The sequence below is a fragment of the Hyaloscypha bicolor genome, assembly GCF_002865645.1.
Source record: "Hyaloscypha bicolor E unplaced genomic scaffold K444scaffold_73, whole genome shotgun sequence".
Lineage (NCBI taxonomy): Eukaryota > Fungi > Ascomycota > Leotiomycetes > Helotiales > Hyaloscyphaceae > Hyaloscypha > Hyaloscypha bicolor.
In genome coordinates, this window is record NW_020194575.1 from 978,911 (window position 1) to 1,221,169 (window position 242,259).

At 39.6% G+C, this 242,259-nt stretch overlaps 58 protein-coding genes across 58 annotated transcripts; 34 read left to right on the forward strand and 24 right to left on the reverse strand.

Annotated features, from left to right (window-relative positions):
- The first annotated feature begins 21,970 nt into the window (after window positions 1-21,970).
- K444DRAFT_403071 (uncharacterized protein) lies at window positions 21,971-25,411 on the forward strand. The gene is made up of 7 exons (XM_024872540.1): window positions 21,971-21,991; window positions 22,249-22,412; window positions 22,480-22,494; window positions 22,596-22,687; window positions 22,740-23,169; window positions 23,235-23,759; window positions 23,904-25,411. The coding sequence occupies exons 2-7, from the start codon at window positions 22,339-22,341 to the stop codon at window positions 25,189-25,191; spliced, it is 2,424 nt and encodes an 807-aa protein (XP_024736857.1). The 5' UTR covers window positions 21,971-21,991; window positions 22,249-22,338; the 3' UTR covers window positions 25,192-25,411.
- A 121-nt stretch (window positions 25,412-25,532) lies between these two features.
- K444DRAFT_529244 (uncharacterized protein) lies at window positions 25,533-26,033 on the reverse strand (the record flags this gene model as incomplete). The annotated part of the gene is made up of 3 exons (XM_024874790.1): window positions 25,533-25,829; window positions 25,887-25,943; window positions 26,004-26,033. 3 exons carry the CDS (start codon window positions 26,031-26,033, stop codon window positions 25,533-25,535), a joined length of 384 nt encoding a protein of 127 aa, XP_024736858.1.
- A 487-nt stretch (window positions 26,034-26,520) lies between these two features.
- K444DRAFT_529455 (FAD/NAD(P)-binding domain-containing protein) lies at window positions 26,521-28,177 on the forward strand (the record flags this gene model as incomplete). Its single annotated transcript, XM_024874811.1, has 2 exons — window positions 26,521-26,733; window positions 26,783-28,177. 2 exons carry the CDS (start codon window positions 26,521-26,523, stop codon window positions 28,175-28,177), a joined length of 1,608 nt encoding a protein of 535 aa, XP_024736859.1.
- Window positions 28,178-28,922: 745 nt separating this feature from the next.
- K444DRAFT_473721 (uncharacterized protein) lies at window positions 28,923-29,361 on the reverse strand (the record flags this gene model as incomplete). The annotated part of the gene is made up of 2 exons (XM_024872912.1): window positions 28,923-29,249; window positions 29,308-29,361. Coding segments are annotated over 2 exons (381 nt in total), but the record flags the coding sequence as incomplete, so codon positions are not given.
- Window positions 29,362-29,703: 342 nt separating this feature from the next.
- K444DRAFT_561636 (putative short chain dehydrogenase/ reductase) lies at window positions 29,704-30,751 on the reverse strand (the record flags this gene model as incomplete). Its single annotated transcript, XM_024876954.1, has 5 exons — window positions 29,704-29,822; window positions 29,869-30,032; window positions 30,081-30,325; window positions 30,386-30,555; window positions 30,607-30,751. The coding sequence occupies 5 exons, from the start codon at window positions 30,749-30,751 to the stop codon at window positions 29,752-29,754; spliced, it is 795 nt and encodes a 264-aa protein (XP_024736861.1). The 3' UTR covers window positions 29,704-29,751.
- A 320-nt stretch (window positions 30,752-31,071) lies between these two features.
- K444DRAFT_643250 (NAD(P)-binding protein) lies at window positions 31,072-31,890 on the forward strand (the record flags this gene model as incomplete). The annotated part of the gene is made up of 1 exon (XM_024884834.1): window positions 31,072-31,890. The coding sequence occupies one exon, from the start codon at window positions 31,072-31,074 to the stop codon at window positions 31,888-31,890; it is 819 nt and encodes a 272-aa protein (XP_024736862.1).
- A 510-nt stretch (window positions 31,891-32,400) lies between these two features.
- K444DRAFT_589646 (putative cytochrome P450 oxidoreductase) lies at window positions 32,401-34,313 on the forward strand (the record flags this gene model as incomplete). Its single annotated transcript, XM_024878119.1, has 7 exons — window positions 32,401-32,564; window positions 32,628-32,912; window positions 32,966-33,101; window positions 33,155-33,178; window positions 33,233-33,705; window positions 33,756-33,790; window positions 33,847-34,313. The coding sequence occupies 7 exons, from the start codon at window positions 32,401-32,403 to the stop codon at window positions 34,311-34,313; spliced, it is 1,584 nt and encodes a 527-aa protein (XP_024736863.1).
- A 730-nt stretch (window positions 34,314-35,043) lies between these two features.
- K444DRAFT_613004 (uncharacterized protein) lies at window positions 35,044-35,342 on the forward strand. Its single transcript, XM_024880254.1, has one exon. The coding sequence runs from the start codon at window positions 35,071-35,073 to the stop codon at window positions 35,251-35,253; it is 183 nt and encodes a 60-aa protein (XP_024736864.1). The 5' UTR covers window positions 35,044-35,070; the 3' UTR covers window positions 35,254-35,342.
- A 525-nt stretch (window positions 35,343-35,867) lies between these two features.
- Window positions 35,868-38,081, reverse strand: K444DRAFT_652832 (uncharacterized protein). Its single transcript, XM_024885838.1, has 5 exons — window positions 37,804-38,081; window positions 37,469-37,733; window positions 36,848-37,421; window positions 36,521-36,794; window positions 35,868-36,449 (listed from the first exon to the last, which is right to left on the reverse strand). The coding sequence occupies exons 1-5, from the start codon at window positions 37,924-37,926 to the stop codon at window positions 35,955-35,957; spliced, it is 1,731 nt and encodes a 576-aa protein (XP_024736865.1). The 5' UTR covers window positions 37,927-38,081; the 3' UTR covers window positions 35,868-35,954.
- A 2,024-nt stretch (window positions 38,082-40,105) lies between these two features.
- On the forward strand, window positions 40,106-41,875 carry K444DRAFT_529453 (putative MFS maltose transporter; the record flags this gene model as incomplete). The annotated part of the gene is made up of 4 exons (XM_024874810.1): window positions 40,106-40,324; window positions 40,373-40,851; window positions 40,907-41,244; window positions 41,295-41,875. The coding sequence occupies 4 exons, from the start codon at window positions 40,106-40,108 to the stop codon at window positions 41,873-41,875; spliced, it is 1,617 nt and encodes a 538-aa protein (XP_024736866.1).
- Window positions 41,876-43,244: 1,369 nt separating this feature from the next.
- K444DRAFT_629817 (major facilitator superfamily transporter) lies at window positions 43,245-45,089 on the reverse strand (the record flags this gene model as incomplete). The annotated part of the gene is made up of 3 exons (XM_024883111.1): window positions 43,245-44,331; window positions 44,381-44,805; window positions 44,859-45,089. The coding sequence occupies 3 exons, from the start codon at window positions 45,087-45,089 to the stop codon at window positions 43,245-43,247; spliced, it is 1,743 nt and encodes a 580-aa protein (XP_024736867.1).
- A 2,664-nt stretch (window positions 45,090-47,753) lies between these two features.
- Window positions 47,754-48,212, forward strand: K444DRAFT_529036 (YjgF-like protein; the record flags this gene model as incomplete). Its single annotated transcript, XM_024874770.1, has 1 exon — window positions 47,754-48,212. The coding sequence occupies one exon, from the start codon at window positions 47,754-47,756 to the stop codon at window positions 48,210-48,212; it is 459 nt and encodes a 152-aa protein (XP_024736868.1).
- A 155-nt stretch (window positions 48,213-48,367) lies between these two features.
- Window positions 48,368-52,045, reverse strand: K444DRAFT_403171 (uncharacterized protein). Its single transcript, XM_024872541.1, has 3 exons — window positions 51,835-52,045; window positions 49,226-51,730; window positions 48,368-49,178 (listed from the first exon to the last, which is right to left on the reverse strand). Exons 1-3 carry the CDS (start codon window positions 51,920-51,922, stop codon window positions 48,523-48,525), a joined length of 3,249 nt encoding a protein of 1,082 aa, XP_024736869.1. The 5' UTR covers window positions 51,923-52,045; the 3' UTR covers window positions 48,368-48,522.
- Window positions 52,046-52,433: 388 nt separating this feature from the next.
- Window positions 52,434-55,017, forward strand: K444DRAFT_613010 (DNA repair protein-like protein Rad7). The gene is made up of 5 exons (XM_024880255.1): window positions 52,434-52,607; window positions 52,656-52,733; window positions 52,784-52,811; window positions 52,861-53,049; window positions 53,102-55,017. Coding segments are annotated over exons 1-5 (1,875 nt in total). The 5' UTR covers window positions 52,434-52,605; the 3' UTR covers window positions 54,680-55,017.
- A 1,858-nt stretch (window positions 55,018-56,875) lies between these two features.
- Window positions 56,876-58,842, forward strand: K444DRAFT_529304 (uncharacterized protein; the record flags this gene model as incomplete). Its single annotated transcript, XM_024874797.1, has 2 exons — window positions 56,876-57,298; window positions 57,352-58,842. 2 exons carry the CDS (start codon window positions 56,876-56,878, stop codon window positions 58,840-58,842), a joined length of 1,914 nt encoding a protein of 637 aa, XP_024736871.1.
- An 891-nt stretch (window positions 58,843-59,733) lies between these two features.
- On the reverse strand, window positions 59,734-60,639 carry K444DRAFT_629821 (uncharacterized protein; the record flags this gene model as incomplete). Its single annotated transcript, XM_024883112.1, has 2 exons — window positions 59,734-60,335; window positions 60,390-60,639. 2 exons carry the CDS (start codon window positions 60,637-60,639, stop codon window positions 59,734-59,736), a joined length of 852 nt encoding a protein of 283 aa, XP_024736872.1.
- A 700-nt stretch (window positions 60,640-61,339) lies between these two features.
- K444DRAFT_722894 (glycosyltransferase family 31 protein) lies at window positions 61,340-62,121 on the forward strand. Its single transcript, XM_024888572.1, is given in 3 exon segments — window positions 61,340-61,622; window positions 61,638-61,911; window positions 61,924-62,121. 2 exon segments carry the CDS (start codon window positions 61,726-61,728, stop codon window positions 62,032-62,034), a joined length of 297 nt encoding a protein of 98 aa, XP_024736873.1. The 5' UTR covers window positions 61,340-61,622; window positions 61,638-61,725; the 3' UTR covers window positions 62,035-62,121.
- Window positions 62,122-62,564: 443 nt separating this feature from the next.
- On the reverse strand, window positions 62,565-64,647 carry K444DRAFT_629823 (uncharacterized protein; the record flags this gene model as incomplete). The annotated part of the gene is made up of 2 exons (XM_024883113.1): window positions 62,565-64,416; window positions 64,490-64,647. The coding sequence occupies 2 exons, from the start codon at window positions 64,645-64,647 to the stop codon at window positions 62,565-62,567; spliced, it is 2,010 nt and encodes a 669-aa protein (XP_024736874.1).
- A 1,143-nt stretch (window positions 64,648-65,790) lies between these two features.
- On the reverse strand, window positions 65,791-67,431 carry K444DRAFT_629824 (uncharacterized protein; the record flags this gene model as incomplete). Its single annotated transcript, XM_024883114.1, has 4 exons — window positions 65,791-65,878; window positions 66,035-66,088; window positions 66,460-66,694; window positions 67,161-67,431. The coding sequence occupies 4 exons, from the start codon at window positions 67,429-67,431 to the stop codon at window positions 65,791-65,793; spliced, it is 648 nt and encodes a 215-aa protein (XP_024736875.1).
- Window positions 67,432-69,920: 2,489 nt separating this feature from the next.
- On the forward strand, window positions 69,921-71,848 carry K444DRAFT_529070 (uncharacterized protein; the record flags this gene model as incomplete). Its single annotated transcript, XM_024874775.1, has 3 exons — window positions 69,921-70,144; window positions 70,218-70,433; window positions 70,486-71,848. The coding sequence occupies 3 exons, from the start codon at window positions 69,921-69,923 to the stop codon at window positions 71,846-71,848; spliced, it is 1,803 nt and encodes a 600-aa protein (XP_024736876.1).
- Window positions 71,849-77,980: 6,132 nt separating this feature from the next.
- K444DRAFT_561662 (uncharacterized protein) lies at window positions 77,981-81,067 on the forward strand. The gene is made up of 3 exons (XM_024876955.1): window positions 77,981-79,530; window positions 79,589-79,967; window positions 80,076-81,067. The coding sequence occupies exons 1-3, from the start codon at window positions 78,215-78,217 to the stop codon at window positions 80,919-80,921; spliced, it is 2,541 nt and encodes an 846-aa protein (XP_024736877.1). The 5' UTR covers window positions 77,981-78,214; the 3' UTR covers window positions 80,922-81,067.
- A 641-nt stretch (window positions 81,068-81,708) lies between these two features.
- K444DRAFT_663544 (uncharacterized protein) lies at window positions 81,709-83,169 on the reverse strand (the record flags this gene model as incomplete). The annotated part of the gene is made up of 4 exons (XM_024886843.1): window positions 81,709-81,828; window positions 81,881-82,043; window positions 82,131-82,278; window positions 82,332-83,169. 4 exons carry the CDS (start codon window positions 83,167-83,169, stop codon window positions 81,757-81,759), a joined length of 1,221 nt encoding a protein of 406 aa, XP_024736878.1. The 3' UTR covers window positions 81,709-81,756.
- A 3,489-nt stretch (window positions 83,170-86,658) lies between these two features.
- Window positions 86,659-88,224, forward strand: K444DRAFT_629829 (uncharacterized protein; the record flags this gene model as incomplete). Its single annotated transcript, XM_024883115.1, has 2 exons — window positions 86,659-87,028; window positions 87,104-88,224. The coding sequence occupies 2 exons, from the start codon at window positions 86,659-86,661 to the stop codon at window positions 88,222-88,224; spliced, it is 1,491 nt and encodes a 496-aa protein (XP_024736879.1).
- A 141-nt stretch (window positions 88,225-88,365) lies between these two features.
- K444DRAFT_652839 (ribosome biogenesis protein YTM1) lies at window positions 88,366-89,949 on the reverse strand. The gene is made up of 2 exons (XM_024885839.1): window positions 89,796-89,949; window positions 88,366-89,741 (listed from the first exon to the last, which is right to left on the reverse strand). The coding sequence occupies exons 1-2, from the start codon at window positions 89,920-89,922 to the stop codon at window positions 88,393-88,395; spliced, it is 1,476 nt and encodes a 491-aa protein (XP_024736880.1). The 5' UTR covers window positions 89,923-89,949; the 3' UTR covers window positions 88,366-88,392.
- A 1,762-nt stretch (window positions 89,950-91,711) lies between these two features.
- Window positions 91,712-92,442, forward strand: K444DRAFT_663547 (uncharacterized protein; the record flags this gene model as incomplete). The annotated part of the gene is made up of 3 exons (XM_024886844.1): window positions 91,712-91,897; window positions 91,950-92,039; window positions 92,101-92,442. 3 exons carry the CDS (start codon window positions 91,712-91,714, stop codon window positions 92,440-92,442), a joined length of 618 nt encoding a protein of 205 aa, XP_024736881.1.
- Window positions 92,443-93,766: 1,324 nt separating this feature from the next.
- Window positions 93,767-94,410, forward strand: K444DRAFT_722905 (uncharacterized protein). Its single transcript, XM_024888573.1, has 2 exons — window positions 93,767-94,095; window positions 94,123-94,410. The coding sequence occupies exons 1-2, from the start codon at window positions 93,832-93,834 to the stop codon at window positions 94,249-94,251; spliced, it is 393 nt and encodes a 130-aa protein (XP_024736882.1). The 5' UTR covers window positions 93,767-93,831; the 3' UTR covers window positions 94,252-94,410.
- Window positions 94,411-95,330: 920 nt separating this feature from the next.
- Window positions 95,331-95,582, forward strand: K444DRAFT_529098 (uncharacterized protein; the record flags this gene model as incomplete). The annotated part of the gene is made up of 1 exon (XM_024874777.1): window positions 95,331-95,582. A coding segment is annotated over one exon (252 nt), but the record flags the coding sequence as incomplete, so codon positions are not given.
- A 1,781-nt stretch (window positions 95,583-97,363) lies between these two features.
- On the forward strand, window positions 97,364-99,166 carry K444DRAFT_722915 (beta-lactamase/transpeptidase-like protein; the record flags this gene model as incomplete). The annotated part of the gene is made up of 4 exons (XM_024888574.1): window positions 97,364-97,845; window positions 98,076-98,331; window positions 98,395-98,737; window positions 98,768-99,166. Exons 1-4 carry the CDS (start codon window positions 97,380-97,382, stop codon window positions 99,164-99,166), a joined length of 1,464 nt encoding a protein of 487 aa, XP_024736884.1. The 5' UTR covers window positions 97,364-97,379.
- Window positions 99,167-103,152: 3,986 nt separating this feature from the next.
- K444DRAFT_498803 (uncharacterized protein) lies at window positions 103,153-103,452 on the forward strand (the record flags this gene model as incomplete). The annotated part of the gene is made up of 1 exon (XM_024873315.1): window positions 103,153-103,452. A coding segment is annotated over one exon (300 nt), but the record flags the coding sequence as incomplete, so codon positions are not given.
- A 2,753-nt stretch (window positions 103,453-106,205) lies between these two features.
- On the forward strand, window positions 106,206-106,613 carry K444DRAFT_529088 (uncharacterized protein; the record flags this gene model as incomplete). Its single annotated transcript, XM_024874776.1, has 1 exon — window positions 106,206-106,613. A coding segment is annotated over one exon (408 nt), but the record flags the coding sequence as incomplete, so codon positions are not given.
- Window positions 106,614-107,440: 827 nt separating this feature from the next.
- Window positions 107,441-108,123, forward strand: K444DRAFT_484609 (uncharacterized protein; the record flags this gene model as incomplete). The annotated part of the gene is made up of 2 exons (XM_024873077.1): window positions 107,441-107,853; window positions 108,000-108,123. Coding segments are annotated over 2 exons (537 nt in total), but the record flags the coding sequence as incomplete, so codon positions are not given.
- A 984-nt stretch (window positions 108,124-109,107) lies between these two features.
- Window positions 109,108-110,177, reverse strand: K444DRAFT_613020 (uncharacterized protein). The gene has a single exon (XM_024880256.1). The coding sequence runs from the start codon at window positions 110,062-110,064 to the stop codon at window positions 109,243-109,245; it is 822 nt and encodes a 273-aa protein (XP_024736888.1). The 5' UTR covers window positions 110,065-110,177; the 3' UTR covers window positions 109,108-109,242.
- A 396-nt stretch (window positions 110,178-110,573) lies between these two features.
- Window positions 110,574-111,678, forward strand: K444DRAFT_643263 (uncharacterized protein; the record flags this gene model as incomplete). Its single annotated transcript, XM_024884835.1, has 3 exons — window positions 110,574-111,129; window positions 111,185-111,496; window positions 111,548-111,678. The coding sequence occupies 3 exons, from the start codon at window positions 110,574-110,576 to the stop codon at window positions 111,676-111,678; spliced, it is 999 nt and encodes a 332-aa protein (XP_024736889.1).
- A 2,054-nt stretch (window positions 111,679-113,732) lies between these two features.
- On the reverse strand, window positions 113,733-114,720 carry K444DRAFT_528977 (HET-domain-containing protein; the record flags this gene model as incomplete). The annotated part of the gene is made up of 3 exons (XM_024874766.1): window positions 113,733-113,862; window positions 114,011-114,278; window positions 114,366-114,720. Coding segments are annotated over 3 exons (753 nt in total), but the record flags the coding sequence as incomplete, so codon positions are not given.
- Window positions 114,721-116,936: 2,216 nt separating this feature from the next.
- K444DRAFT_613022 (putative MFS transporter) lies at window positions 116,937-119,187 on the reverse strand. The gene is made up of 4 exons (XM_024880257.1): window positions 118,923-119,187; window positions 118,560-118,722; window positions 117,440-118,501; window positions 116,937-117,376 (listed from the first exon to the last, which is right to left on the reverse strand). Exons 1-4 carry the CDS (start codon window positions 119,101-119,103, stop codon window positions 117,022-117,024), a joined length of 1,761 nt encoding a protein of 586 aa, XP_024736891.1. The 5' UTR covers window positions 119,104-119,187; the 3' UTR covers window positions 116,937-117,021.
- Window positions 119,188-119,791: 604 nt separating this feature from the next.
- Window positions 119,792-121,552, forward strand: K444DRAFT_529063 (amino acid transporter; the record flags this gene model as incomplete). The annotated part of the gene is made up of 1 exon (XM_024874772.1): window positions 119,792-121,552. One exon carries the CDS (start codon window positions 119,792-119,794, stop codon window positions 121,550-121,552), a length of 1,761 nt encoding a protein of 586 aa, XP_024736892.1.
- A 1,123-nt stretch (window positions 121,553-122,675) lies between these two features.
- K444DRAFT_403487 (uncharacterized protein) lies at window positions 122,676-123,103 on the reverse strand. The gene has a single exon (XM_024872543.1). It carries the CDS (start codon window positions 122,988-122,990, stop codon window positions 122,742-122,744), a length of 249 nt encoding a protein of 82 aa, XP_024736893.1. The 5' UTR covers window positions 122,991-123,103; the 3' UTR covers window positions 122,676-122,741.
- A 671-nt stretch (window positions 123,104-123,774) lies between these two features.
- Window positions 123,775-125,629, forward strand: K444DRAFT_561680 (ankyrin). Its single transcript, XM_024876956.1, has 2 exons — window positions 123,775-123,893; window positions 123,940-125,629. Exon 2 carries the CDS (start codon window positions 123,955-123,957, stop codon window positions 125,365-125,367), a length of 1,413 nt encoding a protein of 470 aa, XP_024736894.1. The 5' UTR covers window positions 123,775-123,893; window positions 123,940-123,954; the 3' UTR covers window positions 125,368-125,629.
- On the reverse strand, window positions 125,437-125,916 carry K444DRAFT_403504 (uncharacterized protein). Its single transcript, XM_024872544.1, has one exon. It carries the CDS (start codon window positions 125,747-125,749, stop codon window positions 125,507-125,509), a length of 243 nt encoding a protein of 80 aa, XP_024736895.1. The 5' UTR covers window positions 125,750-125,916; the 3' UTR covers window positions 125,437-125,506.
- A 1,056-nt stretch (window positions 125,917-126,972) lies between these two features.
- Window positions 126,973-128,613, forward strand: K444DRAFT_613025 (uncharacterized protein). Its single transcript, XM_024880258.1, has one exon. The coding sequence runs from the start codon at window positions 127,420-127,422 to the stop codon at window positions 128,563-128,565; it is 1,146 nt and encodes a 381-aa protein (XP_024736896.1). The 5' UTR covers window positions 126,973-127,419; the 3' UTR covers window positions 128,566-128,613.
- Window positions 128,614-137,962: 9,349 nt separating this feature from the next.
- Window positions 137,963-138,907, forward strand: K444DRAFT_403524 (uncharacterized protein). The gene has a single exon (XM_024872545.1). It carries the CDS (start codon window positions 138,179-138,181, stop codon window positions 138,650-138,652), a length of 474 nt encoding a protein of 157 aa, XP_024736897.1. The 5' UTR covers window positions 137,963-138,178; the 3' UTR covers window positions 138,653-138,907.
- On the reverse strand, window positions 138,489-141,462 carry K444DRAFT_613026 (acid protease). Its single transcript, XM_024880259.1, has 6 exons — window positions 140,963-141,462; window positions 140,667-140,909; window positions 140,428-140,616; window positions 140,277-140,376; window positions 139,843-140,225; window positions 138,489-139,787 (listed from the first exon to the last, which is right to left on the reverse strand). The coding sequence occupies exons 1-6, from the start codon at window positions 141,153-141,155 to the stop codon at window positions 138,961-138,963; spliced, it is 1,935 nt and encodes a 644-aa protein (XP_024736898.1). The 5' UTR covers window positions 141,156-141,462; the 3' UTR covers window positions 138,489-138,960.
- Window positions 141,463-142,764: 1,302 nt separating this feature from the next.
- Window positions 142,765-144,906, forward strand: K444DRAFT_589695 (FAD/NAD(P)-binding domain-containing protein). Its single transcript, XM_024878120.1, has 2 exons — window positions 142,765-143,755; window positions 143,812-144,906. Exons 1-2 carry the CDS (start codon window positions 143,115-143,117, stop codon window positions 144,665-144,667), a joined length of 1,497 nt encoding a protein of 498 aa, XP_024736899.1. The 5' UTR covers window positions 142,765-143,114; the 3' UTR covers window positions 144,668-144,906.
- A 2,946-nt stretch (window positions 144,907-147,852) lies between these two features.
- K444DRAFT_529301 (adoMet-dependent tRNA methyltransferas-like protein complex subunit Trm112) lies at window positions 147,853-148,324 on the forward strand (the record flags this gene model as incomplete). Its single annotated transcript, XM_024874796.1, has 2 exons — window positions 147,853-148,038; window positions 148,127-148,324. 2 exons carry the CDS (start codon window positions 147,853-147,855, stop codon window positions 148,322-148,324), a joined length of 384 nt encoding a protein of 127 aa, XP_024736900.1.
- A 729-nt stretch (window positions 148,325-149,053) lies between these two features.
- Window positions 149,054-152,683, reverse strand: K444DRAFT_403620 (uncharacterized protein). Its single transcript, XM_024872546.1, has 2 exons — window positions 149,333-152,683; window positions 149,054-149,284 (listed from the first exon to the last, which is right to left on the reverse strand). The coding sequence occupies exons 1-2, from the start codon at window positions 152,382-152,384 to the stop codon at window positions 149,181-149,183; spliced, it is 3,156 nt and encodes a 1,051-aa protein (XP_024736901.1). The 5' UTR covers window positions 152,385-152,683; the 3' UTR covers window positions 149,054-149,180.
- K444DRAFT_613032 (uncharacterized protein) lies at window positions 152,303-153,463 on the reverse strand. Its single transcript, XM_024880260.1, has one exon. It carries the CDS (start codon window positions 153,131-153,133, stop codon window positions 152,402-152,404), a length of 732 nt encoding a protein of 243 aa, XP_024736902.1. The 5' UTR covers window positions 153,134-153,463; the 3' UTR covers window positions 152,303-152,401.
- A 633-nt stretch (window positions 153,464-154,096) lies between these two features.
- Window positions 154,097-156,315, forward strand: K444DRAFT_403628 (HET-domain-containing protein). Its single transcript, XM_024872547.1, has 3 exons — window positions 154,097-154,123; window positions 154,196-154,674; window positions 154,737-156,315. Exons 2-3 carry the CDS (start codon window positions 154,427-154,429, stop codon window positions 156,232-156,234), a joined length of 1,746 nt encoding a protein of 581 aa, XP_024736903.1. The 5' UTR covers window positions 154,097-154,123; window positions 154,196-154,426; the 3' UTR covers window positions 156,235-156,315.
- Window positions 156,316-157,128: 813 nt separating this feature from the next.
- K444DRAFT_722952 (aldolase) lies at window positions 157,129-158,492 on the forward strand (the record flags this gene model as incomplete). Its single annotated transcript, XM_024888575.1, has 4 exons — window positions 157,129-157,294; window positions 157,348-157,613; window positions 157,664-157,942; window positions 158,008-158,492. The coding sequence occupies 4 exons, from the start codon at window positions 157,129-157,131 to the stop codon at window positions 158,275-158,277; spliced, it is 981 nt and encodes a 326-aa protein (XP_024736904.1). The 3' UTR covers window positions 158,278-158,492.
- On the forward strand, window positions 158,493-160,819 carry K444DRAFT_403632 (uncharacterized protein). Its single transcript, XM_024872548.1, has 2 exons — window positions 158,493-160,659; window positions 160,712-160,819. The coding sequence occupies exon 1, from the start codon at window positions 158,708-158,710 to the stop codon at window positions 160,571-160,573; it is 1,866 nt and encodes a 621-aa protein (XP_024736905.1). The 5' UTR covers window positions 158,493-158,707; the 3' UTR covers window positions 160,574-160,659; window positions 160,712-160,819.
- Window positions 160,820-161,012: 193 nt separating this feature from the next.
- Window positions 161,013-161,978, forward strand: K444DRAFT_529294 (ribokinase; the record flags this gene model as incomplete). The annotated part of the gene is made up of 1 exon (XM_024874794.1): window positions 161,013-161,978. One exon carries the CDS (start codon window positions 161,013-161,015, stop codon window positions 161,976-161,978), a length of 966 nt encoding a protein of 321 aa, XP_024736906.1.
- Window positions 161,979-164,649: 2,671 nt separating this feature from the next.
- K444DRAFT_613036 (pyruvate decarboxylase) lies at window positions 164,650-166,729 on the reverse strand. The gene has a single exon (XM_024880261.1). The coding sequence runs from the start codon at window positions 166,572-166,574 to the stop codon at window positions 164,802-164,804; it is 1,773 nt and encodes a 590-aa protein (XP_024736907.1). The 5' UTR covers window positions 166,575-166,729; the 3' UTR covers window positions 164,650-164,801.
- Window positions 166,730-168,472: 1,743 nt separating this feature from the next.
- K444DRAFT_561707 (uncharacterized protein) lies at window positions 168,473-170,118 on the reverse strand. The gene is made up of 2 exons (XM_024876957.1): window positions 169,788-170,118; window positions 168,473-169,736 (listed from the first exon to the last, which is right to left on the reverse strand). The coding sequence occupies exons 1-2, from the start codon at window positions 170,050-170,052 to the stop codon at window positions 168,679-168,681; spliced, it is 1,323 nt and encodes a 440-aa protein (XP_024736908.1). The 5' UTR covers window positions 170,053-170,118; the 3' UTR covers window positions 168,473-168,678.
- Window positions 170,119-170,438: 320 nt separating this feature from the next.
- On the forward strand, window positions 170,439-171,135 carry K444DRAFT_643275 (uncharacterized protein; the record flags this gene model as incomplete). The annotated part of the gene is made up of 3 exons (XM_024884836.1): window positions 170,439-170,456; window positions 170,576-170,880; window positions 170,973-171,135. 3 exons carry the CDS (start codon window positions 170,439-170,441, stop codon window positions 171,133-171,135), a joined length of 486 nt encoding a protein of 161 aa, XP_024736909.1.
- Window positions 171,136-171,273: 138 nt separating this feature from the next.
- On the reverse strand, window positions 171,274-172,241 carry K444DRAFT_403737 (uncharacterized protein). Its single transcript, XM_024872549.1, has 3 exons — window positions 171,993-172,241; window positions 171,771-171,839; window positions 171,274-171,695 (listed from the first exon to the last, which is right to left on the reverse strand). Exons 1-3 carry the CDS (start codon window positions 172,191-172,193, stop codon window positions 171,393-171,395), a joined length of 573 nt encoding a protein of 190 aa, XP_024736910.1. The 5' UTR covers window positions 172,194-172,241; the 3' UTR covers window positions 171,274-171,392.
- A 131-nt stretch (window positions 172,242-172,372) lies between these two features.
- K444DRAFT_663566 (BIG1-domain-containing protein) lies at window positions 172,373-173,458 on the forward strand (the record flags this gene model as incomplete). The annotated part of the gene is made up of 3 exons (XM_024886845.1): window positions 172,373-172,490; window positions 172,583-172,971; window positions 173,025-173,458. The coding sequence occupies exons 1-3, from the start codon at window positions 172,399-172,401 to the stop codon at window positions 173,456-173,458; spliced, it is 915 nt and encodes a 304-aa protein (XP_024736911.1). The 5' UTR covers window positions 172,373-172,398.
- A 497-nt stretch (window positions 173,459-173,955) lies between these two features.
- K444DRAFT_529373 (FCF1 small subunit) lies at window positions 173,956-174,839 on the reverse strand (the record flags this gene model as incomplete). The annotated part of the gene is made up of 5 exons (XM_024874803.1): window positions 173,956-174,227; window positions 174,297-174,340; window positions 174,450-174,578; window positions 174,630-174,736; window positions 174,804-174,839. 5 exons carry the CDS (start codon window positions 174,837-174,839, stop codon window positions 173,956-173,958), a joined length of 588 nt encoding a protein of 195 aa, XP_024736912.1.
- A 283-nt stretch (window positions 174,840-175,122) lies between these two features.
- Window positions 175,123-176,931, forward strand: K444DRAFT_613042 (uncharacterized protein). The gene has a single exon (XM_024880262.1). It carries the CDS (start codon window positions 175,616-175,618, stop codon window positions 176,654-176,656), a length of 1,041 nt encoding a protein of 346 aa, XP_024736913.1. The 5' UTR covers window positions 175,123-175,615; the 3' UTR covers window positions 176,657-176,931.
- A 4,026-nt stretch (window positions 176,932-180,957) lies between these two features.
- Window positions 180,958-182,103, reverse strand: K444DRAFT_403855 (uncharacterized protein). The gene is made up of 3 exons (XM_024872550.1): window positions 181,430-182,103; window positions 181,110-181,384; window positions 180,958-181,051 (listed from the first exon to the last, which is right to left on the reverse strand). The coding sequence occupies exons 1-3, from the start codon at window positions 181,799-181,801 to the stop codon at window positions 180,991-180,993; spliced, it is 708 nt and encodes a 235-aa protein (XP_024736914.1). The 5' UTR covers window positions 181,802-182,103; the 3' UTR covers window positions 180,958-180,990.
- Between the last annotated feature and the right edge of the window lie 60,156 nt (window positions 182,104-242,259).

A 242,259-nucleotide genomic window follows, 5' to 3' on the forward strand; every position in this document is an offset into this window, starting at 1 on the left:
ATTTCAGATATCTAGGAAGTAGTTTATTCCTAAAACTAATTATTTCAAGTACCTTCTAATTTATAGAACCCTATTTAGAAATACCTATAAATATTATAGGTTCTTAGTTTTCTTTAGAAAATAGTTCAGAAGGCTTGCTTGAGTTAGAAGTACCCGAAATTATATTATATAACATGTTTTTAATAGTATTTCCTTTTATATTAGAGTAATTTTCTCTATTATTTTCTAATAAATTATTAAGCTATTAATTTCTAGTATTAATAATAATAATATCTTTATAATCTAAATTAGAATTATTCGAATTACTAGTAGAACTATTATTAGATTTTATAGTAGTTCCTACTAGTCTTTTATATAACTAGAATACTAGATTTAGAAATAAAACTCTCTTAATATATTCTTTAATAGTATAATAGTTAGAAATAATAAATATTTACTTATATAAGTTCTAAATTCAGTATTTAGAACTATTATATCCGGTAAAAATACCCCTAAAAGCTTTAGCTATATACTTATACTATAAAGTTATTTTCTTAGATATATAAATATATATTAAGAAACCGAATATTTATAAATTAGAAATATCTGGTTTAGCTTTATAGAATATTTTATATAAAGTTATACCGATTTTAGGTAAGTAATACTAATTATAGATATAAATTCTATATATAGTAGCTTTCTCCTAAAACTTATATAATAAGCCCGATTATTCTAGCTCTATATATTCTAATTTAATAATTATATATATATTATATTTAGAAATACTATTCTATTCAAGTATATAAATAATAGTTAGTTCTAAGCAAATTCCCTTTAATTTATACTAGTTCTTAACTTAATCTAATATAAATTTCGGAGTATTATTAAGATATAGGTATTTGACTTTATTTCTAGTTTGGGTTTTAAAGAAGATAATCTAATTTTACAGATTAGTAAAATAGCTCTTTTTATTCGAATTATATATTACTATATAATATTTAGATTTCTTATAAGTAATAAATAATATATAAGTATTTCTACTAAGAGAGACTATTCTTAATAGCTTCTATATATTAATTATAATATACTTTTCTAGAAGCAGTTTTTTAGGATATAAATTACTTATACTAGCTCTAGTAATTTTACTTATATTACAGGAATTATAGTTAAATAGGTTTTAATTTTGGAATTAAAGTTTATTAATATAATTTATTAATTTCAGAATATACTTTATATTTAGATAGCTATATTTCTAATACTAGATTTCTAGAGAAACTAGTATATTCGCTTTTAATAATTTTAGGGTATATTCTGAATTAAATTAGTTAAGCTAATATAACCTAATAAATAGTTTATATATATTAGTTACTATAGTTATTCTATTATTAATAATATAGGCTTTTCTAATAAAAAAATTAATACTTCTTCTAGCTTAGATAATTTTGGGAATTAATAATAATAATATATTTCGGAATTAGAAGCTATATAGTATATTATTTAATTATACTTTTAATTCAGAAATAGTAAATAGAATAATAATTCCTTTACTTTTAATAAGAATTATAGATTTATTACTAAAAATAATAGGAAATAGTTCTATATCTTTATAAGTAATAAAGAAGCTTTTATTTCCTATAAAATAGTCTATAGTACCCGAATTAATATACTAGATATTTGTAAAATTATTATTATATAATTAGTTATTAAATAAAGTACTAAATATCGATTTTCTAGTAATTAATTTTTTAGTAATATAGGCTTTTTCATAAATAGTTAATAGAGCTAATAGAGCTAATAGTATTTTCTAATTAATGGAATTAGAGTTCTTTTTATTAGAATTAAAATAATTCTGGACTAATTTATATATAATATAATCTTTAATATTATATCTTTTGAATTTATAAAATATATAATAGGTATTTAGATCTCTTCTATATTTTGGCTTATTATTTAACTAATTTTTACTACTTTCTTAGATAGCTAATACTTTTGGAATAATATCTAGGTTAAAAGTAGGAAGTTTAGCCCTAAGCTTTTTCTTTTTAATAGAAGTATTTGCTTTAAGTAATTCTAGCTTTAATTTATTAATATTAACTCTAATAGAATTCAGGAGAGGCTTATATAAGTTATATTTCTTTAGAAGGCTATAAATTAGATATTTAAATATAGAAATATCCGAAATTAATCTATTTACTCCCTTAATTTTATCTACTTTATAACTAATATAGTTAATAAAGTTATCTATTCCTATAGTAGTATTAAATATAATAGTTTCTATTTATTAAAGATATAAGGCTTTCTTTTAAGCTTTTAGCTATTTAGCTTTAACTTGAATCTTGCTCTAAACCAGATATATAAGCTTAATTTCCTTGAATTATTACTAGGTATTATAGGTAATAAGTAAACTTAATATTACTCTAGTAATTATTAATTAATAAGTAATTGTTTTATTATTCTTTTGAGACGAAATAAAAGCAGAAGCTTAATTAGAATTAATGAATTACTATAGATCTTCGACTATAAAGAGGTTTATAGCATCGTTTATCCAGAAGTAGATATTATTATCCGAGAGAGGCTCGATTTTGGTACCTTTATAGGTAATATAGGTTAATTTTTTGGAATCTGGTATATTGGATTTTACGGAGAATTTCTGACCGAAAATGGCTGTATTTTTGGTAAATTCTGCTAATGCAAAGCCGAACTAATAGGTGGAATTCACTAAAATTAATAATTTTAATGATTTTGGAAATAGTTTTAGAATAGACAAGTGAGTACTAAGGTCACGTAATGTTCGGATTACTTAGTAAAGCACTAGCCGGGCTCACACCCTATAGAAAAGTAATTGATTTATTAATTTATTAAAGGTTAATAGATTATAGAATAACTAGATATAGAAGAGTAAGTTCTAGAAATAGAGGAAAAGTATTTAAAATAAGGGATTTATTTCTATTACCCTTTAGTAATACTAGTAATACCAAACCCGCTTTCTCTAATATATTATTAATTAGCTAATAAATCAAAGGTAATTAAAATAATAATATACTAGTAAGCTCAGTAAGCTTGGAAAGTAACATATAATAAATGAGAGTAGAGAACCCTAAATTAGTAATTGAATCTAGTACTGGAAGAACTAGTAAGCTAGCTATAGTAATATACTAATTTTAATATCTTTATTTAATATTTTTTTTAATTCTTTTTTATTAAATTCGAAACTATTTTTAATAATATTCTAACTAGAGCCTTTTTTATTTTAGTTTCTCTAAAAATATTATTAATTTTAGAAACTTAATATTTTTAAACTATTATTTTTTAATATTTTTCAATATTTTTTAAAAATAGAATAATTATAATAATATAAATATTCTAGTTATTTTTAGAATTAGTAAATCTTTTATCTTATAAACTATTATTTTTATATATAATTTTTATTTTTATTTTTATTAAGAATAGTTAATTAAATAGGATTTTTAAAGCTTTTTTAATTAGAAAAAATATATTTTTATATTTTATTTAATTTATAACTTTAATTTTAAGCTTTATTATTTCTATAAATATTTAATAATCTATAATATTATATATTATTTTACTAATATTTCTAGAAATCTTTTTAAAGAAAATATTAATTTTAGTTCTAGTATTAATTATTTTTTTATATTTAATATTCTTTTAAAATTCTTAAAATATAAATCAGAAATATAAAAATTATATAATATATTTATAAGCTAGTAATATTCGAATATTAATACTATTATTTTTAAATTAAATAATTTTATTAATATTAAATATCTAAACTAATATTTCTAATCTCTTAAATATTTTATTTATTATATAAGCTATAGCTACTAGTTTTATAGACCTTCTAATATATTTATTTATATTAGATATAATAGTATTTTCTATTTATAAAATAGTAAAATAGTAAATATTATTCTTAATTTATTAATTCTAAAATATAATAGCTAGATCTAGTATTTTTAAAATATTAATAAATATTCTTATTTCTTTCTGAATTTTTAGAAATAAAATAATTACTCTTTTTAATAGCTTTATTAAAATATTATTAATTTTAGAAATTCTATATTTATTATAAATAAAAATATATTAGATTTTTAATTTATTTTATTTATTTCCGAAAATATTAATATTTAGATTCTTAATTAGGCTATTTTTTTATCTATTATTTTTTAGAATAATATTTTTCTAATCTCTTATATAAAATAGCTTTTTTTTAGTTCTAGTTTATTTTCGGAAAATCTTTTTAATTATTTCTATTTCTTTTTTCTTTTTCTTTAATAAGAAACCTATTATAGTATTAACTAAAATATTATTTATAGCCAAATCTTAATACTATTTATTAATTCTAGAACCTGAAATATTAGTAATTCTAATATAATTTCATCTAAAATAAAATAGCTATTTAAATTCTCTAAATATAAGTTACTTATTTCTATATATAAATTCCGATTAGCTAGTTCTTTTATTTTATTTTTTTTATCTAATAAACTAGATATTTCCTATTATTTTCTAGATATTTTTGAGTTATATTTTTAAATTATAATTAAATTCTTCTTCTCGGATTTAAGAAATAATTTAGTTAAACTACTAGTACTTATTAGTAAGAAAAAAGGAAATATTTTTTTTTATTTAGGCTTAAATAGCCTTTTATATTATCTTCTATTAAATTAATAAATATATTTATAATTTATAAGCTTTTTTATTAGTAAATAATAGAACTAAAAAATATAAATATATTTTAGATTAATATTACTATTATTATTTCTATTATAATATTTATAGTAAATTCATTTTTTTAGTTTTAGGTTTATATTATAGGCTATATTAATTTAAATAATATTTTCTAATTATATTTAAAACTGATTTTTTTCTATAATATAATTATTTAGATTCTTTATTTATTTTAGTTTAACTATTATAGCTATTATAATATTTTTTATAACTTCTATTATAATTTCTAATATATTTTTTCTAAAAACCCGAATTATATTTACTAGACTATTAATATTATTATATTTATTATAATTAACTAGATTATATAAATAGATTATAAATATTCTTCTAAATTATAATAATAGCTATATTAAGCTATTTCTATAAGTTCTTTTAAGTTATAATAGTAATAGATAGTTTTTCTAGGCTTTTTATTAGCTAGTTAATATTATTTCTTTTAAGTTTATTATTTTTAATAGATTTTATATAATTAGCTATAAACTGGGTTTTTTTCTTATTTATATTTATAATAGCTTTAGGAAATATAATAAAAGAAACTAGTAAAAAGTAATTATTTTTTAGTTTAAAAACTATATTATAAATTATTATATCTAAATATTCTTATCTAAATCTAGATATATCTGAATTATTAGTAATATTAAAATAGTATTTCTTCTTTTTATACTAATAAAAAAATTATATTTTATTATATTTATAGATTTAAAATTTATATTCTTAAAAATATTATTTTTTATTAGAATAAATAATTCTCTTATAAATTCTTAATATTAAATAATTTTATTTCTTTCTTTTTTCTTTAATAATTTCTTTAATATTCTATTAAATATATTAATATAAAACTTGAAAGAAATTTCTTTATTTTAGATTTATATAATAATTTAATTAAAAAAATTATATCTAATATTAAGTATTTTCTAGTTATATTTTCGAAATTCTTTTAATAAAGCCTTAAAGAATTTAGTTTTCTAATAATTTTCTGAACTATTAATATAATATTCTAATATAGCCTTAATTTAATTCTTATAAATAGAAGAAATATAATAGATAATTCTCTTTTTTTTAATATTATTAGAAATATAATAATTCTTATATATATTTATAGATTATTCTAAAAATATAGAAATATTATTTTCTTAAAACTATAATATTTTAGGAGCTCTTATAAATAGTAGATTTAAATCTAATACTAGTATATATTTATTCTTAACTATATTAATTTTAATAATTTTTTCTATAATTAATTATAGAGTTTCTATATCTAAAACTTCTATTAATAAGATTTCTAAAGAACTAATTTTTTATTTAAATATATTTTTAGTTTAAAAACCGGAATTTAGAAGAAATCGGTTAATAATAATGAAAAAATAGCTTTCCAAGTTTTATTTCTATTATTTATATTTTCTTTTTTTTTATTAGTTTAATACTTATAATATTTTTTTTAATTTTACTAAACTAAATATATTTAATAATATTATTAAAAGTAATAATAAAAATAATAAATATAATTTTCCTAATTTTCCTAACTTTTCTGAATTCTCTTTTTTATTTCTATTTAGTATTCTTTTCTTTTTCTAGAAGCTTTTTAAATTATTTATATAATTTCTTGTTTCCGATTTCTTTTTAATTCTTATTTCTAATTTCTATTTATTATTCTATTTAAACTTAAGGATATTTCTTCTTTTAGATATTTTTTCTAGACTTAGAAATAAGATTTTCTATTAAACCTAATACTATTTCTATTCCGGTTTTTACTATAACTAAAAATAATATATAAATTAATAGTATAATTTTATTTCTAAATACTAAAGTCTATTTTTAACTAAAATCTAATTTATATTATTTTAATATAATATTTCTTATTCTATTTCTTCTATTTCTTTTTCTTTTATAATTAGCCTTTATTTTTACTATTTCTATATATTATACTAGTAATTATATCTTATAGCTAACCTGTATTTAAATTACTAGATATATTGGAAATTAATATAAGATACTAAAATTAATACTTATATATTTTTAATATTTTAGCTTTAGGCTTAAGGTATTATAATAGCCTTTTTCTTTCTAAACTTACTATACTAATAATTCGCTTTATAGAAATCCCTTAGAACTTTATAAAAGTATTACCTTAATTATTAAGTTTTAATTCTCCCTATATTAATTACTATAAAATATATAGAAAGGAAACTATAATAAAATAAAAACCTATATAAAGTATATTAGAATATAAAACGTAATTTAATAATAAAATAATAAGATTAAAAGTATAAATAGTATATAGTATATAAAAGCTTAATTAATTAAATATTCAGAAGGGATTATTCTCTAGAACTATAGAAAAACCAGCTTTCTTATATAATTCTCGCAAGTTATATATAAAAGGCTACGGCCTTTGCTATATAATCAAAACCTCAAACCCGCCAAAACAATATGATTTTTGGAGAGTACGGCTTGCCGTACCATACTATACCAGCACCTTTGCTATTACTGCCGTAATGCAGGCATTACTGGTCTTGAAGGAAGTAGGGGGAGGTTCGAAAGTCGGAAAGCGGAGTAGAGGGAACCGTAAATCGGAAGAGGGAACCGTAAATCGAAATATATGCCAGAACCTCTATAACTGCCATAGTAATCACAGAAATCACTGGACTTGGAATCGAATAAAGGGGAGGTAAAGGAATGTCGAGAATCGCCGAAATCGTACGGAATTGTCCACTTATGCCCACCATATAGCCCCAGCTTTGCGTACCATATATGCCACCACTTGACTAACCTATACAGGCGTATCGTCTTTATCGTTATTGCCGTAGAATGGAGACTTATACTCTTGTAATTGCATAGCAGGAGAAGCTAAAGGCGAAGGCAAAGGAGACAAAGGCGGAGGGATCTTGACGTTATGTGGCTAATCGGGAGAGAGATGCGAAGGAGGGGAAAGAATCGTAAAAGACACGATTCCAAGGCATATATAATTGGGCTCTTGCCAGAGTAGTTCTTTGTAATAAGCAAGCAAGCTTTGGATATCGGAATCGGAAGGATCTCTATATCATACGAGCTTATCGATATATTGAAAGTAAGAACGAGAGAGTTGTAAAGCATCTAGCTTCATAAATAAAGGGGGATTAGAGAAGTCGACAGGAAGGGTGGTTGCCATTGCGCAATCGGTGAAATCGATGGGAATTGACGTAAGTGCAAAGCAATTGTAATCCAGCCGCAAGAAGAGAGCCTTGAGCTAAGGAAAGACCTTATTATCGTACGAATTGATATAATTAGGGCCGAATGGTAATGCTTAGTAGAGAACAAAGAAGCAGAGAGAAGAGAAGACGAGATTGCGGCGTCCATGGAATTAGCCAAAATGCGGTACGCTTGGAGGTAGTCGTAAAAGTAAGTAAAGAGAGAGTCTTGAACCAAATAGGGACGTTGTTACTGTCGTACGAATAGCGTAATTGAAGCTTGAATCGTACTGCTTGAAGCTTGGCAAGAGAGAATAGAGAAGCAGAAGACGAGAAGAGCTTGCAGTAAGCTGTAAAGCAGTCGTGATTCAGTCGTAAGAGGAGAGTCTTGAACTAATAAAGGACGTCGAAATCGTACGGAATTAATGTAATTGGGGCTGAATCCTAAAGCTAAAGCTTGGCAGAGAGAACAGAGAAGCAGAAGGCGAGATTGCGGTCTCCGTAGAATTAGCTAAAGCTCGGTACGCTTGAAGGTAGTCGTAAAAGGACTAATAAGAGAGAGTCTTGAACCAAACAGGAGAGGCTGTCGTCGTCATACGAATTGATGATGTAATTGAAGCTTGAATTGTAATCGTAATTGTAATCCCATACTGCAAGGGAGATATATGATAATAGAGCTCCAGAACGTGATCTTCCCTGGGTCGCTAATATAATGGGGATATAAAATAAATAGTAATATAGATGGTAGAATGGGCTTCCATAGTATGGGATTACAGTATACGAGTAAGACGTGAAATTAGAGAATAAAGGTTAGTTGATTTCTAAGAACTAAGAAGGAGAGAGGGGTAATATAAGCGGACTACAGACTATACGGATATCCGGAGGTTATATAACAGAACCACGTAACTAATAGAAGTAAAATCCCTACTATAATATTAACTTAATCTTTAGTATTTCTATTAAGTTTAATACTATTATTAGTTTATTATAAAGCTTGAAATTAGTTAAAACTAGTAATTGAGAATCTAGAAGCTCTAGTATTAATTATAATTCTATAAAAGTAGTAAATATTATATTTTAATATATTATTAATTATAAATATCTAGATATTTTTTATTTATTTAATAGATTCTAAAATATAATTTTCGCCTATTATCTAATATATAAGAGAAAGGAAAATAAGGTTATTTATAAGAGTATTAGTTATAGAAATAGTAGAAGTAAAAGTAGTGAAAATAGCTAAAAAGCTTTTAATTAAAATAAAATAGAAATCTAAATAATATTTCTTTTATTTTTTTATTTTTATTAGTAAAGCTTTAAAAGTATTATTTTTTAGTTCGTTTTTATTATTTTTATTATTTACTTTTCTTTTAACTCTTATAATATACTATATATAAATACTACTAAAGTATTTATTAAAGTTATAAAAGTTTTAAAATCTAAATTAATAAATATTTCTATTCTTAAATTAAGTCTTCTTAGTTTTTTATTTCTTAATATATATTTCTATAAATAGTATTCGGGTTTCTTATATATAAAATATAATTTCGGAATATAATTATTATAATTATAAGGCTAAAAGTAATTATTATAAGTTCTAAAGTTGTAATTAAATCCGTATTAATAATTTTCGAATAAATTATAGCTTAAAAGTTTCAAAAATAATATTATTAATTAGTAAAATAGGTTTTAGTATTAATTTATTACTTTTTCTTATAAATAGTAATAGATAATTAGAGCTTATTAATAAGCTAGTTAAATCTATTAAAAGAGTCTGAAACTATATATTAATATATTAATAAGTCTTAATAAAAAATAATAATTTTATTATATAAAAATTCGATATTTTATAAAATAAAAATAGAGCTATATTATAATTAATATAGATTATTAATTAGTATTCAAATAGGTTCAAATTTATCTTTTTGGAATATTTAGTTATTAAAATTACTAAAATAATAGTATTTTATTTATTTAAATTTTAATAATAGAAATTAAAGCTTTTAAAAAAGTTATAAATATTTATATAAATTTTTTTATATATATATTAAAAGAACTAGTTAGTTATAAATATAGTTTTATACTAGTTCCTTTAATATAATAGAAAAAGCTTTTATTAATACCTCTTCTAAAAGCTTTATATATTAGTAAATAGTAAGAGAAATAGTAAGTTTATAATTAAAATTATTATTAGTTTTATTATATTTTTATTAGTTTTATTATATTTTTATTAGTTTTATTATATTTTTTATTAGTTTTATTATATTTTTATTAGTTTTATTATATTTTTATTAGTTTTATTATATTTTTACTATTTCTCTAATAAGTTTCCTAATAATAATAATAATAATAATAGATATTAATTAAAAGTTTTTCGGGCTTAATAGATCTAGTAATAGTAATAAAAGTAAAAGTAATAAATAGCTTTAATTTAGAAAAGATAAATAAATGCCTTAATTTAACTAACTAGTTAATTAAAAATATTTAATTTTCTTTTATTTAGTTCTTTTTAGAATAAAATAAACTAATATAATAAGTTTCTTTAAAAAATCTATTCTAATTAGACTATTTTTAATAATATTAGCTTTATATTAAATAGAAATTATATTATACTAAAATATATATAGTTCTATTTAATATAAATATTATTATATTAAAAGTATTTTTAAAGAACTTATAATTTAGTATAATTATATTAACTAAAGATTATATTATTAAAGTTTTTAAAGTTATTTTTAAATATATTCTATAAGTTCTTATTAGAAGTTCTATATAAGATATATTAATATAGCTTAATATTTAAATATTTCCGAAGATTTACTTTTATAATATTAATAGTATTAATTCTATTCTTCTATTTCTTAATTAATTTCTTTTTCTTTTTATTATTTATACTTAATTAAGTTTAGTTTCTCTTTAGTATATATATATATATATATATATATATATATATAATTTATAATAAAAGATATTTAAAAGTAAAATAGTTTATAATGAATTTATAAAAAGAATTTAATAATAAAAATATTTAAATATCTAAATATTTAGCTATTAGAAATATTAAAAATATTAAAATAAATATTTCGTTTTTAAATATTTTATTTATAATAAGAAATTTAAGAAGTGAAATATTATAATTCCGGGAAAATCTAAAGCTTAAAGAACTCGATTTAATAATAAAATCGAAGTTATAGTTAAAGAGCTTTAAAAATATATATAGAATATATATTTTAGAAAGAGAATTTTATAAATTCCAGTATTATATAAATAGAAAAAATAGTTTCTAAAAAAATAGTCTTAGAACTAAAAGAAGTTAGTTTTAAAAAATAATAGAAGTTAAATAAATAAATAAATAGTTAAATAGCTAACTATTTATTAATTAGTAAAAGCTAGTATCTTTTTTTAGGTTATTAAATACTTTTCTAACTAGTTAGATCTTTTTTAAATTTACAAATATTAACTAATTAGTATTAGTTTATTAGTAATATATAATACTATTATATAATATATATAATAGTATTATATATTAAATTAGTAAAATAATAAAATAGTTTTTATTTAAAAATAAAAATTATATTATTATAGTATTAATATATAATTCCTAAATCTATTAAGCCTAATAGAATCTAATTTACTAGTCAAGTTATTTATAGAATATAAGATTATATTTTATATTTTAAATTTTATATCTTATAACTATATATAACTTTTAAAGAAATAGTTACATTAATAATAAATAATAATTAGTTTTAAATAAATACTTTTTAATTAATAATAGTTCTTAATTTAATTTAATATAAATTTTAAAGTATTATTAAAATATAAATACTTGATTTTATTTCTAGTTTAGTTTTAAAATAAAGTATTTTAATTATTAGCTATTATATAATATTTGAAATTCTTATAAATAATAAAAAGTATATAAGTATTTTTATTAAAAGAAATAATTTTAATAACTTTTATATATTAATTATAATATATTTCCCTAAAAGTAATTTTTTAAAATACAAATTAACTATATTAGCTCTAGTAATTTTAATTAAATGAATTTTAATTTTTAAATTAAAGTTTATTAATATAATTTACTAATTTTAAAATATATTTTATATTTAAATAATTATATTTCTAGTATTAGGTTTTTAAAAAGATTAATATATTTGGTTTTAATAATATTAAAGTATATCTAATATTAAATTAGTTAAGCTAATATAATTTAGTAAAAAATTTATATATATTAGTTATAATAATTATTTTATTATTAATAATATAAATATTTCTTATAAAGAAATTAATAGATTTTTTTAATTTAAATAATTTTAAAAATTAATAATAAAAATATATTATTTAATTATATTTTTGATTTTAAAATAATAAATAAAGTAATAATTTCTTTATTTTTAATAAAAATTATTAATATATTATTAAAAATAATTAGAAATAGTTTCATATAAATAGTTAATAAAGCTAATAAAGCTAATAGTATCTTTTAATTAATGAAATTTAAGTTCTTTTTATTAGAATTAAAACAATTCTAAACTAATTTATATATAATATAATTTTTTGAATTTATAAAATATATAATATATATTTGAATTTCTTTTATATTTTAGTTTATTATTTAACTAATTTTCTTTATTTCCTTAAATAACTAGTACCTTTAAAATAATATTCGAATTAAAAATAAAAGATTTAGTTCTGAGTTTCTTCTTTTAAATAAAAGCATTTGCTTTAAATAATTTTAGTTTTAATTTATTAATATTAGCTTTAATAAACTTTTAAAGAGATTTATATAAGTTATTTTTTATTAAATAATTTATAAATTAAATATTTAAATATAAAAATCTTTAAAATTAATTTGTTTATTTCCTTAATTTTAATTATTTTGTAATTAATATAATTAATAAAGTTATTTTTTTAATATTATTAAAAGTAATAGTTTCTATTTATTAAAGATATAAGGCATTTTTTAAGCTTTTAACTATATAGCTTTTAATTTGAATCTTATTCTAAACTTAATATATAAGCTTAATTTCCTTGTATTATTACTAGATATTATAAATAATAAATAAATTTAATATTATTCTAGTAATTATTACTTAATAATTATTTATTTATTTATTTGAAACAAAATTAAAATAAAAGCTTAATTAGAATTAATAAATTATTATAAATCTTTAATAATAAAAAGATTTATAGTATTATTTATTTAGAAATAGATATTATTATTTAAGAAAGGCTCGATTTTTATATCTTTATAAATAATATAAATTAATTTTTTGAAATCCGGTATATTGAATTTTATAGAGAATTCTAACTAAAAATAGCTATATTTTTTAGTAAATTCTATTAATATAAAGCCGAACTAATAAATATAATTTTAGAAATAATTTAAATAAATAAATAAGTATTAAAATTAAGTAATACTTGAATTACTTTATAAAGTACTAGTCGGGCTCAAAATCTATTAGAAAGTAATTAATTTATTAATAGAAAATCGATATATTAGAGTTTAATAGTTTGTAAAATAACTAGATATAAGAAAATAAAGTCTAAAAGTAAAAAAAAAAGTATTTAAAATAAGAGTTTTTATTTTTATTATTTATTAGTAATATTAATAATACCGAGCCCCCTTTCTTTAATATATTATAAATTAGCTAATAAATCAAAAGTAATCAAAATAACGATATACTAGTAAGCTTAGTAAACTCGGCGAGTGACGCATGACAAATGAGAGTAGAGAACCCTAAATTAGTAGTTGAACCTGGTACTGGAAGGACTGGTAAGCTAGTACCAATTCAACAAAATGGCGAACTTAGTACTAGGAAACCCTTCCTCTATATCCCTCCGCCTTCAACTTGTGTGCCTCGGAGTCACAGAGGTTTCCAGCGGATTGAAACCACAATTTCTCCATCTTTACGGTTTTCTGCATTCGCACCCCTATCTCAGGAGCAGACTCGGCAAAAATACCGTATCGATAGTATTAATACTTGCCCCATAATTTAATTATTATTTAACTATTCTTATTTACTATTGTATTATATAACTTAAAAATTAAAGATTTGTAAGTATTAAGAATGCTAATAATTTGGTTTAAATATATATATAAAATAACTAAGTCTTTAATTAAAATATTAAAATATATTAAAATTATGATTTCTTGAGTTTTGCGATCCCGATAAGCTTATCGCTAAATTTATAGGCTAGAGGCCCCTAAATTTTTGCGCAAATTTAGCGACAAGGTATCGATACTAAAATTTCTGGTATTTTTGCCGAGCCTGCTCAAGAGCCCATTCGCTTAGGTTGGGTAGAACTCGAAAAGTTCAGAGCAACGTCTACTTTTATCTTTCAGAAGTTCAACTATGCTAAAGAGGTTTCCGAGGATCAGGAATTTTGGCTCAAGGACTATCACGATTATGGGCACTTTGATATTCCGAGGTCTTTTGGCTAGTTCTAAACAAAGAGCCCATGCATTCGGGACAATATATTTACCCCCAGAGATACAGCTCCAATCTCCTTCTATGTTCCTTCCTTCCCATTGCACCCCACACTTGCCTTATCCGTAGAAGGAAGAATAGGGGGAGAAGACCCTCGCCCCAATTATTCGGGGAAAACTTAAACGATACCCCTCCAGGTGTCGATCGGGGGTGTTAATCAGGGGTGTCGATTAGGTGCCAGGGCATTAACGACTCGTAATTGGCTACTTAAAGCTCTTTGCAGTCACGTGCTTCTTAACTAATAATAAAAGGATTTCTTTAAAATATAATTTTAATTTAAAGGAGTTTATATACCAATTAATTAAATTCTAGTTTTCAAGTCTAAAGCCGTATAAATTCTATTTATCCCTTATAAAGTAAATTAAACTTAAAGAGAAAGCTAGATTTCTAGTATTCCTATCCGAGCGTTTCTACTTTAGGTTAGTAGGTAGGTCTGCCCCGGACACCTGGGAGGCGGGTTTCGTTATACTTTTTCCCGAGTATCCGGGCTGCACGTAACCAATCAGCTGGCGGCCGCGTCGGCAGCTCGGTTACGGTTTAATTTAAGAACGCTAGGGAAGAAACTCGCGAATTTCCGATTTTCCCACCCCAACATTAAATTAGTCGCATTTTATATGCGAAATCACGATAAATTAATGATCGCATAGCACTGAAGATAATTAATTGGTTATATACGAGATTTTTAGTACTCAGATCGCCCCCCCTTATTCATTACTAAACCTCACGTACTTGCCCCTATATATAGACTTTTTTCTAGCCGGCAGGACCCTCCGGGCTCCATTATTATCTTCACTACCCTCTCTATCCCCTAGAGTATTAGCTGATCTATTAGAAACAAAAACGCTATCCCCAGTAGCCTCCAAATCGATTGCTCTGTTATTAAAGGTCTCCTCTTCCTCTAATCTCTTTCTCTTTCTCGCAGATAAAGCTATAGCTTCAAATTCGGGCTCTAAATTCGCAATCAGCCGCTAATTGGGCGTTTACTTGGGATATAGTAATTCCTTCTGGAAAGGCCCTCTCCTAGCTAGCTTGAATAGAAGCAGAAGCGGGAGTATCTAGCTCAGGGGTTGGAGATATTAATATTATACCAGAGCGGCTACTTTAGCCATTTTCCTGTTCTGGTAAAAGCGATTTTAGCTTGTACTCTTTATTAATATTAAAGCATATATATATATGCCTTGAATCAGTCTTTTTCTGTTAAGTAAATTGACTAATCAAGAGCTCAAGTGCCTTCTATTTAAAGGAAGATAGGCTGAGTGCCTCTATCTTCTTTATCTTCTTATTAATCTAATATTAATTAGCTTGTTTTAATATATTAAGTTTATAATTAAGGTTTACCTTAATAGCTAGAAAAGGAAAATCAAAGCTCTATTTAACCTTTTTCTATTCTGGAAGCTTATTTATTGAAAAATAAAGCTATTAATATAAAAAAAAATTTTTACGAGATATATAGCGAAATCTATAAATAAGAGCTTATTTTTATTAATTATATTAGTTATAATAATTATATATAGTAAAATAACTTACTATTTATATATCTTCTAAATATTACATGAAATAATAATATTTATAGAGCTCTATTTATTAAGATTAATATATATTTTATAGTATATACTATACTTTATCTATATTTCCTTTATATTACTAGATACTTTATAGGTATAAAAGATATATAAAGCTAGTACCTTATAATATAGTTCGACTAAAGGAAGTAGTAGCAAAGCAAGCTTTTCTTTTAAGATATTAATTATATTTGCTTATATAGTTTAACTATAAGTTCTATTAGATCCTAAATCAACTATATAATATATTAGCCTAATATTTATATAGAATTAAAATAAGGTTTATATCTTTAGGTATAGCCTCTATATATATCTTTAAATATACTAAAGTATAGTTTTTTTACTAAATACTAAGCCTCTTCTACTTAGCCCCAGATTGGGATAAACCCTTCTAAATAGTATCTAGAGTATTATTTTTATTAGTTCTATTCGAATTTAAAAGCTTTATAGTCTTACCTTAACTACTTCTAGTAGATCGGACAGAATTTAGAGGTTTACTTCTTAAGTAATTCTTTTATTCAGGGTTCTTATAGTTATACTTTAGATACCGAGAAATTAAAGGATATAGTTTATCGTTTATAAAACAGTTATTATACTAAGGATACTTAGGTTCAAGTAAACTTATTATATAAGTTTTAGGTTAAATAATAAGAAATTAAGGATATAATAAAATTAAAGGTAATAGATATTAAAGGCAAGTAAATATAAAGTATAAATTTTTAGCGAAAATCGAAGTGAATTTAGAATTAGAGAATAGTAATAACTATTTATATATATTAATTATTAAATTAAATTTAGAGCTTATATATTTGATATATATTTCTATTAGTATTTAGGTATTATTAATAAATTCCTAATTATTAGAATATCTATTAGTATTAATATATTATAAAATAATAAGTACTAGTATTTTCAAGCTACTAGAGCCTTTCCTATAAATATATACCTGAAATATTGAATTTTAAGAGATATAATAGTATAGCTTATAGTTAAGAATAAATATATAATAGCTATTATATTAGATTCCAAAATAGTATTCTATATATATAAAGATTGGAATTTAAAATTAAGAATATTAAAGATTTAGAACAGCTAGTTATATATAATAGACTATACTAAATACTTCTTAATATTTCTAGAAATATAAGATTAATAGCTCCTATATTTATTTAATAAAGTATTTATATATCTAACTTACTTATTTCAAGTTGAATTTCTAAACTAATTAGTTAATAAATAATAACTTTTAATAGAAATATAGTAGATATAAGATAAGGCAAGATATATAACTTTTTTTATATTATAACTTCTGAGATTTACTTTTTAAGTAGTATTAGACTAAATAAATATTACTAACTATATAGTATTATATTATATTTAGAAATTAATTATTAAATAACTATTAACTCTAGTATAAGATTTTAAGTTATAGAAATAGTTTACTATATTTCTTATCTATTTCCTTTTAGCCGGATAAATCGGCAAATATTAAAGAGAGATAATACTAAGTTTTCTTTACTATTATTTTCTCTCTCAGATATATATCTATTATCTATATACTAGCAAATATCTATACTATTAACCAGCTAGTTTGTAATACTAGAAATTCTTCGAAAGAATATTCCCTCTATTCTTAGCTTATTTATAATCTCAAGATCCTTATTCTCTTTATTAGAGTCTAGAAAATAAACAAAATCTCGATTAGAGGCTAGTATATCTCTGCCCTTATTTACAAATTATATACTATTCTAATTATTATAGTTCTTTACTCTAGCTTTTATAAGGCCTATAGTAACTTCTGGATATAGTACCTAATTATATATACTAATAGAAAGTAGTAAAAGACCTAGTTTTAGTATTAAATTACTTATAGTTAATATATAGTATATAATCTTGTCTTATAATATAAGATATACTAGTAGGTAAGCTATATCTTTACTAGTATTATATAAAGACTCCGTAATAGGGAGAGTAAATCCAGCTTTTACTAGATATTTCTAGTAGAACTGAAATATATTCTTTAGAAGATATATATTTATATTCTATTCTTTATATTCTTTTTGCAGTTTATAAAGTTTATTAATATTGACTAGAATACTATAGTATTTAACTTCCTTCTTTAAAAAGAAGTAGTTTTAGAAGGGTTATTTGTAAATAATATATAAATAATTAGGCTATTTCTTAATTATATAAATATTTCATATTCTAATAAACTTAGTAATTTATTCCCTAATAATTAGAAGATATATTATAAGTATAGCTATATAATTAGAAAGCAATTAATAGAAATATAGTTATTGAGAATAGAGCTTCTTGAAAAAGATTTTCTACTTATTTAATATACCCTAAGATTTATATAACTTAATAAATAATATCTATACTTTAAGGACTTGAAAATACCTTTACTAATTGGGCCTATTAAGCCTCAATTCATTAATTTGCTATACTAGTTCCGAACTAGTATATTTCTGAAAATTTATAGGAGTTAAATCCTGTTTTAATACTTGATATTTAGTATAGAATATAATAAATATCTGTAACTATAGGTATTTCTATTCCTTTATCAGACCGAATAAAAAGCAGTATTACTTGAAGTTTACTAGTAAAATCAAGATATTAAACGAGAATAGTAACTTAAGTAATAATTAATTAGGTTAATTTTAAATAAAATAAAGAAAGGGGGATATAGAGAAGTAAATTTATTAATATTACAACCTATACTAGTAAATTATATACTGCCTCTAGCTTAAGTAAATATAAAAGGGAATAATAGTTTACAAATATTATACTTATAGTATATCTATTTATAACTCTAATATAAATTCAAGAAATAAAGTATAAGTAGGTATTAATACTGGTATATATCTCGATTCTATAAAATTATAGCTAAGGAAATAGATTAGTAGTTATTAAGATAATGATTTTTAAAGGTAGAATATAATTATACTTACTTTATAGTAGCTATTAATTAATTAGATAAAATCAGGCCCTTTAATTTGGTATTTCTCTCTAGATAACTATATTTCTTTATACCGGTATTTAATTAATAAGATATTAATATTATATAAAACTAACTAAATTCGGTTTCTAGAAAAGGCTTTATTATCTGGTAAAGAGTTTATATAGATATAGAGAAAGCTTCTACTATAACTCCGGGTAGTCCTCTAATAGCTTTAATTAATTATATATTCCTTTAATATCTTTTATAATTGCTTCTTCTTAGCTTCTACTTCTAAAATAAGTATTCTATATTATAGTTCTATTACTTTTCGTATATTCTGAAGTAGATATAAATTGGAAATATTATATTCAAGTAATCAGAGATTATAGAGTATATTTATATCTATAGTACAAGTTATTAAAAAGAAGAATACTATAAGAGCCTATAGCTCCAGAGATAGAGTAAAATTAGAGTATTTCGATTCAGTTCTCTATTCTGTAAGTCACTTTTGAAGAGTTCTTATAGTAGTATAGAAGTTGTACTTGTTTTATAGTCTACTAATAATCTTATTATATATAATGTTTTGACTAAATAAATCAAGAATATATTCTTTAAATTGCTCAAGATCCTTCTTTAGGCAAGGTATTTTGATATACAAATTAAAGCAGATACTTAGAATAAAGAGGTAATAAGAAAAATAAAGCAATATTATAGGTACTGTAACAGGTCCGGACTAAAGATATATGTAAGGATTATGTAAAACAGAACCCAACCTAATATTTACAACTATCCGTTCCGCTGCGGCCAGCTTGGGGTGGTCCGTGCACACTGCTTTTCGCTTAATTCTAGCCAATCAGAGGACTAGATTTCCCCCTCAAATTGATCAATTCTATCTTTATCTATGAAATACATCAAAACAACCACGATCCTTATATAGATGAATATCGCATTGTTTACAGCCGTAAACAGACTCGTGCGTAGAGCTTTCCCTGCCTTGGTTCGATGCGATTTGAGCTAGTGCAATCCGCTTTCTTGGCCGATCCTTGAATCTCAGTCCTTTACAACATACACATATACCCCTTCTACTGAGATTTACGAGCTTATGTAAGCTCACAGGTATACGATTAGCTCCCTGGCTAATTCGTGATATTCTTCTCTTTGGACAGATCTCACTACTGCTTCTACCCTTAGTAACTAGTGTACAAATAAGCTGCCTCCTGAAGTCCTGCTGGCTCCTAAAGCTTACTTCCCTAGGTTCTGGTATATTACTATATAAAGCAAGTAAATAGCAATTAATTAGAACCGTACGAAGTAGCCAGTACTCTAGTGCTTGGTGCCCTCCTCGCTCTACGTGCCGTAAACCAGCGTTCTGGGCAGTCAGGTGATCAAACTCGTTAACTGCTCCCATGTGATAGTTATATCCATCCGCAATTGCAGGAATCGAGAGTGTCTTTATAGCCTGATTACCAAAGGATATTCGTACAGTCTTTGCTTTAGAAGAAGTCTCCTTAGGCCTCTTCCTTCGCCGTAAAATACGCTCGTTACTTGATATAAAGGAAGACATCATTAAAACAAAAGCTTGATCCTTCTACCCCACATGATACACTTCTCTATTAGGTATATACCTGGAATACGTTTCACCCCAGGGCATTGCATCCTTTTTATCCGATTTTTGAAGGTCAAGAAGCTCCTTAATAACCCCCCCCCCAGTTGTCCTGCAAGTCCCAGTAATTGCAACTCCCTGGGTACGAGCGTATTAGACGAAGCGAGTAGAAACAAAGAGATTATCAAGGTAAATGTAATATCCAGAACCTTCAGGAGGTTTAGGTAACCTTTTAATCAAGTACAGGACTACTGCTTGTGTCTTATTTCCACCATTTCCAGCCTTAATTGTCCCACCAAGCTCCCTGGGAGTACGTACTCCCACAGGGCCATTTCTTTGACCAGGAATATGCCAGTTCTATACGAGTAAGAACCCCCTCTGGGCTGCCCCCCATACCTTATATCCAGTAGGTGTAGGCTTGTTTGGAACAGTAGTTGTTTCCTTTGATCGACCTTCAAATCGTACGATTATCTCGTCCACTGCCAAGTCCCTTCCAGGCTTCCAAACGCTCATATTAATCGACTGAATGTGTATACTTAAGGCTTCAACCTACTCGGTAGTTTATTAGCTAGTTTCAGGAAAAGGGTAGGGAAAATGGAGGTTACCTTCTCATATGGGCCTTGTTCCTGATTTCCATGGAATCACATGCGCATATGAAGCTCCTGGAACCTGTCCCTACTCATATAGCTTGCAATTGGGTGATCGGGAGTAAAGTCTTTCGTATTCTAGTAATCTGCGATCTCATTACATATATATAAGGTCATATATATACGGATCGCAAAGTAGATGTAAATCTCTCCACTGCAAGTCGGGTACTACTCTTTTGCTCTTATACGAGGGCACGAATCGTCCTGAGGCTCTCGTCGATACTCGTTCGTCTTCGCAACTGTCAAATTGATGATTTCAGGTGTATAGTACATAGTAAATAAGGTAATGGGGTCATCGGGAGAGGTGTGTTCAGGTAGGTTGATTTCCCAGTCGAATTGGGGTAATTACATAGGCTTAAAGGTACTCCCCTGCTTGCGCAGTGGATCCTCATTAGGCCGGAGGGTCCCTTTATCGGTAGAATCGAATACAGTATCTTCAGGCATTGTGGTTGTGGTGCAATTGAGTGTTTAAGTGGTTTATTTACATGTAAACACAGAAGTATGGTTTTGGTGTTCCTCCGGAATATTAGTTTTTCCGGAACCGAACACCCCCAAGCTGGCCGCAGCGGAACGGATATATATACTAATTATAGAATACAGTATCAGAATCATTTATTGGTATATATATATCGATATTATTAACTGGAATTCTATAGCATATTAGTAGTTATTTAATTCCTGGTGTTTTATTGATTTTGCGATTTCGTCAATTTTCACATTCTTGGAGTTTCTTCTCTAGCGTCGCTAAATCAGCCCGTACTCGGTACAATTTCGCATCAATTTCAGGGATGCACAGGGAAAAGTTGCATGGCGGTAAACCCGAGGACCACGAACACGAATGGGAGAAAAGTAAGTCCCCCGTCAGTGGCCTCAATGTCCCTCTGATTCAACCCCATACTCTGATCCTAACCCCATGGGGCTTCCATGTCTTAGAACTAGGTTACTTCCCCGCACTTTTACGGCGCAGCTTAGCGTCTCAGGAAGACGGTCATGTGCACGCAAGTACAAGCAAGGTCTTACTTCTAATCGATAACGCCTACATCAACTACCGAACCCCTTTCACGACCTCAATCACCATCTCAATTTTTGCTAATTAAAAGCTTGAGCAACCTCAAGCGACTCACACGAAGCTGTTGGTATTTGTACCCCTCGCCGCACTCCGAAGACGACGCATCCAATCCAAACACGGTGGAGCCATGTCTCCATCTCCGACAGCATCTGATGAATCAACGACACACTCAACCAGCTTATCCTGTGAAGCTTGCCGAAGGTCCGTACTATCATATCCAATTCTACCTCCCCTCCGTCGAATTCCCGCTCATTGTTTCGACTCATAGGCGCAAAATCAAATGGTCAGTCAGCACCATGATCGTGATTCACTATGGCAACCAAACAGTATCCATGTTCCAAATGCAGCATTAAGTCACACACGCTAAACAAAAGCCTTGAACAGTGGTCGAGAGCGCCCTGTGTGTTCATTGTGTCTGAAGTCACGCCAGACTTGCTTCTATCGTGAAGGTCCGCTAAAGCCGGGCCCGAAACTTGGTGTGTTCTGGTTGCCCACGCTCATCTGCGCTGCTGATTCATGTAAACAAAGGTTCAAAGCAAGGAGATCGGAAACGTGCTCGCACTGGAGAGGCTCGAAGCACCACCGGCGAGGCTGAAGATGGCCGGGATAATGACTGTGCCGGTTTGGTCAAGTTATCTGACACCAACCATGCTGTGGGTTCGCAGACAATGAGTGGGCAATATGGCCAAGAAACCGGCCTCCTGTCAGGATGCAACTTCGACTGTGCGCCTACCAGAAGTTCTCTGGCTGCCGCTATCCCTCAACCCGAGTCTTTAGACATGCATGATCTGTCCTCTATTGTTCATCCTTCACACGAGCCTACCTTCGACATCTGTGGGGACGGAAATAGGGAAACTTTCCCAAATCCAGCCGAGATCGTGGGAAAATCGGCTGATTCGGATATGATCACGCTTGCATGCAAAACACTGTACATTTCACCAGAGACCTTGAATGCCCTGTACGTGAAAGCCTCTAACCTCCTTTGTTCTAGCCTAACTCTAACTCACTACCTCCCCTCTGTAGCATAGATTCTTATTTTACCCACATGACATCGTTCTCGCTATTCCGCCCTTCCCAATTTCGGCCCAAACTTGCTTCGATCACCTCTCAGGCACAACTTACAGCTCTTTTGGCAGCCATGTTTTCGTTCTCTACTCGATTCGTCGAAGCGACCAACGATCAGGACATAAGCTCAACTAACCATGGCCAGCCCTGTGCAGCATCGCAAGTCGAGCGATTCAGGGCACTCTCCCAGCTCCATATAGACCAGGCATTTCGGGAATGTGGAGATAGCAGGCCTACACTGGTGCTGTTGCAAGCTCTGGCACTTTCAACTTTCCAACAGTTGATAAGGGGTGCCCGCGGGCTTGCTTGGAGATCCCTAGGCACATGTGTTCGAGTTGCTTACGAACTTGATCTTCACCTGGTGGACTCAGATGAAAGTGATAAAGACATACTCTTTACGGGCAAGACAGGGCAATCATGGTGTTTGGACGAAGAAAAGAGGAGGATTTGGTGGGCTATCTGGGAGATGGACACCTTTGCCAGGTGAGTTCTACGTGGCTCTTGATTTTCAATCCTGGGCAGGAGTTCCTCGTGCTTCTCTTTCAGGCTGTCTTGAAGACACACTATGAGAAGGAAAAGTCGGGGCTTCTCTGACTCTGTCAAGGCCATCTTCTAATCTGCATACAGTACGGTACGTCGTTGCCCTACAGCGATTGACTGGTCTCAGAATGAAACGAAGCTTCCCATCGACGACGAGTTCTGGTTCCGCGACGAATTTCGACAAAGCTGCTACCTAGGCCCAGATGCCATGACTCGGTGGAGGGACCTTCAACAATGCGGGAACAAATCAGCAAAAGCCTGGTTTATTGTTGTCAATTCGATGATGAGGCAAGCGCAACAGCTTTCCCACCCAAGAACGAGACATGTTCCAGTATCTGCATTGCCTCAACAAAGATCCAGTATGAGGGCTGTCAGATCGAATGCTGGAAAGACTTGCGAGGAAATATCCGAAAGCCTCGGTGTCTTGGAAAACGCGTTGCATTGCTTTTCCATGGCCTTACCTTCGCATCTAGAGTATCATCACGAGAAACTCAGTTTTCCAGTCACCGATTCCAACTCCTCCCTTCTAATGCTCCAAAGCTCAATATACAGTATCTATGTCATGATGCAGTTAACGAAATTCATGATGTATCACCACGCTGTCTTTGGGGGCGGTCGGCGAGAGCATTGTCAGGTGAAGGCATCTTCAGCTGAGAATATACCCACGCCACCTGCTGAGCCGATCAATCCATCTGAACCAGATCCGGATGGTCTGAGTCGATACGCGGAAGCTGCAGATGATATACTCATGATCGTCAGTCGTAGTTCGAGTCACCATGTTCAATATGTCAATCCTTTCCTAGCGAGCACAATTTGGCTTGCCGCCGCGGTGCAGCTCGTGTATAAATTTTTTGGGTCTCCCGGAGCCAATAAGGACCTGACTGAGTCTAAATTTGAGGTTTTACGCCTCAACTACATGCAATTCGTCGAACATTGGAAAACATCGACCACCCTGCAAGGCAACCTGGAGATATTGAGGAAAGCACTTGATCTTATTCACGCGCGCAAGAAGTCTCCTCAGCCATACCATTCAAGGGCTGAAAGCAGCAAGGGGAAGCAGATTGCAGCTGTTGCAAACATGACCGATTCAGAGGAAGTCAATACAGATGTACAGGCACTGAGCTCAGATGAAGCAAACAATTTGTGGATTCAGACCGAGATTCTTGGCATTTCCGTCGAACCTGACCCTTCTGCTTTACATGAGACACAAATCGAACAAACAAAAAGAGTCGACTTTGATCAACTTGCTGGATTTGACAATATGGATGAAAATTTCGAAGACTTTATATTCGACACAGGACTTACCACGGAAATGGATCTGGACATGGCATACGACATAAACAGTTTTCTTCAAGCTCAACTACATCGAGACTAAATACAACGACCCCATGCACCATCTTGTTCGATTCGGTTTGACATTAGGAATGAGCGGGATGTTTGCGGTCCTTACTGAAGCTTGAATGCCTTTGTTGGATCAAGTCCGCACGTGAAATCCGCCTTTCCGGTCTTCATATCTGCGGGATATGACAAATGCTCATGAATCCATTTCCATTTGCCATCTCTCTTCTTGGCGATACCGGTTCGTCGGAAAGTTGTGTCAAAGGGCGTGCCACCCGCTGTGCCCCATGTGTGTTGGATCCTACGCATCAACATCAGCATTTAGGAACTGCATTCATACTTTCGTTAGGATATAGTTTCGAAATCTGAGGCTGAGAATTACATGGTAGAGAAGGCCGAGTCTTTCGAGAGACATGTGATCTCAATGTCCTTGAAATCCATCTGTCCGTCACCCCAATAAGGAAAGATGGCATCGAAATGCTCGCCGAAATGTCCCCGCGGAGTGTTGCCAAACATGTCATACGACAGCATTTGATCGAAGTCGTAAAAGCGACGAGCGCCGGCCATGCCGTTCACCGCGTCGTTGACCGACTCGTGGTTCCAGTATTGAAGCCAGCCTTTGTAGAGCTGGTCGAGGATTTCTTGTTCCTCGACTTTCCACTCGGGATTGTGATCCTGAGGGGCAATGAGGATCTCGGCGAGGTCAAATCATAGGGACTCAAGTACACGCACCTTGTTTTTGGACATGCTTAACCATTCATATGTCTTGTCAATGCTTGTGTATGCCGACTGTTGGAGATTCTGGTTATCATTTATTTAATGCATGGCAATCCAGGAAGTTCGACTCACAGCTTCCTTGACAAAGCCATTTTTGTTCATGTTGAGGGTGTTTTGAGCTAGAATTTCTAGGTAGTCTGAACAATAAAGCAGGTGCTACTTTGCAGAGGTTCGTTTGAAGTGCCGCACTTGTGAGGAGTCGCGTCAATGTCAAGGAGAGAAGGAAACTTTATAGAGAGAAAGAAATCCGTCCGTTCACCCATAAGACACTACTGAAGGCAATTAGAGTGGTCCCAAGTGCCACTCAACTACGGGTGATTCTGCGGTTCGTATTGTACCGATTCTTACTGCAGCCGGAGCATTCTAAGGGGAGGCTCGGCACAATTTATCCGCCCTCAGTGACATCAAGTAAACATTGCGAGGAGAGCGGGGTCTGAAGTCACACTCACGGACTGTTTCAGTGACCAATTTGCCTCGAAAGCAATGCAAAAGCAGTTTGTCTATATCAATTGCAGACTGTCCCCAGGAACTCACTCCACCCTCTGTTGGAAGAGCACGATAGATTTGTTTTCTTACACCACCAATCATCATGGGATCAGTTGAACAACAGCAGTATGATGCCATTGTTGTTGGAGCAGGCTTTGGTGGATGCCATGTCCTAAGGACATTACGAGAGAGGGGCTACAAATCAATAGTTCTCGACAACGCAGCCGATATTGGCGGTGTTTGGTACTGGAACCGCTATCCAGGAGCTCGCGTGGATAGCAAGGTACCGCTGTATGAATTCTCGGATAAAGACCTTGTATGTACCCTTTCTTCCACTGCTGAAACTAGAGACTGATTCATTCTAGTGGGGAGACTGGTCATGGAGTGTCAAATATCCTGGGCAGAACGAAATCCAAGAGTACTTCCAGCACGTCGAGTCAAAACTTCACCTGAAGAAGGACATCAGATTCAATACCACTGTTACCACTGCCAATTTCGATGATATCAACAATCAGTGGCATGTTCATACCAATGACGGATCTGTCTTTGTATCGCGATTTTTCATTCTCTGCACAGGCTCATTCTCCGAACCATACATCCCCAAATTCGAAGGTTTGGACACATTCGCAGGGCCGAAGTTCCACACTTCGGCGTGGCCCCACGGTGGGATTGACTACAAGAACAAGAGGGTTGCGGTTGTGGGAAACGCATCTAGTGGCCTTCAAACCATCCAAGAAATCGCACCGGATGTCAGCCATTTGACGGTTTTCCAGCGGAGCCCAACCTTTGCTATACCCATGCGACAGACCAAGTTGAATAGCAAAGATCAAGACAAGAGTAAATACCCGCAGATATTCGAGAGCCGTAAGAACAACTTCGCGGGAATCGACCGCCAGTTCAATCCCCAATCCGCTCTGGAAGTCTCAGATGAGGAACGCACGAAGTTCTTCGAAGAATTATGGGAACAGGGAGGGCTCTTGTTCTGGCTAGCTACCTACCAAGACGTCATCATGAATAAGGAAGCCAACAAGTATGCCTACGCCTTCTGGCGCAGTAAAGTGCTCCCTCGCATCAAGAAACCCGAGGTCGCTGAGATCCTTGCACCAGAAGTACCTCCGTACTTCTTCGGAACCAAGCGTGCGACGCTCGAGCAGAGATACTATGAAGTCTACAATCAGGACAATGTCGTTCTGATCAACACCCGTGAGAATGCAATCAAATATGTCGTTCCCCAAGGCATCATTAGGGAAGACAACACTTTCCACGAGCTCGACATCCTGGTCCTCGCAACCGGCTTCGACTCGGTCACAGGCGGCCTCCTCGCAATCGACATCAAGGGTCTAAAGGGGCAAACCCTACGTGAAAAATGGGCACATGGAACCTGGACCTCCCTCGGTGTCATGACGTCTGGTTTTCCCAATATGTTTTTCACTTACGGCCCCCAAGGCCCCACCACTTTCTGCAATGGCCCTACGTGCGCTGAGCTCCAAGGAGAATGGGTTGTTTCCAGTATGGATTTCATGAGGGAGAAGGGCCATACATTCTTGAACCCGGATGTGGGGAGCGAGAAGGCGTGGAGAGAGCATGTTAATATGATTGGTAATATGAGCTTGTTGCCCCTGACGGAGAGTGAGTATATGGGGACGAATATTCCGGGGAAGACCAAAGAGATGTTGAATTATTTGGGAGGACTCCCAAGCTATGTTCAGAAGTGCAACGACCTTCTTGCTTCTGGGTTTGAGGGGTTTGACATTAAGTAGTTTGAGAAGATTGTTTAAGTTTTTAAGTGTTTTGCTGAAGTCGTTTGAATCTAATTCCATTAGAGTACCTTCTGATTATTTAGTACGCAACTGGTTGTTGTGGTGTGTAAATGCAAATAAATGCAATCCTTTTGACTTGAACGACTTTGGCCAACCACTTCAACTAATGCATTCGCAATATATGTAGCAATATGAAAGACCACCTATTATTAGAGGGTCATGGAACATGAATCATGATATAATGAATGGGGTTATGAGGCATAGATAACGCATTTTGAATTGGTTGTCACTACAAAGATGATTTCAAGTCATAGAAACCTCAGAAAAACGTCGAACATTCCCTCATTTATCAATATGCCCATTGAAAGCCTTGCTCCGATGAACCTCGGTCTTTTCCACCAGATCACCACCACTTTTCAGTTCTACATCTACAACACTCTTATATCTATCCCAGACTTTGAATTCATCGAATTCTTTCTCTGTCTTGGTTCTAGGCGAACCAGCGACTGTTAATAAAGCTATAAAGGAGAACATGCAAGTCGTTCACGTCTTAGAAAAGATATGCGGATGATACTGACCTGACCCACAGCGTAACCAAGTTTTGATCCCAAACTCCCTTGAATACGGCGCAACTCTGAATCATCGCCTCTAACCCGAGATCTGCATCCCCTTTTGTGGCATTAGCAAGATTCCCAAGCTTGCTAATTGCATCGTCCCTCCTCCCACCCTTTACCCAAAAGTACATCACAACAACAAAACTATTCTCCCCATCCTTCCCTTCATCATCCTCCCTCGTTAGATACCCTCCAACTTGGTCATAGTGTTTCAAATCATAATCCTTGCTCGCGAGGCCTTGTTCATTTCTGAGCAACTTATCCGAATCAACAAGGGCCATCTCCTCCTTGAAAACCTGGCTGGAGGGATGTCCGATGAAGAAACCGACCGCGTGCGAGTAGCCTTCTAACCCCCAAAGAGTGTCTGGCTCACCGTCGAGATCTTGACCCCAGTAGTATGTATTTCCGAGAGGCTCTGTGGCAGACACTTCGCAGAGGCGGACGAGGCGTTGTTTCCACTTTGAAAGATTGCATCAGAATTCAGCTCATTGAGTCAGAGAGGAGCCAGGGCCTCACAAGTTCAAATGCTCCATCTCTTCCAACGACTCGCGCAACGACGAAAAAGGGTGGTGCTGATGGCATGATTGAATGAGTTTGCGGGTACTAAACGGCGTATGGGAAAGATACAGAGTGTGAATGGTTGACCCATAATCCAGGCATTTGAATCTCGCAAATACTGACTATCTTAGATGGGCCGGAGAGAATATCCGTGAATTGGTCCGGCATGGATACCGGGGCCCCCTCCGGAAAGGTGCAGATTATTGCACCGTGGCGGGGATCGCCTGATAATTTAGAAAATTGGGCAGATCACTTGAACAGGTAGAAATTTTGCAATTAGACATGATTTTTATTGTAGTGGCCAACAAGAAAGTGGAAATCCATCATGCATGCTCTCGCGAGGCACGATCAGACAAGATATTGGATATATTCAGTGATAACAATGTCTACCTGCTAGATGTGTCAAAGTGCAGGGTTTGGTGGCGGTCTTCTCGTCCTCGCTGCAGCATAACCTCCATCAACAGTCCAGCGAGCTACAACATCAGTTTCGTTGGCACATAATCTGGAGAGGCCACCTACCTCCCGTGACAAAAGAGGCATCCTCACTGAGCAAGAAACAAATGACGTTGGCTACCTCATCAGCTCTTCCAGTTCTACCCAGCAGAGTCTCATCTCCTAGCATCTTTTGGTTCCATAATCCTTTTGCTTCGCCGTTACGGACGATGGCGGTGTCGATTGGGCCGCTTTTAAAATCAGCATAAAAGACACTGAACTTGCGTGGTAAAACCCACGGTAATACAGCATTAACACGCACTCCTTCCCACCCAACCTCACCAGCTGCCGATTCCGTCAGACCTAGGACTCCAAATTTGCTTGTCGCATACGCGGCGTTCCCAGGCATCCCGAAAAGTCCAGAGGTGCTAGCAACATTGACGATTGACCCTCGTGGCTTGGTGATGTGGGCGAGCTGGGCTCGCATGCAATTCAGCACACCTCCAAGATTGACAGCCAAAGTGAAGTCCCAATCCTTCTGGACCTGGAGGTAAATAGATCATGAGCTGGAGATTCAACCGCACTAGACGACTGAATTGCATACCACAGTTTCGACGGTACTGCCTCCGTTTTCAGCAGCGGCAACACCTGCCACATTGGCAGCACCATCCAGCTGTCCAAACTCAGTGACAGTGTCTTTGATCCAACTTGTCACATCTCCAGCTTTTCTCACGTCAACAATGCGACTTGCGACCTGCGCTCCGAGTTTCGCACCTGCCATGTTTTAGCAGAAACTAACTTCTACATGGGTTTGGCAAAATGCACAGGTATCCTTCGTTGCTTCGAGCCCAACCAAGTTGATGTCGCTGATAGCAATTGCTCTCGCTCCCAGCTCAGCAAGTCTGATAGCCGTAGCTTGACCAATGCCAGATGCTGCTCCTGAAACCGTGAAAACTTTTCCCTTGACCATAATTGATGGATGCGACGAGGAAGTTGATGCAAAAGAATTAACTTCTGTCTGACGTTGCTGGTAGGTACAGCTCACTGCCTGCACAAGAACTGGCAACACGGAATATCGGTTTCAGCTGTGCTCAATGGAAGGCCTGCCTGGCAAAAGTAATGTATCCGCCATCGACGGACAGATTTTTCTAAATCAATCCGTCCACGGGATAACGAGGGCCCTGGAAGGTCGCCAAACTGGCCACCTCAGTTAGACATACCAAGAAAAATCCACATTCACAGATCTTCGTACTTCGAATCTTTGAGCTATCAACTTTGTCCTTCCAAATCATGTCCTTCCAACCCTTGAAGGACAAAGTCGCAGTGGTGACTGGAGCTTCGTCTGGAATGGGTCGAGCAATCGCCTTGAGACTTGCTGAGAAAGGTGCGAAAATCATCTGCTGTGATTTGAGAGCGGAGGCCAATCCTTCTGGCTACGAAAACGATATTTCTACCACAACAGTAGATCTCATCACGGCAAGCGGTGGCATAGCAGTCTTCGAAAAAGTCGACATTTCAGCAGTGTCAGAGGTCGAAGGCACCTTTTCTCGAACAATATCCCAGTTTCATCGCCTTGATATCCTGATCAATTGCGCTGGATATTGGGCGCCGTTCCGAGACTTCGCGAACGAAGACGACGAGCTTTGGGCGAAGATGTCTGCAATCAACACTCTTGGCACTGCTAGAGCAATGCGCCTCGCCATCCGCCAGTTTCTAAAGCAAGAATTTGATCCGATCTGGGGCAGTCGAGGACGTATTGTCAACATTTCGTCGTGTGCCGCTGTGGTCGCCTTTCCAGGCGAGGTTGCATATTCAGCGACCAAAGCATCCGTCAACCACATGACACGCGCTGGGGCACTAGACCATGCAAAGGATTCAATCAATATTAACTGTGTTGCTCCGGGCGTTGTTGCAACGGGTATGGCGCGTCAGAATATTGAGGATGCAGACATCCTCGCGTTGATGCAAAAGTCAACACCATGGCCCAGGATTGGACGAGCAGGAGATATTGCTGGAGTCACTGTGTTTCTCTGCCTTCCCGACTCACAATGGATGACAGGACAAGTTCTCGCGGTCGACGGAGGATTGACTCTTGGAGTCGCTCCGTGAAGGGTAGGGATGGAGGAGATGAGTGAACGCGAAGAAAGATCGCTGAATAGAAGGCGAGAGGGGTTATGAAGGTCACGAGTTCTTATGTCAGCACCGCTGGCTTCACAATGAACATCTGTAATTTCTGCATCAATCTTCTTTCGGATCTTCTATATACATCCTCATCAACAAATACCAGCTCCCTGCGTCGCAACACCTTGTCACCAACCAAGTGTTAGTGAACCGGAATCGTGATTGCTTACCCGAGATGACTGGAAATTTGTCCGTAAAGTTTACTCGCGATCCGATTTCAAATCTTCAATGCATGAGTTATCGCGAATTTAGTCCGGTTTGAGTGACATCCGGGGTATCTCTCTTCTCCGCATTTTCCCCCAGTCAGCCCACATCTGTCTATGAAATGAACCTGGGTTTAATTTCTGTCTCTTTCCCCTATATCATATATTCTATTTCCAATTCAGAATCTGGTCACTCTCATCCCCATTGAAGATTCTCTTCTTTCTGATATTTGACATGGACATTCCAATCACCGTGTATGCCTTGTTTGGGGTTGCTGCTTTAGGGCTGTTTTATGCACTGAATCTTGGAAAGCGAGACTCGCGAATGCCACCTGGGCCACCAACCATTCCTATTCTTGGCAATGCACATCAGATACCATCCACAGGTCTCTACAAGCAGTTAGTCCCAGTACCCAGAGTGCATCGATTTGCCAAGCATGACTTTGACTTACCGCTGCGCAGATTTCGCGAATGGTCCAAACAGTACGGTTCTGTCTTTACTCTGAAGCTAGGATCAGCCAACGTCGTTGTTCTTTGCGATCGAAAAGCAATTCATAAGCTTCTGGTTGAGAAAGGATCCATATACTCTGACCGACCTGGAAGTTATGTTGGTAAACTACTCACAAAAGGGGATCATCTTGCCCTTGAGCAGATGGCACCAATCTGGCGAGAGAAGCGCAAGATCATCTCCCACAACTTTTCACCGAACCAATTGGACCAAAAGCATTTTAAAGTCCAAGAAGCAGAGTAAGCCAAGCCTTTCAAAATAAATGTTAGTGAAACTAAAGGACGTGCAATAGAGCAACTGTTCTTATGAACAATCTCCTGGATTCCCCCGAAGGATTCTATGATCACATCCGACGGTACACGGCTTCAGTGGCCTCGTCGCTGACGTACGGATATCGGGCGGCCACGTTTGAATCGTTCTGGGCATACGTAAGCGGATTGTTCCCAACCTAAATATGAAGACGCCAACTAAATCTTTGCAGGGTGTATACGATGTGATGGGAAAAGTACTTCTCTCAGTGTTGTTTTACAGCCTGGAATTATAATGCTAACGGGTGCAGTGGACGGCTGCAATGGAACCAGGCGCGAATCCACCCATCGACGAGTTCCCATTCCTTCAATACCTGCCCGCATGGTCTGCTTTCTGGAAGCGTCGAGCTATCGATGCTGGGAAAACAATGGATAAAGTCTGGACAACAGCTCGGCAGCGAGTTGAGGCGCGGAGAGCAACAGGTGTGCGCAGAAATTGCATCATCGATAATCTCCTGGATCAATATGAGAAGTTGGGATGGCCGTTGTCGCAGCATGGTTTTAATAACTTGATGGGTGAACTCATCGAAGGGGGTGCCGACACGACAGCAGCGCAACTTCTGACCTTGATACTTGCTTTTGCGTTGTATCCAGACGTACAGAAAAAAGCGCGTGCTGAGATCGATGCTGTTTGCGGAACTGAGCGATCACCGGTCTGGTCTGACTTTGCGCAAATACCTTACGTTAATTGCATCGTCAAGGAAGGCATGAGATGGCGCCCTGTGTAGGTCCCCCACAGTTTGTACTGTACTAATTCATTCTAATCCCTCGCAGTGCTGTGACGGCATTGCCCCACCGAGTCCGAGAAGGTTTGTGTTCCCACGTCCCTTTGTCAGTTCAACCCTACTGACCTCCCTTGACACAGATGATATCTACGAAGGCATGCTCATCCCCAAAGATACCACCCTTTTCATCCCAACTTGGGCCCTCCACCACAGTGACAGTATCTACCCCGACGCCGAATCCTTCAATCCCGACCGCTATCTCGGGCATGACAAACTTGCAAGTGACTACGCCGGTAACGCAGATTGGGCCAACAGAGACCACTACAACTACGGCGCTGGGCGGCGGATTTGCCCTGGCATCCACCTCGCAGAGCGCAACATGTGGCGCATTGCTGCGAAGCTTGTTTGGGCATTTGAGTTCGCGGAGCCGGTGGATGCAACAACCGGGAAGGTCCGCCATTTGGATCCGTTGGCATACAATCCTGGGATCCTGCAAGCACCATTGCCGTTTGAGGTGCAGATCAAGCCGAGGAGTGCTGAGCATGTAAAGATAATCAAGAGTGAACTGAGTGCCGCATTGGAGTTTCTGCGGCAATACGATGAATGATAAGAATAAAACAATGCACTACTGCTAACTCAAACGTTGCCCCCAAACCTTAGAAAAGAGTGACTGGTGTTTAGGAACAGGAAAAGATTAGAAGGGTGCTCTGGCCGTGCTCAGGAATACTCACCCGCGGCTTAAGTTTGCTCACCCATAGCTCAGACTAAAGCAGCAACAGCGCAGGTTCAGAGACGGAAATAGAAAATGCTACGAAAACATTCCCACGTGAAATTCGCTGTACCATAGCAGCTGCAGCCCCGCCCGGGTCATTTAAATGCTCAGGGAAAACTGAGAGGTACCAAAGGCAATGATATATTTCCGGGGTAGCGTACTTGGAAATCACATAATAGAACTAATTGTGAGGGTCTTTCCCCCAATACGCGGTTAAAAAAAGGAACTGCTTACTTCTAGTATCACCCCCCTTTTTTTGGGACGTCTCGCTAAGCTCGCTTACGATATTTTCTCTCCTATTTGTTGAAGCACGTGACCTTGCAACTCCGCTGTAACCTAAACCTCACAATGCATGGCTCTTACTCCTTGCAATCAAGGAAGGTAAAAGAGCGAACCTATGTGGATTCAAGTCCATCTGCCACTATCCTTATAATCGTGCACGTGATGTGCCAATTTACCGCTTTTATCAGGCCTTCACGCACTAGTAAACCTGCATTCTAAGCATTAATCTCACTGCTCTAGAGCCTTTACAGCCTATTACCCCCCCACCGATTATATGGCTCCCCAACAGCCTAGAAAGAGGCGCAGATCAATGACAGAGGCCGATCGACGTGCCGTACGGCGATGGAAGCAAGCAAATCCAAAGGCTATACGCGAGGACGTAATCAAGTGGTTTGATCAAGAGTTCCACTACAAGATTGGCCAGCAAACAGTCTCGACTACCTTGAGTACCAAATACGATTATCTCGATTACGATACACGAAACGGTCGATAACTTACTGCCGCGCGCGCAAGCAAGCCAGAGTGGCCTGCTCTCGAATTTGTCTTATTTGAATGGCTACAGAGGTTACAAAAATACAAGGCTACCGGTATCCTACTTTAGATCCAACCACTTCGAGGTGTATTGTTTCAAACCGATGTAGTCGCAATTGTAGTACTCCGAATCTAAAAATAGTTTCGAAGTAAGCTTACAGGTGGTTCGTTGCATTGCATTTTGTGTGATTTCTGGGTTTGCCCATCTGGGAGATCGTGCTTGAGGGGCCGAATTGGGTCTCAAGGCGCTTGCGCTGGGAATGGGCAAGATTCGGCTCCCTGACGCGACTTACCCCACCCTCTCCCTTAAAAAATATAGCTAGTGAATAAAATATAATCAACCAAGCGTTGACCAAGCATTGACCTCAATAATCACAACGCCCTCAATAACCACATTCCAGAGAACAAGCTGTGTAGTCCGAGCCATATCCATAATCATCCCTCTCATAATCTTCATCACTATCGTTATCATCCACCACCTTCCCCTCCGCTTTACCTCCAGACCTTTGTAATCGCTGCGTAAGTTAGTCGGTGGAGTTTTTCGGGCAGGGGTAGGATTCAGGTCAACTTGAGGATATCAAAGGAAAAGACCATTTTGATGGTTTACGTGCTGTTTACCTGACACATGATGTAACTATAGTTATCGCGTCAAATTTCCGTCGATCAAGTCAGACTCTCCCACTCGACATATCTTTCCGATCCGTTATGACCAGAGGCCAAGAGATTATTAAATTCATCTTGTGTAGCATTCTTTTTAAGCCGCATGGGCCATGGTTCGACAATAGTATTGTTTGGCTTAACCTTGAGCCCTGCAGCTTTGCCTATCTCCTCAAAGTGACACTCAAGATGAAAGCGTTGAAAAAGCTTGTCGAAATCGCGGAACAGGAAACGTGCGTCGTTGTGTCTTAAAAAATCTGCGCTATTCGTGTCGCTATTCTGGATTATTGCCGGACTCGCTGGAAGGTATTTGCTCAGCTGGTCCATCTCAGACTTGAAAGAGGATACCTGGTCTATAGGACTAGAAACTTCCTGAATGGCATTCAAGAACAGTGTTAAAAGAGTGGCATGCGGGTTCTGAGACTTGCGTTTGAGCAATGGACCAAATGTAGAAAGGGTTGCCTGGGGTCCAAGGTAGCCACGGTCTCCTATGTTTGAAACCTACACATTATTAATAACCAAGGAGAGGTTAAGGTGTTCTCTTCAAGAAACCTTAGAATGATTAGTCGTACCTCGATCCTATCGAAAAACATCGTTGCTGTACTACGTTGTTTGACCATGTCCGGTAGTTCTAGCGCATCGACATGGAAAAGTTCGAAGAAGGCCTTGTGTCTCCCGATTTGACGGCAAAAAGCAAGTAGAATGTCTTGGATGTACATGAAGAGACTTCCATAGATATCGTGCTTCGCAAGCGGTGCCTTTTGAATCACTTCTTCTATCGGCCAGCCTTCGAGAGGATCTGCAGAGTCCTTCATCGGCCACACACCCTTCGCTTGATAGAACGTCCTACAAATGGTTCAACCGGCCGGTGCATAGCGTATGCTTTATGGAAGACTTACGGATTAGGCGTATCAAAATCTCTACGAGATGACCCAAATGGCAACAGGACACCATCCTTGCGGAACTTCGTATTGCAGACACGCCAGGAGGGCGGTCGAGTATAGAGCGCGCGTTCAAGGTAGTCTTTCCTTTCTGGGGCCAATGTAGTCGAAACCATCACCTCCCGAGCTTGGACTATAGACAGATCATCGGGGACCATAAGGTATGAGGGAAGACGATCCCACATTGCTCTTTGTAGAACTAGTCTCAACGACCGCGTACCATATGTCCATGTTTTCGATTGTAAGGACGTCAATGGCCTCCCTCGAATCTTTGCACAGACATTATGGATCAGCGGTAGTATTTGATCCTGGAGGGAGCGGAACACGCGTTCGGGTATGAGAGCAGAGTACCAAATATGGAGCATTATGTGTGTAGCCTCACTGGGCTCGAAGTGTAATGCCGTTAGCAGCAGGATTGCATTCCGTGCTACGATATCGAAGTCTCTGTCATTGATAACAATTCCACATTCCCCACCGTACAATTCCGGTAATCCTGATAAAGACTTCACAACATTCCTGATGTCACCAGATGCTTCGCAGAGTTAGTGATTGCTAGTGATTGCGGGGTTGAGTGTTTACCGGCAAAGAGAAGGTGAAGATCCTCTGGAAGGTCGACTCCTTCATTCCGCTTGTGATCAAGCACATCAAAAGCTGGCACGTTTCCCCACAGATACTTCTCCGCTCCATACGGTATCATCCCAATAGGAGGCCCATTCGTCGTGATGAATGATGGCAGTCGCTTCTCAACTTCCCACGACGGCTTCCATGTTTTCTTTGTCAGCGGAGATTTGCAGTCGCTTTTGTGCGAACTCCAATGCGCTACTTGACACTCTCTACTACAGTACTGCGTCGAAGGCTGATGTTAGAGACGAAGGCGGCTGCCAAGCAAAGGGAAGACCTGAGAGAGTCCTGACCTGGACTAAGAAACAGCCTTTGCAAACGCTTGACGCTGCATTGGGACATAGCGAGTTTTCGCTACCAACGATCCGCACTACGTTCGCACAAGGAAGTTGTTTCACCAGTGGATAATCAGTCATGTTCGACGCCTGTGGTACCCAAGAAATACCGCATTTACTGCTGTTATATCGAATTATTTCCGACGTTGCGACTCAATTGTCCGATCATATCGAGTGGGGATACGCCTGGATGTATGAGGGTTGGAAATCGGATCGAAAATTTGCGAAAGGGCGGCTCCATAAGCGTGGATTATTTCCTCGACGTGGCAGTCGCTGAGAAGGCCATCTTGAAGTTACACAGCACGAGAGATGGAAGTCCAATCAGGATTTGTGGGTGGAGCCTCGGTTCTATGCGACATCAACAATTTAAGGTGAAATTACATCGTAATTGCCTTCGTACTTCTTAGCTTTGCTAAGAGAAGAAGGTTACTAAAAAAAAAGCTTCCCAGAAACTTTTTCAGAACCAAAAATTCTGCGCTAGTGCGAAAGGAGCTACCCTAAATTTTATAGAACGTGAGATACCGTAGAAATTGACGAGAATGCTGCATCGAGATCATGTGACTGCACACGATCATGAAGCGATTCGCGTGAAAAAATTAATTGAGACGCGTGCTCTAGTCAGAACGTCAAGCTACTATGTACTCGTATAAGTTATATTAGTTTAATAATTAATTAGGAAGTAGGAAGGTTGCTACGGTTAATGGTGCGATATTATAATCTGCACACAACTACACGTGACCTTCCAGATACTGCTAGCGCCAAACCCACTCTCGTCAATTTCTACGGTATAATGACGGGTGATTGGGGCATTGTGAGGCGTTAGGGTAAAGAGGCTATTTATATATCTTCAAATTCTGGTGATATTTCTATTTTTATATATTTGCACGTGATTCTCGATATAAGGATACCTCGCATTATCCTTAGTTTTTGGGGACAATTTCGGTATCCTTATATCGAGGTTACACTGTAGTACCACAAGGGGCAGATTGAGGATTTTGCAAGCCACATAAGCTTGGCGGGTTTTGTATAGGTGCGCTTGAGAGACCTCTGTCCATATTCGGAACTTGTCAGGCTGTGGTCAGTAGGATCCAATGATGAGTGACTTAGAACCGTGCCACCCGGACGCAGGGACCCAATTCCTCCACTTAGAGGCCACAAGCCGGGGCATAGTAGAAGCTTGACCCATTCCTGAGTGGGAATACTAAAATGCTACACGTGCATTGGACCATCGGTAAGAACGAGAACACGCCCCAGACCATGAACAGTGTAATCGCCGTTTCATCTAGCTAAATGGTGCCAGGTTCCACTCCATTCTTCTTCAAGCGAGCTAATCGCATGAACTTCAGTATGGTATGGCCGTGGAGCCGCCGAGCCAAGGCGCTAACAACCCCGCACTGGATGCCCCATGTTCTCCATATTCGCGCTAACAATAGCCCGACCTATTATTACAATACGTGGAAAAGGTCCTCGGTTATTATCCAAAAGTTGGGACTTGATCCCAGCCCGGAATGCTAGCATCAGCATTATCCACCAATAGGAGCAAGAGACTCGGAATACCTAGTGGGTCTCCTTGATATTTCTTGATCAGGGGTGGGCCACCTTGACCAATGTCTCGCAGTCCATTTTTCGCTATTCCTTTGTCTCTCATAATAACTCTTACACAAAATCAGGTTTCTTTTAAATGAATTCAAAATTTCCTGATTGCTGCCTTTTGAGAGGTTAAAATTTGCCTTTCTCTATAGCTAGAGCCCTTACAGATTGGCGGAGATATTTTTTAGTCACTTCCATAGATTACTGCAAATGTAATTTGATGTTTGACTTCAAGAGGTACAATATCACACGAATTGAGAATAGAAAGTCTATGGGACCGGTGCATCTACTTCCGACCCGTATCAGATTACCCCGCTCGACAAGAGCCCACCATAATTAAAATTACATCGTTACACGCAGGCCCTGGGGCGACTCGGGAGAAGATGCACCGATATCCGCTATAGCTAATAAAAAAGCTTGATCGAAGCGATGGCGAGGCAAATGCGACGTTGCGGATGCGATGCTGCTACCAGGGTGCCCGGGAAAATGACCCTACTTGTGATTGAGTGGTGATGTTGGGTTGTGGAGGTCAAGGTCCGGAGCAAGCTTCACTCAATTGAGCTAAGATCGGGATTACCATCATGAGCGTGTTGTTGCAGGGATAAAGCTTTAAAAACCCAGTCGTGCCTGCCTCTCTTTCGTTCTCACGTTTCTCTCAGAAATCGTCAACATGAATAACGTCACCACAGAGAAGCCGACCTCAGCGTCGGAGATCGAGGCGCAGCCCGCCTCCACGGGCGGAGCTGTCTACGATGTCGACGAGAAGGTCGACTACGACAGAACGGGCGCCATCGATGCCGAGAAGATCGAACATGATATGACTGTGCTCCAGGCTGTCAAGGCCTATCCCGCTGCCACCTGGTGGGCATTCGTCATGTCATGCACCATTGTAAGCTCTTGCCCATGATAGGCAGATCATTTGTCCAACGCTGCGTAGATCATGGAGTCATACTGTGTTTTCTTGATGGGACAGTTCATAGCCACAGCTCAATTCGCCAAGGATTTCGGTGTATTCAGCGACAAAAAACAAGATTGGATTATCGAAGCTTCATGGCAGTCAGCATTCCAGTGTAGCGGACCAGTCGGTGCCTTCATCGGTGTCTTCATCGCAGGTCCCATTACCAGTTGGATTGGATATCGGTGGACAACCATTGGCGGTCTCATGTTCTTGAACGCCTTCATCTTCATCTTCTATTTCGGCAACAGCCAGGGGATGTTTTTCGCAGCCCAGATCCTGGAAGGCATCCCGTGGGGCATTTTTATCGCCAATGCACCCGCCTACTGTGCCGAAATTGTGCCACTGAGATTGAGAGCTCCAGCGACGCAGATGTTGCAGATGTTCTGGGCTATTGGGTCGATCATTGTCGGTGGTATCACTTACCACTACCAATCCAAGCGTGACTCCACAGCGTACAGGTTCGTCCGCTCCCATAGATGCCATCGAGGAGCACTGTACTAACAGTCATACCAGAATTCCCATTGCACTCCAGTGGATGTTTCCTACTCCTCTCGCTATCCTACTCTTCATTGCGCCTGAATCACCCTGGTGGCTCGTACGAAAGGGCCGTCTGGAGGAGGCAGAGAAGGCTGTCAAACGCCTTGGGCGCGCGAGTGCAAATGATAATCCCGCTGACGCAGTCGCAATGATGCGTCGCACGATCGAGCTTGAGAAGAGCGAGAAGAAGCCCAGTCTCGTTGAACTGTGGAAAGGTACCGATCGCTACCGCACATTGATTGTGTGCGGTGTGTACGCATCTCAGAATCTGACGGGCAATCTGATCGCTAACCAAGCTGTTTACTTTTTCAAACGTGAGTCCAACCATTTCCTGCAACCTCATAGCAGACTAACACCAGCTCAGAGGCCGGCATGGCAGACAACACCGCATTTGCACTTGGTCTCATCACTTCTGCCCTCCAGTGGATCATGGTCATGCTCTCTTGGGTCCTCACCACATACCTCGGCCGGCGCACCATCTATGTCTATGGTCAATTCATCAGCTGTGCATTCTTGATCGCGCTCGGTATTGCGGCTTCAGTTGGCGTTAGTAAGGCGGCTAGCAATGCGCAAGCATCACTTGGCTTGATCGTCTCCGTCCTGTTCTGCTTGGGACCCGCCCCTGCCTCATGGGTCATCATCGGCGAGACATCTTCCGTTCGTCTCAGGCCACTGACAACCGGTATCGGACGAGGTGCCTACTACTTGGTCAATATTCCTTGCATCTTCCTTGCCAGCTACATGCTCAACACTGATAAGTGGAACCTGGGCGGCAAGAGCGGCTACGTCTGGGCTGGCACCGCCTTTGTCTGCACACTCATGGCTTGGATCTGGATTCCAGAGATGAAGCACAGGTCCTTCCGTGAGATTGACATTTTGTTCCAGCGTCATGTCCCGGCTCGCAAATGGAAGCAGACGGTCATCGATATCAACGACGATGAGTAGATGGAAATTGCTGTTTGGAGAAGCCTGGGTGGCACTGCTTGTGCAGGAATGGGCGGCAGAGACGAGTTTCTTACTAGATACTTTCAGGCAATTATTTTCAAGATGAGTTGAAGGGTGAGGATCACGTCGGAATATACTGCATCTTCTACCCTCATCGGTGATGGCTGCTACAGTACCAGGCTTACTTTTGGTATACCTGATTTAAGAGGCTAATACCACGTGAGCCTGACAGAGCAGGATAGCTGAGTCTGGTTTATGTATATTCCTAGACTATCCCGAATAAAGTGTAGCGTTATTATTATCCTTAACATACAGGAATGTTTTCTTATCACGCAGAGAGAGGAAGCACGACACCGATTTCGACTTCAGGGTACAGCTATTTAGGTACCCTGCGCTTTAGTACATCCGCGCCACTGGTGCTCTCCATGGCCCTGGAGCTTCGATTATCCGTACCACTTGTGGCTTTGGTTCTGGCTCATCTGGCTCTGGCTTGTTTGCCTCTAATTCAATACTCTTACGCTTCCGACCACGTTTGCCCTTGCCCCTTGTGGCGTCTTTCGCTGCACGCTTTATTCGTGCCTCCTCGATATCCTTATAGCTCATTACCTTCGCCATCCACAGTACGACTGATTTGGTTGATCGGCGAACTTTAGCTTCGTTGTTCATTCTAGTTAAGAGTTGTTTTTCATTATTAAGGAGGGCACATTGGGCAAGGGACATTTAAGTAGTATTAGCAAGCTTGATCCTTACGGCTTTCCGTACAAGGCTAGACCAGGCTTGGCAATGATACCTGAGGTATCAATACCAGTTTCAATACCCCTCGTATCAATTAGTATTGGTAGGATTAATCCGTACTGATCCGGTATTGATGCTAAGCGAGAAACCTGCTAAGTACCTTACATAGTAAATTTATATGTAAAGGTACTTACTTTACTTTACGAGAGGGGTTGGATAAGGTAGCTAGCGAGGGGTAAGGAACACCAAAAAAGCCGACTTTTTTAAAGTCCTTAAAAAAATTATAAAAATATCTAAACTATTAAAGCAATGTTCATAATTATAATGCTGTACTTGCTTTTTCCATTAAAGGTAATAAGTATAATAAGAATTGTAGTTAAAGGGGTTAGACAGGGGGGTCCGCGACTCTCGCTTAGAATCGATTCCAGAATCGACAGGTTACCTCAGGTATTATTGCCAAGCCTGGGCTAGACTCTATACACATTAACTCCGTCTCAAAACAAAACCATCCTCCCAGCTTCTAGATCTCTAGAGCAGGGGAAACAATCCCAGTCCGTCTAATAAACAAATGCATCCCACGGCTGTATAGCCGCCCATACATTATAAAAAGCGTCATAAACACCAGTAGATAAACTCAAGCTTTATTAGCATCCTGCGCTGCCTTCGCCTCAGCGTTCTCTCCATCCGCCATCGCCCCCTCAACATCCCCTCCCGCGTCCGGCCCTTGAAGCTTCTGCCACTTCGTCGCAAAAGCCAGCAGGGTACACGCACAAGCCAATGTGACCGCCACAATAAACGCAGTCTGAATACCCTTCACATACGCTCTCAAAATAAACGGCAAATCCGTTGGCGAGAACACATTCCTGATATCCGTCGCTCCTGTGCCAATGACGGTGATCGGGTTGATATTCGTGTCCGATGCTTGGAGGGAAGAAGTTAGTTTTGCTTGGAAAGCAGATGTGCCTGCGGAGACGAGGAATGCACCGCCGATAGTCTGGACAAAGATGATCATAGCGCTTCCGGTGGGGATGTCGATTTGCGGGAGCGTAGCCTGGACAGCTGAGACAGGGACCTGGAAGCCGAGGCCAAGTCCCAGGCCGACCAGGACTTGGTATCCTATCCAGGCAGCGGAGGAGGAGCCGATAGTAAGAGTGTAGAGGAGACCGATGCCGATGGAACCGAGGACGCCGCCGATGATCATAAATGGCATGGGGCGACCTGTGACGGTAATGCCGATGCCCGAGACAATAGTGGCGAGGGTGATAGCGAGGATGAGGGGGAGATTGCGCACGCCAGATTGGATGGGTGAGACGTTGTCGATAACTTGGAAGTAGATGGGGAGGAAGTAGAGGACGAGGAAGTACGAGCCCGCGATGGTGAAAGCGTAGGCCATGCCTTGCCAAATGTAGCGGTTCTTTAGTAGCCGTTTTGGAAGCATCGCACGCTCGCCGAGGAGGTATTGGTCAATCCCGAAGCAGATTAGAAGGAGACCGAAGCCGACGAATAGACCGATGACTTTCGAGGAGCTCCATGGCATGTTTACTCCACCCCATTGCAGAGCGAGAACATAACAGACGACAGCGGCCATGATGAGTATGATGCCGATCGGGTCCATCTGAAGGAATTTTTCCTTGAGTGTCGCCTTTGCGGGCTTGACATGCGCTGGCAGATTGAAGAAGATGACAAGAATAGCAGCGGCGAGACCGCCAACTGGGAGATTACTATTTTCCGTTAGCTTGTGTTCTCACCATTGAACGGGATCCTTCTTACATATAGAAGCACCATCTCCAGGATACTTTCTCAGTAAACACCCCACCAAGTAACGGCCCAATAACCGCTGAGATCCCGTAGGAGGCACCGATAAGTCCTAGATAAGCTGGTCGTTTGTCTGGGGGGGCAATAAACGCGACGAGAATGAATGCTCCAGATGCAACTCCAGCAGCGCCCAAACCGGCGATGGCACGTCCAACGATCAGGGCCGTACTACTCGGAGCAACGGCACATATGAGACTTCCTAGTTCGAAGATGAAGACGGCCAGTAGGTAGGTCCATTTCAGAGGGAAGTACTTGAAAGCCTTTCCCCAGGGCGAGGTGAAAGATGCAACTGTTAGGAAGAAGGCTGAGCCGTACCACCCGATCTGGGAGACGCTGTGGAAGTCATCTGTGATCTTTGGGATCGCGGTTGCGACAATTGTCTGGAGGGATAATCAGCAGGTGTCTTGGAATTGGAGGATTAAGGAAGGTATACCAAGTCCAGCGCGACCATGAAAATGGACAGTATTAGAGCTAGAAGAATGAAGAAGAATTGTAGTCCTTTGGGATAGTCGTCTGGGGATAGTTGGTCCTCTGGCAGTTGTCCGTCTGCTTCAAGTGTTTGTAAAGATTCATTCTCGGTGTCGTTCTCGCGCTTCTCTACCATGGTGTTGGCGTCTGAAGCTGGCTCCCCAACCTCCTTCCTCTCGACATCTAACGTGCTCATGATTTCAGTCTGTTGAAATTCCGCGGAATGAAATTGTGATATGTTGTGGAAGAAAGCTTTCGATGATGCCGCGATTGAGTTGGAATGAAGACTTGAACGCGTGCAGAGTCGTGGGAAATTCAACCGAATATTAATTAGCATGAGAAAGAAAAGAGGCAAGCAGCGGTCGTTCTATGTGTGTCATTTTTAACCGGAGGACGGGTCAACTTCATAGTCCGTACGTGCAACAGCATGTTTTGCTTTGTTGCTAAATGGCTGACATTTGCCCCGCCCTGACAGCAGCTGTTGAAGCCGCGTTGACTCATCCGCCGAGCGCGAGATTCGTATTTTCGTAGCATCGGTACAATAATACAAGGGACATTGAGAACCTGGAAGTGGATCGTTGTGATATGAAAATTTTAGTGCTGAGTAGGGCGGTATGTGAGATTTGGTGTTGACTTCGGCCAATCAGACCGTGTCCTCACATGGCGTCACGTGCCGTGATGGAGCCTTCGGCTTATCAATCTTACTTCCGCAGGTCCGTTTCGACCGATTTCTCGGCGGAGTTAGATCTGGACATTCTGGGCGGAGTTATGCCTACCTCCGGATGCCGAGACTGACACAAGATCTTACGAACCCGACCGAATTTCGGCGGAGAGAGATCTAAATTTCGTGGGCGGAGCTATGCTGCCGCCTATGCTTTACCTTGGACAGAAGTTTCAGACTCGTCGCCCTTTGGGTTGATTTAAAAACCACGTGAAACTTGGGAATCAGGGCATGAGACAAGAGCAGAGAGCCGGACACTTGAGTTTCAATGAGATAGAATCGAGAGGTAATATTCAAATGACGCAGCTCAGCACCGCACATCTCTAGCTCCTAGCACTCTGCCTTTGGATTATTGTAAGCACACACCGCCAATTCCCTCTCCAACGCATTCTTCTAGTCAGACAGATAACGCGGGGACATATCAACACATTGAATCACATCTGAACAGAATAAATGACGAAGTATATGAAGAAAAAGAATGGGAGGAGGTTGGCGATGCATGCTGGGTGGGGGGCACGCTTCATAGCGGAAGGAATCGGAAGGACGGAAGGATTAGGGAAATGGACAGGCTTTGAAGACCGAAAGAATTATAAGGAGCTAAAGCAGTGTGATTTACAACAAAATTTGAAATTGCATCCAGCAAGTGCAGCCTTATTCTAACACCAGAACCCCTGACTCCCAGACCCACTCCCTCCTACCGACCAGTAACTTTGCCGTACTCCTTAATCCTATTGCAGCATCCCAACCCTTCTCACTGTCATCAGACATCCCCTTAATCTGCGACTTATTATGATCCGGCACCTTCTTTCCCACGCCAGTCCCTGCCTTACTAATTGCTCTCTCTATACTCGCCGCCAAGGCCCGAATTCTCCCTTTCTTATCCTCCGTCGTCCTGCTACCCAAAACCCGCATCTTGTCGCTCCTGCTTCGTCTTAGAATCAAGACATGCCAAACTTGCTCTTTTATATAGACCCAACTCTCTATTGTCAGGAACGCGGTGTTGTTGGATTTGTGAGTTTTTGGAGAGCGTGGGTTGGGGACCGGTTCTTTGTGAGATGTTAGATTTGGTGTAGATGGAAATCATAAGTTTAGTTGATTTATGTTGTCTCGATTGATACTTATTGTACTTGTGTACACTGAATCTATTGATTCTAGAGGGATGCTTGACTTGTTGAAGTGAAGTGTTTGACCGAATTGGGATGCATTGACTCGCAAGCGAAGTCTTACCTGAAAGTTAGTTGGGGGGGAGATTGATTTGTCACTTGGACGGATTATCCGTCGAAGCTTAGATAGGTCCACACGGCATGTTTTGGGGACTGGTGGACAGTGAGTTACGGATGGGTTATACACTACTTATTAAGAGCTGCCCCCTTGCTCTGCGTTCAGGTCAGTTCCAAATAGTGAGTGGAAATAGACGTTGGGTTCTGGTATATTACCAAAAGTCTGCTATTTTATGTCCTTCTAAGTCTTATCCATTGAGATTCCTAGCCCCAGGGTAAGTTCATCTTAATGTACTAACTATTGGAGGACATTCTTCCAGGAAAGTGAACGCAGGGTAAAGGCGGTAGTTCTTACATACAAACGGAACAAGAGAGATTCTGACTGACGTAAAGAGAATTCCCACTCTGATAGCACACTCAAAAAGCTCCAATTTGTACTTTAGATCCGCACGCCAGCACACTTGACAACCTAATCAGATCACCTGGACTTCCTCGGTTGACTTCCTCGTGCCAGAACCCTCTATCGCTCTGCCGGTTGAGTAAGCTTCATCGCTTAACTGCGCCTCCTGTGCAGCAACTATAATATCGTCGGCGCTAGTGTGAACTGCGGCGGGTAGGTTCTTTTATCCTTCGTGGAAAAGGCTTTTGAAATTCGAAGGGTGTTATGACCTAGTTCTTTTGAAATGTCGTTGACGTGGATTTGTCTTGTGGAGATCACGTGTTCGTAAGTCCATTGTGTCAATCGTATTACATTAGCGTCTCCGAGCAACGTCAGTGATACTCCCACCCTTCTCCAGAGATAACAAACCTCCTCCTTTTAATCTATCTGTACTCGCTAATCCTCAAATCATCCACATGTGAATTGCTCTTTCACCACATCAACACTGCCCCACATACACCAAGAAACCTGATACCCAGCATGACAGAAGACACCAAGCCCCGCACTTTCAACCCCGAAGGCGTCCCCCTCCCCCCACCCACCTATAACCACCTGTGCATCACGCCTCTCATCCCGGGTTCCGTCGATCTCGTCACCCTGGCCGGGCTGACCGGCATCGATGCATCCAGCAGCACCAACCCCAAAGCCGTCCCGGAGCAAGCTCGCATCGCCTATCAAAAGATCAAAATATGCCTGGCAGCCGCAAACGCTACACCACGCGACATTGTACAGGTGCGGCACTACATTGTGAAAGTGACGGGCAACCCAGAGGTGGACAAACTGGATGTTGTCGAGCGTGGGTGGGGGGAGGCTTGGATTGAGTTTATGGATTCTGAGGCTGAGGGACATAGGCCGCCTGATACAGTGGTGGGCGTGGCATGTTTAGCGACGAAGGATATCTTGTATGAGTGCGAGGTTTGGGCAGTGGTTAGGAAGTGATGAGCAGCAGCGCTCTAAATCTTGGTTTCGTTTGTTTCCGCCGTTTTTTTTAACCTCCGGAGACTAAAACGGAACCAGTGAAAATGAGATTGGAGTCTGACTTTCGTGGTATTGCAATCTATGCTCGTGCTGTGATCTGTATTCTCCCGATCGCAAAGGGCAAGCATAATAAACATTCTTGCACAGAACAAACGCCCCGGATAAAAACCAACTAGGCACCCCATATGCACATCATAAACGCAAGCATCAAAAAGAAGGAAACATAAAACTCAGCAGACAACCGGAAGCATTCCACCACGACAGGCCCAGCTTAATTACCACGGAACAAGAACTGCATATCCTCCGGAGTCAAGCTCTCCATTGCAGTCTCGTCGGCGTTGATGGTAGAGTTGATCATATTCGCTTTCTTCTCCTGCAGAAGCACCATGCGAGACTCGACTGAATCCTCAATGCAGAGACGAGTGATGGAGCAGGGACGAGCTTGGCCAATACGATGGCATCGATCTGCGCTCTGCCATTCAGCAGCTGGGTTCCACCACGGGTCGACGATGAAGACCTTCGAGGCTTCTGTCAGGTTGAGAGCTACGCCACCAGCTTTTAGGGAGACGAGGAAACACTCGACGTTGACGTCTGTCATGAAGTGGTTGATGGATGCTTGGCGCTGGGCAGGAGTCATGGAGCCGTCGAGCATGACGGTTGTTATGCCTGCACGGCGGAGACGCCATTCGACAAGTTGCAGCATGGTGGTGAACTGACTGAAAATGATAGACTTGTGGGACATGTTCTTGGATCGCAGCTCGTGGAGGTCGTGAACAAGGGCTTCGATCTTCGAGCTGGAGGTCCAGTTCTCCATCTTGATTCGATTGATAATTGAGGACTTCTTGACCATTTGTTCGTCTTGTTCAATATCGGGTTGCTCGAGGTCGATGCTGAGGGGAATATGGCAGACAGGGCAGTCGGGGTTTTCTAAAAATTATCAGCATGAAAATATCAAGTAAGGGATGCAAGCATACCAGAAGAGTGCAAATAGTTCTTGGCACACTCGCGACAAAAGTCATGACGGCAAGAAGAGCGGATGGCCTCCTCGGCAGGATCATCACAGATGCAGCAGTTTAGAACATTTTGACCACCCTCACTATTCTTCTTCAGGATCAAATCAGGGTGATCAGCAACCTGACGCATCTGCATGATAAGACCGAAGATATTAGCATAGTTGTTGAGAAGAACACCTTGAGCGACGTAGGTCTCAAATCTGCGAGTGCCATTGTTCATAATACTGCCGGCGAAATCATTCTCCTCCTCACCAAAGAATTGACGGTCGACGTAGATCTCCTTCGCTGGCAACTCCATGGAAGAGGAATGATCGCGCTTGACGCGACGAAGCATGAATCGATCGGTCAGGATGCGAAGCTTCTTGAACGCCTCAGCTCCAGGTCCCTTGTTGCCGAACTTTTGGATGGGGTTGAGGAGTTCCTGATTGAATACAGAAACATGTTGCATGCCACTGTGGTTGCAACCAGAGCAGCGATTGTCCTCGTTCATCTCCCAATTGAGAGTCGAGCAGGGACACTGCTTGCAGAAGTAGCACGCAAATGGTTTGATATCGAGGAAGCGGACAAGTGAGAAGAACTCGCCGATCCTGTTCTGTAATGGAGTGCCAGACAAGCACCACTTGTGATCAGCCTTTAACGCGAAGCAGGCTTTGGCACAACCAGTGGTGCGTTGCTTGATGTTGTGTGCCTCGTCAAGAATGACTCGATGGAAATGGATCTGATGAATGACACTCTTCTCCTTGTGAAGACCATTCTTGCGCTTGAAGCCCTTTTCTTGCTTGCGGAACATTGACTCAAGACTGTTGTATGACATGAGAATGACATCGTACTTCATCAGCTCCTGGACCGAAATCCCCTTGGTCTGGGCATTGGTGCCGTGGAAGACAAAGGTTCTCAGGGTGCCATCGGTGTAGTCGTTGATTTCTTGCTGCCATTGCATAAGTGCGACTGGAGGGATTAGGACGAGAGAGGGCTGTTTGGCAGGCCAGTCAGACATAATAAGGGAGACTGCTTGGATCGTCTTTCCCATGCCCATTTCATCACCAAGCAATCCGCCACCCCACTCCGTCTGCTCCATGGCCTGCATCCAGGCAACACCTTCAAGCTGGAAGGGCTTGAGTTCGCGATTGATGTTCTTTGGCTGCTCAATCGTGACGGAGCCAATCTTTGGGAGATTATCCAAGTCTTGCCACATGGTGTGGAGCTCTGGATGGTGTGCTTCGAGGCGAGCACGTTCTTGTCTGCCACGACGATTGTGTCTTTCCTCCAACAGGTTGATTCGTTGACGAGCACCTCTTCGTGAACGGACAGGAGTTGTTCCAAGGACCGGGGCAGCATTGTCATCGCCACTTGAGAGGTCGGAGTCGGAGAGATCAGAGATAAACTCCGAGCTGCTGAGATCGCTGTCGTCAAGATCGAGTGGGGCATCGCTGATCAGACCAGAGCTGGCAGTGGATGCCTTTGTATCTTGTCGGTTTAGTTTGGAGGGGCCTACCGCTGAAGAAGAAGAGAGTTTGTCCTTCTTGGTTGATACTCCAGAGAGCGCTCCGAGTCCGCGGCGGCGTGTGGAGCTGGAAGATGGAGTAGTAGTCTTTGAGCTGGACTTGATGTTAGGAAACTTGGCTCGGGACATCCCACCACTCATTGGAATGGGAGCGTCCGAGTCATCGTCTTCTTCAACGGAATCGTCGATCGCAATAAAATTATCGCTCTCATCAGAGTCTTTGATGATCTTGGATTTCTTGGTTGAGGAGAACTTGATAGTATTCGAACCACTGGCACCAAGCTCGATCTTGGGTCGCTTGGCAAGACCAGGGGAGAAGTCTGTCATCTCAAAATCACCATCGTCGGATTCATCGCCAAAGTCGGATGCAAAGTCGATCTTTGGGAGGATCTTCTTGACTTTGCGAGGTGTTCGTCGAGGAACGACGCCGTCGGTATCCATGCCACTCATGGTGTCGGCAGCAGCATCTTCCTGCTCTTGCAGTGCGCGTGCGAGCTGAGCATCGGGAGTATTGTCGGAGTCGCCGCCCTCACCGTCAGAATCTAGGACGACGGCCTTGCGCTTCTTGTTGGTAGAGTTCAATGAGAACTTGCTGTTTCGCAGAGCAGCTGCTCTGGCAACAGCGTTGACAGCTGGTGTAGAGAACTCGGTTGCAGAAATTCCTGCGGGTCGACGACCTCGTTTTGCATAAGAGGATTTTTGTTGTTCTGCAGGAGTAACAGCAGCACTGGTTGCAGGTGTAGAGTATCCGCTATCCTCGTTAAAGTCGTTGGAGGTAGCCACGGAGGCAAATGACTCCCGACTCTTGACGGCCTTCTTCGCACTTGTATATTGACTAATCATCGAGATCTCTGGGAAATCAGAACTCGAGGCATCATCGCTATTCGGGATTGATTGCATGGAAGTGGAAGTGCCTTTGTTGTTGAGTTTAGGAAGGTCGTTGCGGGCAGAGCGTCTGGTAGCTGTTTCCCACGAATGTCAGAATGGTTTGCCATGATAAGAAGCAGCAAGCGTGGGGAAGACCGCAGCAACAGCTTGAATCATGCGGTGAGAAGCCGGAACTTACATGAAGGCCTCGAACTGGCAGCACTGCTGGTAAGGCTCTCGACCTTCCTCGGGCGACCTCTTGGCCGGCTTGCTGCTCCGGGCGCCATGATAGGACGCCGGAATCAAGTCAAAGAGGTTTGAAGTGTTTGTTCAAAACCCAATCTTCATGAAGACAATGATACAATGCCAACATGCAATGCGAGGCGGTGCGGTTCTTGATGGGGTTGCAGCCTGACAGGGCGGGCCAAGACAGGGGAGCCACGATAGGGCAATCAAAAAGATCCGCAGGCCAGTGCAGGGCGCAGAAGCTGCTCTGACCACAATGGAGGTCAAAGGGGGGGGCTTCTGCTGGAATCAGCCGTCGAGTGAGTTGTTGTAGGCACAGTAGAGCGTGACGATAACTCTCACGACCCGTCCGTGGTGTTGATGGGAAGAAAAGGAGAACGGGAATCCCTTGGACGGGCTGCAACGCCTGCCAAAAAATCAATCAACGCGAGAACGCGGGTGCACGTGCAATGCGCAGCGGTGATTGGTTCGTTTAGCTGAAAAGCACTTAAGACGCGGACCATCATCGCGCCGGCCCTTATCGATTTGGGCCAAACGCCCTTCTTCGGCCCCTTTCGCGCTTCAACACTGAAAACTCTACATCGAGCGGGAAGAGACAACCACGACGTTGTTGGACAGACCATCACAAGGACTGCCATACCGCGAGCAACTGACTCGCATCCCCCTCTGTGCTTCCCAAGATCATTTCCCCCAAGCAGGCTGGCTGTACTAGCAGCGCGCAAACATGTAGGAACAACTGGTCCCCACCCTCAATTCAATCTGACACCAGTGCAGGAATCCCCCCAATCCTCCGAATAGCATGCCACCACCAGCTGGTCCGCCTCAGCGACCGGCTCGGCAGATCAGAGGACCGTAAGTTGAATGTGGGGCATGTTGTGGAAGCAGAGGCTGACCCCCTACAGACAGTCAGCCTTGACCGACTTCCTGGCTGTGAGTTGCTGAACCACAGTACTCCTGCGTTGCAACTGACACTCTGCAGTCCCAAGGGATCAATGCCAACCAGATTCGACAAGACGCCGATGCGAGACGTGCTGCTGCTCGAGCGTCGCTGCAGAATGGCGGTGGCGATGGCGATGACGATGCCCCCTCTCCCGAGGCTGAATCCGAGGTGGCTCCAGCTCGCAAGGAGACCAAGGCGCAAGCTGCAAAGAGAAAGAAGGAAGAAGAGGTAAACCCCGCGTTCTTATCTTATCAAGATTGCTCGCTCACACCTCGAACAGAAAGCGATTGCGAAAATCAAAGCCTCGAAGCAATTCCAACGTCGAAGAAAACAATATGGCTCGGATGATGATATGTCGGACGAGGATGAGGCTGCCCGAGCAATCTTCGAAGAGAGCATGGCACCTCTGCCTGGTCAGATGGAGAATTGCGAGTTATGCGAGAAGAGATTTAGTGTTACAGCCTACAGCCGAGCTGGCCCAGATGGTGGATTACTCTGTCCCAAGTGCTCGAAGGAGCTCGGCAAGGAAGAGGGTTCTGCCAAGAAGAAGAGAAAGATTGCAGCTGGACGAGCACGAAGACAACTACAAAGCAACCTCCTTGATGGCATCTACCCTGGTGCAAAGGATCTCATGACTCTCTGCATTGAGACCCTGGCGAAGAATGTCCACAATGCAGACAGCCTCGGTGATCTCTCGGATGAATTGGTTGATAAGATTGCCGCCATTCTTTCCAAGAAGCGATTGATGACTCCCGAAACCCTCTACTTGTTCCTCAGACCTGGCTCCGATACTGTTACTGTCTACGATGCTGCTAAGCTCACCTCCGATGACTTCATCCGCATCTTTCAGATCGTTCCTACAGTCAAGCATCTCCGCCTCCGAAATGCCATTCAATTCAAGAACAAGGTCATGGATCACCTTCTTGGCACGACTGTCGAGTTGGAGACTCTCAGTCTCCATGGCTCGAATCTGATTGATGATGGGAGATGGGACCAATTTTTGACCGAGAAAGGCTCTCATCTCCGTGCATTAAAAGTCTACAATACAGATGGTCACTTTGGCGATGAGCAACTTGAGATGGTTGCAACACACTGCCCAAATCTTCATCGCTTGAAGGTCTGCCACAACCAAAAGGTCACGACGAAGGGCGTTCACCATATAGCGAAGATGCCGAATCTTACACACCTCAGCCTCGAACTCTACCAACAAATGCCTTTCCTCGAAGGCGACCTCAGTCTCACGGATGTACTTGATTCCACTGGCGCCGGTCTCCGCACTCTCTCTCTTGCAACGATCCATAACCTCACGAACAATGTATTGAAAGATATCCACGACAACTGCCAAAACCTCTCCAAGCTCAGGCTGACGGACAACTCCACCTTCACCGATGACGGCTTCGCCAATCTCTTCACCGGCTGGCTTAACCCCCCTCTCATCTACATCGACCTGCACAAATGCCGTCACATCGACGCCGCCGAGCCGCGTGAGAACCCCAACAGGGTCGGTCTCGGATCCGCCGGTTTCGAAGCCCTGATGGCTCACTCCGGCTTGACTCTCAAGCACCTCAACGTCCATTCCTGCCGCCACATCTCGCGCGAAGCGTTCGAGAACGTCTTCGCTGAAGACAAGACATACCTCGAGATGCAGGAAATTGACATCAGTTTTTGCCAATCGGTCAACGATTTCGTCGTCGGTAGTATCTTCCGCAGCTGTCCGAACCTCAAGACATTGAAGGTGTTTGGCAACTTTGGCGTGAAGGAAGTTAAGGTTCCGAAAGGCAAGATTCTCATTGGTGTTCCGAATGCGTTGGGTATGCAGATTGAGGGTACGGAGGAGGATGAGGGTAGGGTTATTTGATCTGATTCCTTGATTGGATCTGGCTGCTCTGTAGGACGTTTTGGTCATGGTGTATTCCCTGCTTTATGGCGCTTTGACGTCAAGGAATCAATGGTATTTGTCGGCCAGGACATGGCGAGAACGTCCCAGTATGTATACAAAGTAACCGGGCTTTAGACGAATAAATGAACACTTTGCTAATTAACCTTATGCGCATTCCTCTATCTTCCCATTGAGTATCGTAAGCTTTGGCTTGAAAGTGCGTGGGTAGCTGGCAAGTGCTACTACGCGTTCTTTCCTCCTTCCCTTCTTCACCGAATGAACGAATCATTCTCGGATATCTAACCTCGTCCAGCACGGAAGTAGGGGGTTTAGAAGTTATGCTCCTTAATGAAAGTAATGAACCCCAATCAACGATTCACATTCATCTCGCCGACACCGAGTCATAACTAGAAATCGCGCGTTTTCGTTGCACATCGTAAATCTTGTTTCGTAGTCCTTGTGGTAATTCTTGTAGTGATAGATGCTACTACCCTGAGGAATAAGTTTTATAGTGGCAGAGGGGGATTAGTAGAAGATTTGCGACGTGCAACAGAAAGATATAAACACGTGATTCCCAGAGATACAAGTGTGGGTGGTGAATTATGGAGTGAATTTTGATGGGAGGTAGAGGGGAGGTGAGGTGAAGTATGGGATGTGTAGTAGAAGCGAAGGAAAATAAGGTGATTAGCTGGAGAACTAGCTAGAGCGGAGATTGAAGCTAAATACAAGAGAGTAAGAAGAATCACATGAAAATTAGCAGTGAAGCCTGCCGTGAAGCCTACCGTGAAGCCGAGGGGGTGGCAGTAAAGGGGCGAAACACGGGTTGAAACACGTGACGACATAATCTACCATCTGACGTTGCACCTTACTATCTTCGATATTACATTAAGTATCCGACTGTGTTTACCAAAAAGAGTTGGAGAGGTGAATTAGGGACGAAGGTTTATGACAGTCTAGGTCCTGACTGGATAGTCCGCGCGGTACCCATCAATGATCAAAACGCTGTTAAGTTCCTGCCGTCAATCTCTACTCCGTAGCAGTGGAACAGTTCTCCGTCTCGCAATCTTGGTAGACTCACAGCCTCTGCGGATGGCTCAAGAACCCCTCACTTCGATCTGCGTGTCATGCCAACATCGCATGCATGCGATGAATAAAAGACGGCACCAGATTCAGTTATTGGTTCACCCATCGTTTCCCTCCCCCGACCATTTGATACACTCATTGTATGAATCGTCCAGTGGAACAAATGGGCGGGGTCAAATAAGCGCCCCGACCCGAGGCCTTGGGTCATGGTGGCCAACCTCGTTTCGCATGTTGTAGCCCCTGACGAACATCGTGCATCGCCCACACCGTGGCGGGGCTGTGGTGGGCTGTGTTTTACATGCATTTGTCCACGCTCTTATTTATCGCAACATCTTCAATAACCAACCATTGCTATTCAGGTCTATGTCCTATCCTTCTCCTGTTTTATCATTTAGAACCAGATTCTCCGAATTTTGAGAAAGCAATGTCAAAAGCTAACTACCGAGAGCTTAAGAGGCAGACGAAGCAAGCTCGAATCTTCGTGAAGCCAACAATCTATAACCCAAGAGATTCCGCGAATAATGAGAATGTGCCGACGGATCACAAAGACAAGTTCGCAACAATTCAGGCTTTAGGTCGGACTCCATACTTCACTTATGGATATACCCCCAGCACCGAGACATCCGACAAACCTTGGCAGCTTTCAAATCGGAACAGAGCAAAGATTCTTGTTCAATATGCCGCAAAATGTCGAAGGGAAAATCGTAACGAAGCTGGCTGGAGATACGAGGTCGAGTCTAAGATTTTTGTGAGATTTGATTTCGAAGTAGCCTGGTAAGTGATCCACGAAGCGATTATAATTTATTACTTGCTAAGTGTAATAGTAAACGATGCCGGAAAAGATTATGGAGGTCTGAGATAGAGTCAAATCCCACCTCCAGCAATAGCAGAACGACCTCGCTAGTCGAGCGCCAACAAAAGAGGGAGTTGTGCAAATGCAACCCATCAGGCCGCTTGGACGATTTGTAAGTCATCTTCAATCTGCATGTGATGAGTGGAAATACTGAGTGGTAGCACAGCCTTGACCCTGGATTGAGTGAATTGTTTTCTTCCAGGATCCAAGAAGCAGTTTGTCAACCCGGAGAAGTTAACATGCAGACACCAAACCCGAAAAAGGAGCCAGACCGGATACACGGCCTGCAGCGAACTACTATGTTTGAGAAGCTCCTGCAGGAGGTATACAGCCACGAAGAGTCGGAGCACTCCAGACCTCGATCGATCGAAGAAGTTTTGCAAGTGAGCATTAACCCTGACAACGGGGGGGATCCACTTCTTTTCCCATTCCTCCTCCTCGAGGCAAAGGGTGAAAAGGGACCAGAAAATTTCGAGCACATGGAGATCCAGACTTCATTTCCAATCAAGCATGCTCTCAAGCTCCAATACGACTTGCTGAAGACCCGCGGGAATACAATGGACGTCCCGGGAGGACCACTGATCTGGTTTCTGGCGAACCGTGGCGAGGACTGGAGAGTATATGCTGCTTTTGTTCACGAGGAAGATGGCAGACCAAACTACGTGAGCTTTTACCCCAATCCCTTAATTACAGCTCGATTGCTAACAATGAACAGTGGATCCAGCATCTCTGGGGTGGAAATATCACCGGATTAGATGGGGCTATGCAGTTGGTCCTCATCGTTGACTACATCCTTGACTGGGCTCGCGACATATACCGGCCCAACATCCTTCGACAGCTCAAAATGCTGAGTTCCTCAAATATGAACGATGCAATGACCCTCGGCTTTGACCCAGACATCTACTCGCTGGCTGGGGAGGTTCAGCCCTGGATGGAAGAAGTGGAAGCACAAAACTTTGAGCTCATGCCTGACGAGATGCTCAGTCCCCCACAATCAGACGCAGCATCAGTCACGCAGGACGAAGAGCCACATGATCCTCTTGCTCGGTTCAGAACTCACCATGGGCTTGTCCGGGACGGACGATATATCGAGTCCCGTGTCCGCGCCCTCTTCCTCACTGCCGACAATGCCCGCACCTTCTTCGAAGACTTCGACAACCCAAAAAAAGCCATGACGCTTGCTCGATCTATTCTAGCAGCCCTAAATCGCCGATGTGTAGTTCTTGAAAGTGGAGAAGTGCTCAAGTACATTGAAGACAAGTGGACAGGGACTGAGCAACAAAGACCGAGTCTTGCTCGCAAGGAATCAAGGGTTTACGCTCAATTTCGCGTTTCTTACTACATCAATCACGCATGGGAGCAAGTCCGCGAATTGACGTACCTCGCTGCATCAGAAGACGCCCGAGAGATCTTAATCGAAACGGCCGATTTCCGCAAAGTTGTCAGACGCCGTTCACGCTTCAACCCTCCAAACTGCTCAACGGAAGACATGCTCGGCACTATCGAGCGCCTCCTAAAACGCAGCGTCCGGCAAGACTTCGTGGCAGCTTTGGCACGGCGCACTTTCATGCTGGATATGGAGAACACGGGTATCGATCCTCTATCTCCCCGCGACGAATTCATCTCCACATCCGCCGGTCTGCTTTTCAAGATGGTCCTGAAGGTGGACAAGGACAAGAAAAGCCCCGGCGTTGCAATGCAAGAACTTGTTCACGCGGTCTACGAAAAATACCGCATCGGGAAGCGCGAACCCTTAGAGCCCTTCCTGCGAGTATCATCCCGAGTTGATCTCGATGGCCGTCCGCTTTGGCGCGACTGGAAAGCAGGCGACGAACTCCCGAAGGATGAGAGCCATCTTGATAAAGTCCTCGTCTGTGCAGATGTTATGAACGCTCCATTTCTGCCTAAAAACTCAGATCAGAAACTCTGCTTGTTCGTTCTGGATGGCAAGAGTGTGGCCGAACCATTCGACATCACGGCTAAACTGTTGTGGTTTTTGTTTAAGAATGAGATATACGGGACGGTTAGGAAGGGGAGAGTGTATAAAACTAGGGTCAATTGGAGGGATAATCGGGCGGAGCACTTTTTCAGGATGGAGAAGGCAGGGGAGTTGTTGAAGGTCTCCGCGGTGGAGTTGAGGGGTAGTATCTTTGAGTGGATCAAGGGTATTAATTCCCCTCCAGAGAGTCTGGAGTCCGAGGCTTGATTTATTGATGGGTTGAAATACATGGCAGTCTATATCTCATCAGGAAGCGTGATACTTGGGTAAGCGGTACGAAGACAACGGCATAAAGTATCGGGAATACAGGGCATTTTGACCCTCAGCGCTCTACAGGGTGTGAATTTATGGCAGAAGCTCGCTACAAGCCCTATAACTCTAGGTAGTGCTCCCTAAATCTACGTAAAGATGCGCTATAAGACATTCGCATGGGGTAAGTAGATCTTCTAGGGTTATAGCGCTGTTGGTAGAGCAACTACAGCGCTCGGACGCTAAACAAGCAACTATTATAGGCCCCTTTAGCGAAGGCTCCCTTGTAAGTACAGGGAAGAAGCCCTGAAAAGGTGTGGTAGCCCTTGTCGAAGGCGTAAATGTGCTTTTAGGGGAAGGGCCTGGAAATATAGGGCCTTGTAGCAAGTTTGCTACCTTGATCTGTACGCTGGAGAGCCTGAAAGTCTCCCAATGCCCTGTATTCCCGATACTTTATGCCGTTGTCTTCGTAGTCGTTGAAGCACACCGCACGAACTAGGTCTTTCTCCCTCCATTCCTTTTTTATGAAGAAGTCACGGCCGCCGCTATTTTAGCATATTTCGGGATCAATTTTCTGGAGACATATACCCCAATTCTTATCTTTCTCATGGTCAGCACACTGAGTGCATCTCGTGACTGTCACCGATGTACAAGATCTTTATCACGCGAAGTTGAAAGAAAATGGGAGAGAAGTTCGGAGAACCATATCGTACTTTTCACAGTCTTCTATCATTCGGTACTCATTACTCATTTATGCCTTGCTCCTTCACTCTGTGACAAATATAAATTATGCCTTGTCTTCCTTCCATAAGCCACTTGATCGTTCATCCAAGAAATGTTTATCATAAGTCATGACGGCAATTCAACTGCTTGAACTGTCGATCTTGTTGACGAGTTCAACGCAGTCACAGCCTTCCAGTATCCTGGTGGGTACTCGTGCAGCTCGTTGTATGGCCGTGAAGAATGTTGCGGGGCCAGATCATTGCTGGGGTGTGAACCTCGTTGTGCAGGTTTCTGCCGTAGACGGAAGTACGCCACAAGAGCAGCAACGACACATATGAAGACTCCAACCCCGAGCACAGCGCCAAGTGGAACCCTTGTCGTTGAAGAAGAACTGTCTTGAAGTTGCACAGGTGGAAGTTCTGATGTCGCGCGCGCGCTTGAGCTTGCAAATGACGGCAACGCTGTCGTCGTACTCGCGTTCGTACCTGAGCTGCGCGGCGAGCTAGCCGCTAAAGTCGCAGGCGCCCTAGATGTTGAAATGGCGCTGCCATATTGGTCGACTGTGGAATTCGTGATGTTGAAGAATGTACTGAAAGCCACGGGTTTGGTACCATTTATTTTGAATAATTGGAAGTTGAATTGGTTGTCCTTCGCTATGTCGAACTTCGAGCCGCCGTCGCTGCCGTCGATTGTGACCTTCCAGCTGTATGACTGTTGTGTTAGCGCCACTAGAGTCCAGTTAGCCAATTCATTGCGCGTAAGGGAGAGAATGAAGCACGCACCTGAATTTGGCAAATAATCTAGCTCAGTCAGACTGGAATTATCTTGATTAATGATCAAATTCACCAACCCCTCGGACGTGCTCCAAGCGATGTTGACAATGTCGCCAACTCGATAGACAGAGTTGATGTTGGCATCTTGATCTGGAATTTTCTCTTCGGGTGGGTTGATGAAATGGCTAGTGCTTCCTGTCCGTGCAAAAACAGTTGCGTGAGGTATTATGAGAAGCTGGCAAAACAAATGAGGCGCCATTGTATTGCACTCATCGACTGATAATGAACAATGAGCAAGAACATCATCATACAACTTGATGGGGGCCCCCGTCGAGTGATGACATATACACTTGATGTGTTGGCATCAGAGAACAACATCGGAATGAAACAGAATCTAATTTTGTTTCCTTGCCAAAGAGCTGGGAAATGTCGGGTGTTGTGGCTGCTGAAACCGTTGGTAGGACAGGGAAAGCGACCAAGCGTTAACGAAGCGAATCCGATAGGGGGCGCCCAAAACTCGCTTAACATAGCCCTTCCCCGGCGACCCAGCAATCCGGTACCAGCGCTTACGGTCTTATGCCACCCAGGAGCTCGGTAAAGGCGCCTATTCTAATAGGTTAGGGCTTCCAAATCACTTGGAACACACACTCTCCCCCTTTCTTTTCTTGTATTTATGTTCCATAGATTTCTGCGAGCCCGAGATGCCTTTCTGCCTTTTCTGCTTGTTGTCTCGGCACTCTTTGATTGCATTGGCTCCTCCCACAATAAACAACAGATTTGTCCCATTTCGTTACGCAAGTCCATGGCTGACGATGCGGCGGCCTGTGTCTCGATCGCCTTTCATCTGGCTCCGGTACACCGCCCTCGGCGTCCTTCTTCCTCTAGTATATACCCTCTCACCTCTGCCGTACAGAAGGAGAACCCTGCGCGCTGTCTTTTCCCCGAGTCATCCTCCAAGCTCAGCAGATCCATGCCATGGCTTTTCTCATGGTGCGAATGTGGTCGTTTCCGTCAAAACCAGTGCCTCAGAAGAAGTTGAGAAAGTACCCGCACAGATGGAAACCACACTCCGGTCGCCAAGAATGTCTTACACTTCTCAGATCTCGAACAAAACATCTAACAATACCGCATACACGACGCTCTTGATACCGCTTCCGTATCTGAGGTCGACAATAACCCCGACTTCAAGTTCTACCGTGAGCAGAAGGCCCTTTGGGGTGAGAAAAGAGACATAAGCGGCCTGTGAGGCGCGAAGAGCCCCGAGTCTCCAAATCAGCTTGCAGCATGGACTCTTAAATACAAGTTTTTTCACGTCTTGGAGAAGACGTGGGTGCTGAAGCCGGACATGGACTGGTACGTCATCATCGACGCGGACTCGTACATTTTCTGGCCGAACACGGCCCTATGGTTGGGCACGATGGACCCAAATCTGAAATTCTACTTCGGCTCCGCAGTGAACGTCGCGGGTGAACGTTTCGCGCATGGCGGGTCTGGCATTGTGATGTCAAGGGTTGCTGTGTATGATATCGTGGTCACGAATTAGGGTACAGCTGCCCGCTGGGATTCAAATATTCGTGAAAGATGTTGCGGCGGTCTTGTGCTTGGCCTTGCGTTTAAAGATACGAGATTGAACTACAGGATTGGTGGCCGCTGATGAGTGGAGAGACGCCGCCGAGTATGCCGTTTGGTCCCGGGACGCCGGAGTATATGTGTAGACAAATTTCCACCTCTCGCTAAAGGCTCAGGCCCCAGAAGTTTTCATTCTTTTTCAATCAAAACTTCGGCACGCTGGATGGTGAGTGAATAAAGCAAGGTTTCGAGTGCCAAGAAGCAAGAGTCAAGATTGCTGATTCGGACACCAGTGTGTGATTAATTACCACCTGTTTGTATCATTTGGTTGAGGTGTTGGTGTACCATTAAATGGTATTGTGGGTATCTATCTTGATGTCGTTGAACATCTAGTTGTGCAAATCCCAAGCCATTATTCTGCTTGTCCAAGTACAATGACTGCCTGTTCATCTCTCCAAAGAACGCCGAATATTCCTCCCAAGTCGCAGGAAATGAAAAATCTTCTTTCCACTACCAAACATCACTCCCTTCATCTTTGCCATCCAGCACCTGACAATGTTCTCTAGTTGAAATGATTTCCCATTCTCAGCCTTCAAACAAACTCCGCGGCTCCGCCTACTTGGAAAAGTGGCCGCTCTTCTGTTCTGTAAGTTGCGCGACATCTTTGCGAAGACTTTCAATGGAAGATACAAGGGACTTCAGCAACGCCACAGGGACTTGAACAAGGTCCTGCTGTAGCATTGCGTTGTCAGCTACTGCAGTTGAGTTGTCATTGGGTGATGGGGAAGGCTTCGATGTCACCGCCGCCACAATCCTACTGTTCAATTTGGCCATTGGCGTGGTCCTGGGATAGTCGACTTGCATTCCAGCACCGTCGTCTTGATTGACCTTGATATCTGTGTACTTTGGGGCAGAGTCGTGGTCATCTTGACTGTCTCCGCCTTCAGTGCCCCATTCCATGTCCGACTCATCACTTGAAGGCTCAACCTCGTCGTAGCTATCGTCGTTGAGCAGCAAGTCATATTCATCTTCCGAGTCGAATCTCTCCTCCCTCTGGTTCAATTTGCGCTTTCGGGATCCTGTGACTGCATTTATGCCCTTGGTAGCTGCTGCAAGGAGACCGGCTTCGGGATGGCGTTTGCAGCCGAGGACTCCATCTTTCGGATAAAAGTAACCCTCGCACTGCTTCTTGCGGCGGGCAATATACTGCATGCATTGCACTTTCCCCTTAGCGAGAGCTGTCTCGCGGCGCTTTTGCTTCCCTTCCTTCTTTCTCTCGATGTCTTCTGCTTTCTTCTTCTTCGTCTCGTCATCCGCTGGGAGCTTGTCGCCACAGCCAGTAACCAAAGTAGCCTCATGTCGGTCTGCAAGCTCTTGATTCCGTGTTCCGCCGTACTTGAGAGCCAGTTCGATGATCCATCGTCTTGGATACAATGTCTCTCTCTTCGAATTCTGCCAAGAGAACACTTTCTGGAGCTCATCTATTGTTATGTCTATGCCGATGTTACGCTTGATGCATTGCCGAACCTCGAATTCCCGCTGAGCGCGCTGAGTAACAAAAGCTCCCAAAGCCTTTCCATCAGAAAGCTTCCTCAAAGATGTCGTCCCTTGCTTCATACAGTCTCGTCTGGGGTACAAGATAGTGTTGATGCGTATGTCAGGGTAGTTTTCGTCGTCAAGCTCAGGATATTCAATACCGTCTGGAAGTCGGACTCGGAGTTTCGAATCGGACGGAAGGCTCTCTGGATATCGTCCAACCCCCGACCCACAATGGGGATGTCTGCCAGTAAACACCAACGCACCGAACGTCTCAGTCGAGCACGTAAGTCCTGCGCTCGTAATATTGAACCGTCCTGGAAACACACCGTTCGGAAACTTCGAAAGAAACAGAACGATGCTGAGTCTCGTCGGGTCATCGTTTTTGTCAATGTGGATGTGTGCTTTACACTTTAATCCCTTCTCCATTGCTTCATCAAGGCGAGAGAAGTTTACTTGGATGGATGACACGTTGATGTTATCTTCTCCGATTGTTAGGGATCCTTCCGCTGCCCAGCTCTGCGCAAAGGCTTCTTTCTCCCGGTCCGGGAATGCGAGGTCGAGGATCTTGTTGTACAGCGATATCAGTGTAGCGTTGAGTCCTGTCATTTCTGGATCGTTTTGCAGGGCCATTGGTCCTGGTTGGATTCCTGCACCACCAGGACAGCTTGTGAATGCAAGGTCGAAACAGGTTCCGCGTTTCCTGAGGTGGGAAGTGAGGCTTCCCCCTTGTGATTTCTTGAGCAGGACGAGACATTTTTTGTTGGCGAGAGTGCGTTGTGTGGAGGAGAGTTCGGGCCAGAGGCCGGCGGAGAAGGTTTCAGATGGGGATAGGTAGCGGGCGAATTCGAGGATCTTCTGTTGGCCGCGTGCTTGGGAGACGAGGTAGAATGGCCTATTGGTCATTTGAGTGTAGCCTATTTTGTCAAGCCTGAAAGGTTGTAGAGTTAGCTATAATCGGAATATTCCAGGGGTGGAGTGTAAATTCATTGAAATATGTTTACACTTCGTCATCGAGCATGTGGGGAGTATGAAGCTCCTTTGGAAGAGGGGCTGCTGCTTTCTCCATCCGCTCTGTTTTCTTCATGAATAGGTCTTTGAGATGCAGGTGGATAGCCCCATTCTTGACCTCTTCGCGAAACAATTTCTCGTACTTTGCCATCCTTGGGTTGGGGAAAGGTCGTGTTTGATTGTTCAAGAACAGTTTGGTTCAACAAACTGAGAGTGTTAGACAACTCTCTTCTCGTTGAATTTTCGATGTAAAGTTGAATCTCCCTTGGATGGGTGGAACAATCAAATCATGAAAACAAGGGTTTTATATTCATTCATCGGTAGAAATAGGCACCCTCTCGAATTATCAGGCTGGTTTGGCAATTTGGTTGCATCTCGACAACTTACGAACATCACGAAATTGCTTTGAGAGGGATGACAAGAAAGCTCTACACTATTCCAATCATGAAGGACAAGGAAATTCTGAATGCATTGTTCTCCCACCTCCCAGTACAATCTAGGGTCTTTATGGCTCTATAACTGGTTGTCTCGCTATGCAAAGTACAATCTAACACTAGCGCGCAGGGCTTTGCTGGTAACTTCCGACACGTCCAACTCTCCCACCTAGTGTTGCGGTACTTGAGGCAACACGAGAATGATCTAGTCGGGAATCGCCGCCTTAAGGAACAAAGACGCTAGGTTGAATTTTTCTAGGCGTCGAGAGACTAGGCCAAAACTAAAGAGGCCAAGTTGTGTTTGATTCCCTTGCTTCCTGATCGAATCGATGAAGCCCTCGAGACCGGGGGAGAGCCTCGGCATGACAGCGACCACAGGAGACTTGGAGAGGGGGAGTGTTTTTTTATTTAATTTTGTTAATCCACATCATGTCCTCTAAGTTATCGATCTCAAGCAACAAAGCCATGCTAACACCATCCTGTGCCAACAGATCTGTGAGACTGTGGAGTCTCTTTCTCCGAAGAGTTGCAAAGCACGGCATCCGCTTCTGGGCACGAATCACACACGAGAGCAACATCACGCCTCAAAGAGGACACAAACAATACAGAAAGGGCACTGAGGTACTCGAAAGGATTGTTGGAGAGCAGTCAGTTGGTCGGTAAAGCTAACGGCGAATGCTTCTGTTCAAGTGATGGGGTTTAATAAGGGGAATAAATCGTAAATTCTCGTAGGTTGGCAAGATATTCCTTGACTGCTTGTGACGCCATTCAGCTGGAATCAAATTTGGAGCAGGAGAGAATAGTAGATATTATATAGCTCCTCCAATTTTGCGGAGTCGTCACCTCCAGATAGGCGGCAGCTACTCGCATCCGACTTTGTCCCACTCGGTCAAGTGGTTATAACCTGGGACATAAAAGTATACCTGTGCTCCAACGGCACCAGAGGCTCTATATCATAGGTAGAGACATAGAGTCACAAACACAGTGGGGACTTCTTCAATAACACCACTTGCTTGGTATTCTATCAAACCATCCGGCTTCGGCTATTTGTTGTCGTGTTTGAAATGCAATCAATTATTGCAATTTCTATTGGACATAACATACATCGGAGGCGGTTGGATTGCAAAGTCAGGCTGTGCTTTTTGTTCACCGATAATACTTAAGATTGTTGTTCGCGACCTTCTACTTGAATATAGTTGAGAGAGAGGTTTCTCATTCGGTTATTTTACCCCTGAATTAAGCGAAATCGACAAACCCCACATTGCTTAGCGGTGCGGCAACGGGAACGGGACGAGTGGGAATGCAATCAACACCAAGGCCTCCATGAGGCTGAAGGCGCAGGTGAGCAGAAATCAATAGAATCCTCAGAATCCGTGTCTGTATGTCCTTTCAAGCTAGTGTACATCCCTCCTGTTCTTCCCCCAGCCACGAGCAGCACAATGAGCCACACAAGGTTTCCAGCCAGATCAAGCGCATCAAGCAAAGCTTCTGATATCTCCAGGTTTCCCTTGCTGCACATTTGTCCTCACATAGCCCTCATGCGGTATTCTTTCCTTTGAACCAAGTACTTGAATTCGATGATCAACCCAGCTTTTACGCCTCTGAACTGGTGAGATGGTCCTCCGTACCCGTCAATCTCGTCTTGAACCTCCTTGACCGCCTGCTTTCCTTTCCAATCTTCAACAATGAAGTTCTCCAAACACATTCTTGGCACTGCCAGTTCCTTGTAGATCAAAAATCGTAGTTTCTCACTGGGAACAGGTTCTGTTCCGTATTCGGTATAGGTTGGAAATTTTGCCTTTACCGGTATACCCGTCTCCTGCTACCGAGAACAGGGCTAACCTCTTGAGACTTGAGAAGTAAGAGAGAACTGTGGCTGTCATCGATAGTGGAGAACCCACGCATGGAGGCATCCAGGGCTAAATGCTAGATCGAGGGAAAGCAGTTGCGGAGGTCCTGATGCTCGGTACCGAAAGGAAGATTGAGCTGCACACCTGGAAAAGACACTAGGGGCGTAGGCACAATTCAACTGGCTACAGTAAATATAGAACTGGGCTCCTCCTAACGAACCCGCCAAGTGCAAGGCAATGTGCTCAACCTAGATAAGATATTCGCCCGATGGGATTGATGCTGGAATCGTGGTGTATTGATCCTGGGTACCTGTTGATATTATCAGTGTTAATTCCTAACTTTCTACTAAAATCGAATCATAGGAGAAAAAAATACATACCGGAAGAAGGCCAATTCAGCGGCGAAAAGGTAGGATGGTCCTCATTGATCTTGAACCAAACATTCCCACTTTCATCCCAAGGCGTAGCAGTGTGTCCAGCTGGAACCTTCGCCATATACCACTTCATAACTCCAATTTGAGTAATTACTTGGTTTGTAACAAATCGAATCTTCGAGCCTGGTGCAACAGTCATTTTCCAGGCTGCAGATTTTGTGGCTGCGTCGACATTTGCAGCCGTTGCTTCCGCTTGACACGTCGGTGACAGGGCCATTGCTATAATGCCCAGTCCATTTCAAGCGTATTTCCAAGTAGGAGTTGTCTTCCCATCTGCAATGAGGGATGGGAATGTGTAATGTGCATTCGCTACTGCCGCTAAGGCGTAAACATCAGCTGCTGTCTTCATTTTGAAGTTCCGAAAAATTTCAAGCATGTGCTACGACGAAGAAAGGGGGATCTTTAAGCCACCTCTGTCCAAATTCTGGGCCATGGCATACTTATATGACTTCCCATCTCAATAATCCTGAAAGGGTCATTTTAAACATCCTTTTTGTTTAAGCAGTTGTATTATCCCTATATATTAATATAGTTCTCACTTAAGTCAAATCGAAACCGGCCATCAATATACCCCCGAGTCCTTACCCCAGATCGTCAGAATTTCCAAGCCATTTTTACTGGATTGCCCCGGATTTCTTCTCATTAGTTACGTGTTTTGAGACTTAATATATGTGGTCGGGCAGTCGATCTAATAAGTAGATAAAATAGTACTATACTTTATTATCTATTTTCTTAACTGGAATACGTTTAATAGGAAATAATAACTATAATTATTTTATAATTCTTAAAAGGCTTTTATTATAATAATTAATGTAATATATAATTAATTAAAGGAAATATAATTAGAAGTATAATATATATATCTTTTGTAACGGCTGCTGTCCTATAATTACTACGGGTTGGTTTCAGCTAAGGTTGAGGCTAAGCTCAGCGTTTTAGTGGTTTTGGTCTTACCAACTTATTTATTACCACACCTCACTCTCTCCTTCTCTTCTTAGCTTTAGATTCTATATAATAGAAAATAGAGATCTTTCTGCTATATGTCTATTGCTCTGCTCCGCCGCTATAATAAGTTTCTATAGCGTGAGATTATAGATATATAGGCAAATTATAAAAGAAGTAAAGGTAAGTTTCTTTTCTAAGAAAAGAAAAGGAGGGACCGGGGTAATATATATGCGGACTATTAGAAATTAGTGCCTAAGGCTACTAGTGGCAATTCAGCTATATAGGGGCATATAGCTATATAGGGGCATATAGCTATATAGGGGCATATAGCTATATAAGGGTATTTAGCTATATAGGGGCATTTAGCTAAATATGGGTTTTCAGTGGTAATAGGGGCCATTTGGATATATATAAATATAGGCCTTAGATTACTGCAAAATGGACAGTTATCTGAGAACCATTGCACGTGACTTTTGCTTTGAATTCTCAACACGGACTGTCCGCACCAGGCATCACATGACCGTGCCACGTGACCAAGGGACCAAAACCTCCAGCATACTAAGATCAGTCATAATTGGATCTGCCTTAGAGATAGGGTTAATCACACTACCCAGTTCACATATCACTGCCAGCTGGTCCTTTAGTGGAGGATCTGGAGCGCCTATGTCTCGAATGTAATTGAGCATGTGCTCGGAGTAGGAGTTGCCGTCGCACAAAGTGCAGGGCTGTGAAGAAGACGAAGAGGAGAGAGGCACGGCGAAGATGTACCAATACATTGGGCTCAACCTCTTTGCCACAAAGGGTAGATTAGATGCGAAAGCAGTAGAGAGGATCGTGAAACCATGAGAAGTAGTTGGTCGAGCAAAGAAAGGCCTTAGGCTGGAACAAGGGCACACAGGGCATGTTGAAGTGACATTAGGCAGAAGAGTAATCAGCTAGAAGAATCAACTGGATAAGTGGGCGTCGTACAGCAGTTCGCTGTGCAATGCCCCACTGCTGTTTTAGGTCACATCAACATTTTGGCATCACTTGAAGGGGGCATTTTAGATAGGGGTCCAAGATTAAACGCGGCCGCCACTAATCTTTGCAAGGATTCTACCTTCGTAGCAGCGCACCAAGAAAGTGCCGACTTGAACACAGTGATGCTAAAGGCTTCCAGTTCCGACTTGTTTTCTTCAACCACCAACCAAGATTTTGTTGGTACACACGTGGGCATTTAAATTCAATAGCTCAGATCCTTGCCTCCTTCAACGAGTCGCACTTCTTGCACTCTCCCGTCTGTAGCGGAACCATTCTTGATGCGGTAAGTCTCCCGTTGTCACATGAGGACAGCAAGGCTGTTGGTGGTGGCTCAGCCGTTTTTCTGATCCTGGTTGCATGTTCGTGTAATATTACTTCCATTGTAACGCGCCCAGCGAGTGTGCATACCCTTGATTCTCGAATAAATCAATGCCGGATGAAGTGTCCGATGAGTCGCGAAGATGCATGTGGGGGAGATCGTTCTGTTTTCGTCTCTCGGGATTTGTATTGCCAGCCTGCGCCTCCACACAGGCAACGACTTCAATAATTACTCATCCGAGTTTATATTCAAGAGCTTCTGCTCAAGCGAGAGGATATGGTTTGTTCGGCACGTCGAAGTAGTCTTCGAAAGCGATGGCCGACCAAACCATCCACGGGAAATCTCTTCTCCATATCCGCGATGAGGAGATCGTTCAGGCTCCGAGTCCGCAGGACCATGCTTCAGCAAACTCGAGAGTGACAATGGTCTCAGTTGGCACCAACACTTCCCGAGCTTCTGATGGACTGCTCAGCGCAGCAACCACCGCTGAGGAGAAGCACCACCAGGGTATATACTGGCGATCACCTATCGGCATGGTTTCGTTCCTTATCTTTGGGGTTGTCGCGAGTGTTTCTCACCATCTTTACTACTCATCACTGGATGGAAAGAAAGTTGGAAACGACAATGACCAGCAGTGGGCTCTGAGGTCTGATACTTTCTTCACCTTCGATGTGTCTCGATGTCTTCAGACAGGCCCAGGCAACTGACGCCTAGCTCAGATGGGGAACGACTTTTGCCTACATTGTCCAGACCAGTCTGGTGTGCTCGACAGGATTCGCGTTCACCCAATACTTGTGGATGTCCTTGAAAAAGACGAAGATGTCTGTGAAAGGCCTCGATGCAGCGTTTGAGGCGAATCAAACAATCGTGTCGGCATTCAATCCTGAGGTGCTTTACAAAACGAAAATTGTTGCATTGCTTGCGCTGATAGCTGGGTGAGAGCATCCTTGGCTGTGGTGGCAGAGCTCTCTGGCTTACAAAGACTAGGGGCCTGCCACTACCATCACTGGTTACCCCGGCCACTCTCTTCGTTCTCCCAAGTCTCCAAACGGCCTGGACTAATATGCCAGCGCCGGTCCTTGATATGTACAGCGTTAATCAGACAAAGCTATTTACATATTCGGTTCCATCCAACACCAGCACTGGCTCCGGGGAGCAGTTTCTTGGCCCCAGGACAATCATATCGAGGTTATCCACAGCTACCGCAACTCAAGGCCAGATCCTGCCCGTCAACCCCCCCTCTTCTAATTCGTCCTTTGCAGTACAATTCTATGCACCATCAGTTCAGTGCAGTCAAGCAAACTCTACCGTGGCAACCACCGTTGATTTCTTCCGCAATCAATCCATTACGAATTCCACAGGGAATATCATTGATTGGATCAGCAACTACTTTGCCTTCGTGCCCGACCTGAGCAGCTTCGGTAACAATTCGCTCCCAGAAAATGGGGTCCAAATAGTCGATCAGATGCGGCCTCAGCAGCCCACTAACGCAAGCAATCAGCTTTGGATGGTCTATTCGATCTATGACAATTCTACAGGGCAGAAGCGAGTTATCGACCGTTACACCACATGCCAGCTCTACAATGCCTCATACAGAGTCAATCTAACCTTCCAGGATGGCAATAAAACAATCACGCCTCTCAATATCACCACACTAAACGAAGTTCCTTACCCTGTCCAAAATGCACCGGCCTCTGATGGCCTACTCGTGCAACACGCCTATTCTGCCGTGATGTGGGCTCTCACCGAACTCCTCACCGGCTCTATGGGCATTTTCACCGAGAACTCGGCTGGCACCACCACGCGCTTCGGCGAGATCACCACACAGATCGAGCAAACTAGCTTACTGGGAAGTTCCGATCTCGACGTCTTCTTCGACAACAACCACTTCCTCTACTCGAACAGCACAATCAACTCCGATCAGCGACAGCAAGACGTTGACCTTGCTCAAAACCGGACACTTGACATTCTCATTCCAGAGCTTGCTTTCAACACAACGATGAGTTTCATGAATGATCCGTTGCTTTCACCCTCTGTGCCAACAGATGTTCTGGTTACGCAATCGATCAATACTTACGCCTACCATTCTCGGAATCTGCTGCTTTCGTACGGACTAGCGATTGCGTTTGCAGTCTTGGCGAACTTGCTGGGTGCATACGCGTACTGGCAGAACGGCCACAGTCACAACAAGAGCTTCTCGGCGATCTTAGCGAGCACGAGGGATCCGGGGCTGACGAAATTGTTTCATGCAGAGACGATGGGGAGGTTGCCGCTACATAAGAATGTCCAGGAGGCGAAGTTGACTTTTGGAATTACGCCTGGTGGTTGGTTAGGATTTCGGAGGGTTTGAGTAGTAAGGTCTAATACTAAAGGTGCCCTGGAGGTGATATACTTTTGAAAATTCTCCAGTTGAAATCCGTCTGTCTCAGTGCTAATATTACATTATGAAGCAGAAACCTATGGACAATGAAGATGCTACCGTCCCCTTTACCCTTTGCCGCAACACCTCCTTTTCTATATCAAGCGCTTTAGCAATAACAAGCTCGTTTCAGAACGTAACCCAACTAGTGTCACCTTCGATGTTCGTAATCTCGACATGTCGTCATACGTGGAGCCAAGCTCAAAACTCTACCCAGTGGGAGAGGCGATACGGTATGATCTTATCGCAAATATCGTCCGGAGGCAGAAAAGACGCTGAAGGAGGAGAGAATGAGAAGAAGACGCGGAAGTTACAGATGCTGCACAAGTCGAAGGCAGATACAAGACTTGTTTGTAGAGAATGCAGTGAAGGAGCTGTACATCTTGATGGGAGTTATCTCCTGGTGCGGGAGAGGAGGAGGGACGGAGAGAAGGCTGTAAGATATGATTTGCTTAGTTGCTAATTCCTAAATCAAAGTTTATGAACGATCTCATGCATTTAGTGGATGTATGCAAGTGAGCTATGAAGCATTACTACAAATAATTTCAGTAAAATCTTAGGACCCAAGCAGGCAACAGCGCTGGCCGAGATCCTGTACGGGTTGTGGTCCAGAGAAGAACGATCTCCCATGCCTCAATAACCATCCTACACCCCCCAATAGGAGTCCGCGATAACTTCATGTATGAAAATGACAAGACGGGGAATGAATCAATGCACCACAATAAGGTGAAGACCCTTGAAACCAACTCGTGCTGAAGAAGGCGTATGAAACAGAAGCATGGGGGATCTAAGCTGCGACCCAAGAGGAAGCGGAAGTAGAAAGACTCGAGACCCAATGCAGGCCAGACGAAGCGACGGAGAAAGATCAAGCGAGGATGCGATGTGCCCAAGTCATGATGAAAGATGAAAAAACGTGGAAGTTGAAGCATTTACGAGGTGAAACGGAGTCGAGACGAGGCCGGAGGGGTGAGGAAGCCAGGGGGAGCCGGGGAGCCAGGGAACAATGTACTACAAGGTGAGGAAGAGTGAGCGAAGCTAGTGAGAAACGTCGTGCCGTCACAAAATAAAAAGACACAATGTTCTGCATTATTGTCGAGTACAGGAACGCACGGCGATGTAGCGAAGTCACGAGAGGGAAGGAACTTCACCTCACAACAAGAAAGAAATGTCGCAGCGAGCACGGAGATCACGAAGGAGAACGGAACTCATAGAGAAATCAGCTTTTGAAGTGACGGTGCGGGCGATTTGCGATCAATTCGATCAAGTTATGAACAACAAAAGAGGAGGAAGGGGCATTGGAATGAAGAAGTGAAGTCACGACGATGAAGTTGAACCATGATGTGGAGAAGTCGCGCTTCAGCTTTGCCGGGAACAACGAGATCGAGTCGGGATCAATCAACTCAATTGAATCGAGGGATAGTGAAAGCAAAGCACGATGAAGCCGGAGAGCAACGAAGCACGAAGTAAAAGCGAAGGCAAAACGGAGAACGAACTTCACAACAAAGAAGGAAGACGCTCTTCAACTTTGAAGGCAACAACTACATCACATCGCAAGATCAACTTGATCAATTGAAGAAAGAACGAACGCAAAACACGAAAGAACTGCTTGAATGACCGAATGCTTGTCTTGAATTGCTTTGCGACGCCACCATGGTCTCTCTATCTACAACACCAAAGGAAAAGCTGTGGTCTCACTCATCAACAACATCCAAATCACCTCCAAGTCCTCCAATCCCAGTCTGAGCTACCGCCGCGCCTGAAGAATGCAACTGCTATCCGCATCGCCTCTCTCCGTCTGAATCAAACCACAACCGAAGACAATCCTGCCTCAGCATCATCAGCTATCATAGAAACACCACAACACCACAGGTCCCACAACCATGCACTCCTGCCGCTGGGCGCAGTCCCCATCAAACCCAAACAACCACCACCACTCCCGCAACCACCTCGTCCCCTCTCCAATCTATGACCATGCTATCATGTTCCGAAAGGTAGGGGAGCCTATCAAAACAATGAACGCCCGATCAACCGGCCTCAACCCCTCAGCGTCGCCACCCAGACAAAACCAGCCCGCCCATTAAGCCCATCATCAGTGACATCAAACGCGACCATCTCCAGGTACACGGAGAGGACGGTGCCCCATCGACGTGATCCCGGGGGCCACAAGGGTGTTGCTCGTTCCCTCCGACGGGGAGCTGCTTACGCCCAAGTGGCTTGCCCAGAAAGAGTCCGATACGCATTCCTTCCCCTCTTCAGGGCGGAGGCCCACTAAGACCCCCAGAGCGCGGAGTTGGCAGATCCGATGTACCCCCAAACGGGACTGGCTCAAAGGCATCAAGTACAACTCTTAGGACTTGTTACGTTCTAGTCTCGGCCTTCCAAAGGTAAGGACACCTATGCGTTCCAGGACGACCGAAGCCCCCCCTTCACGGATGCCACAATACCTCGCCCTGAACAAGATCCTTCCATCCTGGATCAAGAAGGACGGGCGCCGCCTGCAGACGCACCTGCACGCCATAGTGGCCGAAGCCGACGCCAGATGCCGCGATGACAATAAACGCTTCCTTTAACCCTGCAAAGGGACGACTGCCAAAGGGCATCGCGGAATTTAAAACGTATGGAAGTTCCATCACCGGAGCAAAATAGCAAGACAGCCGGGTCTGAGTCAGCAGTTCTGGAGGAGTTGGGGGGATCACCTGAAAAGGGGGTGGCGCTGATGGCTCACCTGACCACCACCAGCACCGGATCGTCCCGTAAAAAGAGGTGCTTCCGCAAACACGTCTGTCACAAACCACAGGAAAGCCGGAGATCGACTCTGAAAAAGCTCAAAATGATTGGTAATTGACGACCAACAAGACACTGCGGCAATTGACGACCGAGTGGGAGCTTTCAGAGGATCAGGATGTGAAACGTTCGGAGGCAATTGAAGACCACTCTTGATGCTATCGAAGCTGACATGGCAATTGACGACCAGTCTGGGCACCAATAAACGATTTCGCGATCTGAATGAGAGATCGCTGATGAAGCAATTGACGACTTCATCTGGCTTTGTGTGGAAAGCTTCGAAACGGAAGCACTGGAGAACGAATTGTTAGTAAAAGTTCAAGAAAAGCCAGTACCGCGACCGAAAAAAGAGTAACGACAACGCAAAACGACTTGTGGATGGATAGATCCATGAATCAGATGTGGTGTTGGTGAAGCATCTCGACTTCACCCACACAAAGGCAAAGCTTTAGCCTCCGAAAATCGGCAGAGTGAATCAACAGACAAAGAAAATTTTAACAAGTCCCAGCCGAAATCCCGCAATTCCCACAAGCCCAGGAATTCGAAAAATTGAAGGAATGTAAAAGGGAAATGCAGGCTGCACGAAGATCCAGAGACTGACCTGATTTGAAGTGGATCGCGAGGAAGAACAGAAATGAAGGCAAAAACAGTGAAAGATAGAGTGAGAACAAAGAATGGAGGACTGTACTTACGGCATCAGAATCTCAACCACGCTGGCTAGCTCTACCAGCTACGTGGGAGGATTTGGTTCTTCGTTCTTTGATTTCTTTTCGTTTTTCCTGGGACACGTCAGAATTGCAATGCCATGAAGGGATATTGAGGAACTTACGTTTTTGTTCGTGACTTTGCGCTGAACTCTCTCGGCAGGGGAGGAGTTCGCTGGTCGAATTGGACTTTGTGATGTTGCTTTGGCGTTTGCAAACGTGGGTCTTGTGGAGATCTGGATGTATCAGCGATGGAAAAGAAGAACGGGAAGGGAGGTACTCACGAGATTGTTGAATGCGAGGGAGGAAAAGTGCGTGAAGGTATGACGAAGTTTGGGTGGAAGGCGCGATTGGGTGAATTTTGCGAAGTGCCTCCAGAGGAAAGTGAGGAGCGGGCAACCATCGGAGGAAAGATCGGAAGTGCGAAAAAATTGATGCTGGAAGGTGTGATGACTGCGAGATGCCATGGGAACGCGTTTAAAACACATGAAGGCCTTGCCTCAACGTCTTAGACGAACGTAAAAGAGAAGGACGGATTGAGGGAGGACTTGCGATGATGCTTGGTGAGGAAGGGCGACGGAGTTGGCGTTGGGGGGACCGATTCGATGGCAAGGGAGGTAGAGAAGCCACGGAATTGAAGAATGGGGAGATGCAAGCTGAACTGCAATAAGAACAAGAGTAGCGCAAGGGAGAATTGATGAGGTAAGGCGCAATTCAAGACGATAACTGGTGGTGTTGCGTCCAAAGAGCGCGGACGCAGGGTGGCGATGGGGAGTTTGCGAAGAAGGAAGCATTTGGAAGATGGGGAGAAAAGACCCTCTTTTATAAAAATCCCAGACCACCAACTCGCTTACTTCTATGCGTAATTCGAACCTCGCTGGCGCCAGTTCATGTGCAACAACAGCTTCATCTGTGCCGGGCCCCGCTTTTCTCGAGCTTCCGAGAGCTCTGGTTGGTTCTCGAGGACTTTTAGTACATGCTAGCGTGGGATGAAAGCTTGAAGATGACGACTAGTGCAAGGCTCTGTTATGATCTGGCGCCAGAGAGTCATGAGGGGAAGGCCTCCAGACGAGGCTGAGGCTGGCCAACAGCCTTGGGACCAGGCTGGGCAACGCATTAACGAAGAGAGACGGAAGGACTCAAGGCAAGAACCTTAAGGCCAAGAACTTACCACAAACCCTTCCCGATATCCAGGGAAGAAGCAAGGACGATCAAACTGGGATGCCTCTAAAAGCGACGAGAACAAACACAGCCGGCCAGGCATGCGCAGCAGCAATGTCGTGACACTTGCTCCCGGTTTCCGCCATTGAACCCTCGTCTCGAATTCCCCAAAAGTCCCTGAACTCTGAGAGCCGAAGAACGTGGGATTGTATTGGATACAAGGACACACGAAACATATGTCGTCGCCGGAGATAGAGACCAGGCGATGAGGGAAAGAGGCCACATGCTGTGTCCAGGAAATTTCAGACGAGACGCGGGTATTGCAGCTTCCTGGTAGGCGCTCTGTGTACAAGAGATCCAAGAACGGATACAAAATCAGGTCTTTGTTCGATAGCTCCGATCGAATTGGAATTCCTTCAAAGCTCTCTGTCTTCTGTGATCTGATCCACGAGCTTCTATGAACACCCTCAGTGATGTACTCATTTGCCCGCAAGACCACTGCCATGCGCAGCAGTTGGTAGCTCCTCCTTCCAACAGCTCCTTCTTGAGAAGATCGCCATTCGAAGACTCCACGAATTATCAGCAACACCCCAATCTTCTCTCCACGAACACTGGCTCGAGCGGCTCCGCGGTCCTCGGTCCGGATTCGAACGCCTCCTAAGCATCGAAATGTTAACCTGTTCTGCCTTTCAGCACCCCACTCAGGTGCAGGCAGAAGAACGGTAGAAGAATGTTGAGGAGGCACGGTGCGAAGGTTTGTTTAAGTAGTTGCCAAAGGCTGTTCATTGGCTGTTCTTGTGCTCAAAGGCCAACCGGGTCTCAAACATGCGGCCAAGAAATCTAGAAGCGCGGTAGACTCTCCCCCAGTGCTTCGGCACCGCATTAAAGTTCTGCAGTATGTGACTAACAGTGATGCTGCAGGGATGTTGGACTCAGACGCATTGAGATACCGAACCAAGCAATGATGGCAACAGCGGCTCACGGGCGGCGTCAACAGCAATGGTTTGAACCAAGCACACGGGGCAAGAAGGTTCAGACGGCGCTGGTCAGTAGAAGGCAATCATAGGCAGTGGAACTATTAGAAAGGGAGCTAACAGCCAGAACTTCCTGGTTTCCGAAGACCTCTCGATTCCTCTAGAGCTCTCCTCGAATCCACTGATGAGGTCCTCGATCCTAAAACGAGTCCTACACACATGGCTTGAAGTAATGGCAGGCAATTACAAAGGGTAGCACATATCTTTGAGAAAGAAGGAGAGGCTTGCAGGAGCATGGGGCTCGGGATTGCTGCTGGACTTGATGCCAGAGGAACGAGGTGAAGTTAAGGTTTAGTGCAGCTTATGTAATCATCCCACCAGAGCTCGCCTCCCCACAATCAACGCGTTGGTCACCTCGTCCCATCATTTGCGTGAAATAGCTCTCTGACTTCGCTGCCATATCAATTGATTCTGATTTAGCCTTGAGGGCATGAACGTTGATCAAAGTCCTATGCAGTAATTGGGCTGTATGGTATCTTTTACGGCCTCGGCATTTCAAATCTCGGTCTTCACCGCTTCTCCAGCTGAAATCCCTTGTGGGTTTTGGAGAGATTTCAACTTATTGCATGAGATTGCTGGAATATCCTACAATCTTGAGTATCGAGTGATGAATCATGGCCCCTCAGAGGAAAGATTGGGCCGTCGAGATGGCGAAGAATGGGCGATGGCCGACGACAGATGAAGACTTCAAGGAAATGGTCAAACAGATGGATTTCCTTGGACTCAAAGGTCCTTACCATCCCAAAAATGCCTATCCCGGATCGCCCTATATGAACTGTCGGCGACCTACTGCAGCACAAGTACGCAAGGAAGCAAAGTTTGCATCGGAAAGAGTATTATCAGATTGGAATACATTACGGAAGATTGTGGAGAGGCATGCAGAGACTTTAGAGAAGAGGTGGACGAAGAAAACGAGGAAGAAGCAAAAGGAGCTGCTGTTGCAAGCTTGGCCAAACATATCCCCAACACATCGTCCTGACTTCGAGGCATATCGAATGGAGAACACTGGGCGACATCATTTTGGCCTCTCGAAATTTCAAGAAGCATTCAAGTGGCCGAACATCAACCAGCAGGACCTCAGCAGCAGGTCTCTCATTATCTTCATCAACAACCGAGCTCGAAATCCTCCCAGTGTGTTTGCCAGAGCAGATGTCGACGCAACACGCCTGGGATCCAATGGCCACTGGATTCCAGAGCAGGACTTCCTCCTAGGATATACGATATTCATGGACGGAGCCAAAACAGAGACATACGGCAAACTGGTTTCCTGGGATGATGACAAGGATGCGGCGGATCTCTTGTTCTCGCAGAGACAATTTTCCCCGGGCGAGGGTTTGCGGGTATTCGAGCTGCAGGAAAAGATCTACCCCTTTCTCGTCAAATGTTGCGAGCTCATCTTGCATGATCTTGTCGAAGATGGCTCCTTACTTGGCGGTGAAGTGCCCATCCCCTCGGAGACCTCGGCTGCCGCTGCTAAGACTTCTGAACCTTCCTCTGTGACAGAAATTCTACCCAGTTTAGCTACAATATCAGCTGAAGCTCCATACCGTCTGCCAGCAAATCTAGACTTGGAGCGCTTGAGAGCCATATTCGCCGCCAGACTCTCTGCAGCAGAAGATAATCTCTGGCTGTTGAGAGAGGACCCAGGATACTTTGCGGACACCATAATGGATTGGAGTGAGCACAGAAATGATCGGCTGCCGGATACTCGTGGTCAACCACATCCCACTGGGCCACAGACTACTCAATTCTGGGAACGAGTCATCAGAAATGTCATTGCTGATGCGTATACTGGATTCGAAACATGGAGCCTTCTTCACAGAAGCGTCAATCGACTTTGTGCACTGAAAGAGAAATACAAGAACGATATTTCATATGACCGCCAGCTTCCTGAGGAGTATTTAATTACTATTCTCAAGTTCAAACAGCTGTAAGATACTGCTCCTGAGCCTTCTTTTGTCTAGATTTTCGCTGACTTCTCGTCACAGGCTTCTGATCGCTTGCGAGACTCCTCTGCATAACCTAAAGAATATCCAGTCATCTCCGCCACTGAGGCAATACTTCATTCGTGAGCCACAGGATCCAAGAACCATCAACATGCACATTCGTCCCATCAACGAATTGGATCCTCATTTCCACAAACCTTGGGGCCTCCTCCTTATACTTTGGGATGAGCAACAAAGGGAACTGTTTGGGCTCCCACAAGTGATTGACTACTTTGAGTGGATTATGCAGGACCCTACGGAGAAAAAGAATCTCTCTCCTTATATGGCTGATTGTTTTGCCGACCTTGCTATACTTTCTCGAGCGCTGCTCGAAATCGACATCTACCAACCTTGGGCAGCTACTTTCGAAGACGAAAATAGAGTAAGTGGCTTTTCTCAATACTCCCTGTCACAAGCACGGCCCAATGTTTCTTTCTTTGCCTGAAACCTTCGTACCTATCCTCTGTTCACTGCTGAAAGTCCCAAACAGAAACACGCAAGAAAGATTATGGAGACCATGAGCGAAGCCACCTTCCAAATCAACTATCTAGAACACATGGACCGAGTCATGCTCGGCATAACACAACTAGCCATGCCTAAAGACGGAAAGTTCGATTACCCAATCGACAAGAAACGAACCAAGCAGACCACCGAGGCGATGATTAACGCCGAGAAGAACCTTGACTTCTTCTGGATCAAATTCGACGCAAACTGGAGAAGACTAGCCGGCAAGAATATCGATAAATGTATGGGAGATCATAAACCAGGGCAGAGTGGACAGAAGATCAAACGGACCGCTCCGTGGGTGGAACCAGTCAAGGAAGCAAAGAAGCCCAAGGTCGAGCCCGTGGATTTGGACGTGAAAGCGTGGACGGATAGCACCTCTACCAATGAGGAGATCCCCGCCAAGCCTTCGAAGCAAAAAGTCAAAACGAAAAGAGCCACCGTCGAACCAGACACCAAGACTGAAGATACCCAAAAAGCTTCTCCTCTTCCACCCGCTGCACAGCCCGACAAGCAGCCAGTGTTCAAAGTCTCTCCCGCCTCCCTCAAAGTCTTCAACACCCTTTTCTTCACTCCCGGCTCTGCCGGTAATGTAGGAGAGGTCCCTTGGATCGACTTCCTGCGTGCTATGGCGAGTACCGGCTTCGCTGCCCAGAAGCTGTATGGCAGCATCTGGCAGTTTACGCCTACCAACTTGGACGTTGAGAGGAGTATACAATTCCACGAGCCGCATCCGGAAGTGAAGATTCGGTTTACGGTTGCGAGGAGAATGGGAAGGAGGTTAACGAGGGCGTATGGGTGGTATGGAGAGATGTTTGAGTTGGATAAATGAGGGGAGGGTGATATATTGATCTGATGATGTACTGTTAGTTGTCTTGCAAATGGGTTGGATACAGAGTAGAAAATGGCTATTGGCTAGACAAAGAGACGCCAATCCGACCGAATCTAACTGAATATCATGAGACTATCATCTAACCGATCAATGTTCCATTAGTGTCCAATACATCGGCATAAACTTTCCCCTTTGCAGACCTTTTTCTAGTATCACAACCGCAACATCAATCCAAGTCTCAACCTGCATCAAACAGCTCTCCACAAGACCACCAGACCAAATCCTTTTCAGATACACCTCCAGCCCCCCCCTTCCACTAACAACCATGCATTGCCTCACCTTCACCACCGCCCTCTCTTATCTCCTGACCAGACTCAACTTGCTAAGACTTCATGCCCTTTTCTCTTCCCGATTCCTCCTCTCCCCAACACGATCTGCTGCAACTCGTCCCAGCCATAGTCTCGGTCCGCAATGACGTGAGACCTGCCCTGAGCTTTTAGACATATGACGCGTTCCACAACCGTGATGATCCTGCTCGACGTCAAGTTTCTTTAATCGAGGCAATTCGTTACAAGTGCAACAAATTGTGCGCCCCAGATTCCTCTGCCCGGCATGGTTCCGTCTCTTTCTACCGCTTGCCAATTAATAGAAGTGGTTTCCAACTGCTGTTTACCTTGGGTGTCAATAGTTAATAACAAAGTCAACTCAATCCACTTTCGTCTCAAGGCGACTGGGTGTATGTTAAGACGTGTAGAAGGATTAAGGCAAAATTCACCAGATTAGGCCAGCCGTCAGCCCAGGAATTGACTTCTTCTCTTGACGCACTAGACCTTATTTAAGCCACCTCATTCCAGCCGTCGATTAATTTGCGAAATCCATCTGATCTCCTATTTCTAGTCCCCGAATGCTAAAGCAAATTCTTGTATATTCTATCAGAAGATTTGTTATGCGTTGCAGACCTGCTCCGGGTCAACATCCAATATCCTCCAATCTTTCAGCTTGCCAAGGTCCCACATCACGTACGCCCATTTCCTTAAAGGTTGCTTGTGTTCTTGGAAGTAAAGTACGTCCACCTTCTGATTTGTCGACCAGGGCCAGGCGGCATTTGGGCCATCGACGAGACTATCTTCTTCAAAAAGAAGCTCCTGCCCATCTTCGGCAGCAGTGTACATATCGGTCTGGTACACCCAGTCGTACGGATCCTCTTACAATGCTTCTGTTAGGAACGCGCGGTCACAGCAGATATTGGATTCAAGAATAGAAGCCTTTTGCGCAGCAGAAGATGCGTTGAGCAATTGGCATAAAAACGGGAGACCGAGGGACATGAGATATCCTGTGTTTTGTATTTGCCAATATTCTGTAAAAGAGGTTAGGTAACCGACAATCGTGAGAGACAAAAGAAACACCCACCATCATGTAAATCTTTGTTAGGACAAAGCTTGGAAAGTTCAGAGGAACTCTCCCGGAGAATCTCTGTATGACGTCTGATGATGTAGTCACGCACGCAAGCCACCTCCTCGACCTCCCAAGCTGTGAAGATGGAGAGAAAAAGCAAGCTTTGATCCATCGAATAAAAGCACCGTCGAGATTCTGGTGGGATTTGTATACCACGAGGCTTGGTGAACAAGGCCCGGAACAGCTCGAAACGATACAGAGCTCGGTAGATGCGACGTTTCTCGTTGATAGAGAGATCTCCGTGAGGTTGGATTCTTTCTCCCGTTACTGGATGAACAGATAGTGTCGCCTCGCAGAAATCAGAGGCTATTTTAGTGACCACAGATTGGAGGCGTGACAAAGATTCGAGGGTCCCGATATCCAGAGGGTCGCACGTGGCTGGCGAAGATGAACCTCGTTCTGCTTTATACTGTGAAATGAAAGATTTCACATTATCCTTGCGCAAACCGGATCCATCGAACCCAATTTGAGAAGCTTTATGGACCGCCAGAGCGTCTGGAAGAACCTGTGGTCCAATATCGCGTAGCAACACTGCTGAGAGTATGACCTTCCGCTCATCTAGGTAGACCTTGTGATACAGTGGCGACGATCGAACTAGCGTCTGCAGAGCAGGAATGCTCGGCACAGAATGAAGGATCGATGCCTTGAGTTCGGAGGGCAAACCATCAAGGCTAGCATTCCTTGGGGTCGCAGCGGTCGATTGGGGCTCGGTGGGTTTGAAGCCAGCGCGGGTATCTGCTGTTTCGGTCGTTTCATCTCCAGAAATCTCCAGATGACTAATTTCACTCTCCATTTTAGTGATTATTTGTTATATGGAATCTCTGTACGGTATAAGGTTATGAAGTTGTAGCTGATGACTGGGGAAATGAAACGTAAGAGGGAAGGAAGTGATCAAAGTACCCTAAGCGAGGACGGGCGCGAGTGCTCGATTTTGACCCTCGCAATACAGAAATTCTCACATTTCCCCCTTATATTTAATTATCGTAAAAATTTCGCGAAAGTCAGATCTACTTCTTATTTTATCACGCAAAGGACTTTTAAAGAGTTTCGGGCGTTCCGTTGAGATTTGGTGTGATTTTCTAAACGTAGCGACTTTGGTGTTCCTCTGCTGCTGGCAGGGATGGTTTTCAACGCCGCACGCCTTCGTAAGAGTTTGCCTACGCAAGCTAGAGACTGTACCCAAAAGCCTATAGTTAAGACCTTAAGTCCGCTCTAAGAACCTAAGTAGAGTTAAGAGTCTGCTCCTATTATAAGGAGGATATCCTTGAGAGTTTGTGTTTATAGGGAGGCTTCGCTTACCCTCGAGCTTGCTCCGGCGTGTGAGGCTTGTAGATTATATAAGGCTTGTCCTACTATAATAGTCCATTGTAACAGTATATGCTTGGACCGACTAAACTTCGAGAGTTTGCACTCACGGTATTATAAGGGTAATGTGGTGCGGGATGTCTATTTTGCCTTCACTGTCAGGGCTTGACCTCTTTCTCTGGCCACGGACCACGGTGCTACTTTATTAGGTGCAAGGCCATCCTCCGTATTCTTTTAATAGCGAAGCCCCAGATGTGTAGAATGCTACAGCACTCTCGGCGAGTTGTTAGAAATTTAGAGAAAGTTCGAATTACGAATGTATTTTTTGACAACTCGCAACCTCACAGTTCCTCCTCTGCATTGCACCTCTCCTTCCTGTACAGGCGCGATACCCGTCATTCCGAAAGTGATTCCTCATATGCGCATACCAATCGTCCTCCAACATTAGCGTTACCCAAGTGACCTAGTATTCCCAGCATATCCAGCACCCCAGTAACTCCTCATGTTCCGTCGGCGTAACTGCGACATGTGATTCCCAGCGAAAGTTCACCGATAGATCTACATATTGTTCCCACCCTTCTGTGTATGATGCTGGTAGACTGGATCCGCAAACTAAACCGCAGTTTCGTCAAGGGTCGGAGTATTGCTTTGACAGCATGCCGCCCCGTGGTCGTTGGTTTGCTTGTCGTTCACGCCAGGCTAGGTCGCAGAAGCCTGGGTTGACGGGATGGTAGGATGGTGCTACGCCCATTGCTACGGATATTCTTGAGTCGATTCCTCGATTCTATATCGTTGTCGTCTCCTTCGAGGGTGTGGGAGAGGGGTCTTTTGTGATGTCGCGATATTTCGTGACTGTTCACCGTGTAGGGACCGGGATGGGCATGAGCCGAGCGTTCGTTGAACGGTCGTAACCTCAGCTCGCACGACTTGGCAAGCGCTGGGGAAAGGTGGCGCACATCTCTCCGATAAAGTATGCACTGCGTCGGCGCTGACCCAGCAGACAGACTTTGTGGCTGGAAAAAAGAACCATACACCCGCGAACGAAGTATTTGAAATTGTGCCTCACCAACCACATCCAGCAGCCATACCTTTAGTCAATGGGAAATCTGAGTTCGTACGCATCGCCCAGTGCGACACAGGCGTCGTGGCATCAACGTGGCCCAAAGCAACTGCATGAGCCAGCGACCTCCGCGGACATGTTACGTACCCTAACAAATACCTCAGGTATGCCCTTCTGCGTATCGAATCTGCAACAGAACAGCCTATTCCCACCCAGCCGGTAAAGACTATGATTGCGGCTTTGAGCGTGATGCTTAGCAAGACCAAAAATGCTCCAGGCTATGGCACCGCTATGCAGGCCCTTACAACGATTCAGAAGCGATGCAGACAGCCATGACAACAAAATGAACTGCAGAAGCAGCACACCAAGCTATCCTGATAAGCCAAGAAACGAGAGAAATCACGAAAGAACAGGGAAGGGACCAGTGTGACCTCAGCTTAGTGTAAATCACGACGTGCAGTTTAGTTCAGATTTAGGGGTCCTCGGTGCAATGTGGTGCAGGAATTTTAAATACCAGTGTCTTTAAATGCGATGTAAACTGCGGTTTGGCAGTGAAGCCGCAGTGAAACTGGAGTTTGACGCAAAAACCACTGATACTGTTTTAAATTTCCCGATTTTCGTAATTAAATCATTCCTGAGATGGTTGAGTGCTCGCTGAATCTGAGGCAAGACTTGGGGGAAACATTGACTCATCGATGAAGTGAGTAAGTCAAATAACGATATGGCAGTTCCACCACCGCGGGTTGTAAACGCACCTTAAGTGACCGGTTGGTCGTATCGCGCATCTTCAGCCCGAATTACCATTGAGACTTTCGATTAGGGCAAAAGAGTTATTGGAACAACTTGTCTGGATCCGGGATGGAGACAACTCAACCCGACGAGTTGGATTTCTTAACCGTAGCAACCAACTCTGCATGCGATATTTGTGTGATGCTGGTTAAGTGGCGAGACGGGGTGGCATATCGAGCCCAAATATGCAGTGATATGATTAAGCAGAATGACTGGTCGTTGTCACCGGAACGCCAGATAATCATTATGGGCTAATAGAATCTTCTGTAAACGAAGTTCTGTATCCTGAGTTCTAAATCTCAAGTTTCTTCCTCGAAAATCTACTCCTGGCTATCGTTCAAAGCGACGCACAACCTCGAATTACTTCCATGATACATCTCTATCTGCACTCGCCTCTTAAAGCCTCCAGCGTTGCCCCATCCAGCACCGCCCTCGCTACTTTTTGCCCCATTTATAGATTCAGGCTTTGAGCGTTTGGCTGTTGCACGGCCTTTAGCGCTCGCCAAGACTCGGGGGCCAGTAATAAAAGGGGGGCGCCTCGCTTAATTCAGCCTTGTAGCCCCTGCCACCACCCATGACCATCACCGCCAGAACTAGAACTCGGAACTTTCCAAGCGCGTGAGAGAAGGCGGTGGCAAAGCACAGGAAGTCTTAGACATGTCTCTGGGTGAAATGCTGCCACCTTGCAAGCAGAACAGCGAGGCAGCACGCTATGACAGCCCTCTCTTGTTTGGTTTGGAGGACCGGAAAAGACAAAGCCTGGAGGATGCGTGTGTGTGCCCCCATGATCCGAGTCTTCGAAGGATGCAAGTGATAACCATCCATTGGGTAGAAACAGGCAACCTCTGTGCAAAAACCAACGAGATCGTAAGGCTGGGCTTCCAGCTCCGACGCACAGCAGCCTTTTTGTCAGATCGTGCCCCTGCAAGTGGCTTATCCGCTCTTATCGCCAGCCACCACGCAGCTCCTCTGGATCCTCAAACTCCAGACCGCTACACCTATCGCACCCCACCAAAACCTTTCCCAAGGACCCCGCACTTGCAGCCGTCCTGTTCTTGGGAATAAATGAAGCCGTTCTCTTCCCTGCCGATCGTCCTTTGAGCCTCACCCCAAAATGACCATCCAAAGATGCATTTCCTGACGATGATCTGTCATGCCTTGGCTCTGTTTGCTATGCTGAGCTGCGTTTCTGGCTTCAACTTCGATCCCGTCTTTGATGTCTTGGATCAAGCGCCGCCTCTCGTCCAAGCAGCCTTTGGGCTTCGATTCAAGCGTCAAAATACCACCATCATTACCCCAACTACAGGGATTACAGAAACAACAGTACTATCGACCCCGGCGACAGTCACAGGTGGCGGAGGCATTACGACTTCAAATGGAGGATCTACCGGCGGTGTTACCATCTCTATTCCTATCGGTCCCGTATCAACAACATCGCAGAGCCCAGCTGCTGCAAGTACTAGTACCGGATGCGCTGCAGGATCTGTATCTCTCGACGGTTCGTCTTTCCCATCCCGACCAAACTTCAAAGAAAAACAAGAATAAATAACGAACTTCCTCTGACATGAAACAGGCGGCTGCTGTCCTTCAGTCTCACTTCGAAAATGCAACGGTGCAACAGTTTGCACATCAGCCTGCGCAATCAGTACGAACCCAACCTCCAAATCGGCCGCGGCACCTTCCACAAGCTCCAACCCCATAAGATCTCCCGTCCTAACATCTCCCTCTCCTACAGATAATTCGCCCCCGTCCACAAAATCCCAGCCAACGAACCCCGCCAACAGTCCAGCACAGTCACCCCCCAACTCACCAAATCCCACAGTCACAGTCATAGGAGGCCAAACGCCCGGGTCCTCCCCTTCCAGCCCCTCAAACCCAAACAACCCCAACCCCAACCCCGCAAATTCAATCCCACCAACGACCTCCTACCAAGCCTTCACCGTAACCATCTCCGGCACCCCCCTCGTAACCTCCACACCTCTCCCGCTCCCCACAGACTCCTCCTCGAACGCTCCCCCGGGCGGACTTCCGACCGCCGCAAAGGCCGGGATCGGTGCCGGGATCGCCCTGGTCTTCTTGCTGCTGTTGGCGCTGTTTTTGTGGTTGATTTTCTCGCGGAGGGGGAAGCAAGCTAGGGAGGAAGAAGGAGCGGGAGTGGATGAGATTGCTGTTGGGAGTGGGAAGGAGTCGGCGCCCAGAGATCGGGAGTCGCGCCCGCCGGCTTATAGTCCTGGTCCTGGCCCTCGCCCTGGTGCGGGCGAGGAGTTGGATGGCCGGGGTGTTATGGGAGGAGGAGTGATGATGGGAAGAGGAGAGATGATGGGAAGAAGAGAGATGATGGAAAGGGAAGAGATGATGAGAAGAGGAGAGATGATGGGAAGAGGAGAGATGATGGGCAGAGGGGAGATGATGGGAAGAGGAGAGATGATGGGGAGAAGAGAGATGATGGGAAGGGAAGAGGTGATGGGAAGAAGAGAGATGATGGGGAGTGAAGGGATGATGGGAAGAGGGGATATGGGAGGGGAGGGGGGAAGGAGGGAACAGTATGCGGAGGCCGAAGGGGATTGGGAGGTGAGGTATGAGTTAAGCCCAACTGTTGAAAGATATAGTGAGATGCCTGCTGTGGAAGTGTTTAGAGGTCATGAGATGGATGCGAAGGGGGCTAGTTGGACCGTTGACGATTCGAGGCATTGAAACGCTGGAGTATGAGAAATGAAAATGATAATGGATAATGGATAATGAAAACATGTCTCAGATGGGATGGGAAAGAAATCGTTATGACTTCTGGATATACTTACCGTGATAGGGCTGTCGAGCGCTTGGGCAAAGAAGGGTTGGGGTATCAAGCTCTAATCATTTCTTTTACGTAGTGTCTGGCCTCGTAACGCCTCTCCCTCTGTTAACTTGCACCATTTTATCCTCTCCTCCACTCACAATCCCAACATCTTTATTCCACTGCACACCGAAGACCTTGATTCCCTCTCCACCAACCGGTCTCTTTCCACCTTTCGCGCTCTCCCGCTCAACGACATACACAGCTTCACCAACCAAACCACCACCTTCATCTTTCGTCCCGTACCTACTACTCCTCAAATCCCATACTCTGCAGGTCCCATCGTGACTGCCACTCACTAATCCATAATTACTTTCTGGATCTGGAGCGATGGAAACGATTTTGTTAGTATGGCCACGCAAAGTCATGACTTGTGTCGATTGGGCTGAGATTCTGGGATCGAGGAGTGTGATGTGCCGAGCGCTGGTTCCTGCTGCTAGTAACTGACTGCTGATACCGGGCAATGCGGTCAGGGCGAGGAGAGGATGTGAGGTTGTTCGCGTATCCACCAAACTTGATGTTGTGAGATCAAAGGTTCGGGCGGTGTGGTCTTGGGACGCGGAGTAGGCGATTGTTGCATCGAGAGGATTGAAGATTGCTGCCGCGACAGGAGATGTGTGGGACTTGATTGTGGAGAGAGGACCACGCTGAGGGGTGGACGTTGACGTGGCGATCTTTCGGCGCTTCGCTGAGGGACCAGATGTGAGAAGTTCTGCAGGCGCCGATGGAGCAGATTTTTTGAGCGTAGTCCATAAGCCAATCGTTCCGTCTGCAGAGGCTGAGAGGATTCGATTTGAGGGTCCATGAACGTCTATCGAGTCTATGCTTCCCTTGTGTCCATACAACTCAAGAATCGGCTTTAACTCAGCAGAGAAGTGATCTTCAGCCTCCGTATATTTCCATACTCTGATTGTGCGATCCAGGCCTGAAGATGCGATTTGTGTTGGTGAGATGAAACGCGCAGACTTGATGCTTGATGTGTGTCCACCAGCGCTCGATGATGCGGAGGTCGCAATCGATTGTCCAGATTTATTCCAAACCCGCAGCAATCCATCATAAGACCCAGACAGTATGCGCTCCTGACCAGGAACCACCTCGCTGCCGTCCCAAATGCCTGCTACCGAGCTCCGAGACAGTATGTCCACACAACTGACCCAATCGTCATGCTCAAAACTTGCTTCGTAAAGAGGCGGTATTAAACTTCGTACGTATTGTAGATTCAGGGTCGTTTCGGAGGATAATCCGTTTGCGGTGAGGTATTCTTCGAGGGTTGTACGGAGGAAGGTGCCATTTATCAGGAAATCAAAGGGAATTGGAGCAGGAGTGTCGAGCATGGACTCGGAATTGAGGATCTGGGAGAGGCCATATCTTCGTACATCTGCGGACTGTCAGTCAACGCTGCTAAAGCTCATCGGATTAGAGTTCTGCTCACTGGTTGGCACGAGAAGCTGCCTTTTCCCCTCTGGCAGCTCGACGTCGGGAGAATTGGTGATGAAGTGGACTTGGACTTGCCCTTGTCGGCTGGAAGATGAGCCGCTATCTGTCATTGTTATATCCATGGTGGCCTTGGAGGTGTATTGTTGAAGGAGGGGTTGAAGTCGAAATGATCTAGTGGGGGAAATTGAATTTCTTTGCAAAAATATTTTACGGTCGCCGGTTGGGACACGAACCGCAGAATGAGCCTTGTCTCAAATTTCACCTCCTTTTTCACATCTAACGAAGTTGATAAACTGAAATTTAATTCTCAATAGCCAAGTGGCTAGCGAAGTGGCCAGAATTTTAAAACAATGGATTCCTTATTAAGACGACGAATGGATATCGGTACACGCAAAGAGGAGCTTCCAACTATGTAAATCTGGATGGAATGATTCGTCAACCCGCCAATCACGTGACAACTTAGAGCTGAGGGTTCCCTTTCTCATCATTCGCTTTGCCATTCGTGCACAGATGTAAAACGTTTACTTGTATCTAACTTTTCTCCTTGGGTTAACCACATGTGATCGTTTTCCGGGTGGGTGGAGGTAAACATGCCCGTTCGATAGCAAGCGGCTCCATTGGCCTGGTGTTGAAAAAGTCGAAGTCTGCACTTGGGGGATATATTCGGATTGGTCTCTGTGAGAATGTCCGAGACACCATCGATGATGCTGTTACTGATCAGGTCCTGACTGTGTAAACATTCTGCTAGCTGCTACTGTGGTGGGGATTTTATCCCCTGGGTCACGTGGTTCTGTCATGTGACCTCCGGATATCCGTACAGTCCGCAATCCGCTTATATTACCCCTCTCTCCTTCTTAGTTCTTAGAAATCAACCAACCTTCACTCTCTAATTTCACTCCTCACTCGTACGCTGTGATCCCACGCTGTGGAAGCCCATTCTACACTCTATATTACTACTTGTTTTATATCACCATTACACTACTGTATGACGTTTCTTACAGTAACCAGAAATATAGATGTCTAGGTCTACTTATTACAAGTACGAAGTACACGAACCCCGCCTGTTTCACTGGAGTTGCTCTGAGTCTTACGATTTATTGTGGTAAAGAAAGGCACTTTCATGGTACAGGTTGACTATACCAGGAACATTAGTCCTAAAAATTTGCGAGAAAGTGATTATGGATTACTTGAAGGAAAATCTGTTCCATTTATACAAACGTGTGTGGCCAAATGCCAATAAACTGACTGCGAACATGGATCGGACTGGCCCACCGGATTCTTACTTCCCTTCAATTTCGTGCCACCTCGGAGTTTCTGTGTTTCTGGAAGAGAGCCACCAGAGAGGATATCTGGTAAAGCTGGGGGAGGTGACACTCGGTAGTTCGCTTCCGCCACCCCAAACACTTCAAGAACAAGACTTCTCCATCTGAACGAAGGAGGCTCTCTTAAAATTTATTCCAACTTTTTACAAGACTTGACTGCATACCTAACCAGTTTTCGATTGAGATTCAAATGCTTGTGTAGGTTTCTTGAAGTGTTTGAAGCGGGTATCGAAATAGCGCTTCGTAGCAGATAGTAACTCACCATCACCAGAATCATAAATAAGTCATGAAAAACGGCTGGGTACTAACAAGCTCATTTTTGCAAAAGAGGGATTCCAGATGGTTTTTCAAATGCAAAGCCAAGTTGACAATGCTGAGGTGGTGGCCTTTCACCTTGACGAAAGTGACGTTTGACAAAGTCCCATATTCAGGGTTCAATCTCCTGAACTTCTCCATACCTTTCTCAATCACCAATCTTTCAACAACCTCAACAACCTCACCAATCAACCAAGCTACGCAGTCTCCTCACACCCTCAATCCAAACATCCAGACAAGCTTCGTACAAACAACTCGAAGCCAACCCGCAATCATGCATCCCTACTGCATTACCAACGTCCTCTTCCTCATCGCCACACTCATCACCCTCGTTCTCTCTGCTAGCCTGCCACTCGATGCTGCTCATTCTGCCGTCGCCTTCGAGAAATACCAGATGCAACCGGCCACTTTCAAGGGTGAGATCGGTGACCATTCTTACGAATTGAATGGTACTGCTGAGGTACATCCATCGTTAACCTCCTATTATCTTCACTTTTGCTCATGAGGAATAGACAGTTTGGGCTCAGCTTAAGGAGATATATCCAGAAATTGAGCTGAAGGAGCATGATTCACTTGGCCTCGAGACTCGTGCAATGGAGAAGGTGAGGCCACACGTCCCGAGTCGCCGTCGCACAATGTCACACTGGCTAACTGGTATCAAAGAGAAACAAGATCCTGCCACCGCTCTGCATCCCAGTAAGCGGCTGGCCTTGGGTTGGGGCAACTCCCTCAGCAATCCAGGACGGCATCTCCTACCTCAAAAACCTCAACACACGCATTAACATAGATGCACATGCCTGCTCGCGCATCAGCTGCTCGTACAGTAGTGCAATCTTTCTTTGCAACGACAACGATGTTACGATCTCTCCGGCATCCCCATATTTGGCGACCTATGCACAAGATCTTAATCATCTTATGGACCTCTGCAGAAGCGGCAAGAAAGCTGGAGGCCAGCTGTTTGATACCGATCGCTACAACATTATCATGAGACAGGACGATTGTTAGTGAGCAAAACGTGGAGGCTAGGGAATACCGTTGAAGTGTTATTCTTCCAGAACTGGTGAAGCAATGGACAATTCTTCGCGGGAGACATTTTGCTTTGATTTCGTATGCTGGCGAGCAATGGGTAGATACAGCGTTTTGGCGTCTGGGGGTTCTTTTTCTTGAATAGGTCCGCGAAAAACCACCACCTGTGAAACCGGTGGTTGGAGAATCAAGTTGGATGTACATAGTTCACTCAGGACAACGACGAACTTTAACTTTCCATTGCAATTTTGAACGAACTAGGCAGTACAGGACCATTTGAATCTTAACAGCCCCTTGGAGTTTTGGAAACTGAGGGCTGTTTTTATAATACTGCAAAGACTTATCGACTTCTGCGGATGGGCCGTAACCAAAATCGCAGTAGTGGCCGAGATTAATGACAGGCCCAGAATTTCCACCCCCACGTCATCCCGCACGTTATGAAGTAGATGCAGTGTCTCTACAATCATAATGTTTATTCCATTCTATCGTCAACTCTATCGTCCTCTCCACCCTCCCAATTCAAAGTCACAACACAATTTTCTGCCACGATGGCTGCAGCAGCATGCTGAGTGGTACCACGGCTGCTATAATGGCCAGCTCAAACAGGCCCACATATACATATCATGAGAAAACGAAGCGCCATGTATGCTTTAGAAAAGCATCTAGCCATTCCCCAATATAAATCTGTACTGGCCTCAAAGATGCAGGCAGAAAACGTAGAACCCGAGGAGACTGATCAGAAACGAGCATTTCACTCCGCCATGGCTGAATCCGAGCGAGTTAAGTTATAGCTTAAGTATCTAAGGGCGAAACCCGAGAAGAAAGAACGAGCTGCGATCTTTAAGGAAGAAAAGTGAGGCCGTAGAGAGATGTCGAAACGGGAGCAGAAGAATTTACGGCGATTGAAGAAAGAACTGAGGGTCTGAAATGTGGCTTGTGGATACAGAAGAGCGTCAAGATCGTGGAGTTTTGAGGAGACTTATCAGCTAGTTTAAACATTGAGTACTTTGAGCAGCAGGAGGTGATCAGTAATTTCAAAGTGGTATTAAAGAACAACGCCTCAAATTGAATCACGCGTGACTTGTCATGAAATAGATCCCCTGCTCTTCCCAACATCGAGTCCCAAAAGACTAAGTGCCAACTATTCCACACCCATATCTCCTTCATCTGTCTGGCCGTCCCCTTACTCGTTCGGCCGGGCTCACCTGGTTCTCGCTTAGCACGCTTACCAGGTGAGGGAGGGCAATACGCAAAGACCACCAATACGCAAATTTTTTTCCCGCTACCCCACCATCGATTTTCCAACCCACCAAAATACCACCCAAATCAGAAGCTATTAAAGAGCGAATTACTAGGGCCTCTAAGGCTATGGATCAAGATCCTAGGCTAAGAGGAACGAAGGCTACAGTCCAGTTTGTAGTCCTATACGATCGATTAATGGCCCGGCGGAGGGGTCGTCCTGCAAGTAACTCTCGAAGTGGATATAATAAAAAACTCTCAGTACTACAAGATAAGTCTTTAAGAGATTATCTCTTGATACTCTATACGTCTGGGCGGAGTCCTAACCTGGAAATAATTCAGATAAGTGCCTCCAGGCTAGTTTATTATAATACTAGTAATATTAATTCCTCCGTATCTCGCAGATAGACAAAAGCTTAGATTGCCTGTAACTACGAGTTCCTAAAGCAAATTCGAGAGAAACCAATATCTGCAAAGCGCCTGAATATATATATTATAGAGGATATTAAGGAGTATTTTACTAATTTTGATAAGTATAGGAGAAAATAGAGTATTTATACGAAGAATATATCTAATTTTAACGAGAGTGGCTTCCAAATTAGAGTAGTAACGGGAGATATTATATACGTACTACTAGATTACGAAATAGTATATAATACTAATCCAGATAATCGAGAATTAGTTATAGTCATAGCTATAATTAATTATAGTAGAAGGAAGGTTCCTATATATATTATTTTTAAGAAAGCATACTATCTTTGCGGATATTTCCTACGGATACTTAATAGCGGTATCGAATTTATATACTCTCCTACTAGTTTTATAAATAATTACCTGGGTTTATAATATCTCAAGTACTTTATTAAGTACTATCCTCCTTTACAAACGGGTGCCTATAGGATCTTGATTTTTAATAGGTATGGTTCTTATTTATCTAACGAATTTTTATACCTTTACTAGGAGAATCGTATTCGACCTTTTAGAATAGGTATAGTTCTCATTTATCTAACGAATTTTTATACCTTTACTAGGAGAATCGTATTCGACCTTTCAGATTACCTATATATATAACTTACCTTCTTTAACTACTTAATATTATCGTCTTCTAATCTTTAAAATACTAGTTTTAAAAAGAGCTTCGTCGAAAGATTTTTAATAGTACAGAGGAGTTTAATAAGACAGACTTCTTTGTGATTTTCCAGAGGTTTTGGGATAGAGTTTTCAAGAGCCGGTATATTATAATCTCTTCCTTTAAGAAAACTGGATTAATACCTCTTAATCCGCTTAGAGTTCTACAGAAAATAAAGAAGTATAAAAAGCTTTTAAAGTATCTGCGAACTCCAACTTCTCCGCAATACTCTTTACTAATTTTACCTTCTTCTCCTGGTTTTGCTACCCTGCCATCCCGTACTCCCACCCACAAAGACTAGGCAGATTGGCCTATGCTATTAATACTATATACGCGAAAACGAGGCATTAACTATATTAAAAGTCGTATAATGCAATTAATGGACGGTATTCCTATTACTCCTTCGGTTTTATATATATAAGAGAAGATAGAGGCGGTATTAGAGAGGTCAATTTTATCTGGTACCCTTGCTAGACAAAGGGTACTAGATCTGGGCCTTGCGGAGAAGGAGCGTTTAGCTAGAAAAGAAGAAGCTAGTAGGATTATTCAGAAATATGGGGAGATTACTATGGAGCAAGAGAGAAAGGATATTAACGCAGATAATAAGGATGAAGCTCGGGTAATTAATATAAGGCATACTAGGCTAAGTAAGCCTTGGAGAAATAAGTACAAAAAAATGATACGAAGGTTTGAAGCTAATTACTGGGACGTAATTAATTGGAAAATGAAGGCTACTAATTACGATTTATAGGGAAAATAGGGGTTATAGTGGACTAAAACTCCATAGTTCTATATACATAGCAAAAAATTTGCGTATTGGTGGTCTTTGCATATTGCCCTCCCTCACCTGGTAAGCGTGCTAAGCGAGAACCAGGTGAGCCCGGCCGAACGAGTAGACGTTTCCAAAGCGCCACCAATCCTCCCCCTAGCAAAATTCCCAAACATCCCAACTATAATCCATACATTTGAGGAACAGACCCCTCTGATCGCCGCACGCGCTATAGCATTCGTAGGTATCCGGGTAATTTGGCTGAACCCATGAGAGCGCCTGCGATGGGTTTGCAAACCACGCGATTTTCCCATCCTTGGCGAAGGCATAGACGTAACCAGGGAGGTGACAGCCCATGGAGAAGTGATTGTTTTGATCAAAGCGTGAGCCTATGTCGCTGCTGCAGACTATTTGGCCGTTTTCGAGGGCGGCGGAGACCCCCCATAACGAGGGGCGCGAGGGCGGTGTCGCTAGCAATGCTACCATAGACGCAGAGGCAGGCTAGTGCTGGGGCCGTAAAGGTGATAACGGGGGCTAAGAGTGTCGGGAGCTTCATGTTGGATGATTGCCTGAAGTTAGAAGATGGATATAAGGTGGCGGAAGAGAAGGGTACTTTGACGAATAGATTTTGAAAGAAGAGTCGGGAGAAGCTCTAGTAACAGAGAGAGGAAGGTAGTTCGCTGAGGAGCAAACGCTTGGAAAATGGTATCAGAAATTTCAAAGTAGAATCTAGTCTCTATATCATATCTTCGAGGGCCTTTGCATTGCCATCTTTGTTCATTTTCATGCAGCCATTACAGCATTTTGACTGTGCCTCTTGTCTACAAGGCTGCGCCTCTTGCCAACTGAGTCTTACCACAGGAATTTTGGGGCAGGGTTGAGAAAGCTACCGCCCACCTAAAGCACACGATACAAAAACCGGAGGTTGATGGTCGAAGGGTACATTGCTGACCTTGCTGCCAAGTCCCCGTTCGACCGCGGGCAGGAAATCGTTTTATCTTCTTGTTCCACATTACTCGATGGGGAAGTGCGGAACGATGCGACCGAGAAAGGGAGGTCGCAAGTAAACTTGAGTTGAGGCACGAACCACGTGAGGGTGACTCTTGCGAAACTTCTCATGCACCCTGCCCCTTTCCAATCTCGCTTAAATTACGGCTTAGGGAGGGCTTTTTGCCCCTTGAATGCTAAGCGAGTCTTACTTGCCTCATAATAACATTTCTGGCTTCTGTGGCGAAGAGTTGAAGCTAACTTACCGAGTACTATTCCTCGCACAGCTGTTGCAGGGGTGATGCTTCGGGTTGTCCCCAAGCATTTTGTATGTTCGGGTAAGCAACGTTGTCGTCGGGCAAATCCAGACCGACGAAACGAAGAAGTAAAGCTTCGAAAAATACACCCCTGGCACACACTTAAAACCCCGGAAAGGAGATAATGTTTATCCGACGGTGCGGCGGCTAGAAATGGATTTATTTGAATTTGACACTTGCGGTGTGGCTTTCGTACTTTCCTAGGCATATTGGAAGGTTGCTGTTCTGTACTACTCGAAGTAAGACTCAGCCTCGCTGCTGACATCGTGATTAATTGCAGACATGCGTCACTTTACCACGCGTCCCTGGTTGTAAAGGCTTGTACGTCCGTAACAAGCAGTTTGGCACCAATATCGTCCTAACAGTACGGCCGGGTGGAACTCGTTCGTGGAGATAAAACAGCTGAACTGTGTCCTTGGAGAGGTCCAGAAAATTCAATATATTCCCATTTAAGCAAAAGACTTATTCAATAACAATGAAGACTGCACATATCTCTTTCATCTTGGCCGTCCCCTCACTCGCGCTCGCCAGGTGCCCACCAACAGGACCCGTTCTCCCACCTCCTTCAAACCTCCAATCATTGGATCTCTCAACCCTCGCAAACATTCTCGATGGCCTTTCATCCGGAAACAACACCTCGAAGTGGAACAGCTCAACTACTTCAATCTCCACCGAAATCACTTCAGCCAATTCTACCTTTTTCACCTACAACTATACGGCTCCAGTTCGCAACGAATCAGGAGTGGGAGTAGTTGATAATAACACGATATTTCGTGTTGCAAGCGTGACAAACGTATTCACGGTCCTCGCCGTTCTCCTCGAGAATAATGTAAAGATGGAAGACTTGGTCTCCGAGTTCATTCCTGAGTTGAATGATCCGAAATGGGCTGAGGTTAGTATCGGAATGCTCACGAGTCAGATATCTGGTACTCCGCGGGATGGTATGATAGGGATTCCCTGTTACCCCACTACCTTCGGGCTAACTTGAATGTGCAGTTAATGCCTTCGATCTTTTGACCCGAGCAAGTAACTTGGACTCGCTCGGTTTTCCAGCACCGAAACCTGGTGAGATTCCAGATTGTGGCACCGGGGCTGCCGGGCAGCCGACCTGTACTCGCAATAGTAGATTTTGTGTCCTAGCCCTTTGTGGTTGGTCGCTGACTATCTGTAGAGTTCTTCAACCTTCTTCTCCAAGATGACCTTAGTTGGCAGCCAGGAGACCGAGCAGCGTACTCAGACATCGCATACATTCTCCTAGGGTACGCACTTGAGAATACCACCGGCATCCCTTACACCCAACTCGTCTCCAACAAGATCACAAGTCCACTGAAGCTTCAAAATACTGGTTTTGATCTTCCATCCTTGTCCAAAGCAATTGTGCCTGTAGGCTTACAATGGTTTACCAACGGATTTGACTATTACAAAGCGTATGTCACCCTCACCCTCACCCTCCCCCTCCTCCCTAAATTACCTGTACTGACATCAACTAGTACCGCAGGTCTCTACTCCACAACCCACGACCTTTCTATCTTCCTCCGTGCCATCTTAAATTCTACTCTCCTCACACCACCCCAGACCCGCGCCTGGCTCAAGCCCCACGCCTTCACCTCCTCAACGAACGCCGTCGGCGCACCCTGGGAGATCTACCGCCCATCCTCCCTTACACCAACACCGCGTTATATCGACCACTACACAAAACAAGGCAACGTCCCTGGATACTCCGCGCTCATTATTGTGGTCCCCGAATACGAGGTGGGAGTGGCGATCGCGGTTGCGGGTGAGGATGCGTATACGGCCAGCATCGAACTTTTCAATGCTGTAGAGGCGGAACTTGTACCAAGGCTTGATTAACTAGCGAGGAAGCAAGCGTTGGCCAAGTATGGTGGGCGCTATGTCTCTGGAAACTCGTCGCTGGAGGTAACCATTGATTCTGGACCAGGGATGAAGATTCCCAAGTGGACGAATCTTGGGAAAGACATGCTGTTCGCTTTTGACAGTATTTTGTTTGATGGGAACGGGACTATGTTGGACGCTAGGGTATATCCTGTTAGTGAAGGAGAGAGGTGGAGGACTGTGTTTGAAGAGGATGGGAGAGAAAGTGGGGAGGCGGTCACAAGTACCGCGTGTATGACTTGGGAAGCGGTTGATCAATTGAGATATGCTGGACTCCCATGTGATGAAGTTAATTTCCAGGCTGGTGGGAGAGGAGAAATTGTGGGGGTGAAGATTCCAGGGTTGAGAGCCCATTTGTACAAGGATTGATTGCTTTCTGCTAGGAAGAAATGCGCCTGGGGCTGTGGAGGAGAGGTAAGATGAATAGAAATTGAATTCCTTGATGATTAAAGACGCACTCAGGCCACTTTTTGGGCTACATCAATTAAACAGTCTTGAAATAAGGCAAACCACTGAATACCGGGTATTGGAAGGAGTCCAATCTTTTCTGCTTTGAGGCACGGCTGAGCTAACGCAAGCTCGGTCAGACAGCACAATTTAATCATCACTCTGGCAGTATTTCAGGAGTGGAATAATCATCCTTTCAGCGCATCCATTTCTGTCAAGACTAGACCCCCGGGATTTAGAACCCAGACTCCAGGCCAAGAACGGCGGACAACAGTCAGGAGATGCCACGCTCAAGAATTTCTTCACACAGAAAGCCGGTCCCACCAAGAATACGATGTGCAGGGATCCGAGTGTCATTAACCCGCCACATCCCACTAATGCCAACAACAGATCTTACTGCTACGGCAACTATAACGTCTCGATCTTTCGTATGCTCTTGTCTATCATCGATGGGTTCGTTGACGACCCTACAAACCGTGCAGCAAGTCTGGCTACTGCTTACATTACAATTGTCGAGAAGAAATGTCTTCGAGCCCGTTGGTGTAAACGGCGTCGACGCAAAGCCTCCAATAGCAGGGCCCCAAGCAACTAAACGATATGGCGACAACTCCGCTTGGATGGGACAGGATGACTGACACGTCTGGGTACCGCTGGGTTGAGAAGAACGGAGGCTGGGGCAAGAATTACGTCACGATCAGCACATCGATTGCGCTGTTCGGTCCAGGTGTATTTGGAGCACTGTACATGAATTCTGAAGTCCTTGGCCCTGGTCTTCAGGACAATTGGTAGTTCTGTGGTAAATGTCAGGGGATGACTTTCGCGGGGAATGCTGCGCTGGAAGAGTGTCCCGCTTGGGGACTGCTAACCATGCTCTCAGCCGCAACTTCTGTCTTGCTATGAATGAAACGGTTCCTCTGAATAGCCAGGGCAATTGTCATTGGTGCAGCAAATGCCGGGTGCTTGCATTTGCGGGCAAGTCAAAGTTGGCGTGTGCGGAGCAGGCGGACAGCACGGGCATGCTGATAGTAGGAATTATATGACTGCATATGTGATGGGTACAAATACGGAGTTCTATGAGGCGTACATGAAGGCGTTGAAGCCAAAGTCCGGGTAACTTGAGTTGGCGACAAGAGCTCAGTTATGTCGTGGTCCGGTAGAACTGGTGCATTGAGGGTCCGAGATATCTGCGAGTTCACAAGTAGTGACCATATAGTTAGAATTGGGGGAAATCGGGTGTTACTTTCCCCCGCTCAGGTATTTCTTTATAGCAACCCGCATGTTACTTTTGCATCCATATTTTTAAACCATATATGCGAGTCGCTTCCACTTCACGGAATCAGTCTACTTAAACAATAGCACACGCCAATCTCAGTAGAACTAGCTCCTAAAATCAAGTAGGGCTCTCTCTAGTCTCCTTGGACATCCCAACGTGGCACGGAGAGCAAAACATAAAGTGTGGTACTGATGACTTTCTTGGGGTAATGTGCATGGTTGACGAATGATCTCTGTAGAGGATAGAACGATTCGCCATTTGGTGACCTTGATGTGCTTGAAAGTCCAACAGAAAGCAGCGTATCGAGTCAAAGGATTGAATCGCCACATAGCGTGGAAATGATGGCATTCCCTTCATCTGGGAAACCTTCGCGAATCAAGGAATACTTGCCTTGCTATGATTTCGGCCAGGAATTTGTTCACTGCCGGTGGGGAGCTCGAAGTTCAGGAAGGCTGTGCACATCATTCCGAATAGCGAAGGCTCGTGTCTGGACTACCCCGACGGCATTTGCAGTAACTTGGGCAGAGACTAGAGCATCCTCCTTAGAGTCTGGTCTCCATATCTGGGCATAGTATAGTGGCAACATATTTGGGATCTCGGGCTTGGGGGAGAGTCCCTTCGGGCCACTCGTTAAAGTTAATGATCTCGCGTGAAGCTAGTCTTAGCTTCGCCCATGTCGCGTAAATAGGGGAAGCGGATCTAAGCAAACCTCATAAGTCTGTACAAGTTTTCCGATGATTTCTTGCAAAGGTATGTCAAATACTGCAATGTAATTATAGCTTTTTGTTTTCACTAACGCCTATTCCTAGTCCAGGGGAGTGGTAAAAATGAAGGAAAAGAAAAACTACACCACGAGTGTTCAGCCAAGGTCACGCGCCTGGTGTTTTGGCCATGCAGATGCCAAATGACCTGACAATCATCAAGCTGTGCGGCTGATGACTGAATTTTCCATTATCATGGCCAATTCTCGCTCTCCATCAACAACTTCTTGAAAGTTTCTGGACACAGGCTATATTCTCAGGGGCGGAGAATAGCTCACTATAGCTCGCTTCTCTCATCGGGCTCTGTGTCGCCTATCATACACCATGCGGCTCCTCAATGCAGCCACCCGGCCTCTTCAATTCGAAGTCTTCTACGGTGACCCGCCGCCGTATGCTATTCTCTCCCACACTTGGGGCAGCGAGAACGAAGAAGTAACATTCCAGGATTTCAGAAGTAGAGATAGAGCTGGAAAACGCAAGCTTGGGTACCCATAGACTCAGGATTAATTTTCCTTGTTGCTAGCTCCGTTTTAGTCTGCGACGTGAGCAACTGCTGCTTTAACCTGTGCTGAGGGTGAGTATACCTTAAGCCGAGCCTGAGCATGCCTGAGTATAATGGCGCTAGCTGGCATTATGTGGGGTAGGCTGTCACCTGACAGGTTTCACCCGTCAGGCCAACGTTTCAGTCGTTTTAGCTAGTACTTCTTCTCTCTTTTACTCTCTCTCTCTCTTCTTCTCCTTAGCTTTGTATTCTACAAGACAGGAAATAGAGATCTTTGCGCTCGTTCCATTGCTCTGCTCCGCCGTTACCCGTCCGTACCTTCCACTAGTTACCACTGGTGGTTCGTGAAAGCGACCTGGCCATACTAGCGACCTGGCCATCCCCCAAAATCAGTGGTCCTCGCTAAATTTGTAGAACAAACCGCACAGACCAGCTGGCTAGAAGTACCTCCGGCCAGGTCGCTTTCACGAACCACTAGTGGCAACTAGTGGAAGGTACGAACGGGTACACTGAGCAGAGCCTGGGCAGAGCCTGGGCAGAGACTGCGCACGCCCTGAGTCAGCCTGAATCAGGCTTTAATCAGGCTTTAAGTCATTACCTCAGGCACTCAGGCCATAATGGCCGATGACTTAATGCCCAAGGCTATTAACTATTCCTAAATCTCATGACGTCCCCAACCAAACGCAAGAGAAGGTAACATGATCTCGGAGCTGAAGTATATTTATCCTAACGCACTAGAGTTCTGTTGCTATAAGCGCCCATGCTGGCGCAGATACTCGATCAGTAAAACGTTTCCCATCTTGCGGACACATAATAGTATCGAGAAAGAACTTCACGATAATTTTGAATTAACGGATGTTGAAGATGTCACCGACGAAATTATCATCTCTCCGTTTCAGTAAACCCTCCTTTAGACAACTTCCATCCGTACGTCCCCTGGGTGTTTTCTTCTTCTCAGGTAGCGAGTCTGTGGAGAAAGTTTCAAGGTTCGTTCATTATCCATGACATCCGCGGATTCCGGACTGGTGTGGCTTCCGCAGAATTATGGGCATCGAGAAGAGATTGGCGGATCAGAGAAAGTGGTTGGCTATGTCTCTGAATAGCCGCGGAGCAATGGGGCAGTGCAGAACGCTAGCTTGGCAAGGCACACTGGAGCAGCCTTATCCATCTTTCGGCGTCCTGATTTCGATTTCACATTGAGCCGCGAGGAGATATCATTACAAGTATCCTTGAATCCTACGCACACACAACAATGAGCATTGAGATATCAGCCATTGGTCTCAGTTATTCTTACAGGATTCAAACTCAAACACGATTTGTACATTAGAGGCCTGAGGAAAGGTACTTTCAATAAGACATGTCATCTCACCGAAGAGGGCCGTGGTCGCAAGCCGAGGATGCCTATTTGGCACAGCTCGTTCATACTCAGGGAGCGATGAATTGGGTTCGAATCGCACAACTCCTTGGAAGCAGATCGCCAAAGCAATGCCGGGAACGGTATCACCAGAATCTCAAGCCATCCCTGAACCATGAGCCAATCAGCCCGGAAGAAGGACTCCAAATTGAAAGGATGGTAGGAGAAATGGGTAAACGCTGGGCCGAGATTTCTAGGAGGCTTAACGGACGAAGTGATATTGCTGTCAAGAACTGGTGGAATGGGAGCATGAATAGGAGAAGGCGCCTCGTTGTCCAGCGTAGATCGCAGGATGTCTATACAGTCTCTCCTGCAACTGCGAACAACAATCACAATACCCAAAACACCATAAAGACACCTATTGGTTATTCGACTTATTCGACCACACATTTGCCTGCCCAGTGGCCTCCGGATAATCGATGGGAAGCAAGGATGCCTGCCGAAATGAATGAAATTTCTGGAGAGTTGAGTGCATCTACGAGCAACAATGACCCCCCGAAATTTCTCAACACAAGACCTGATCAAATCTCCCTACCTCCTCTGAGACAGTATATGAGAACTCCATGGGATGGGGTACACATGTCTGTAGATGTGAATGATGAGGCTGCAGCAGAATCTCACGAGCATTTGCTCGACAATTTCACCGTCTTCTCAAAGGATAGCGGATACAAGAGCGCAAAATCCATGCCAAACTCAAATGCCTCTACTTCCAAAGAATCACAACCAGTCTCTCGGAATACTCGGAATGGCGTAAATGACAGCCAGCCACTTGGAGCAGGCCAAGCCGAAGGAGAACCCCGGAAGTCTCTTTCAGACACATCTCACGATAGCGGATTTTCAGGAACAACATTGTCGGGTCTTGGTGAAACCGAAGTCAAGGGTGCACCTCAAGAGCTGGCTGAAATTCTGGCTAATCACCCCGAGCTTCGACCTTTGATACTACAAGCTACCGAAGAAATGGACCCAAGGCGCTTTGACAAAGTCTTTATTAGACTGCTGAAGACATGCGCCATAGATCTCCGTGGAGAAGCAAAGACACCACTCGAAAAGGGTGCTGTTCGAATAATCTACAATTATCGTGCTTACGCTACGAGTCTGATCAGAGATGAGTTCACGAGTCGCGGACATGAAAAGGTGTCAGCAATGAACAGGCTCAAATTTCAGAAAGTTGAAGACAAGATGAAACTTGAGATGTTCATCGAAAATTATCAGCAAAAATCAACCGAAAGGCAAGACATCCAGATGAACGAAGACGATGAAGAGGACGACAAGTTATCAATGGGCAGCGACTATAACGATCCAGATGAGCCAGATTTGCGCAACTTACGGAAAGTTCGAGGCTTCATCACTTCTTCCGCTGCATTTTCAAATTTGAAATCGAATTTGGAAGACTTCTTGATTCCCACGTCGGACGGTAGCAAGCCAGTCATACCCACTTTGCAAACATGCATGGAGGACATACAGTGGCACCCGGCAACAGCAGATAGGAGATCTTCGACAAAGCGGAAATCTCCAGAAAACGAGGAAGAGATGTCACATCAAGTCAAATGGCCGAAGTTAGATGAGTCCAACGACGAGAAGAACCATTTCACTTTAGATGCGGATGGAGAAGGTGGCGTAGAAGGTGACACATTTGGGGCGGAGTCTCTTTTCAGGCAACCCATCACTTTCCTTCGTCCCTCCGATTCTTCAGTGGATATAGACGTAACCATGAAAGATTTTGATATCGAACACCAAGTCGAGAGACAACTTCAGGAAATCGGTCATTCGAACTCGAATGACCATTATTCTTCATCGAAACAATTGAGAAACCCGTAAGTCACTCTGTAAACTATCTTTGAGGAAGGTCGAAACATTGGTAAAATACTAACCGGTAACTCGAAATGGACATAGATTTATCTTCCATGCTGGACCCGACCCCAAATATCATCCGCAGCCCTCAGAGTTGCCTGTTTTAATAACCTCACACCATTTCAGTTTAGAACAAGAGACCGCAAATGAATTACATGATATGAATGTGCTCGGTACTCCTACTTTGAGCACAGCGGGCAATGGCAAAGTCGAACCGGCATTTGTAGACGACGTCAATGAGGAAAGAGCGTGGGTATTGCAAACGAATCTACAGGCTTGCAGCTCCTCTATGGGAGCACACAACCTCAATATACACCGACCGGCCCTAGCCATTGATAATTTCTCTCGGATTGAGGACGAAAACTGTAGTTTTCGAGGGAGTACACTGCAAGATCCTGCGAAAACAATCACCGATGGTCAGTTGATCCAACACCGATCTTCATCCAGCACTAGTCAAAAGATGTGGGGCCTGCTGAAGCGGCGATGGCGTCCACTACTTCGACCAGGTCATAGACGACTGGACTGGGTTTGTGTAAGTCATACTAGAGACTCTTACTTGAAGCGTACTGAACCTCAATTTTCCGCTAGGGATGTGGAAATAGTTTATACGCAGATCTTAAAGACGACGGCGGACCAACACTTGCCAAGTTATCTGCGATTTTAAGACGCCCCACTACCGCAACCCCATCTTCCAATCCGAACTTTCAGGCACAATCTCTCACTCCCATGCAGCCTATTCATCATAGCTCTTTCAGCATCCCGAGGGCTCATAACTCACAACATTCACCTACAAGGTCCCTCCTAAATCAAAGTAATGTCAACCACATTAGCCACGGACTCCTCCAGACTCCTTTGAATTCAACTCCGCCAAAGAGCCCTCAATTTTTGGAACTTTGCGTTAACATCGGCGAGTATCTGAAGGTGCTCGGAGAAATCCCAACTGGCAATATCAGCAATGACCAAGAATTGTTCCAAAGCATTAAAAAGAAGTACTTGGAGTTGCGTGGCTTTCGAGCGAGGTTTTGGCTCCTCAAGCCATCTGCAGTCAACTATGTCCATGTGAGATTCTTCCGACAGCCGCACAAGCACAGTGATTTACTCACCTCCACTAGATCTCCGTCGAAAACTGTCACCGAGTGGGAATTCTCGAAAAACCTCTTGCCTTACCCCCGAAGATCGAAGTCGATGCAAAACGTTATACGTATGATCCGTGTCCTCTCGTTGGAGGTATACCAATCCCAGATCACATCTTCCTGCATTACATGAACTGTCCAAATCCCTCAAGCAAGGATGCGTGGTTGGGAAGACTTCCCAAGAAACTCGATACGAGTATTACGCACAATGCGCCAGCGGTTACTTATGGCTGGGGAGTACATATTGATGAGGGCCCTAATTATGGTGCAATTGCTTGGATGAATTTCTTTGTGCTGTTGTTGAGTGGGGCTGCGGCGGCATTGTGGAATTTTTACCGGAAGGATTTCCAAGGAGCGTTCGGTTTTTCTTGTTGGATTATCGCAGTTTTGAATAGCCTCATGATTGGTTACTTCTTTCGATGGAAGAATGAATGATGTATCAGATATTGAACGGGAGCGGTGGTGGCATAAGTCATTTGTAAGAATGAAAAACACGCAGGAATGAGGTGGGGCTAACCAAGTTCGGCTTTGGATGAGTATCGATACCGAGCAACCAAAGGCTGAAATGGTGACACGCCACCGAATACTTTCCTGAAATTTACAAAGGAGGACATTGTGTTCAGGTGCCTTTGACAATTTATTTACAAATCTATTGTAAACTCCAAACTACCAAGTGCATTCAAAAATTCTCAAGCCTTGACTGCAGCAATTGTCAATTCAACATCACCATTCAAATTCAAAGTCATTTCATCCGAATCAGTGTCAATATCCCTTACCATAATATCTCTTGCCTGTCTAAGCTTCGCAGTAGCTACATCAAATCAGTCCGAAATCGATGTTCAGGCGGCAGCTTCTGTACCAGACTGGTTGCCCAACGATCGAATCTTAATCAAAGTAACGGTCGCAACATCCTCCCCACGCTTTGTGACAGCACCACCAGACAACACCTTAATATCCGCCCTCACCAGTTCCAAGCTCAGCACCAGGGCTATTCTTCAGAGCGTTGATGGTGAAATTTAAAGCTGTGTAGAATCCAGCGATGTTGCGCTTCTCTTCTACACCAGAATCAGCACGCGGCTCAGTGGAAGCTCAGGTGGGTTGCTCAGGGCGCTCAGGTTACTCAGGCGAGTTGACTGAGCCGAGGGCGATTAACTCCTGAGCAAGAGCAGCAAGCTTACTAACCCCATACGGTACTCAAGAAAGAGAAAATTGATCCATGATACCAGAAGATAAAAGCCTATGGTGATCGGGTTGTGCGCGACGGCTTGCGCTACGTTTGGATTGATACTTGCTGTATCGATAAGACCAACAGTGTTGAACTCCAAGAAGCTATCCATTCAATGTTTATCTTGTACGAGCGGTCAACGATCTGTTATGCGTATTTGTTCGACTATGCGGTAGGTGGCCGAGCGCCAGATGTTGAGGCGTTCAAAGCCAGCAAGTGGTTCACGCGAGGCTGGACACTTCAAGAATTGATCGCTCCAGTCAAGGTCCTCTTCTATAGCCGGGAATGGGTCAGTATTGGAAGCAAAACTGAGTTGGGGAACCTAATTTCAAGTATCACACGCTTCAGTACGGAGCTTTTGGCAGGGCAGGACTTAGAGCACAGCAGTGTTGCTCAAAGAATATCTTCGGCTTCCATGCGCACGACGACCCGGGCTGAAGATATTGCGTAGTACGTATAGTCCCAATTGAATCATCAGTCTCTGCAATTTTTCGGCGGATGCCAGCAGATTTATACGCATTTTTGTCAATATGTTCCTAGGGATATCTCGGCATTGTTGGTGTTATCACGAATCACAGCTAACTCGCTCTGCCTAGCTGCCTTCTTGGAATCTTCAACGTCACCATGCCTATGATGTACGGCGAAGGAGGCGTGGAAGCTTTTTTGCGGTTGCAGAAAGCCATTATGGAGCAATCCGACGATCACACATTATTCGCATGGAAGCAACATCAGGGTTTTCCCGGACATGGTCTACTTGCCACATCTCCCTCCTTGTTTACAGAAAGTTCAACTTTGATTCGAAGCCATGACCTAAGTTCAAGAACAGCCTACAGGATGCCAAATCGCGGTCTAGAAATCCAACTACGCCTGACTTCCACCTTGCAAGGAGGAGACCTTATCACTTTGCTGGGCTGCCGAGACCAGGACGAGAGTAGCACTTTGGTCGGGATATATATCGCCGTTACGCCTGACGGCAGATGTATTAGTACGTGTCTTGACAAGTTGGCCAGAATAGGATCGTTACATGATGAGAATTACAGACTACCTGCCCTGGAAGCTATTTACGTCCCTCAACTGTATCTTCCAGAGAAACCGCGTCAGCAGGCATATATTTTCCAGTTTGCCGAGGCCGACCCACCAAATTGGAAGTATAAGATTAACAGCGCAATCTATGAGGCAGTTGATGGACTCACCTCTGCAAAAGTGGGAGTTGTAGCCATTACAATGTTGTCAAGTAGTTTTCGGTCGCTTTGGAATTCTTCAGCTGTGGGGTTAATTCTTGCGGCGTCTACATCTAGAGGCACCTCGCAGCAGGCTACGCTTGATTATACGCTGATGGCGGGAGGGAGGGCTGCAGTGTTGTTGTCTCCATGGCCAGCATCCAAAAGTTCTTTGGTTTTGTTATGGGGCGGTGCTGTGCAATATATAGCGGTTGTTTTTGGCGTCAACCTTAACGGATCTATTTACGGAGATATTATTAAAATAGCACCAGGGGCTTCTTCAGAGATCGTCGACAAAGTGAGGCGGGAATTAAGATGCTTGGATGAGAAAGACTCTGCATCCCAACAGGTTAGTAAGGCCGAGGCAAGCAAATGGTTTGAGAGGTATGTTTTGCAGCGCTTGGAAGGCCCCTCAACAAAGAATGTTGAGAAGGAGATCTGAGGTTTGATCTTTTCCTTGAAAATTGAGCAAAAATTGGTGGATGAGAGATTGGTATGCCAAATGTGCCTTTGCTATCGTCGAAAGGGCTAAATAGAATCCTGGTCCAGAGAAAGCTTTGGTTTCCTGTCGCATTCTAACTACCTAAACGCCGAACCATTTTTAGAATACTTACGTATATCATAAGTGCTTCCCAAGCAAAAACCAACACCTTTTCCTCATAAACAAACCCTTGATCAAAATCTTCCACCCAATACTCGTCAGCTCCAAGATTCCAATCAGAAACGGAATCAACTGCCCAACAGCGTCGAACCCTTGCAAGCCATCCACATCATTAACCCGAATCAAATACTCCACGATGCAAATTGAGAATGCAATGAGTCCCCCCGACAACACCAAGAACGCGATCTCGACTTGCGGACGCTGCCTCCTAGGCCTCCGCATCGCAGCATCAAGGCGTTCCTGAAAGCGCTTCCACAAAGCAACAGCACAAAACCCAATCAGACAAATCGAAATCACGAGTCCGATGACAGAGATTCCCTTCCCTAGCTTCCGGAACCACCCATCAACTCTCGTCCTCCCAAAAAAAGCAATTGCGTTACAGCCCTTCTTCTGCGTTTCCATCATCCTGTCCACGCCTTCAAACCAATACCAAACACCATACGCACTCAGCGCCGTATAAAAAAGCGCCCTGAACACCCCGCTCACATGGGAGAAATTTGTGATCCTGTTCCCCGTCAGGCTGGACAAGGAGCCGCACATCAGGAAGAGCACGATGATGGGCTCCACGACGTTTGTTTCGGTTGCGGATTGCACGGCGATACCGAGGAAGATGGAGGTCTGGATCGTGAGGTTGACAATGCGGAAGGTTTCCTCTTCCTCTGGGGCGAAGAGGGTTACGAGGAGTGTTGCGACCCATTGCGAATACAGGCCTATGCGCACGCCGACGCCGTAGATATCCGGTGTCCCCATAATGGGACCACACGTACTGTTTGTCGACATGGTTTCGATAAGCTGATGGAGATGGGGAGTTGTTCGTTTCGTGGAAGGAGTTAAATAAGCATTTTCGTACGGGGGACAAGGAGGAAGTTTGAGGGTTCGCAGGCGGAAGTCCGCAGCCTCGAGGGTTATATTTGTTGCAGTGTGGAACCACACTTTCAGCCCTGGTGACAGCCTCATGCAGGCGTTCTTTCCCAGTTAGACTGGACCATTCTGCGACCCCTGGAAATTGGTTTTCTGCACCAAAGCCGGGCTTCTGCGGAGGCTGAGTGGTGCGGGACGGGCCTTGAGTGGTTCAATCCAGGGGCCAAGCTTGCATAGCCACACTGCAGTTGCACCATCAGGGCGCCAAAAGGCAGCCACATGACACCACTGCATCGACTCACCGAAACCTCATATAATCAAGGCTGAGGTTTCCTCTTCGTTAAAAATTATCTTGTCCGTTCGTAACGGAATCTACGGGGCTTGGTTTCGTGAATATCTTCAACTACCCAAGTATACAACCCGCAGCTATGCCGAACTCAACAGCGGTCGATGCCGCCTTCGCCTTAGGCACAACCCTCGGTGACAACTGCCCCATCGTAGGCAATGGCGATCTCTACGGGCTGGGAATCCGTATCGGCCTGTATCTCCAAATCTTCACCGCTCAGATCTCTGGACTCGCGTCCCATGTCCTTGAAGTAGACGACAGCATCGGACACGCAGTCGTTATCTTTATCCTAGCGACTGGCACGGTCCTGCTCCGCCTTATCCTTCAGCAGAGAATCGAAGCAGTGGAAGTCTTCCCTATCTTAAGTCTGCTGGTTGTGCAGTTGGGAGCATGTAGAGTCCCGTTTTGGAAGAAGCCGATGACGGTTGCGATTTATCTCGGCGAGGTGGTCTGCTTGCTTAGTTTGACGACGTGGTTTTGGTTTCATGGGATGGATACGTTGCCTCGGAGTTGTAGGGACGATTATGCGTTTTTCTTTAAGAGGGTTAGTATTTGGAATTGGTTTCGGAAGTTCAGTCAGGCGGGTACCATTCTGGCGGTGATAGGAGGAGGAGGCGGTGTGTTGGTTTATCTACTCAGTGAGTTTACTGTTCCCAAAAAGGCTGCGAGTGACAAGAGACTGATGGATAAAAGTGTTACCTGCCCTCGTCTACTCGAACTTCTCACAATGGACACGAGGGTGGCGAAGGGAAGATCACAGGAGTGAAGAAGGAGAACACCCAGACATGGGCACCGGCTCCTTCGAAATTGCTTTCGAGCTGGGTATTGTGGTTTATGTGGAGATGGCGCTGAAGTGGAACAATATCTCTGGCGTCCATACGTTGAGTCAACCCGGACAGTTTATGCCGTTCTTTATTGCATTGGCGCAGTTCATAACGACATTTTATCGCATTGGGAAGTATGCGCTTATTCAGTCGATGGAGGAGGATAACGGAGGCCCGGAAGGTGAGTTTCGGTTCAGTGCTTTTGGAGACAGATGCTGATTGATATATGCAGGTCATGACGATGAATGTCCGCACAATAAGAAAGATGAGAACGGCGCTGTCGTCCAGCTTGACGATCTGCAATCATCCACCGCGAGTAATGATGGGAAAACGCAGACGGGAGTAATATCTACCAATGTATAATAGAGAAGCTCTGGGGCGCAATTCTAAGGAAAATATCTGGTCAGTCAAGTATAGTTCAGACCTAGTCACAAGAGCCAAAATCAGAACGGAAGAGCTTCCAAGTAATGAGAGTTGAAAGTGTCAAAGTATTTCCACGGTACTGTCATATCCTATTTACCTCTTTGTATGCTGATTTGTTGTGTTGTGACTGGGTATATTGGTTTCAAAGAATGCTTTGCAGCGTCGCTGAGCATGAAAGGCTGGGACTGTGTAGTGACTTCATTAGAACTCGCGGTCTTGCCCAATGCCCAGCATCTCTGAACTTCCTTCGGCCCCTTCAACGATCTCTCGAACGCTTTCCTTGGTATCGGGACTTGTGTGGCGCCCCAACAACCATTTTGGTATGGCCTAGCATCAGATGCGGGGGGAGAAAGCAATCTTCTCCCTCGCAATTCCAGGATCAGCTTAATGCAGCGATGGCGAGGCCGAGGAGGCAACGCCCTCGGGTGCGGATTGAGTGATTGGTTTTATTAGGAGGGCTGATCGCTTTCTCTATTATTATTGTAGCGTATTTAATAAGGGTTAGTCGTGTCTCTGGGCTCTCGCAGTTTAATGCTGTGGGCCAGTTGATTCCCACTCTTATTGGGATTGCAGAGCTGACTAGTATTTCTTAGGGGATTGTGATTAAGGGGTTGTTTCTTAGGAGGTGCTGGTTTTTGTTTCGCAAGCACTTCTAACACCCCAAATTGATCAGGCGGTTTTGACAAAATTTATCAGCGAGGCAAAAGCCACTTTTTGCAACTGAAGCTTCCAATTAACAATTACTTTGACCGATAGAAAATATTCACGTCTTGAACCGCGTTCTCCTCCCCTCCTTGGATGTCAACAGAAAAAATTAAATCCCAGAACTCCTTTTCGATTTTCTTTGTAGAAGAACTTGCCGAGTAGTCTTGAATGTACTTCTCAAACCATGCTGGCGATTCGAGCGTCGTAGCTTCATTGGACTTTTGGGATGCATTCTCTGCGCTGATTGATGTTGGCATGCTAGTCTTGATCTCCATGTGGGGGTTGAATGTAATGTCTGCTCCATTTGAAACTGACTGGATTGTCACGATCTCCTGAGATGTTCGGTATTCCTTCTCCGCAACAATCATGGCCGACTCAACGGCCGTGATATCCTGGGATCGTCGGGTTGAGTTCTCAGCACAGCTCAACGTTGACTCGATAGTCCCGACCTCATTGGATCGCGGGGAGGCGATTTTTGCCCCAGGTGATGTTTTCTCTCGTTTCTCCTTGCAAATCTCGTCATGCTCTTCCTTCATTATGCCAACAATGTCTCCGTAGACGGAACCGTCAAGGTTGACACCAAAAATGACAGCTATGAATTCCAATATCTTCGAGATCTTGGGTCCGGCCCCAACGACCGTCCTCATGCTACCAATATATCCCTTCGACGGTCTGAATAGTACTCCAGCCCTGCCCCCGCGCTCCAAACCAAACTCAAATGGAGTCGCTCTCTGGCCGGGACAGGTGGACCCAGCAGCGAAGAAGGCCACAGACATAGCTTTACTTCGGGATATGAGCCTCCTACCCCTTAGTGATGACAGTAACACTCCTCCAAGTATCCTCCACCAGCCAGGTAGCCTTGGCTCGACAACTCTGAAGTTATAAATCTTTTCAGTCGGCTTCTTTGAAGGTTCCTCTTGGGGGAAATAGATAGTTTCGAGGTTTTGTTGCTTGTAATCACTGAGAGGTGGTTGAGTCTTGACCAGCTGATCAAGTCGTGTCCGGACGAATCTGTTATCGTCCGTGAGGGCAACGTAGATCCCGATTGGGTGTTTTTTGGCGTCACCCTGGAGGTGTTCTTTGCGGTCGGCGCAACCAAGTGTTACCATATGATCCTTTCCATCCAAAGTGCAGATTAAGGAAAGTCGGATTTTCAAACCACGATTCGACATCCTATACGCCGACTGAGGCTCAAAATATGGAATTCGAATCAATGACGAAGAACCGGCGAACGAAGCGGGAGAGGAAGCCAGTAGACCGTGCGTCGAAGGCGTCGAAGGCCCTTGGTTTTGACTCCATGCAAACAGCGAATGATCGTCGGATTGTTTCATAATAGTTTTCTGCAACCGTATAAACGCTTCTTTGCCACCCTCGCTGTAGAATAAAGACATGCGGACACCAAATATCCCGAGAAGACAACTAAATAAACTCCGAATTAGTATCTTTTCATGAGTTCTTTGATATGGCGAGGAACGACGTGGCGGAATTCGTTCGATGAAAGTGACTCTGTCTTTCCTCAAACTCGAACGGCATTCGAAGAGTAAATGAAACTGTACGATATACTTACTAGGCAATATCTTCGGGTCGAGTCGTCTTCCGCCCCGAGGCCCAGGGCATTCTCTGTGCAACACTACTGTTTTTCAGAGCATCCTGCTCGCCCGCCAAGACTTCCGTACTTATGCCAGTAATCTCGGAAATCAAGCCACACATGTCTCTGTCGCTTTTGCTGAGAATATATTTCCAATCGTGACTATAAAACACTAAAGCTTTAGGCGCTATCAGCTCCTGGAGGGTCCATCCTCTCTTGAACCATTTGCTTTCTTTGAACTTTTTTACTTTGAACGCTTCTTTTTTAAACACTTCTTCTTCAACTGCCTCTTCTTCCTCTTCTTTCTTCTCTGTGTTGAGTGGGGGAGCATCACCCACATCGTAGTCAGCGAGATATGCATAGCAGATTTTTGCCCCCTTATACCAGCTGAACATGGAACTGATGGCTTCTGAGAGCTCAACGTTGTTTCCCTTATCAATACAACAGGTGTCTGCCCAGACGTATCCATGGCCATGTTGCTTAGCTTTCCTGCAGCAGTCTCTAATTTTGCGGTACCCTTTTGTCCCCTTCCTCGTTCTGTTTTCGATATCTTGATACCTCAGCTCCTCCGCCTCCTTCTCCAACCATGTGTGTGACAGAATTGCGTAGTCGGGTTGGTTACCCCCCCAGAACACTTCGAAAGGGAGGGCCTCTCCGTTGAGGAACTTGTCCACGTTGAGGAGCCGCATAGTTCAGGTGAATAGTGGTTGGCGGCTGCGTAGCCTAGCAAGTGGTAGGAGTAAAACAGCCTTGCAAATGATGGGAGCATTATATCCTCATCAATGAGGAAAGTGGCTCAGGTGAGGGCAGGACTTATAACCTCAAGGGGCGTGGAAGAACTTGCAGGAGAGCAGAGCGTGAGTCATATTTCCTGCTTCCATGATCAGCCGCATCTCTTGATGTTGTGGCACCAAGGCTGTGCCAGCCACAACGCCCGATGTGGATGGGTATAATGGACGACGTGCGCCACGTGACGTTAAAAAGCAATCAGTTCTTCCCGCCTAACATTTCATCTCTCCAATATCCAGGAACGAGAGAAACGTGTCATTTAAGGTAGGTTTTAAAGGAAATCTTCTAGTGATTCTGAGATATCGATTCCGCACGCGATAGAGTTGAACAGACCGAAACCACACTCCCGAGGTCAATCTTCGCCGATTTCTGAAATTTCCAAGACAGGCTCAAATATCAAAGAGCGACAAGAAGGATCCTAAAGTATAATTCCGCACTTGAGCATTGAGACCCCAAAACTCCCAAGATTCAAGAGAGGAACGACCCCTCGCCCAGTGTTGGGGGGCAAAAGGGGCACCCGAGGGCGAGTTTAAGCGAGGTTAGAAATGGATACGGAAGAGCTTGCAAGGAATGGGGTAAGAGAGTGTCAAAATATTTCCACGTTTTTGTCATTTCCCCTTTTCCATTTTCCTGCTGATTTGCCGTTTTTACTAGGTAGGATTGGTTTCTATACAAGGCTCGCATGTGTGGCTTCGCTGAGCACGTGAGGGTGGGTTGCACAGTGCCACGATGAGGACCTAGACTCTTGCCCAACCCCCAGCCCTAGCAACATCTCAAAACAATTTTACAGATACTGCCTGACGGCGAACCTAATTATCACCCAAAATGACCCCAGCTCGATGGCGAGCAGCGATCCAACAGCTATTACCGAAGCCTCTCGGAACTTTCTTCGTCACCTTAAACGATCTCTCGAACGCTTTCTTGGGTATCTTTATTCTCGGGATGTGTGTGGCATTATCAGTCCCACTCCTCGGACCAAGGCTTTACATGCAACCCAAATTTCTACGGCTTGGGGGATCCGAGTCGGTATCTACCTCTAATGGGTTGCGTCCCTCCTTGTAAACCCCTTCCTCCCGGGTGGGCGACGCTCCATGGCCGTTGCCTATGGTGGCTTCGCATTTGCTCTCGTCGCGCTTCTGCTCCTGATCTACCAGGACAGCTGCACCTACAACGCTGATATGATTATCATTCTTAATATCCTCTGGGTGGGCGACATCTAGGCCATCAGCCAATTACCAGTGGAACATTCGACGCGAAGGACGTCGATTGGTCGGAATTCAAAGTTGTGCCTCTTCTAATTCCTCTAATTGCCATCTCGGCTTGGTCCTGGATGCGAGTAAATATATTTGGCGAAGTATATTCTGCTCCGACTCCTGGAAGGGGCAGTTTCTTTCTCTCCTCCCATGTTGGACCATCAAACATGAAGCCTGCGAGTCAGTTCGTGGCCTTTTCGAGTGTTTGGTTTGCGAGCATCCCTGTGTAGGGGGTGATTCCCTACGTTGCTGGCTTTAACAAGGCGTGGTGGTTTTTGTCCGTTTTTTCTCCCATGGTACTCTTTACATTTTGGTAGGTGGTGTTCATTTCTATATACTGGTCTGTAGAAGAATGCTTTAGAACGTTGATAAATAAAATCACAAAAATTCCTTAAACTGGGCCAATTGGGCTCAACGGAGAAGAGAGGAGGAATGTGAATGGTAGGTAACCTTTTGCTAACTAACTTTGTGCATTTCAATATACCAATTGAATGTTTCAATGAATTTCGCGCTTGTTGGGTTAGTTATGTGCGTATGGTCTGTTCTTTCGGTCGAACTTTCTCTGAGGTGGAATGGAGTATCGGGGATATCTGATATTGCTTCGACTGGTCAGGTGATTCCGTTAGTGGCTGGATTTAGGCCCATGAGTACGGTGGTTTAGAAACTGATCTGTAAAAGATAAGGTATGAGGTCCGTCTTTAATCCTGGGCTAGGCGCCGAACAAAGTAGGAGTAAGAAAGTGTCAAGGGTGGACTATCGATTGTGATCCAGAGGCCTGACAGCACCTGACAATGTTCCTTTTGGAACATGAAATTTTGTTTCTCATTACCCAACCAAGTATTTATTTGATGATTGCTTTTCCCCTTCACTTTTCAATCGCCAAGTTCTCCAAAATTAAAGATTTGCCTTTCTAAAGGCCCCCCCCCCTCCCCCTCCCGCTTTGGTGATTCAGTGACGCAGCTGGGAACCGTTGCTATTTTGTCGATAGGGTGAAGAACTGTGAAAATTGTATTGATTCTCCTCCACGGGAATCAACGGTTGCCGTTCAGGATCCAAACATCCACCGGGCTCTCCAACACCAACGATTTTTCCTTGATACCAAACGAACACAACCAGCACCGCCCCAACCCCAAACCCAGCAGCAGCAAGAACGACATTCACTGGCGTAGGATTGCCATGGAATGCCTCGAGAGTGAGCGCGTCGACGCCGTACTGACTCAGATTGACGAGGCCTGAGAGACAGATAATAGCCCCATAAACCTTGCCAAAAGTTTTAAAACCAAACACCTTCGTTGCATAATCGCTACCCAAGGTTCATTAGCTCCAAGTCTAACCCTCTCGATTAGTGTCTGGGGGAAAGACTTACGACATAGCAGAATAATAAAGCGGCCTTAATAACACGAACAGAAACACTGTCAAATACGCTGCCCAAACAACCGGTATAGAATTCAATATCCCAATGGACGTGCTGAGCGCCACAATAACAGCCAGCGCCATCGGTACGCTCAGATTATCCAGAAACAGCCCAATGAACGGCGTACATATGACTCCACCAACTGGAAGTGCGACGTCAAACAGATGGTTGATCCTCGCTGCCAGAGCTTCAGACCTGAGCATGTACTCATACTGGCTTCGGATGGTAGCGATGAAGTAATTCATCCTCAGCATTTGCAGGACGGTGAGGAGTGTGATGAGTGTAAACCAGGGGGTAAGCATTTGTTTGCGGGCAGGCTGGCCGTGAAGAGCACCCCATACTGCGCTTTTTGTTTGCCGCTCGAGCTCGAGCTCGGCTCTTTCTTGTCGGTCACTCTCGTCCCCAAGAAGTTTGTTCAGTTTGCGGAGCTTCTTCTTGCGGCGGATAGAGCGTTGTTGTCGAACGCGGGAAACTTCACTATCGCTGGAGAGCGCATCGTCGGATGTGTGGACATCCCGAGCTGGGTCCTTCGCTCTTTCCAGCTTCTTGTCTAACAGCGGGACAGTGTCGTAGCTTTGAGAAGGGAGTATAGCGAGTTGGGAGATAAAAATCAGAACAGGGACAAGTGTATAGAACAGGAAGAATCTGTCTGGAGTAAAAACGTGGTTTGTTGCTTCGTATACCATTCGATAAAACAAGAACACGGCAGCTGAGGCGTCGAAGGATCCTGTGATGAGAGCTACAATGGTGCCTGAATACTTCGGAAATGCATTGGCCATCTGGAAAGATGGGACGAATGTGAAAGTTCCTCCCAAAGCGATGAAGAAATTACCAATGAGGTAGCCATCGAATTCAGGGATTGCAAAGGCATAAGACATGAGGATGCTGCCGGTAGCGAGGAAGATGCTACCTAAGATTCCGCAGATTCGAGGGCCATAGCGGTCGAGAATTGCTCCCACCGGTAAGGCGGAGATGTTCGTGGTTATGGAAGCTAGGGTGAAAAATAAGTTCAGTCTAGGATGGTCAGCTCGATTCCAAAGTGATAGACAAGGTGAAAATATACGAATACTACCTGATGTCTTGTTCCAAGCAGACTTCGACATCCAGTTTCAGCTCTTCACCGGTACATTGTTCTCGATAAACACCTTCTGAGATAAGGATGGGCTTCAGAGCAGCAAAGCCAAACACAATCCCGGATGCGAGCCAACAGACAAGAACGGTAATAGCTACTTGGACTGTATTGTGTAAGAAACTTCCGGGACAATCAAAGCAGAGGCAGATTTCGAATGTAAAATAAGTCCAGGGAACATTTGGAGGGTTTGGCTTTTGAATGTGCAATCATTTGATGGAACATTCGGAAGAAGACTATTCGTGATCCAACTTGAACTTGGGCATTGAAGATTTGAAAATGAATGCTCCTCAACAAATCGCTCACCTGTTCGTCTTGCTTTTGAAATCTTGTATGCCGGAATATGGTCTGCTTGGTCTTCAACAAGTCGGGGAGGTAAGGGATCAAAGCTTAAAACCCGCCGAAGAACATCTTCGGACTCGATCAACGGTTCAAGCCATTCACGGTCTGCTCCTTCTGTGGACGCGATGTGTTGGGCTAAAGACATTCGCGGTGGTGGTCTCGCTACTGACGATTGGACAGAGCTAGCAAAAAGGGGGACCGCTCGGGAGGATCAAGAGTCCTGACGGCGAAGAGCCTAGTTTTTGAATACAAGAGAGGAAAGGTAAGAATCAGCCCACATCTATATACCGCCGCGTTATCCCTGTACGGAACAAAAATCCGGGCATGCGAGCCTCGGAGGCGTTATATTAAGCAACCCTTGTCAGGCCTAGAAGCGCCGCTGCAGTCTAACACACCTCCCAGATAGAAAAGCGGCACTAAGGTTACTTCGTAACTTGGAGTATGTTCAGTTTTCTAAAAGCTTTATTTACATAGGGAGAAAGACGAGTTTTTTTATTTTTTATCTTTTATATCTTTCTGGGACAGTAGAAGGAAGCAATATATAATTTCCTCCTCCTCCAAATCCAAATGAATGTTCAAGTTAACCCAGGGCATTCAAGAACTGAGTGCTGCCTTTTCAGCGCCTCTTGACCCCGCACCGCCACTATCAATGCGGCGCGGCCGCTTGCAGAAACTTTTCTTTGCGCTACGTCACTAGCAAATTCCAAACATCACGAGCATCACCATTTTCAAGCGTCACTCTTTCCTATCTGTTCATTCCAAATACAGCATCGAATGGCATGCTTGCGCTGTATATCTTATGTGAACTTGGATATCACTAGATCTTCCATGCCATGTCTCTCGACCGCTCTCCTTCAGCAGAGGACAGACGACGCGCCGAAATAGTCTCCAGGCACCTCGACCCCGCCTACACCGCCCAACTCGAAGACGCATCACCCCCCTCCCCTCCTCGCAGCTCTCACATAACGCAAACCTCGCAGAGCTCCAATGGCTCGGCACAGGAGCACGAGAGCTCTCTGAAACTGCAAGGAGGAGATATCCATCGTGATCTCTACAAAATCAGTGAACGAGGGCGAGGGAGTCCAATCCAAAGAGCGCAGACATTCTCGCATCCCCAGAGACCGAGCTTGGTGGAAACAGCTGCAGAGCAAAGAGAGCCTGGTGGTTTTCGACGTCACTATGTGTTACAGCAGCGTGCACAGAGCTACGCTGCTCCGATTACAAGGAACTTTGTCGCTTTTCTGGATCTATATGGCTCCTTTGCAGGGGAGGATCTCGCAGACTCGGACGATGAGAATGCGATTGAGGATGAAGAAGACGAAGAGGAACAACGACTATTGGCAGGAGACGGACAAGATGGGGAAAGAAGACCGCTGATTGGGAGACGGAAGACTTCAAGAGCTGCTAGCAGGCCAGGTGATGCCTCTCTCACCAGGACATTCTTCTTGCTACTCAAATCATTCGTTGGGACCGGCGTACTGTTCCTGCCAAAGGCTTTTAAGAACGGTGGCTTGTTGTTCTCATCCATCGCCCTTGTGACAGTATCCGCAGTCTCTTGTATGGCTTTTCACCTCCTCTTACAATGTCGGGCACGATATGGTGGAGGATACGGTGATATCGCAGAGGCTGTGGGAGGCAAAAAGACACGTTCAATCATCTTAGCCTCGATTTCCCTCTCTCAACTAGGCTTCGTTTGCGCGGGCATCATCTTCTTCGCCGAGAACGTGTACTCTTTCCTAAAAGCCGTGCTCAAAGCTCCATCCCCGCTTTCAATTAGAGCTCTCATCGGAATCCAGCTCTTTGTCCTCATTCCACTAGCCTTTATCCGCAACATCTCCAAACTGGGCGGGGCAGCCTTACTCGCAGACGTTTGCATCATGCTTGGACTCAGCTACATCTATTACTTCGACATCTCGACCATCGCCCACGATGGCCTCAACGACACCATCCGGCTGTTCAATCCCCGAGACTTCACACTCACAATCGGAAGTGCGATCTTCACATTCGAAGGCATTGGCCTCATTCTGCCCATCCAATCGTCCATGAAACAACCGCAGAAATTCGAGAGGCTGCTCTTCACTGTAGTTTTGATCATCACCGTTGTCTTCCTATCAGTGGGTGCTCTGAGCTATGCTACATTCGGCGACAAAACTACAGTCGAAATCATCAGTAACCTTCCGCAAGATAGCAAGCTCGTCAACGCTGTGCAATTCCTGTACTCTCTCGCCGTCTTAGTCGGGGATCCCGTGCAACTATTCCCCGCCATGAGAATCATCGAAGGAACTCTCTTCGGCCACCGCTCAGGAAAACGAGATACAAAGACGAAGTGGAAGAAGAACGCTTTCCGGACGGGCATCGTGTGTCTTTGTGGGATTATAAGTGCATTGGGGGCTGCGGATCTGGATAAATTTGTTGCGTTGATTGGATCTTTCGCATGTGTACCGTTGGTGTATATCTATCCGCCATATTTGCATTGGAAAGGTGTTGCCGAGAGCAAGTATTCGAAGCTGGGAGACATTGCACTAATGTGTCTTGGGTTAGTGGCGATGATCTACACGACTGCTGTTACAATTATGCGTTGGTCTGAATCGTAGTTACGGTATCAAATATACATTCGCTTCGAGTGTATCGTCGCAGCTTGTAAAATGATATTTTCAACCCTTTCGACTTTCGAAGCGGACTGCATTATGGCAGACTCCCCCTCTCCGCACCATCAGCTGTTCATTTGGAGCGATGCATCAAGGCTTTGCCAACGAACGACATGCCGGTATTTTTCAAGGTCTGCCTCGTCGCGGTGTTACCAACATCTCGGAACGTTCGGCCGACTCAACCACTGCAAGCATCCACATAAGTCGGGCGTCGTGGGGCGCACGGCAAGTGAACTGCATCTTCAGGCTGGGTGTGCAGACTCCGGACAGGCTGTTTGCCACCATGAAGGCTGACCCCGAGGCACACAATGCAGCGGTCGCATGAGAATTCTGCTCAGCCACGTCCATTTTTCACACTTCATGAAGTGACGATGAAGTGGTGCTTCGTTCGCCATAGCCTAGATTCCATGGTCTGAAACTTCGTTCAGCAGGCAACTCTGTCAAGGGGATGACTCCATAACAAGGTTTTCCCGTATCAAATACCCCCGTTTCAAAGCATTCAGCGCTGCCGACTACCAAGATGACTGGATCGGTGAAGCGATTTGAGTCCAATAAGTAGGAAAATGAGGCTAATGCAGAGTCTAAGCCTTAATAGATCCCGGAAATACAAGGTTCCAAATTTAAACATTCATTATTCAGACTTACACTAATTTTGACTTTTATTATACAAACTCATTTATAGAGCAGAGCTTTTAATATGATGTTTTTATACCGCCTATTGATTGATTCGCTAACCCTTTTTTCTAGCGAGGTTGTCCCAGAATAGACTGCCCATTGAATCAATTGGCCGGCGCCTCATATAGAGGTAGGACTTCAAAGCTAGTATCAGGTACTGATTTTAACCCGATGAGGCTACAGCTACAGATACTGGTCGTAGAGGGAGGGATGGATTGTGTTCTGGTGCGCTCAAAGGACTATTTGTTGGAGGAAAAGTCGCTGATGGTTGGGCCTGAAATAGTCGGTTTCAGAGCCATTGATTATTTCCAGGGGCTTATGATTTGAATAGTTTGTGGCAAAGTCGCCATGCATGCTTTTCTTAGTATCTTCTTCTCAAATATAAACGCACCGTCCTTGCGAGCCTCTAACATTTGTCGGAAGCTGTTTAGCCTTTTGCCCTGCTAACAGTGTATAGAGACTAGGTATGGGAGCATTTGGAAACACCGCTACGCTCGTGTTGTTGCATCAGAGGCGTCTCCACCTCCCAATTTACGCTTCCTGAGAGATACGAGCCATTCTCAGTACCATTCCGCTCAAGGAAGAAACCAAGTAGTGTGTAAACAAGTAAGTGTGCAAAACCAATTAGTGTGTAGAAACCAAATGGTGTGTAAAAACCAAGAAGAGTGGAAACACCAAATAGTGTGTAAAAATCAATTGGTGTGTACATACAAAATGTGCAAAGGCCTCTATTTCACCTCGCTTCTTGGATGGTCTCTGTTAGGACGATCCCTTTACCGTTCATTTGTGGGTCCGTTGGACATCACCGATCATTGTCTTGCTGGATATCATGTGATCTCTGGCAATCACTTCAAACTCGTGGAATCCTTCGCAATGCTAACTTGGTTAAACCTGGCACAACTTTGGGAGTCGTCACTTGGTTGCACAACCTCACCACCGCCAAGGCCAACCTCATAAGAAAAAACTCAGTGCACCTCAGGTATGGCCCAACCTCACAAGCTAAACTCAGGTACCGCAACCTTGTGAGCTGCCGCCAAGTAGAAAAGTCCTATCCGGCGGAAAAGGCGTCACCGCGGGTGCGTTATTGCAGTTGCCGCAAAAAGTTGCGTCGCCTCGAGTTGCGCTACCGCAAAGTTGCGCTGCCGCAGAAAGTTGCGTTCCCGCAAATCACCTTTTCCTTTCTTCACATATTTCCATGATAATTGGCTTTTTAGTGCTCGAACTGGGTACTCAGCTCCAGATTGCAGCTTCCCGGATTCTGATTTCAAGTTTCCAGAAGTAATAAAAGGAGCTAGCCGCGTCATTCATAAACCTGTACTCGTATGCTGGCAAAGTATTCTAAATATAAAATCTTCTTTATGTGATTATGCAGTCCAGGTAACCCATCTTCAGGACTAATCGCAAGCCGGGTCAGCGATTGACATCACGTGATATCATGTAGGGTCAACATCTGCCACTAATGATGCTCCACGTTTCTGTCCACCGAAACACTTCTCGCACATCAACAACTCAAGACGGCTGGCCCCCTCAAAGCTAACAAGACATCCTTCGACCTGGTAGTCTTCATTCTACCGGGCCATGCAACAGATTCTGGGCTCAGTGTCTTTGAGGTGTTAGTCCAAGTCAATTACAAATTTGGTCAGTGCTCACATCCACAGAACCCCTCATCAGCAATGCCCGTATCGTTGCTTGGGCTCGCAAACGAGCTTCTCCTCTCGATTGCCGACTCCCTTGATTCCGAGCGCAGCATTAACTCCATTGCTCGCACGAATCGCCGCCTCTACCTCCTTCTCAACGATTATCTATACAAATACAATGTTATAAAGGGTGAAAGTTCAGCCCTATGGTGGGCCGCCAAGTGTGGGCAGAGCGGTTCTGCAGCCAAGTCAATCGCTCAAGCTGGCAATATGAATGTCCGGTGGAACGGCTTCCTGAAGATGAGACAGTTCGAATACCTTGCGTCTATAGACGGCGAAGCGCGGGCCGTAGACCTGCTGAAACGAAATCACTGCTCGTATTGCACGCCTATCTACCTCGCGATTCTGAGTGGTCACGAAAGGGTCGCGAACTTGCTACTACAAAATGGAGCAGATATTGAGTCAGGCCTTGGACCTTGGGCAAACCCTCTCCAGGCAGCTGCTCAATGTGGCCAATTGCTAGCGGTCCGGCAGTTATCCGCGCGAGGGAGCGATATCGACAAGCCTGCACCGTACAAGGGCAGAACGGCACTTCATATCGCGTGTCTCGAGGGCAACGATATGATTGTGCAACATCTCATTGAAGCGGGTGCCAATATAATGGCCCGAGATAATAAGCTCGACACCCCTCTGCACTTGGCTTTGAAAGACCGTGGGGCAAGCCAGTTTTCTAGTGGGTGTCTCAGAACTGTGCAGTGGTTACTCATCAGCGGGGCCGATACGCATGCTCGCAATCGGAAGGGACGAACACCGATTAGCATGGCAATGCAAATCAAGGGTTCGGACATCGGATGTCTGTTTAAGAAGGGGTCTAGAATTGCGGTCTACGAGGCCGGTTTCCAAGGCCGCCAGCCGGGGTGCAGTTCGCCGTCGCTGCAGCGGCTATGGGCAGCTTACCTCGACAAGCAAACCGAAGTGGCCATTGAGGCCGCGAGGGTAAAGAAGATAGCAATTGCTCGTGAAGAATCTGCCAACCAAAGGCTGCAGCTGCAACAAGTCAGAGAAGCCAGACGTCGCTTTACTGAAAATCAGAAGCAGGCAGAAGAGAAAGCAAGAGAAGAGAGGGAAGAGAGGGAAGAGAGAGCCAAAATGCTTCGGGAACAGGAAAAAGACCAGCAAGAGATGAAGGCTTCTCTCACACAGAAACAAGATGCTCTTCGGAGAACTTGGCTTGATTTGAGAGCGAAAGCCGAATGCGTAAACCAACCAAAGGACTCGGTCGCAAAAGGCAGATCAGTAAGTTGCAAGCACGTAGCACTGACCTGGCAGAGAAGGAAAGGTAAAGTGGATTGTGCGTTTTGTTCCAGAGCATTTGCAAAATGTTTTTTCTTTCAGTGTCCGGACTGCGGAATTAGTGCCTGCCAATCCTGTACGAGAAGGAAGGAGTAAGTAAGGTCCTAGGATAATTTCTGTGCACGACAAATTCTCCTGCTCAACGGTTTTCTTATGTCAGTGGCTAAAGGGACTGGGCATTGCTGGTTACCGCCGGAGCCGAACTTCTTTGGTTTCCTTGCGCTACGTCTTGTATCTAGAGTATAGGCTGGCGGTTCAGTTCAAAGTAATGAGTGAGCCATTCCCTTGCGGCTAGTGCATCTTCCAAGTTATAATTCCCCTTCTTTCCACTTGCTTGAGTTTCCCTGCCTAGTCTCACCATCGCTAGAGTCTTAAGTGACAGTGCACCTGAGCCTTTTCGCCCCTTCCGCGGCGTCTGTTCGGTGGAAGTTGCACCCATGTTGGTCGATTCGACGATTGGCGCCTGGGCTTCCTTCATCTGTTACGCGACTTCTGCTTTCGCGGATTCAATCAGCCAAGTGTCCACCGCAATTGAATGACTTGTGTGTTATAGTGACTCATCTCCACATCAAGGTATACCAAGCTATCGATGAGGATTGCGGATGAAAAGTAATCAATGAGTGTAATACGAATAAGCTCAGAATCCCCCGATGCGGCCGTACCCATTTCGCAGTTAATCGCAACTGGCTGTCGTGTGTCGGAATATTTAGTTCCATTAGGCGTTGCGCGAAACATCTATAAAAGTCCAAGTTCTCCTTTAGGATACTAGCGTGGGATATGAATTCGCTTCTAGTATATGGATCTGAGGATATATGGTTGCCGCAACAGGACCATCTCTAGAATTGAGGCGTATTAACTGTTCTGTTTTGCTCGCCCAAACTTCTGAAAGCCAAGATATGAGTACTAACGTTGGATCTCACGTGCCTTGAGTTTCACGACTCCATCGTGGTACTTGTACCGAATTGTGGGCCGAGGAGAAGAAATAGGTATTGCAGTCGCGAGGACTGTTGAGACTATCTTGTTCACGGGCGCCTTCCAGGCTATTGGAGGTAGAGTCCATATAACAAAACTTCCCTCTTTACCAATTACTAAAATAACCCTCGATGCTACTTTGTTATTACTATCCAAGTAGAAATACTAATAATAATAGAATAATCAATCTGCTAATTGGGTGGTAGATTATATTTACAGCTTTACGGCAAAACTCGGAAGTAATGCAGGTGACTTTTGGTGCGATTCGCATGAAAAACGGGAACTTGTTGGCTAGTACTATACATGTCGCTGGCCCACACTATCGCCGAAATTGAGCAAGACACGGACAAGCCCAGGGTAGATAGCCTGAACCATGTTGGCTAGTGTATGTATAGTAGGAAGCGTTTTTGAATTATTGAAGCTTTACCATATATCACTCCTCTTGTTTTCTATCGGCGGATAACAATGTAACATCTCTGGTATATTTCTTGGCGAGTGATAGTTCGTCCCGCCGCTATTGCTTTAAGTGGTAGTCTAGATGTTGTATTGGAAGTTTGATTTGATTTATTTTCCTTATTATCACAGTTTGTAAGAAAGAGGTCATGATAAGAAGGCCATCTCTACGAGAATAGAGCGTTGTGCCGACCCCTCTGTCACGTGCTGCGCACAGGCATATATATAGCTTCTTCACCGCCCTTAGGGCACATCATTCATACATATTTACACAAACACACCCACATTCCACTTCCACAGCTTGTCCAGGCCGTGACACCCTCATACCACTCATATTCGAGGCATTAAAACACATATTGATATTTCAGACCTCGGTTGAAAAATCAGGCACCGTTTTGTTGCTCATTAGCAGATATTTTCCAGCGTCCTTATCGGTACTGCAATCTTTGGAGTATGTTAAGCTTGGTCAAGGCATTCTGAGGTGCGATGTTGAACATCTTGGCATTTAAGCCAGACTCAGCCACGTCGACCCCTATTGGAAGCAAGCTTTCAAGCTAAGATGTGTCTCGGAAGTTCCCATTTTAGACGTCCCCTGATCCCGCATCTCCCTTTCATCGTAACAGGGTCTTCAAGCGTCAACATATTTGAAATTTCGTTTTGAGGCGGCGTTCTTCTACGCTCGCTCATTCAGTTCCCCTGAATCGCTCGGCTAAGGCTACAACGATGTCCTTTCCGCAAAACACAAGTCTCTCCGTTCCCACATCCTTCATTCAATTCACCTACCAATCCCAGTCTATCAAGTTCACGGAATGGATCTCCCTCCTCACTCTGTGCCTTGCTCCCCTCATCGCACACATCATAGCCGGCGTTCCCACACCGATCTACCTTTGCCGCAAGCGACCACCCTGGCACACCTTCATTGGGCATTTCAACCCAATGTCCATTCTCTGGCGCTACTTCGTCATCACTGATCGTCGGGTGCGAGCGAAACACTGGACCTCAATTGACATGGCCGCAAATTGCGCTCTCTTCTGGACAGGCAACGGATGGGATGGATCCGAAGAGATGATATTGAAGAGTCGAGCTTTCTGTACACGGATTCCAAGTTTACGTCGGATCAGTTTCGTCTCCGTCAGTATGGCCACTACCGTGATTGTCACGATCCAGGGTATTCAGTCCGTCTATTCCCCTCTTCAAGGTTACTTTGCTGGAAATTATGCTTTCGGTCTCGCTTTCGACACCATCTTCTACTCAATGGCATTCTTGGGTCTTATGCGGATTCCTGCTGCACTCTGGTTGACAGAAGACTTCTCGTACGCAGACATCAATCGGATCCAGAGAAGAGCCGGAGAAGAGATGGAGGACCTGGAGTTGGAGGCTATAACGACAAAAAGTCCCGCACACACGCGGACTCTATCAGATATTGGCCTTCTAGCTGCAGACTCTGAACTGCTCATCTCACCAGAGGAAATGTTCTACCCATCAAACTGCTGGAGAAGCATGATCATCCGCGTCATCTTTCTTACCCCACTCGTCGGCTCCTTGGCTCTCAGCACGGCGTACATCGGGCAGTCGCAGCCGGGGTATGGAAACTTCTTCACCGGTACGCATCTTGTGCTTATTCTCTTCTACTTGGCCGTCACTGTTGGCGTCGTCGTTATCTTTCTGGTCTATTTCTGGAAGGGAAATACGGGGGATACTGTCTTGCCCTGCATAGGACAGACATGGTACAAGATTTATACCGGGGTTTTGATATTTCTCGCTCTATCTGCAATGGTTGTGTCAGGACTCGAGACAAGAAAGACGAAGTGTGGAACGTATACGACGATGAGACCGTACTATGATCAGTTCGGCTGTGCTGGTATGTGAGTGGGAAAATTGTGGTTCTCGATTGTCAATCACAAAATTTAATCTACTTGTTGACTTTACTCATCTGTTTGGTGACAGATATAGTCATTGAAGACTCACAATCCTGACTAGGTCGATAGGTATATTTAAACTCTCCATTCTTCTTGTAGTAACAACCCTTCCGAATACTGGTTGGTCCGACCTTATGGGATTTCAGCCCATCCGCAGCTCGATGAATATAACATTCCCCAACCAGCAAATGACTTGATTCCAATTTTTGAAGAACTACTGAAATACTTGCGCCATATACCACCGTTATAACATCTCCGATCAATGCATTTGCAGGCACAAGGCCAAATGCTCCCCGGGCAGCTATCGTAAATCCTCTGTTCCAAATCGCAGATTGGATTCTTCGAAGCCGTTCTGCCGCCAACGTCGACTTCATCTGCTTAATCATACGTTGGAGTCTCACATCTCCAGTCCCACTGTTTGCGGGTGCGTGCTCAAAAGCCCTCTTGTAATCTTACCGCGAGTGATGATTGCCTCATCCGTGCCCCTATCTGCTACCAGTGTCCGGTAAAATGGTTCAGGCACTGGTTTCCGTAGCTGGTACTAATTGGCGTTAAAAACCACCCAGGTGGTATTGTGCCCTCCATTGCCCGTTCAAAGACGTTAAGTTAGATATTTTAATATAAGTATAAGCTAGTATATTATAAGGGTTATAATATAATTACGTGCTACTTAACTTATAATAAAAGGATTTCTTAAAATAGAATTTTGATTTAAGCAAATTTATATACTAGCTAGCGAGATACATCTTCGTTAATGGCGCCTTGTAACGGCGGGATTAATGCAATGGTCGAAGGCTCAAAGTTCAAAGAATCTCATGTATTAGAAAATACTAAGCTATGGAATAAAGTAGTATTATCCGCCCAAGTAATTCTGGCTTAGCTCGTTTGGTGCTGTTTTCCAATATCCTGTCCTTGGCAGATTATCCCCTGATCCAAGCAGCGTTATATTACCCCCCCCCCCCCCCCCCCTAAAGAGAAGTCTAAATACCCTTATTTAGGGGATTATTTAGCCGTAGTATAGAAAAGAAAAAAGAGGAAATAATAGCTATTAACCCTATTCCGTCTAATCCCTATAGCTTACTTATAATTAAAATATAGTCTTGACTCTGCCAGAATAACCTAGTTCCTAGTATATTCCGGCTAGTTCTTAGTATCTATTACTCGTATTATGCCTATACTTATATTAATAATATAGTCTGGGAGTATTATATAGGCCATGGCTAATATTAGAACTATTATTATCGGGCGGTCTTTAAATAAAAATAGCAGATCAAGTCTATTTATTAATATAGGCTTTAATATAGTAGCTTGCTTGCCTTTCCTCTTAATTAGAGTAATAGTATTTAGCTTAATTATACTATTTTTAAGCTATTTAATTAATTTCTGGACCTTCTTGAATTTAATATATATATTCTCAAGTTATTTCTCTATAATAGAAACTTATATATTAAGGGCAGCTACTTAAGCTACTTTATTATTAAATTCCCGGGCCTTAAGCTATATAATTTTGGTTTTATAAAAGTTTCTAAAGGGTTTTCCGACTTCTTAAATAATATTATTTACTAATTTATTAATATCTATAGGGTATTACTTCTTTAATTTAGCCTTTAGAATTATTTACTAGCTTTTAGTTTTAGACTAGTACTTTATATAATAACTATTACTTAGTACTATATATCTTCTAGTTATAATAGGTGTCTTAATACTAGTTTAGCTATTTTTATTATAGTTAGAGTTTCCTTTATTACTAGAAGTTTTTTTATTCTTAGTCTTTTTATTATTAGAATTCTTGCTATTATCTAATACCTTATATTTCTTAGATAAGCTAGCCTTATTCTTTTTTGCCTTTTTAATATTTGGCTCTATAAGATTAATTAGATAGCCCTTATTAGTATTATTTATTCCGCCTATTTAATTATTAGATTTATTATTACTAGTAACTAAAATCTCTATTTTATTATTATTAGAATATTTTACTAAAATATTCTTTATAATAATTTTAGATATATTCTTAAAAGTAATATAGGCCATATTCTATATATTAATCTATTCTTAGATAAAAGAATTACTATTTTCGTTTATAAAAATAATTTAGCTAGTAATTATATTAATAATAGTAATAGCTACTAAACTTAAAATACTACTACTATTATTTAAGTTATTTAGGATCTGGCAAATAGCCTTACTTAGTCTAGTTATAGATAATATATTACTAGAATTTCTTATTTATTTTGCCTTTATTAATAATTTTATTAAGGTAATAGTAATAATATAAATAGTTAAGGTTATAAAAATTAAAGTAATTAGAAAGATTTCCCTTAATTTTTAATAATATTTCGAACTAATATAGGTAAGTATTTACTTTTAGCTTAGTTTTAAGAATTTACTTTTTTTATAATTTGCCTAGATAATAAAATATAGTTTAGTATAATAAAGAAAGATATTTTATTTAGATTTCTAAAAAAAAAATAAGTACTAATATAATAAAATAAAAGAAATATACTAGAATTTAGATAAAACCCGAGAAATATCTAGGTTTTTCTTTTCTTTCTCTAGTTATAGAAGCCTTATTATTAAGATTTATTATTATCTAGATAATCTTTATTAAACTCGTTCTCTTTAGTATACTAAATCTATTTATTTAACTAAATAGAAGGTCCTATTTTACTAGGGTTCTATTTATAGAATTTATATAATTTAAGTACTAAGTTCTTAAAGTTTAATATAAAATACTATTTATTATTTATATTCTATTTCTTTTATTTAATCTTATAATAAAGCTTATTATAAAATATCTTAGAAAAAAGAATCTTTTTAACTTCCTATTTAAGTTTGCTATTAACTTTAGTAAAACTAGGCTCTTTATTAGTCTGGCCGGATAATAGATTAGTAAGATTCTTATAAAGTCTATTTATATAGAAAATTAGCTAAATCCTATATAATAGAAAAAGATCAAATTAATATAAATAGCCGACTATTTTATTAATCTTAAATAATCTAGTAAGAAAATAATCTAATTTATTAGATAAATAATTCGTTTTTTATATTTTTTTAATTATATAAATTATATTTCCTGAACTAAAATCTGGTTCTTATTATTTCTTATTAGCTTACTTGGCTTAATACTCCTGAGCTATTATTATATATTCTCGGGTATAATTAATAGTAGTATTAATTCTTTTAGTCTATTATTATACTTTCTCCTAATTAAGTTTCTTTCTTAGTATTTTAAACTCTATTATTAGTAATATCTAATTAAAGTTTAGCCTGAATTTATATTTATAATTAATTATTAAGAGAAATAAGCTAGTTAATTTATATAGGCAGGTAGTATCTATAATATTAAATACTAGAAATAAATCTGCCTAATTATTCTAGAAATAATTAATAAAGAAATAAAGTCAGGTATTAATAATCTAGTTAATAATTTCTATTTATTTATTAGTTTAGGTATATTTCGTAATTAAGAGCTTTAGCTTAATTCTAGTTAATCTTAATAGTTTATTTATAAAGTCTAAAATGAATTAGGGTTCTTAATTACTTATAATAATAAGAAAAGATTCTCGGAATTACTAGATATAATAATAAAATAGGCTAGTAGTAGTCCTAGCTATAATATTCTTAGTTATTAGTAAGCTTATATATTATTTAGATAATTAATTAATTATAATAAATATATTATTATATTTCTTACTTATAGAGCTAGGAATATAAAAGTCTATAGATAAATCGTCCTATATTCTTAGGGGAATTAGTAATAAGTATAATAGGCCTAGTATTTTATCTCTTGGTTTATAAGACCTTTAATATTTATAATAGTTTATTATAAAGTAATTAATATCTATAGAAAGAATAGGCTACTAATAAAGTCTCTAAACTAGGATTTTTATCTTATTTTAACCGGGATATATAGTAATTATTATATTATGGATTTATTATAGGAGTCTAATTTATAGATTATTATATTTATCTAGTATAATAAGTCTTTTATTATAAAATATATAGCTATTTAATATTTCTTATAAATTTATATTTTCCTAGGCTTTCCTATATTTATTCTCTAAGGCTAGATCTATCTAATTAGCTTATAGAACTTTAATTATAATAAATAGCTTATTTATTTCTTATATCTTAGTAGAAGTATAAGCTATATTTATTATCTTAGTAAAAGCAAAAATTAGGTCTAATAGAATAACTTATCTAGTTCTTTTAGCTTCCTTAGCCTATTTTTGGATTAGTATAAGCTCGTCTTTTCGGGATAAGATATTAGTAATAATATTATCTTTACCTAGCTAATAGGTAATCTAGTAATAGAATTATAATAGAAAACCTATTTATTAAATTTATTATTTATTTAAGAGCCTTTTAATACCGAAATACTCGAGAGCTTTATAATTAGTAATAATTAGAAAATTAGATAAGTTAATTAGTTCTGCCTACTATTTCCGGAGTTCTTAAATAATAATAAGAAGTTCCTTATTATAAACCTTATAATAACTTTTAGCTCCTTAAAAAGCTTTAAAGTAAAATAAGACCGGGTATTATTATTTATTCTCTAGGCTTTTTTAAGAAAATATACTTATAATAACTAGATCTAAATAATTAGTTTCTAGGCAGGTTTCCTTATTATATTTAAAATAGAAAAATATAAAAGCAAAAAGAAATAGATTTTTAAGCTAATTAAAGATATTTAGCTAGGTTTTATTAAATATAAACTTTAGTAAAGTATTCTTTTTAGTTAGATAATTTAGGAAATAAAAGATATATTTATAAGTTTAAATAAACCTATAATAGAAATTATAGAAGCCTAAAAATAACTATATTTTTCTTTTTATTATAGATTAGTACTAGTTTTAGATAATAGAGGTTTTAGTAAAATTTACTTATATATTTTAATTCAAGATAATAAATCCTAAAAATATTATCTTAAAAACTTTAAATTTATATTTATAAATATTAACTTATAATCCGATATCCTAGAGCTTTTATAGAACTATTCTAATATATTATTAATACTTTTTCTTATTCTTAGAAAAGATTAGTATATTATTAATATAGGCTAAGCAAAAGTTATCTAAATAGTTTATTAGGATAGTATTAATATATTACTAGAAAATTACTAGACTATTATAAAATCTAAATAGTAGAACTACTAGTTTAAATAATTCATATCTTATCCTAAAAGCTATTTATATTATAGAAGCTAGTTTTATATAAATTCAGTTAAAAGTATATTAAATATTTAATTTAGTAAATACTAATAATTCGGCTAATTAGTTAAGAGTCTTAGTAATAAATAATAGGAAATAATAATTCTTTTTTATTATAATATTTAGCTATTAATAATTAATATAAAATTATAGACTACTATTTTTCTTTTTAATAAATAAGACTAGTAATAAAAAGGAGAATTTAGATAGCTTAATAAAACTCTTTTTTAGATTCTTAATAAGATACTTTCTTATTTTTTTGAGTTTACTAGAACTTATCTTATAGAAATAGGCTATTCTTATTAAAGAATCTAGTTTATTAAAACAGAGCTTATAGTTAAAGGATTAAGACTAGGAAAGCTTATTTATTACTTTTTTAAAGAATATTCTAGCTATATTATATAGCTATATAGAGAGAAATATCTAGAGCTCTTAAAATTCTTTAGGGTTAAAAAGTAGTATATTACCGAGAATATCGGATTTATTTATATCTAGAAAATATATTAGATTACTAGTTTAAATATAATACCTAGCAGGCTATAATATTAGTTATCTAATTACTATAAGTAATAATAGATATCTCTTTAGTTTATAATCCTATTTCTTAAGTATATAATTAATCTTATTAATAGTAATTAATCTAACTAAGTTACTAGGATCTTTAGTACTTAATTAGAAAGTAGCCGCTTTAATAAAATAGTAAGAATAGTCTAGTAGCTTAATTATTTCGAGAATATTAAAATCTAGCTTTTTCTTTCTTATCTAGTATTTGGCTTTCCTTATAAGAAAGCCTTATAAAGAAATAAGAAATATGTTTTTTTATTTCTTAAGTCTGGTTTTACTAGTTCTTTTTAGAATTCTAGTTAAAGTATTTTTAAAATAATTATTTTTTTAATATTTCTTATTAAAATATTAGATTTTCTAAATAAGATTCGGCTAATTTATCTTATAGTTCTCTAGCTAATAGAATTAATTCCATTAATAGTCTAGTAAGATATTATATTTTACTAGCTATTTCCTTTCTAGGATTATATTATAAGAGCCAAGATTAGTAATAAGTAGGTATTATTAAGTTTAGAAATACTAATTAATAACTAGATTTATAGTAACTAAATATTAAATAGTTTTACTAGATTATTTATTAAAACCTTATAAGGAAACGAGAGTTTTAAATTTATATAAAAGTATTTATAATACTTTTATTAAAGAACAAATGTATTTTTAGTTAATTAGAATATATATATTTATTCCGGTATTTACTAAATACTAGAAAATTATAGTTTTGCCTTTCTAGTATATTTAATAATTAATAAAGAACTAGTTTTTACTAATTAGCTAAGTAAGATCTATAGGTTCTTAGTAAAGTTCTTATTCTAGAAAGGCTATTTCTATATCTAGAACTAGACTTTTCTTAACTTATTAATATTATATTTCTTATTAAATAATAAATAGGAATTAATATTCTTATTATTTATTCCTGAATTATTAGCTTTCTCTAAATAATTCTCTTTAATAAGTATAATTTTATTAAAATTAGAACAGGTACTTTTTATATATCTAGGCTTTTTATAGCTATAATAATAAAGGCCCTTTAGCTAATTTAGTTTTTTCTCAAATTCTTAGTAAACTACTTTCTTTAGCTATAAGAATACTAGTTACTAAGATTAATCTATAAGATATAAAATTACTATAATTTCTTGGATTCTAGTAAGCTTTCTAGCCCAAAATAATATTTAATAGCAAGTAGTTTTTATTAATTATTTTTCCTGAAATTATTAATTTTTAATTAAAAGAAACCTATTCTCTTATTTTATATACTATTTAGTAAGGTTCCTAAAAGTATTAAACTTCTTATTACTTAAGCTTTTAAGTAGCTCGAGATTTATTTTATTTATTAAGTTATTATATTAGTTATCTAGTAACTTTCCTAGTTTTATTATTAAGTAAATAAAATTTATTTAAAATACCGGAAATAGTTTATTTCTTTATTTCAGATACTAGTATATTTCTTTTATTTTCTAGTATTTTATTTCTTTATTTTTACTATAAGCTTATTAGAGAATCTTAAAAATCTATTTAGTAATTAAGATTTATCTAACTAATTCAGGTTCTAGTTAATTATAGATAAAGTTATAAATATCTCTAATAACTAGTTATATTATATAAGTAATTTTTAATAATTTACTATTAAATTTAGAAAAGTTTTATATTAGTTTATTTCTTATATTAAATATCTAGTTATTAATCTAGTAATTATTTTTATTTATAAATAGGGCAGGATCCTTAATTCTAATAAGCTATAATTAATTACTATAAATTAAAAGCAGGAAAGAGCCTTAATATTAGCTTCTAAATAGTTTTCCTAATAAGAATCTATAATATTTCTAAATATTTACTTATTTAGATCTCTATTTTATTATTTTTTCTTATACTAGTCTTTTTTTTATATAAAGTTAACTAGTAATTACCTCTAGCTTATTAACTTTTTTAGTAAGTTAGTTAATATATAAATAGAATTTCTAGTAATATTCCGCTTATTTATTAGCTATAAAGTAATATTTATTAATAAGATTATTCTATATAAGTAATCTCTATTAGGCCTTATCTGTTTTTAGAGTATTTATACTAATTTTGAGTTCTAAGTTAGCTAGTTACTTCTTAATATCTTCTTCTAAAATAATATTATAATAGCTTTTCTAGTAATATAAGTTTATAATATTAAAGTCCGGCTTTTCTATTTTATTATATTAGGGCCTCTTATCTAATATACTTATAGTAATAGTACTTAGCCCCGGGCTATCTATAATAGCTTTAGAAGAAGTATTAGCTATAAAGATAAGTACTAAATAAGTTCTTCTTATTTAATATTAGTAAACTATAACTAATTATTATTTTATCTAGTTTTAAGTTAGTAGACTAAAACCAACTATTATCTTTTCTTATTTTAAATTAGTAAACTACTACTAATTCTTCCTATACTAGGGGAAAGGGCCGGTTCTTTTACTCTTATTAGTATTAAAGGAATATTATCTACTCTAGTTAAGGGTCAGGCTTCGAGATTAACCGGGTTATAGAGAATAATATCTTTCTTCTTTTATATTAGCAGAGGACCGATTACTAGAAGAGGAACGTTATCTGCTCTAGTTAAGAATTAGGCTCCGAGATTAACTAGGTTATAGAGGATATTATACTTCTAGTTAAGCTCTCTAGTTTTTTATAGTTTGAGGAGGTTATCAAATATCAAAAGCGGTATTCTGTCTTTGCTTTCTAAGAATAAATACGGGTCCTTTACCGGCAGTATTATATCGCCTCTATAGGCCGAGTCGAGTGAGCTTAGTATTATATAATAGCGGGATTAATATAATAGTTAAAGGCTTAAAGTTCAAAGAATCTCATATATTGGAAAATACTAAGCTATGGAACAAAGTAGGAAGGATGCCTCGACCTTTAGTATTATTCTGTCCAAGTAATTCTGGCTTAGCTTCGTTTTGTGCCTGTTTCCGATATCCTGTCCTTGGCAGATTATGCCCTTACGCCAGCCGTCACACGCCTTCTTTAGCGCCTGTCGGCCTCGCGTCGCTACCCGAGAGCTTGAAATAACGGGATCCTCATTGTAGTGAATAGAAATACGGCCAAGCCGCTGAGACTGTGTGCACAAGCCCCTGGAAAGGACGAATCGGATGTTGATTATTAGCAGGCTTGGCAATGATACCTGAGGTATTAATACTAGTATTAATACCCCCTAGTATCATTAGTATTAGTAGGATCAATCCGTATTAATCCGGTATTGATTCTAAGCGAGAAATTGCTTAAGTACCTTACATAGTAAATTTATATGCAGAGGTACTTCTGGCTATCCTTTGCGAGAGGGGTCAGTCGGACAGCTAGCGAGGGGAATACTAAAAAAAGTCGACATTTTTAAAGTCCTTAAAAATTTTTTTTATAAAAGTATTTAAAACGATTAAAGCGGTGTTCTTAGTTATAACGCTATACTTACTTTTTTGATTAAAAGTAATAAGTATAATCAGAATCGTAATTAAAGGGGTTAGACAGAGGGTTCGCGACTCTCGCTTAGAATTGATTTCTAGAATCGTAGGATTGATACCTTACGATTCTGGTATCAATACGGATCAATACCCGAAATTAGGTATCATTGCCAAGCCTGATTATCAGAGCTGGTATGATCTGGTTAATAATTACAGCGGCAGATCAGAGAGTGGGACTACAGCATCGCCTTTGACGCATCTGAGGAATCTGTCGCCACTCAAATGATCGTGCCAAATACCGAGCACCCATGCACCCTCCTCCTGGGCGTCAGTGGAGGAGAGCGTATGGTTTCCGGATGACGAATGGATGAAGGCCGGCCACCAAGAATTGGAGCCCAAACTCATTGACCACTCTATGAGAGCTGCACTTGAGGATCCGTACAGCGCCGTCAATGAAGGCTACATCAAGCTCCAGGGAGATGCCTTACGATATCTGGATCTGCCTTCGAAAAGGAAGAGACGCACAAGCTCTCAAACTGAAGTTGATAAAATGGAGCTATTCAGTACTGGACCAGGGTGGCTTGGTCTCCTGAGTCCAGCTGAGTGCCGAATCTACTCGCATTCTTGCTTCGAAACCGGCATACAAATAGGTCAGAGAGGGACGATGGGGTTGGTGGCGAGACGGACACCGCTGGGAAACCTACCTACGAATCGTTCTGGCTCCTTTTCTATCCAACGGAGACAGATGGTACATACTTTAGGGCAGGGTTATATATCGAAAAGGAAAGCATTGAGACCATTCGAGGTGACTTGGGGGGGAAGAAATGTGACAGTTGTGTGATGAGCACATGTAAAATTGTAGTATTGCTTGGAGCTACTCTATGGTAAATTAGCAAGGTCCACTAGTGTCTCATATATCCAGAAACTTCTCTTAGCTTCCATTTTCATGAAAGCCGTCTCATCGGGAACAGGTTTTCACTAGACCAGTGCATCTAGAAGAGAATCAAGCGTGTTGATATATTAATAATACAATTTTTCACCAGAGATGTCCGGATTAAAGTAATATCGACAAAACTGCAAAACACAGATCACGGGCTCTCAATTACTCCCCCCCAACAAAATTCCCGTCCGTCTCTCTCGATTAAGATTCTACAACAAAGCCAATCCAGCAAGACCAACAAGCATCAACATTCCAGCTCCTCCGACAACCTTGCCAGCACCACCAGTATACTCCTGTCCCTTCGAACTTGCCGTAGCATAAGGGTACACGCTGCCGGTCCCAGTGGGTGTAACGTAAGGATACACGCTGGCGGTTCCAGTGGGTGCAACGTGAGTATAAGTGGCATATGTCTCAGTGGTCGTCGATCCATAAGGGCAGTGCTCGACAGACGCAGCGCAGGATGAGATGGTGTAGGTGGTCGTCACATACACGATACTCTGAATAGGTCCATATGTTGTGGGGACTGGCGCGTAGGTGACGGCAACTGGTGTGAAGGCGACGGCGACTGGTGTGAAGGCAATGGCGATTGGCGTGTAGGTGGCGGCGACTGGTGTATAGGTGGCTTCGACGGGACAATACGTTGTGTAAAGGCTGATTGTCTCGGTAGTCAAGTGACCGTATGGACAGTTCGTCACTGTTGGAGCGCAGGAGGAAACCGTGTAGGTTGTGGTTGAGTAGACGGTTGACAGAGTTGAGCTTGGGTAGGTGGGAGCCGTCGTGGAGCTTGGGTAGGTGGGGGTCGTCGTGGAGTTTGAGTAACGAGTGCTAGACGAAGTCGAGACCGTGGGCTTCGATGAGGTGGAGGAGGAAGGAGTTGTTGTTGGGGTAGTGGAAGATGAAGACGAAGTTGAGGAGCCACCGCAGGCGCCGGTGATAGAAGGGACGGCGTCGACACCTTTGGAGATAGCTACAAGGTTTGTACCACAATCTGCTGCATTGGCGACGAGCAGGTTCTGGTTGTCTTGGTCGTAGACAACTGCCAATTGTCAGCTTTCCTCTGCGAAACTCATCATGCATTAGGATGTTCTTACCATACGCAGCTCTCAGGAAGGAGTCACCCAAAACAAACGAGGAGTCATCGGCAACAACACCCAGAGCGCAAAGATTCGTGCCCGCCTGCCAGATGAACTCGTGGAACGGGACATGAACAACCGTGTTCCCGAACCCGAAATCCATAGTTCCATCTTCTGCGGCGACAGAACACGGGACCTCGTAGATTCCACTGCCTGCTGGATCAGCGGTAGCAGTGGGGAAGTCGGCGAGGATGGCGTTGAAGAGGGTGGTTGGGAGGCGACTGAGGGTTCCGCCGCTGTCGAGGAAGACGGGTTGACCCGCTGGGTTTGATGGTGCAGGGTACGTTTTGGGAGCTGCGCCAGGCTTGGTAATTCCTACTGAGCTCATGTAAATCCAGTATCTGGAAGGACGTGTCAGTAAGAGGATGGATTAGGCGGGAAATGGGTCGAACCGGTCAAAGTTATCTGGCGCTAATGCTGCGGGGATGATGGGGCGCTTCTCAAGGACACCGGTGTACTTCATCGTGTCGATACCACCGAAGATGATTGAACCTATAGACTCTTAGAAGGATGTAGACAGAATATCAGTCACCGAGGCATTACCTGTGGTGCTGTCGACACCACGCAAGTCAAGACTGAAAGCCCGACTCTGAGTGATACCTTCAGTTGCAAGTGTATCAATAATTGTAGGATAACCAGTGAGCTCGATCCCGGGTCCAACTCCCATGAAGCCATTCGGAAGGTCGGAAGTAGAAGTGGCAACGCCAAACTGCTGTCCCGTAACGGTACTACCTATCATGAGATATGAGCACAGTCTCGATAAATATTAGGTCTTTTCATACCCCCAAGCACCAAGGTGTCTTTGTAATATTCTCCTTGTGCAGTGCCACGCCCGTAAGCGAGGTTCATAGGAACGCCCGTGTCTTGCAAAGTTGATGAGGAGCCCGGTTGGAAAACGGGCAAGCTGTTGCACAAGGCGGTATCCGCTGTGCCGCCGGATGTCGAGCAAGTTGGATTCACCCATGTATCCGACGAACCAGTGTCAATTGCCACCTTTACGGTTTGTTCGGGGGTTCCAATAGAGACTAAATCTTCGAGTCAGCTCACAGATCCCCAGGTTGATCATGTGACCCCTCACAGCTGATCAGGTATCTGGTCCCAGTCTGAGTGTTTGCAAGATCGACAAGGTCTTGTCGTTTGGTGAGAGGGCATGTTTGGTTGACGGTAGTGACAGGAAGTTTGAGAATAGCATCTCGTTTGGTATTAGGGAGAACGGAAGCTGATGACAAAGTTGCCAGAGCAAGGACGGCGGTCAAAGGAGTGGACAGCATGATCCCAATAACGAGTGATGGAGAATCGTGCAAGAAATGCTAATTGAGAAGGTTGCTCAAAGAAATGGCAGGCCTGAAGATAGACTCCCCCCTCTTATAAACTAGAACGAAATTGTGTTGGCATTGCAAAATCTGGGGATTGTGCGAAGGAGTCGTGGCTGAGTGTGGGAAATGAGCGCCCGCTTTCTTCGCGCCCAATGCACGAATAAGCGAAGAAGATATTGCGCCTCAATTTGGGCTTTTTCGTTTGCTTACCATCTCCTTTTGCTGTCTTGGCAGATTAAATGCACCTGTAATGGAATTCACAATCCTTCAAAGCACGGCTAGAGATTTCCTCTCCTATGTGTCTCTTTTAGAGCTGAGGTGCACTCGACGGGGAAAAGGAAGCTATACCGCTTCGGGTGGCAGGGTTCTCCTTTCGGTTTGCTTAGCCGCACCCCTGAAAATTTTCCCCAGCCTGAAACCTACCAATCAGGGAGGCCCCTCATAGATTTCAAGGAGATCCCAACGTCAGGCACGGAAAGTTGCCAGATTCATTCCCTCCATTCTGTATTGAGAGGAGAGTAGAAGCAATTTATGAAGCAATGTTAAGTCCCTTGCCGGCTGAGATCCATTAGAATTGCCAACTCGCACGTTCGTGACCAACCAAGAATGTCCGCAAAAGTGCTCGCTCCCCGCCTTGCTGCCTTGCCAAGTTGCCCGTCTTCTTTAGATGCAAACCTCAGGGGAACGAGAAGTGCTAATTTTGGAAGCGATGGCGTCAACGGCCGTTCTCACCGTCGAGTGTCAGACGGGCCAATCTTGCAGCATGACAGGCCGATGGGGCTGTAAGACGGAACAACTTTTAAGTTTTAAGCTTAACTCGGGCTCAGAGCGGCTCAGCCGCACGGTTTTCGAGGAAGGAGCAATTTTAAAGTGACAAGCATTCCAGTTGTTGCGACTCTCCAGTTGGTTTGTTGGACTTGGGTTTCCCAGGACCTCCCGAAGTCATGCATACGGATGGGTCCGACCGATCCTCGTATTCGAGCAGAAACGTCGCTGCCGTCCAGAACCAGATCCTGAATGGACATGGCAATGAAAGAAGGGGAATAATTAGGAAGATCTCAGCGGTGGACGCTTATTTCGCCCACATCCATTCCTGGGGAAAAGATCCCTCCTTCTGGTTCGCTCGCTGAAATCCCTGCATGTAACAATAGGGCGGTGAGTCGAGGGAAAGTTCGTCAGCCCTATGGAAATTGTCTTCTTGGCAGGGGAACTGGATTGGCCTTCCCATGCTTTTCTCCGTGATTGTTTGCGTTGGCTTCTTTTAAAAATGGAGGAGGGGATGAATTAGAATATGAGCAGGTTGATTCGAGAAAGCCACTGGGTTGAGACTGAATGCTTTTGTGACAAATATCATCGACATCCATCTCTTCCCCACAATTTTCGAGTGCAGCAGGACGAAAAAACATGCAAGCAAAAGAAGGCTTGGAAGGTAACACAAACGGTGAAGCCTCCTCCGCAATTACGTTTCCCAAATTGCTTTTTCTGAGTCATGAGTCATGTGACTCTACGTCATGTTAGGCAACAGAAATATCCCTAAAAACTTCCTTTCTGGCTCTATCTTTTCAGAAAGAGTGGATAGTGCAGTGCGTGTTTGTTGTGCGCCTTCCAGGCTTCTATTTTGGCCTTTGCTGTTTCCTTTCTGGTATCGGAGCGTCCCTTTTCCGAAACCCCCGATCACGGGATTTAAGCGAGGGAAAACGGAGCTGGTGGAGGAGATATATACTTTGATCGGGCTCACAGGAAATCACCTCACTCTTCTGTCGACTAAGATCAATGTCTCTTGGATCCTGCATCCCATTGAATAGTCTCTTCCTCTTTGAACATAACACCAGGCCGTTTTGCAGGATCGTACCGGGTGAGTGACTCACCAAAATATACGGACGGACGCCCATCTTTGAGTGAAGCAGCAACATCATGAAGTCCATTGCAATAATTGGCGCAGGGGTTGGTGGCTGCACCACCTACCTCTTCCTCAAAAAGCACCTCTTGCCACACATCCCGGACCTGGAAATCCACATCTACGAATCCTACCCGCCGCCGCCCTACCTCTCCAGGTCCAACCCTAAAGGCCCTTCCGGTCCCCTAAACGACACCGAAGAAAGACCCAACCTCCACTCAAACCCAACAACAAACGTAACTACCGCGCTTGGCGGTGGTCTCGGCCTCAGCCCCAACGGAATCAGAATCTTGAAGACTCTGGACCCAGAAATCTACGCTCGGATCAAAGCATCAAGCTACGAAACTGATACGTTTGGTCTTCAGATTTCTTCAGGGAGGATGTTGGGGAGTTTCCCAGCTGGTGGGAAACGTTATGGGAATGGAACGATGATTATTATGCGTGCGGCGCTGCATGATGCTGTGTTGGAGAAGGTGGATCAGAAAGATATTAGTTTCGAGAAGAAGGTTAAGAGCGTCGTGGATGGGATGGAGAAAGTGAAGATTGAGTTTGAAAACGGGGAGACTGTCGAGGCGGATTTTGTAGTCGGTGCTGATGGGGTTTGGGGAAAGACGAGACAGGCAATTCCCGAGAGTGCTGCGTTGAAGGCGGAGTATGAGTGAGTTTTTTAAACGCTGATAGTTCAAAAATGCTTCGAAAGCTAACAAATGTCAGCGGTCTCGTGGGTATCGGTGCCTTTCTCGATGAGAAGACTACTCGGAACATTCTCGCCGAGCTCAAAGACAAGAAGAATGTTGTGCTCCCCAAGAGTGTCATGACCATGACATTCGGCCCTAGCGCCTTCTTCGGCACAGTCTTGGATGTGAGTAGACTCGATAGCGCCCCCTCCAAGGACGGACTTCCAGAAAATAAAGATCTCGACCGTGAACTTCCATTTGCAGGCTGGTGGTCCACCTTTCCGATGGATCCTCCTCCAACTTCAAAAACCCCGTTCTCTGAAGTCAAAGAGAAGGTCCTCGCCAATCACAAAGGATGGACACCACTTATCACAGCTTTGATTGAAAACAGTGGGGTTGGCGGATCCGGAGAAGTCACCCATGTGCTTCCTCGATGGATCACCCCCAACTTGCCGAAGTGGACAAGTGATAGCGGTCGGATCCTGCTTGCTGGTGATGCTGCTCATTGCATGCCGCCTGACAGTGGACAGGGAGTTAGCTGCGCGGTTGAAGATGCCATGACCATCGGACTCCTCTGTGAGGCAATTTTCGTTGTGAAGGGGGGAGAGGAAGCAACTGATCAGGACAATTTGAAAAGGCTGTGCGATTTGTATACGAAGCTTCGTAAGCCGAGATGCGAGTACATCGTCGCTGAAGCTCGGAAGAGAGGAGATATGAAGAGAGAGTTGAACGTGGTTGAACAGACGATCCGCAATGTCGTGATGTGGACGATGTGCAAGATCATGCCGGAGTCGATGATGGATGCGTTCTATTCTTACGATGTGGAGACCGAGGTAAAGAAAGCTTTGAATGGCGAGACACCTGCATTCAAAGGAAAAGGAAAAGTTTCGTGAAGGATGAGTAATTTATGTGAAATACAAGGGACATGGTCGGCAGTTGGCAACTCGGTGGCTCGATACCCTCCCTACTCAGGAGTTTGACCGCAATGTACTTTTATTCTGCCATCCAAATCAGCCTATGATAATTTGATTGGAGACAGTTTAGAGCGATAGAGTTGCGGCTGCAAAGTATTTAATTAAATGAAGGCTGAGTGCGGCTGCAGGTGTGAATTGTCGAAGTGTTGCGAGAAGCGCACGTGATTTTGTTGAATGGGGGGGGTCATATGTATTGAAATAAGCATTTTTCGGGTACAGAATAGAGGGCATAGGGGGGAGGTGAAGCGAATAGTTGGCACTGCGTGTCGGCGAAGGCACACCGAACCAAGCGAATAGTTGGCACTAACGTGCCGGCGAAGGCTAAACCATGGTTTCTCTATTCTCGGCGGAATCCCAGCAAACCGGCCTCGAGGCATCACGACAACAATCAACCATCTTTTTTTTTTGGCTTTTTTTTGGCCTCGAGTTGGAGTTTTTTCTGCGGAGTGGCAATTTAAAGGGGTGGGAGGTTTTTTTTGGGTTTTTTTGTGCTCTCGCTTGCTGGAATTGAGTTGGGGTCGCTTTCGAAAATTTTGCGGAATTCGTTTATTTACTTCACTCCCCTATTCATCTCATGCTAAGCGAGATCGGACCAACACGCTAAAATATCGACGTCGCGTCCTGTCAAATACTTCTCAACACAATACCAGCATTTGCCAGGTTCACCTGAAGTTCCTGGATAATCATCCTCGCTAACGCCAACATGGCAGAGCCGGTGCCAGCCTCTTCGGAGCCATTGAACACACTGTCCCGGCGACTGTTGAACATCCATGCTCTCGTCCTCAGCAAATCAGAGCACATCCAAGACAGCGGCTATGTGCAATTGAACAACGACCTTGCAGAGTGGGAGAAATCATTCTTGCCTGCCTCTGATTGTACCCAAGCTGTCCAGAACAATGAGGGCGGTCCGGACCTTGCATTGCCCCAGCAGCCCCAGGACAATGGAGAAACAGGCAGTGAAACTCGGTCTGAGGATGAAGTGCAGTCAGCTGCAGCAAAGAGAGGGAGCAAGGCTGCTAAGAAAGAGGATCGCCGGGCAGCAGGAGAGGACACACGACCCAAAGCCAAAGTCGAGAATGTCCCCTCTAACGCTGGACGAATGTACGAGGTACCCTTTATACAATGCAAGCAGACCACAGCTGACAATTTCCCAGTGCCAAATGGGTTCCTCAGATTCCTTTTGTCCTCTTAATGAGTGACCACGACCTTCGCAACGAGAAACTGCATGTCAAGGGCCAGCCAAAGTACATCAGGGTCCCCGAACTTATAATTCGTGCACACTCTCCCGTACTCGCTTTATTGCTGAACCTGAAGCCAACCTGGACGGACTTTGACCTCAAGGACCGATTCATCCACGATCCCGAGAATACTCAATATCCCAGAAAGTATATCAAAAAGGACAAGATCTTTCATATGCAGGCGGTGCTCAATCAATCCTTCGGCGATCATGCAGACCGAACAGAAATCAGGAAGATGCCGGATGCGCAGCAATGGCGTGCAGTCTTTAACTGGGGCTATTATTTCATCAGCGGGAGGGCTGGAGAGGAATTTCAAAGATCCCATTACCCCCAGTCTCCGAGATGACTTAAAGATTTTAGCTGCGTTTCTAGGGGGCGGCGAGAATTTTGTGGGAGCTGTTGAGGAAGCGTGTGAGGTTGAGAAGGAGAGCAAGCTCTTTATTACGAAGAAGTCTGGCGCTAGGAAGTAAGTAGGTTTTGGGATGGCTTTTAGGATCTTGTTTATGGAGAATAATGTTGCATTCGGAGAACAGAGTACACTTGCGTATTGTCAAGGAAAGAAGCCCGTAGGATAGATGCATGATACCAAATTGACCAGAATACGCAACCAGCTTTTTCCAAACACTTTAGAGACTCCTTATTATTCACTCTACCCAATGACGTCGGAGCCAGGCGCTGATATTTAATAAAATCCCGAGGTCGCGCCAACTCCAGTCTTCCTCAACCCACTTGAAACACCGCCGTTACTCTCGACGCCAACATTCCAGATTCGTTGCCAACCTCGGCGTGGCTGGTGGACTTATTGCCAGAACAACTCAACAGTACGAACATGGCGGATCCTGTTCCAACCTCTACAGAGCCAGTGGAGAATCCAAAAGGACACCCCACACCCAAGCCCTCCTTCTGAACCTACCGGCCCACGTCAAAGTCGAACATCTCGAGGATCTCAAAAGATCCATGAATAATGGGAGGAATCTTATACTCGTGGGCCTCATAGTACTCAAGTTGCTCGGAACAACGAGGAGGAGGCTGGGTCTGGATTCCCGCAACGCCAGGACAATGGAAGAGCTGGCAAGGAACACAGTCAGAATATGAAACGCAGCCCGCAAAGAAGGGAAACAATGCTGCTGAGGAAGAGGCTCGCCTGGAAGCAGAAGAGGACGCACCGCTCTGATGAGGATTTGAGGATTTTGGCTGGCTTCTTGGGGAAGGACTTCACCAAGGGCCTCCAATAAGCCGTATGAGATTGAGAAGACTGAGATGAAGGACAAGCTCTTTACTCTGAGTGCTGATCCAGGAAATGGCGCGTGGTGAGGTACCTCAAGCAGTCATGTGGCTGGATAATAATAAAGATCAAGTAAAGCCGTGTTCATCCAAGGTATGTACATTGTCCCTGGGGAGTTGGAACAATGAAAGCTGGTGCATATCCAATGTTCCACTGGGTCAATGAACAATAATTGTTGCACTGACAGCGGATCCCCAAATCATCGTCTTTTGCGTAAACACTTCAAAAGTTCCCAACTTCCCAATAATTACTTTCCTAGAAACTTCTAAAGACTGAAGCCACAGGCAAAATGACCCATACCATCCCAAAAGACTGTAATATTTGTACTGAGTACATCGTTCCATCTGAGAACTCCTTCACGCACGGGGAAGGGGAATTGGTCACGTGCTGGGCATCAAATAAACTCTGTCCCGATCTAATCTTATCTAATCGGCACCCCACGATCTCAAAAAATTATCAACTCAAACACGCTCCTCCTCGACCTCACCACCCTCTCTCCCCAATCGACCCAATCGACCCAATCGACCCAATCGACCCAATCAACCAACCAATATACCTCTCAACTCCTCACGCAGAACGCAATGAAGCTCCTAACCCTCAACTTCCTAACCTGTGCAGTAAAAGCCTGCAAGTCGTCCTCCGCCAGCTTCCCCCTCCACCCCAAAGAATGCGAGCTCGTCTCCGACACCATCGCGCCGAACCCGAAGCTGATCTATAACATCCTGCCACGGGTTGATTGGAATGCGCTGGTTGTTACTGCTTCAGAGGTATGTGCCTTCCTCCCTCTTTCCCCTCCCCCTCCCCCCTACTTCTGCTCCACTTTGATCTTGGATGCTAATGGGTGTCTGCGAATAGCTAGGATTCCCATCCCTACCCCCTGCGGCGCCGACACAAGAAGAGCTAGAGAAAGACGAGAATATGATGAGCGAGCTGCATACACTGCTACTGGAGACGAGTGTCAGCGAGGGGATGCTGGTGTGTGGGAACTGCGGGCATGAATACCGGGTGAAAGAGGGGATTGCGAATTTCTTGCTGCCGAATCATCTAGTTTGATTTCTTCAAGACATGCTAAGGAAATCTTTGAGGCGGAAGGGGGGATGGGGAGTGGAGCAAGGGAAATGATGGAGGATGGACGGCAGGAGGGAAAGATGCAAGCCGGAGGAATGGCGTGTATTGAGGAAGAAATACGGCGGGGATATGGAGTTATGATACCCTTTTGAAGCTGCTGAATTGCGGATGGTGTTGGCTGTGCTTGTTGAAGGATCGAGGATGTGGGCATACCAGCGTCCAAGGTGCGGGAGGCAGACACGATGCCGCCTGAGACAGACTTGAGGAATTCTTTGCATAGAGTCTTCGCACAACGGCAGACGGAGGTGGAGGACCATACACTTTATGGCATTGAAGGGTAGCTTCAGGAAATGCCAGTATCCAGGAGTCACATCACAATTAAGAGCCGACAGCATTTCTGGGTAATTGTCATATCTCACTCGCGATCTATCGATTCTCTACCTGCTACAAACGGCAGATCTCATCATCCCCAAACTATCCCTACATGCGCCAGCCTCGTGCCTAGCCTCTCTATTAGTACAAGGTCCTCCACCACCCGGCCCATTGCTCATGTCCCCGTTTCTCCACTTCTCCTGATCACCAGCTGATGAAGCTTATTACCCCTCCCCCATCAAACACCCCTCGAATCGTCCATTCAAATGTCAATTCATCAAACGCCTCAAAAGACTCGGTTGAAAGAGTACATTTTTGTGTGTCCCGAAACCGCCCCAGACCCCCACCCTCTGATGCATTTGCGCTGTAAAAAGGGAAAAGGCCAACGACGACGAAACGATAACTCCCTGCTGAAAATAAAGCTTGCTGAATGTGATGAGTGATGCGAATGACACAATGAGAGATGCGATTAGTTGAGGAATCCTTTACACGCGGCTGTGCCGCAGAGGCAGGGAATGCGGTCCGTGCTCCCGATCTCACGCTCGAATTTGTAGTCGTAGGTGAGTTCCTCATCTGTGCCAGATTAGTACTGATTAATGGGAAGGAGAGAAGGGAACCTACTCTGGGCGATGTCACGAAGCGCGTAGATGACGATCCGTTTGCTCTTTTCCACTGTGATGATCTTGGCTGTACAGTTGGGCATGCAGCTGTGGTTGATGAATCTCGCAATGCCGCCCTTTTTGGTCGCATCAATGACGGTGTTCTCGTCGATTCGGAAAAGGTAACTGCTTCCGATGCCGCTCTTCAGGTAGCGGTTTTCGCGGAGATCTGCAACTTGCTGTCGGACTTTCTCACCAACGTATTCGATGATCATGTCGTTCGTGGGGATATTCTCCATGGCGTACAGACCCCAGTTGTGGATTGCTGATCGTGCAAACTTGACGGGTTTCTTTCGTTTCTTCAGTTGGTTGAATTGAAGAATATCCGTATTACCACCAAGGGTCTTCTTCTGGTCGTTGAGATCGGCAACGTAGCGACGATTGTTGACACGACTGGCTCGAGAATTTCCTTTGGCGAGCAACTTCTCAGCAGCAATCTTGGCAGCCTCCGCAGCTTCAGTAACAAAGTCCTTCCCAGCTTTCTTTGCCTGAGCTTCATGCGCCTCTCTGGCTCTTTGGACCTTGATGCGGTGAGGCAAGTACAAAGACTTCTCGGAATTCAGAATCTTCTTGGTGCCTTCAGTACGTGCACACCCAGAATTGTTCGGCACGTAATATCCCTCCACAGACGTCTCGTCGGTACAGAGGCCCTTGTGTCCATTCCGATTCAAGCCTTTGATGTCTTCCTGTTTCCAAGACCAGCTGTGTGCCCATCCGGTTTGAGCAGTTGCAGCAGCCTTGAAAAGCTCTACGGCAATTGGCGAGTCTTCCTCGTCCTTGAGAAGATTTTGGAGACCATCCAGATCAAGAATATTGGCAAAGTCATCATCGACGGTGGGTCGAGGTGATTCGCCAGACATGCCCCATTCGACAGAAGTCTCCACAGGAGCGCTCTCAAAGATAACGTCTTCCTCATCTTCTTCAGGGGCTTCGCTCGGTTGTCGAAGAAGTTCTTCCATATAAATACCTTCTTGCTGTCTTTTGAGTGCTTCGCGCTCCTCGAAGATCTGCTTCTTGGACTTCTTCTTTTTCTTTGCTGCTGCTGCGGCGGCCTTCTTCTTACTGGCAAGCTCCTCTTCTTCGGTCTCAGTCTTGAGAACACCACTGATGTCTCGCATAATTGTGTCTCCATCAACGGTGCTCGCAGACAAGGGAAATTCTTCCTCAATCTTATCTTGCGCCACGCCAAACAGTTCTTCATCGGTCTTCTTCTGGCGCTTAAGAGCAGCTTCAACCTGCAGGTCAAGTTTTCGTTTCTTCGTTGGCACAATCGGCTCCCCAACGACAAAGTTCGCCTCACTCATTGAATCATCGTCTCGAGTATCCACAGAACCAACATCATCCCTGATGCGGCGTCGGGGGACTATATCAGTATCTTCGTCTGAAGCTTCATCATCCGTGCTCATTCGACTGCGTGGTCTCGAGTCTGGCTCTTCGGTATCACGAATGCGAGACCTGGTCTCAGTATCATCATCTGAATCGTCATCGTCACTGTGGATGAAGCGATGAGCCAGTGGTCTGAAAATAGTTCTCCGAGCCTCAGGTCGTGCTCTGCCAAATGGATCTTGAAAGCCAACATTGAGTTTCTTCCCATTCTTAGCTTTTCGAATTCTCGGTAATGAAGAGATATTGAGACGACCCGGGCCCATTGGCTTTCGATCAGTGCCGTCAACACGTGAATTTGGTGTTCCAACCACGGGGCTGTCCTCGCGGTCATCATCCTCGTGGATGAGAGGCAATTTCAGATCTTTCGGATCCGCAATGTTGAGTTTTCGTCTTTTGGCCACGTGATTTGCTGGGTCCATGAAATTATGCAGCATGGGAGCTGCAATCTTCTCACGTATGTTCCTGACTAGCTGCTCCTTCAACTCTTTCCGTATGACTTCGATAGCCTCTCTCGCAGGATCGAAGTTCCTCGCTCGCTCCTTTTTCTCTTCCTCGAGATCATTCTCTTCTTCTTTTCGGCGGGCTTCTTCGTCTCTCTTCTCCCGCTCCTCGATCTCTCTTCGGGTTGGGCTGTGGCTTCGCTTGTATGGCACATCAGGAACTCGGTGTGTGGAATACCGACGAGCACCTTGTGTGCCATAGAAGAACGGCTGCATAACCATCGTGTAGCTGAACATCAAGGTCCGATCCAGAGCTTTATAACACCGCTGCGCATCACCTCTTCCCCAGTCCGTATCAGGGAATGTGATGTAGTATCCGAGTTTGTCCATCTTCACTTCCTCGATGTTGAAATGGCGCACGCGCTTTGCCATGTGCGGAGGCGTGGATGTCATCACAGGAACTGACTCATGGGGCACAAACAGGTATGGCTGATGGAGTTGCATGGCGATAGGTTCGATAGCAAGCGCTCGCAGAGATTTTGGCTGCGTAGGAACAGCAGCAGGTGCTATTGGCGGCCGGAAGATGGGTCTCGACGCCGCAGGACCTTTGGGTGCCGTTGGCGGGGGGCCCGAGGACTTAACAGCGTCTGCAGGCTTGGGCGCTGCCGGAGGTTTGGCGATCTGCGGAATGGCCGCAGGCTTCGAAGTCGCAAGAATGCTCTCCATCATCCGTCTACTCTTATTTCCATCAGGATCAAATTCCACCTTGACATCATGCGGGCCAATTCGCATGCTCGAGCCTTTTCGCACAGCAGTCTTTGCAGCCTCGATAGCCGAAACGAACCGACTCTTCGCCGACTTTGAGTCCCGATAACGAAATGTAGCAAATCCCAAACAGCTGCCAGTCTCAGGATGCAGTTTGTTGCTGCTCTCTGCGATCTCGCCGAAGCTGGAAAAGATGGCAGAAACATTTGCGAAATTATGTAGGGGGTCGAATCCGGTCACAACGACTTGTGTCGGAGGCCCAGGACCGAGTGATGTCTTTGGATCATATGGGTATGGTCGAAGAAGGTACGGCGCATGCCGTAATCGGGATTTGGCGTTGTGGTAATCAACATTGATATAATCCAGTATGGTACCCCGCTGGGCCAATCGTGGATCCGCCGGGGGAGCGTCATCTTCCTGCATAGCTATTAGCCAGACATTCACACAAGCAAGATGACGCTCCCCAGGGATTGTAGTATACGTACCAAACCAAACTCCTTATATATGGGTTTCGCCTTTTTCTTCTCGTTCGAGGAAAGCTTGCGGTCGAGCAGCGGATCATATGTGCATATTATTCCTTTTACGCCCTTGTTTGGATCTCGAGCGTAGACTCGTGGCTCTGGAGGAGGTTGGTCTGCGAGGGCAGGTTGCGCTTGGAGGACGTCATCTTGACCGACGGCTTTCTCGGTGAAGGACCACGCTGAACTTGTGGTTGGAGCTCCCGCCTTGTAGTGGTTGGGACTTGTGGTACGACTTGGAGAGGAGTCGGCGTTCGTCAATGGAGTAAGACTGCTCACATTCCGAGATGCCCCAGACGTCGATGTATTTGGTTGTTGGGCGGGCGCGCTGAAGACCGATGACCCTGCGCTTGTATGTGAACTGGCCGATCCAACGCCATTCAGTAGGTCCCCTTGTAATGACTCGTTATCCTCCACCTGAGGGGCTGCTGCTGCATCTGGTGTAGGAAGGATGCTTTCTCCGCCCCCACGGGAAGACCCGCCATCGTCAACACGAAAATTTGATGCCGCCGGCTTCGTGTCAGCAACCGGTCGTATGCTCGGCGAGTCGATGCTCTGTGACTTCGACTTCTCCCGTTCCTTCGCCTTGTCCTTGGCAGCTCGAGGGGCTGATGGAAAGAACTGCGCGAAGCTCGCCCCAGGCGCGCGAGACATCGTGACACGGTGATCGATCTACCTCGCCCTGGGTCTGCCAACCATCATCTCTGAGCCAGTATCTAGTGTGCGACTGCATCCATCCAAGCAGTGACGGCGATGGGCTGTACGCGCGACTATGGGGGAGGAGGTGCACGCGCCTCCTGGCCGAGGGACAGATGTCTTGCGCTCCTCTGGAATGAAGGCGAGGAACCCGACGTCGTCACAAAAGGTGAGGCCTTGATGGCAGCGATGGCGATGAATCGATGCAGTTGTAAAGAAGGGGATAGAAGTCGTAGTCGTGGTGGTTGAGGGCGGTTGTTGTCGTGGAATGGGAATGCTTGAAGTTCGATCTCTCGTCAAAAGCCTTTAGCCAAGGTGGCTACCGAAATGCGCTTAGCGAGTTATCATTGGCGGTCAACTTCCAGGAGTCGGCCCTCTGCGTCATATATTGGTTATTCACCAGTCGAATGTATTTTATTGATTCACTCTAACGATGTTTTGACTTCAATTGCTGGACACAATACTTCTGTTCACCTCATACGCTCAATGCTGCTCTGGCGTTGTTGATCAGGTACCCTGGGAACTGCCAGGATTAATATGTTGCGTCACTTTCAAGCGAAGATCCGGAACGCGCAGGTATCACGAAAGTTTTGCGCCGCTGATATCCAGTTGTTTGACGCGACATGGCCATGTACAGAAAGCAACACGGCACGGAGAGGAGTCGTATGTTGATGTTGATTGGGGTCTCTACCTTTTTGTGCTTTTCAGCCCCTCAGCAGTGGCGACTCCTTAGAAAGTCTTCCGGCCAATTGACCCCTGAAACTCCTTTCAAGCTGAGCACGTGTCATTCTCTTCTCTGAATATATTCCAGCCAACGATGTATTCTCCTTCTCATAATATATGTGTACGGTCTGGTGTCCTTTTCTTGGTGGTTCACGGGGTCCTTTGATGAAGTTATGTGTTCCATGGACGCCTCTATCACGTGATACAAGCTTTCAGAGGTTTGCTGTGATATAAACCATATCCAAACTGATCAAACAGTTGCAAGACGTGCTTGCTCAATCTAATAATTGTCTGTAGAAGCAAGAACTGCCCAAATTGCCCACGGCCGCGTTTTTCATTGGATCATGGTCACGTGGTGCTACTTCACGAAGAGCTCTTGCTTTTCCGACCTCCCACATCATTCCTGCGTCGTCGACTTCGACATCAACACCTAACAATACCAAGACAGGGCGGCACGAATTTTCAGCTTTGGTGCCTTATATTGCGATAACCCGAATCCCAGTTCCCCAATCATCACGAACCCCCGCCATGAGACTGCTCACCACAAGCTTCACCAAGGATCGGGGCGACCCGCCAAAGCTCGAGGAATATTTCGGCTCTGGCATTCCTCCTTATGCTATCCTCTCTCATACCTGGGGAAGAGAAGAGGTCACTTTTCAGGACCTTGCATCGTCAACGGAGCCTCCTTACCACCACGCTGGCTTTGCCAAACTCCGAGGATGTTGTGCCAGAGCCGGGCGGGATGGATACAAGTACGTGTGGATCGATACTTGCTGGTACGTGCCAAACTCTGCAACTAAAAAGTGACCAAAATTCTCACCTGGTGCAATGCCTACAGCATAGATAAAACGAGTAGTGCGGAGCTCTCAGAAGCCATCAATTCCATGTACAAGTGGTATCAGCAAGCAGACATATGCTACGCATATCTATCCGATGTTGTTACCGCCGATATTCCGGACGATACGCAATTAGCCGGACGTTTCAAGACGAGCAAGTGGTTCACTCGAGGATGGACTCTCCAAGAGCTCATAGCTCCACGCTTCGTCGAGTTCTATGCAGAAGATTGGACTGAAATCGGCACCAGGTCCAGCCGCCGCGAAGAATTATCTATCATCACCGGTATCGACGTTCGTGTTCTTGGCGGAGAGAATCCGGCTATTTGCAATGTCGCTGAGAGGTTTTCTTGGGCTGCCTCAAGAGCAACGACCAGGGTCGAGGATGGAGCGTATTGCCTTCTGGGAATTTTCCAAGTTCACATGCCTCTTCTATATGGAGAGGGCGAGTGTGCGATAATTCGCCTACAAGAAGAAATCTTCAAGACAACCGAGGATTATACCCTTCTTGCTCGGGGCGCATACAAACGAGCGTTCCCCACTGTCCTTCAGCCAAGCCCCTTTTTGATCGCTCCCAAGAGCAAAAATGCGTTGGCTTCCAGCCTTTCCGAGTTCACAATACCAGCCGAGAATGATTGGAGATATTCCGATCTTGAATTGGACAAAGATTCATACGTGGACATGTTTCTACGCGCCTTTGCCGCAAAATTTGCAGACGGTCGGGATGTTGCAGCCGACTCTACTCCGACATTAACTGCCAAAGGACTTCATATATGTCTTCCGATTATGGAGAACGCCGATGGCCAGTATCTTGCGTATCTTTACTGCAAGTTGAAGACGACCAAGCATCTGATGTGCATGCCTCTTGTACGAATCGACTTCAATCGATTCGAGCGAAGAGTCTCGGAATCTGATGGAGATCCTGCTCATCATTATTTGGTCCCAATTAAAAACCTCCAACTTTTTCGTTTAACCAGAATATTCGTTCGACAAAAACCGCTAGAAGTTCATCCATTGAATTTCAGAATGCGAGTCGTTGTCTCGTTCATTTTCGAGGTTTTCACAGGTCCAGAATTCGCGCAGAAATGCAAGATCCAGACCAGCTGGGGAAGCAACACAGGGGTCTTGCCATGGAAAACAACACTACCAGATACAATGGGCGGTTCCTCGTTTCAGGCCGGGGCACTATTTATTTTCCCAGCTCTAGGATGCGGAAGCAATTTCTTAGTAATGTTTGGCTGCAAATCTGGCAGTCTTTGGTGCTGTGTTCTCCTTGCAGACGAATCGTCCTCACCTTACGTTGTCAGTCACAATCGCTCTGGTAAATGGGATTCCTGGAAGGCTTATGAAAATTTCGTTCCCAGTGTTCCTGTCGATCGTGCCAAGAAGCAAATCCCACATGTTGGAGCTGTCAATGTCTCTATCAGAAAGATCTTGTCGCGGCTGGTTGTTAAAATTCACATCAACGAAAGAGCCTCGTCTGTGGCGGTTGAGCTGGGGTAGTCAATCGGAGTTCTGAACTCTAATCCCAGGGAGTTGACATGATGATTCTTCTCTCTTCCTCACTTGCGGTCAACCGGTCCTCCTCGCCTAGGTGTCAACTTCATCTCAACTCCAGATATCATGACAAATACCTGGAAAGTCCCGTTGTCCAGAAGAAAAATATTACTGCTTTTCGATTCCTATGGATGTGATCCAAAATTCGGGTTTGCCTCCGGGATTCAAAGGATTCAAGTATGCCGAGCAAAGAAGTTGATTCATTTTCAAGGCACCTTGTGTGGCATAAAAACCCGGCTGCCGAAGTTTGCCAACTCTATCAGATGATATCAACTGCTCGGACTGACTTGTATATGTGCATGGTGTGAGCCAGGTAGGGGTCATTTGTCGTCCATAGGTCGGCTACTTCCATCGCCTCGGCTCGCGTCGCTTGCCTTCCCTGTCGGAGACTCCAACAACATTCCCCACCTGGGTTGGCTTCAGCCCCACGATTCGTTACGATGATGAGGTTCAGTGAAACTTGCGGCCAATTGCTATAACGATTCCAGCTCACAGATTATCCTTTTTCCCACTTGGCAGCTGGAGAATGCGAGAAGAAAGCGATCGCCAATCAATAATAGAGATTATGCCTTAGATGGGGCCCCATCTTAGAGCTCCCCATTCCCTCTGATCAACCACAGACCATCGACTTAAGAGAAATGGAGCTCTTATGTAAGGGCACTCAATTCTACTGTCGGCTCACATACATTGTTGTGGAGGTGGGGTATTCCACTAACGATAAGATCAAATCTTTCTGTTCTTCGGCCGTCCTTCTATTCCAAATAAAAGGCACTCCTCTTCTTGCTCGTTGTATATTTTACCACCTTTGTTTATCCCATATCGTTTTAGTTACACTTCAATATGGCGATCTCAAATGGAACAAATGGAAAGAAAGCTGGGAAACCTTTCCCTCCCGGGGTTCATGTCCCAAGTTTGACCTGGTTTAGCGATACTCCTAACCAAGAGATCGACTGGGAGGTGCAAGAGAAGCATCTTAGCTTCTTGATCGAGTCGGGGTTGCATGGAAGTCTGTCCCCCCCTTTCCAATTGGGTTGCGGTAATTCTGATCACTTGTCATAGTCGTCCTCGCTGGTACCAACGGTGAAGCCGTCACACTCAGTCCCTCGGAAAAGTCTCAGCTCGTGAAAACAACACGAGAACTTTCGATCCGGCTGGGGCGACCAGAATTGACAGTCATCCTCGGCTGTGGAGGAGGATCAACACGTCAAGTCATCGATGAAACTCGACTGGCCAAAGATTCAGGCGCTGATTTCGCTCTCGTGCTCGTCCCCAGCTATTTCCACTTTGCGATGAACGAAGATGCCATTGTAGCATTTTTTGAAGAGGTTCATATTTTCCTTCCACCTCACCGTGGAACTGCTGACATGACGCCCAGCTTGCAGATGCCAGCCCGATCCCAGTCCTAATCTACAACTTCCCCGGCGTCTCCGCTGGTCTCGATGTCAATTCAGAAATGCTCGAAAAGCTTGGCCATCACCCCAATATCATCGGCGTGAAGTTGACCTGTGGTGGTATCGCCAAGGTAGCCCGCATACGCTCGAGATTCGAGCCAGAACAGTTCTGTGCCCTGGCCGGTCAGAGCGATTGGTTATTACCTGCTATTTCAATTGGTGGAACTGGCACGATCACCGGTCTTGCAAATATCTACCCAAGAGTGAGTGTCTCCCCATTTCCCGTGTTCGTTCCAAGCCACAGCCTAAATCTCGCCTTCTCCTCCAGGCATGCCTCGAACTCTACGACCTCGCCATCAGCGGCAGAACCAAAGAAGCAGAGAAAGCCCAAATTGAACTTGCCGCCGTTGAATGGGGCTTTGCCAAGGGAGGAATCAATGGCACGAAGTGGGTTGTTGCCAAGTATTTGGGGTATCCGGAAGCTAGCTGCCACACGAGGAGACCGTATCCTAGGTACAGTGACGTGAAGAAGCAGGTGTGGATTATGGATATCATGAGGCCTTTGGAAGGGAAGGAGAAGAGTTTGGCGAAAGTATGAACACACAGGAGGACTTCTTTCCTGACAAATTGAACGAAATCACGGAGAACAGAGGCTTCTCGGGCTCTGCAGGGATATGCTTGCTTTGAAAAGGGAGGGTCGCTTTACTAAAAACGGCCTAGTGGCCCCCTTTACCCCACTATTTTAGGATTTTCCCCAGAGTGATGGATGGGCTGACGCGAGGTCCCATATCCCTTATATTGTAGCTCCATCCAAATCTCTATTTGCATGTAATGTGAGTTCGTTGCAAAGGGCACGGAAGAACAAGCTGCTCACCGCTGACGTCAACCACCTCGGCATCTCACGACAGGTTTGGTGGCCGAAGCAATCCCACCTTCAACATTCTCGCCTTGAACAGACGGCCCCTGACATGCCACTGCCCTCCAGCTTCCTAGTCACATATCAAGGAGCCGCACAGGGATGATACACCATGTCCACAGCCGCATACTCACCCCCGGACGTCACTTCTCCTCGTCGAGCTCGTGCTCCGAGGTCAAAGTCCGGCTGCTTGACTTGTCGTCGACGCAAAGTGCGCTGCAATGAACAGAGACCACGCTGTTCTCACTGTGAGCGCCTCAATCTCCAATGTAGCTGGAGGCCTTCTACGAGCTTGTCCCAAACGCCAAGGCAATCTTCCGAAAGTACAATTTCTCACCATGAAGTGGGGCCGGATACCAACATTGGTGGCTCGAATCCTTTGGATGGTGGAAACAGCCCCATGCTGCAGGAGTCAAGGCAGAACATTGTTAATGGACCCTTCAATGATACGTTTGATTATGCGAGCTTCATGTGGGAGAATGAGTTGCAAGGTGGGAATATGCAACCAACTCGGTGGCGGGACTTGGGCTTTCCTGACATGGACTTTCTGGACGCGGGGGAGGAGACCGAACAGCCCCTGGCTTCCTCAACATACCTACCCAACGGCCAGAACATTAATTTCCAGCAGCCTCAGCCATTCTTGGATTCCCCGAACCTAAATGGATCTCAGGGAGCAGTCACCAGAAACCGAAATGATCCGGACGATTCTTCTGAGGAGCGGTTGCTAAAGGATTACTTTATCCGAAGTGTGGTGCCGCCTATCATCGCCCAGGTGGAAACTCAGCTGAGGTGGTCTTCGATGAGGCAGGTTCTGATCTCTATGTCCTCAACCTCGGCCATGGTTCATTATGCAATATTGGCGTTCGCAGAGCTTCTTCTGGGTCGAAAGTCCAACAACCAGCCTCCAAAGTACCAAAGATACTACGAAAATGCGCGATTGGAGCTTTCAAAACAACAGAACCAGAGAATGTTTACGAAAGAGAACTCCTCTTCAACCGCACTGGAGCATATGCTCGCAGCTCTGTTCTTTCTCAGCTACATCGACCTGCTAGAAGGTCGAATAGTAGATGCGCATTCTAACCTCAAAGAAGCCTACGAGGCATTTCAAGAAACAGACAAATCCCAACTCCGCCTCGTTAGCAAACGTCTCATTTCCTGGTTCCGTCTCCTCGACGCTCGCGCCGTGTCTGCAGGCGGCGAAGGCCTCTTCCTGTCCGAGATCGACGATAACCTCACTCAGTCCTCTCCAGCCAGCACAGAAATGACCGAGAACAACGAAGGCTCGGAAGCAAACGTCGAAGATGTGCTCTTCGACACTCTTTACCAACCCGGCTTCTACTTCTTTCAACGCATCCAATCCTTCATGGGGCGGATCTCCAAAATTGACCCCTGGCATCGATCTCGGGGTACAGTGGATGATGAGACAGAGGTAATGAACATCGCGGCGAAAATATCGAGAGATCTGGGAACGCTGTGGGCTATGCGGCCTCCACTTATGGATTACGCACTCGATGGGAAACTAACCTCTGCTCACATCTCATCCAGTCTTGTGTTCACGATCACCAGGACATCCCGTACATATTTTGCGAATTTTAATGCCTCGAAGATACACTTGCATCGCGTAGCATACAAACATCTCCCCTTATCTGTTGATACCGAGCAAGCGATCGCCAATATTCGTAACACGGCGCGGTTAATGGTTGATGCTGGGGAGAGGGAGAATATGGGCGGAGAGCAGAAAATGCTGCCGGTTAATATGCTGTGGCCACTTTTGATGTGGGGGTGTGAGGAGAATGATAAAGAGATGAGGGATTGGATTCTTGTGCAGATTCGAGGGATGGAGGGCGTGGCTACTAATGCGAGGATTACCGCGCAAGTGTTGGGGGAGGTGCAGAGGAGGCAGGATGTGGGGAAGGTGAGGGTCGATATTAGAATGGTTATGCATGATATTTTCAATAGCTGTTTTGCTATTGTTTGATGGCTACCCACAAGAGGTGAAATCAGGAGGCATCAACAGTTGGCGTGGGAGTTTTAAGGGAGGTGTTTCCAGGTTTCTTTTTCAAGGTACATGCAGACGCCTATATCCCTCATAGCCCAGCTCACACATACCGATTAGTGCTACGAGATCCAGGGCTTTTCCATGGTTGCAGCTCTATGACGAGTCAAGACAGATTCGACTCTACCCCGGAGTCTGGTGTTAAAGCCGATGCGACGCGAGGCGATCACAGTGCTTTGCTTCTGGCTTACGGACTAGCATCCTTGCACGAGTAACTCAACATCCTAGATCCCCCAAAAGTAGCCCTTCATTCCAAGAACCAAAGTCAGCTGTCCACGAGTGTCCGTCCCGGTTCCAGTTCGACGCACCGGCAACCACTTCCCCGCATCTCACACCCCTCTCCCTAAATACCTTGAACACAATGTCAACAAGATCTTCTCTCCCAGTCATAGCAGTAATCGGTTCCCTCAACGCAGACCTCACATCCTACACATCTCGGATTCCCAATGGCGGAGAAACACTCCACGGAACCTCCTTCAAAACCGGTTCTGGAGGCAAAGGTGGCAACCAAGCTTGCGCTTGTGCAAAGCTATCTCGATCATCAACCAATTTACTCACTGGCTCAGCAACAGTAAAGATGGTTGGAGCTGTTGGCAATGACCAACATGGCTCCATGCTCTTGAAAGATCTCCAAGCAACAGGCGTCAATACCTCCGGCGTTGTGGTGAAAGACGATGTTGAGACTGGCGTTGCAATTATCATCGTCGAGGAATCCTCGGGCGAGAACCGGATCTTGTTGAATGCTGGAGCTAACTATTCGATTAGTCCTCTCCAATTTGAGGAGTTGCAGGAGCCATACCCGGATTTGATTATTTTGCAACTGGAGGTCCCCGTTGAGACGACGGTGCAGATTCTTCGTGCTGCGAGGAAGGCGAGCGTCCCGGTTCTGCTGAATCCTGCACCTGCTGTGGAGTTACCGGAAGAGGTCTACGAAGGGCTAGATTACTTGATTGTGAATGAGAGTGAAGTGGTTATCTTGTGTGGTTGTAGTGCGGAGGAGATTGAAGATGTGGAGAATTTACCAACTGTTGGGAGGCAGTTTCACGAGAAGGGAGTGAAGAATGTGATTGTTACTTTGGGAGGGAGAGGAGTGTTTTTCTCGGTCAAAGGAGGGGAGAATGGGTTGGTTGAGGCGAAGAAGGTGGAGGTTGTTGATACCACGGCTGCGGGGGATACTTTTGTTGGAGCTTATGCGTTGGAGGTTGTGAAAGGAGAGTTCAATGCGAAGAGTGCGGTGGAGATGGCGAATCGAGCGGCGGCGTTAACGATTGGAAAGAAGGGAGCACAGAGTTCAATTCCTTGGGCGGATGGATTGGGCGGTAGTTGAGGCTTTGGTGTTGTGAAATGGAATACATCAAGTCGAATTGTGCCATTCGCAAATCGGGTACTGTACAATTCCCATAACACTTCAAAATTCCCACCCCGTCACCTTAATAAAGTATATCAGATCATGAGGAACTATAAATTTACGAAGACAACGGCATAAAGTATCGGGAATACAGGGCATTTTGACCCTCAGCGCTCTACAGGGTGTGAATTTAGGGCAGAAGCTCGCTATAAGCCCCTATAACTCTAGGTAGTGCTCCCTAAATTTACATAAAGAGGCGCTATAAGACATTCGCATGGGGTAAGTAGATCTTCTAGGGTTATAGCGCTGTTGGTAGAGCAACCACAGCGCTCGGACACTAAACAAGCAACTATTATAGGTCTCTTTAGCGAAGACTTCCTTGTAAGTACAGGGGAGAAGCCCTGAAAAGGTGTGGTACCCCTTGTCGAAGGCGTAAATGCCTACGATTAGGGGAAGGGCCTGGAAATATAGGGTCTTATAGCGAGTTTGCTACCTTCATCTGTGCGCTAGAGAGCCTGAAAGTCTCCCAATGCCCTGTATTCCCGATACTTTATGCCGTTGTCTTCGTAATAGCATCTGATTTCAAAAAATTGTCTCTCTTTATTTGTAAACAAGATATTCAGGTGCAGTTCATGAAGTACCTTAAGAGAAGGGAGTGAGCGCTGGTTGTCGCCCGAAACTGCATCCGAGAATTGAGCACGAAATTCATCATGGGCTCTTCAGTCTCACTCCAATAAGCAATACATCATGCGATATGACTCAGCGGGTTCTTAATTCAGTCTGGTCCACGAGTCATGCATTAATCCCTTCAAAACCGAAAATCCTAGTCCAAAACTGGCGATCCGAGCCGACACCGTCAGTCGCCGACATATTGCGAGCCGACGCGATGCCGATCCACACTTCCTCCCCATTCTTCAAGATGCCAACAACAGAATTTCGGAATTCAAGGTAAACATATGACGTTGGTAATTATCTATCCACTTTTGGCATGGTTGATGATGAGATTGGAGTTCCTAGACCCTGGTGACCTCGTCATCTCATCTATTGGAGCCCTTATGGGGCTCCATAGAGGCCCCGTTCCCCACGGCACCAACCCCTTTTCTTTCGAACTCCGCAATGGTGTCCTGGACATGTTTTTGAGAATCATATATGAGAGCTTACTTACTCCTTTTTTGGTTTTCTTTTTACTGGTTATTGCTACGAACCTCTGGATCATTTATTGAGAAAACATCGCCAATACCGTCAGGATGGTTAGCGCATACATCATTGCAGTTGCTATGTTCGCTGCGATTGGATCATTCCTGTTTGTATGTGAAGTTGCCCCTGAATTTGGCTCCGAATCATAAATAGGGGTTCGATACGGGCATTGCAACCACAACGATTGCTCACCAGAGTTGGATTGACTACATGGGACACCCATTAACCGCTTCGACTGGCGCTGTCAGTTTACTTAAACTCTCTCATGAAGGCACACCTAATAATCATGGGTCGTCGCCGTTTACATCGCGGGTGACGCGTTGGGCGCAATTACACAGGTCGCCGTTGGTGATAGACTCGGACGTAGCCGGTTCATGCAGATCATGTGTATCATCGTGACGATTGGTACCATTATTCAAACAGCTTCAGTTAACTTCGAGATGTATCTTAATGGTCGTTTAATTGCAGGCTACGCCTAATTCTGCGTCTATTCGCCCCTTATTCGCTCTTGTGCCTCCAACCCACTTCGCATCCCCAAGCCAAGTACACGCTGCAATGCGTATATCAGATTTCAACGCTTCTAAAGCAGAAGATAAATATAAGCATAACCACGTTCCTGAAGAAAGCATTGGGAAGTTCACTAATTCAGATACAATAACCAAGATCTATAATAATCCCGTTTCCGGCCTAATTCATTCGCTAGGCCAACCATCAATCATGATGTCTTCCAAGTCCTTCCCACAAACCTTCAACCCACCTGGAGTGGCACCCCTATCAAAACCAACTTTCTCTCACGCCAGCTTCTTCCCTCTCGGAACTGCCAAAATCGTCACCATCGTGGGCCAAATCGGCACCTTCTCCGGCGGTTTCATCCCACCCGATTTCCTTCCCAAGTCTCGAATGCCATCAGAAATGTGAAAACCTGCCTGACAGCTGCTGGTGCGACTCCCCGCAATATCATGTCGAATACACATTATGTTTTGAATTATGATCCGGCGGACACGACGAGGAATGTGCTTTTTGTACTATCCCCCCCCATGAACAATTTCGAGTGGGTCCTTGGGTAACGCCACCCTGAAACCTCGTTTATATTCCCGAGTTGGGGAATCTCAGGTGCTTGTGAGAAGTACTATTCGCTGAAGGCCCTTGACATGGCCAGTGCTTGGGTGGTGTTATCCTTGGACCCACTCGAAATTGTTCAAGGGGGGGGATAGTAGAGTTTTTGGATGGGCATAGACCTCCAGGAACTTTGGTCCCGGTTGAAATGTTGGCAGCGCCGCAGTTGTTGTTTGAGATCGACGTTATGGCCGTTGTGGAGGTAGATTAGGAGAGGCAGGAAGGTGACAATGAGAGTCAAATTGGTGCTTGGAACTGGCAAATCTGGTAATGTTTGAAAGGCAAGTGTCAATAGGAGATTGAAAATATAAAATGAAAAGCAAGAATTGAAAAAGTTGTTAAGTCAGCTTCAGGAGATCGGGACGCCGATTGCGGATCTGAGTGCTACATAATCAAACCCTTACTTCTACTTATGGACAGAGAACTCGGCAAGATTCTAGAGAAATGATTACATTAGATGATAGTGACTCTTCCAAACATCCCAACTCATCACATCTGCACCGGCGGTCTTGCATTAGCCGCTGCAACGTAATGCCCCCAAGTGATCAACTCCCGACTACAATCATCCTGGTGAATCACACACTCAATCAACGTCGGCCCATCCTTATGACCCTTGGCCATCTCAATCGCACTCGCCAACTCGCCTCCCGTCTCCACCCGACAACTCGCCGCATTTCCATCCGTAGAATTGAAAGCCTGTACCAATGCTGCGTAGTCCCAATTCTTGATGCGGTTGTACAGTCCATCATGGATCTCAACCTCAATCGTGTAACCTTTGTTGTTGATAAGGAAGATGATAATCGGCAATTTCCATCTCACCATCTGGCTGACTTCCTGCGCGGTGACCTGGAACGATCCGTCACCGACCATGGTAATGACTTTCCGCTCCGGTTTTGAGAGAGCATAGCCGAAGGACGCCGGGATCGACCACCCGATGTGGCCCCATTGCATTTCGATCTCGAAGTCGGCCCCCTTGGGCAGCTTCATCTGGATGCCGTTGAACCAAGAGTCTCCGGTCTCCACAAACAGCGTGGTGTCTGCGTCCAACATCGGCTGAACTTGCCTCTGGATTTCTTTCCGGCTAAGGGCGTCGTTCTCACCGGCTACATGGATGAGGACTGGATCGGGGCGAAGACGATGGTACTCGACCATCGTGGCAGTATTCCGGTCTACCTGGTTTGCCAAGCCGCCCAGGAAGTCGCAGAGCCGTACGCGTCCAAAGGTAGATCCGGGAAAGGTGACATGGTCCATCTGGGCGACCATGAGAGGTACACTTGGCATAGCAGTCCAACCGACAGTGCTGTAGTCCGTGAAGACGGTGCCGACACAGAGAATAGCATCCGCCCAATTAATGATTGAATCTGCAGCGAGGGTGCTGACCTGGCCCCAAAATACGCCAGTGTACTGCGGATGATCCTCCGGGAACATGCCCTTGGCAGCGGGTTGTACAGCAACTGTACAACCCATTGCTTCAGCAAGCTTCAGCAATGCTTCCTCCGCCTCGGGACCTGCTCTACGCAGCTTAGGACCGACCAAAATGGCAATCTTCTGCTTGCCATGTAAGTAGGCTGCTGCCTCACCAATCGTCGCTGCGAGCACGGCGGCATTGCTGGACACAGGCTCGAGAACCGCGCTGATGGGGCCGGGGCGCATACATGGCGCTCCTGCCAAGTTCGTCGGGATCTCAATATAGGCTGGTTTCTTCGCCTGGAGCGCGGCGTGGAGCGCTCGATCGATCAGGCGCGGTGCGTCAGAGGCTCTGTCTATTGCTACCGCGCAACAAGTGATTTTCTTGGCCATTTCCAGCTGGTACGTGAAATCGCTGGTCCCGAGCGTGTGGTGTAGCAGATGGAACTGTCCCGCATCGTTGGTGTTAGGAGACCCGCTGATTAGGATGAGAGGGAGGTTTTCTGCGTATGCAGATCCGGTGCCGTTGAATGCTGAGAGTGCACCAACGCTGTAGGTCACGACGCATGCTGCAGCGCCATTGGCACGGGCGTAGCCTTCAGCGGCCATCGAGCAGTTGAGTTCGTTGGCACATCCGACTTCGGTGAGGGCAGGCTTTCCAAAGAGGTCGAGTTTTCCCCCGAGCTTGTCGAGGAGAATGAGGTTATAATCGCCGGGGACGACGAAATGATGCCGGATACCGATCTGCACGAGCCTCTCAGCGAGGTAGTCGCCGACGGTGAAAGTTGAAGAGGCCATATATTCGCCCATGAATGTTTGTTTTGAGCTGGTAGAATTTGATCTGTATGGAAGCATTACTAGCGTTTGCTTTACTCGTATGAGACCGGAGGGATCGAAGTCCTTTAAATATAGCAGCTCACTGCTAACGTGCGTCGTTCGTGCGCCTCATGATATTTTCGTGATTGATCGAATGTCTCCTGATAGGTGCAGCGAAGGTACTTGGATTCGGGCCTTCCGTTCAGTTATTCAAATCATCTCATGTTGTTTGTACATCGTATGATTTAAAAGTGGGTCCGCAAATCGCCGGGGCTCGCGAAGAATAGGGGTCAAGCTAAGCGAGATCTTAGTCGGGCTCCTTATTCACCTCACCTCACTTCTCCCACCGCTTGACGCAGGAAGGATGAGAGAGCTCCTTCACTCACTGGGGTTTCTTTTCTAGAGCCAGAAATGCTACTCGGAATCAATTCTAAGTAGCAGGCACCGTATTTATTCAGAATCGTGCATATTCAATGGACTTTAGTGCTCGTAAGAGCAAAGAGACATTTTCCCTCACAGTCGGGAGTGCGCACAGAAGCATTGTTCGTGAGCAAAAGCGCGAGGCAGTGAAGTCTCGACCGTTGTTTGACCTCTGCACCAAGTATAGACCTTCAAAATGCGAATATCGTCGGGACAGAGTGTATGGGTTCCGTGTGTTCACCTCGGACTGCTGCAGGGAGGCAAATGGAGTAGACTAGTCGTCTTCCTTGCTCGGAATATCCCGGAGATTGTTCTATCGTAATGGGTTTGAAAACCACGCAGAAAGACTCGACTTTATCCTGGATGCGCAAGATTCACAAAGCTCTGGGTTTGATAAAGGAAGCTTTGGATGACTCAGGATCTTCGACCATATTAATGCCTCCACAGAATTACCAGGTGGTCTATGCTTCTACAATGAAAGTAAAGGTTCTTATTTGCGGCTGATTGTCCTATATCAGTGGCCCTGTAGGCGAAAAAGGCCAGATAGAGAAGTGGAAAGTGCCAAACATAACCTTTCCCAGTACTCTGCTCCCTCACGAACATGGATGCACAATTTCAAGAAGACAGAAAAAACATCTACATCGGGCGTGTGGATTGAAAGTGGTACCGTCGCTCAGTGCAAAAAAGTCTAATATCTCATTCGGAAAAGTGGTTCCGCGGGTGTGGGAAATGAGTGAAATTCCCCAGCGGGCTCCACGATTCATTACGAACAAGTTTTACAATTTGCCAGATTTGCTGTATTGGAATCGAGCGTTGGAAATTGTCAGTTGGCAATTGGTGAGTCTGGTTTAATATTCTTCGTGCGCCAAGCGAGGCCAGAGTTGGTGGTTTCGTGTGTTGAGAGAAGCCCTCCCCAAGTGATGTGATAGGCCGGCTCCAAAACAATCCAATCAAGCCAGGTAAGGAATGAAAATAGACCAACATAACTACGCTTCGCACACGAGGGCTACTGGTCGGGGAGAAGGAGCATAGTGTGTATTTGGGCGTAAGGCAAAATGAGACAGATATAATACTTTCCCATCTGATGCTCGACTGTGAAGTGAATATGTCAACATGTGCTTTTATCGTAATCCAGTCGAAGAGACATTCAGATGAGAATATTGGTTACCAAACGAGAAGCGACCGCGCTCTTGAGCGCTCCCGTTTTCTCTGTCGACTTCGGGCATCGGGTGCATTATATCGAGATTTCATTCAGAACACAATGAGAGCTGTTCCGGAACCCATTTAAATGAATTGAAGAGTTGGAGGATTGACTGCAGATAAGACAAGCATTTCAGAACGAAATGAGAACTGTCTCAGTGCCGACGAGAGCCATGTTCCGAGCAGAGTTTATATGAAGGTCCGCTTGAACTTAAACTTAAAGGTTTTGACAATTGAGATGTGAAAGGAAGAGAGAGTAAGATGATTTATGCCTACCGAGAGTATGAAAGCCAGCACATCGATTCATGGTTGTATTTCTTGAGAGAAAGAGTCTATTCAAGACAGAATTATGCGTACAGTAGTAATCTTCCTAAGATATAATGTATCCATATTGTTGCTTCACACACCATCCGACAGGTAAGCTGTGCTCCAGTGCAACCAACGCAGTACACCAGCGCAACTCCAACTCCAGAACGCCATACCAGAACACTCCGTATCCATAATCATATAGCGCTCTATGCCTTTATTCCTTCGCCTCACTCTCTCCCAATGTGAAAACAAACTCCTCATCCTCATCATCGGGTCTCCTCAAGCACTCCGGCAAGATGCCCCTCAATCCCGGCTCCAAATCTTCATCATCAACCTCAAACGCCTTCAAGAAAGCCGGGCTCTTTGACTCCTGCTCATTCTCCAACGCAAAAAATCTCTCCGGGGTGATGGTCGTATCGGAGCCTTGACTAAGGTTGCTGATACTCCGTGTCAAACCACTTCGCTCCGTCTTCTGGACTTGGCTGAACGCAGATCGTCCTTTTGTGTAGCCGATTGTGGATCTCGAAGCAGCGGTTGCGGCTGCATGGCGCATGGTTGAGGCGTTACTTTGGATGGTGGGTGGTGAGGCAGGTTTCGCGCGGGAGAGAAAGGATGGCTTGGGAGTTGGTTTTGTTGCCTTCGGTGGCGCTGGAGCGGATTTGGGGACAACTGACAGCGCACCGGCAGCCTTTCTCGCGGCAATTGTTGCTGGTCCTTTGTTAGGAAGAGCGGGTATCTTCTTCAGTTGTGATGGGCCATCCGTCTTTTCTTTTGGTTGTGACTGTTTCTTGCGCAGATGTCTGAATGTCTCGGGTACATCTCCAACGGTCCACTCTTCCTCCATCATCTTGCGGATCTGCTCATCAGCTTTTGCTGCAGACTTCTGATATGCTTCCTCGTTCACATGGTCTTGTTTCGACATGCCGTTCTCGTCGAGGTCATTATAATATTTGTTGTAGATCCCTCTCATCAAATTGCCTTTCTTGAGGACATCGTAGTTGAGGCAGCCATCGGGAAAGTCCTCGGATGCGTAGGGGAGGTCTTTGGGTTTCGGGGGGCAGTATTCGACGTCTCTCTCTGCTAATGGACTCTCGTCTCCATGTACTTCTAACTTGACTGAATCGGCGTGTATGACTTTCTTTGGGCGACGGGCGCTCGTTTGCATGGGTTGAGTCTTCTCTATTTCCTTCTCGAGCGCGGGGCCAGGGGTCTGGAAACCTTTGGTCTTGGCATTTGTTGTTTTCATACCAAGAGGAGCTCTTGTTCTTGGACCTGTTGCCTCATCAGCTCTGCCATCGTATTCACACCAAAAAAGACGCGTACCCATAGGAGTAATAAAGGCATTCTTGTCGAAAGTCGCGCCCTTCTTTCCAGTGACCAAATTCTCCAGTCCCTTGCCCTTTACCGACTTTCCAAATCCTGTCGGCGCATTTTCGTCGTTGAGAGGAATCTTCAGTGGTGTCTTGGGATACTTATTTCCCGGTGTCTTAGGTTGAAGGCCACCTCTCGTGCTCTGGTTCAGCGGCTTCGATGCAGCGGCCTGGTGATGGCCATGGACCAAATTCTCCTGATCGCGCGCAGCCAACATGGTTGTAATTATTCGCGACAATAATGGATTGATGGATTGGATGTATTACATTGAGTGCGAGTCGAGATTTCGATGGTGTGAAAAGGAGGCAAACCTTGACGAGCTTGAAGTTCTTGTTTAGGCGGGTTTCCCCAGCAACGAGCTCGCACTCCAATTGGCCACTTCCGATCGGCCACTCCTTTGGGACTCCGACTAATTTACCCCTGCAGAAGCACTCCATTCGGTGGCTCGTGTCTCCAAATCCGACACTGCAACCTCGTCAAGAAAGCTCATGATACTTCAACTCCACCTCCTGTAACAGCATCACGATCGACAATTTTCTGCCTTGCACTTCTTTCCTACCTGCGCATACCCCAGATACCGCTGACTACAGACCAACCGCCAACATGGATCGCATCAAGGAAGTGAGTTCATCCCACCACACAACCCCGCCATTTGAGGCAGAAATCGAGCAGAGCTCCAAGCGTCACCAGACTTCCTGCGTTTCGCCTCCATTCGAAGCATGCTGACCCAGGGGACGTAGAAAATGAACTCTCTGCGCATCGAGGCCGATGAGGCTTCTTCCAAGGTTGAAGATCTCCAGAAGCAGGTCAAGACGCTCGAGCAGGAGAACCTCCAGAAGGAGCACGAAATCACCTCCCTGACACACAAGAATTCTGGACTCGAGGCTGAGGTTGACAAGTTGGAGACTCAGCTCAAGGACGCGAAGGCGATGGCTGAGGAGAGCGGTATGCATGGCACACAGAACGAGACCCTTCAGCGGAGACTGCAACTCTTGGAGGAGGAAGCTGAGGAGGCCGATAAGAATCTCAGAGAGACTAACGACAAGTACGTTTATGGCATATCAAAACCTGCTCTTCTCGCTCCATTGTGGCTGCGGGAGTGCCATTCAGGAGACCGCGTAAGCTGACCATCCTCAGGCTTCGTCAAACAGATGTCAAAGCCGGCCACTTCGAACGCAAAGTCCAAGCCCTCGAGCAAGACCGCGATCAGTGGGAGTCGAAGTACGAGGAGATGGCCAAGAAGTACGCCGCGGTGCAAAAGGAGTTGGAGGACTTCCAGGCAGAGATTGGCAACATTTGATCTGCTTGCGCATGCACATTGGAAGTCTCGGCACAGTGAAGGAATGATTTATTAGAGGGTGTTCATGATGAGTGGATGATGGATGGATGCATGGAATGGGTACACCATACGGAGAGGCATATTCGATTGGCAATGTGCTCTGGTTCTCGTAGACGTGCGAATGCGAATGTCTCCACGGATGGCTCTGGCTTTGCTTGTTAGGTAGATATCAATGAAGGTCGTATATCAGAATTATCGTCGCCATCCATTAGGTATATTCAGCTATTGCCCTTCCTGGCATCAGCTCTCGCCTTATTCCCAGCCTTTTGCTTTCCCCGCGTGAACTTTCTCTCTGCTTTACTCTCATACCGAAACTTCTTCTTCTTCTCCTTCTTGGGCCATTTCTTCTTTTCCTTACCCTCTCCTTTCTCCTCCAAAGATACAAGGTTTGGTGCTTCAGCATCATCACTGTCCTCCTCTCCAACCTTCTTCAACCCCTCCTTCGAAACATCAACCGCCTCAACCGTAACAGTCGTCCAGCGATCCTCGTCCACATACTCCTCTTCCCTATCCAACACCTCCTCCGCCTCTGCCGTTTCCTCTTCCTCTTGAATCCCACCCCACACCTCGCCCTCCTCTTCACTATCCAATCCCGCACCAAACCCCGAAACCTCCTTCAATATAGCGTTCACGGCATTAACATGCTCCTCCAGCTCCTGTTTCCTCTCTTCCCTTAACTATTTCCAACAAAATCAGCACCCATCCAGTTAAAGCCGCATTCACAAAAAAGTGTAGAATAGAAAGGGAAGGGTAGAACGAACCTGCTTCCTCATCCCCACCCTCTCCTCCCTCATCTTCTTCTCCGCCTCCGCCTTTGCTCTCTTCGCGCGCTCCACCTTCCTCTTATGAAATCCGGTCAGATAATCCGCCCTCGCATTGTCATCAAAGGAAATCTCGTCGACATTGTGCTCTGTTTTTCGCTTCTTGTTCGGATTTGGGAGTAGATTCCTCTTCGGTCGAGGATTGTTGAAGATTCCTGGCTGGAGCATTGAGGTCGCCATATTTGTCTCCCTTCTCATCAATCGATTCTCGGGAATTGGAGGACGTGATCGTGGATTGGGGGAATTGGGATCGGGGAAGGAATTCGAGATTATTTTTTGGCGGGGAAGGGAATCCCAGCGGAGCTTGCCGAAAGCGGGAGCCTGAGATCTCAGCAGGGAGCCACACTTATCGAGAGCTCGCGTTAACTTCATCATTGCTCTTGATCAACCAGCAGCATACAAGATGAAGGCCACACTCCTTGCGCTCGCGGCCCTGGCTGCCACAGCGCAGGCATTCAAAGACACCTCGCCCTTCCTGATGGTATCGAGTTCTCCGTACGCTCTTCCTCCCCCCCCTTTCACTTGCAGCTGCCTGCCCCATCCTCGTTCAACAATCCTTAAGAACCTACAAACTAACAAATGAATAGACTCCCCAAACTCGAATCCTCAACCGGCGGCCTAGGGCTCAGCAAAGAAGTCGTGCAATCTACGAAAGAGATCCTGAGCAGGTGCTCGAGTGATCTCTATGTCATCTTCTCGCAGCCCGAGATGGCGATACAGGACATTGCCTTCTCCCCATTCCTGAAATCTATGGTCGAGCAGAAGAAAGCTGGGAACCCGGGTGTGGTTATGCGGGAAGTGCTTGGATTCAACGGTGCAGAGAGCATGGATCTCGTGCGGTACATTCAACAGAAGTGCCGTGCTACTTTCTCGCAGAGTTTAGAGGAGAATGGGGAGGGGAAGAGTGTTGTGTTAAAGGAGTTCCCGGCGTTGAGTGGGAAGGGAGAGGAGAGGGAGGCGCTGGTTGGTGATCATGGTACGCCCTTACTCTTCCCTATTCCCCGCCAATTGTACAAATGATACTGATAGATGGCACCACAGATGCGGCGCTTCAAAAAGAGCTCCAACAGCTCCCGCTAGGAAAGACATACACGCTCCTCTTCCTCAGCACGGCACCTCCCTCCTCTCTGCCTGCATCCCCTTCGCCAATGGAAAAAGACGCCGAGAAGTCGAAAGCAAAAGAGAAATCGATTGTCTACCAACCCGACTTCGACAACGACGCAGTACACATGGACTTGAAGCGCAACCTCGCGCCATCGAGAGGCGATGGGCCGTTTTCGGATCAGAGGCCGCTGTTTGAGCAGTACCAGTTCTTTAACCCCGGGCTGTTTATGGGGCTGCTGGTGGGCTTGATATTGGTTGCGATATTGAGTGTGGGGATTAGTGCGATTGGGAGCTTGAGGGTCAGTTATGCGGCGTTTGAGAAGGAGATGGGGCCGGCGGCGCAGAAGAAGGCGCAGTGATTGTGAAATATCGAGGCAGAGCGAGGGGAACGGGAAGTGGGGAGGACGGAGTTCATTGTACGATTGTACGGGCTGTATAAAGTATGGGACAAGGGCTCTTCTTTGCTCTACTGGTGCCAAGATATTGCTGGCCGGTTTTGGGGTGCGAGACATAGATAGGTTGCTAATAATCGAAAGCAAGATCCTTGAAAGCATCATTGTGATGAGTCTGACACCTTCTGTAGTTCTTTTATCACTTGCTGAAGCGAGATACTTAATTGAAAGTTCTACAGCAACCAATGTCTCCAGTGTCCCTGTCCACATGGACAGGATGCATTCTTCATCTCTGCAAGGGCAAATATGTTGCAAAGGCACAACAGCAGCCAGCTAAAACGCCACTGATATCCCACCAAACCACCAACTCCAACAAAACTCCACAAAATGCCACCATTTCCCGCTCCGAAAAACGCCAGACAATGCAGTCCCCCTCCCTCTCCTCTTTCTTCCCAGCCATCCACCTACTTCTCAGGCGCATCCGGCAGCCTCTCAACGACCATCTTGCCTCTAGCAACGCTAATTATAGGCACACCAGGCACCTTCCTCACCCTCCTCTTCAAATCTCGATCATTGGTCCCGACAATATAGATCTTGCTCTTCATGACTCGGTCCACGATGCAGTCGTCTGCGTATGTTCCCTTGTGATCGCACTTTAGTCGCTCCCATCTTTCATCTCTGGCTATTCGGAGGGCGATGCGGTATTTTGGGCCGAGCTTTTCGAGTTCGGCCATGACTGGGGGATGGAGTTAGTTTGGAGGGGAGGGAGGGGGGTGGGGGGGAAGGTGGAACGGGGGTTTCGAACCGCAGGATGTGATGATGGGGATGCATTTGGCGTATAGCGTGTCCCTGTGGTGGTGGTTAGTATTTTGGTGGCGGAGAACCGCGGATGCAGGGAAGGGGTGGACGTGCTCCAAGAGGGAATGAGAGGAGTGTGCTGGGGGAGTGGAGGACGTACATCAATGTCTCCAAAAGAGGCAGTTTTCTCTGTACACAATGCGACAGGAAGTTCGTGTCTACCAGTATATTGTACGGCGGAACCAAAGCTGTATTGTACTGAAAGAAGAGGGCGGAGGAGACCTGTGGTCTGGAGAGGGGGAGTTAGCTGGGAATGGCGAGGGAGGGAAGGCAGATGTACACTTCGCGGACAACATCTGCGCCCTTTTCTTTCTTCTTGGATTCGAGTTCTCCCTTGGCTTGGTTTTTCTTCAGTCTCGCGTCGTTTTGCCCGATCACTCGCTTGACCTGGTGTGGCGTGTTAGCTTTTTGAAGGACTTTCTCCGGAGGGGGAGGGGAAGAGAAGAGTTCTTACGGCGCCGAACTTGCGGGTCTTCTTTGCGACTCCCATGTTAGATATCTGCCTCTGAATACCGGAGTGCAAGATTCGAGTGGTGCGAATCGAATGGTTGTCGTCGTTTTCTCGCCCTTCCTCTGCGGCTCAAGATTTCTCGATACCCAAACTTCAAAATATCAAAATCTCAAAATCTTTGAAGACCGGGATTAACGTTCTGCCGCCCCGCGTTGCCAAGGCGACTATTAATAGTGATGCCACCCCAGACTAAGCCTTATCAGGCCACAGCTTTGGAATGCAGGAACCAAATGCCGAGATCACGAGCAACACGAGAAATCAAGACCAAGACAGGTTAAGTGAAGACATCGCCGGCGGGAACTCCTCATCCCTTTACGAGGCCAACAGCAGGATTTGACCAACATCCTGCCCACGCTCGTTACGCCTCTACGCGCATCAATTCGAGCATACGAATTCGTATTCGCGATTACTGCGATTCTCTCTGTCTTCCAGTTTCAGAGTTGGAGGGGCAATTAGCCTGCATCCCTTGACACCACGACAAAAAACTTGCCAGTTGCTTGTACGACCAGCGCTCAACCTGGGGTACATCACGGTTTACTATTTGATTACGGCAGACGCAGATCCGCAAGACCAAGGCAATTGCTGGCTGTGATTCACTTTTCTTCCTCACTCGCCATCAAACCTCGATCGTGGTTGTGGTCTGCAAACAAAGAACCCTCGGAGGCCACCCTCGCCTCACTGCAAGACGCCTCTCTCCCTCGCTCGTCCACGAACGTCTCGAACGCTTTGTACAGCAATTGGATAGCAGAGTCATCATGAGGCTCTTACAAAAATCATCAGTTCTCTCCGCGGCCCTTGCGGTCTCGCTGCTGGCGACGGGTGCATCCGCGCAAGATGCTGCTGCTTCAGATCTTCCCAATCTCTCGACGGCTACACAAGTAAATGGGAAAACGAGTGCTGATACCAATACTGGCACATCGGCGGCAACTACTGCGGCGCTCCCAAAACTCCCATCTTCAGGGCCCAGCAACAGCGGACTTCCGTCACTGCCAACGGATCTGCCAACATTGACGGGTGTACCTACAATCGTCACTCCCGTCGTACCCAACACCAACCAAGCCCCCTTCATGCAACAAAGTACCATGCCCGATGGCACAGTCTTCATTATCGTCGGAGCCATCCTCGGCTTCATGGCCACGAGCGTCCTCCTCTGGCGTGGCCTGGTCGCCTGGGCCCTCCACCGCTCCGTCAAACGCGCCGCCCTCGCTCAAAACACTACAATGAACGACACCAAGACCCTCTTCCGCACACCCGGTCCGCCACCCCCAGAATTCTACAAATACAAGGACCGCAAGTCTACCATTTCCCTAGGCCTTATGGGACACAAGGGTGGCAAGAAGGAAAAGAGAGGGAATAGAACCACATCAACAGCAGGCACCGGAGCCGGCGTAAGCGCAAGCAACCTTTTCTTCTCCCCTACCGCAGGCGCAGCAACAGCCTCCCTCTCCAACGCAGGGAACCGCGGTTCCAACTACCTCCCAGCAGGCTACTACGCTGCGGGCGCCGCCCAAGCTGGAGCAGGTCAATCACATGTTACTCTCGGCCACCAACCATCTATCAGTCTCTCTAACCTCCAGCAAACGCAGGGATACCCCAGAGCAAGCCGTATGGGTGAGACGCCGCCTGATAGTCCAGCGGATGGTGCGCAGAGCTCGAGTACGCTGAATTTAAGCCTGGGGTATGGTGCGCAGGAACGCGCACCGAGTGCGTTTCTCGAGGACCTATTTGATGGGGACAATGGGCCGCCGGTTCCAGGGCATCACCAGAGAGCTCATTCAGGGAGCCCGAGATATTGAGAGCGGAGGTGACGAATGATTGAAATTGGCATTGCGTGGACAGAACAGGAAAAGGGAAAGGAAAAGGTGATGACGCATGGGATGGACTGGGAAGGTGCATAGTTTGGTCTGTACACTGAACGGGTTCTTGCTTTTCTGGAGAACGGCATTTTAAGTTCCTTTCTCGCATACTGTTCGGAAAAGGGGTAGGGGTGACGGGGTTTGATGATGAGAAACGAGTGGAGATGTATATAGCTAATGCTGCTACTGATGAAGAATGAAGTTTGTTCTACAGGTCCCTTCTCGGCCGCTTTTCTGTCTCTTTATAAACTCACCCCGGATCATGGCCAAGTCCAAGGAAAAGGGGTAGTGGCGGGTGCTTGGTTTTGAGACGAGTGTCTGCAACCCAGTCCGAGTACGAGTCCAAGACCTCGATGTCTCCAGTCTGTGTCCGCCCTAACAAATCTAAGGAACGCTAAGAAAGAAACTACTGTCTATCTTATAGTATATAGAATCTTGGAGAAGCGAGGTTGTGCTTTCATAAGGTTTTCGCTCAGGGTATTCGATGTCATCGCTGAAAACTGGGGGAGGGGAGATGAGAGTCGTTCTGATGTATGTAGGAAGATCAAGGGGCGGGGGGGCGGGGAGGAAGGAGAGGAGGGGATAGGAGGGGGGTGGTCTGTGGATATTCGGGAATGGATCACAGGTGTGTGGGTGGGTCTGGCGGGGTGATGCTCAAGAGACAGGATCTGAAGTAAGATTTTACGAGTACTTCTCTTGAACTCCTCATTAATGTCTCAGTGCCAGTAAATGATCTTCCCCCTTTTTTTCTTTTTTCTTCTTCTCCTTCGATATTGAGCATGTTCCCTTGTGAAGTACGTTTGCTCGCAACGCACCAAGCGAGACTCGGGACCTTCCCGAGGGATGCGGCAAGCTGAAAGGGGAAGGGACAGAACTGCTTTCAAGAATGTGCGCCTAAATTGAACCTGAAACTTTCGTGGAATTTCAAGCTTCACTGCATACAGTTTGGGTAAAGCACTTAGTAACCCCCGAAAGAGGGGAGTGTTGAAGATAATGGTTCAATTGCCCCTTCCGGGTTTCACCCCTGGGGATCTTTGTTTGGCCGCTGGGGTACACCTTCGGTTCAAGAAACCATGGTGCAGGCCTGGTGCTTGGGCCTGGCTCCCCCTTTTCGGACCTCGCTTGTGGATTCCCGTATCAACAACGTCACCTCCCAGGAAACGTCGGCCAAAGTCTCTGAGCACAAGCTTCTGTATTCCGCATTCATACACGCTGGGGGGCCGTTTTACTTTTCCCCGCTAATTGGAGTGTTGTTTTCGTGGCAGGTCCGCTGCTGGACATTCCGGTTTTTTGAGTGAGCCGTGTTGGTTGTAAGTGTATGTAATGCACATGCAAGTTAGGCATTCGCAGCAGCCATTGGGGTACCAGTCATACGCAGTGTATGCCGTTTAACCACTTCTGGTATGAAGCACAATCTTTCCAACCTGAACGACGTGACATAGCAAATCAGTTGGATCACAACCTCAGTAGACGCCATCAACGCTCAGAAATAGTCGAGAAGGAAATATTTCTAGGATCGCCGAATCAGCAAAGACCAAAACGAAGTTGGTGGCAGCACAAAAATCTGAGGTTTGAGGACATCGTGAAGAAATTCTCCAGCCAGCATGCATCCAAATCTGGAGAATTAAACCCTTTGAACCTATGCCACACGAGATGAGTTTCAGACATTTTGATCCAAAATCTCGACTCATTTCTTTACCTGACCAAGGAATAACTGAGATTATTTTAGCGCGTGTGGCTTGCACAAGCAAAGGGGATATATCTTCATGTTGCACTTTCGAGTGAGAAGGCACGTGAGCGGGGCATTACCACTTGTAAGATGCTGAATTTGGACCTAGGGTTCTTTATTACTTTGGCAAGTGCTCAAATACAATGATCTGAACTTCCTCTAGATGCCGATTGTCTAGTAGATAACTCGGCGTAACTGCTTAGGACCAGTGCAATCGAGGAGGACACGGTAAGGATTCATTGTGAATTGCTTCTGAGCTCTAAATCGAGCAGTGCCTGGGAAACAGAGAACTTATCTCTTCATTAGTCTTACTTCGCCTTCCTAGACAGCCGCTGGCAGACTTTCGTATTGAGATAGGAGGAGGTTTGTATAGGATGGCATTCTGCTAGGAGCCGACACGCGACTTGCTTGAGTCGCATCACTCTGAGCTAGAAACAACCAGTGTCCCTCATTTCTTGGGATATTAAGGTCCATTCCTCACCCTCAAATTGTCAACTGTGGGATGGCATTGACTCACAATTTTACCTGGTAAAGTTCGAAATATCGACTGAAGCAAGTACAATTGTTCCGGGGTGCAAAATCTATAGCAAAAAAGAGTGACGAGTCTTTTCTTATAATTGCAAGAAGGAAACGAATTAGTAAATTGTGATTGAATTGAAATAGGGTATTTTTTTCGGCTTGAAAATCAAAGTCTGAAAGAAGTTTCTTGAGTGTAATGCTAGATCTAATAGACGTTTGGTTGGTCTTAGTTGAAAGACCAACCAGAATGATTTCAAGCCAACCAGAATTGTGCGCAAAAGAATAAGGACATTTAAGCATTCATAAGAAGGAGAATAACAACTCAGAAGGGTGTGGAAGTGAGAAGATAGGGATTGGTGATGCGAGAGGGCTCAGGGATACAGGTGCGGGGTATTGCGGGGTCACATTTGCAGCCTCCAACGGATGAATGTTTATCACGGAATTCCCTCGAACTTCTCAACGACCCGATAATAAAAGGACTATTTATATATTATACGTTAGCAAGTCCCCATGAAGGGGAACCATTTTTGGCACTCTCTAAGAAGACCCATTGAACCGTTCCTCGGCAATCCCCCCCAAACGCCTCATCGTTGTCGACGTTGCCCGGAGCGTTGGAAGCTCAAGGGGTGGGCACGCCGTCTACTTGAGCTTCCGCCAGGTTAGGCTCCGTCAGGGTTCTAAAATGTATGAAAGATGAGTAGGTCGTGAGGTATCTAATGCGTGATGGCAATATGTGATGGATGTGTGGACAGCGTCGGCGCGTTTCGAGAGGTCTGTGAGGGGACACAAGTTAATGCCCAAGTCACTGCCACCATTACTTCGACCAGCCCAAACCTGTATTTTGTTGCCCTCACTGCCACTCCCCATCACTACATTAGAAGCAATAAAAAGCTGGACGGAGAAATTTGCGAGAGGTACGATTGCTTCTCAAGTGTTTAGTGCTCAGGTAATACCCGAGGAATGCGGATGCGCGAAACCAAGACAGGGAGGGAGCAGCGTTCAGGAATGTACTGTACACTTAAATCACAACCGAAAACTCGCATGACATTCAAACCAAGTCACGATACAGCTTGCAAATGCTCCTTTCGTGGATCATTGGTGTTGAAGGTCGGTCGGTTCCTTGAATGCTGGGTGCCGTCCTGGGTGAAGTCGCGACCCCTCGTTCATTTCACCCAGTTCTTATTTTCTTCCTCAACGACTGACCAAGAAACTTGGTTTGACCACTGGGCCGAGTCAAGGACCTGAAGCCTGGAGGCTGAAGGCAAACACTACCTCAGGCCCATGGCCGATTGGCCAGGCGCCTTGATGCGTGCCTGGTGCCGGCTCCCCCCCCCCCCCCCCCCCCCCCCCCCCCCCCCCCTTTTCTTGACCTCGCTTGTGGGTAAATTATGCTTGCGAATTCGCCTCCCTTGAAAGCGTAGACCAAACACCTTTGGCACAAGTTCTATACGCAGCATTCGCAAACGCTATCACATGTATCTGGCCCACCATCTGTTGAGACAAGCTTCCCAATTTGTTTTTGATTTCTTGGCTGCTTTTCTAGAGAGCCAGTCCAATCTGCCCAAGTTGTGTTCCAGAAATCATATCTGCCGAGGGCCAGAACAGATCTCAATCCGTATACACCCCTTTCGTCCCTAATCTGGCTTGCCAAACAGCGAGTTCCACAGAGCCCACAAAGAATCTAATCCGTTTCCATTAACCATTATGTCCATTTACGCCAGCTGTATGTACGCCAGTTCCCCATCTATTCGCCTTGTTCGAGAATGTGATTTTCGGAAAGGGGAGCCGTTTCTTCAAGTGGATCTAATTGGACTTCGGCTTGGATTTCGACGTGGATTTAGGGAATTCTGGTTCGGGATGCTAGGTGCTTCGTCAGACACTATTTGCAATGTTTATTGTGCTCAAAGACTTACCGGTGGAACAACCACGGGAGGTGCAACTTCAGCTTGGTTACAGACTAGTTCTCGAGCCGTTACCACCCAAGTGTGTTTGGTGTCTCCCTCACGGGAAGCTGCAGATTGAGGGTTCATATTCGGGGCAAGTGGGGCCTTTGTCGTACAAGCGCTGCAGGACTCTTTCTTGGTCTTCTGGGATGGTTTTAGGAGTTGAATTGCGATTCTGGATAGAGTTGCTGGCCAATGTCACTTTTCCCTTGAATCTCGTCGTCCATGAGCTTCTAGCGTAGCGTCCGCTGTTGCACGCGTGCGCCAATCCTCCAGGGGGTAATTTCCAACGTTCCCCACCATCACTTTGAACAAGAACAGTTCAGTTCCGGACAAAACACCATAACCCCTAGTTACGCCACAAGTTCGTGTATATTTTACAGTGTATGAACACGGGTGGGCTGTCGAAGAGGTGAACGGCAGCCAAAATGCCCAGGAAAGCTTCTCGTCGTTAAGTGCTGTACAGTCAAACATCTTCTTGCGGATTATTAGCTCTGCTACGTCCCTGCCCCGATGCTATACCATACCCGACACGCTCAGATAATGTAAAACCGCAGAGATATACCCGTCGATTTGAGCGCGTTTTTGATGTCGGTAATTAATGTCACGTGATATCAAACGGACCGGGGCGAGGATCCCTGAGCGCCGAATCGGGGTACCAGACATCCTGAAGTGCCTGGCACAATTGCAATTCGTTGGATATGTATGGAAATGATGGTATACTATCGCAAATCGAGTCGATTCGTATCGAGGGTCTTGATTGGGAGGGTATCTCTTCGAGTGTGCCTTGCCAGTCTGCCGAAGCGAAAGATCCGGATGGAGGTGTGGTTTGGTATTCGAAGAATCCGCAAATCGACGTCGGCGGGTTTGCCAAATGTGCTTCGCCTGCATCATACTCGCAGATATCGTAGGTTCTATATGCAAGTGCTTTGAGAACTGCAGCGGAGATTCTGACGTGGAGAGAACAGGTCGACCTGTGAACTTCTGGTTTCGATGTGTGGAGATATCTTGACGCGGTCATGTATCTTTGTTATGGGTGGAAGGCGTGCGAGGTTGGGACTTGTTAGCAGTCTGAAGCTCCTGTTTCCTTCGGTTGGGGCGTCGGAGAACGCTCGTTGGTGCCGGCCCTTCTTGGTTATGGAGGGGAGGTTTGGGAAGTACTCGACATTTCTACCTCGCACAAGGTGCTACTTGTCTAGGCCTGCTTGCCACTGCCGAAATCATTGGAGATAGCTCCTATGCTCAATCGTTGACCTCACTGATTTCTGTCAGCGATGGCTTTATCAACGCGCATAGAAGCCACGAACACCACGTTACTGGAAAGGTCGGTTCATCATAAGCCTGCTTGAAATCCTTGAGCTATAAAGCCGGTTCGGTCGTCCCGTCATATGGTGTCCCCAGGCTTGGGATGGTGGGATTTCTCTTGTCAACACACATTTCGAGCAGGTTGTCATGCCATCTGCAAGTCAATCAGCACAATTTTAAACTTGTACGTTTGCATACTATACAGCTCCCTTTGATGACGCTTCCAATTATAAGAACGAAAGCTAACTGCTGTCGTCGATTGAAGCTAGCATCGAATTACACGCCATCGGATTGTTGCGTGCCGTGAGAGTGAACAGAGATCTTGGTGCGTTTCTGTGACTGCTGCCACATTCGACGGCGGGGGTCACTCGGCCACGAGTGCGCGCTTCTGTTTCCATGACTTTGACACAGTTTCGCGATCAACCGACTCTCAAACTATTGAATATGTATTCGAGCTTGGTTTTGAGTGGATTGGTACTAGGTGAGGCTGCAAGGACGATCAGAGTCCTCGGCCAAGTATAGGTGAAGTTGGATACCAAGGAATGGTTCAACGCCCAGGCATGGTCGATGTCCAGGTAGAGTTCGTGGTCAGGTGCATTGTTGGAAAGCCGAGACTGGAGACTGATGGACACTCATTTGAAAGGATGCTCTGGAGTTGGCTTCAGGTCAGGTCGCGGATATCCGGTGCAGGTCCTGGAACCAAGGCCTGGCGAACATTGTTTGGTAGATGGCCAAAAACACGGGCAAGCAGAGGCTCCGCTGGTCGTAGAATCGGACGGCGCATCGGTCGTTGAGGATGTGTGGCAATTTGCAAAATTCCTCAGTCGAGAAAAGAGGTTGCAAGGAGTGGGAGAGAAGGTGAGAGCGAAAGAGAACGAGGCAAATTTCAGGCTTCACAGACACGGGGCTTCACAGGAGAAGGGTGCATAGTGGGATCCGCGCCTCATAGATATGGGACTCTCACGTAATTAATGTTTCTTAGCTGCTGCGTCCTCCAGTTTCTTGCACTCGGCACTCTAAGTCTATTTTCTCTTCTTATCAGGAGAACAAACCTTCTTCAGTGGTCTCTCTGGGGTATGCGACAACTTTCACTCGACTCATAATCCCGTGACATTTGAGCAAGACTTGAACTCACCTAACGAGATTCCAGCCCACCATATGCAGCCCACCATAGGAATATGCAGCCCACCCACACGCTGAGACATTCGCCAGATTGGGGCAGCGAAGATGCTGGGACGGCGGAGAGGAAAGCCACCCGAGCGCTTGCTTATGGTTTCACCTAGCCGGATCAGGCAGTAACTCCGTGTTCCGCGCAGGGGACGGTCTTTATGTTCCGAAAAGGGTTTAGATCCCAGGGATTGAAATGATTGGCAAACGATTCAAGTTCAACCTCACTCCCTCAATGCATCCATCACCAACGAGCAGCGACAACGCGGCACACCATTCGGCGGCTTCGGGAGAAAGGCAGAGCACTCATCGAGTCCCAAATGTGCGCAACCATCATCACGGGTTGAGTGCCACTTCAGCGTGTTAGCTCGCCGCGTCCCCAGTATTTCAGGGCTCGCCCGAAATTTTCAGGCAAGGCCAACGCTGCAGGGCTTGCTTCGGTCGGCAGTCCGGGTTCAGCAGAAATCCATCTCTGACAGGATCTTTAACAAAGACAGCCGCATTGAGTCGCTTGTTACGGGCTCGAGTAGAAGTGCGAATGACTGAGCTTGAAATCCAAGGTGTGAAAACGTTTCCGATGTCTCCGATCATGACTGAACGGTTACAAAGTTACAATTGCAGAGTGGTGTGATTTCTGGAATGTCTCGTACGTATGAGAATCATACCGTAGGATACTGGGAAGGAAACTGTTGCCGGGATCAGCCCCCAGAGCCTCAGAGGCTTTTGCGCGTTTGACCACTCGTCGAGACTCGTGTTGATGCTCCTCTCCGAGGGCAATGGGCTCACTTACTATCTGCTCGGGTAATTATCACTTCGGTTGTGTATCACATGAAGTGTCACCAATCTTCGGTGCAAGTTTCTTCAGGGTGGGGGGGAGAACTCACTCATCCTTGGTGCCCGAGCACCAAACAAATTTGAAAACGATGGGGCGAACCTCGAATCGCAAGCCTCACAGCGTAAGGGCGTCGCTGAAGCCTGCAAAGCCTGCAGCGCCTGCCTGAGCGTGAGAGGCCTCACCGATGACCACGAAAACGGACGGCAATAATATCCTTCAGACCTACGCAGCGTAAGATACTTCTGAGGGCAATTTTCAGGAGATCGGCAACAACTGACAAATAGCGCTTGTTCGTGCGACAAAGTCTCCGAAAACGCACAACGCGGAACAGCGTCAAGTTGCTCACAATACTGGAGGCATTCTCTCCGCATCCCTGCACACCTGTAGTAAATTTCACTGGTTGAGCCGTCAAAAAGCACAAACGATTTCACAGCGGTGATTGGGAGAAGTGCACATTCCCGTTACACGAAGGGTCGCGTTCCCTTACATTTGATTCGCAGTACTTTTGAGCATGCATTGTGAGCCACTACTGGCACGTGATTTTACCTCACCCTTCTTGGATGAGATTAATTTGATCTACAAATGGGGGAAAGGATTTTCTGGGCTGCCCCTGTCTGTCCTCAAACTGAAAAGGCAGCTCACGTCTTGTGGCTTCCAACCTGAGCTGTTGACGGCCAGTTTGTCCAGACTCCAGACTGATCTCTTGGCGATGGCTATCGATAAATCCTACAGACACTCGAGCACTCCCTTTTCGGCAGGATCCAGCTGTCTTGAGCACGAGGCTGGGGAAGAGGTTGTCTCGAGTTGAAATGGCCCCAATTTTGCATCGTATGCTGCAGGGAGGGGTTGGGAAAGCAAAAAATCTGCCTGTCGACTTTTGACAGCCATTTTTCGCTTCTACGAAAGCGCGCGGCGTTGAAAACCGTCCATCTGCCAAAATGCGAGGAACACCAAAATCGCTACATTTAGAAAATCACACCAAATCTCAATAGAACGCCCGAAACTCCTCAAAAGTGCTTTACATAATAAAAAAGAAGCAGATCTAACTTTGGCGAAAGTTTATAATAATAGAATATAAGGCGGAATTATGAGAATTTTTGTAATGCAGCATTAAAATCGCGCCCGTCCTCGCTTAGCGAGTTGGACGGATTTCAATGCCGCGCGCTTTTGTATGACACAGATTGCTACCCCTGTGCCACCTAACGTGCAAAAGCTGTGGCATTCCAAATAAAGCTGAAGCCCGAACCTTCGCCTTTGATAGGTCTGGCCGCCATACTCGGTGAACTGGAATGGGCGTGGAGAAGCTAGGTGTAATTGGTCAGGTACGATTATTCTTGCTCACGATTCCCCAGACAGCATTCCTCCATTGAGGCATTTAAGAACACTCACTCTTTTAAGAAGCAAATTCTGTTCCTTTACTACTTTTAATAGTAATTAAACCACATATTTTAATACAATTGATTCAAAACAATAATAATTAATATTTTAAAGTTTAAAAAATATAATAATATATCTATTTTTAAAAGAAAATATATAATAGATATATATAAGCAAATATTAAATATTATAGATTTGGTTTCTTATTTTGGGTATTACTTATATTAGAATTATATGAATTATACTAGATTATATTTCTTAATTAAGTAAAGAGCTATTAATTAGTCTTTTATTAAAATTACTTCTTAGAATTAATTATATTTATAAGTATTATTTTATAGCTTATTCATTTTAATTACTCATATATTACTTTATTATTATTAGTTTACTAGTAATATATAGTACTATTATATATTCGTGGAATACTATTTGTATTAATTAGTAAAGTTATTATTTAGAAGTAAGAATTATAGTATTATAGTATTAATATATAATCCCTAAATCTGCTAATCCTAAAGGAGTCTAGTCTACTAGTCGAGTTACTAATAAAATACGAGATTATATAACTATATCTCGTATTCCATATCCTATTACTTATATCCTATTACCTATATCCCGTATTCTATATCCCGTAATTATATACGTAACTCCCAAAGAAATAGCTATACTAATACTAGAAACTCTCTAAAAAACGCAAAAAATAGGGTTTTTTTCTAATTATATACAAATTCCCTAATCCGGCCTAGTACCAGATTTCCCAAATACTCTATATATTTATATTACTTCTAAGGTTTTAGTTATATACTAAAAGCCGCAGCCTTTTATATATAACTTTCCCTCTTATAATATTCTCTTATTTCATATATCTATTTCCTATCTTATTTATACTTAACCTATTTCTCTATATCTAATTATATGATATTCATATTAATTAGGTACTTGAGGGCATTTATTAGCTTTAATTTCGTTATAGAATTAGCAGGATTCAATTCTTTCTTAATCTATTTAACTTCTATAATTTCTTATTATTTATATATCTAGTAGAAGTATATTATATTAATTATTAAATGCTTTTCTCAAGTAATTCCCAATTTAATAAGACATTTATATAATAACTTCGAATTTATATAGACTACTAGTAATAGTTTTATTTCTAGTACTTTATTAATTATAGATTTAACTAAAGCGCCTATATTAAAGCTATAAGCTATATTATAGAGTTCCGAAACTAGAATACTTCTAGTAATTCTCTTGTATTTAGTAAAGAACTAGTAAATAATATTAGTATATCTAGTTCTATTTACTAGAACTAGAATATATCTAATTTAAGAGAAAAGATCTCTATTATTTGCAAATAAAGCATTTATAAAAATAATTAAATATAAGAACTTCTTTACTAGCTTTATAAATCTTAGTTCTCTAGTAATATTTTTAATTTACTATTAAATATACTTATTAAGTGCCTTTATATTAGTTTCCGAGGGTTTAATAACTTGAGTAATAATTAATAGGTTATATAAAGCTTCTAGTTAATAGACTAATATAATATATATTTCTCTAGTATATTAGGTAATATATTAGTTCTTAATAAGGAAATCTTAATAAATAGTATTCTTACTACTTATAATAGTAATATTTTTTATAGAAATAATATCTTTATTAAACTTGAGATTATAGTTAGAAATAAGATATTTATACTTTTTAGCTAAGAATTTAGTTTTATAAAGCTTTAGTTATTCTGCTTTTATAAAATAATTAATTCTAATAAATAGAGTATTATTAGTTTAAAGGCTAATAATTCCGAAGAGTTATTTACTATAGAAAAAGCAAGAATTATAAGTTAACTATTTTATAGAAAGCTTATTAATATAATAGGAATAGTAAGTCTTAAACTAGTAGTTTCTAGCTTCTAATATATTATATAATAGTTTTATAACTTTTAGAACCGAATTATTATTTAGATTTAGCTTTCTAGTAAGCTTATAAAATAAGTTAATATAAAAATTATAATTAAATAAAATTATTAATTAGATATAAGCTTACGAGATATTATATAAATATAGCTCTATAATATCTATTATTATAGTAGTAATACTAAGGATAATTCTCTGGCTAATATATTAAATAATAAGTAATTATATTAATATTATATATTTCTTATTATTATTATAAGCCTAGATAACTAGTCTTAATTTCTTAAGCTCTCTCTTTATATTCTTATTCTTAATCTTATTAATAAACCGGGAATTAAAAATATATACTTTCTTTAATACCTGAAATCTAAAAGTAACTTTAAATATACTTTTTTCTAAAAGGCTAGTAATTTTAACTTAATAGAAGTTCTTATATAAGTTATTATCCTATAGAAATACTATAAAATCCGGGTTTTTATAAGAGTATTCTCTATTATATTTTAGTAAAATAGCGGGAATAATAAGAGAAATTATACCTGTATTATCTTTAGCCTTATTATAAAGTTCGGAAATAGATTTATATTCGGGGCTATTAATAATAACCTTAATATCCCCTATATAAAAGAGCTTTATAGAGATTAAATAAAAGATAGTATTATTATATAATAGAACTAGTATATAGTTCTTTCTATTAATAGCTACTAGCTTATATGGCCTATTCTAATTATTAGATTAATTAGTATTTTCTTTATATTATATAAGAATATCTGAATTCAAGAAAAGTTTATAAATATTAGTAATACTAGAACTATTTCGGGTATTTAGGGTATTTATAATCTAGTATCTAGCTTAAAGCTTCTAAATTTCTATTATTACCTTTTTAAGTACTACTAATTACTATAATATAATTAGTAATAAGGTATTATATTTAGTTATTTAAGGTAAAATACTATAAACCAAAAGAGTTAAAATAATACTATTAGGTCTAGTAAAATTATTAATAGCCTTAAAGGCTATTTAAAGTATAATATTCTTATTAATTCTATTAATTTCGTTTATAATAATAAAATAAGTATATTAAATTAGGCTATAATAATATTTTATAATTCTAATAGAATTATAAGCTTTTACGGGAATAATTTTAATCTTAGTTCTTATAGTATTTATAAACTAAATAAACTTCTTACTAGTAAACTACTTTCTAGTATCTGCTATAATCTAATTAAAAGGGCCTAAATAAGTATTAATCTAATACTACTTTAGGGTATTTCAAGTATATAATATACTAATATTTTAAAGCTATTAGCCGGCTTAATATTAAGTGCCTTTATTAATAATATAAAGTATAAGCTTACCGGAAATATAGAAAATATTAATAATAATAGAGTAGTTAAAGCTAATATTATCTCTTAGGTTAAACTTAAATTATTTTAGTAATTATTCGAATTTCTAGTATTACTTATAGTACTTTATAAGATACTTAAGGGCTTTTATATTAATATTATAGCCTGCTTATTCTAATATATTTCGGAACTTACTAATAGATAAGTAACTAAAATAGTAATATAGATATTATAATTTGACTTTTATAAAAAAGCAAGAATTATAAATAAAGAACTCGGAAATAAAGCTTTATAAAATAGTATTTCAAAATAGAAAGAAATATTTAAAATATTATATTATAAATATAAAACATTTATAAGAAATAATAAAATAATTAATAAGATTATTAAAGTAGATCCCTAGCTTATCTATATTAGCTAAGCTAAGTAGAAATAGAGTCTTTATAGATATAATATAAAATTATACTTATCTAATTAGTATTCTTATTATTATAGATCTAATAGAAAATATAAATCCGATACTAAATTAGATATTAACTTAATCTTTAGTAATTTTATTAAGTTTAATACTATTATTAGTCTATTATAAAGCTTGGAATTAGTTAGAACTAGTAATTAAGAATCTAGAGGCTCTGGTATTAATTATAACTCTATAAAAATAATAAATATTATATTTTAATATATTATTAACTATAAATATCTGGGTATTCTCTATCTATTTAGTAAGCTCTAAAATATAGTTTTCGCCTATTATCTAGTATATAAGAGAAAGAGATATGAGATTATTTATAAAAGTATTAGTTATAGAAATAATAAAAGCAGGAGCTATAAAAGTAGCTAAGAAGCTCTTAATAGAAATAAAATAGAAATTAGAGTAATATTTTTCTTCTTTATTTATTTCTGCTAGTAAGACTTTAAAAGTATTACTTACTAGTTTATTCTTATTACTTTTATTATTCTCTTTTTCTTTAAATTTAGTAATATACTATATATAAGTATTACTAAAGCATTTATTAAAGTTATAGGTATTTCGAGATCTAAATTAGTAAAGATTTCTATTCTTAAATTAAGCCTTTTTAGCCTCTTATTTCTTTAGTATATACTTTTATAAGTAGTATTCGGGTCTCTTATATATAAAATATAACTTCGGAGTATAATTATTATAATTACGGGACTTAAAGTAATTATTACAGATTCCAAAGTTATGGCTAGGTCTATATTAATAATTTCCGGATAAATAGTAGTTTAGAGAGTTTTGAGAATAGTATTTTTAATTAGTAAAGAGAATCTAGGCATTAATCTATTATTTCTTCTTATAAATAGTAATAGATAATTAGAGCTTATTAATAAGCTAGCCGAGATTATTAGAAGAGTTCGAGACTATATATTAGTATACTAGTAAGCTTTAATAAGAGATAATAATCTTATTATATAGGAATTTAGTAATTTATAAAATAGAAGTAAGGCTATATTATAATTTATATAGGTTATTAATTAGTATTTAAACAAGCTCGAATATTATCTTTTTAGGATCTTTTACTATTATAATTACTAAGATAATAGTGTTTTATTTATTTAAATTTCAATAATAGTAACCGGGGCCTTTAAAAAAACTATAAATATTTATATAAGCTTCTTTATATATATATTAAGAGAGCTAGTTATTATAGAAATAGTTTTATACTAGTTTCTTTAATATAATAGGAAAAGCTCTTACTAATGCCTTTTCTAAGAGCTTTATATATTAGTAAATATCTAGGAAAATAGTAAGTTTTTAGTTAAAACTATTATTAGTTCTATTATATTTCTATATCTTAGTATATATCTTTACTATTTCCCTAATAAGCTTTCTAGTAATAATAATAGGAATTAACTAGATATCCTTCGGGTATAATAGATCTAGTAGTAATAATAAAAGTAAAAGTAGTAAATAGCCTTAATTCGGAGAAAGTAAATAAATACCTTAATTTAACTAGCTAGTTAACTAAGAATACTTAGTTCCCTTTTATTTAGTTTCCTCTAGAGTAAGATAAACTAATATAATAGATTTCTTTAGAAAATCTATTTTAATTAGGCTATTTTTAATAATATTAGCTTTATACTAAATATATATTATTTCCTCCTAAATAATATTAAATAGAAACTATATTATAATAAAGTATATATAATTTTATTTAATATAGATACTATTATACTAAAGATATTTTCAAAGAATTTATAGTTTAGTATAGCTATATTAACTAAGGTTATATTACTAAAGTTCTTGAAATTATTCTTAAATAGATCCTATAAGTTCTTATTAGAAGTTCTATATAAGATATACTAATATAGCTTAGTATTTAGATATTCCCGAAAATTTGCCTTTATAGTATTATTAGTATTAATTCTATTCTTTTATTTCTTAATTAACTTCTTTCCTTTTTTATTATCTATACTAAATCAAGTTTAGTCTCTTCCTAGTATATATATATAGTTTATAGTAAGAGATATTTAAAGGTAAGGTAATTCGTAATAGATTTATAAAAAGGGTTTAGTAGTAAAGATATCCAGATACCTGGTTTAGATACCTGGTTTAGATACCAGATATCTAGTTCAGATACCTAGTTAAGATACCAGATACCTGGTTTAGATACCTAATTAAGATACTAGATATCTAGTAATTAAGATACCAGATACCTGATTTAGATACCAGATACCTAGTAAGGTATTAAAGTAAATATTTCGCCCTTAAATATTTCGTCTATAACGAGAAATTTAGGAAGTAAAATATTATAATTCCGGAAGAATCTAAAGCTTAAAGAACTCAATTTAATAGTAAAATCAAAGTAGTAGTTAAAGAGCTTTAAGAGTATATATAGGGTATATATTCCGGAGAGAGAATCCTATAAATACGGATATTATATAAGTAGAAAAGATAATTTTTAAGAAGATAGTCTTAGGGCCAAAAGAAGTTAGTTTTAAAGAATAATAGAAGTTAAATAGATAAATAAATAGTTAAATAGCTAACCGCTTATTAATTAGCAAGAGCTAGTATTTTCTTCTTAGGCTACTAAATACTTTTTCGGAGTTAATAGTAATTCTTTTCTTTAACTAGAAGTAAACTACTTGTCTTAGGCTACTAAATGCTTTTCCGACTAGCTAGGTCTTCCTCTAATCTATAAGTACTAACTAATTAGTATTAGTTTACTAGTAATATATAATACTATTATATAGGTATAGAAGTGCTATTTATATATAGTTAGTAAAGTTATTATTTAGAAATAAGAATTATAGTATTATAATATTAATATATAATCCCTAAATTTACTAAGCCTAAAGAAGTCTAGTCTATTAGTCGAGTTACTAATAGAACGCGAGATTATATAACTATATCTCGTATTTTATATCCCGTTATTTATATTCTATTACCTATATTTCATATCCTATATTTATATATATAACTTCTAAAGAAATAGCTATACTAATACTTTTTATAAATTTATCTTTTTTATAAATTATAATACCTTAAACTAGATATAAGTCTATAAAATATATAATAATAGAACTTACTATAATAAATAATTTCTTTATTAGATTTATTTAATCTAATTATTTTATATTTATAAAAAAAAATTTCAAGAAAATAATAATAAAATAGAAATATGGAATTAATCTAAATACTATTATAATATAAGAGATATTCGAGTTTTTAAATACTAAGCTATTTTAATATATTTTTTATAAAATAGTTAATAATAATTTTTAAGAACTATTTAGATATAACTTTAAAAACTTTATTTATTAAAGGAACTTTAATAAGTTTAAACTCCCGAAAATACTATATCTATATAAGATTCTTTAATATAGTAATATATATATATAATTAAATACTAGTGCTTTTATTATTATAACTATTTTATTTTTTATTATTAAGGAAAATATATAATATATTTAAATAAATAAAAATCTATTAATAACTAAACTAGATCTTATAAAGAAATTAATTCTATTAGGCTTTATTACTTTTATAAAAAACAAGTACCTAGAACCTATTATCTTTAATATTTTTATATTACTATTATTATTTCCTTTTTTATTATTATATTTTATATCTTTACTAAATTTATATACTAGTATAAAATCTTTAGAAATAAATAGTATATTTCTATTAGTTCTATTACTATTATTATAACTATATTCAAATACTTTCTAATTATTTTCTTTATCTTTAATTATAAAACTTATTAGAGAAATTACTAAAATTTATATTAAAGAATAAAAGTATAATAAATCTAATAATAATTTTAATTATAAATTTACTATTTTCCTTAATATTTACTAATATATAGAGTTTTTATAAAAGATACTAATATAAGCTTTTTTTACTATACTAAAAAAACTAGCTCTTTTAATATATATATAAAAAGGCTTATATTAATATTTATAGCTTCTTTAAAAGCCCTGGATTTAAATATCGAAATTTAAATAAATAAAATACTATTATATTAGCTTTTATAATAGCTAAATTCCCGGGGAAAAATAATATTTGAGATTATTTAATTACTAATTAATAAATTATATTAATTATAATATAATTTTATATCTAATTTATAAAATACCGAATTCTTTTATAATAAAATTATTATTTCTTATTAAAATTCCCGGATATATAAATATATAATCTCAGATTCTTTTATAAATCTCGGCTAACTTATTAATAAGCTCTAGTTATCTATTACTATATATAAGAGTAAATAATAAGCTAATTCTGAAATCTTTTTTACTAATTAATAATATTATTTTTAGAATTCTCTAAACTATTATTTTTCCGGAAATTATTAATATAAATCTAGCTATAACTTCGGAACCTGTAATAATTACTTTAAGTTTTATAATTATAATAATTATATTTTAAAATCGTGTTTTATATATAAGAAACCCGAATACTACTTATAAAAGCATATACCAAAGAAATAAGAGGCTAAAAATACTTGATTTAGAAATAGAAATATCTATTAGTTTAAATCCCGAAATACTTATAACTTTAATAAATACTTTAATAATACTTATATATAATATATTACTAAAGCTAAAGGCAAAAAAAGTAATAAAAGTAATAAGAACAAATTAGTAAATAATACTTTTAAAGCTTTACTAGTAGAAATAAATAAAGAAAAAAAATACTATTTAGATTTCTACTTTATTTTAATTAAAAGCTTTTTAGCTATTTTTATTACTCTTATTTTACTAATAACTATAATTAATATTCTCGTAAATAACCTTTTTTCTCTTTTTCTTATATATTAAATAATAGGTAAAAACTATATCTTAGAGTTTATTAAATTCTTAATAGAAAATATTTAGACTTTTATAATTAATACCAGAGCCTCTAAATATTTAATTACTAGTTTTAACTAATTCTAAGCTCTATAATAGACTAGTAATAGTATTAAACTTAATAAAATTACTAAAGATTAAATTAATATTTAGTTTAATATTAGATTTATATTTTTTATTAGATCTATAATAGTAAATATACTAATTAGATAAGTATAATTATATATTATATCTTTAAAGATTCTATTTTTATTTAGCTTAGCTAATATAAATAAGCTAGAGATTTACTTTAATAATTTTATTAATTATTTTATTACTTTTACCGGAAACTATATATTTATAATATAATATTTCAAATACTTTTTCTTATTTTAAAATACTATATTATAAGGCTTTATTTCCGAATTCTTTATTTATAATTCCTGCTTTTTTATAAAAGTCGAATTATAATATCTATATTATTAATTTAGCTATTTATTTATTAATAAACTCCGGAATATATTGGAATAAATAGGCTATAATATTAATATAAAGGCCTTTAAATATCTTATAAAATATTAGAAATAATATTAGAAATATAACTAATTATTTAAATAATTCAAGTTTAATCTAAAAAATAATATTAGCTTTAATTATTTTATTATTATTAATATTTTCTATATTTTTAGTAAGTTTATACTTTATATTATTAATAAAGGCACTTGATATTAAACCAGCTAATAGCTCTGGAATATTAGTATAATATATATCTAGAATATATTTAAATAATACTAGATTAATAATTATTTAGGCTTCTCTAATTAGATTATAGTAAATACTAGAAAGTAGTTTACTAGTAAGAAATTTATTTAGCTTATAAATATTATAGAAACTAAGGTTAAGATTATTTCTATAAAAGCTTATAACTTTATTAAAATTATAAAATACTATTATAGCCCGATCTAATATACTTATTTTATTATTATAGCTAAAGTTAATAGAATTAATAAAAATACCATATTTTAAATAGCTTTTGAGGCTATTAATAACTTTATAGAATCTAATAATATTATTTTAACTTTCTTAATTTATAGTATTTTACCTTAAATAACTAAATATAATATTTTATTATTTATTATATTATAGTAATTAGTAGTATTTAAGAAAGTAATAATAGAAATTCAAAAGCTTTAAGCTAGATATTAAATTATAAATGCTTTAAATACCCAAAATGGTTTTAGTATTATTAATATTTATAAATTATTCTTGAATTTAAATATTTTTATTTAATATAAAGAAAATACTAGTTAATCTAATAATTAGAATAAACTATATAAGCTAGTAGCTATTAATAGAAAGAACTATATATTAGCTTTATTATATAATAATACTATCTTTTATTTAATTTCTATAAAGCCCTTTTATATAAGAAATATTAAGGTTATTACTAATAGCTCCGAATCTAAATCTATTTCCGAATTTTATAATAAAGCTAAAAATAATACGAGTATAATTTCTCTTACTATTTCTGCTATTCTATTAAAATATAATAAAGAATACTCTTATAAGAACCCTAATATTATAATATTTCTATAAAATAATAATTTATATAAGAATTTCTACTAAGTTAAAATTATTAGCTTCCTAAAAAAAAGATATATTTAAGATTATTTCTAAATCTTAGATATTAAAAAAGATATATATTTTTAATTCCCGGTTTATTAATAAGATTAAAAATAAGAATACAGAAAGAGAGCTTAAAAAATTAAGACTAGTTATTTAAGCTTATAATAATAAAAAGAAATATATAATATTAATATAATTATTTAATATTTAATATATTAGTTAAAGAATTATTCTTAATATTATTATTATAATAAATATTATAGAATTATATTTATATAATATCTTGCAAGCTTATATCTAATTAATAACCTTATTTAATTATAATTTCTATATTAATTTACTTTATAAGCTTATTAGAAAGCTAAATTTAAAGAATAATTCTATTCTAAAAGTTATAAAACTATTATATAATATACTAAAAGCTAGGAACTATTAGTTTAAGACTTATTATTTCTATTATATTAATAAGTTTTCTATAAAATAGTTAACTTATAACCCTTACTTCTTTTATAATAAGTAATTCTTCGGAATTATTAGCCTTTAAACTAATAATACCTTATTTATTAATACTAATAATTTTATAAAAGCAAAGTAACTAAAGCTTTAAAAGACCAAGTTTTTAATTAAAGAATATAAATACCTTACTTTTAACTATAATCTCAAGTTTAATAAAGGTATTATTTATATAAATACTACCGGAATTACTTTTATATAGAAATACTAGTATAAAAACCTCTAAATTATTTCTATAAAAAATATTATTATTATAAGTAATAAGAATACTATTTATTAAAATCTTTTTATTAAGAACTAATATATTATCTAATATACTAGAGAAATATATATTATATTAGTCTATTAACTAGAAGATTTATATAATCTATTAATTACTACTTAAGTTATTAAATTCTCGGAAACTAATATAAAAGTATTTAATAAATATATTTAATAGCAAATTAAGAATATTACTAGAAAACTAAGATTTATAAAGCTAATAAAAAAGTTCTTATATTTAATGATTTTTATAAATGCTTTATTTGCAAATAATAAAGATTTCTTTTTCTAAATTAGATATATTTTAGTTCTAGTAAATAGAACTAGATATACTAATATTATCTATTAGTTTTTTACTAAATATAAGAAAGTTATTAGAAGTATTCTAGCTTCGGAATTTTATAATATAACTTATAGCTTTAATATAAGCGCTTTAATTAAATTTATAATTAATAGAATACTAGAAATAGAACTATTATTAGTAGTTTATATAGATTTAAAGTTATTATATAAATGTTTTATTAAATTAGATACTATTTGAAAGAAATATCTAATAATTAAAATAATATATCTTTACTAAATATATAAATAATAAGAGATTATAAAAGTTAAATAGATTAAAGGAAAATTAAATTCTACTAATTCTATAATAAAATTAAAGCTATTAAATACCCTTAAGTATTTAATTAATATAAATATAATATAGTTAGATATAAAGAAATAAGTTAAATATAAATAGAGTAGGAAATAGATATAGAAAACAAGAGAATATTATAAAAAGAGAAGTTATATATAAAAGGCCGTAGCCTTTAGTATATAACTAAAACCCTAAAAGTAATATAGATATATAGAATATTTAGAAAAATCTAATACTAGACCGGATTAGAAAATTAGTATATAATTAAAGAAAAATACTATTTTTCGTGTTTTTTAAAGAAGTTCTAGTATTAATATAGCTATAGTTATTAATAATTATATAATATAATTATATAATATAATTATATAATATAATTATATAATATAGAAATAACTCGATTAATAACTAGTTTTTATTAGGCTTAGTAGATTTAGGAATTATATATTAATACTATAATATTATAATTCTTATTTCGGAATAATAACTACTTTATTAATTTATATAAATAGTATTTTATAATTATATAATAATATTATATATTTCTAATAAACTAATAATTATAGTATATAAAATAAAGAGATTAATAAATAAATACTTAAAATATTTCAATTATTTACTAGTAACGGGAAAGAAAGCTATAAGATTACTTTTATATTTATTATTATAAAAATAAATAATAAAGCCAGATATTATAGAATTAATTAAAAAATAATTAAAGAAAACTTAAAAAAGAATAAAAAAAGAAACTAAAAGGTAATAATAAAAGAAGTTATTATATATATAGTTATTAGAAAGAAAGAGAATATATAATAATATAAAGAAGTTTTTTATAGAAATAAAGAATTACCTGAATTAAATACTAGTTTTTATACTAGTTCTAATTAAAAATTACTATAACTAATTAATATATATTTCTAAGAACTCGTAAATAATCTCTAAAACCTCAGAAATATTTATATAAGTTTCTTATATAAATATTTTATTAAATTCTTTTTATAAAGCTATTTAGATTATTTTAATATAAGATCTAATAAATAGTATTAATTTCGTGAAATAATACCTTAATACTTTAAATCGAGCTAATTAAAATACTTAATTCCTAAATAAAATTATAATTACTAGCTAGCCCTTATATCTGAAATATAATTACTATTTCTTCTAGCTTATTTAACCCTAATTTAATTAGACGATTTTTATATTTATTACTTAAATTATATTAGTAAAACTATTTTTTAAAATACTAGAAGTTTATATTAATTAAATATATAATTAATTAAATATTTTACTAGAATAAATTAATAGATTTTAGAAACCAGATTTTAGGAAAAAGATATAATTATAATATATATAAAATTATATATAATCTAAAGATATATAATAAATCTCGAATATTACAAGTATTAATTAGGGAAATTAATAGCTCTTTAATATTATAATTATACTACTATTTATATTATAAGCTTTAGGCTTATAAATTACTAAATATATATATTATTAAAAGCTTCTATTTAGAAAAGGCTTTTCTAGACCTTATAAGAAAAATAGAAATTAGTTTTATAACTTACTAATTTATTTTATTATTTTATTACTTATTAATAAATACCTTATAATAATAGTTTTATTATTTTTAAATTAAGCTTTTGTATTATTATTATTATTATTATTATTATTATTATTATTATTATTATTATTATTATTATTATTATTATTATTATTATTATTATTAATTATTATTATTATTATTATTATTATTATTATTATTATTATTATTATTATTATTATTATTATTATTATTATTATTATTAAGCTTTATATATTTATATTTTATTTAAGTTTTTTTTTATAGCTAGCTTTTAATTAATTTTTTAAGTTATTTTATTTATATATATTAGTTTCTTATTTTACTAAAATATATTATTATTACTTTTTAATTCTTATTTAGTAATTTAGTAAAAGCTATTAAATATATAATATATAAATAAAAATATAATAAAAATATATAAATATTTTATAAGATATATAATAATAATTATTAGTATAGCTATTTCTTTAGAAATTATATATATAGTTATAAGATATGAGATATAGGTAATAGGATATAAGTAATAGGATATGGGATATGGGATATAGTTATATAACTTTATATTCTATTAGTAACTCGACTAGTAAACTAGATCCCTTTAGGCTTAGTAAATTTAGGAATTATATATTAATACTATAATACTATAATTCTTATTTCTAAATAATAACTTTACTAACTAATATAAATAGTATTTTATAAATATATAATAATATTATATATTACTAGTAAACTAATATTAATTAGTTAGTACTTATAGATTAGAAATAGAATAGTTATACTAAAAGAAATATCCGGTAGCCCTTAGTAATATTAATCTAACTATATTAAAAAGGGGAATTACCTATTAACTTTACGAAAAAGTATCCGGTAGCCTAAAAAAGAAAACTCTAGTTCTTACTAATTAATAAGCGGTTAGTTATTTAATTATTTAATTATTTAATTTCTACTATTCTTTAAAACTAACTTCTTTTAGCCCCAAGACTACTTTCTTAGAAACTATCTTTTTTACTTATATAATACCCGTATTTATAGGACTCTCTTTCCGGAATATATATCTTATATATATTCTTAAAGCTCTTTAACTACTACTTTGATTTTACTATTAAATCGAGTTTTTTAAGCTTTAGACTCTCCCGGAATCATAATATTTTACTTCCTAAATTTCTTATTATAGATGAAATATTTAAGGGCAAAATATTTACTTTAATATTTATAATATCTCTAGATATCTAATATCTTAACTAGATATCTGGTATCTAAATCAGGTATCTAAATACCTTTACTATCGAACCCTATTATAAACTACCTTACTCTCGAATTCTTTTTATTATAAACTATATATATATACTAGAGAGGGCTTAGCCTTAAGAATTCGGGATAGTAAACTTTTAGAATAAATATAAATAGATAAAGAAATAGAAGAATAGTATTAATCTGGTTAGCTCTAATTATAAGGAAATCCTAGATTACCTTAATACTAGATTATTCTAGTATAAGATAAAGAAGTTAATTAATAAGAACTTTTAGGAATTATTTAAGAAGAATTTCAGTAACTTTAATTTCGAGATATTTAATTAACTAGATTAATATATACTATACTAATTACGAGCTATTTTATAATATAATAGTATTTATATTAAATATAACTATAATTGCTTTACTATTATATAGTCTCTAGTTAATACTATTTAGAAAAAAGAATAATATATCTAGACTATTAATAATATTATTATTACTAGATAAGACCTTAAGGCAGGCCCTATTACCTTATTATATATATCTCTAAATAATAGTATTATAAGAAATTAATATACTAAACTAATTATTACTTATATTTCTTTATTATTTACTACTTTTCTATTATCTATAACTACTCTTACTAGTACCGGACTATAGAGAGCTAAAGCTAATAATCTCCTATTATCTCTACTATTTCTAAATAGCCCTTTAGCTAATTCTCTTACTATAAAGCTAATTAGAGAAGTAATTAGTGTATTAAAAAAGTATTTAAGGTATTTAAGGTATTTATAAATATTCATAAATATCTTAAATAGAATATAAGTAATATAATTCTCAAAAAATTAGAGTAAAGTAAAATATATATTTATAAATATTTATAAATACTAGTAATTACTAGTTATATAACTATAGAAAATCAAGGTTTACTTAATAATTATTAAATAACTAAGGCGCCTATTAGCGGCTCTAGCCAAACTAAGCTAAGACCTATATAATACTAGCTAAGTACTAATTTTCTATAATAATAAACTAATTATCTTCCTCGGAATCTTGTACTTTAGTTCGCTTACTAAGCCTTACTATTACCTAATTAGATAGCGAGGTGAAGCTAGAGCGGAAGCAGGTGGGAGCTTTACCTAATATAGCTAGCGTTTCACGTGCAAATCACGTGTAAATTCACGTGCTTATTACTTAAAGTATTTATAAATATTTATAAATACCTTAATTAGAATATAAATAAAATATAAGTAGTAAGTAAATTTTAATAAATAAAATAAAGTAATAGCCACTATTTTATTTTATTTTATTTATTTAATATACTAGAAGTAATAAAGATATATATTAAGATATAGAAATATAATAGAACTAATAATAGTTTTAACTAAAAACTTATTATTTTCCTTAATATTTACTAATATATAGAGCTTTTATAAGAGGTATTAGTAAAAACTTTTCCTATTATATTAAAAGAACTAGTATAAGATTACTTTTATAATAACTAGCTCTTTTAATATATATATAAAAAGGCTTATATAAATATTTATAGCTTCTTTAAAGGCCCTGGTTTCTAATATTAAAACTTAGATAAATAAAATACTATTATAATAGTAACTATAATAGCTTAATACCCTAAAAAGACAATATTTAAGCTTGTTTAGTTATTAATTAATAACCTATATAAATTGTAATATAGACTAGTACTTGCCTTATAAAATACCAAATTCCTATATAATAAGATTATTATTTCCTATTAAGGTATACTAGTATACTAATATATAGTCTCGAATTCTTTTCCTAATCTCGGCTAACTTATTAATAAGCTCTAATTATTTATTACTACCTATAAAAAGAAATAATAAATTAATACTAAGATTCTTTTTACTAATTAATAATAGTATTCTTAAAATTCTCTAAACTACTATTTGTTCGGAAATTATTAATACGGATCTAATTATAATTTTAAAACCCGTAATAATTACTTTAAGTCTTATAATTATAATAATTATATTCCGAAGTTATATTTTATATATAAGAAACCCGAATACTACTTATAAAAATATATATTAGAGAAATAAGAGACTAAAAAGGCTCGATTTAAGAATAAAAACATTTACTAATTTAGATCCCGAAATACTTATAACTTTAATAAATACTTTAGTAATACTTATATATAGTATATTACTAAATTTAAAGAAAAAGAAAATAACGAAAATAATAAGAATAAACTAGTAGGTAATACTTTTAAAGCCTTATTAGTAGAAATAAATAAAGGAAAGAAATATTATTCTAATTTCTACTTTACTTCTATTAAGAGCTTTCTAGCTACTTCTATAGCTATTACTTCTACTATTTCCATAACTAATATTCTTATAAATAATCTTATATTTCTTTCTCTTATATACTAGATAATAGGTAAAAACTATATCTTAGAACTTATTAAATAAATAAAAGATATTTAGATATTTATAGTTAATAATATATTAAGATATAATACTTACTACTTTTATAAAGTTATAATTAATACCGGAGCTTTTAGATTCTTAATTACTAGTTCTAACTAATTCCAAGCTTTATAATAAACTAATAATAGTATCTAACTTAATAAAACTACTAAAAATTAAGTTAATATCTAGTTTAGTATTAGATCTATATCTTTTATTAGATCTATAATAGTAAGAATACTAATTAGGCAAGTATAATTTTATATTATATCTATAAAGACTCTATTTCTACTTAGCTTAGCTAATATAGATAAGCTAGGGATCTACTTTAATAATCTTATTAATTATTTTATTATTTCTTATAAATGTTTTATATTTATAATATAATATTTTAAATATTTCTTTCTATTTTATATTTTATAAAGCTTAATTCCGAGTTCTTTATTTATAATTCTTGCTTTCTTATAAAATCCAAATTATAATATCTATATTACTATTTTAGTTCTTATCTATTAGTAAGTTCCGAAATAAATTAGAATAAGCAGGCTAATAATATTTAATATAAAAGCCCTTAAGTATCTTAATAAAATACTATAAGAAATTCGAATAATTACTAAAATAATTTAAGTTTAACCTAAGAGATAATATTAGCTTTAACTACTCTATTATTATTAATATTTTCTATATTTCCGGTAAGCTTATACTTTATATTATTAATAAAGGCACTTAATATTAAGCCGGCTAATAGCTTTAAAATATTAGTATATTATATACTTGAAATACCCTAAAGTAGTATTAGATTAATACTTATTTAGGCCCTTTTAATTAGATTATAGCAGATACTAGAAAGTAGTTTACTAGTAAGAAGTTTATTTAGTTTATAAATACTATAAGAACTAAGATTAAAATTATTCCCGTAAAAGCTTATAATTCTATTAGAATTATAAAATATTATTATAGCCTAATTTAATATACTTATTTTATTATTATAAACGAAATTAATAGAATTAATAAGAATATTATACTTTAAATAGCCTTTAAGGCTATTAATAATTTTACTAGACCTAATAGTATTATTTTAACTCTTTTGGTTTATAGTATTTTACCTTAAATAACTAAATATAATACCTTATTACTAATTATATTATAGTAATTAGTAGTACTTAAAAAAGTAATAATAGAAATTTAGAAGCTTTAAGCTAGATACTAGATTATAAATACCCTAAATACCCGAAATAGTTCTAGTATTACTAATATTTATAAACTTTTCTTAAATTCAGATATTCTTATATAATATAAAGAAAATACTAATTAATCTAATAATTAGAATAGGCCATATAAGCTAGTAGCTATTAATAGAAAGAACTATATACTAGTTCTATTATATAATAATACTATCTTTTATTTAATCTCTATAAAGCTCTTTTATATAGGGGATATTAAGGTTATTATTAATAGCCCCGAATATAAATCTATTTCCGAACTTTATAATAAGGCTAAAGATAATACAGGTATAATTTCTCTTATTATTCCCGCTATTTTACTAAAATATAATAGAGAATACTCTTATAAAAACCCGGATTTTATAGTATTTCTATAGGATAATAACTTATATAAGAACTTCTATTAAGTTAAAATTACTAGCCTTTTAGAAAAAAGTATATTTAAAGTTACTTTTAGATTTCAGGTATTAAAGAAAGTATATATTTTTAATTCCCGGTTTATTAATAAGATTAAGAATAAGAATATAAAGAGAGAGCTTAAGAAATTAAGACTAGTTATCTAAGCTTATAATAATAATAAGAAATATATAATATTAATATAATTACTTATTATTTAATATATTAGCCAGAGAATTATCCTTAGTATTACTACTATAATAATAGATATTATAGAGCTATATTTATATAATATCTCGTAAGCTTATATCTAATTAATAATTTTATTTAATTATAATTTTTATATTAACTTATTTTATAAGCTTACTAGAAAGCTAAATCTAAATAATAATTCGGTTCTAAAAGTTATAAAACTATTATATAATATATTAGAAGCTAGAAACTACTAGTTTAAGACTTACTATTCCTATTATATTAATAAGCTTTCTATAAAATAGTTAACTTATAATTCTTGCTTTTTCTATAGTAAATAACTCTTCGGAATTATTAGCCTTTAAACTAATAATACTCTATTTATTAGAATTAATTATTTTATAAAAGCAGAATAACTAAAGCTTTATAAAACTAAATTCTTAGCTAAAAAGTATAAATATCTTATTTCTAACTATAATCTCAAGTTTAATAAAGATATTATTTCTATAAAAAATATTACTATTATAAGTAGTAAGAATACTATTTATTAAGATTTCCTTATTAAGAACTAATATATTACCTAATATACTAGAGAAATATATATTATATTAGTCTATTAACTAGAAGCTTTATATAACCTATTAATTATTACTCAAGCTATTAAACCCTCGGAAACTAATATAAAGGCACTTAATAAGTATATTTAATAGTAAATTAAAAATATTACTAGAGAACTAAGATTTATAAAGCTAGTAAAGAAGTTCTTATATTTAATTATTTTTATAAATGCTTTATTTGCAAATAATAGAGATCTTTTCTCTTAAATTAGATATATTCTAGTTCTAGTAAATAGAACTAGATATACTAATATTATTTACTAGTTCTTTACTAAATACAAGAGAATTACTAGAAGTATTCTAGTTTCGGAACTCTATAATATAGCTTATAGCTTTAATATAGGCGCTTTAGTTAAATCTATAATTAATAGAGTACTAGAAATAGAACTACTACTAGTAGTTTATATAGATTCAAAGTTATTATATAAATGTCTTATTAAATTAGGAACTACTTATAAAAAGTATCTAATAATTAATATAATATATTCCCGCCAGGTATATAAATAATAAGAGATTATAGAAGTTAAATAAATTAAAGGAAAATCAAATCCTACTAATTTCATAACGAAATTAAAACTAATAAATACCCTCAAGTGCCTAATTAATATAAATATCATATAATTAGATATAAAGAAATAGGTCAAGTATAAATAAAGCAGAAAATAGATATATAGAATAGAAGAATATTATAGAAATAAAAGTTATATATAAAAGGCCATAGCCTTTAGTATATAACTAAAACCCTTAGAAGTAATATAAATATATAAAGTATTTGGGAATCTGGTACTAGGCCGGATTAGGGAATTTATATATAATTAGAGAGAGATACTATTTTTCGCGTTTTTTAGAGAGTTTCTAGTATTAGTATAGCTATTTCTTTAAGAGTTACGTATATAAATACGAGATACGGGATATAGGTAATAGGATATAGGTAACGGGATATGAGATACGGGATATAGTTATGTAACCTCGTATCCTATTAGTAACTCGACTAGTAGACTGGACCCCTTTAGGCTTAGCAAATTTAGGGATTATATATTAATACTATAATACTATAATTCTTACTTCTAAATAATAACTTTACTAACTATATATAAATAGCACTTCTATACCTATATAATAGTATTATATATTACTAGTAAACTAATAAAAAGAAAGATAATTTATAAGATAAATAAGTAAAAGTTATTATATTTGAAATAAATTTTTTATTTATAATAAAAAATTTAGAAAGTGGAATTTAAAAAGTAAAATATTAAGATTCCGGAAGAATTTAATAGTTTTAAAGCTCAAGAGCTTCAGATATTTAGATAATTATAGAAAGAATAATTTTTTATAAAGAAAATAGTTTTATAGAATAATTAGATAATTAAATAGCTAACTATTTAATAATTAGTAAAAAGTAGTATTTTTTTCTTATAAAACCGAATTATAAATAAAGGTAACTATTATTTCTTTCCTTTAATATAACTTAATTAGGCCTTAGTAAAATCAAGTATTTTTCTCTTTTTATAAAATCGAATTATAGATAAAGGTAATTAATAATTATTTTCTTTTTAATATAGAATAATAGTTTTATTTCTAAAAAACTAAATCTCAAATAAATATAACTTAATTCTTTCTATTATCTAATCTCTATATATAAACTAATTAGTATTAGTTTACTAGAAATATATAATATTATTATATAATTATAAAATACTATTTATATAAATTAATAAAATAATTATTATTCTAAAATAAGAATTATAATATTATAATATTAATATATAATTCCTAAATTTACTAAGCCTAATAAGAACTAGTTACTAGTTAAATTATTTATATAACGCGAAATTATATAATTATTACTTATTATTTATATCTTATTATTTCTAATTACTTTTATATTATATAATTATATTATATAACTATTAATAATTATAGCTATACTAATAATAATACTTAGTAAAAAGAATTATAACTATTATAATAAGAGTTCTAGATCTTATATCTTAGTAAATTCTTTAGCTTTAATATTTATTAAAGCTAATATAACTTTAGATTTCTTATTATTTATTAGAGATTTATTAGTTCTAAAAAAATATTATTATAATTTTTAAGAAATTTCTTAAAATATATTCTAAATAATATTATATTAATATAAAAATCTTACTAATTAGGTTTTTAAAAACTAAAAAGAATTTATTAAGCTTTAGAATTCTATTTCTTGTATTAAATAAAGCTAATAAAAATATTATTTAAATTAGTATTTTAAAAGTAAGTTTTTTCTAATATATTTAGATATTTACTAATTTCTTAAAGAAATATTACGAAATTTATTATTTAGATTACTATTAAGATTTTTATATAATTTACTAATAGTATTTCAAGTATTAATAATATAATACTTATAGTTATTCGAAATTTAATTTTAGAGATTCGGGCCTTTTATAAGATATATATAATAATTATAAGTTCTTTATTTACTTTTCTTAATATTCTTAATATTAATATTATTATAATATAATTATATCTTATTAAAAAATAAGCGGATTTCGGAAAGTATTATTTAATTCTTTATTAAGTTCTAAATAAGGCTAGTATTTAGTATTTTTACTTTAGGAATTAGAAATTTATAAGAATTAGAATTTATTTATTTAAAATACTTATAATTAGTTTACTTATAATAAATCTTTTTTAATTTTAAGCTTTTTTCTAATAATTTAAATATAATTCTTATAAGCCTTAATAAAATTCTAAAAAACCTTTATAAGTAAAAAACCTTAAAGAAAAAGTATTTCTATTACTATTTCCAGGGCCTTTTTATATATATATATATTTTTTTTAGCTAGTTAGGTTCTTTTTTTCTTTTAAATAGCTTTTTTCTTAATAGTTTAGAATTCTTTTTAATCTTAAAAGATTATTAAAAAGTAATTTCGGATTTCAAATTATAGTTTTAATTATATAATTTAAGAAGTTTCTTAAAAAATTAAAAATTAAAAAAAGTAAATAATTAGATATTATAATTTTTGGGCTAAGTTTTTTATTTAATTAAATATTATTATTTCTTATTTCTATTATTTTATTATTAATTAATAATAGCTTCTATTTTTTATTTTTATTTTTATTTTTTATTATTATTTACTAATTCTAGAAGTTTTCTAAAAAGATATAAATATAATTTCTAATTTTTTTTTATTATATATTCTTTAAAAAAAGAAATATAGAAAATTAAATATAAATAATTATATATATTTAATAATTCTAATTTATATATCGAATTACTAATATATTTAAGAATCTTAAATAAATTTTTAATTTTTAATTTAAGCTTTTTTATTTTAAGTTTAATATTTCTTATTAAAAGTATTATTTAGGCTTTTTAAAATAATATTTAGCTAATTAGTACTTATTATAATTGGTTTTCTAATTGTTTTATATATAATATTATAAATTCTTAAGCTTTTTTTACTTTATTTTAAAGGTTTTTAGCCTTTTATATATAGTTAGTATTTCTTTTATAATTCTATTCTTAGAATTCTATAAAAGTTAAAAATAATATTTATAATTATTAGTATAGCTATTCTTTTAGGAGTTATATATATAGTTACGAGATACGGAATACGAGATATAAGTAATAGGATATAGGTAATAGGATATAGAATACGGGATATAGTTATATAACCTTATATTCTATTAGTAACTCGACTAGTAGACTAGACCCCTTTAGGCTTAGCAGATTTAGGGATTATATATTAATATTATAATACTATAATTCCTACTTCTAAATAATAACTTTACTAACCTTATATAAATAATACTTCTATATCTATATAATAGTATTATATATTATTAGTAAACTAATACTAATTAGTTAGTACTTATAGATTGAATAGTAAGAAGAATTAAGCTATACTTATTTAAGATTCGGTTTTTTAAGGGCAAAGCCATTATTTTATATTAAAGAGAAAATAACTATTAACTACTTTTACCTATAATTCGGTTCTATAAAAAGAGAAAGATATTTAATCTTACTAAGGCCTAACTAAGCTATATTAAAGGAGGGAAATAATAGTCGCCTTTGCTTATAATTTGGTTCTATAAAGAGAAAAGATACTAATTCTTACTAATTACTAAATAGTTAATTATTTAATTATTTAACTATTTTATAAAATTACTTTCTTTATAACTACCTGAATACCTGGGGCTTTTAAGCTTTAGAATTATTAAGTTCTTCCGGAATCTCAATATTTTACTTCTTGAATTTCACTTCCTAAATTTCTTATTATAAGCGAAATTTTACCTCAAATATAATAATTCCTATCTATTTACTTTATAAACTACTTTTCTTTTTACGAATCTATCCTCCTTATAAATTACTATACCTTAAACTAAATATAAGCCTATAGAATATATAATAGTAGAACCTACTATAATAGACGATTTCTTTATTAGATCCGTCTAATCCAATTATTCTATACTTATAGAAACTAATAATTTCAAGGAAATAGTAATAAAATAAAGATATAGAATTAATCTAGATACTATTATAATATATAAGATATCTGAGTTCTTAAATACTAAGCTATTTTAATATATTTTCTATAAAATAGTTAATAATAATTTTTAGGAACTATTTAGATATAATTTTAAGAACTTTATTTATTAAGGAAACTTTAATAAGCTTAAACTCCCGGAAATACTATATCTATATAAGGTTTTTAGTATAATAATATATATATATAATAGAATATTAGTATTCTTATTATTATAACTATTCTATTTTCTATTATTAAGGAAAATATATAATATATCTAGATAAATAAGAATCTAATAATAGCTAGACTAGATCTTATTAAGGAACTAATTATATTAGGCTTTATTATTCTTACTAAGAATAAATACCTAGAACCTATTATCTTTAATATTCCTATATTATTATTATTATTTCCTCTATTATTATATCTTATATTTCTACTAGATTTATATATTAGTATAGAAACTCTAGAAATAAATAATATATTCCTACTAGCCCTACTATTTTTACTAGCCCTACTATTACTACTATAACTATATCCGAATACTTCCCAAATATCTTTAATTATAAGACTTATTAGAGAAATTACTAAGATTTATACTAAAAAGCAAAAGTATAATAAATCTAATAATAATTTTAATTATAAACTTACTATTTTCCTTAATATCTATTAATATATAGAGCTTCTATAAAAGATACTAATATAAGCTTTTCCTACTATACTAAAAGAACTAGTTTAAGACTACTTCTATAGTAACTAGCTCTCTTAATATATATATAAAGAGGCTTATATTAATATTCGTAGCTTCTTTAAAGGCCCTGAATTCGAATATTAAAATTTAGACAAGTAAAATATTACTATATTAGCTTTTATAATAGCTAAATTTCCGGAAAAGATAATATTTAAAACTATTTAATTACTAATTAATAAACTATATTAGCTATAATATAGTTTTATACCTAACTTATAAAATATTAAATTCCTTTATAATAAAATTATTATTTCTTACTAAGGCTTCCGGATATATAAATATATAATTTCAGATTCTCTTATAAATCTCGGCTAGCTTATTAATAAACTCTAGTTATTTATTACTATATATAAGAGTAAATAATAAGCTAATCCCGAAATCTTCTTTATTAATTAATAATACTATTCTCAAAACTCTTTAAGCTATTATTTCTCCGGAAATTATTAATACGGATCTAGTTATAACTTCGGAACCCGAAATAACTACTTTAAGCCCTATAATTATAATAATTATACCCCGAAGTTATATTTTATATATAAGAAACCCGAATACTACTTATAGAAATATATACTAGAGAAATAAGAGACTAAGAAGGCTCGATTTAGAAATAGAAATATTTATTAGTTTAGATTTCGAAATATCTATAACTTTAATAAATATTTTAGTAATATTTATATATAGTATATTACTAAAGCTAAAGGCAAAGAAGGTAATAAGAGTAATAAGAACAAACTAGTAGAAATAAATAAAAAAGAGAAATACTATTTAGATTCCTACTTTATTTTAGTTAAGAGCTTTTTAGCTACTCTTATTACTTCTATTCTACTAATAACTATAGCTAATACCCTTATAGATAACCTTATTTCCCTTTCTTTTATATATTAGATAATAGGCAAAAACCATATTTTAGAGCCTATTAAACCCTTAATAAAAGATATCTAGACTTTTATAATTAATAATATATTAAGATATAATATTTACTATTTTTATAAAGTTATAATTAATACTAGAGCTTCCAGATATTTAACTACTAGTTCTAACTAATTCCAAGCTCTCTAGTAAACTAATAATAGTATTAAACTTAATAAAACTACTAAAGATTAAGTTAATATCTAATTTAGTATTAGATCTATATTCTCTATTAGATCTATAATAGTAAGAATACTAATTAGGTAAGTATAATTCCATATTATACTTATAAAAACTCTATTTCTATTTAGTTTAGCTAATATAAATAAGCTAGGAGTCTATTTTATTATTTCTTATAAATGTTTTATATCTATAATATAATATTTTAAATATTTCTTTCTATTTTGAAATACTATTTTATAAAGCTTTATTTCCGAGTTCTTTATTTATAATTCTTGCTTTTTTATAAAAGTCAAATTATAATATCTATATTACTATTTTAGTTACTTATCTATTAGTAAGTTCCGAAATATATTAGAATAAGCAGGCTATAATATTAATATAAAAGCCCTTAAGTATCTTATAAAATACTATAAATAATACTAGAAATTCGAATAATTACTAAAATAATTTAAGTTTAACCTAAGAGATAATATTAGCTTTAACTACTCTATTATTATTAATATTTTCTATATTTCCGATAAGCCTATACTCTATATTATTAATAAAGGCACTTAATATTAAGCTAGCTAATAGCTTTAAAATATTAGTATATTATATACTTGGGATACCCTAAAGTAATATTAGATTAATATCTATTTAGGCTTTCCTAATTAAATTATAATAAATACTAGAAAGTAGTTTACTAGTAAGAAGTTTACTTAGTTTATAAATACTATAGGAACCAAGATTAAAATTATTCCCGTAAAAGCTTATAATTCCGTCGGAATTATAAAATACTATTATAGCCTAATTTAATATACTTATCTTATTATTATAAATGAAATTAATAGAATTAATAAGGATACTATACTTTAAATAGCTTTTAAGGCTATTAATAATTCTACTAAACCTAATAATATTATCCTAACTCTCTTAATTTATAGTATTTTATCTTAAATAACCGAATATAATACTCTATTACTAACTATATTATAGTAATTAATAGTATTTAAGAAAATAATAGTAAAAATTCAGAAGCTTTAAGCTAGATACCAGATTACAAATACCCTAAATACCCGAAATAGTTCTAGTATTACTAATATCTATAAACTTCTTTTAAATTCAAATATTCTCATATAATATAAAGGAAATACCGGTTAACCTAATAGTTAGGATAGGCTATATAAGCTAGTAGCTATTAATAGAGAGAACTATATACTAGCTTTATTATATAGTAATACTATCTTCTGCTTAACTTCTATAAAGCCCTTTTATATAGGGGATATTAAAGTTATTACTAATGGCCCCGAACCTAAACCTGTTCCCAAACTCTATAATAAGGCCAAAAATAATATAAGTATAATTCCTCCTATTATTTCTGCTATTTTACTAAAGTATAATAGAGAATACTCTTATAAGAACCCGGATTTTATAGTATTCCTATAAGATAATAACCTATATAAGAACTTCTATTAAGTTAAAATTACTAGCCTCCTAGAAAAGAATATATTTGAGGTTATTTCTAGATCTCAGGTACTAAAGGAAATATATATCTTCAATTCCCGGTTTATTAATAAGATTAAGAATAAAGATATAGAAAGAAAGCTTAAGAAGTTAAGACTAGTTATCTAGGCTTATAATAATAGTAAGAAATACTTTCAAGTACCTAATTAATATAAATATTATATAATTAGATATAGAGAAATAAATCGAGTATAGATAGGGCAGGAAATAGATATATGGGATAGAAGAATATTATAGGAAGGGAAGTTATATATAAAAGGCTATAGCCTTTAGTATATAACTAAAACCTCAGAAGTAATATGGATATATAGAACGTTTGGGAAATCTGGCACTAGGCCGGATTAGGGAATTTGTATGTAATTGGAGGGAGATACTGTTTTTTTTTTGCGTTTTTTAGAGAGTTTCTAGTATTAGTATAGTTATTCCTTTGGGAGTCACGTGTGTAGTTACGGGATACGGGATACAGGACATGGGCAATGGGACATAGGCAATGGGACATGGGCAATGAGATATGGGATACGGGACATGGTCATGTGACCTCGCATCCCATTAGTGACTCGACCAGTAGACTAGACCCCTTTAGGCTTAGCAGATTTAGGGATCGCATATCAATACTACGATACTGCGATCCCTACTTCTGAACAACAACTTCACCAACCTTACGCAAATAGCACTTCCACGCCTACGTGACGGTGCCATGCGTTACTGGTGAACCGACAATAATATATGTTACGAGGCCTGAGCTCCGGGCTTGGAAAGCAGGTTAGAGTGGCTCTATTCCGATAATACTAAACTAAGGAGAGAAGTATATACAAGTGTGCGAACGCCAGGTAAGCATGCGAACCAGCCTAGCCCAATATAGCCTAGCATACCACGTACAGGGAGCACGTGACAGCCATGGAGCATACGACCATAACATTACCCCCCCCCTTCAGAGAAGCTCGTCCCGAGCGATTTTAAGGCTACCGCCACCGCTACCGTTTCCTATTTGGACCCCAGAGTACTAGAAGCTTTGGCAGGTCATCAATATCTGGGAAATTAGACTGTACCGAGCCTGCATAGTCCTCAGAACCATTAGAGTCCCTAATTGCGTCCCCAGTTGCATCCCCATCCTCATTAATTGCCATAACCGTATACTTTTTACCAGACGTTCCCAGTGTGGGCTCCGATAAATTATCGATCGGGATTATCGATTAGTAATCGTTATCGGCTAAGCGATTAATAAACGATCAATATCGATAATTATCATTAATAAAAGTGGGCCCAGCCATTAAACGAGCCCCATTACGGCTTTCTAGTTCAATTATAAACCAATTAGTATTAAGATTAGTATAAAAGTATACTATTATTACTATACTATTAGATTTTTTAACTTTTTATTTAATAGTCTATTATATAATATAGACTAGCTAGTATCTAATCCAGTTATTAATAATTCCATTAATAAAAGTGGGCCCAGCCAGCCCTTAAGCGAGCCCTATTACCTCGATAATTATTAATAAAAGTAGGCCTAGCTAGCCCTTAAGCAAGCCCTATTGCCTCGATAATTATTAATAAAAGTGGGCCCAGCCAGCCATTAAGCGAGTCCTATTATATAAATATCTCGCTTTCTAGTTTAATTATAAACCAATTAGTATAAAGATTAGTATAAAAGTAAACTATTATAAATATATTATTATACTTTCTATTTAATAGTCTATTATATAATATAGACTAGCCAGTATTTAATATGTAATACTAAGATTTATACTACTATTTCTTCTAAAAAAGATTAAAATTTTCATATTCTTTTTTATTCTCTCTTTAATATATAATAGTACTTTATCTTCTATTATTTAAATATAGCTTCTAAATCTGCCTTATTAATCTACTAAGCCTTTACTAATATAGACTTGACTCGATCTAAATCTGATTCCAAATAGGAAGAACTTATAAGAGCTATTTGGGCTTATACTTGTCTCAGGTATCTAGATATAGGAGAACTACCCAAATACTACTATTATCTTCCTTATAAAAAGGAAAATCTACTAAATATTTATTTGACTTTAGTCTCTACTAATTAATATAATTATCTCAAGTTAGTATATAATATTACTATTAAGAGCGGATCGGAAATTAGTCTACTTTAATTAAAAGTAATTAACTAGCTATAATAACTTTATTTATAAATAGAGTTATCTGGCCAAATAACTGAAATTAATATATATATCTTTTAATAATACCTTAATTAGATAGTAATTTATAAAGCTTTGATTTTATTAATTATTATTTATAATCTACTTTTTTAAGTAGTTAAATAGCCCGAATTTCATATCTTTTATTAAATACTTAATCCAGAATCTTAGCCCTTTCTTTTTATAACTTACTCTTATATAAGAAAAAAGCTTGGGAAGTACTAGGTTAGCTTAAAGGATATTATATAACAAAAACTCTAGTCTATAGTTTCAAGTATTTATCTCGCTTTTAATATCTAGACTTCTTTATAAGAATATCTTCTTTTAGGTATTATTATATATTTTATTAAATAATAAAATAAGAATTATATAAAGGCCCTTCTAGCTCTTTATATAGTACTAGGTTATTTAGGAAAAGACTAATTTATGGTTTTATAACCTGTATTTTAAGACTATAGTATTACTAAATAACTTGGAGCTATTATTAGTAATAATACTAATATAAATAGTATATTATATCGAGCTATTTAGGCTTATTTACTAAAGGAAGAAGAATTAAAATAGGATACTTTATAATAGCGGGTTTATTATTTAGGATATATTATTAACCTTTCTATATAAGCCTTTTTATTTTATAATATTTTTATAGATAGAGAATTAGAGGCACTTAATAAGTAAGAGAACTTGAGAGATTTAGAAGCCCTATTAAGTAATAAGGAAAAATAAATGAAATTTCGACTTTTGGGACTATTAGGCTAGCTTTATAATATTATTATATATATTTATTACTCTCCTAGTTAGATTACCAGATTTAAAGCTCTTATTAGAAGAATAATTTCTCTTAATAATCGGACGTAATAGAATAGCTAGTATATAATACTTAATATTACTCTTTAGTAATATACTTATCTTAATACCTATTATAAGAAATATCTTGCAAATCTGAAATCAGATTACCTTAGTCCGGAAGACTAGGAAAGGCTTCGGATAATTTCTATCTTTCTTAAACTATTCTATAGAACTATTCTTAAGACTTAAGGAAATACTATAACTATTAATTAGGTGCTTTTTATAATAGATATTTTAATTCGAGTATTTAATAGATTACTAGTAAGTAATAATTTTTATATTAATCTTTATACTAATCTTTATACTAATCTTTATTACTTGAATTAATAATACTAATTATAGTATAATAGAATATATATATAAATAATAAAGACTTTTATATTTAAATCCGGAAAAAGTAAGAGGTCTTTAATATATATTATTATAAGTCTAATAATATATCTCTTTATATTATTATTCTTATACTTTATTCGAATTACTATATAAAGTATATTAGGGCTAATTAGAAGAAAAGATAGGTTTAGCTTATCTTAACTAAAATTAAAAAGCTTTAAGAGAAATATTGAGATTAGATATCTGCCCCTAATAGTTTAGTACTAGTTAAGGAGATTAAATAGCTAGTAGAGAAAGAACTAGATAATTTTAATAAGATTACTTAGATATTAAAGAAATATATATAGCCGGCAAGTTAAGACAAATATGAGAATTATTATTAGAAAGAGCTATATAATATTAGGGACTTATCTATACTTTAATAATAGTATTAAGATATATAAAGAAAGTACTAGCCAAAGCTCTTACTTATAGTAATTAATATTCTCTTAATTCTAGTAATAAGTACTAAAATAAAGTAAATCTTTTCAGGTACTTGCTATATAATATTATGAAATAGGACCTAAATAATAGCTAAGACTTTAGAGATAGTAAAATACTTAAAGTATTAGAAAAGAAGTGGAATTTTGAGTGTTTTTATTAATACTAGTAAAAGATAGTAAGATTAGTATAAAAATTAGTATAATTATAATTGTTTTCTTTATAATTTATAACTCCTAGTATTTTAAAGATATAATACCTAGCTAACTATTACTTTTATTAAAGAAGTTTCTTAAATATTATTAAGTAGCTATAGTATTTTTTATAACTCATAACTTAGAATTAGATAGGAAGATATATTAGTATAAGCTATTCTTTGGCTTCTTTCTAGTATATACTAGTAATATTACTACTTTATAGCCTTTTTGAGATTTAGTAAAGAAGTAAAAGCCAGTAGTATTTAACTTAGCCTCGGATTCTGGCTATTAAGTAGTAGGACTAGGAAGATTAATCCATTTATTATTTCTCTATATCTAACTAGCCAAGTTTCTCTAAATAGCCTTTTTGCCTAATATAAAGAATTTAGTAAGACTAATAAGTATAATATAGTTATTATATAATAATTAGTAATTAATATAAAAATAAGTAAAATCTATACTTACTATATAATAATCTAATTTTATGAAATAAGGATCTCTTCTTCTTTTATTAAGTTTCCTACTATATTATAAACTTAATATACTTATATTTCTATTTTAGTTAGTTTTATACTAATCTTTATACTAATCTAAAAAGAGGTTATATATCTTAGCTAAAGCTTTTTATATACTATTAGCCTTTTCTTTTATTTTATTCTCTAAAACTCACTTAATCTCTTTCTCTTAATTAAGCTTTTCCTTAGTTTTCTATATTTTCTTAAACTATATATTATTCTCGGAATTATATTTAATATCTTCTTATACCGGATTACTATTATCTCAAGCTATATATAAGCTACTATACTTACTATAGCTAAGTAATTATTTAACTACTTTCTAATTCTTTCCTTATTATTCTCTAAAGCCAGATTAGTATAAAGATTAGTATAGGAATATTCTGAAAATACCTCCTTAATTTAATACTTATAGTAGACTCCTATACTATTTCCTACTATCTTAATAATAAAGTACTCTTATATACTACCGAGCTTATTACCTTATGTTTTACTATTATAATTATACTTTAATCTGCTACCTTTGCCTTCTTAATCTTAGTACGAATAGGATCTTTTATAAGAGCTTTATTATACTTATATACTTTTATAATATTTGGGTTTTGAGATAGATTCATTAGTACTTTTCTTTTATAAGTAGTAGTACGGACAGATCTAATAAAAGAGGCTAGTTGAGATACTATATTAATATAGCTATTATCCTATAATATTATAATTAGTATAAAAATTAATATAATATAAGTATAGACTTATTTTAGGCTCTGGAGATAATTTAATAATAATTAGTAATATTTTGTAATTACTAATATATTTAGTATACAAATTATAGTCTATTACTATAGAATATACTATAAGGATAATTTATATAGAGATTAGTAAATTAATTAGTATATTAGAATACTAACTTATAGGTTATAGTATAAAGTTATATAATAGTATAATTAAGTAGTTAAGAAGAGATTAAAAGGTAAGTGAGGTAAGGTGAAATAAAATTGACTTTATAATATAAAATAATTTACTTTTAAGGTATATGAAATTTTTTTTAAGCTATTACCTTACTTTTTCCTATTACTTTACTTTAGCTAATATCTTTCCTTTAACTATACTACTTTAACCTCTTAATTAATTCCTTAATTAACTCCTTTTATAATATATCTCTTAATTTATATTAATTACTATACTAATTAAGATATAGTAATTATAATCTCTAGTTAATTATTTAACTATAGTACGAACCAAGCAAACTAATAGCAAGTATATTATTTCTAGGAAGGCTCTTATAGGCAAGGCTCTAAGAAAGATACTTAGTAAAAAAGGCCATATTCCTGCTATTATATAAAAGAAAAGAAAATATAGGTTCAGACCTAGTAATTAGTTAATTAGTAAAAATATTAGTATATCTACTAACTGGATTTATAGCTAAGGCCCTTTAAGAAATCAGAAAATATTAGAGAAGTACTAATTTATTAATTTCAAGATACTATTTTATTAATTAGTAAAGAAGATTTTGGCTCAGGAAAGTAAATAAGATATATATATCCAAGCTTCGGCTTTATATGCTTTACAAGAGTCTGCGGAGGCGCTTCTTATTACGGAGTTTGAGTATAAGTCATTTTTCTTAATTATACTAATTTTTATACTAATCTAATTCTAGTAATAAACCTTGCAGCCATTTATATAAAGCGGGTTACTATCCAGAAAAAGGATATGAAGCTAGTCTAATAAATAAGATTAGAAATAATAGGTATTAGCAAGGTTGGCGAATGCCTTATAGTAGTACTATAGAATAGTTAGTTTACTTGAGTTACTAGTAAAGTAACCAGGTCAGGCGTTAGGAAATTAACCTTTATATCTAAGGCAAAGCAGTTAGCTAGCTATTAGATTAATAAAGTAATAACTCAAATTATTACTTTTTTAATATATCTCAAATTAGTTATATTCTTTAAAGAACTAGTATAAAGATTAATTAATTAATTAATTAATTAGAACAGAGAGTAGGAGGGGCAGATTCTGCCGGGCCCCTTACTGCCTAGAACAATAATTATCGCCAATTATTAATAATTATCGATTATCGACAAATTAGTGCGATTATCTAATTATTGCTTATTGAGCTTATCGGAGCCCACACTGGACGTTCCCACTGAGGCTAAAGAGTAAGGCCCTAGCGAATACTCATGTAACCAGTGGTTATACGCCCTATAACGTATATATCTGCCCTGCTTTCGATACTCCTCATGGCGTGCTAGGGAGATTAATCGAGCTCGCTTAACGTGTGGTTCTGAAGTGGAAGTATTAATCCCGGCTATATCGATTATATTAATTAAGGAAAGGTCCATTGGTTTATAGGCCTGGCGGTTCTATAGAGGATGCGAAGGCTGTCCAAAAGAAGCTTGGTTCGTAGATCGGCCGGCTAGCTACTGGACAGTATATAGGAAATCAGGGTATGTCTATAGGAGGTTCAATTGCTAGCTAAGCCGATTACAAATAGTAGAACCAAGACTATTGCGAAAAGCGGAGATTTTGTTCGCATCTGGCTAATTCTGATCTCGTATCTCGTATAGGATTCGCTCGAATTTTGTAACATAAGCATATAGAGTATTAGTGCCTTGTTTAAGGGCATATAGCTTGTCCTCCGTATCTTGTACCTTATTCGGGTTATTGTATACTCGTACGAGCTATGCCAGAATCATATTAAAATCGGAAGTAGATCAATTGAGAGAGAGTTGTAGGAGAACCATGGCTTGAATATAGAAGTCCAGATTCAAGTATATATAATAAAACTGAGCTATGGCGTCCCCAATTGTATCCCTATTGACTTGTAGCTTTGCTCGGATAGCTAGAAGCCACGTATCGAACTTGTGGGCTTATCCTGTAAACTTGTCTGGATCTGGGAGGCTCGCTTTAGGCCTTGTATTTGTAGATCGGTTTATAAGAAGGATATATAAGAAGGTAATTTCGGAATTCTGACATATGATTTCAGTGTTTTAATACTCAAGTTTATTATACTAGTACTGGAGCTCCTCCCGCAGCTCTGTAATTGCTGTCCTAACCTGATCCATAGTAAAAAGGGGGTTCTTAAGCCGGGCTTAAGAAGAGAAGTAAAGTGTGGTTCGTGGTTCGTAGTTCGTGGTTCGTTTCGCTCGCAAGCTGTGAAAAATGGGGGTGCCGTTCGCTCGCAAGCTCCCTGGGTTCCTGGATTAAGTTTAGTATAATATTACGAGGCCTGAGCTCCGGGCTTGGAAAGCAGGTTAGAGTGGCTCTATTCCGATAATACTAAACTAAGGAGAGAAGTATATATAAGTGTGCGAATGCCAGGTAAGCATGTGAACCAGTCTAGCCCAATATAGCCTAGCGTACTACGTATAGGGAGCACGTAATAGCTATAGAGCATATAACCGTAATAATATATATAAAAAGATATATATTATAAAACCTAATATTTTGAGTTATTATATATAAATTCTATAAAAAATATTATAATAATATTTTAGAGTCTAATTTTGTTTTTTTATTTAATTATTTATCTAAAAATAATAAATTATATTTAAATACTATTTATATATTAAATAAAAGTAAAAAGCAAACTAGAACTAGTTAATAAATACTATTAAAGGAACTAAAAATTAAGAAAACATATTTTTATATAATTTTAATAAGCTTTAGAAAATTAATTATTTTATAATATATAATATATCTTATTATTTTAGAGTATTAATTAATAATTATAAGAATTATATTAAAATTAGAACTTTTTATAAAGTTCTTATATAATAATAAACTTATAATAAAATCTATAAAAATCTTATTTTAAAATCTTTTAAGCTATAATAAATTATTAAGTAAATTATATAGTAAATTTCTTTTAGCTTTAATTCTTTAAATAATATTTTCTTTTATATTTTTCTAATATTAGAATTTTCTAAAAAGCTTAAAAGTTTTTTCTATTTTATAGTATTTGGCTATTAAATTATTATAATAAAGCTTTATAACTTCTTAATATAAAGCGGAATTATTAGATATAATAATTCTTAAATAATATCTAAATAAGCCCGAATTATTTCTTTAGATTTCTTTTCTTTTAATATCTTTTTTACTAAGCTTTTATTTTAAAATATTCTAATATTAAGAATTATTTCTCTAAATTACTTAAATAATATTTAGAAGAAATTTAAATAAAGAAGCTAATACTATAGCTCTTTTAGTAGTTATATATATTTATATATAAGAAATTAGATATTTATAATTATCTAATTCAAAAACTCGAGAGATTAAGGAATCTTTAATTCTATTAAATAATATAATAGTAAATACCCTTATTATTTTAGTTATAATAATAAAGCTTTTAAGACATTTCCTTATATTTTATTTCCTAATTAATTTTATAAGTAAGGAATTTATAAAATAATTTATTTATATGTTTTATAATAAATATTAAATAATACTTATTTTAAAAAAGAAATTCTTTAGATATTTATAAAAACTTCTAAATTATAATTATAAAAGCTTTCTTTAACTTATTTTAAAAAATTAAAAGCCAAGTTATATTAATAAAACCTCTTTTATAATTAGATCTTTTATTAGATTTATTTACTAAATTTAAGGCACTTTTATAATAAATAATATTAAAATTATATATTATAAAATATATTATTTAATATATTTAGTAATTCTTTAAATATTTTATTTCTATAAAGTATTAAAAATTATTATAGTTTATAGTAACCTTAATCATGAATTTGAATTCTTTAAAGTTATAATACTAATATTTAAAGGCTTTAATAATTATAAATAGCTCTCTATTATAAGTACTATAGTTATATTTAATTCCGGAAAATTTCCGGAATTAAAATATTATTAAATACTAGTATTTTTTAGGCTATTACTAGAATTAATTTATTATAAAATAATTTTAATAATTACAAATTTTAATATATTAATTTTAATACGAATTTTCTTAGAAAAATTAAAATAAATTAGAATAAGTATTATAATAAAAGCTTTTTTTTAAAGTTTTAAAACTTTTAGCTACTTTATTTATTTATATAAAGAAACCGAATTTCCGGTTCTTTTCTATTTCTTTTAAGAGATTTATTAAGCCTATAATTACTTGAAAATAATAATAAACAAACCTGTAATAAAAATTAGTAAATTCAAGAAATATTTAAATATTATAAAATAATTCTAATTCTAGTTATTTAATAATATTATAAACCCGTTTAGAATTTGCTTAAATTTTTTTTATTTTAATAAAAAAGCTCAAGAATTTAATTTCTTTAATATTAAACTCGTATTTACTAAATTTATAAAATAGTTTATTTTTATATAGCCTAATAAGTATTTAATAAATATAATTATAGTATTTATTTTTATTTCAGAAATAAATAAAGATATTATTTAAATAAATAATTACAAAATAATTTAGGAATTCTATAAATATAATATTAATATATATTTAAAATATAGCTAATATATTAGCTAGTTTAAAAGGCATTATAAGGTATTTAAAATAGCTATAATGAGTTTTAAAAATTATTTTTTACTCGTGTTTTTTTACGAATTCTTATCTAATAATATATATTTTTAAAATCTAATTTTATAAAGATTTTAACTTCTCGAAACTAATTAAGGGTTTTATTAATAAAAGAAAGCAAATACTAATTCTTAATTATAATTTAATTAAGTTTATAATAATTAATATAAAAATATAGCTCTTTATTTTTCTTAGAAATAAAAAGAATAAATACTTTTATAAGGCTTTTATTAGACCTTATTTAATATTTATAAAACATATTTTATAAATACAAATATAATACTTCTAGTTAGATTTTTAATAAATTATATAAAGGTTTATATAAGACTATATTATTTATATTAATAAAATATTTAATATTACTAAAATTATAAAGTTCTAAAGCTTTATTAGAATTAAAAATCTTTAAGAAATTTTCGTATTTATTATTCCGGAAAAATATAAGTATTTTTAAGGCTTTTTTTTTTTAGAAAGTATTAATTTATTATATTAAAAACTCTTATTTAATATTACTAGAACTATATAATAAAGTAAAGATTTAATAGCTATTATAAATATATAAAGCCCATTATTTAGAATAATTATATTTGTTTTTAATTAAAAATGAAACTTGAGATACTAGTTTAAAATATAAATTGAGCTTTTTATTAAACTCTTTTAGTATTAGAATTTTAATATTATTAGGCTATATAAATATATATATTTATTATTTCTTAATATAATTTATATATTATATAAGAATTACTTTATAAAATTCTATATTAAAAATAAGATTATAAGAGCTAATATTTTTATATTTATAAAACCGGAACTTAAAAATATATATTTTATTATAATTATTTATAATAAATATTTTAAGATTATAGGCTTAATAAACTTTAGATTTATTCTTATAAAAGATTATAAATTCTTGGTTATATTTAGCTAAGATAATAGAGTTTCGGCTTTAAATTCAATTATTATTAAAGAAGTTATAATCTAATCTAGTATTATTAAATTTACTATATATTTTTAAAATACCTATTTCTGGCTATATTAATCTTACTTAAATAGTTATATAAAATAATATACCTTTTTTATTATAATTAAAATTATTAATATTTAAGATTTAATCTTTTTTTTCTTAATTTTTTTAAAAGGGCCTTTTCTAGAATATTTCTTTATAATAATAATATTAACTTGCCTTTATAAAAACCTTAATTCTTTTATAATTTTAGCCTTATTAGAGTTTTACTAACCCTATTTATTATATTTAAAATACTTTATATTTCTTAAGAAATATCTTTTCTAATTATAAGTTTAATAAATTATATCTGAAATAGAACTAGTATTTTAATAAGGCCTAAAAGAAACCGAAATACTATTTAAGGATTTCTTATATAATTTTCGGAACTTATTTTTTCTTTTTTAATAGCCTTGCAAATTAGAATTTACTAAATTAGAATTCTTAAAAATAAAGTTATTCTTATTAGATTTCCTTATTTTTACTTTTCTTAATTTAGAATAAATAATATATTTTGCTTTTTAAGCTTTCTTAAACTATTTAAAAATAGATATTGCTTTATTTCCTAAGAAAATAAATATAAGTATTTAATAAGTTTTATAATTAAATAAAATAGTATTAAGAATTTAAACCCGATTTCTTTTAAGATAAGGGTTCTAATTAATTTCGAGACTAATTATTTAAATATATAACTCGGTAATTATTTTTTTATTTTTTTAATAAAGATCTCGAAATTCTTTAAAGATATTTTACTAATAAATTTGAGGTATTTAAAGTATATTAGCTAAATAAACCTTAAATTACTCTTAATAAATCTCATATAATAATAGGCTTTATTTTATTATAGCCTCTTAAGTATTATAAGATTTATTTCTAAAAGTATTTATAATAAAATTAACTCTAAAAAAAATTTATTATAAGTTTAAAATTAGATTCTAAAAACTATTTCTTAAGAAAATACAAATATTTTCTATTTTTTTAAAGAACTTTTTATAATATAAATTAGATATCTGAATTTTAAAAAGCTTTTCTTAATTCAAATATATTTTTAGGATATTATATAGTAATTTCTAATAAATAATATCGAGATTATTTTTTAAACTTATTATATTAGAAAAGAAAATAAGTTTTAATTCTATTTTAAGAAGTTCTTTAATAAGAATTATTAAAGAAAATAAAATAAACTCACGAATAGAATTTTTATAAAATATAATAAACTATAAGATATTTTTAAAATAATTCTTATATTATTCTAATTATAGGATATATTAATTAATTATATTTATTAATTCTTGCTTTTATTAAAGCCCTTTGACTTTAATATATAAGCCCTATTTTATAGCTTAAATAATAATAACTTAAATATTAATTTCGATATTTTAATTATTATCTTAATTATTTTCGTTATTATTATTAGCTTTTAAAGGCTTTTAAAGGGCCCTATTAAAAGTATTAGATAAGCCTTTACTATTACCTATATTAGAATTAATTTCCTTTATAAAAATAGCTTTAATAAGAAATTATATATTTCGCAAATTTCGAAATATAATTATTTATTAAACTACTTTCTTTAAAAATAAAGAAATTAGCTTATAAGATATTTATTAGTAAATAATAAAATAATAAAATAAATTAGTAAGTTATAAAACTATAATATTAAATTTAGTATAAAACTAATCTTTATTCTTTTTATAAAATTTAGATAATATATTAAAGAATTAATTAGATTAATTACTTCTTTATATTGTTATATATTTGGACTACCCTTAAGTAATTGGCTCTCGGGGCTCCTGGAAAAAAACTGGTCACGTGAGGAATACTAGAATCGCCCTCTTTTAGGGAATCGCATATTAGAACGCGATTATATCTAAATTCTTAGAGCTTAGCTTAGGATTATAGAAAGAATACTCGAGTACTTTTTTTTATATTTTAATAATTCTGAGATATAAGGGGCTTTTATTATAATTTTTTAAAGCTTAGGGGAAAATCTAAAGCTAGCGGTTCTATAGAAAGCACTAAGAAAAGAAACCCTAATCTTATATTACTCTTTTCTCTTTTTTCTTTTTATTATTATAAATTTTTCCCGCTTTTATATTTCTTATAGGCAAAACCGGCCTGCTTCTGACTTTATTATAGAGCGGGCTAAGCTATATAAAACTTGCTCTTACTATTAAGTTTATATTCTTCTCCTTTTCTGGCTTAATTAATTAGTTAATAGGCTCGAAATATTACTAATTATACCTAGTAATACCCTGCCTTATAAGAACTCGATTTAAATATTTTCCCTATCTCCCGGTAATAATAATAGTTAATTACGGACGTCTCTATAAATGAGCTAGTCTTATGGCGCTAGTAACGGATCTATTAATCGTCCGTTATGGCCCTAGTTTATATTATAAAAAACTCTCCTACTAACTTATCTATTATATAGCCTCTTGCCTTTCTCTCCTGCTTCTAGCTAGCTCCCGTACATATAACTAGTCTGCTTATAGGTTGTTATATAGCTTATAAAGCCCTTTATTTTGGCTATATAAATAATTACTTTAAGGCCTATTATAAGAAAAGTAATATAATACTTCTTCTAATTCGCAAGCTTCTTCTATATTTTTCTTACCTCTTTATAGATAATAACCCGCTTTATTAGGCCTTCCGGACAAATATCTAGATATATAATTATGCTTTTGCCTTTATATTAATTAGCTATAAAAAGAATACCCGGATTAACTTCTTTTATAGGATCTAGTACTTTTAGATCTATAGTAAGCTTTTCTATTTCCAAGGCCTGCTATAGCCTGCTTTATATATCGAATTCTTTTTTATATAGCTTTTCTTTTATAATCCGCTTTTTATAACTAATATACGGGCTACTAATTTCCCTTACTTAGATTATATAATTCTTTTATAGCTTATAGATATACTTACGGATTATAATCCGTTTATTATAGTCTATAAGATAGCCTATAAGTATTTTATAAGCTAGTAAATTAATTTCCGGATCTTATTCAACCCGTAAATATATTTAATTCTTGAGTTAGATACTAATTATTATTATAAGAATCTCCTAATAAGTAATAAAATTATAGCCCTTATTCCGGATAAATATATAAATATAAGCTACTATAATCTAATATTTATAATTCGCGAGATAGGCCACAAGTATTTATAAATATATATAATATATATACTATTTTATTATATCTTATTTTTCCTATATAATAACCCGGGCTAGTACTATGGTTTATAGTTATAGAACTATAATAGGACCTATTAGTAAATATAGCTAGAATAACAAGTCTTTTACTAGTATTATTTTTATATTTGTCTGGCTTTTTCTTTATTTTTTTTATACTAGTTACCTTTTTTAATAATATATTATTAATATATATATTACTTATAAGATTACCTTACTTAACTAGCTTTACTTATACTAGTAAAATATTTATATAAACATATATATAGGACTTGCGAATACTTTAATTCGCGAGAATATTTATACGAGTAATATTAGCTATTACTTTATTCTCTTATTAAGCTTTACGGATAATAATTATTTTATATAATAGCTTTTTTAAGACTTAATAGTTATTATATAATACTTTAATAAGCTAAGCTTCTTTATTATTTCTTAAATAGGTAATAAGCTATTAATTATCCGGATCTCTTTTACTAGGTCTTTATATTAAAGATAAGAAAGCTACTTATAAACCTAAAGAATTATTTTTTTAGACTATATATAGGCCATATATATATAATTAAATACTAGAAATATAGCCTCTCGTATATATATCTGCTTTTATTTCTTAGGAAAGAAGCCGTTTTCTTAATTCCTGATTTAGTTAATAAAGTTATTTATACTAAATTCCCAGACCTATTATGGAATCCTATAAGCGAACTTATAACTATAGTAACTAGTTAGATATCTCACGGACTATATGGCCTTAAAGATAATCCAAAAGCCTCGTATATAGTTTATAAGACGCCTATAGCCCTGCTTATATACTAGAAGAGGTTCCCTAAGGTATTTATGGCTATAATAATTATCCGCAAGAATAAGTATCCCGAATACTAGTACTAGAATAATAGCTATATATTTATAGTTTATAAACCAGGCTTTCTAGGCTAGGAAGTTATTTATAATAATTACTAGATTATTTTATATAACCCGTATCTTCTCTAGAAATTCTGCTCCTATATTAATATTAAGATTTATGCTTTTATATAAGTAATTAAGTATATTTATAAGTATATTTATAAAGAAATAGACTATATAACTATTATAGTCTTAGGAATAGATAATAAGATTACCTAATATTTTTAAGCTCGGTATATAGGCCCTATAGAGGCTTTCTAGTACCTATTCTAGTATCTAATATACTAGGAATTTCCCCTAATCTAGTATTTAGTAATTTACTTCCCTAGATAATATATAATCTACTTTATAAATAATCTCTTACCTAAATAAATTACAGACCGGGCTATAAATACCTATTTAACCTTAATAGCTTTCTTTAAGTATAATATAATATATAAGAATAGCTAATAGTATTTCTATTATAAGTTCTTATAATACTTTATATAAGTTACTAAGACCCGGATATAAAAGCCCTATAAGTAAGGATATAGTATTAGCTATATTTATTACTATAGCCCGGTTTCGGGTAAGTAGTTCTACTTATAGCTCTTACTAATAGTTATATATAGTCTGCGGTTCTTTAATAAGCTTTATTTAGTTAAGAATATTTATTATCTTATATATTATATTACCTATATTACTTGCGGTTTAGTAAAGAATAATTAGAAGTAATTCTAGTATTTTAATAAGGCTATTTTATTAATAACTAGCTATAGTTTACGAATATTCTTTCTTATAAATATTTACTAGTAACTAATTATAGATACGCGAGTAATCTAGAACTAATATAAGAAGTATTTCTATAATAACTTAGCCCGTAAGCTAGCCTATAACTTATTAATTAACTTCCTGCTATTCTTAATTAATTCTTATTATAATTATAGCCTCTTTTTACTTAATCTCAGTCTTATAAATCTCTAGTAAATACTTATAGATATTGCCTTACCTGAGAATACTTTTAACTAGATTATAAATTACTATATAGCTAATCTATAAGTTAATTATACCTATAAAATATTACTAGTAACTATAATATAAGCCTAGTTAAATATAAACTAGTACTTTTGCTTTTAAATAATTATAGTAATAATTATAAATAATTTATAAATTACTTACTTTTACTTATAAGGCCCTAATAAGACTAGTAAGACATTTCTTTATAAGATTCTCTATTACTATTACTATAGCTAAGGTAAGGTAGTTCTATATATAGTATTAATAGGTATTATAGCTCTTCTTTTTCCGAATAAATACATGTCTTATTTCTAGTTCCGGATCCTATTTAAGCTTAATAAGTTATTTATAAATATAATTACTAAGATTAGCTAGCTCGAGGCTTTCTTATATTCTATAAACCTAATTATCTGGAATAAGGTACTTATATAATATAAGTATTACTTTAAGATAATATACTAGCTAATAATTAATTTATAATTAGTTATAAATAATATTCTTTTTAGAGAAGTATTTATAATTCTCGAGAGAGACTTTACCTAAATCTTACTAGTAGTTCTATATAATTTATAGACTAATATAGTACGGGCTTACTTATAGCAAATATAAATCTGGCTATAGCTTTATTAGTTATTATTATAAATTAATATATGAGTTTATAATAATTCATTTAAATAAGATTTTATAAACTAGATTAGTAATCTGCTATATAACTTGTCTTTAAATAGGCAGATTATATTCCTGCCTTTTATTTTATATATCTAGTTAGTTATAGACCTAATTAATTATATTTACTTACGAGAATAACTTTTATGGGCCCTATATAATTACTAGGCCTTTAGTAAATAAGTAATTCCATTAATCCTAAATAATATAGTCCATAAGCTTAACTAAATAATCCTAGATATGTTTCCTAGCCAGGAATAGATATATTTTATAATAAATTTAGCTAATATAAATAAGGTAGATCCTAAAATTATAGAATTACTTCTAGAGGTCTTATAAAATATTTATTTACCGGATTTACTTCTTTCTAAGCTATAACTTAAAATTAGTATATCTATAATATTCTTATAGAATTTCTATTTATAAGAAAGGCTTTATAATAGGTTATAAATATTAATATATAGCTTTAGGAAGTTCTTAATTCGAGTATAGCTACTAGGTAATAACTTTAATAACTAGTTATAGATAATTTTACGGATTAAGCTCTAGTTTATAAATTAGTAATTATCTTTTATATTCTCTCGTAAATAGTTTTTACTTACTTTATTTTTTATAATAATTATTAATAAGTTATAAGACTAGTTATTTAAGATAATAAAAGTGAATTTATAATTACTAGTCTTTTCTTATAGCTAGTTCTATATAGCAGCCTTATAAGTAATCTTATAGATAAGGCTTTATATTCTTTTATTTCCTAATATAGATTATATAAGTAATATAATATACCCAGAAATATTATAAGATTTTATTTAGCTTTTAACTTACTTATAAGTAATTTTATATACTTATAAGTTATTTTCTTTCTTATACTATTTATAAAAAGTCTATAAAAAGTTCATATCTAATTTATATATTTAGCTAAAAGCCTTTATTATATTTTAAACCTACTCGGAATAAGTTTAGGGCAAAATTATTACTAGCCCCGGAGCTTATATAAGATTACTAGTAATAATTTTAGTAAAGTAGCCCTAAACTTGTTTTTTTTATATTATTTTATATTTAGGCTACCCTAAGTAATTAACTCTCGGGGCTTCTTAAAAAAAACGAGTCACGTGAGGAATACTAGAATCTTTCTTTTCTAGGGAATTATATATTAGAATGTAATTATATCCAAATTCTTAGGGCTTAGCTTGGGATTATAGAAAAGAAGCTTAAATACCTTTCTTTTTATTTTAGTAATTCTAGAATACGAGAGGCTTTTATTATAATTTTTTAAAGCTTAAGAGGAAAATCTTAAGCTAGGAATCCCGTATAAAGTACTAAAAAAAAAATTCTAACCTTATATTACTTTTCTTTTCTTTTTCTCTTTATTATTATAGATTTTTCCCGCTTTTATACTTCCTATAAATAGAACCGGCCTGCTTCTGACTTTATTATAGAGCGGGCTAAGCTATATAAGACTTATTATTATTATTAAGTTTATATCCTTTTTCTTTTCTAGCTTAATTAACTAGTTAATAGGCCCGAAATACTACTAATTATAGCTAGCGGCGCCCTGCCTTATAAGAACTTAATCTAAATATTCTCTCTTTCTTCCGGTAATAATAATAGCCAATTACGGATATCTCTATAGACGAGCTAGCCCTATAATACTAGTAACGGATCTATTAACTATTTATTATAGCCATTATTTATATTATAGAGGATTTTTTTATTAATTTACCTATTATATAGCCTCCTGCCTTTCTCTCCTGCTTCTGGCTAGCTCCCGTATATATAACCGGTCTACTTACGAGTTACTATATAGCTTATAAAGCCCTCTATTTTAGCTAAATAGACAATTACTTTAAGGCCTATTATAAGAAGAATAATATAATATTTTCTTTAATTTATAAGCTTTCTTTATACTTCTCTTATTTCTTTATAAGTAATAACCCGCTTTACTAGGCCTTCTAAATAAATATCCGGATATATAATTATTATTACGAGGCCTGGCTCTGGGCTTAGAAAGCAGGGTAAAGTGGCTCTTATTCCGATAATACTAAACTAAGGAGAGAAGTATATATAAGTATACAAACGCCAGGTAAGCATGCGAACCAGCCTAGCCCAATATAGCCTAGCGTACCACGTATAGGGAGCACGTGACAGCTATGGAGCGTATGACCATAACATTACCCCCCCCCCTCAGAGAAAGCTCGTCCCGAGCGATTTTAAGGCTACCGCTTCCTATTTGGACCCCAGAGTACCAGAAGCTTTAGCAAATTATTAATATCTGGGAAATTAGACTATGCCGAGCCTATATAGTCCTCAGAACCATTAGAGTCCCCATTAATTACATCCCCATTATCCTCATTAATTGCCATAACCGTATACTTTTTACCAGATATTCCCACTAAGGTTAAAGAGTAAGGCCCTAGCAAACACTCATATACCCAGTGGTCATATACTCTACAACATATACATCTGCCCTGCTTTCAATATTCCTTACGGCGTACTGGGGAAATCGATCATACTCGCTTAACGGGTGGTTCTAAAGTAGAAGTGTGAATTACGCCTATATCAATTACATTAATTAAGGAAAGGTCCATTAGTTCATAGGCCTGGCGGTTCTATAGAGGGTACGGCTGTCCAAAGGAAGCTTGGTTTGTAAATCGGCCGGCTAGTTACTGGACAGTATATAGGAAATCAGGGTACGTCCGTGGGAGGTTCAATTACTGGCTAAGCCAATTGCGAATAGTAGAACCAAGACCATTACGAAAAGCGGAGATTTTGTTCGCATCTGGCCAATTCTGACCTCATACCTCGTATAGGATTCGCTCGAATTTTGCAATATAAGCATACAGAGTATCGGTGCCTTATTTAAGGGCATATAGCTTGTCCTCTGCATCTTGTACCTTATTCGGATTATTATATACTCGCGCGAGCTATACCAGAATTATATTAAAATCGGGAGTGGAGGAATCGAGAGAGAGTTACGGGAGAACCATAGCTTAAACGTGGAAGTCCAGATTCAAGTATATATAATAAAACTGAGCTATAGCATCCCTAATTATATCCCCATTGACTTATAGCTTTGCTCGGATAGCTAGAAGCCACATGTCAAACTTGTGGGCTTGCCCTATAAACTTGTCTGGATCTGGGAGGCTCGCTTTAGGCCTTATATTCGTAGATCGGTTCGTAAGGAGGGTGCGCAAGAAGGTAATTTCGGAATTCTGACATATGATTTCAGTGTTTTGACGCTCAAGTTCATTGTACTAGTACTAGAGCTCCTCCCGCAGCTCTGTAATTACTGTCCTAACCTAATCTATAGTAAAAAAAGGGGGGTTCTTAAGCCGGGCTTAAGAAAAGAGAAATAAAGTATGGTTCGTAGTTCGTAGTTTGTTTCGCTCGCAAGCCGTGAAAAATAGGGGTACCGTTCGCTCGCAAACAGGCTAAAAACAAAGACAAAAATAAGCTCGCAAGCTCCCTGGGTTCCTGGAATAAGTTTAGTATAATATTACGAGGCCTGGCTCTGGGCTTGGAAAGCAGGGTAAAGTGGCTCTTATTCTAATAATACTAAACTAAGGAGAGAAGTATATACAAGTATGTAAACGCCAGGTAAGCATGCGAACTAGCCTAGCCCAATATAGCCTAGCATACCACATATAGGGAGCACGTAACAGCTATAGAGCGTACGACCATAACAATTATACTTTTGCCTTTATATTAATTAGCTATAAGAAGAATGCCCGGATTAACTTCTCTTATAAAATCTAGTACTTTTAGATTTATAATAAGCTCTTTTATTTCTAGGGCCTGCTTTAGCCCGCTATATATATTAAATCCTTTTTTATATAGCTTTTTTTTTTATAATTTGCTCTTTATAACTAATATACGGGCTACTAACTTTCCTTACTTAGATTATATAATTCTTTTATAGCTTATAAATATACTTACGAATTATAACCCGTTTATTATAATTTATAAAATAGCCTATAAGTATCTTATAAGCTAGTAAACCAATTTCCGGATCTTACTTAATTTATAAATATACTTAGTCCTCGAATTAGGTATAGATTATTATTATAAGAATCTTCTTATAAGTAATAAAATTATTATTTTTATCCTAAATAAGTATATAAATATAAGCCGCTATAATCTAGTACTAATAGTCTATAAGGCAGGCTATAAGTATTTACAGATATATATAGTTAATATTATATATATAATATATATATTACTTTACTATATCTTGCTTTTCCTATATAATAACTCGAGCTAGTACTATAAGTTATAATTATAGAACCGTACCGGGACTTACTAGTAAATATGGCTCGAGTAGCGGGCCTTTTACTAGTATTATCTTTATATCTATCTAGCTTTCTTCTTACTTTTTTATACTAGCTATCTTTTCTAATAATATATTATTAATATATATATTACTTATAAGACTATTTCGCTTAACTAGCTCTGCTTATACTAGTAAAATATTCGTATAAATATTTATATAGGACTTATAAATACTCTAATTTATAAGAATATCTATATAAGTAATATTAGCTATTACTTTATTCTCTTATCTAGCTTTATAAGTAATAATTGCTTTATATAGTAGCTCTTTTAAGACTTAATAGCTATTATATAGTACTTTAGTAAGCTAAGCTTCTTTATTACTTTTATAGCTAACCTGTACTAGCTTGAGATTATAAATTACTTCTTAAATAGGTAATAAGTAATTAATTATCCGGATCTTTTTTACTAGGTCTTTATCCTAAAAATAAGAGAGCTTCTTATAGACCTCAAGAATTACGTTTTCGGGTAATATACGGGCCATATCTATATAATTAAGTACTAGAAGCATGGCCTCCCGTATATATACCTGCTTTTATTTCTTAGAAAGAATACCGTCTTCTTAATCCCTAATTTAGTTAATAAGATAGTTTATACCGAGCTCCTAGACCCGTTATAAGATCCTATAGGCGAACTTATGGCTATAATTACTAGCCAGATATTTCACGGGCTATATAGCCTTAATAATAATCCAAAAGCCCTATATATGGTCCGTAGTATACCTATAGCCCTGCTTATATATTAGAAGAGGTTCCCTAAGGCATTTATAGCTATAATAATTATCCGCAAGAATAGGTATCCCAAATACTAGTACTAGGATAATAGCTATATATTTATAGTCTATAAACCAGGCTTTCTAGACTAGGAAATTATTCGTAATAATTACTAGGTCATTTCGTATAACCTATATTTCCTCTAGAAGTTCCGCTTATATATTAATATTAAGATTTATATATCTATATAAATAATTAAATATATCTATAAGTATATTTATAAAGGAACGAACTATATAACTATAGCTATCTCGGGAATAAATAATAAGATTACCTAGTATTTCTAGGCTCGGTATATAGGCCCTATAAAGGCTTTCTAGTATTTATTCGAGTATCTAATATACTAGGAATTCTCCTTAGTTTAATATCTCGTAATTTACTTCCCTAGGTAATATATAGTCTGCTTTATAACTAACCTCTTACCCGAGTAAATTACGAACCGGACCACAAATATTTATTTAATCTTAATAGCTTTCTTTAAGTATAATATAATATATGAGAATAACTACTAGTACCTCTATTATAAGTTCCTATAGTACTTTATATAGGTTACTAAGACCCGAATATAGAAGTACCGCAAGCAAGGGTATAGTATTAGTTATATTTATTACTATAGCCCAGTTTCGGGCAAGCGGTTCTACTTATAGCTCTTACTAATAGTTATATGTGGTCCGCGGTTCTTTAATAAGCTTTACTTAGTTAAGGGTATCTATTATCCTATATACTATACTGCCTATATTACCCGTGGCTTAGTAGAAAATAATCGGGAATAATTCTAGTACTTTAATAAGGTAATCCGGTTAATAACTAGCTACGGTTTACGGATATTCTTTCTTATAGGCATTTACTAGTAACTAATTATAAATATACGAGCGGTCTGGGACCGGTATAAGAAGTATTTCTGTAATAACTTGGCCTATAAGCTTGCCCGCGACCCGTTAATTAACTTCCCGCTATCCTTAGTTAATCCTTACTATAATTATGGCCTTTTCTTGCTCGGTCTTAGCCTTACGGATCTCTAGCAGACGCTTGCGGATATTACCTTACCTGAGAATATCTTTAACTAGATTATAAGCCACTATATGGCTAATCTACAGGTTAATTATACTTATAAGATATTACTAGTAACCGTAATATAAGCCTAGCTAAACGTGAACTAGTACTCTTGCTTTTAGACAATTATAGTAGTAATTATAGATAATTTACAGACTGCCTACTTCTACTTATAAGGCCCTAGTAATACTAGTAAGATATTTCTTTATAAGACCCTCTATTACTATTATTATGGCCAAGATAAGATAGTTCTATATATAATATTAACGGGTATTATAGCTCTTCTTCTTCTAGACAGACATATATCTCACTTCTAGTTCCGGATCCCGCTCGAGCTTAATAAGTTATTTATAAGTATAATTACTAAGACAAGCCGGCTCGGGGCTCTCTTGTATTCTATAGACCTAATTATCTAGAACAAGATACCTATATAGTACAAGTACTACTTTGAGGTAGTATACTAGCTAATAGTTAATTTATAGTTAGTTATAAATAATATTCTCTTTAGAGGAGTGCCCGTAATTCTCGGGGGGAACTTTGCCTAGATCTTACTAGTAGTTCCATATAATTTGCGGGCCAATATAATATGGGCCTGCTTATAGTAGACATAGATCTGGCTATAGCTCCGTTAGTTATTATTACGGATTAATATACGGGTCCGTAATAACCTGTCTAAGCAGGATTTTATAAACTAGATTAGTAGTCTACTATATAACCCGTCCTTAAATAGGCAGATTATACTCCTGCCTTTTATTCCGTATGCCTAGTTAGTTACGGACCTAATTAATTACGTCTATTTCCGAGAGTAACTCTTACGGGCCCCGTATAATTACCGGGCCTTTAGTAAATAGGCAATTCTATTAACCCTAAATAATATAGTCCGTAAGCTTAACTAAATAATCCTGGATATATTTCCTGGCTAGAAATAAATATATTTTATAGTAAATTTGGCTAATATAAATAAGGCAGATCCTGAAATTATAGAATTATCTTTAGAAATCTTATAAAGTATCTATTTACCGGGTCTATTTCTCTTTAAGCTATAACTCAAGATTAGTATACCCGTAATACTCTTACGGAATCTCTATCTATAAGAAGGGCTTTATAACGGGTTACAGATATTAATATATAGCTTTGGGAGATTCTTGATTCGGGTATAGCTACTAGGTAATAACTTTAATAGCTAGTTACGGATAATTTCACGGATTAAGCTCTAGTCTATAAATTAGTAACTATCTTTTATACTCTCCCGTAAGTAGTTTCTACTTGCTTTATCCTTTATAATAACTATTAATAAGTTATAAGGCTAGTTATTTGAGGTAGTAGGAGTGGATTTACGGTTACTAGTCTTTTCTTATAGCTAGTTCTATATAGCGGCCTTACGGGTAATCTTATAGGCAGGGCTTTATATTTTTTTATTCCCTAATATAAATCATATGAGTAATATAGTATACCCAGAAGTATTATAAGGTCTTGCTTAGCTTTTAACTTACTTATAGGCTATTTTTCTTCTTATATTATTTATAAAGAGTTTATAAAGAGTCTATAAAGAGTCCGTACTAGCCTTTATTATATTCCAATCCTACTTAGGACAAGTTTAGGGCAAAATTATTACTAGCCCCAGAGCTTGTATAGGGCCGCTAGTAATAATTTTAGTAAAGCGGCCCTAAACTCGTCTATATAATACTATTATACGGTCGGACTACCTAGTTAAAAAACTGGTCACGTAAGGAATACTAAAACTTGAACCCGCCCCCCATATATTACTTGCTCCAGGAATACCAAAGCTCTCTATACTTGCATGCTCTCACTTATATGCTCCCTACTTGCATGCTCCACTTACACGCTCCCTACTTACACGCTCCCTACTTATATGCTTCCTACTTGCACGCTTCACTTGCATGCTCCACTTGTACGCTCCCTACTTATACGCTCCCTACTTATACGCTCCCTACTTATACGCTCCCTACTTGTACACTCCCTACTTGCATGCCTTATTACTCGACTTTGCAATTAGTACCTTAAGTATAGGGTTAGGAGGAAGCTATACGTGTAAGTGAGAGCTTAGGGGGCTCTGCGGATATAAGAAAGAGCTTGGAAGGCTCTGCGGATATAGGGGAGGGCTTAGAGGAACCTGCGGATATAGGGGGAGCTTGCGAGTAGAGAAGAGCCTGGCAGAGGGTTTACTAGTGGAAAAGGAAGGGATATAGACCGGAAGGGCGCTCTATAGGCTTATAGGACGGCTGGGGGCGGGGAGGGGGTTTCCAGGTAAGAATGAGGCTTGGGAGGGAAGGGAGAGCCCTGTAAGTAAGGGTACAGGTAGGAGTAAGGCTTGGGAGGGTCTGCAAGAGGAAAGGGAGAGTACTGCGGGTGGAAATAAGGCTTGGGGAAGAGTTATGGGCGAGAGTACAGGTAATAAGGGGCTTGCAAGGGCGAGTAATACTTGGGAGGGAAGGAAGAGCCCTATAAGTAAGGATATAAGTAGGAGTGAGGCTTGGGAGGGAGTTACGGGTGAAAGTATAGGTAGTAAGGGGCTTGCAGGGCGAGTGAGGCTTGGGAGGGCCCGCGAGTGGAAAAGGAGAGCTTTGCGGGTAAGAGTGAGGCTTGGGAGGGTCCGCAAGAGAAAAGGAAAAGCTCTGCGGGTAGATATAAGGTTTGGGAGGAAGTTACGGGCGAGAGTATAGGTAATAAGGGGCTTGCGAGGGCGAGTGAGGCTTGGAAAGGCCCGCGAGTAAAAGGGGAGAGCTTTGTGAGTAAGAATAAGGCTTGGGAGGGCCCGTAAGAAGGAGAGAGCTCTGCAGGCGCAAGTAAGGCTTGGGAGAAAAGGAAGAGCCCTATAAGGAAGGGTGCAAGTAGGAGTGAGGCTTGGGAGGGGCCGCGAGAGGAAGAGAGCTTTGCGGGTGAAAGTAAGGCTTGGGAGGGAGTTACGGGTAAAAGTATAGGTAGTAAGGGGCTTACAGGGCGAGTGAGGCTTGGGAGGGCCTGCGAGGGGAAAGGGGGAGCTTTGCGAGTAGGAGTGAGGCTTGGAAGGGCTCTACAAGTGAGAGTAAGGCTTGGGAAGGTCTGCGAGAGGGAAGAGAGAGCTCTATAAGTGAGAGTAAGGCTTGGAGAGGCCCGCGAGAGGGAAGGGAGAGCTCTGCAGGTAGGAGTGAGGCTTGGGAGGGCTCGCAAATAGAAAGGAAAAGTTTTGCGGGTGAGAGTGAGGCTTAGAAGGGAGCTACGGGTAAGAGTACGGGTAGTAACAGGCTTGCGGGGGTAAGTAAGGCTTGAGAAGGCCCGTAAGAGGGAGGGAGCTTTACGGGCATAAGTAATACTTGGGAGGGAAGGGAGAGCCCTATAAGTAAAGGTATAAGTGGGAGTGAGGCTTGGAAGGGTTTACGAGAGGAAAGGAAGAGCTTTACGGGTAGAAGTGAGGCTTGGGAGGGTTTGCAGGAGAGAAGGGGGGATCTCTGCGAGTGGGAGTAAGGCTTGGGAGGGAGTTGCGGGTGAGAATACGGGTTATAAGGGGCTTGCGGGAGCGAATAAGGCTTAGGAGGGTTTATAGGAGGAAAGAAGGATCTCTGCAAGTAGGAGTGAGGCTTGGAAGGGCCCGCAAGTGGAAAGGAGAGCTTTGCGAGTAAGAATAAGGCTTGGGAGGGCCTGTAAGAGAGCCGGAAAAGTTCTATAGCTTTGGTAAATAGCCTATAAGAGTAATATTACTTCTCTTATAATCGAAAAAGGCCTCTTATAGACTTTGGCCGGTTCTTTACTTAAAATATATACCGGGAGCGGAATAAGAAAGCAAATCGGGCCCGGTATATAAAGTAAAAAGCTAAAGATTTAAATAAAAGCTCTTAAAAAGACTAATTTCCCATATGCTTATACGTTATATTAGTACAAGCTTGTAAGCGTAATGTGGCTATACTTAAAGAAAGAAATAAAAAGAGGGAATTAAATAAGAGAGCTTAATAAATAAAAGTAAGGCTTAAATAGGATTATAAAAGGAAAGAGAGAGTTTTGCGAATATAATTAAAGGCTCTAGTAATTCGCAAAGAGAAGTAAAGAGCTTTATAAATAAGAGTGAGTCTTAGAATAGCCCATAAAGGGAGGTAAATAGCTTTGCAAATAGAAATGAGCTTTGAGAGGGCTTATAAAAGAGAAAAGAGAGCTTTATAAGTATAATTAAAGAATATAGTAGTTTATAAAAAAAGAGAGAAAGAGCTTTATAAGTAAGTATAAGGCTTAGAAGGCTTATAGGTAATAAGAGAGCTTTATTATAAGGATATCACGTGACTCTCTTAATCTCGAATCGAGATTAGGGCAAAATTAAAGACTGGCCCCGAAGCTTATATAGGGCCGCCAGGCTTTAATTTTGGCGAAGCGGCCCAGATCTCGTTAGATTAATTAAATTAGATTAATTAATTAGATTAATTATAATTAATCTAATTAATTTATTATATAACTATAATAAATTAATATTTACTTAATAATTATTAAATAACTAAAGTACTTATTAAATAGCCCTAGTTAAACTAAGCCAGGGTTTATATAATAATAGCTAAATACCAACTTTTAATAATAATAAACTAGTTATTTTTCTCGGAATCTTTATATTTCTTCTTTTATTATTTGGCTTTAGCTTACTTATTAAGTATTACTGCCTCTAATTAGGGTAATACTAGAACTAGAGCAGGTAAAAGTATTACTAGATTCGGCTAGTACTATTATATATTAGAGTTATATATAGATTAATTAGATTAATTAAATTAATTATAATTAATTTAATTATAATTAATTTAATTATAATTAATTTAATTATAATTAATTTAATTAATATATAAATAGAATATAATTAATAAATTAGATTAATAATTATTAATCTAATCTAATTTAATTATTTAATATACTGGGTTTAGAAAAGCTTTTTCTAAATAAAAGCTTCTAATAATATATATATATTTAGTAATTTATAAGCCTAAAGCCTATAATATAAATAATACTATAATTATAATATTAAAAAACTATTAATTTCTCTAATTAATACTTGTAATATCCGAGATTTATTATATATTCTTGAATTATATATAATCCTATATATATTATAATTATATAAAATATAAAAGTAATTAGAAATATTATATATATTTAATATATTAAATATGAATTCCGTTATTTATAAATAATTTAAATAATATATATAATCTATATATATAATAAAGCTAGCTTAATTAGATAAGGCTTCGGAGAGGCTTGCCCCTAGTACTATTTTATTAGCTAATTAGATAGTAATAGTATTTAGTAAATAAATTAAATCTTAATAATATTTCTAGAATTACTACAAATTACAATTATATTAAATTACTAATATAAGAGATAAAGATTAGAAATTGAAGAACTAGAATTTTTAGGCTAAGGCGAATCTTTATAATTAGAAGAATTATAAAGCAGACTTTAGAATATTAGAACTTTTTATAAGAATATATCGTTTTCTTCGATTTTACTTTTCTTCTATATTTTAATTATTTATAAATAATTAACTATTACTTTATATTATATATATTCTTATATATATTTAATATATTCAAAAATATCTCAAGACTTTTTAATTAAGCTTAATATAAGTTAAAATTACTTCGATTTCAAATAATAATTATTTAATAAATAAGCTTTTCTTTTTAAAAAAAACCACTTAAAAAAGATATTAAATTATATATAAGAAAATAATAAAAATCTTTATATATATTCTATTAAATATATAATTAATATATTAATTTTTAATTAATTTTTTACTAATTAATTTATAGTAAAATATAGCTTAATTAATAAATATATATTATTCTTATTTTTAATATATATATAGGTTTATAGACCTTAAAAGTTTTAAGAATAATAATAATAATAATAATAATAATAATAATAATAATAATAATAATAATAATAATAATAATAATAATAATAATAATAATAATAATAATAATATATAATAATAATAATAATAATAATAATAATAATAATAATAATAATAATAATAATAATAATAATAATAATAATAATAATAATAATAATAATAATAATAATAATAATAATAGTAAGTTATTCTATTATTAATAAAAAAGATATATTTACTAATATATTTAATAAATAAAAGTAAAGCTTCTAATTAAGTTTTATAAATAATTATAACTAGCCTTTTTAAAAAAGAATTCGAATAATAAAAAAAAAGCTTTATTACTAATTACTTTAAGAAATTATTATTAAACTTTATTATTAATAATAATATTTCTTTTCGGGCTATTATTATTTTAAGCTTTAAAAAGCTAATATTTTATTTAAATTAGTAAGCTTCTATTATATTATCCCTTATTTATATATATACTAATATTTACTAATTAAATATTTATTATATATTTAAAGGCTCTTATAAATAAGCTTAATTTATATAATATTAAAAATAGTTTAAATATTAAAAAAGAATTAAAAGAGAATATTAATTCTTAAAAACCCTTTTTTATTACTTTAAATATTTAAATAAATATAAATTAAAAGGCATTTCTTGA

Coding starts and splice junctions, on each gene's coding strand:
- K444DRAFT_722905 (XM_024888573.1), top strand. CDS start 93,832: ATGGATCAAGATCCTAGGCTAAGAGGAACGAAGGCTACAGTCCAGTTT. Junction 94,096..94,122: donor CTAGTAATATTAATTCCTCC/GTATCTCGCAGA, acceptor ACAAAAGCTTAG/ATTGCCTGTAACTACGAGTT.
- K444DRAFT_613025 (XM_024880258.1), top strand. CDS start 127,420: ATGTCCTTTCCGCAAAACACAAGTCTCTCCGTTCCCACATCCTTCATT.
- K444DRAFT_613022 (XM_024880257.1), bottom strand. CDS start 119,103: ATGTCTTTAGCCCAACACATCGCGTCCACAGAAGGAGCAGACCGTGAA. Junction 118,502..118,559: donor TGCTTGGAACAAGACATCAG/GTAGTATTCGTA, acceptor TGACCATCCTAG/ACTGAACTTATTTTTCACCC. Junction 117,377..117,439: donor CTTTATTATTCTGCTATGTC/GTAAGTCTTTCC, acceptor AACCTTGGGTAG/CGATTATGCAACGAAGGTGT.
- K444DRAFT_403071 (XM_024872540.1), top strand. CDS start 22,339: ATGTCTCCATCTCCGACAGCATCTGATGAATCAACGACACACTCAACC. Junction 23,170..23,234: donor CCAGAGACCTTGAATGCCCT/GTACGTGAAAGC, acceptor TCCCCTCTGTAG/CATAGATTCTTATTTTACCC. Junction 23,760..23,903: donor GAGATGGACACCTTTGCCAG/GTGAGTTCTACG, acceptor ATCTGCATACAG/TACGGTACGTCGTTGCCCTA.
- K444DRAFT_403855 (XM_024872550.1), bottom strand. CDS start 181,801: ATGATGCAGGCGAAGCACATTTGGCAAACCCGCCGACGTCGATTTGCG. Junction 181,385..181,429: donor ATCTGAGCGTGTCGGGTATG/GTATAGCATCGG, acceptor ATAATCCGCAAG/AAGATGTTTGACTGTACAGC. Junction 181,052..181,109: donor CGACGAGATTCAAGGGAAAA/GTGACATTGGCC, acceptor AAACCATCCCAG/AAGACCAAGAAAGAGTCCTG.
- K444DRAFT_561707 (XM_024876957.1), bottom strand. CDS start 170,052: ATGTTGGCTGCGCGCGATCAGGAGAATTTGGTCCATGGCCATCACCAG. Junction 169,737..169,787: donor TGCCTTTATTACTCCTATGG/GTACGCGTCTTT, acceptor ATGAGGCAACAG/GTCCAAGAACAAGAGCTCCT.
- K444DRAFT_613020 (XM_024880256.1), bottom strand. CDS start 110,064: ATGTCGACAAACAGTACGTGTGGTCCCATTATGGGGACACCGGATATC.
- K444DRAFT_613026 (XM_024880259.1), bottom strand. CDS start 141,155: ATGCTGTCCACTCCTTTGACCGCCGTCCTTGCTCTGGCAACTTTGTCA. Junction 140,226..140,276: donor GCGCCAGATAACTTTGACCG/GTTCGACCCATT, acceptor ACGTCCTTCCAG/ATACTGGATTTACATGAGCT. Junction 139,788..139,842: donor CTTCCTGAGAGCTGCGTATG/GTAAGAACATCC, acceptor GACAATTGGCAG/TTGTCTACGACCAAGACAAC.
- K444DRAFT_652832 (XM_024885838.1), bottom strand. CDS start 37,926: ATGACTGATTATCCACTGGTGAAACAACTTCCTTGTGCGAACGTAGTG. Junction 37,734..37,803: donor AAGGCTGTTTCTTAGTCCAG/GTCAGGACTCTC, acceptor CCTTCGACGCAG/TACTGTAGTAGAGAGTGTCA. Junction 36,795..36,847: donor GATTTTGATACGCCTAATCC/GTAAGTCTTCCA, acceptor AACCATTTGTAG/GACGTTCTATCAAGCGAAGG.
- K444DRAFT_613032 (XM_024880260.1), bottom strand. CDS start 153,133: ATGTCTCGCGCGCCTGGGGCGAGCTTCGCGCAGTTCTTTCCATCAGCC.
- K444DRAFT_613010 (XM_024880255.1), top strand. Junction 52,734..52,783: donor GCTCGGCAGATCAGAGGACC/GTAAGTTGAATG, acceptor GACCCCCTACAG/ACAGTCAGCCTTGACCGACT. Junction 53,050..53,101: donor AGAGAAAGAAGGAAGAAGAG/GTAAACCCCGCG, acceptor CACCTCGAACAG/AAAGCGATTGCGAAAATCAA.
- K444DRAFT_652839 (XM_024885839.1), bottom strand. CDS start 89,922: ATGGATATAACAATGACAGATAGCGGCTCATCTTCCAGCCGACAAGGG. Junction 89,742..89,795: donor GCAGCTTCTCGTGCCAACCA/GTGAGCAGAACT, acceptor GACAGTCCGCAG/ATGTACGAAGATATGGCCTC.
- K444DRAFT_403620 (XM_024872546.1), bottom strand. CDS start 152,384: ATGCAGGAAGATGACGCTCCCCCGGCGGATCCACGATTGGCCCAGCGG. Junction 149,285..149,332: donor GCTTCGTGACATCGCCCAGA/GTAGGTTCCCTT, acceptor AATCTGGCACAG/ATGAGGAACTCACCTACGAC.
- K444DRAFT_613004 (XM_024880254.1), top strand. CDS start 35,071: ATGACAGAGGCCGATCGACGTGCCGTACGGCGATGGAAGCAAGCAAAT.
- K444DRAFT_613042 (XM_024880262.1), top strand. CDS start 175,616: ATGAGGCTCTTACAAAAATCATCAGTTCTCTCCGCGGCCCTTGCGGTC.
- K444DRAFT_613036 (XM_024880261.1), bottom strand. CDS start 166,574: ATGCTTCCATACAGATCAAATTCTACCAGCTCAAAACAAACATTCATG.
- K444DRAFT_589695 (XM_024878120.1), top strand. CDS start 143,115: ATGAAGTCCATTGCAATAATTGGCGCAGGGGTTGGTGGCTGCACCACC. Junction 143,756..143,811: donor GCGTTGAAGGCGGAGTATGA/GTGAGTTTTTTA, acceptor AACAAATGTCAG/CGGTCTCGTGGGTATCGGTG.
- K444DRAFT_403628 (XM_024872547.1), top strand. CDS start 154,427: ATGAGACTGCTCACCACAAGCTTCACCAAGGATCGGGGCGACCCGCCA. Junction 154,675..154,736: donor GTGTGGATCGATACTTGCTG/GTACGTGCCAAA, acceptor CAATGCCTACAG/CATAGATAAAACGAGTAGTG.
- K444DRAFT_403504 (XM_024872544.1), bottom strand. CDS start 125,749: ATGAAGGAAGCCCAGGCGCCAATCGTCGAATCGACCAACATGGGTGCA.
- K444DRAFT_561680 (XM_024876956.1), top strand. CDS start 123,955: ATGCCCGTATCGTTGCTTGGGCTCGCAAACGAGCTTCTCCTCTCGATT.
- K444DRAFT_403737 (XM_024872549.1), bottom strand. CDS start 172,193: ATGAGAAGGGAGACAAATATGGCGACCTCAATGCTCCAGCCAGGAATC. Junction 171,840..171,992: donor AGGTGGAGCGCGCGAAGAGA/GCAAAGGCGGAG, acceptor TTAAGGGAAGAG/AGGAAACAGGAGCTGGAGGA. Junction 171,696..171,770: donor AGGAGGTTTCGGGGTTTGGT/GCGGGATTGGAT, acceptor GCAGAGGCGGAG/GAGGTGTTGGATAGGGAAGA.
- K444DRAFT_403632 (XM_024872548.1), top strand. CDS start 158,708: ATGTCCACAGCCGCATACTCACCCCCGGACGTCACTTCTCCTCGTCGA.
- K444DRAFT_561662 (XM_024876955.1), top strand. CDS start 78,215: ATGGCCCCTCAGAGGAAAGATTGGGCCGTCGAGATGGCGAAGAATGGG. Junction 79,531..79,588: donor ATTCTCAAGTTCAAACAGCT/GTAAGATACTGC, acceptor TTCTCGTCACAG/GCTTCTGATCGCTTGCGAGA. Junction 79,968..80,075: donor CTTTCGAAGACGAAAATAGA/GTAAGTGGCTTT, acceptor AGTCCCAAACAG/AAACACGCAAGAAAGATTAT.
- K444DRAFT_403171 (XM_024872541.1), bottom strand. CDS start 51,922: ATGGCGCCCGGAGCAGCAAGCCGGCCAAGAGGTCGCCCGAGGAAGGTC. Junction 51,731..51,834: donor TGCCAGTTCGAGGCCTTCAT/GTAAGTTCCGGC, acceptor CGTGGGAAACAG/CTACCAGACGCTCTGCCCGC. Junction 49,179..49,225: donor GAACTATTTGCACTCTTCTG/GTATGCTTGCAT, acceptor GATAATTTTTAG/AAAACCCCGACTGCCCTGTC.
- K444DRAFT_403487 (XM_024872543.1), bottom strand. CDS start 122,990: ATGTACACACCAATTGATTTTTACACACTATTTGGTGTTTCCACTCTT.
- K444DRAFT_722894 (XM_024888572.1), top strand. CDS start 61,726: ATGGACTGGTACGTCATCATCGACGCGGACTCGTACATTTTCTGGCCG.
- K444DRAFT_403524 (XM_024872545.1), top strand. CDS start 138,179: ATGAAGGCCGGCCACCAAGAATTGGAGCCCAAACTCATTGACCACTCT.